Genomic DNA, 246,458 nt, shown 5'->3' on the forward strand with positions numbered 1-246,458 from the left:
GTGCAGAAAGACTTTCTCTCTGTTCTCCCTCCCACCCTTCCCTATCCCCATCGCCCTCTCTGAAACTTAAAACAGACTTGTTTTCTCACTTTTCAGTTCGGCTCAAGGATCATCAACTTAAAACGTTATCCATCTCTCTTTCCACAAATGCTGCCTGATCTGCTGAGCATTTCTGGCACTTTACATATTTGTTTAGAATATGCATTTCCGTTCCTCAAGAACATTAGACTGGTTAACTAACCATAAACTGTGCTCAGAATAATTGTTGCTGAAAGTCAGTCATTTGAATTCAGAAGGTGACTCATCGAAGACTTGGAGACACGAGACTGCAGATGCTGAAATCTGGAGCAAAAAACAAGATGCTGGAGGAACTCAGCAGGTCAGACAGCATCTGTGGAGGGAAATGAACAGTCGATGTTTCAGGCCAAGACCTTTCATCAGGACTGGGAAGAAAGAGGGGACAAGCCAGAATAAAAGGGCAGGGGGAGGGGGAGGAGCACGAGCTGGTAGGTGATAGGTGAATCCAGGTGAGGGAGGGGAAGGTGGGGGGGAGTGAAGACTTGATTCAGATGTTTGGACAGATTTCAACAGTCAGAATCATTTTCCTAGGGTAGAGATATCAAGTACAAGAAGACGTGCATTTAAGGTGAGGGGGGGGGGGGGAATGTTTAAAGGAGATGTGCAGGGAAGGTGTGCGGATGTACAGAGAGTGGTAGGTTTTCGTTTTCCACAGAGAGTGGTGGGTGCCTGGAATGGGCTGCCATCGGGAGTGGCGGAAGTAGATACAATGGTCGCGTTTAAGAGGCTGTTAGATAGACACATGAACACGCAGGGAATGGAAGAATATGGATCATGTACAGACAGAAAGTAATTAGTTTAATTCAGCATCATGTTCTGTGCAGACATTGTGGGCTGAAGGGCCTGTTCCTGTGCTGTATTGTTCTATACTCACAAATACTTGGCTGGGAAAGAATTAAAACACAGTACTATAGTTGTTATATTGTAAAGACTATTTTCTTATTGGCAAAACCATAATTGAAATTGTATTCTCTTCATTGTCCTTGGACACGTACACACACAAAAGGCACGCTAAGGATGATACAGTCTCATGGGCAGCTGAATCATAATTTGGAAGCTGTGTGGTATTAAGTATCTTAAGCACAACCGACCACTCAACGTGGCATCAAATTTAATGAGCAGGAATACAGTGAGAAAAAGTAGAAAAGGAGTGGTGTGGTCTTATAGATTGTGCTTACATGGAAGTAAAAGTGATTTATGCTGGGAAGGAAAGTTCACAATGAACTAATCCAGGCAGCTGTTGGTAAATTAGGAAGTTTAATGGAATGCTGATCTACAAAAGGACAAATAACACAATAACACAAGGGTCCAGAGGAGGTTCACAAGAAAGATCCCATGAATAAAAGGCTAAATGTATGAAGAGTGTTTGATGTCTCTGGGCCTGTACTCGATGGAGTTCAGAAGGATGAGGGAGGATCTCATTGAAACCTACCGGATACTGAAAGGCCTGGATAGAGTAGACGTGGAGAAGGATGTTTCCCATTACTAGAAGAGTCTAGGATCCGAGGGCATAGCCTCAGAATAAAGGGACGTCTCTTTAAAACTAAGATGAGGAGGAATTTCTTCAACCAGTGGGTGGTGAATTTGTGGAATTCGTTGCCACATACGGCTGTGGAGAGCAAGTCATTGGGTGTATTTAAGGCAGAGATTGATAGGTTCTGGCACAGAGGGTAAAGATCAATCAGAATCTCATTGAATGGCAAAGGGGCCGATTGACCTCCTGCTTCCAATATGTACACGATAAATCACTTGGAGTCACTCTGTAAATTACTTCTTCCGGATGCTTCAGGTAAGGAAAAGTCCACTGTGGAAATAAATTGGATGTGGCACTTTCAAATTTAAATATAAAAATCTACCATGAAGAAGGTGCACCAATGTCTCCTATTTTCTTAGAAGTTTAAGGAGATCCAGCATTTCAGTGAGACTCTGACAAATTTCTACAGATGTACAGTGGAAAGCATTCTGACAGGGTGCTTCATGGTCTGGTATGGAAACTGCAATGCACAGGAACACAAGAGGCTTCAGGGAGTGGTGGACTCGGCCAGTTCCATCACGGGTACAGCTCTCCCCACCACTGAGGACATCTACAAGAGGCAATGTCTCAGGAAGGCGACATTCATCATCAGGGACCCCCACCATCCGAGCCATGCCCTCTCCTCGATGCTGCCATCAGGCAGGAGGTACAGGAGCCTGAAGACCCACACCTCAAGGTTCAACAACAGCTTCTTCCCCACTGCCATCACGTTCTTGAACCGACCTGAAGAACCCTAATTCTACCACAAACTATATTTCCCTCAACTTGCACTAGTGTCATTATGTTTATTTTTGTTTATTCTGTTGTGCAAGTTATGCATAATTTATGTTAATTTAAGTTTACGTAATTTACATTTATCATGTGTGTAATGCACTGTGTTGCTGCTGCAAAAAACTAATCTTCGTGGCATTTATGCCCTGGGTATGTATGCCCATGACAATAAACTTGAAAGTTAAATTTGAACTTGATAAGAAAAATAGAAGTGTTTTCTTTCTCATTCACCAGGTTATTCCAGACTCTGCTTGGCCCTGCCTTCACCTGTCAGAGGGTGCAAGTCGTCACTCTTTGGAGGTCACATCGCTCCCAGTGTCCTGGAGGTCTTGTGGATGCAGCCGTTCCACAAGGTGGAGCAGTCCACAAGTGGTGATTCAGCCTTGGGCAGTGCCAAGACAGAAAACATTGGAAACACTCAGCAGGTCAGGCAGCAGTGGTGCAGACAGAAACAGTTAACGTTTCAGATCCAGAACCCTTCATCAGAACGGAAGAAGAAAGAAACAAGTTAGTCCAGGGAGCGGAGAAGGAGGGGGAATGTGATGGGTGGAACAGAGGGAAGTTCTCTGATAGGGTGAATTAATGGAGGAGTTGAGCTCCTTTGTCCTGTAGTGTGTGCCCTGTCTATGTAATACTGAAGATTTACCCTTGATAGCCTTCTGACAGCTTATGCTGATCAGAGATGTTTAGAAGTTGTTGAAACACATTTAAATAATAGTAAAGGATTAAATTTTAGAAAAATAATTAAAATAAAATATTTGTCAAAACACATTCAGCTTATTAATGTCCTTACTTTTTGCGCACAGCTCAAATGGGAGTGCGTTGCATGTACTGGTGTGAAGCTGATGGACCAGATATAAGGTGTCTCTAGCCCCTCAGTTCAGTACCTTACAGAAGTGCCCCAGACACAGTGTTGAGACCAAGGCTGCAGTGGAAAGTTAGCTGATACCCAGCACATTCTATACTTCTTGGCCTGCAGGGCACAGACATGTAGTTCAAGAGCGTACTGAATCATGCACTGGAGATGTACAGCAGTCCTGTGCAAAACCACTGGCCAGCCATCAGTGTGAACCAGCCTAATATCTGCTTATCACTTTCCTGTCTCTGGGAGCTTGCCGTGTACAAATTGGTTTCTGTGTTCTGCATTACACTTGAAAAGCTCTACGTTGGCTGAAGAGTTCTTCAAGACGAACTGAAAGGGATGCAAATGGTGTTACATAAATGCAGCTTTTTCTTTCAATGACTTCCTTTCAAGCAATGAGATGGAAACAAGCACAAACCACTCCCTGATCAGGAACAAACTAACCAGATTGCTTCTACCTCATTCTGATATGTCAGGGACTCAACCTCAAAGAAGCCCTTCCTATTACAAAGTAACATTGCTGCTCCCACCGCCTCCTCTGTACAACCTGGCAGAAGTTACCAAGTGAGGAGATTTTTCAGACCAAAAGCTAGCCTGAGGTAATTAAGTTCATCCAACATTCAGCTGCATTTAAAACCAGACTCCAGATCAGAAAAGAAAGTCTGCAAAAAAAACTCAGGAGCAAATCAATCCAATTTTAAAAGAGAACTCACAGCATTAGAAAATAAATAGTAATCGAATTTAGGTGGTAATGTAATCCTGGGGTTCAGATGGCAAAATACAAATTACTCCAATTTGCTTTCATAGTTCACGATGTAATTTGAACCTCTCAATTACTTGTAATTCACTTAGCCCTGCTTATTATATACTACCATCTATTAAGTGAGAGACTTAAGAGACATATAACAGAGCTGTGCATAAATTACTCAAGATTCAGAGTGCATTACGAAAATTAAAGCTTGCAAGCTAATTACTCTGCATTTGAAATATGTATTTGAAGCACTTGATTGCATCAACAGATGTCTGATTGGCTCCAATTGGGCATAATAAGTTAAAGGCTCCACGGTGTGGGATCAATGATAATTGGCTGATTAAAAATTAAACAGTTGGCTAACTGCTGATTAGGCTAGTTAGAATTCAGAGACTAAACCATAGGTGCTGTGGCCCAAAGCAATATTTCCCCCTCCCAATAAATCTAAACAAAAGCTAAAAGCAACCACATCTTTAAAATTTGAAAATGCATGCCAATGTAACAACCACAACGCTGAATATGCAGGTTGAACAAATATTTGATCCACTGAACAGCAAATCTGGACATTTCCCATAGCAGTAAAAAAAATTGCAAGCTTCAGACAATTCAAAATCTCTTTTGCATTCTAAGATGTGCTTATTCATCTCTTCCCGGACTTAGAGTCCAGCAAGTGCAACTGCTCCCAAGAGTTGAATGCTTTAAAGCTTTTCCTTTCTTACATGAGAGGAACTTCATCTAACAATCAGAAAATAATTATTACTTGTTTAAAGATGAAACATGTTATTGAATCAAGTTGAAAAAAGTAAAAGAAATTAATATAGGAAGGGAGAGAGTTTAGTTTGTTCCCCAATACTGAAATTTTAAATATTCTTTGCACCAATAGCAAACAGTGGATAATTTTCTTGTTATATCTCCTTTCTGCAAAGAGCAATCACATAAAGTTCAAATTAATTAAAGCAAATGAAGGGAGGTAAACTGAAGTCGCACACTTAATTACTGTCCTACATGTGCTTATTGTTCAATCCAGTGCTACATCCTTTATTCCAATGCTCCTCATATCTTTCTTTTCCTGAGACAACAGTGCACAGTGTTTACAAAGAGGTGTGGAGAATCTCCTCATAAAAGTACAAAGTCTTCAAATAGATTTGTAATTCAACACCCTAACCACATTAGCCATAGCAACTGCAGCAATAGTTTACAACATAATGAGCTGACCATACAACTCCTTGGGCTGCTGGAGGTCAAAACTTGGCTTTCTCTTGAAGGTTGGCCCATGACCATTTCCTAGCACATGTTGCCTCTCTGCCCAACAACCCCTCACTGTCCTTTCTACCAGCACTTGCCTCTGTTCCTACTCCAGGAGTAGCTCTATGATTCATCATGAGCAGACCATCAAACTGTCTTTATATCTGTCATGGATTGGCAACTTCTGTGTTGCTTCTCACATGAGTTGGGGTATTCCTTTACGTGGGGTTCAGTTCTATATTCTTCCTCAAGAAGACAGCATCTATCAACAAAGATCCCCACCATCCGGGCCATGCCACCTTCTCACAATTACCATCGGGCAGGAGGTACATAAGCCTGAAGTCCCACACCACCAGGCTCAAGAACAGCTACTTCCCTTCAACCATTCAGTCCTTGACCCAACCTGAACATTACCTCAATACAGTAACACCATGACCACTTTACACTACAATGGACTTTGTTATTTTTTGTACTAATTGTATTCTTTCTTGTATAATTTTGTATAATTTATGTTTTTCTTGTAATTGTTGTGTCTCTAATACTGCATCTGTGATGCTGCTAGAAGTATGTTTTTCATTACACCAGTGCATACATGTACTTGTGCTTTTGACAATAAACGTGACTTGACAATAAACTTGACTTGACAGTTCTGGTGAAAGGGCTTTGACCAAAAACATTAATTCTATTTCTCTCTCCACAGATACCATCTGACTTGTTGAAGATTTCTAGATAAGACAAGATATCTTTATTAGTCACATGTACATCGAAACACACAGTGAAATGCATCTTTTGCTTAGATTGTTCTGGGGGCAGACTGCAAGTGTCGCCATGCTTCTGGCACCAACACAGCATGTCCACAACTTCCTAACCCATACGTCTTTGGAATGTGGGAGGAAACCGGAGCACTCGGAGGAAACCCAGGGAGTCACGGGGAGAATGTACAAACTCCATAATGGAATTGAACCCAGATCACTGGCACTGTAATAGCGTTACACTAACCACTACACTACTGTGCCTGCTCCTACACTACCGTGCCTGACACCTTATTTAATATTTCCTGCATTAATAGTATGATGGCGACCAGAACAATATTGGGCAAGACATCGGATGTAACTTTTTAAAATAATTCAATCTTTTGCAGAGACCTGAAATAACAGACAGGCTCTCAGCTCAGTATCTGATCCAGGAGATGCATCTCTGGCAGTGCAGCACTCCCTCAGTACTGCTTTAAATTGTTTTGTGCTCAAGTTTGGTCGTGGAGACAAATACGATGGAGGAGACTAAGAGGCTCTTAGATAGGCACATGAATGTGCAGAGAATGGAGGGATATGGACCTTGTGTACGCAGATGGGATTAGTTTAGTTTGGTGTTTAATTACTAAGTTAATTAGTTTGGCACAACATTGTGGGCTGAAGGGCCTGTTCCTGTGCTGTACTGTTCTATGTTCTAAGTCCTAGGGTTTGATGGATCCTCACAGTGTGCAAAAGAGTTGATGAGAAAGAGAACAGAAAGGAGTATGAAGAGGTGGTCAGTATCTCCTATGTGAAATGCAAAGGCATTTTATGCAGAGAAGTGAAATGATTTAAGGTTACTACCAAGTAAAAGCAGAATTCCACCTGTGCCTTTTGTGAGGGAACCAGTGACTGAAATGAGGAGAGTGGCTTCCTCTTGTATGGAACTACATGGAGCAGAAATGAAGCCTTTCTTTCTTAGGCAGACTCATGGGGTCAAGGATGACTTGCTTCCATTCTGGTTCCAAGGTGGGTAATGAGGCTGATTTGAGGACAATAGACTTTCCTACTGGTGGGGCAGGAGTACTTGACTGGGCAGACCGCAGCTTGCTTCAAGTTTCACACTTCACATTGAGGATTAAAAATTTGCCTTACCTTGTAATGCTTTTTTTTTCAACCAAACAGATCGCGCAACACATGGCTTTGAGTTCCCTCCTGCTGACATCTTCTGTTGCTCTCAAGCAGCCAAATTGGGTAATTGAATTCTACAGGGCAAGAGGATTAAGCAATATTGCACCAATCTGGAGCTAGGATCAACACTTCATCACAAGAGCACAAAGAAAATCTGAATCTACTTCACTGTGTTTTGAATAAGCCATTCAGGTCCTCATGCCTATTTCACCATTCAGAACATACAACTGGAAGCAAAGCATGTGAGCCACAAAATCACAGGGCTAATCTGTACATCAGATCCATTAACATGCCTTTGAACCATGTCCAGTTTATAACCTTATCTCATAAAAATCTCTCCATCTCAAGTCCTGGTATCTTCGATTCAATTATGGAACAACTACTCACTAAGAAACATGGCTTTGAAATCATTAATTTTAGTTGAGGAAAGCACATCATCAAAGCAATACACTTAAGGCTCTAAAAACTGATTGGCAAGAAAAATCACTTGAGCTTGGCTTTAAGAAGAAAAAATAGCACATCTTAGATGGAGCTGTCTTTGAAGCTTAAATTCTTGAGCGTCATCAAGGTTGCAGAATGATCACAGCCCAAGGGGAGGCTCTTTGAGCTGTGCTCACTGCAGGATACAAGGTATTTGCCTAGAAATTGGATTGCACCTATTTTTTGATGTGGTTAAAATGTTGTAGTGTTCAGTGTTCATATCAATTCAGATCAATACTGCACAATTGACCAAAATCCATTGTGAGACCATGTTGGGGTAACCCGCACCCCAGAAAGTGTGGTGTGGAGGCACAGCAGTTAGTGCTGCTGCTCACAGTGCTCAGAGCCCGGGTTTCATCCTGACCTCCAGTGCTGTCTGCGTGGAGTTTACATGTTCTTCCCGTGACTGCGTGGGTTTCTCTGGGTGCTCCGGTTTCCTCCCACTCACCCAAGACTTACTGGCAGGTTAATCGGCTGCTGTGAAGTGCTGCTCAGTGTCGGTAAGCCGCACAAGAGTCAAAGGGAGTTAACGGGCATGTGAGAGAGTGTTGTAGTGGTGCAAGGAAATAAGGAGAGGGGGAATGGGACTGTTGGGTTTGCTCTGCTGGGAACCAACATGGATTCAATGGGCTGGAAGGCCTCCCTCTGTGCCATAATAAGTAAACAAGCACTAAAACAAGACTTCGGCATGGGAGCATGTTCAATAGGGCATCACTCCTGATGTTTCATTGGGGCAGTATTCAAAGAAGGGTGACACCACTTAAAGGCAGACCCCCCATGCCAACCACACTTTGGCTACTATGGAGGGGGCAGGAGATGCCGGGGAGAGAGGGAGAGAGCTCCCACATTCACTCAAGGGGACATTGAGATACATATCAGGAGAGAGGTCCTGTGTACCAGAGGGCAGGAGACGTGCTGGGGTCACAGAGAAGAGCCAGGGAGGAGTTGGTAGTCTCTTGCAGGGCCGAGATTCCCTACACTATAGGTCAAAGCTTGAAAGAAGCTTTGAGTCCTCACAAGATACGTCATGTCACCCACAGAGATCCTCAGAGAAAAAAGTACATGTTAGGCAGAGATCAGAGTTTTTTAATTGAAGTGCCAGTCTTCAGGAAATAGAGATGTTATAGCAAGTCAGTTTGGTAATTTGACCTGGGATTCATTCATCAGTGTGCTTTGATCAGTACAGGTAGGTTTGCAAAGCAGGGTATAAGGGAGTATTATGTCATCTGGATTCCCCTGACTGATTACTGGTGTTGCTAGTAACAACTGGTAATTGGAGAGGGGTTCCTTGCTTTTCACTGGGGACTAAGTACTAGCAGGCTTATTACAAAATGCTTCTCCTTTTGGAGAGCCCCTTTCGTCCCATGCTCAGCTGGCAGATGGGGCCGTGGATGTTGGCCGAGGATATACACCAGGAGCCGTCGCCTTCCTCCAGCTCCACAAGCCCTGCCTCGTTAGCCCTCATCCCCGGTCTCATGCTGATCTTCCACCAGCAAGGTTGTGAAGTGTGCAGCACACAAAAAAAGTCTCCACATCTGTAAGGTGTCTCCAGATGGATGGGCATCTTGCCCATCAATAAGTGTTTGGTCGTATCATCCTAATACTTGGGTGGCTCTTGAATCCATGCTCAGCTGCTGTAATAGGAGAGCACACTGGTGTGAGGAATCAGGGGAGTAGAGTAGTCATTGTCCCCCTTGATCCTCCCCTTCCAGAGGTTGCCAGCCACTGAAAAATGTCCACCAGTACTGACTTCCTTAGAAAAAGGAACGCACAAGTTTCTGGGAGAACTCAGCAGGTCAGGCAGCAGCTATGAAGAGAAATGGACAGTCGACGTTTTGGGTCAAGACCTTCACCTTTCACATCGCCAGGTCTAGAGGGTATGAGTTACAGGGAGAGGTTGGCCAGGCTAGGTCTTTAGTCCTTGGAACGTAGGAGAATGAGGGGTGACCTTATAGAAAAGTTTAAAATTATGAGAGGCATAGATAAGGTGGACGGTAACAGTCTTTTCCCCAGGGTAGGGGAGTCCAAGACTAGGGGAGATAGCCAGTGTAAAAAGTTGAAGGGACGGGGTGAAGTAAGAGCTGTCAGGTGATAGGTGAATGCAGGTGAGGAGGGGGTGATAGGCAGATGGAGGAGGGGAGAGTGGGAATAGCACCAGAAGCTGGGAGGTGATCGGTGGAAGTGACAAAGGGCTGAAGATAATGCAATCTGATAGGAGAGGAAGGTGGAGTATGGAATAAAGGGAGGCGGGAGGGGAGAGGGGAGTAGTAGGGGAGGGGAACCAGTGAGTGGAGTGAAAGCAACAGGATGATGGGTGTTGGAAGAAGTGGGTAGATCAGGAGGAGAGAAAAAAGGGACAGAGGGGGAGCAGTTCACCAGAAGTTGGAGAATTCACTGTTCATGCCATCGGGTTGTAGACTACTCAGGCGCTACACCCATGGTAGGACACTAGGGAGTGTAATGGAACAGAGGGACCAAGGAGTACAAGGGCATAGTTCATTGAAAGCGGCATCACAGGTAGACAGGGTGGTGAAAAAGGCGTTCAGCACACTCGCCTTCATCAGTCAGGGCATTGAGAATTGAGTTGGGACATTACGTTGCAGTTGTATAAGGCATTAGTGAGGCCACACTTGGAGTACTGTGTACAGTTTTGGTCACCCTGTTATAGGACCGATGTGGTTAAACTGGAAAGAGTGCAGAAAAGGTTTATAAGGACGTTACCAGGTCTAGAGGGCATGAGTTACAGGGAGAGGTTGGCCAGGCTAGGTCTTTAGTCCTTGGAACGTAGGAGAATGAGGGGCAACCTTATAGAAATGTTTAAAATTATGAGAGGCATAGATAAGGTGGACGGTAACAGTCTCTTCCCCAGCATAGGGGAGTCCAAAACTAGGGGGTATGAATTTAGGGTGAGAGGGAAAAGATTTAAAGGGAACCTGAGAGGCAACTTTTTCACGCAGAGGGTGGTGAGTATATGGAACGAGCTGCCAGAGGAAGTGGTTGAGGCAGGTACAATAGTATCATTTAAGAAGCACTTGGATAGGTTAGTGGAGGGGTGGGGCTTAAAGGGACATGGCCCGAACGCAGGAAATTGGGACTAGCTGGGTGGACACCACAGTCAGCATGGACTCATTGGGCCGAAAGGCCTGTATTCATGCTGTATCGCTCTGTGACTCTCTATGCTGTTCCTCTAGATTGCAGTTAGCCTCACCCTGGCAGTGGAGGAGGCTGAGGACAGACATGTCAGTGTGGGAATTGGGAAGGAGAATTAAAATGGCTGGCAACCGGGAGCTGCATTGAGGGAGTGGAAACCCTTCTTGTTCGTACATTTACAGGTCTTCAATGGGAACCCTTATGGCCCAGGGGAGCAGACAATGGGATTCTAGGAATGCTGGAAAATCCCATTCCTCACTGAAGTCCAAGTAAATGAAATCATTTCATTGTCAATGTGATACCTGGGTGACCTCTCCGATGCTGTGGTGTGCAGGAAATTATTTTGTATGGTGGAGATCAGAAGCATCCTGTGGCAAGGAAGTCATTGTAACCTTGACCTCCGCAGAGAGAGCAGTCCAGGGTCAACTGTGGCCAAAGGTCCTTCCATCTCAAACCTTAGAAAACCTGGAAATCCTTTGTCCAGAGCTCTAGGGTGCTGCGTCTCTACAGAATCTCCAGCAGCAGGTCTTTCACTGATGGACGTGCCTTTGCCTCACACCGTCACCCGATATGTGATCAACCATGCTTTAAGAATGCTTTCAGTAATGGAGTGCTGCCAGCACTGTCACCACTGAGGAACCATTGAATGAAAACCTCAGCAGCAAAAGAACTGGAGATAATCCTCCATTTAAGTACATTGTTGACATCGGACATTATGTGAACAGTCCCTTCTCTGGCTGCCCAGTCAGTTCTCCTGATGTCAGCAGAGTGTTGCTTTGAATAGCAAGAAGACTGGCAAAATGTTCTCCTAGTGAGGCTATTGCACACCATTATTATGTGCAGCTCTGTGTGTCAATTGTTGTCGGTGTGGGCAGAAGCACATATAACACAGATGTTGACGTCATTTAATGCATGCATGACCCAGGCAAAACATCAGGCACACAGATGAGAAGTGGTTAGAAATGTCCACTCCAAGTTCACAGCAGTGACAATTTTACCTGGAAATGATGGGTGGTGAGATTTGTTTTGGGTGAAATCAAAATTGGATTGCTTATCTCTGAGTAATAAAGCAACACTACATTGTCCTACCTGGAGCTCCAGACAATGTGTCTACAGGTTTCCCAGAGTAAATCTCACCACCCGTCATTTCCAGGTAAATTGTCCCAGTTGTGAAATTGGACTGGACATTTCTAACCATTTTATATATGGTGTAATACCTACTACCCAATCTACTGATGTTCTTCACAGAGATTATATTGAAAGTTGGAAAGGTACCTATGCCTTTAACTTAGTCACCTGTCGATTGTGCTAATTGCACAATTCAGTTATGACACATTGTATTCCCCTTCCAAAATTCAGTCTCACTGAACTTAAATTTCTTCCCCACATCTACTCCTCCCCCACCCACCCATCCCCCAATGGCCCAACCATTTTGTATTTCAAATGAGCTAGTCATTAAGAAAATTACAGTGTTAGCAGATACCCTTGGTTTGGCAGTTGCATCTGTAACAAAGTGCCTATATTAGGCTGAACAGATGATTATGAAACGATTTCCTTTATATGAAAAACCAAAAAAATGCTGATGTTGGAAATCTGAAATAAAAATGGAAAACGCTGGAAACAGCCAGCAGGACAGTCAGCATCTGTGGAAAGAGAAACAGAGTTAAAGAAACTTGAAGCATTTTCTGTTTTCATTTCCTTTGGGGAATTTCAGAACCTTTTAGTACCTTTCAGAATGTCCTGCAGTCAAATAAATAGTGAAGAGCAGTCACTACTGTAAAATGTTAATGAATAGGAAAAAGAATTGTCTTTTCTTTTTAAAACAATTTATTACTGATTTTTTTAAACATGTGCCCCTCTCAAAAGAACAAATCTCATTTTATGTAATGCAGATTGTAAAACGCAGTATACAACTACAACTTAAAAGGAAATACAACGTAATATCTCATTTGAGCCAAAGTAAAATGATACAGCCACTTTTGCTCAGTTGTTCAAAGTATAACCTTTGTCGCATCTTAAAAAAGTTATATACATCTTCCACTGTTATTTACATATTATTATTGCCAGTTGTTTTTGGCCAGGTATTTGCAATGGAGAATGCTATAATTTATCAGGTTTATTCAAGAACCATTTAGAAAGCCATTTTATGATTAGAAATAAATAAAACAAGTGGATAATTATCTTAAACAGATTTCTTTTGTGTTACAAAATCAGAGCCAGGTAGAGGTTATCCTTTGGTTTCAAATGCCTTCTTTAAATTAGTTAGCCCTTTATTAATAACATCCATACCTGCGAAATTCCCACTTAACTAGAAAAGCACTTTTACCACAAATTAAGAGTTACAGCATTATAATTCAACAGTTTAAAAAGCGAACTGCAGTCTTTTTCCTATTTTCTCCCAAGTTATTAAAAAGATCAGAGGTGATCGGATCGGGATCTCCACACAATAGGAACCACGATTTTCTTTGGATAGGACTGCCACCATATGCAAACAAGAGATAATGTTCCTCTGAAGCTTTCTGCACACAATACTAATCCAACATCCTGCGTCTAGCTATGATTAAACTGAATTCTCAACTGCCTGATTAGGCTTAAAACATAACAGAAGTTTATCAGGAAAAAAAAAGTCATGTCAAATTGTTCTTTATTTTAAAAAAACAATATATTTAATAAAACACAATAGAAGAATAGTTCCCCTATTTTTGAGTGCAGAATGAGACGTTCTATTCAGTGTCAGTGCCACTGTCTGTACAGTATATACACACACATATAAATACCTTTATTGCAGCAGTAGTTTTAAAGTGGAATGGAGTGCTAAAATAACTATAGAGTCAGCCTCTTGAGGATTAATCCAATTCCACAAGGCTTTGGTGATTTCCAATCCACGCAGAGGCTATTTTTGGCCATATTTATACACCACTTATCACCTCGCTGTGATGTTAAAACTGGAGAGTTAACTCCCGAGTCGGAGAAGTAAATTACAACCCTAATCGTACTTGGAACTGAAAAGTGAAACTCCTGTAATTTAGGGTTTCAAACCCAAGATGTGGTTTCCTGACTGTCAGGAACTTTGGCAAACATGACCTGAAGTCTTTCCTCCAAGTAATGCCATGTAAGACTGTCACAGGGCTCAAGAGGAGGAGGATAAGAGAACAGGGTTCGCCAGGGCCAGTCTAGATCAGCTCTCCAAAAATCTCAAAAGCAATTAATTTTCCATTCACAGAAAGCAATACAAAAGCACTCCAAAGATATGCTGGTTCTGCTTTGTTGCCTCATTAAGCTCAGGTAAGCTGACCCACCAAAGCAACCATTTGCAGTTGTACAGTTAAATTCAACACCCACATCCTGCTGATATAGACTTTCATAAAGTGATTCAAAAACCTCAAGTATTCGCTAGGCTGAATTCCCTTTCTGTATTCAGTAGATAATATTAGCTGTGTTAGTCCACATTGTGCCCTCTTTACTCAATGTCCTCAGCTACATTTACTAAACACTGCCAAGACCATACAGTGCTTTGGTCAAAACATAAGAGAAAGTTTTATCCTGTGAACTTGGCAGTTGTAAATAATATTAGCAACTACACTGTAGTGCAAGTGTGTCTATGAAATGGACGAGAGCTTAGTTTAACATACAGCAAATCTAAAATAATCAGGTAAATCAATCCCTATTATAAATTTCATAAAGTTTGCTTATTCAACACAGTTCCCAAGTCCCAGTGAGTATGTACACAATATACACAGTTCCAGTTTTCAAACCTTAAGTGAAAGTTATGCATTTCATTGAAACCTCCTTTACTCTAGACTGAAGCAAAGGAGCCCTGACAGCAAGGTTTACATAAACAGGAGCCTGGAGTGTTGTTTGAACAACAACATCTTCTTTATGTGAAGAAGAGCCGCTTCAGGGTGGATCCACGTCCTAGTTCTGGTGTCTTTTCATGTGCAGAGCTAAGTGGTCGGAGCGGGAAAAGCTGCGGCTACACACTGAGCACTGGAAGGGCTTTGCTCCGGTATGTTTCCGGAAATGGCGAGTCAGTTCATCCGAGCGCGCAAATCTCCAGTCGCAGCCTTCCCAGGTGCACTGGTAAGGTTTCTCACCTAGAATGGAAAGGACACTGGCATTAATTACTTTTCAGCAACATCACTAATATTCTGGTTGGCTGGCACAGTTATTGCATTTGATTAAAAACATGCAAGCGCCTCTGGATCACATCCATGCACAAAATCATGGAAATCTTCAGATGCAGTCAAGTTCAATCCAGAGACTACAGCTGATGCACGAGTGATGTAAAGTGTGGGCAAAGAATACTTGAATTAGACAGAGATTGTAAGATATGTTTATAAGAAATAATAGGCATCACCCTTTTTAGCATGCTCCGATATTCAATAAGGTCAAGGGTGACTGAATCTTGGCCCCAGCTCTAATTGCCTGCCCAATCCTCAACTCTGCCGGGATCCATTAAGGATAGGGTAACAGAGCAATTTAAAAATCATAATATTACTAGTCAGATTCAGTAAGGTTTTATTGAAGGGGAAAAAAAAATCACATTTGACAATTGTAATAAGTTTTTGAGTGTGGATTAGTGGAGCCAGTAGATGTAATGTACCTGGATTTTCAAAAGACTTTGGCTAAAGAAGAACTTACAGGTTTTTCACAAAAAGCAATGACCCACCGAGTTGAGGATAATATTTTGAGACAAAGAGGGGAATGGTTACAGGATACAAAACAACAGGAATAAAGGGGTCTCTTCTGGGTTACCAGACCCATTACTAATGGAATGTCACAGGTAAGTGGCCCACAGCTAAGCAGAATTTGCCTCAATGACTTAGTAAATTGGTTTATTATTGTCACATGCACTGAGGTGCAGTGAAAAACTTAGATAAAAAGAAAACATTACACAATGATAGAAAGGCAGAATGGGAAAATAAGCTGTGGGAGTCACATGTATGGATTAGGAATAGAGTACAAAATGGGAAAGTATGAGGTTCTTTTCCATTCTTCCTACCAAAGTTGACAGAATTTCCTCTTATATGAAGAGAAGCTGGTAAACGTTGGCAATGGGATGGGATCTGAGTGCAATGGTTCTGGGGAGATGTAGGAAGTAAACGTGGAGGTACATCACACAATTAGGAAGGCAACTGGTAAACTAGCCTTTAATGGAAGAGAGACCGAGACAAAATAAAGGAAGAGTCACTAAATAGGTGCAAGTTTTTGTTGAGACCAATTTGGCATACAGTGTGCATTTAGGCTCTATACGGAGGGAAAGGTCTATTGGACATGGAGGAAACCCACTGCATATCTACATGGATCTATTCCTGGAATGATTGACTGCCCTATGAAAAGCAGTTGAGAAACTCAGGCTTCTTACTGACTTGAGGTCAGAAGAATAAAAGGTGATTCCAACATACGAAACATATACCATCGAGGGACTGGCAGAGCAGCTGCCAAGAGGTTACTTATTCTCAAAGAGCAGAATCCTGGGATAAAGGGCTGGCCATTTCAGACCAAGATTAGGAGAAATTTCCTTTTGCAAATTGCAATTCTTTGAAATTCTTCAGTTCAGAGGGCTATGAATGTCCAGCTGTTGAGCATATTCAAGCCTGAGATAGATTTTGGTTATGGTGACGGGGCAGAATAGGAGGTTTGAGGCATGATCTTATTAAAAAGCACAGCAGACCCAAAGGGCCAAATGGCCCAGCCTTGTTTTTAATTTTGTATGTTCTCACTTTCTTATTTATATCTGCAGAAAGATGTAGAAACTGTCATTTTCTTGGATCTTATTCTTTAAGGAGCTTCTCTCCAAATGATTAGACTTATGCACTCCACTGACTGATTGGCTAAGAGTGAAGGAATTACCAATAAGTAACAACCCATGTTCAAGGAGATAAAAAATGTTTTAAAATCAAGTTTATGATATTTCCATCGAAGCTTATGCATTTTCACTACTTCACTGAATTTCTTTTATTAAGAATGCTGAAAGATGGTTTCTAGCCAAATTAGTGCCAGTTCCATTTTTAATAATGCTCAGTTATTTTGCTTTTTATTTTCAGGTCCCATCATGCCTCTAAGAGGGCTGGAGGCCACTGTGCCTTTACTGTTACTGTTCCATCCTCAGCTGCAGAGTTCAATTTTCCTCCTTTTAAAGCAAGACATCGTCCTGCAAGTATCACTGCAGTGATAAAATTGGACCAGAACAGCAAATTCATTTTTCCTTTAATTCTGCAACTCTAATATATAACATTCAAATATTTATAATGTTTATTATTACTTGTTTAGCTGATTTTCATTTGTCTTAGACATGCAAAATAAATTGCATACAATTTATAACAGACTATCAAAACTTCCTAGTAATATATAGGTCCATTTTAAAATATGGTTGCCTTAAAATCAAGTGCAATATTGCTAAGAGCTTGCATTTACATAGCAGCTCATTGTGTATTCAGAACATTCTGAGGCTTTGTTCAGCCAATTAATTACTTCTGAAGTCATCATTGTCGTTATGCAGATGTAGTGGTCAATGAGCATGTTGAAAGACTTCGCAAAACCAAGCAAAGTGAATACTCAGTGAAGCTATTTTGATTGTCTTGTTTGAAGTGGAAATATTGCTCTGGATACAACTCCTTGTTCTTTGGAAAGTGCTTCAAGATCCTTTCGCCCACCCAAACATGTGGGTGGAGTTTCCATTGAGCAGGAAAAGAGCAACATCTCCAACAGGATCTGGTGAAAAGACCGATTCAACCAGCTGGGCTTCAGTCACTAATGACGTCAAGCCTTCTGCAATGATATTCAAAGACTCACAACCTAACAACAAGGCTAACACACTGAAAACCAGACTGACTTTAAAGATCATATTCTTTAGACACTTTATAACCTTGTTGCCAAGTATGCTTCCGGTGCTGAAGTTTAATCCTAACCTGGAACAATGAGAGATCATTCCAAAAATGCAATGATAAATTCCTCCATTTCAAAGCTGGCAACAGATCCTCATGAAATAATTTAGGACACCTGCATCTCTGTCTAGGTTGAGTGAGCTCGGGCCTTTCTCTTTGGAGAGAAGGAGGATGAGAGGTGACTTGATAGAGGTGTACAAGATGATAAGAGGCATAGATCGAGTGGAGAGTCAGAGACTTTTTCCCAGGACGACAATGGCTAACACGAGGGGGCATAATTTTAAGGTGATTGGAGGAAGGTATAAGGGGGATGTCAGAGGTAAGTTTTTTTTTACACAGAGAGTGGTGGGTGCGTGGAACGCTCTGCTGGCAGAGGTTGTGGGGGCAGATACGTATATTAGGGACATTTAAGAAACTCTTAGACAGGCACATGAATGATAGAGAAATGGAGGGCTATGTGGGAGGGAAGGGTTAGAAAGATCTTAGAGCAGGATAAAATGTTGGCACAACATCGTGGGCCAAAGAGCCTGTACTGTGCTGTAATGTTCTATGTAACACTACAAAAAGATATTTGAATAAATATATGGATAGGAGGGGCTTTAGAGGGATATGAGCCAAAGATGGGTAAATGGAACTAGCTTGGTGGGCACCAGGGTCGGCATGGACAAGTTGGACCGAGGGGCCTGTTTACATGCTGCATTACTCTATGACAAGAAGAATATTGTGCTTTAGCTGGTAGTAAGGGTATATAAACAAGTGAAAGCGTGTCTACTGCCATTGATTCTAAAACAATGCCTCACATACTTATAAATCACAATATCAGACAATAGCTGCAGGTGAGAGAGAGACACTGTTGTTCTCATTGTACTTTAATCAGCCAGAAAGATCCTCAAATCCCCTCACTGTAGAATCCATGCATGTTATTATATATCTGGGTTTAATGCCACTAATTTTCTTGGAAGATTAATCCATTCGAATGGTTACTGTATGTTGACAGGTTTTTTTTTTAATTAAATTATTTTTTTAAATTTTAAATTTTATTTACAGCATGGTAACAGACCCTTCCGGCCCAACGAGTCCACGCCACCCATTTTTTAAACCCAAATTAACCTACCCGTACATCTTTGCAATGTGGGAGGAAACCGGAGCACCCAGAGGAAACCCACGCAGACACGGGAGAACGTACAAGCTCCTTACAGACAGCGACGGGAATCGAACCCCGATCACTGGCGCTGTAATAGCGTTGCGCTAACCGCTATGCTACCGTGCCTTTCTACATCTCCAAACTTCTACTTCAACTGAAGTTAATTATAGCCACATAACTTCCCAGAACCTGTCAACACACAGTAAAAATCCTTCCAAAGCAATTTGCAAATACTGTACAAATCCAGGTTAAGAATTGGTACTGCAGACAAACAAAACAGTCTACAAAACAGGAACAATTTCAGGCATATAATGTCTCCATCGCAGAGACACATCTGAAGGCACTTTATCAAGTTAGCAAAGTTAAATCAGTAGCAACAAAAGCCCCAAAGTTTTAAGGAACTGTAGGCTCTATTTATAAAAATGAAAATGTACATAATACATTGCATATTTTATTACAAATCACTAATATATAGCATCACTATGCTTTATTCATAATATATACACTGAATACAATTGATGCACATCCTTGCATTCATTGCACCAGAAATTCAATGCATTCTCTTACAATGTGCCAACTGGAAGCACACTGTATCTATTTTGAATAAAGTTTTGAAATATAAAAAGAAAAACTGATGTAATGCCAATATCGTGTATATCAAGTGATATGGCTTGGAATAAAACTGAGGACCTGAATGTTCTGTATTATATATAGCTTTCTATTTTTTTAAAAAACAGTTGTCCTTTTGTTTCAAAATATACTTTATTCATTTTAATATACACAGTAAGTACGATTAATACATGGTTCTTTCAGGGTAAAAGGACATTCTTTAAGTATTGATAGGGCAAAGGAGTCGGTTGCATTGTTAATTAAAAGTAGTTTTTTAATTCTATATTTCTTGTAAATACAAAATGGCTTTTATAGATCGTAACTTCTTTTGCAGACTAGTTTACGGAGAGAATTGCAAAAGTTGACTACAGTCACATGACAGACATGAGTCATATGTAAATGAGGTGGGTTGTGGAGAGGCAGGGAAAGAGTGCCTTCCCTGGAGAAAGGCCAGGAGTGAGCCAGCCAGTCAGAATTTTTCAGTCCTTCACTGACCTACACATTGACAGCCGAACAGCGTTCAACAACTTGGTGGGCTTTCATATCTCTCAGTTAATGGAAATCAAGAAAACTGCAGAGGCTGGAAATCTGAAATAAGAAAAATTGCTGGAAACTCACAGCATCTGTGGAAAGTAGGCAGAGTCAATGTTGCCAGAACGTTTGAAGTTGCTACTACTCCACCATCACTTCTAACTTAACCCTTCCAACTTGGTGAAGTACCTCCAGTTACATTCTGATGAAAGATCTCTGACCTGAAACGTGATGTTTTCTTTCCACAGATGCCATACAACCTGCTGAAAGTTTTCAGCGATTTGTTTGTTTCTTCCCTTAATACTCAATGACTTCACCTAACCTTCTCCAGCCCTTAGACCTCTCTGATATGCGTGGACCCATTTCCAGGCATGATCAGTGGCAACACCTTTATCTGGCAAGGTCCTAAGCTCTGGAATTCATAGTCTACACATCTCTACCTCTCCCTCCTCCATCCACCCCAAAGGCTTGATCTGTGGCTCATCATCAATTCTAGTTTGATAATACTCCTGTGAAGCACCTTGCGATATTTTGTTCATGATGCTATGTCAGTTGTTGTTACGGCAATTAACTTCATAACCCCAAGATGGTTATATTCACACACCATCATGAACTCCACCCCTATCTCCTGACAGGAAGCCTGAAACTGGCTTCTCTGATAATTTGATGAAGTGCCACCTTCTGCTGTAACTAAATGCCACCAATCCCAAGATGACAGTACCACACCAGGTTTGTGCTGATAAAAATGAATGGGATAATTTGGGTGCTGGGAGAAAGGTGCGTCTTCTACTTTATTCAAGAGGGGAAGAGAAAGAGGGCGAGGGGGGGGAAGAGAGAGAGAGGGGGAGAGGGAGAGTGGAGAGAGAAAGGGGGAAGAGGGGGAAGAGAGAAAGAGGCTGAGAGAGAAAGGAGGGGAGAGGGGAAATGGGGGAAGAGAGAAAAAGAGGCAGAGACAGAGACAGAGGGAGACAGAGACAGAGGGAGACAGAGACAGAGGGAGACAGAGAGAGAATGAAGACAATACCCTCTAATTTGAATGTTTAACATTTTCTTTTCAACAGATCCTGAGTAATTTGGAACAATTGTGTCAAACACAGTCACAAACATTCAATAACAGTGAAAGGGTTGACAGCTGCTGAGACAAGGGTCAAGACTTCACTGGCCAGCACCAAACGTGCGTGCATAGGGTCTTTATGACACAGAGTCCTTGCACTACTGAGCATTACCACGAACTCTGATGTGCTGGAACCTGTCCCTGTGGAATCCTGCACCCGGAATCACAGTGAAAGCAACAACATAGACCAGGGAAAGAAGTCCAGCAACTTCAGGATCCGTGGAAGATGGGCCTTAAGAAGTTGAGACACCAAAAACAGTGGAGCAAAATGTAAGTGAGCAGAGAAAGTATGACCACATCAGTGGTTAAGACTGGATGAGATTATAAATTCATCAGTTGGAAACACCAGCTGTGACATTCTAATTACAAAATTCATGAACCAATGTGCACAGAAGGCTATATCACATGGTCCTGGCTCAATCCAACTGCAGGAGACTCTGGTACAGGCAGCCAATCCACCATGGGTGGCTATGGTTCAGCAAATAGTCATTTAAGCAAATTCTTCAACAACAAGAAAATATTATTGCCCATTCTCATCAATCCCTTTGTGGAAAGAGAAAAGCAAGAATGTAACGCTATAAATGCTTTGATTGAGCAGATGATTTGCAACTCCAAAACACTAACAAAAGTTTCTCCAACAAAATAAGCAACTGCACTTTTATTCCTGGTCTTGTTGCAAAATAGTTTTAAATATCCAATTAGGTTGACGTACATGCACAAATGAAGACAGTTTGTGATATTCCGTAAAATTCTAATCAGCAGTTCTTTCAGAGTTCAGCATTCCTGTGAATACCAATGGACTGAATGCCAAGGATCTGGATTTTTTTAAAAACACACGAATAGTGGTCGTGTCCAATGCTCTCCCAGTGTTTCCTGTTTCTGTTGTGACGTTGGGCAGTGCCAGGCTAGCTCTTCAGTGGAAACTCGAAACTGTCATTAACCCACACAAAATGAGTCATACGTCCATAGTGATTAGGACAGTGCACAGCCATACAAAACTGCAGTAAATGAAAATGAAATAAAACCTCCAGATGCTGGAAGTCTGAAATAGAAACAGAAAATGCTGGAAACACTCAACAGGAATTTTAAGCATGAAGTATCTCAGTTGTCAGAGATTCTTTCTTAAATGTTCTTTTTAACAGAAGTGTTTTGCTCATTCTGGTTCATCTGGTGCTACCCATAGTGGATACACCAGCAGACAGAAATAGAGCTGAAAAGTTAATATCCTCAAATTGAATTGCTTTTACTCATGTCCTACCACATAGCAGACGACTGGGTTGGAGATGCTTAAAAATGATAGATGCAGTCTTATATGAAATAAAAACAGAGTACGCTGGAAATACTTACAGATTCCAGCATCTGCAGAATCTCTTGTGTCTCTGGAAATACTTAGCAGGTCAGGCAGCATCAGTGGAAAAAAGAGCAGAGGTAATGTTTCAAGTTGAAGACCTGTTGTCTCAGATGCAACCTTTGAGAAGATATGTCAACTCTATTTCTCTCTCCACATGTGCTGACTGACCTGCTGAGTATTTCCAGCATTTACTGTTTCTATTTCAGATTTCCAGCATCCACAGACTTCTTTTGATTTTCATTTACTGTAGTGCTACATGCTGCCAGCAATGAGGGGATGCCTGAGAAACTAGAATGAGCAAAACACTTCTATTCTGTTAAAAAAAATGCTTAAAAGGGAATCTCTAACAACAGAGACACTTCGTGGTGTGCCCTCCAGCCTCAATACAACCTCCCCAACCCAAGTGCCAACTGCACAAACAGTTCAAGTCGTTGGGTCCCTGCAGTGAAAGTTAGCCAAAAATATTGCAATTCATTATTACCAGATCCTTAAAGCAAAGCAGCAGAGAGTTACATAACAAGGAGAATGCAAATGTGAAGTGAAACTTGTACATAGCATCAACCTTGGGATGGAATGGCTACAGTATAACTAAAATAGGACCTTTATCATCAAAAGTGACCAGGAAAGTGTCTGCCCCGTATAAAATTTTGATACATGCACACTTGAATAATACCATCCATATTATGTAATATCATTTCAAGTATCACATTTAGCGTTGCATTGTCTGCATTTTTCTCTTTCTTCCAAAGGATTTAAAATTGCACAGAATTTACAGTTTATTGGCTCAACAGGGTTTGTGTTGGTATTTATATGAATGGCAGGAGTAGGCCACTCATCTCCTCAAGTCTCTACCGACGTTTAATAAGATCAGGATCTGATTGTAACCTCAACTCTGCATACTCATCTACCTATGGTAATCCTTAGCCTCCTAACCTACCGCGGCCTTAAGTATATTCAAGCACACTGCTTTCAGCACCCTTTGAAGAAAAGATTGCCCCATGAGTTTCCAGCCACCTTGTTCTCAATTTACTGTGCAAAAATATTTCAAAGTTCAGTTTTGGAAATGTTTTGCCAATTTTATCAAGGGTCAAAATGCCATTAGTGGTATAACTGCAGTAACAGAGGATGTTGGGAGTCTGAGTTTCAAAACTACGGCAACCAGAATGTCAGCAGTGTGACTACACTTCAAAAGTAATTCATTGGCTTTAGAGCATGTCGATGTACCCCGAGAGGTATGTGAAAGATGCTATAAAAATGCAAATGTTTATTTTGTCCTACATTATACCATCCAGCTATATTTAGCTTGTTTTATAGACCATATAAAATGGATTTACATTTTGAATGAAAACACTTCAGGCTGAATCCATGCCAATCCCATTTTGAATATTCCTTTAAAGTTTTCTTTTTAATTAAATTCAGTTTAACTCTGAAGGGACATTGTATTTCTCCATCCACAGTTGCTGCCTGACCCATTGAATATCTCCTGCACTTTGTTCTTTCTTTATTTCAGATTTGCAACATCTGCAGTTTTTAGCTTTTCAGTTCAACACTTGCATCGCACTTTTGGCAATGCTCCATATCACATTGCTTGAACTTGTTCTTTTTTGTTAAAACACGAATCATGTTTTACCATTGTACCCAAGCATTCCCAGACAAAGAAATATTAAATTTGAGGGCTCTCCAGTTCAAATTACACAGAAGCAGTGCAGCAAATTTGGATTCAACTAAGGCATGTAATCACAGTTCACTTCAACGCCTATGTATATTTTACACTGAGAACACAATACCCTGAGACACAGGGTTGACACGTCAGCATTTAATGTATCCACTCCATCATGCTTGAATCCAATATATTAATGACAATCCAATCAGATTTACTCCAATTAAGTTTAAAGTTTAGCATTAGAGGATGATGCAATTTGGAGCAAAACGCCCTCATTGTGAGATGTTAGCAGCTGAAGCCTCATTATAGATGGCTAATCACCAGCTTGAATTGGTTGCTTAAATTGCAGTAACTTGATCCTAATGTGCAGCATATTTTGTTCGACTAGTATCATTGGGGAGATGGAGAATTTCTTTAGCTGTTGTTCTCACAAGCCGATCAAGGTCCACCAACTCATTTTGAGAGGCCTCCGTTAAGATTAGTTGGTAATAGACCCTCGGTATAATATAGGTCTTTAGCAGTTCGATTTTCTGGATTGGTTTCAATTTCGCCCTCCGCAGGGCGTCGAACCAGTGCTTCAACTTGGATTTAACATCCTCGATGGAAATGCCACACCATGGATCGATCCTTGCTCCTAGATATTTTTCGATCTCTCCAGGTGGGATATAAGCGATCTTATCATTACCGAACTGCCACGGCTCTTTCAGATTATACACGTGGGTTTTACGCCCACTCAGGAAGTGAAAACCTTTCGTCTTCCTCACGTTGACCTCTAAACCGGTCGCATCACAGAATGTGCTCAATATACTGATGTTACTGAGCATGCCATTATATGACTCGCTCAGTATGGCAATATCATCGGCAAAGGCTAATGCCGTACATCTCGATCTGCCCCCGTGTGTAACCATCTCGACTCCTCTACCCCGCTGTTCAAGGGTACTAATTAGAGGGTCCATGGCAATATTAAAAAGGATAGGTGAAAGGGGGTCACCCTGCTTCACTCCTCTTTTTATCTGGATCTTACTGGTCTTTTTCGCACCGATCTCCACCACTGTTGTTGTGTTAGAGTACAGATCTAAAACCAAGTCAATAAAGACTTTCGGTGCTCCCACACGTTGTAGGGCTTTCATAATCAATTTATGTCCGACCGAGTCGAAGGCTTTAGCCAGATCTACGAACAGCACAGCCAAATTATGGCAATTTAGCCTAAGTTTCAAAATACCACATCAATTTGTTTAAAGAATGGTCTCAAGTAATGTCTGAACCTGCTTAAAGGTGATTTCTTTCCCCCAGAAGAAAAGCTCCCTCTAATTATTCTCCCAATCACAGCTGGAGTAAAAAAATACGACAGCGTGCTGAGTGAAGCATGTTTTCAGAGTGGTGAGCAGAGTAATCAGTGGGACATACTTTCCACTGACCATGTTGCAATAGTGATTCTTGTTGATAACCAGAAATTCTATCTCTTAGAAAACTATTAGCTGTTTACTGTTTCCCAGGAGTGCAGAATTACCCATATTATTCTGCAAGTAATGGTAAAAATTGAATCAACATTTGACAGACTTTGGTGCCTAGAATTTTGTTACCAAGCATGAAAAACAATGTCGAACTCAGCACCAATTACTCCATGTAATTCCGAACAGACAACAGTCTCTAATTGTTATAACTACATGACATGGGCGTAAACTGGCAAATTATTGGAAGTGGAATTAAGAGTAATTCTATACTTAGTATGTGCATACCACAACAAAATCTTCCTAAAGTGATGCAAATTACTACAAAAACAATCTGTTGAATATAAAAGAAAAATTAGTGAGCAGATACAAAATCCATTTTCTTTTCAAACACACAATTTAATTAGTGTGATCACAGATTAAAAACTAGTTGTTTTCCCAGCACCAACTAATGTAGTAAACTCCAAACCCTCCCAAAAGCAACGTGTAACAATAGATCAAAGAGTGTAAACATACTAATTCAGGCTGAAGTCAGTGTAATTATAATTGTTGTAACAACATGTTGATCTAGACCTTTACATAAACAGGAGTTGGCCATTCAACTAGATCTTCTACCTCAATGCCATTTTCTGGCCTATTCCCATGTTGCTTGGTTTCTCTAGTAACCAGAGATCCGACAATGACTAAGCTTTCACAGCCCACCAACTGAAGAAAATCCTCCTCATTTCAATCGCAAATGGCCTTCCCTTTATTTTGAGTGTGTGGACCCTAATTTCAGAATCAATACCAACCTCCCCCCCCACCCCCCCCCCCCCCCGTATCTACCCTGTTTAGCCCTTTAAGAGGTTTGAAGGCTACAATGAGGTCACCTCTTATTTTCCTGAACTTTAAAGGATAGGGGACTAATTGTTCAATATTTCCTCATGTGACAGACCTGCCAATCTGGGATATAAAAGAATGCTTTTAATTCCGCCCCAGCTTCCTTCAGATACAAGGACCAACTGATCAGATGGAGCTCCATGTTGCTGGTAGCCTCTAGTGGTTCACTAATAGGCCCTGACTCCAAATATACAGATGTCCTTCATCATCACAATGGTTGCCAAAGGCTATGGAAGGCTTTTAAATAGTTTTCAAAATTTTAAAACTAAAACAAAGTCTATTATTTAAAAGCTGTTCCAACAGATTGAAATACTTTTTTAAATGGAAAATACAACTGGAAATGATGGAAAGTAATGAAATGCACTGTATAACCTCCACTTAACCCTCCTTCCCCACCCACATAATCCATGACCCTATTCAGCAGTTCTTAAAGTAGCCAATCAGCCTTGGTGTAAAGATAAAGGAGCAGATGCACCACTGGTCACAGCTCTAGGGTCTAGTGGTGTGTCAACATGTAGAATGGGATGTCAAATCACTCCCACTTGGCTTAGACTTCTTCATTTGATGGAACTACTGGCTTTGGGCGTGTCCCATTGTCCCACTTGCCTCAAACTGCAAGGCAGCATCCATGAACGAGATGCAACCATTTGTGTGACCAAACACTCTGGTTTGTTCCACGAGGAGATCTTCTCCAAGCTTCATGCATTTTGTTTCACACAGGTCTCAATTTAAACTGTGGGTCAGTCTTTAAATCAGGAGAACCAGCACAAAAACTCTGAAGCTCCACAGCCTCTCCTTCCAGGTGGGAGGCTCTGGCAATTTGTGATGTCTATTAAGAGTCAAGATTGAGAGGCAAATGAAAATCCAAAAAATCTGCAGATGCTGGAAATCTGCAATAAAAACAAGTATCATTAGAAATGCTCAGCAGGTCAGGCCGCATCTGTGGCAAGAGAAACAGAGCTAACATCTCTGGCTGACCTGGTTTGCATATTCAAAGAGTAAAGAAGCAGATAGTGGTGGTAATTCAGGAGGGCTTTAGTGTTTCCTAGTGGGTCCTGAAGGTTTTCTATTATCCTGGTTCCACAACAAAAGTGAACTAGATTTTATTAGCCTATCATTTGGAACCTTGTGCATTAAAAACATTACAAAATTGGAGCAGATCAGCTACTAGTGGCTTGCAGGGAGATAGATTTTCTGCTTGCCCAATTTCCGCTGGGTTTATATCCTTAATGGAATAGCCTCACCATATATCCAGAGAGCTGTGGGCAGCCAAGGGGAAAGATAACTAACATTCTCAATGTGATCACACCACCTTAGAAAAGTTACACAGGAGCTACCTCGCAGCACACTTCTGATAAAAAATCATCAGTCCGAAATGTCAACTCTTGTTTTTATCTCCAGAGACTCTGCCTGACCAGCTGAGTATCTCCAGCACTCACTGTTTTTACTTCGGTAAGAGATTCGCCCTCTTGCTCTTCAAGGGAAAAGCATATATAACCTTAGAAAGACATGGATGCAATAGAAAGGACACTGGTGTTGTAGTCATTAATTGCAAAGAAAAGTCGCTTATGACTTGACATCATTCTACACCAAATACTGATGGTTTTGTTGAAAGTTAAATGCACTATTCCGTTTTTGCTAACAGGCAAGTTATTTTTAAAATACGATATGAGACAACCCCTTTTCTGTAGAAGTAGAAGATGGAACTTACAACTCATCACAAGGACTGCTGACCTAACATAACTGCATGCAACTATCATGAGCTCCTGTTGTCATGAGCCTCGGTTTTCAAGATTTTTCTAAGAGGTTTTGATGTTCATAAAGAGCCACTAAGTCAAATGCTTACAATACACTCTATTGTGTCTTCAGTTAAGAGTTAAAACTGATGCTCCTGGGCAACTTCAATGTCAGCGTCAGAAAAGAAGCAATTCTTTGGCAAGATCAAGTCACTAGGAAGGACTAGGGAAAGCTAACTCCAACAGAATTGTCCTCCTGCTGGAAAAAGTATCATCTCATCATAAGCCACACTGCCAGAAAGACAAACACAAGATGTTGTGGCAACACCCCTGACCCTGTCAGCTTATATCACCATCTGTTTGAAAGACTGCAAGGATATCCCCATTACCTGCACCATGACTACAAGGACCTAGAAAGATGGCTCCTCACCAACAAGCAACAGGAGCCATGAGTATCCAGTAACTGAACTGCTCCAAAGCACCGGTGAAGAGGGTCCTGGCTTCTCCACCAGAAAACATCCAAGTGTCTGGCAAGGAATATCAGGAGATCCAGAAGGTAATTAACCACAAATCCAAGGCATTCTTGAATTTTAAATTCCACCGTACCTCAGTGGAATAGAACCAGCTCTGCAAGACCGTGATGGCCAAGGTCCAATAGAACACCAGTAATTCAAAGAATGGATGGTGGGTCAAAAGAGCTCAGGAGATCCAGAAACTTAATGACATCCATAACATGCAAGAATTCTTCACTGCCATAAAGGCTGTTTGGGGCTTAAACACCCATGGCTCTGAAACACAAACAGCCAAGAATGGAAGAGCCAAAAGGATGGTGAATCTGTGGAATTCGTTGCCACAGAGGGCTGTGGAGGCCAAGTTATTGGCTGGTTTTAAGGCAGAGATTGATAGATTCTTGACAGGTATTGTTCTATATTCACAAATACTTGGCTGGGAAGGAATTAAAATATAGCACTGCAGTTGTTATATTGTAAAGTCTATTTCCTTATTGGTAAAACCATACTTGAAATGGTATTCTCTCCATTGTTCTTGGTGCATTAGAGAACATGTACATACACAAAAGGCACGTCAAGGATGATATAGTCTCACAGGCAGCTGGATCATAATTTGGAAGCAGTGTGGTTTTAAATATCTTAAGCACAACCGACCACTCAACATGGCATCAAATTTAATGAGCAAGAATATAGAGAGAAAAAGTGGAAAAGAAGTGGTGTGGCCTTATAGAACCATAGAACAATACAGCACAATACAGGCCCTTCGGCCCACCATGTTGTGCCGACCTTCAAACCACTCCTAAAACTATCTAACCCCTTCCTCCCACATATCCCTCTATCTTAAGTTCCTCCATATGCTTATCTAACAATCTCTTGAACTTGACCAATGTATCAGCCTCCACCACCACCCCAGACAGCGCATTCCATGCACCAACCACTCTCTGGGTGAAAAATCTCCCTCTGACATCTCCCTTGAACTTCCCACCCATTACTTAAAAGCCATGTCCTCTTGTATTGAGCATTGGTGCCCTGGGAAAGAGGCGCTTGCTGTCCACTCTATCTATTCCTCTTAATATCTTGTATACCTCTATCATGTCTCCCCTCATCCTTCTTCTCTCCAATGAGTAAAGCCCTAGCTCCTTTAGTCTCTCCTCATAATCCATACTCTCTAATCCAGGCAGCATCCCGGTAAATCTCCCCTGCACCCTTTTCAACGCCTCCACATTCTTCCTATAATGAGGCGACCAGAACTGGACACAGTACACTAAATGTGGTCTAACCAGAGTTTTGTAAAGCTGCATCATTACTTCGCGGCTCTTAAGCTTGATCCCACAATTTATGAAAGCTAACATCCTATAAGCTTTCTTAACTACCCTATCCACCTGTGTGGCAACTTTCAGTGATCTGTGGATATGAACCCCCAGCTGCCTCTGCTCCTTTACACTGCCTAGAATCCTGCCATTTACCTTGTATTCCACCTTGGAGTTTGTCCTTCCAAAGTGTACCACCTCACACTTCTCCAGATTGAACTCCATCTGCCACTTTTCAGCCCAGCTCTGCATCCTATCAATACCCCTCTGTAAGCTTCAACAACACACTATCCACAACACCACCGATCTTTGTGTCATCTGTAAACTTGCTAACCCACCCTTCCACCCCCTCATCTAAGTCATTAATAAATATCACAAAAAGTAGAGGTCCCAGAACCCATCCCTGCAGGACACCACTAGTCACAGCCCTCCAATCCGAATACACTCCCTCCACCACAACCCTCTGCTTCCTATAGGCAAGCCAATTCTGAATCCACACGGCCAAGCCTCCCTGGATCCTTTGGCCTCTGACCTTCTGAAGAAGCCTAACATGCGGAACCTTGTCAAACACCTTACTAAAATCCATGTAGACCACATCTACTGCACTACCCTCATCAATCTTCCTGGTCACCACCTCAAAGAACCCTATCAGGCTAGTGAGGCAAGATCTTCCCTTCACAAATCCATGCTGGCTCTTCCTAATCAGTCCATGATTCTCTAAATGATCATAGATCCTATCTCTTAGAATCCTTTCCAACAGCTTGCCCATAGGTTGTTCTTACATGGAAGTAAAAGAGATTTATGCTGGGGGACGAAAGTTCACAATGAACTAATCCAGGTAGCTGTCAGTAAATTAGGAAGTTTAATGGAATGCTCATCTATGAAAGGAGAAATAACGCAATAACACAAGCGTCCAGAGGAGGTTCACAAGAAAGATCCCATGAATAAAAGGCTTAACGTATGAGGAGCATTTGATGGCTCTGGGCCTGTACTTAATGAAGTTCAGAAGGATGAGGGGAGATCTCAATGAAACCTATCAGATACTGAAAGAAAGGCTAAGATAGAGTGGATGGTGAGAGGATATTTCCATTAGTGGGGGTGTCTAGGATCAGAGGGCACAGCCTCAGAATAAAGGGGCGTCACTTTAAAATTGGGATGAGAAGAAATTTCTTCAGCCAGAGGGTGGTGAATCTGTGGAATTCATTGCCACAGAGTGCTGTGGAGGCCAAGTCATTGGGTGTATTTAAGGCAGAGATTTATAGGTTCTTGATAGGTAAGTGGGTTAAGTGTTATGGTTGTTGTGACCTTGCACCTTATTGTCTACCTGCACTGCACTTTCTCTGTAGCTGTGACACTTTACTCTGTACTGTTATTGTTTTTACCTGTACTACCTCAATGCAGTCCGTATTACCTCAATGTAACTGCACTGTGTAATGAATTGATCTGTACGAACGGTATGCAAGACAAGTTTTTCACTGTACCTCGGTACAAGTGACAATAATAAACCAATACCAATACCAAGAAGGCAGGAGAATGGGGTTGAAAAAATCAGCCATGATTGAATGATGGAGCAGACTCAATGGGCCAAATGGCCTAATTCTGCTCCTATATCTTATGGTCTTATAGAAGTAAACCTGAAGACAGAGGAGCAGTGAGCAATATATTGGCAAGATAAACTGCCAAGCCCTCCTACACCACCTGCGTCTGCATTTTCTATGTCCAGAGGTGGCTAAAAGGGAAGCAAATCATTCTCATCCCCAAGGGACTGCCTGAATTGAAGAAGAAAAGTTCCACCTACACCCTGCAAACAGCTACAAATGGTTTCCCATGAAATTAAGCTGGCTTTGTTCCCTAAAGTTCAAACCCTACCCCCAAGTTTGTGTGCCAGGTCTATTATTCAGACTGCATGAACATCTGCCAATGAAGACCATAATAATTTTATGATTTTTACATAACGATTCCTGTCCGAGTCAACCTGATAGTTGCACAGATGAGGCCAGACACTCCTTAATAATGGTTACCTTAGCAATCCCAGCATTAAGAACATGTCTAAAGACTTTCAGAGACAAAAGCAGTGGTATGCATTGTCTAGACTGCCAGCAACTGTGTTCACACAACAATGAAAAACCTGGATCACAGAAGAATAAAAAATGCCGCACATTTCCGGTGATATCAAGCCTCACCCAAGTGTAGAATGGAGTGCTAATCAGACACACATAACATTTTGCAATACCTGCCTTAATTATACTAAGACTGCTTATACCTGGAAACAATTCAGAAATAAGTCTTTGTTCCCCCAAATCCTCATGTGCACACTCTTAACTTTGGTTTTTTGCAATTTTAAATGTTTTACTGAGAGTAATACATTACTTGAATTCTAAAGATATGGGTGCTACAATTGATCTGCATAACTGTTCATCCAGGGTACAGAGAGTGGTGGACTCAGCCAGTGCCATCATGGGTACAACTCTCCCCACCATCGAGTACATCTACAAGAAGTGATGTCTCAGGAAGGTGACATCCATCATTAAGGACTCCCACCATCTGGGCCATGCCCTCTTCTCGATGCCACCATCAGGCAGGAGGTACAGGAGCCTGAAGACCCACACCTCAAGGTTCAACAACAGCCTCTTCCCCACTACCATCAGGTTCTTAAACTGACCTGAAAAACCTTAACACTACCTCCGACTACTTAGGATAAGGTATCTTTATTGGTCACATGTACATCGAAACACACAGTGTAATGCATCTTTTGCGTGAAGTGTTCTGGGGGCACGCTTCTGGCACCAACATAGCATGCCCGCAACTTCCTAACCCATACATCTTTGGATCTCTCTCTCAATCTTGCACTAGTGACATTATGTTTATTTTGTTATTTTGCACACGTGTAAGTAACATATAATTTATATTAATCTAAGTTTATGTTAACTTATGTTTGTCCTTGTCTTGTAATGTACTGTGCTGCAAAAAGGTAAGTTTCATGGCATTTCTATTGAAATTGGTTTATTATTGTCACATGTACAGAGGTACTGTTAAAAACCTGTCTAGCATACCGTTCATACAGATCAATTCATTACACAGTGCATTGAGGTAGTACAAGGTAAAAGGTGAAACAAGGTAAAACTCCTATACCATGTATATGTATGCCCATGACAACAATAAATTTGAACTGGAAACCTTAGTTGGCAGCCCTTTCACTACTGAGCTTGACTGTGGGATCATGTCCCACTTGAGCACAGAAGATATCGGTGGATATTTCTGTGTCCTGTGAAGGATGCTGGACTGACAGATGCTGCCTTCAGGAAGGGATGCTTAACCCTGTCTACTGTCTCAGATGCATCCTGAAAGCAACAGGGGAGTTAAACAATCTCCCGAGTAATCATTTACCCCTCCATCAACATTATCATAGATGGATCAACAGCCCAATGTCACATTGCTGTGGTAAATTGTTCTTTTTTTTGTAATCTTGCCTGCATTGCAACAGTGGCAATTAAAGGATTGTCAGATGTAAAGAGCTTTGGAAGTTCCTGAAAGGGCTTGTAAGGTGCCATATCAATACAATTCTTTTGTACGTTCAGGTAGTTACTGACCATCTCTATAACTACTAGAGGATGTGCATTTAAGGTGAGGGGGGTAAGTTTAAAGGAGATGTGCAGGGCAAGTTTTATCTTTTTTTTACACAGAGAGTAGTGGGTGTCTGGAACAGGCTGCCAGGGGTGGTGGTGGAAGCAGATATGATAGTGGTGTTTAAGAGGCTTTTAGACAGACACATGAATATGCAGGGGATGGAGGGATATGGATCATGTGCAGGCAGAAGAGATTTAGTTTAATTTGGCACCATGTTCAGCACAGACATCGTGGGCCAAAGGGCTTGTTCCTGTGCTGTACTATGTTCTATTTTCTATGTTCTATCTCAAGTTAGTGAATATCTTCATGATGAATGTCCAAACTTCCATGAGTGACTCCTGCTACCAGTTCTCCTTATCCCTTCAAGCCTGCCTTCTCTGAGATCAGAAGGCTGACCTCATTGGCCCTGGAGGAAGGAGTGAGGGTGCGAATGGCAGCAGGACCTTGAACAACGTAACTGAGTTATGTGGGTGAGGCAGCAGGCAAGCCACCCATTCTCCTCTGGAAGCCTCTGAGCTGTCAGTGCCTTCCCCACTACTTTATCATCCATCACACCTGTTGAGGTTTCCCCAACAATTCTGAGGGTATCCGACATTTTTAGTAATCTTTACAGATTCAAAGTGAAATAAACAATAAAAAAATCCAATGCTTAAAAACTTTTAGATAAATAAATGCAGTAAACCAACCAAAAATCCCTCTACTACACAGCCCCTGAAATCCCAATTCAAATTGATGAGCTTGGCGTGTGATCCAACAACAAATTCCAGTGTGAGCGCAGGGGAATCTCACAAGCTTCGATTACACCATTGGACAATACGGAGACCGGTGGGAGAACACAATTGGGAATGGACAGTTGCACTCTGTCAATAAATTCAGGCCTTGAGTTTGCACGTCCCAACATTTGCCAGCACATCTTGTTGAGAGCTCCCATGGTTCTGTTCGAAACTGCCGACAAAAGCCAATCAAAATCTGAACCCCTGTTTTGCAAGGTTCAGAGCAGAGTCACTTCTAGATGAAGAGTAAATCCTCCACCTCATTTTTCTGATTGCCATAGATCAAATGAATGCCTTTAAGATTCCAACAGGACCATGCAACTCTCTTAAACTTGCACAACAGCAACTTTCTTATTCAGGTTAAAAAGGAAAAGCAAAATAAAACGTAATGGAAAGCAGAGGGGCTGGGGGTAGGGAAAGCCTACCTGTTGCAACAGTGAAGTATGATAGTAAAAAAGATGCATGGCATAACATGTGCCTCCATTTTGCTGCTCCACTGTGAAGTATCTTCAAGGTATGCTTATCCTGAAGAAGTTTTCCTCCTCTCTTCGAAAGGAGTTTGGTGAGGCCCTCTCTCACTGCTCCCCCTATGCGCACATCTCAGCTTGTTACTTCTCCCCCCTCCCCCACCCTCCTACCTTCCCCCCCCCCTCACCTGGATCACCTGAACTCACCTGCATGTACTCCTCCCTCCCTGACTTATTCTGGCTTCTGCCCTCTCCCTTTCCAGTCCTGATGAAGGGTCTCGATCGGAAACATCGACTCTTTATTTCCCTCCGTAGATGCTGCCTGACCTGCTGAGTTCCTCCAGCATTCTGTGTGCGTTGCTCCAGATTTCCAGCATTTGCAGAATCTCTTGTGTCTTTGTATAACATCTTTCTTTATGCCCAACATTATACTGAAATCTGAACCACAACAATGACGGTATTCCCTTCACACCAATCCAAAAATTCAACGGGACACTTACTGGTTTCAGTCATCTTGCTACCCTGCTGTAATTTCCACATTAGTGTTATACAGGGGAAGTTCTAGAGATGCCCAACATTGGACACACCAAGGCAGCATAGCAATGGGGAGGGGACTTACACCATCACATTGAACCAAATGCCCCAACACTTCCAATCTCTGGTCTATTTTGGGACCTGTGTTGCACTCCCAACCTGTCATTTGCTCTCCCAATCACCACCATCCCAGATAGGATGCCAGTGCCAACTACCTCCAACACCTCAAACCTACCACCAGGGGCCAGTCTTCCAACCCTATGCACCCCCCCACCCCCCCAAGTGCCAAATGCTGGGGTACAAGGCCCCTGCACCCAAAACACCGCACTCCAAACACCTTGAGCCTCAGGTATAACAGAAGAATTCATTAGCCACAAGGGTCATTGCAACCTTGTGGGAGTCATTCTCGTGCACCCTACTGAGGCTGCAGTTTTTCTTCTCATGATGTCGAAGAAGCACAGGCTACTTTCAGTATTTCAGTGAAAATATCAAACATAGTCCTGGCAACTTTGCAGAGCTGGTGCTGAGCTTTCTACTAAAGAGGAATCAGGCTGAACAGACAAGTTCGAAGACAAGCACAACAGGTCCATATCCATTCTTGTCCTGGACCTTGACAACAGTTCACAAAAATAGCGAATAAAAACAAAATCCAAGCCCATTCTGTGCCAGTATGTGCATTTGTACCAGTGTTAAAAGTTAAAACAGTTGCACAAGAATCAAATTCTTCTGAGATTTGCTCACATTTCAAATGATCTCATCGATTGTCTATATACGCATGTACAGGTTAATAATTAAATCCTCAGGCAACCTATCACTCTTTGCTCCAACAGACAGTAACTGGCTTTGTACAAACTCTAAGTGTATGAGTTTAGGACTGCACCAAAATCCTGGGCTACAGAACTGATAAATATCCAATTTACCTGAAATTACATGTCCATCTGCCCCGAAGTAAATGAGTTTACCATATATAACTCAACACTTCAAAGCAACATTATAGGTTTTAAAATATACAGACAGCTGGCTATGCTTCCCAGTTGCTTATTCAACATACCACATTGATCCATTCACTTAAAATCACCAAGTTTATATTTGAATCTTTACTTTCCAATATGGGGTGAGCATCTTCAATAAAATAAACTACCAATAAAATTAAATAAATTACCGAATTCCACTTTTAAAATTCGTGCTTCGAAAGAAGCTTGAAACTATATAGAAACAGAAGAAATGAAACTTAACATTTAAATTCCAGGTTTAAGGGTTCCACTTTTTCACGAATAATGATAACATTTACAAACTGAGTTTTATTTGGAGTTGAGCAGCTGTGCAGTGCTATAAACCAAAGCTACCAATTTCATTGGTTTTCTGTTCTGACCTGAGTCAATTCCAAAAGCACATAAGAAAATCGGGGAAGGAGTGGACAACTTGGGTCCTCAAGCCTGGCCTTCTGTTCACAGCTGATCTGCCCCTGGACTCACCTCCTCTTCTATGCCAATGCCCCACAGCTCTCCAGTCCCCAATCTTTCAAAATCTTTGAGGTGCTGAAGAGCTCTTGAGTTGGCACGATCCAGTTTTTACAAGAACAAATTCTCAACATCTGCTTTCAGAAGAATTTTTATTCTGTATATCTTCTTTATTTGTTTCACGTTTGTTCTACTTTATATTGTTCCTTACTTCTTTCCTTGGAACATGCACAAGGCAAACTTCCCAAATGTACAGATTGATCATTAAATCATGTGTTTGAGCCCCATGTCAGCTGCACACAAGGCAGGGAAATTTGTCAACAGCAGCAGTATGTAAGATCACCATTAAAGTATTTCATTAAGTAAAAAATATCTAATCTATAGTTCACAAATCAATTTAAAAGTCATTTGTACCCATTAGTCTGCACATTATCTTTTAACGTCAGACTTTGCATCAGTAAGCCAATGTAAACTCAAGGGTAAAATGTATTGAACATTGTTGGTGGCACTGTTGTACAGCTGGTAGAGCTGCTGCCTCACCGCTCCAGTGGCCCAGGTTTGATCCTGAAATTGGGTGCTGTCTGTGCGGTGTTCGCACGTTTTCCCCATGAACGTATGGGCTTCCTTGGGTGCTCCGGTTTCTTCCCAGATCCCAAAGACATGGGAGTCGGTAGGTTAATTGGCCGCTGTAAGTTCCGCCTGGTGTGTAGTTGAGTGGTAGTACGTAGGGGGGAGCGCATGGAAATGTGGGGAGAATAAAATGGGATCAGTGCAGCTGGTTGCTTGATGGTCGTCATGGACTCAGTGGATCAACGAGCCTGTTTCCATGCAATATGACTCTATTAAAAAGGTTCACAGAAGAACATGACTCATGACAAACAAACTGGTGGTTATTTGAAGTTGTGTCACTCACTCTCTCCTGCTCTCTACCCTATCACAGACTTCTCCTTTGGCCCACCTCGTTTGTTGTAGCTTTAAACTTCTTTCTAACTTTTCCCAGTTTTCATGAATATTCATTGACCCAACGTTAACAACGTTCATTGTTAATTCTGTGTGCGCGTCCGTCTTTCCCTGTCTCTCTCCTCTCTCACTCCAGATGCTGTTATTTCTGACATTTTCTGTTTTGGTTTCAAATTTTCAGGCATCTCCAGTTTTTTGATTTTGGTTTCAAATCCTTCATTGTGAGTACAAAAAATGACTTTCACCAGTCATTCACTCTGTTGAGATTGCTGCTCCTTAATGACATAGCCATTTATTCCAGTTATATATTTGTACCCCTATGTCTTTTGGTATATTGACTCCTAAAACTGTATGTAAATAGTCGTGGGTACAGGGGCAACTAGAGGCAGGTCATCTTAGCCAATCTGATTTGCACCAAAGGTTAAGATGGAGTGGTAAAATTTGAATTTGCAAACAGAGTTCAGGTTTAGCTTCAATAGACTGGGACGGTCACATTCTGCTTGAGCTGAAATAATTGACCAGAAGCAAGTAGACCAATCTCTATCTGCAGATGAGCATGTGACAAATACTGTGTACTGCAGCAAACTGCCTCAAAATGGTTGAGATAATGAAATTTTTGCCAGTTTGGGCTATTGCAGTCAATGGGAGAGGGGACTCTTGCAGATTGTAAAACTCTCTGCCCAACACAGCATCAATACCCTTCAATCTGTTATCGAACAAGTGAACAGTGAGCTCAATGTTCACTCTCCTTTTGGTAACCAAGTCCTTTCCTGCTCCAGTCCGGGTCATAGAATCATATAGCACAGACTCTTTGACTCACTTAGTCCATGCCAACCTTAGAACACCCATTCACACATATCCTATTCTTTTTATTTACCTCCATGTTCCCATTAACTCCACCTCCCCTAGATTTTACCACTCACCTACACACAAGGAGCAATTCACAGTTGCCAATTAACCAACCAACCCACGCGTCTTTTGGACGTGGGAGGAAACTGGAACACCCAGAGGAAACCCATGCAATCACAGGGAGAAAGTGCAAACTCCACACAAGCAGTGCCGGAGGTTGGGTTTGAACTGGGTCGCTGGTGCTGAGAGGCAGCAGTTCTACTAACTGCACCGGTGTCAATCAAAATCCACCTCTGCCTATGACGCCCAGGTGAAGATTGGTTTTCAGTGACCATGCAGGCATTTTAACTCAAGGAATGATTTGTAATGGGGAGGTTGGGGGGGAGGGGAACGCGGCAGTTGTAGTCAATGATGATAGCTTTCCACTCAGGCAAAATCTTGACTCTGTTACTGACAGGTTATCACGCAACTTGCCCAGATGTGTGTGGATCAGAATAAGTTCCTCCCTCTGCTGTGATTTAGCTCTGGCTGGCAATTGGCACGACTTGGGGGAAATCTCCAACAGTGGCCTCCTACTTAGCGATTTTAACAGTTGGAACTATCCCAAGGCATTGAGAAGGATTGAATACATTGCGACTCTTTTCTGTTGGAAGGATAAGATTGACAGGTGACCTGATAGAGGTCTCCAATATTATGAAGGGGTTTGATAAAGTCATTGACAATACGGTTACAATTTTAGAAAGAACACAACTGACATCATGAATACAAGATAGGTAGTAAGATTGGAATGCAGGAGAAATCTCTGTGTTCAGAAACTGATGGGAATTAGAAACAAAAGACTTTCATTAACATAATGCCCTACACACCCATTTCAGAAAAGTCCAAAGCCTTATAATCGCCAGTCAAGCACTTTGTCACTGCTGAAATGTGGCCACAAACAGCTGAGATAATTATCAGATGGTCCCTTTCAGTAACGTTGATTGAAGGATAAATATTGGCCAAGTCACAAGAGACAGGTCCATTGCTCTTCCGCAAAGTAGTGACATGGAAGCTTTCACATCCATCTGAGGGCAGACCTTGGCTTAATGTTTTCTCTGGAAGATGGCACCTCGAGTTTGAAACAGTGCAGGCATACCGCAATGGTGTGCCAGCTGAGATTTTTCCACTCAGGTTTCTGGGATGGACCTCAAACCTAAAACCCTCAGTGCTTCAAGTGAGCCCCAGATGACAACAAATGCAAAATTCATTACCATGCAGCAGGTGAGATAATAGTAGAGAATCTTATTTTCTTAGAACATAGGAGGCCATTTGGCCTATCAAATCTATGCTAGCTCTCCCCTCTAGCCTATTCTCTCTCACCTGCCCTTTTACACCCTCCAAATCCTTCCAGTAGTCACCCACACTGGAGGCAATTTACAGTGGCCAATTTACCTAATAGCCCACACATCTTTGGGACCAGGGAGAAAACCGGAGTGAAGAGGCAAACACTTTGGGTCACAGGGAGAATGTGCAAAGTCTCCACCGACAGCACCAGAGGTCAGGATTGAACCGGTGTCACAAGAGCTGTGAGGCAGCAGCTCTACTTGCTGTGCCGTATGATCATGGAGAAACAAGGTATGAACGTAAGGGAGAAAGGATAATGTTGATGGAATAAGACGCAGCAAATAGAATGGGTAGAGGTCCACTACCAACATGAAGACAACCCTGGTGGCATAGTTGTAGTGCTGCTGCCTCACAGCACCAGTGACCCTGGTCCTGTCCTCTGGATCCACCAGTGTGGAGTTTGAATGCTCTGAAAATAGGTTTGCCCCAGGTGCTCCCAAACATCTGCTGATTGGTAGGTTAATTGTAAACTGCCCCTAGCGGAGACTCATGGAGAACTTAATGAGCACGTGAGAGAGAATAAGTCACAGGAAAAGCAAGTGGGGAATGTGATTGTTCTGACAGCTGGCATAGACCTGATGGGCCAGATGGCCTCCTATGTTGTAAGGAAACTTGAACCGATTTAGCCAAATGGCGTTCTTGTGTACTAAACATACAAAAGCAACTATTCCTGGTTAGGAAGTTCACAAGTGGCAGTTTTACAGGCCCCAGCAGTTAAAACCTGCCAAGCTTCCCTACAACTCATTTTGCCACATCCCTGCTGGATCAGAGAAATGGAGAAATCGAGCCATTCTGATCAGCAATGATGAGAACATCTCAAACTCCTCGACCACCCGTACTAAAACTTTCATGGGGACGTGAGAATTGTATAAACTTTTCTTTTGGTTAAAATTGAATCTGTCAGCAAGTCCCTCATCTTTAATAGTTTCCAAGCACCACCTGTACTTGCGAAAAAAAAGTACTAACAGTTCAAACACATTTCTCATGAATCATGTAGACACCCCCTAGTGCTATTTTCAGTGCTTCCACTCCTTCCTCAGTATTAATATTCCAGCATTGCTAGATATTAAATCCTGTTTAAGTAATACATGAAGACACAGTAAAAAAAAAGCTGCTTTCTACTGCAAGTTGAACCAGGGTTTCTCATTTGTTCTTAATACAGTTTCTTCACTTCTTCTACCAGCACTCTATAGCTCCCAAACTCAACACAATAAAATTATTAGAAACATAAATATGATGGGCTCACACAACCACAACTTTAAAGATTTCTTCTTATTGTAATTATATTGGATTTCACTAGCAAGTGACATGGTTCATATGAAAACAAAGTGAAATGCTGCCTCAACAATTATAAACCAGTTTAACTGGACCATAGCAAAACATTTCCACTACTATTTTTGAATTTCCTACGTTGCAATTGTATGTATTAGTTCTACACTTGCACATCATGGCAAACAAATCAAAATAGTATGCTTAGACTTGTCAATCTTCTCTACTTTAAACACAAATAACAATTCTTTTAAAAATAGTTCTTACCAGTGTGAGTTCTCAGGTGTGCTTTTAAGTGTGAACTTTTGGTGTACACTTTAGAGCAACCTTAAAACAAAACAGAGTCAGATGGTTAAATGCATGTTTGATCTAAAAACAGGATAGCACATTTTAAAATGCTAGTGGATCATAATTTTATAAACAACATGTCATCTTTTAACATGTAGTATTAAGTGTTCATCAACAGTGTTACACAAACACCTTAATTCAATACAGTTTAAATACCTGCACAGATTCAGGTGTTGCACTTTATTCTTTAACAGGCTAAATATCACACCAGGGCCAGCTACAGAGTAAGACATTGCAGAGTATTATGACAAACTCTAACACATAACCAAGTGGGAGAGGAAGAAGTTACTTATGCATTTATTTTCCAAGGCAGAGTGCAAAGGACAAAAGAACCGACTTTCTTTTAAATAGAAATCCAAAAAGAACAGCAGATCTGGTTTTGACAAAAGGTCTCTGATCTGAAACCTTCACTCCGATTTTTCTTTCCACAGATAGTGCCTGACCCATTTCCAGCATTTTCTTTATTTAATTCTGCACTTAAATAGCCCATTCTAGACTTCCAGTACTGATTACAGTGGGGAAATCCAGCCCCCATTTATATAGGAAATCCCAAAGCTCTTTAGAGCTAGTAAAAATACGTTTCAAGTGTAGTCACTCTCATCAGGTACAATGTCCCTAACACCACTGGAATAATGGTCATATGACCTAGATTAACCGCATTGGTTGAGGGATACATGTTGATATCCTATGTTCTTCTTCATAGATTTCCATTGGGCAGTTGGCTCTGAGGGGGTAGTTTTGGGGTGTTGTCCACCATTTAATGAGAACTGAAAGATGCCAGCTCCACCAGTGTGGTCCCCTTTCAGTACGATAATTACATTCACAACCCTCATTATCAGGAGGCAAGTATGTGACCACTGAGCTGACAGCTAAAACCATGGGTAGGCTAAATTAAATTTTGTTTCTCCAGGTGAACTGTAGGCTAAGAAGTGCTTCAATGAGACCCAAGGACCTGCAGACGTAACATACCATTGTGCATGAGGTTGAGTGCCATAGAGCAGGATTGATGCATAAAACTGCAAACAGAGGCCTTTACTCAGCAATGAAGAGCAAGCAGAGGAAAAGAGAAAGTACAGGTGCGCAGTGGAAAGCCTGGAAAGTGTGGGGAAGAGGGAAGGTCATGGGGCTGAGCTACGGGCAGTACGGAAGGAAGCAAGGCAGCAGAAAGTTGGGTGCTAACAAGAAGCAAAATCCTTAGAGGAGCTTTCAGCAAGAAAGTTGATGCCTCAAACTCCCAGTCACAAACCAGGCTCAATCTGGTCCCCATTAACTCACGGTAAAGCTGGCCTCAACTCTGGTTTTGCCGTGCTTTGGTGCAATTCATCCATGCATCCACTCATCTTGATGAACAAGTGAACTTTGCGTGACTCATGTCAGAACAGGACTCACAGTGGTTGATATCAGGAGCCTCATTTGCTAGGTCTCTCACACACACACACACACACACACACACACACACACACACACACACACACACACACACAATTGTGCAACACCTCCCATAGCATTTTGTATCAAGTTCCTTCAGGTAGTGCATAAAATTGCTGCACTGCACAACGTGATGCCTTGCCCACAACCTGCAAAGGTTTTCAATCCAGAAAAGGTTTCCATTCCACATAAGTTAAAAAATATGGTATTCAAATATTTTCAAATATGGTAATTTTGACACAAATAGCTTTGGTTAATAGTTATGAGGAAATTCATTTATAATCAACATAGGTAGGTCCACTTTTGATTATTATAACTGAACAGTAATTTTACTCAAGATGCAAACAGACTACCTTAGATTTCACTAACAAGCCTTTCAATAATGACATCCATCTTGCTGGTGGTATCCAATATTTGTACCTAATTTTGTTTTACCTGCTTCAACTGCAGACAAATGGGGAACAGGATAAGAATTACTGAAAGTGGATCTTAGAGCTCTTACTGCATTTGGTTCAGGGGGTTTTAGGTCTGATAAAGAAGCAATTCTGAACTTCAATCCAACAATACTCATCCTCAATTTGTAAACTCAACATTCAAAATGACGTTGGTGGGCTTGTGCCACAAATTGAACACCAACACTGCATCTCAGATTATAACCTACCAGTGAGGGAACAAATTTCCTGGTTAAAAGAACCAGATTGCTATATTGCTAAGTATAACTAAACTGATTATAATGAAACATTCACAAAAATACGTGCAAGTTACTAGTAATCCAGAGACCTGGACCAGCAATGCAGAGATCAGAGATCAAATTCCACTATGACTGCTGTGGAATTTAAACTTAATGATCTGGAATTTTAAAAAAATAGTTGTTGATGATACAAAACTATGGGACTGTCAGAACAAGCTATCTGGTTCACTAATCTCCTTCAGAGATCCATTCTAAACCCACCAATAAAAATCTTTGTGCCCTCTGAAATGGTCAAGCAAACCATAATTAAATGCTGGCCTTGTCAGCAGATCATGAAAAATGAATACGTAAATGTAAAGTGGTGCATGTAGTTGGAATCCAGTGACTAAAAGTAAGTTGTCATTTCACTGCAGTACTGCGGGAAGGCAACACTTGTTGAAGGTGCATCTTTCAGATGAGATACTTTCCCAGGGTTTAGCTTTTGCAATATATCTTATCGCACTATCTCAAAACAGAACAGTAAACTTATTCCAATACTCATCTTTCAATCAACATGACCAAAACTGATCATCTGATGATAAGAACTGTTATATGCAAGCTCCCACAATTTCTACATCGCAACAGTAATTATACTTCACTACCTTGGGATGGTCTGAATCATACATTCTTTAAATAATCACCAAAATTGATGTCCTTAAACTGGTATTTATGGGTCTGCTTGTTTGGACGAGTAAGGAAAATGGGCCAAAGCCATTATTTTCTTCAAGCTGCCAGAGAATTAATAGAGTCGATTGCTGCAGGTGGAAATTTCATTACGTAAATTGGCTGCAGTTTCAAAAACTGGTGAAGTTAAACATGATTTATTGTAATCATGATAATTGCTTGACATGTGCATTGTGATAAGATTCAACATCGAACGGTACAGTACAGGCCCTTCGGCCTGCAATGTTGTGCCGATCTATAAAAACACCTACTCCTTGATCAATCTAACCCCTCCCTCCTACACAGCCCACAACCCTCCATTTTTCTTATATCCATGTGCCTATCTAAGAGTCTTTTAAATGTACCTGCTGTATCAGCCTCCAGCACCACCCCCGGCAGTGCGTTCCAGGCATCCACCACTCTGTGTGTAAAAAAGCCTACCTCTTACATCTCCCCTAAACTTTCCTCCTCTGACCTTAAACAGATATCCTCCGGTATTGGCCATTGCCGCCCTGGGAAAAAGGTGCTGGCTGTCCACTCTTTCTCTGCCCCTCATAATCTTACACACCTCTACCAAGTCGCCTCTCATCCTGTGTCACTCCAAAGAGAAAAGCCCTAGCTCGCTCAACCTTTCCTCGTAAGAAAAAACTTCAACATTCTTCTAACCATCCTGACTTGGAACTGCATTACTGTTCTTTATTTTTATGTCTATGTCTTGCATTATACTGCTGCTAAAAATTTCATGATATGTCAGTGATAATAAACCTGATGCTGATTCTTAAATATAGTCAGTCAGTGTGCAAAACAACATAAGTGTACATCAGAAGGGGTGCAGTGGCTCAATAGGTGTAAAGCACAACACCAGTTTCAGTCTTGTATTGAGCTGCTGATTGCAGACAGGGAGACAATGAGTACCTATCTATCCTCAGCACTGCTAGGTTAACGGGAGAAAAGGAGATCATAATATTAGCTGCATGAAGCTTTTAAAACTGCCATAAAGACTCGCCCATGTTCTTCAGATTTATTTGATCTGTGATCTTGATCATCTCTCACGTCAAATATTAAATAAAAACCATTTGCCTGAAGAATCAGATTTCGATCTCAAGTGGCAGCAATCTGCTGAAACTTACCACAATGCATGGTCAAGTCATTGTTTGGATTACAATCAAATCACTAAATTAACTCGTTTTTGAAGCTACAATCAAATGTAATAAAACCTCCACCTGAAGGAATCAAGTGGTGTGGCTATTGGAGCTGATTGCTCACAGCTCCGGAGACCCAGGTTTAAGGTTGATTTCTGCTGCTGCTGAGTTGGTAGATTCTCCCCCCCTTGGTTTCCTTTGTGTGCTCACTATTTCCTCCCACATCCCGACCACCTGCATGATGGTACGTTAATTGGCTGCTGTAAATCGCCTCCAGTATGTAACTGAGTGGTAGAATCTGGAGGGATTTGATGGGAATGTGGGGAGAATGAAACGGGATTAGTGTAAATGGGTGCTTGATAGTCAGTGAAGAGGGCGAAAAGGCCTGTTCCTGTGCTGTATGACTTTGACTGCAAAGGTTCTACTACACCGAGCTTGAGAGGAAAATAGATTTAGTCTGCTTTACTTGAATAGCCAGACAAGCCAGCCACACAAGTGAAATAAACTATAACGGACTGTAATCCTGAGGGGACTTATTATTACAAAATAATCAGGCTAAGTACCATCTACGGAGGTTCGCTACTAGTTCCTATATTAATGAAGAGGACATTGTCCCTTGCCACCATCCCTCTTCTGTGAAGAACCACCAAAACTAACTTGAGGCTTTGCCATCTAAAATGAAGTCCAAGCTACTTATATCCAGTTTTCCACAACAACTCTCTCACATTCATCACCAAGGACCTTCCACTTACTTTCTAAGTGATGCCTCAACAACTCTCAAGAAGCTGATGATTGGCACACCATCACTCTAAATGTTCATTCGCTCCACAGCAGGTGCTAAGTGGATGCAGTGTCTACCACCTTCAAAAATGCACCCAGGTGCTCATCTGGACTACTCCAACAGCACCTACCAAAACTTCTACCACCAAGATGGGCAAGGGGTAGCAGGCACTCAGGAACACCACCTGCTGGCTTCCCTCCAAGTCACATAGCATCCTGACTTGGAAATGCAAACTGTTCTGAAATGCTGGAACTCTTTACGCAACAACACTGTGGGAGAACCTTCACAACAAGGAAGGTAGGGCTTCAAGGTGGTGACTATCTATAATTTTAAGGGTAATTATTGATGAGCAATACATGCTGGCCTTGACAGCCAAGTTAATATCCTGCAAAAACATATGAAGGTAAAAAAATTCCTGAATATTTCAATCGATTTAAATCAGATAAATTCTGGAGGAATCTTACCAAAGGAAGTGTTTGCTTTAAGACAGAGAGGTGACCCAATAGGAGTCTTCATCAATGAGTCCGAGACAGAGTGGATGACTCCGCTGGGATGGTGGGTGAAGGAATCAGAAGGTTGTAAATATAATCATGCTGGGGTTTCCAGGAGAGGGCAGATCCTTCACCCCAACAGTAATAGGAATTAAAGTACAGGCACTGTTCAAGGCAGAGACAAACACAAATTGATGTCTTGCTTCTTCCTTCATCCTCTCTGGATAGAAATCTTGAAAGATTCCAAGAGGAAAACCGGCTTTAACAACTCTGGGCTGTTTGTCTCTGCCTTCTTAGCTTACCTGACAGCAGAACATTTACTCATTCACTTTCTATCTCCTGCCACCAAGGTGACACCTCCAAGCACTAAGAAAATCAAATATCTCTTTACCAGATATTTATTTATTTATTAGTCACATATACATCGAAACACAGAGTGAAATGCATCTTTTTGCGTTACTGAGAATGTGCAGGGGGCAGCCCGTAAGTGTCACCACTCTTCCGCACCAACATAGTGTGCCCACAGCTCCTAACCCGTAAGTCTTTTGGAATGTGGGAGGAAACCAGAGCACCCGGAGGAAATCCACACAGACACGGGGAGAACGTACAAACTCCTTACAGACAGCGGGGGGAATTGAACCCGGGTCGCTGGCACTGTAAAGCGTTACACTAACCACTACACTACCTACCAGAAACACATCATCAAAACATTTGTGACAACATTGCCAATTGGAAAAAGTAATGCAGGCTGTACCAACAACCACAGCAAATTCCATCAAATCCCACCCAATGTAGAGTCAAAGACATAGAGCCACCAAGTTCACACGGACCTTAAACATCCCGTCACACTACAGGCAGTTCCCAGGGAACAACAGGGTTCTGTTCCTGAGAATGGTTCAGAACCTGAACTGTTTGTAAGTCGGAAATGAACAGAAACAGTGTGTGGGAGAGGGTCACAGAACCATGACGGGAGAGTGAGCAGGCACGGGAACAGCGGCCGCCAGCCGGCCTCACTGACTCGGTGAGTGAGTCTGCTTGGTGCTCCCGGCTCTGCTCAGCTCGACTCAGCCCCCAGTTGTTGCACCTTGGGATGGGGAGAGAAGGCACGTGGAACTGCCCTGTTCCGTTCCCACACGGCAGAAGATGTCTGCAGCCCCATAGTTGCCAGCAAATCTGTCCTGCCAGTCTCCCAAACGCACTTTCATATACACGGGGTGTCCGTAAATGCTGCGCTGGTAACCTGGGGAGGACCTGTAATCCTACATTAATCCTGTTTTGTTCTTTCCCACCCAACCCTCCCAGTTCCCATCAACTTCCCCCGGATTCCACCACTCAGCTCCACAGCAGGGTCAATCTAGAGTGGCTAAATAGAACATATAACAGTACAGCGCAGAACAGGCCCTTCGGCCCACAATGAAGTGCTGACATAGCTAATCCCTCCTCCCTACAGGATGCCCATACTCCTCTCATTCATGTGCTTATCCAAGCCCCTCTTAAATGCCCCCAATGAATATGCCTCCACCACCTTATCAGGCAATGCACTCCAGGCATCCACCACTCTCTCAGTAAAAAACGTACCCCTCACGTCTGTTCTGAACCTACCCCCTCTCACCTTAAATGCATGCCCTCTGGTATTGGATCGCTCAATAATGGGAAAAAGATAACCTACCAACCTGCATGGCTTCGGGACTGGGAGGAATACAGAGCAGCCAGAGGAAACCCAAGTGATCTCAGGAAGAATGGGTAAACTATACACAGGAGGGCCAGATTGAACCTGGGATGCTCGTACAGTGAGGCAGCATCTCTACAAGCTACACTACTGTGCTGTCCCTAAAGTCAGAAACTGGGAAGATAGATAAGCAATTAAAAATCGTGAGGACTGGGTAATGCCCTCATTTACGTATCAGCATGAATTGTACAGCGTGCAAAGTACCTAACTTTGGAAATAAGCTGGGCTGGTGCATGGACTGCTGTTTGAAGTTTCTAAATAGCACCATTTTCATCAGTAATGTAGACCCAAGGGACTCTTCAGTATGATAAAATGGCTGCATTTTTTTTTAACAAGGCCAGTCCCAGGAAGTTTTGAAACCAGGCAACTGAAGGACACACAGACCAGGCTTGAAGAGAAAGATTTTCTCAATGGTAGTGAAAGACGTCGAGTTTAAATAGTTTTTGAAGGAAATGAAGAGACTAATGCATTATGGCTGGAAAAAAGCAAATCAGTGTCTGATGTTAGGTTGGTATACTGCTAAGCTGCTGTATTGAGTTTATTAATGCAAATTCATGCAAACTGCAGTTAAGTCAATACGTACATATACTGTACATCTCACCAACGTGCAACACATAAACTGTTTAGAAAAGGATTCTAATGTTCTGACACCATCCTAGATCCCAAGGGTTCCAATTCACTCATATTACCCTTACTTTCAAATTATTTTAATGACCAAGTAGACCTTTGAGGAAAATTCATTAGTCCGACTTATTAAAATACTGCTTTTTTAGAAGCTGATATTATTTAGTAAAGCATCAAACAGATTGCAATAATTTCTTCTGTTCTGGTTATTAAATTTTAACTTAAAATTACTTTCGTAAATAAAAGGCCAATATTATTGGCCAGGTTCCCAGAGAAGCAGGTACATAGAACGGAGCAGAATTATGGATTAATTAAGATTGTCAATAACAAATCCAAAAGGGAATTCAGAAGAAGCTTCTTCACAAAGAGAGTAAATAGAATTTGGCTCTTGGCACCATAAGGAATAGAGTCATAGAGTAATACGGCATGGAAACAGGCCCTTCGGCCCAAATCGTCCATATTGACCATGGTGCCCACCAAGCTGGTCCCATTTGCCCGTGTTTGGCCCATATTCTTCTAAACCCCTCCTATCCATGTACCTGTCCAAATGTCTTTTAAGTGTTGTTATTGTACCTGCCTCAACCACTTTCTCTGGCAGCTCATTACATATACGCACTATCCTCTGCATGAAGAAGTTGCCCCTTAGGTTCCTCTCACCTTAAAACTATGCCCTCTAGTTCTCCTTCCCTGGAAAAAGACTAGTTGAAATTAATAGTACATTTTTGTTTAATAATAACTTACTCGTTCTCAGGATGTAGACACAGTTAGAAAGGGTTGTTGTAGGTTCCTATTTGCCCACCAAACTGTGCTTTGTTCAATCATTTCAGAAGATGGTTGGGGGTCAACCACAGTGCTAGATCAGGAGTCACAAAGAGGCTAAAGTGACTCAGGTGGCAGATTTTCTCTCCCACAGGATATCCGTGAATGGGGTGGGTTTTTAAATGACAAACCAACAGTTTCATGGTTACCACAACTAGCTTTTTAATCCAGATTTATTTAATAACACAAATTGAAACACCTCACAGTGGTGAGACTCAAAGGAAATATACATTTGAGGCAAATTCAGACAAATAAAGGAGGGGGTAGAACTGGCATGCCGATAGAGTGCAATGAAGTTGAATAGAAGGAAATAAAGACAGAAAAATGTAATTCTCATAATTATGTCTCACAAGTCATCCGTTTTTGACACAGTGAACATACCTGGAAAGTCACAGTGATGAATCCTTCTCTTCTCGAGCTCCGGATTATTTCTCCGGTTGAATTTAACTGGCGAGACGTTCTGTTGCGTGACTTGCAAGTTGGCTGGGAGGCCGTGGGTTGGAGTGGATGACCCCAACTTGCAGGCAATGGAAGCGGCGTACGACGGAGGTGGCGTCATGGTTTGCAACAGTTCTGGTTGCCTGTCGGGGCTCCCGGGCTCGGAATTTGGAGGTGATGGGGGCAGGTACGTGGGCTGCTGTTGGAAGAACTGAGTTGCCATGGCAAAGCTACCGGCCGAGATAGAATGGAAGTGTTTCACTACCGTCTGAGGATGCCCAGTGGCAAGGGTGTTCATGCCAGTCATGCCGGATGCTACTGAAGCATTGGTAAGGTTGCCCATACATGGTGCGTTACTTTGTGTATGAGGAGCATTGCCTGGGATGCTCACCAAGTCTGGGGAACTCAGTAGCTGATACAGCTGACCTTGTTGAGGGGACGCAGGCAACTGCATTTCAGGAGTGGGCAGTTCCTGCTTAATGAACGCAGCGTTGACATCTGTAGGCTGTGTGGTGTTAAACACGCTGGTGAACTCGGGCAGGGACTGGGTCGTAAGTGTCCTGCCTGCTTGGGTAAAAGCATTAACATCTTCCGAATGGGACTGTGCCATGGATGGCCTTTGTGGTTTATAAAGACCAGTGCGCAGGTAAGTGACGTCGGGCAGGATCACGTTGATATTGACACTGTACGGCGACGGCTTTTCGTCCTGGAAGAACTCATCCACCACTGAGGCACTGTCCCGTCTGTACTTCTTCAACTCGGGCACAGGCAGCGGCTGGGGTGACAGATACTTCTCCATCTCACACCGTGTCTGTACGAAAAAGTAAACGGCACGAATTAATACATGGAAAAAGTAGAAGAGAGGAGATAAAAAAAAACATTTACAAGAACGACATGGCCTTACTGAAGAATTGTCAATGTCACTTCCTGTCAGCCATGGCATGGGCAGGCCAACACTTGATGGTTCTTTCTAAAAAGGTCAAAATAGTGGTGTTTGAACTGTTGCAATCTTGATGAAGATACTCCAACAATGCCGCTACATAGGACAACTGATAATGAAGGAACGGCAATATATTTCCCCAATCAGGATGCCATGAGAATTGAGAAAAAGTCTGCTGCCCTTAACCTTCTGGGTTAGCTGCTGCTGGAGTGTGATGTGCATTTATAATGGATGATTTTGGATCTGGAAACACCCATCAATGAAATAACCCGTGATATTCCCAAATGCAAATCCCTTCAAACTAAAAGGAAACAATTCCTGCAAAGCAGGTGTAGTTTGATATAATCAAATGTGCTCTGTATATGTTGACAGGATGCGTCCCTTAAACTTCAACTCCCATCAACATTTCAACCCATTAAGACCTCAAGTGAATGACTTCAAGTACGTTTGATCCTGTTTGCAAAATAAAAGCAGACTTTAAGGAAAACACCCTACCCTATACAAACACTATTTTCAATAACAAGTAACAAAATTTTGTACGTTAGGATCTGAAGAATGACAATTGATGCTTTAATATTGATTCTTAAATGTGGAATTGGTGAAAATGATATTATTCTCCAAAAACAAGGCACAATGCAAATTTACAAAGGCATCACGTCACCATTTACAAATAACATTTGTTTGAAATTGCAGCATCATTAGAAATCTGAAGGCTGCACTGTAGATCTCTGATACACCTGAACGTGAATACACCTGAATTTTCAAAACAGTTCTTGGAATTTCTTGGTGAAACTTAAAAATAGCTTTTATATGATAAGGACTTACTGAGACACAATGGGAGAGGAATTATTCTTTGGTCGTTCAAGCTGAATTACCATCGCTATTCTATTGGAGAAGTGGTTACAACCTGTGGCCAACACTCTAGTGCACATTTAGCATTAATAACCCCAGATAATTTCCTCTCCTGATCAATTTATGAAATACATAGTTCACCTTTTTTCAACTATGTTGAAATGTTATATAAAAAGTAACAGGAAATTCTGTGTGGAAAAAGTTTAAACTTGATCTATCTGTTCATCTTAATTTACACATACAATTTCTCAAAGACTAATTAACAGAAAAGAAAATTTAAAAACATAGTGTGTTTAGATTACTCACCTCCCTAACCTTTTCCTGTAAAGTACAGCTGAGATAAAGTGGGTCTAATGTCAACTTCAGCAAACAATTCTGATTGGAGAATAAAGTTTATCTCTCCAGGTGCAGATATTTAAGTATGCAATGAACTGAATTTTAAATGTTACTGCATATAAAAGTTAATATTTAATGAAGCTGATACAGTTGCAGGAACAAAAACAATGAAAGAATAACTTAAAAAGATGAATGTGCTAATGGTTTGGAAACCTATGGGTCACAAGGGAACATTTGGCTGAACTTCACGACAAGCTTCAGAAGTATATTTTAGATCTTAGAATCAGAGTCACTTGCACTCTTATTGTCCATGCTTCTTTCTTCTTATTGTTTAAATAACTGAAAATTTGAACAAAATTATGGCTTCCTCGATGTTTGCTCTCTTGTTTTAAAAACCTATAATGTCTGGAATGAGACCAAGAGAGCAAAGTTAAAAATGTCAGAGAGAATGTGTATAAAGTGAGTTTGACAAAGGAAGATACAGACATATACATTTTGAATTTAGTCAAAATTGAAGAAATTGGTTTAATTTTAAAAATTAAACCAATTTCTCCAATTTTGACAAAATTCAAAATCAAATAGTGCAGACAAAGGAAATCGGAAATAAAAGTACAAAATTCTAGAAATACTCAACAGGTCAGGCAGCATCTGAGTAGAGAGAAACAAAGTTAATGTTTCAGGTCAATGACCCTTCATCGGAACTTGACTAAATTCAAAATTGTTAAATTATCTTACAGATGATATTAGGAAATCAAAACCACAATTATGCCATGTTTAAATTAAATCATCAACCACTCCTACACTCACAAGATTTTCTGCAGGCTTTGTTACTGTCCTTTTGCAAGATTAATGGACAACTTATTAGATTGCAAGGTAAGCAAATGTACGATAGCATGATCATTTTTCTTAACTCAATACACTAAAAAAAATTGAAAACAGTTTGTAACTTCAGGGTTTCATTATGTTCAGCAACTACAGAGAGTTCAGGTTTACCCACATCTTTCATCCAAGAATAACTAGCACAAAAAAACATAAAATGCATGCATAACAGCAGGAGAATCTAATATTTAGACTATGGTTAACCTCATACAGAACTTTATTATGCAAATCACATAGGTTTAACTACAGAGGTTTTAGTAATGCAGAATTCTGTGTCATATGCTGGAAAAATTTCTCATTAATGCAAACAAAAATTGCTGCAGTGTATTTGTGAAACACTGTCTGTAAAAGGCAAGGCAAGTCAAGCTGTTCATGAGGCATCAGCTCATTGCACACCAGGGAGTGGGGCTAATTGAAAGTTGGGTAGCAGATCTCTGGCCCTGGAAATGAGGCTAATAGCTTAAAGAACCACATTATAATCATTTGGATAAACTCATATCCATTTTAATCTGCTATAATGTCACAATCATTAATCATCTGTAATATTACCAGTTCAGTATTATGCAGATATTTCATTGCAAATTGAGATTTCTAGACAATTTGGTTTTTAAATTAGTTCTGTGTGGATGTGTTAACTTGTGGGACAACCCCTATTCACTGTTTAATTATTAATAGCACATATGTAACAGGTGTGATCAACATACTGATGCAACTGGAGCTCCTGCATAACACTGCATGCACACCGTTAATTACTAACACTGCATAAACACAAGTTGTGTACTTAACAGGCACATTTTCCCTAATGAACGTTTCTCCCATTCAACAACTGTTGCATTTGTGAAAAAGAATGAGATGTAATGGTGAAAATCATTCAGTGTATGCTCATCCTCAGAAAATATCTGAGGATCAGTAAACTTGCTTGTTTAAGCTTGAATGGAGTGCAACACTAGTCAGAGAAGGCAGCTAGAAGAGCAAAGTGGGCAAACAGACGGGTGCCATTTATAAACCCATTGCTTCAGTACACTCCATTATCACTGAGCCACTCTGATTAGTTTCTCCCCTTTGCCTTTGCTAAGTCATTGGCCAATCATTTTTTCACGCAATTGTGTGAACGACCTTTAACAAAACCTGTTAGTCACAGAAGAATCAATCAGCAGCAGTGTTTATTCCTGACATATCGCATATGGAATTCCAACAGTAATTGAGGCAGGTGAAAGATATTCCACTTAATTCACAGCAAACAAAATTAATTTTATCCCTGATAATCTATTTTGGGGCATAGTGACATCATGATGTACAAAGTCTAACCAACAGCCATCATCTCAGTGTTTCATTGGTCAACAGTCTTAATCACTCATTCCATCTCTCATCTCAACTGAAATCTCACATCTATTATGGTTAAACTTCAGTTTCATTCTTCCCCTCAGCTTGTATCACTTTCCTACAAGGATGTTCTTAAATGCCAAACAGGCTCGAGGATCTGAGCAGTCTGGTCCTCATCCTAATCCCTATGTGTGCATCTTTATTCAGATTCAAAAGCCAGCTGCTGGCGTTTATAAATCAGTTCTCCACCATGCAGTGAGACATACACTTTAACTGGGTCTCCGAGTCTGCTGTTAAACCAGTTTGACCCATCAATGCCAGAAATTAGGTCCCAGAAGCAGATTTAAGTCAATAGCATAAAAGTAGCTCAAGACTTTGAAAACGTTGTTGTCTGGAAATGCTCTTACGCACTCCTGCATAAGAAAAGGTTAATTTCTTGATGGCAATCCTGTCACACCAAGCCTCTAATTCGCTTCTTGATCATAATCTTTCTTGACTACCATCATTTGTCAAACCTGCTGGAACCAGCTCTCATACTGTGGTTCATTCTTCCTGTTCTCTTCATCTTAGGCTATAGAGATTATGACTCAATAAACAGCCTCTTCAACTAATCATTCTAGGAAACTCAAAACCTGAGTTTACCTGCCCTAATCCTTCCTCCCACACAGTTTTAAAGCATTGGTATATAATCTATACTTTGTTTTTTTCATATTTCTTGTTCCAAAGACAAACCAATTGCTGAAACTTAGACTTCCATCCGATCATTTACTTGGCCAGCATTTGTTTATGTCGACAGAGCTTCAAGTTGGATCCAAGGCTTGGTCCCAGGAACCATGGTATTGTTGAGAGTAGTAATGAGTTAGTGGCATGAGAATTTAAAACATGCTTCAATCACTCAAATCCTTCCATTGTCCACCTCTTCCAACCTTATGGACTTCCAAAATCTCTAAGTATAGCCTCTTGCACATTATTGTTAGCGCTAAGTTCTAGCACTGCTCCTGACCCTCTGCTTCACCATTTGGATCCTCTGAAAGGTACCAACCAAGCTTTTGGATCCCTGTCCTACTGATACGTGTGGATTGCGGGCAAATTTTATTTGTTTAAGCTGCTGTGAAGTGCTTGAGAAACTGTAGAGGTGCCATAAAAATTCAATTCCGGATTTTTTTCTCCAAATTCCTTGATTTTTTTTTCCCAGGATGCACTTAAATATTCTTAGAAAAGCTGGAAGTGAAAGTGCCAGTGCAGGTTATGCACAAAGAACACAAGATAAATTGAGAGTATTCTGGCCTGTTAATTAACTTTGTAATGTTCCCTTCGGGGACCGTGGAATGAGGACATATGAATGCCAAGACTGGCTGGTTTCCCTCTGCAATTACATGTAAGATATCAAATGTTAGGAAAACCTTTAAATGTATTGCGCTTTTAAACTCCTTTCCTCTTCTTTCCTAACACATCTCTGTCCCAAACACACACACACACACACACACACACACACATCACACCACACACACATGCACATGTGCACGCACGCGCGCGCACACACACACACACACACACACACACACACTTCCACTATCATAGGTCATTCCAATTCACAATCTGAGCATTTATGACCCTTTCACTACCGATTTTTCAATTTTTCATTCCAGAGTTTGAGGAACTGACAAAAATTATGTAAACTGGAAGAACTGCTGCACAAGTTTGTAATGGAGAACTGATGCCTATTCCGTAACTCTGCCTCTTTTCAGGCATTATGCATTTGAAAGTTGCTTTTCCTGGAATACAGTGCAATTGCAAGATTATCTAGGTCAAACCACACCACAGATTTAATGCTCAATGCGGGGCCTGATACTGGGGAAAGTGAAAACTAAGATAGAGCAATAATTCCTTGGCATTAACATATCAGATGACCTGTCCTGGGCCCTACACATAGATGCAATCACAAGGAAGGCACGCCAGCATCTTTACTTTCCTAGGAGGTCAAGGAAGTTCGGCTAGTCACCGAACACTCTAACGAAGTTCCAGAGATGTACTGTTGAAAGTATCCTGACTGGTTGCACCATGGTCTGGGACGGCAATTTGAATGTGCAGGAACGTAAGAAGCCGCAGAGGGTCGTGGACTCTGCCCAATACACCAAGGGCACATCCCTCCCCACCATTGGTAGTATCTACAGGAGGTGCTGCCTCAAGAAGGAATCATTCATCATCAAAGATCCCCACCATCTGGGCCATGCCATCTTCTTGAAGTTACTATCAGGCAGGTGGTACAGAGCCTGAAATCTTACACCACTAGGTTCAAGAAGTTACTTCCCTTCAACCATATGGTTCTTGAACCAACTGAGAAAACCTTAATCACTACAGTTTAGCAACATTATGACCATGATCACTTTGCACTAAAATAGACTTAGTGTTTTTCTTAGTTCTGATTGTGTCCTTTCTTGTAAAAATTGTGTACAATTTATGTTTAATTTGTGTTTTTCTTGTGAATGCTGCTTATATGATGCTACGTGCCTGTGATGCTGCTGCAAGCAAGCTCTTCATTGCACCTGTGCACACATGTACTTGTGCATATGGTGATAAACTCAACTTTGGCTTTGGGAAGAAATTACCATTGAAAGGAGGATGGGACGCATCACTGCAACTGCGTCCAGTCATGTTGAAAAGGTTGAGGAACAAAAAGAAAACAAGGCGTTAGCATGGGAAGTGCAGGAGATGGACAAAATGGCCACAAGATGGATGAACGAGTTATCAGAGATTGGACAGTAGGGATAAGAACAGAAGTAAAAAAATTGGGGATATGGTGCAGCTAATTAGAAGCACAAACAGTTGATTTACACCAGCTATGCGGCAAGTTGTAGTAAGAAGTGGATACAGAATTGAACCATACAATCATGGATCTTTTATAGCACAGGAGGCAGCATTTGGTCCATCATGACTGTATAAGATCATGAGGGCTATAGCTAGGGTGAGTGCACACATTCTTTTTCCCAGAGAAAGGGTATCAGAAACTAGAGGGCACGGGTTTACAGTGAGAAGGGAAAGATTTAAAAGCAGCCCAAAGAGCAACTTCTTCACTCAGAGAGTGGTGCGTATATGGAAAGAGCTGTCAGAGGAAGTGTACAATAACAAGATTTAAAAGGCATTTGGACAGGTACATAAATAGGAAATGTTTAGAGGGATATGGGTCAAATGCAGGCAAATGGGGCTAGCTTAGATGGACAGCTTGGTCGGCATGGATGAGTTGGGCTCAAGGGCTGTTTCTGTGCTGTATTGTTCTATGACTATAATTTAAAGCACTGCCTCTCTACAAGAGCAACTCACTAGCTTCATCCATAGTCCCTTCTCCATAACCTTGCAAATTTTCCCCCACCGTATATTTATCCAATTCCCTTCTGAAGGCCACATGAAACCTGCCTCCAGCACATCTTCAGGCAGTGCATTCTAGATTTCAACAATGCTGTGCATAAAGGTTTCCCCTCATGTCACTCTTAGTTCCCTTCCCCTTTATTTTGTACCTGTGATCTCTAGTCCTTGATCCCTCCATAAAACAGAGCAGCCTCCTACTGCCCAGTGTGCCCAGCCCTGTTACTTCATGGACTTGTAGCAAATCTTCCCTCAACCTTGTCTCCTCCATAGAAAACAGTCCCAATCTCTCTAAGCCTATCCTCGTAATCTCTCATCCCAGGAAAGTCCCATAAGTTATTTCTGGACCCTCTTGAATGTCTTCATATCTTTTGCATAATCTGGAGACCAAGACCAATACAATATTCATTGGAGCCCAGACCAATGTTTCATAAAGGTTCAGCTCAACTCCCATTAGTTGAGCTGAACCTTTTTCCTCTATGCCTCTGTTAATGAAGCTCAGCACTGTGAATGCCTTATTACTCGAGTATCTCAACCTGCTGATCAATGAAAGCAATGCCTCCTACACCAATCCCTAGACAATGCCATGATTCACCTTCTTCCTGTCCAAGAAACAACTATTCACCACATTCATCTATTGACTAAGCCAACTTTGCACTCATGCTGTCAATGTTCCTGTTATGACACGTGCTTCAATTTCGCTGATAATTCAGTTATGTGGCATCCTATCAAAACCTTTCTGGAAGTTCATGTAGGAGACTTCAGCTACATTAGCCTCATCAACTCTCTCCGTATCTCCACAAAGGTTTCCATCAAATCAGTTAAACACAACATGCCCTCAATAATTCTATGCTCATTTGCCTTAATTAATCCATTTCCCTCAAGTGACTATTAATCATATCCTGGATAAGTGCTTCTAAAAGCTGTCCCACCACAGGAGTTAAATTTACTGCCCTGTAGTTAGTGGACTTATCCATACACCATTTTTTGAACAATAACGTTTTCTACTCTCCAGTGCTCTGCCAGCACCCTTGTAACCCCAGAGCACTGGAAGATTATGGTCAACACCCTCACGATTTCCTGCCATACTACCATCAAAATCCTTGGATGTATCCCATCTGGTTCTGGTCACTTATCTAATTCTTCTAATGACTCCATGCTATCAATTTATGCAGTGCTCCCACTAATTCCTCCTTTACCATTGCATTGGAAATATGAGGATACATGCAAAGCACTCAAAGGCCTCAGTTTCCAGGTGCAAGCACCCATTTCTGTCCTTAATGGGTCCCACTCCTCCGTATGCATTTAAGGTGAGAGGGGTATATTTTTTACTGAGAGAGTGGTGGATGCCTGGAATGCGTTGCCTGATAGGGTGGTGGAGGCAAATTCATTGGGGGCTTTTAAGAGGGGCTTGGATGGGCACATGAATGAGAGGAAAATGGAGGGATATGAGCATTCTGTAGGTAGGAGGGAATAGCTATGTTGGTACAACATTGTGGGCCGAAGGGCCTGTTCTGTGCTGTACTGTTCTATGTTCTATATACAAACCCTTTTATTATTTACAAGTCTTTAGAACATTTTTGGATTCCCATATAAATTGGTAGTTTATCTTTGCTCACACATTCTCTTTGGTCCTTCTAGTCTTCTGTATTCAGCCCGGCTCTCACAGCCTTCTTTACAACTTAACACTTGTCGTATAGAATAAAATAATCAAATGTTTCAGGAGTGCAGTGATTTACATACAGCCTGCAAGGCAACGTGAGAACAACTGACAAAGAACCTGCAGACGAGATTGATCACCTGTCCAGAGAGAAAGGAGCTCCTTCAAGTGACTGGGAGGGCAAGTTGCTTTCAGAATCAGCATTATAGAGAAATATGTACAGGTTTAAATTACAGTTAATTATAGTCATGTAACAGTATTAGAGTACAGAGGGGCAGTGTCCATGCGGAGTATGTGTTAGTAATTTATATGATGTAATTTGTAATTTCTTGCAATATTTTAACGCCCTTTTCTTTATTTATCTTGATTGTACAGTTGGCTTAGTTTTAATAAACTGTTAAGTAGTTCTGTATTTTGATGCTCTGTCTTGACTAGTTTTCCTTATCCAGATGTTCCTTCTTGGCCTTGTAACTTCCAGCTGTACATTAGCTATAAGATAAGTGCCTAGAAGTTCCCCTTTGCCCACAAAGGATAGGTGAGAGAGCCAGCAACCACAGTACTTTTCATTAGTCTCCGAAATCACCAATACCTCACTCTCTCTATTTGCAGCCCCAGACTCACCAGCCAATTAAAATGCCTTTGTGCACTATGAGGAAGTTCCAGACATGTACCTTGCAACTAACCTACAACTTGAAAGTAAGAGCCAAAGATGAACATGCAGCTGAACAATAAAAAGCTAAATCAAAAGCAGAATATGAAGAGTTTTGCACTACACCTGATGTAATTAGATTGCACAAACCAACAGAAAATTGATGCCTTCTTCCAACCCAGGAATGTTTCATTAGTGTAAGGGTTAAAATAAATTTGATGGAGTCCAATACCATTGCTAGGATTTCAGTTAACTAACAACCATCCTATAAAATTTTCACACTACATGCAACTGGAGTGTAAAAAGTCCTCAGCAGAACAATTATCGATTGTGTTAATGCTGAATTATACAACTTGATTTGAGGCAGTGAATTTACAGTAACACACAATCCACACAGCACTTTTTCTTAAAACATCTGATGTACCAGTGGTAATACTGAGCATGCTTAACACAGGTAAACATCTTTCATAAGGATCTGCCATGCACATGAACACTTGGCAGCTTGCAAATCTAGCTCCACCATTTGCTTGGGTGCAACGAGTCATCTGAAACTGGTACCAGGAATTAGCAGCCACCTCCAGCATACCAGAAACATTTAATGGCATACTCACAACAGTAATCCAATCCAGCTGCTTCTCTTCTATGCACTTTTTAAAAAAATGTTGACACCTTTTGAACTACTTTAATATATAAACTTTACAATAAGAGACTTAATTTTAAAATCTTACCAACAACACATATTTTTTTAAACATCTTAATACCGGAAATATTATAAGCATTATGATATTCAGGCTCCTATTTGATTTGTAATAAATGCACTTAATCCCTGAGAGACCACTATATTGAGCTTGTAAATTAAAGAAAAAATATTCCATTATGATGTTTAAAATAACACATAAAAGCAGGCATTTACACAAAAGGTTTTGAATAACCTAAAGTATTTTATAGTTACTACTTTGCAGACACTTTAAATCGGAAATGTGGCAAGCAATTTGCGTACAGCGAGTTTCAGAAAGAGCAAAGTCCGAAAGGCTAGATTATCTGCTTTTTATTTTTATTTAATTGCTGAGAATTTACCACACCTTTTACCCTACGCAGAGGAAATAAGTATACATATTCCTAGCGAGGTCAAATAAAGTTGAGTAAATTCTAAGCAGCCAGACAGTTGTTCGAATATTTTCCAAAACAGATTAAATATCTGAAATAGAAAGCACCATTGGGTAGTGGCCTGACACAGAGATAGGATTGGGGGGGGGGGGGGGGGGGGGGGGGGGGGAAGGGTAGGCGGGGAATTGGATGCTTATGCAGTCACCAGGAAAACATTCAACTAGCACATTGCCATTGAAGAAACCAGTGCAGTTCCACATATCTTAGCAATATTTGTTGCCACCCACCAGTGAAAATCAACTGACTAATGGAAAATCTGATCAATGATTGGATACCAGTGGACACGCAATGAATTTTGACTCCATCAACCCTTGATACAAAAAGACGTTACAAAGTTTGGTATTGGCCACACGTTTAAGTTTTCTGATTATAGATCTTCCAGCTGTCGTTGGCATATTTTCGGTACAGTAGCTCAGGGAGAATTTCAAAGTGCTGGGAAGTTTTTTCTGGTCTCAATGACTCGCTGTGTGGGCGAGGAGGGAGTCAAATGCTTAATGCTGCACAGCAAGTGCAAAACCAGCTGGAGTGCTCAACACCCTCAGCCAACAACCAAAAAAGATCAGAAATAAAAATCCCTCGCCCTTGTCTGGTACATACTCCACATTGTATAGTCTGAGGGAAGAGTCAGAGAATGTGTTATTCTTCACACCCCAAAGCACTTGTACACACACTCGCACTCCTGGGCTGAGACTCATTTTGCAGCACGTCTCAAGAGAAAGTTGCATGTTCAACATTCACTCCAGAGACTTCTTGTGTGAAAATTTAGGCTGGACACCTAGTGCAACACTGAGGGAGTTCCCCACTGCAAGACGGGCTACCCTTCCATCAGACATCAAACCCGAGGTCCTTGCTACGCTCTCTCTCTCTCTCTCTCTCTCTCTCTCTCTCTCTGTTGAATGGCAGCTCCTGTGGCACTACTTTAGGTACAACTCCCCTGGATGTCCTCAATGTCCTGGCCAATATCTGTCCCTCAATCAACATCTCTACAAAAACCGAACATCTAGTTATTATCATACTGCCATTTGCCTCGAGATTGCTGTGTGAAAACTCGCTGCAATGTTTTAAAGTCATGGAGCAATACAGCATGGATACAGGCCCTTCGGCCCAACGAGTCCATGCCGACCACGGTGCCCACCCAGCTAGTCCCAATGTGCTGCGTCCGGCCCATATCCCTCCAAGCCGCACCCTTGCATGTACCTCTCCAAGTGTAGGGGTGGCAGCACTTTCGATGCAAAAATAGCTTTGCTTCAGAAGTTCATCGCGGGCCGTATAAAGGACTTTGGACATTCTGAAAGGGCCACTAAAAGCAGTGTGAAAATACACGTCCCCTACTTTCCCCGCAACAACTTAACCTACTCCAACACTGCCAGTCTCCTGCCCGGGACCTGTACCCGTACCAACTGTGGAATTCCCCAGAAGTTCGTATTTATATCCCACAAAACAATTATGACAAAATACTAAATTGCATCGACTCTTACCCAATGACCCAAAAGTTTCCAGACAGTGCAGCAAGCTTTTTGAAACTCAGAACACGCTGGCAGTCAGCACCGCGACACTGCGAGCATGCTATAATCTCACAACCCTGCTCGAAGTGGTCGAACCTGGCGCTACACCTCTGACTACCAGGCGGGTGATCCCAGCAGATACACAGCGACTGGTCATTCCGAATCACTGCGTGCTGATACGCCGCCTTATCTCTGCATTCGTTCACCGCTGTCAGCGCCGGTACCCTTCACATTCCAACAACATCACCGGGAGATGAAGGAAAGGGACTTCTCCACCCACCTCCCCAGGGAAGGTCGGAACCAAGCGACACTTCAAACTTTTGCAAACCCGAACAGATTTGTATTCTCGAGCGAGGAGACGGAAAAGAAAACACGGAAAGGAAACCTCCTTCGATGTCACATATGAAAAAGCAACAGTTACAACACGACTCACTGCAAAGTTAAATAAATAACTGCAAACTATTAAAAGACTGTAGCTGGTCATTTGTTGCAGCCAAAGTATTTTTTAAAAAGTTGGCTACAAGGTACTTATAAAGGCTGGTTACAGAGTATCCATAAAGGCTGGCTACAAAATATCTATTAAGGCTGACCACAAAGTATCCATAAAGGCTGGCTACAAGGTGTCTATGAAGGCTGGCTACAAGGTATAAAGGCTGGCTACAAAGTGTCTATGAAGGCTGCAAAGTATAAAGGCTGGCTACAAAGTGTCTATTAAGGCTGGCTACAAAGTATAAAGCCTGGCTACAAAGTGTCTATGAAGGCTGTCTGCAAAGTATAAAGGCTGGCTACAAAGTGTCTATTAAGGCTGGCTACAAAGTATAAAGCCTGGCTACAAAGTGTCTATGAAGGCTGTCTGCAAAGTATAAAGGCTGGCTACAAAGTGTCTATTAAGGCTGGCTACAAAGTATAAAGCCTGGCTACAAAGTGTCTATAAAGGCTGCAAAGTATAAAGGCTGGCTACAAAGTGTCTATTAAGGCTGGCTACAAAGTATAAAGGCTGGCTACAAAGTGTCTATGAAGGCTGTCTGCACAGTATAAAGGCTGGCCACAAGGTACTTACAACGACTGGCTACAAAGTTACGTGATTGCAAATAAGTTTGGGGGGTATTTAAAAAAAAGCCCCGGGAAGTCTGCCCTGCCCCGTGGAGCCGTACCTGGGCCAGTTCATCGGCCGCCAGCATCCCCGCCGCAGGACTCTTCATGCCCCCGAACATCGCCGTCTGCTCCTCCGAGTTCAGGCTCACCGGTTTGAGCTGCGTGAAGACGAGCTCGTCGGCGCCGCGACTGCCGCCGCCCAGGCTGCCCGTCAGCACGCCGCTGGTCATCAGGCTCCGCACAGCGGAGGAGGCTTTCATTGAGCAACTGGACACCTCTGTCTGTGCGACGGATCAGCATCTGCCGCAGCCGCACTCTCAGTGGTCCTGGCGAAAGCCGAGCGTCCAAAACATTCCCGCACTCCCTCTCAGTTTGCTGCCCGTCCTCCCTCCGCTGGGTGCCAGGCTGGTGTGACTGGCAGCTGGCCTCTCCAATCGGGGACATCCTCTTTCCGACTGATGGGCCAACTGACCAATCAACGGCGGACGGGGGAAGACTGAGGGGTGGGTTCTGATAATCCACTGGGCATCAAGTTTCATTATTGACAAGATGACACCAGATTGCATTCAACCTGAGTACTTGTGTACCTGTTGCAGAAATTGCCCGCCTCCGCAGCGCTTAGAAAAGTTCTTGTGATAAGATAAGATATCTTTATTAGTCACACGTACATCGAAACACACAGTGAAATGCATCCTTTTTGTGTAGAGTGTTCTGGGGGCAGCCCGCAAGTGTCACCATGCTTCCGGTGCCAACATAGCATGCCCACAACTTCCTAACCCGTACGTCTTTGGAATGTGGGAGGAAACCAGAGCACCCGGAGGAAACCCACGCAGACACGGGGAGAACGTACAAACTCCTTACAGACAGTGGCCGGAATTGAGTCTGGTGCTGTAATAGAGCTTTGCTAACCGCTACACTACTGTGCCTGCCCTACATTACCATGATAGAATTGTCATTTTGCATTGCAAAAGACTTGTATTTCCTTAGAACCTTTCTCTTCCCTCAATGAAGTAAAACAAAACACAAACTACTGGAGGAACTCAGCCAGTTAGGCAGCATACCTGGAGGGAAATGGAAAGTCGACTGTCCATCTCCATCCACAAATGCTGCCCAACTTGCTGAGTTCCTCCAGCGGTTTTTTTTTGGCTCCAGATTCCAGCATCTGTAGTCTCTTGTGTCTCCATCTCAATGAAGTGTATTTTTCCATGTACATAGTACATAGTACATAGAACAGTACAGCACAGGAACAGGCTCTTTAGCCCGCCATATCTGTGCTGATCATGATGCCATAATCCTATCAAAGACTCCACTAACACCGGACATTCTATCTTCTCCCTTCTCCAGTTGGGCAGAAGATACAAAGGCCTGAAAGCATGTACCACCAGGCTCAAGGACAGCTTCTATCCCACTGTTATAAGGCTATTGAATGGTTCCCCAGTACGATAAGATGGACGTCACAATCTACCTCATTATGACCTTGCACCTTATTGTCTACCTGCACTGCATTTTCTCTGTAACTGTAACACTTTATTCTGCATTGTTATTGTTTTATATTGTACTACCTCAATGCACTGTGTAATGAATTGATCTGTACGAATGGTACACAAGGCAAGTTTTTCACTGTACCTCTGGACATGTGACAATAATAAAGCAATTCCAATCCTTGTACCACCTTGTGCCCACCCCACCTCCCCTCTTTTGTCCACCTATCACTGCTCTGCTTTTCCCTCCTATATATCGGGCTTCCCCTTTTCCTATCTTCAGTCCTGAAGAAGGGTCCTGACCCAAAACGTTGACTGCCAGCTTTTCTCCACGGATGCTGCCCGGCCTGCTGAGTTCCTCCAGCATCTTAGTGTTTCTCATCTAGATTCCAGCATCTGCAGTCCTTTGTTTCTCCAATTCTAATTCCATCTGCCTGCACACAGTCTGTATCCCTCCATCCCCTGCCTGTCCATGTGTCTGTCTAAATGCCTCTTAAATATTGCCATGGTTTTTGTTTCCACCACCTCCCCTGGCAGCACGTTCTACCACTCACGGTGTAAAAATATAAACTTGCCTCTCAACTCTCCTTTAAACACTTCCCTTCTCACCTTAAAGCTATGCCCTCAAGTATTTAACATTGCCGCTCAGGGAAAAAATATTGTTAGATATGAAACATCATGTCTGTTGCACTTTCACCTCTCCCCTTTCACTGAAAGACCGTTAATATGAAACATTAACTTTCTGTTCCTTTCCACAGATGCTGCCAAACTTGCTGAGTATTTCTAGAATTGCAATCTTTTGCCTCAGCACATCGCTAGTAATTTTATACAAATTTGGAGATTTTTTTGTTAGGAAAACAACTCAGAGTTAGATGAGTTATGATTCTGTGTAGAAAGACAAGCAGCTCACCTTACAGAACATAGATATGAGAGATATCGTACATTATTTACGTTGAAGTATTGCACTGAGTTGATCATGCTATTTACTAATAACATCTTACTTCTTAGATCATTAAAGAGCATAGTACATCTTGCAAAGATAACTGTGCTTTTTTTTCAAATTGGAAAAGATACACAATGTTATAATATTTATTGTGATATAGAAAGCCATCACAAAGTCCAACAACAATTAGCAGGGAATAATCAACTGGGATGATTCTTAGTTGGTATTATTATCAGTCACTTGCCTACTGGGCTGGTGAATGCAATGACAATCCACAGAAACAACTGTTAGGAGATAGAAGAGGAATAGAAGAGATAGAACTATGGAACCTACATGTTTGACAACTGATTTTTTTAATCCATAAAAATCAATGGAATTGCTTCAAAATAAAACAGATTTATATTTATAATCTAATTATATTTAGATCTTTTTAAAAATAAATTATTTCACAAGCATTGAATTACTTTGAATTTCAGTGATTCATGAGAACAAATGCAGCAGTTATTTGAGAATCACAAGATCCCCCCCAAAAAAATTAAATTATCAGCTAGGTTGCTTTTGATGCAATCATTAACATTCCCGTAAATTGTCAGAACAAAAGTTTTCATTTAACTTTCCATCTGAAGAGTGGTTCAACTTCTCGGGCAAAACAGAGTAATCCCAACGTGATGTTGGACTGCATCATCCAATGATACTGTACAACATCACATGCCATTGCTTTGAAAAAAGCAGTGCAGTCATCTGGTGAAATACACAACTTTTTTTAGCTCAGGGATGTGTATGCTGACAATTCCTAATATAAAAGAAGAATATTACACCTACAAAAAAAGTAGAATTATCACAAACCTACAGGGAGGAAAGGATCCAAATATGGAACATTAAATTTCCCCTCAAAGCTTCAATAGTTATTTTCCCCTTATTTTGCACAAAATTTAATATGTTTTATTCTCAGTCATTGTTTAAATACAGAACATTTCAAAATTATCTTTCCTGTAAATGCAGAAGGAGAAGTAAGAATAGGAAAATGTTTCTAAACTAGTTTCCGCACTTGTATAGATATCAGATGTAAACATGATACAAAAAATTCTGTACTTGAGTATTTATCCTCAGTGAAATCTGAATGCCGTAGAGTTACAGTAAGCTTTTTAGAAGTGTGCCACATTAGGACTACAGAGCAGTAAGCATTTGAGATAATGGGTCATTTTGTGTATTTGTCCTTTAGTACAACAGATCCATTATAACACATTGCAGCTCTTTCATACAGATAACAGCAATTATTACACTGTAGGTAATTCATGGATTAATTGTGCTAAGATAAAATGCATAGTTCTAATGGCTTCTAATGTCTCAACCTTTTAACTGGTTTCTCTATATTAAATTATATAGGTAAAAATCGATTGAGGAGAATTAACTTCATACTTGTTACAGGCATTCAAGATTATATCTACAGACATGTGCCTGCCATAACCCAAGGGCATGTATGCAATAGGTGACGCAAGCATACCAATTTGAGGATAAGCAGAATGCAACTCTAAGTATTCATGACCAAACTAAACTAACATGTTGTAAAGTGCAGTAAGTAATTTCTTTTAAGAAAATTGGATTTGTAACTCTTGACTCATAAGCGATCAAAACTATACTCCAAAAGTGCAAACAAGTCGCTTATATTTAAGATTTGCTATAACTTTGTCTCTGCATTTGCATAATGATGCATTCACAAAGTAAATATTATTCTTCCAGTGCGAAGCAGAATACGCACTAGCTAATTTACTGGAATAATAATTAGGCAAATAATCCAGAAACAGGAGTTCAAATCCCAACATGGCATTTGGGGAATTTAAATTCAGATGATTAAAAAAAACTGGAATAGAAGTTGATATTGATTTTGGTGGTTACGAAACTATTGGATTAATGCAAAACCAATCTGGTTCACTACAGTCCTTTATGGAAGGAGGTCTCTTGCCGGACTGCACGCCATCCCAGTGGTTCTAACTGCCCTTGAAGTCATAAAGGAGCCATTAAAATCAATTAAGTTAGATAGTAAATGGTGGCTTCACCACCAACAACCATATCCTGCAGAAGTATCAAAAGAAATGACAACTGAAGGCAAAGGGCTATTTCTCTAAACCCTGCAGAAGTATCAAAAGAAATGACAACTGAAGGCAAAGGGCTATTTCTCTAAACCCAGTCTTTATTTCATCTATGCCAGGGAGGTAAAGTCTGGATGGAGGAGTTCTGCTTACAGAAGTTATATGCAGTGGATAAATCACCTAAAAATATTTTTCCTACATGGTGAACGTCATTTAGGGTCAGGAGTTTGTCATAAACATTTTCGTATCTGGTACCAACATCAGAGTGTTCTTAATTTCAGTTTTCCATGCTTTATAATATTAACTTATAAATGATTAACCAAACAAGCCTGCAGAATTCTGGTCATGTGCTTAAACTGCAGGATAATTCTAAATCATAAATTGTGCAGTAAAGTAGTTTATAGATCAGTTGTTTAAGTCACTAGGCACCATAAGCTATTAAAAACACATTTTTCACTAGGAAAAAAACTGTTGAAAAAAAATGGAACACCACTTATATTGTGCCTTTCATGAACAAAATTCATGAAGTACTTTATAGCCAATGATGTTCTTTGGAGGTGTGATGATTGCAGTAATGTGGAAAGTATTGGAGTGAATCTTACACAGCAAGTTCCCACCAAAAGCAGTGTGATATTTAATCAGACCATTTGTTTTTTGAGGAAATACGGGGTTTAGGACAGTTGGTTTAAGGTTAAATATCAACAGTGTTCAGGGAGATAAAAATGTATCAGGGCATGTGCCAGAGTGCAGAATGGCCTGTTGAACATTTCAACTACAAGGTGACATTTCCCAGTGAAAATAAACACCAAAATTTTGTGATTAACTGTGCAGAGTGGGTTTGGAAGTCACAACCATCAGAAGCAAAGGCCATTGAGCCACAGTCAAAACAATAAGACAGCCCTGAGTTAAGAATTCTAGTCTGGGACCAAATTGAGGAAAGACAGATCTGATTTTGACTCATCTTTTTCATCACAGAAGTATCAAATGTCATTATTGGTCACCTGATTATTGACACCTCCCATTTTAATTGTCCCTTATGCATGAAAAAAATAACACTGAAAATTAAGCTTATTCCACAGTTGCGTATAGTTCTGCACAAAACCTCTACATGTTCAATGATTTCACTTAGTTTTTAAACTCTGGGAATATTCACCAGCTATTTTCTTGTCTAATTTCACTTTTCACATTCTCAGAATTAGACAGGTTCCATTCCATTATGTCTGATTTCCTGTAGGCTACTTATGATCTTTGCAAGAATTGCCACACATTATTTTCAGTGAACAAACAGTTCCATCTCTTGCACTCGAGATTAGAATATTGTGACGCAAGCTAAGCAACGCAGATCAAGTGAACAAATTGCTTGTACAAAAATTGACTCAGCACAGAGACTTCCTGATGACAGCCCCAACAACAGTCATTTTGTGAGTGGAAGATACAAGGGGAAACCCATTAGCTTCTCTTAGAAACTTAGAGAAATATATCAACCTATTCTACTCTTCCACAATCATAGACGGCAGTGTAAGACTACAGTAGGTGAATGGAACCAGCTAACAACCTGGAAATAGTGCATTAAATGAAAGAGTCTTAACAACAAAGGAGAGAAGGTACAAAGCACATATAACTACTTCGTAGTGAGATCAAGTGGAGCATCATTCATAGGGCTTCCACCTTTTGCCAAAGCACAAAAGAAAGGAAAGCTTGCATTTAGACAACATCTCTGAAAGTCCTTTCAGATTTTCACTGAGCATGTTACAACCAACAAAATATTTGGATGCAGTTGTAATGTAGGAAGTGTGGCAGCTAATTTGTATGCAGCAAGCTCCCACTCTGGGACAAGATAGTCATCTAGAAAATCATGCCCATTCAGTAACACTAAATGTGCAACATAATAGTAGTTATTCTGAGCTCAGTGGAACTAAACATTGGTAGCAGAGTAGAACATGCAGCTTCAACTGAAGAGTTTGTTCAGTCCTGTCATCTGGGTATAACTGTCTAGGCAAATCTATTTTAGTGATGTTGGCTGAGAGCTAGATGTTGGTCAGGGAGAATTATAGCATCGTGGGTGAGTTAATGAGCTAGCAGTAAAAGATCTGGACCATTGATCCAGTGATACAAGTTCAAATACTACCACAGCAACTGGGGGATTTAAATCAAGCAATGAAATAATTTTGTATATTTTTGAAAACAGAAGCTAGTATCATTAACAGTGACCAAAATGTTATTAGAATTTTGTAAAATACCCATCTGGTTCACTAACATGTTTCACTGTGCACTTGATCTGGCCCATAAGTGACTCCAGTCCCAATAACATGCGTCATCAGTTCAGGGGCAATGATGGATAAGCAATGAATATCAGTATTGCCGATAACATCCACATCTTATAAATAAATAGGACAAGGACACCAGGAACTGTTCACTCACCATCTTCAAAGTAATGCCATGGATTCTTTATGATCTGCTAACACAGTAGATTCTATCTAATCAATCCACACTTGTCAAAGGGCCTCCTAATTCTTACCCTGAGTATTATCTCCTGAACTCTTTCACCACCACCGAGGTTAAGTTGACTGGTCTATGGTTACTGAATTTATCTCATCTCCCTTTTTACAGCAATGGTGTGAAATTTTCAATTTTCTAGTCCTCAGGCACCATCCTTGAATCTGCAGGTGTCCCCTCAGTCAGCTCAGATGCACTCTATCTGGACCAGGTGTTTTATCCACTTTAAGACCAGCTAGCCTTTCCAATACAACCTCTTTATCAATATTGAAATCATCCAAAATCTCAGTGACATCTTCCATTGTTGAAACTCCAGCAGTATTTCCTTTAGTACCTCAGCTATGACCTCTGTATCTGTGATTAAGTTTGCTTTTAATTCTCTAATCAGCTCTACCTAGACAATATATTTGGATTCGTTTTATGGTTGCTGCCAGCCTTCTCCCATCCTCTCTCATTGCCTCTCTAGTTTCCTTTTTAACTTCCCCTGTGTGCTTTCCATAAATAGCTCTCACTCAAGTTAGCAGCTTGAATCTGCTTTCTTTTCTGCTTTGTTCCACCCTCGTTTTTTTTTTGTCATCCAGGGACCTCTGTTTTAATTTCCCTCTCTTCATGGAAGTATACTTAGACTTCTGATGAAATACTTCTACCTTAAAGGACTCCCATTGTCCGATTATGGTTGTGCTGCCAAGTATTGATTTCAAGTCTGTTGCCAAGCCATCAAAATTGGCCCTTCTCCAATTGACCAAATTTACCTCTGGAGTGGTCCATATCCTTTTCTGTGGCTGCCTTGTGATATAATGGCCACTTTTCCAAGTTGTTTCCTTACTGATGTTTGTTTGACCTGGCTAGGTTAATTTCACTTGGACCAGCACATATTAATGGAGGAAGACTAGCCCAAGGCAAATCATAAAACACTGGAGGAACTTAGCAGGGCACGCAGCATCTATGGAGGGAAATGGAGAGTCGACGTTTCAGGTCTTCAGTCTCTGTCCAGATGAAGGGTCTTGACCCAAAAGCTCGACTGTCCATTTCCCTCCATAGATGCTGCCTGACCCACTGAGTTCCTCCAGATTCCAGCATCTACAGTCTCTCGTGTCTCCAAGGCAAATCATGTCTAATTAACCATTGAGTGTTCTAACAAGATAAGAGAGGATAGATGAGGACATCCATTGATGTGCATAGGGAAAAATATTTAATTTTTTTGGAAAAATTGAAATATACAGGATTAAAGGGCTTGTAGCAGTGCGGATACAGAATTGGTTAATGGATCATGAAGAGAGTAATAGAACCGTACCATAGAACTATAGACTATCTAACCTATCTAACTGTAATAATGAATGTTTTTTTCTTGGTAGGAGCAAGGTATACAATAGTGTTCCTCAGGGTTCAGGACCTCAAGCACCAATACTTTGGATCTATGTTTAATGAAGAACAGGGTTTGGATGCAATTTCAAACTTTGCAGATTACACTGAACTTGGAAGTGTAGTAACCAGTGAGGAAAACTGTAATAAACTGCAAGAAGACATAGACAGGCTGTCTGAATGAGTGGACACAAGGCAGATGAAATTTAATACTGAAGACTTTGAAGTGAGATTGTTTGTTAGGAAGAATGACAGAGACACTCCGGGCTAAAGGCTACAAAAGCAAAATATTCCAGAGGGAAATTTGAGATAAAAACAGTTAATACATAGAACAATCAGCGACATCCATGGAGAGCGCGGGATGGAGATAAAGTTTCAGGTCAATGCCCTTTTATCAGAACACAGCTCCCAGCGGAGTGAAAGCCAGTATCTTGGCCAATCTGTATCGTTTTCAAAATGAAAACAGATTATCTGATCATTATAACAATAGCATTTGTGTGAGCTTGCTGTGTAGAAATCAGCTACCGGATTTCCTACATTACAGTACTGACTACACTTCTGAAGTGGCTGTATAATATTTTTGGATGTTGTGCGGCCATAGAAGGTTTAGAGATATTATATGAACAAAAATTGTTTACAAGCTATCAAACGTTTGTGAAGTGCCTTTGGAACACATAGTCCTTTCCACTGCCTCCTGGAACATTTCTTCTGAACAACTGTCAACTCTCAAAATAACAAACACAACAACAGAGAGGTGGAATAATTCAGAAAATGCACTGGTCACACTTGAATGAGGGGTATGTTACACTGATGTAAATACTGTGCATGTTCTGTACACAAAAACACAATGAATGCACATGTTTGATTTAGCTCCAATTTTATTTAAGCTACTATTCCCTATTTGGGTCAGTACTCACCTAAGAAGACCAACCATTGACATACCACACACTCTAATGCATTGACGTGATATATTCATCCGGGAACCCCTCTGTGATGCAATGCCGATCTGTAATCTGCTAAAACAACTGTGAATATCACAATGGTAGCTCTGTTGAGTGTTGAACAATATCAATGTTAGTCTGTCACCAAATAATTAGAAAAATTTAGATTATTTTTTTAAAAATAAAGAAATAAAGTTAAACAGTAACCGCCATAAGTAATTCAAAACTAAACAAAATCATAAGAACATAAGAAATAGGAGTAGGAGGAGGCCATCTGGCTCATTGAACCTGCTCCGCCATTCAATAAGATCATGGCTGATCTGGTCGTGGACTCAGCTCCACCTACCTGCCTTTCCCACATAACCCTTAATTCCCCTACTATGCAAAAATCTAACTGTGTCTTAAATATATTTAATGAGAGAGCCTTTACTGCTTCCCTGGGCAGAGAATTCCACAGATTCACTACTCTTTGGGAAAAGCAGTTCCTCCTCATCTCCATCCTAAATTTATTTCCCCAAATCTTGAGGCTATGTCCCCTATTTATAGTTCACCCACCAGTGGAAACAACTTTCCTGCCTCTATCTTATCTATCCCTCTCATAATTTTATATGTTTCAATAAGATCCCCTCTCATTCTTCTGAATTCCAGCGAGTATAGTCCCAGGCGAGTCGATCTCTTCTCACAGGCTAACCCCCTCATCTCCAGAATCAACCTGGTGAACCTCCTCTGCACTACCTCCGAAGCCAGTATATCTTTCCTCAAGTAAGGAGACCAGAACTGCACGCAGTACTCCAGTAAATCGCAGTACTCGCAGTAAATCACCTTGTCTGCCTCATTTCCACAGCCTTACAAGCATCACTAAAATCAACAGGGTCATAGATCCATGTCTAACTTAAAACAATTTCCCAGTGATAATGCTGGATAATCCTGGGAAGACTGGTCTCCATGTAAACAGCAACACCAAGCTGACCTATTAGGTTTGGTGTTCTGAATCACTAAATCAAGGAATTCTGCTCAAGTGCTGTGTTTGCTGTTATTTAAATGACTGAACACTGGCAGTTCTGTTCAGAACTGTTGAAATGAGCCAATGTGATCTGGCCCAGTCTGTCAGTGGTTTGAGGGTTCTTCTATCCATTTCCCATTTCTCTGCATCTCCAACACTCTTCATTTCTGTTAATTCTATGGCTCATATCTAAAATCCAGGCTCAGGATTCTGATCTGCCCAATCTGTTCTGGTATTTATCAACATCACTCTTAATTCACTCACTTTTGTCCATATAATGATGCGTATTTTCACCACACCCACACTCAAATCTTTTTGTTGCTCCATATACAGAAAGCAAAGCCTAAAATTACTCCAAAATTACCCTTGAAGTAATGCCAGGACCATCTCAAGACACAATCTGGTGATCATATACTTGGACTGGAAGCTCACATTCATTCATCTGATTGAAAGTTCCACACTATATTCATTGGCACTCATGTGACATCTTAATCTAGTTTCTGTCATGAGACCATTTAACTTTTTATTAATGGAATATTTTGTAACTCACTTCCTGCTTGCCTCAAGCTCTTATCTTGCCCCCTGGTGATTTTTACCAGTCCCGGTTCCAAAGATGTACCTGCACAAATCTTCACTAAAAGCCTGTCATCCAGCTCCCTTCCTGTTCTTGTCACTTAGACACATGATGCAGCTTAACTCAGAGAAACAAATACATGAATAATATTCACTGAACATTCACTCAAACTTCTTGGCCAACATTACATGACATCTGTTGAATTTGAAAGATGCAGTCTTAGATTAAGAAGATTTGAATCTGTATGACCCAAAGAGATTTGATTGGAAAACAGAATCAAGCTTATTTTAGATTTTGAAAAGATAAATCACAATCTCATTTTATTTATGGACTAACTTGTTCTGCCAGGCCTGGATGAATGCACAAAAGCACTATTTTAGTTTTGGTATGGAAGTTTTCACATTAAAATAGGCAACCTTTTTTGTCTATTTCTTTTCTGAGACTTTAAGTGAAGTGTCAGGTTGCTTTGGCAGATGGGTACAATCAATAGAAGCATCATAAAAAGGCAGCTTTCAAAAAGAAATTTTGCCACGATAAATGAAACTCCAAAAATGTGCAGATGATGCAAATCTGAAATAAAATCAGACAATGCTGGAAACAAGAGTTGTCAATTCAGGTCAAAGACTCTTTATCAGTTCTGTTGAAGGTCTCAAACTTGAAACATTAACTCTGATTCTCTTTCCACAGATGCCGCCTGACCTGCTGACTGTTTCCAGTATTTTCTGTTTTTATAATGATTTTAATAAATCATTTAAACTCCTAACACTCAACCTAATGAGAAAACTGGACGAGCAGAGGACAGGCAATTGTAAACGTTTCTGTTCTTCATCTTGTGTGCCTTCTGAGAAGATGTTGTATTTGATGCTATAATATTCAAATTCTGGTCTATTCTTTCTAGGTTCTGAGCTTATCAGAAAGAAAACTGAAGCTATCATTTGCAACGATATTATTAGTTCAGTTTTAAAAGGTACTGTGCTACTAAACTGAGCTGGTGTTCCAACACATGCTGTGGAATAATAATGGGTGCTCGATTCAGCATGGATTCAGTGGGCCGAAGTGCCTGTTTCTATCTTGTACAACTCTAATAGATCACAGGTTTAAAATGGACGGTTCAACACATTGAGCTTTCAGTCTCAGCCATAATACTGCAGGGAGGCATTGACTGGTAGTGAAGAAATTTCCCTGCAGCAAGGGGTAAAATAACTACTGCTTGTTTACATCCTGCTGAAAGTTCAAGTTTCACCGTGGCAAGTTCTAAACATCAATCCAGTAACTCATAGATTTTTTAGTACTAGGATAAAAGATGATAAAACTGCTGGTTTGTTTGTAAAACTTTAATTAATTGGCTAATGCCACCCTGAGGAGGAAAACTTACTGTGTTTGGCCTACAGGGACTATAGCATTGTTAAAGTATTAAGAACTGGAAGCTTAATTGACCTCTCAGTTTTGCAATATATTTTATTTCCCCTTTGTGCCTATTTATAAAAAAAAGAGTTTGACTTTGGATTTTTGCTAACTAATAATACTTTTTTTTAAACTGTAGAAGTACACTCATTCAAATGCTTTTAGATAGGGAGCTTTGAACCCAATGTTAAAACAGGGATGGTGATAAAATTCCTGTTGCTTTGGTAAGGCAATTTACCTCAATACAAAGAATCAAATTTGGGACATTACCGGCCTGTTTAGCTAGAGAACTGGTGCAGTTACGCACTGGGCTGTTAGGATGCTGTTAGTATTCATTTTAAAATCTTCTGCTTTGAAAGAAACAAGAGAAGGTTTTGTTGAAGGAAAAATGAAGTCTAGCAATATTTTAAAAAAATATTGAAGTTTAATGCTGGAAGTAACCACATCATTGGAAAGAAATCCTCCAAGGGGAGTACACTAGCAGAGCTGGGAAGACTGGAACCATATGCAACAGATAAATTAAGCAGTGCCACATTGTCTGGGCTTCTGCAGACAGAGGACAGGGTGGTTTGTATGGGGAAAAAGACACCAAAGGAGAGCATCACTTTCCTGATCTGTTCCTCCTCCTTCTCTCGAGCAGATTTCACTACATCTTGACGTCATGTGTTTTGAATTACTTTAGATAAATTGTAATAGTAAACAGTAGTCTTTTGAAAATGCAGAAATAATTTCCAGATGGGATAGTGATCCACAAAGACATCCATGGCAACTGAATCATCAGAAGTAGTTCAACATCAAAACAATCATATTCTTTAATCATACTTGCAAATCTTGGAAGGGGAAATACCCCAGGTCCCAAGGATTGTGACAGGTCAACAAACAGATAACCTTCCTGCATTCCAGCTCCTTCTGTTTTGATTTCATTGAAAGAATTCATCCTTGGAAGAATCTGTACAATTATAAACTAAGTTGAAAGTAAAACCATGTCACTAGTGTTTCACTTTCCAGCACAAACTTGCTGCCCAGTTTCTACAGTGAGTGAGATAATTATCAGGAAACTAACACTTCAAGGAAGGAATGCAAGTGCACTGAGGCAGCTGCAGGAACACAGAGGAGATTAAGGACATGGTTTTACAATTCTAGTTAGAGAAAGCCACGTGCAGACTCAGAGAATTCTTTGATTTCTGACAGTGGTGTCCATTCAAACTCCATCATGCACATAAGGAGCATATTGCTGTTGATTTAACTCTGAGTTAAAATACTCCTGCATCAAATTTCCTCAGTGCCACAATGAACCATAGAAAATTTATAATACAGACTGAAGCTATTGCTAACCAGTCCAATCCCACCTTCCAGTAGCGGGTCCATAGCCCCGCAGGTAATGGTTCCTCAAGTACACACCCAGGTACTGTTTAAATATGAAGGGGGCATCTGCCTCTAAAACTGTTTCAGGTAATAAGTTCCAGACCACTACCCCCTGTGGGCGAAGCCCTTTCCCCTCATCTCCCTTCTAAGCCTCTAAATCTGTAACCTGTGGAAATTGTCCTTCTATCTGGACGCCTTCAAACTATTACGCATTTCAATTAAATCCTCCCAAATTCAGCCCAACCGACATTTCCTAAGAGCTGCAATAATCCAGTCCTGACAACACTCTTGCTAGGCAACGAATGATCTGCTGGAGGAACTCAGCGGGTCGAGCAGCATCTGTGGGAGGAAAGGCATCGTCGACGTTTTGGGTCGAAACCCTGCCTCAGAAAGAAGTAATGAGCGTTGTGGTCTGTATCTGCTATTGATAGCCAAGACACAAATGGTGGAGCTATGGGTCAGGAAATGTGCTGAAAACCTGGGATTGATGTGATTGACCAGTGCTTTGGATGAACGTGAAATAATTACTTCCAGCACTGGTTGAACCCAATGCTGCCTAGGGAATGGTGCCATTATGTGTACATCCATTGTGTGCAGTTCTGGTCACCTCGCAATAGGAAGGATGATCTTCAGCTGGAAAGGGTTGCGAAAAGATTCATAAGGATGTTACCGGGATTGGAAGGCTTGAGAGGCTCGATAAGCTGTGACTTTTCTTTATGGGGCATAGATAAGGTGAATGCACACAGTCTTTTTCTCAGGGTGAAGGAGTCTAAAACTGGACGGCATAGATTTAAAGTGAGAGGGGAAAGATTTAGAGTTATAGAGTGCTACACAGCATGGAGACAGGCCCTTTAGCCCAACTCATCCATACTGACCAAGGTGCCCATCTAAACTAGTCCCATTTGCCCATATCCCTCTAAGCGTTCCCTATGTATCTGTCCAAGTGTTAGTTAAATGTTGTTCTTGTACCTCCCTCAACCACTTTCTCTGGCAGCTCATTCCATGTACGCACCACCCTCTGTGTGAAGAAGTTGCCCCTCAGGTCCCTTTTAAATCTTTCTCCTCACCTTAAACCCATGTCCTTTGGCTTTGATTCCCTTTCCCTGGGGAAAGACTGTGTGGACTCACTTAATCTCTGCCCCTCATGATCTTATACACCTCTATAAGGTCACCCTCAGTCTCCTACACTCCAATAAAGTCACAGCCTGCCCATCCTCTCCCTATAACTCAGGCCCTCAAGACCTGGCAACATTCTCGTAAACCTTCTTTGCACTCTTTCCAGCTTAATGACGTCTTTCCTATAACAGGGTGACAAAACTGTACACAATACTCCAGGTGCAGCCTCATCAACATCTCGTACAACTGCAACATGATGTCCTAACTCCTACACTCAATGGCCTGACTGATGAAGGCCAGTGTCCCAAAAATGCCTTTTTCACCACCCTATCTATCCATGATGCTACTTTCAGGGAACTATGTACTTGTACTCCTAGGTCCTTTTGTTTCAAGAGAATCTGAGGGTCAACTTTTTCACACAGAAGGTGGAACGAGTTGCCAGAAAAAGTGGTAGAGGTGGGTACAGTTTCAATGTTGAAAAGACATTTGGACAGGTACATGGATTGGAAAGGTTGAGAGGGATAATGGGCCAGACACTGCAAATGGCACGAGGTTAGGTAGACAACATGGTCAGCATGGACAAGCTGGGCTAAAGGTCCTCTCTCTGTGCTGTATAATATGACTCCAATACAGAATGTGCTGCATTTTCCAAACTGGTATTGGTATTGGTTTATTATTGTCACTTGTACTGAGGTACAGTGAAAAACTTGTCTTACAAACCGATCGTACAGGTCAATTCATTGCACAGTGCAGTTACATTGAGTTAGTACAGAGTGCATTGATGTAGCACAGGTAAAAACAATAGTAGAGTACAGAGTAAAGTGTCACAGCTACAGAGAAAGTGCAGTGCAATAAGGTGCAAGGTCACAACAATATATTTGCATCATGAACTCTGAGTGGGACTTTAATGTTGAACTAGGGTGCTGGGATTAAGCTGTCAGTTCTGGATATTCATTTGATCTGCAAATGATTTTTTTCTTCACAAGGAAATTTCCTTCAGAGATATTGCTCATAATCCAGTTCTAACTCGATCAGAGTTTTGCAAAGGCATTGCCACATGGTGTACAGATGGGTAGGGAGCGGCTTGTCAAGAGGCTGGGAGCAGGCACTTCAAAGCTTTGGCTGATTTCATTGGATCTTGGACCAGAGCCATTGGCATTTTCCAGGTACACACCCCAAGTTGTTGCTGATCAAAATATTCCTGGTTAGGGATCAAAGGCTATAGGACCAGTGTTATCACAAAACACCTCCTGGGGCAGGTGGTTTCAGGGAGCAAATGTAGATTTCTATAAAGTTACTACTGAAATTTTGCATAAGATTTCAGAGCAAATAAGATAAGAGATAAGATATCTTTATTAGTCACATGTACATCGAAACACACAGTGAAATACACCTTTTGCGTAGAGTGTTCTGGGGGCAGCCCGCAAGTGTCGCCATGCTTCCAGCACCAACATAGCATGCCCACAACTTCCTAACCCCTACGTCTTTGGAATGCAGGAGGGAACCGGAGCACCCGGAGGAAACCCACGCAGACACGGGGAGAACGTACAAACTCCTTACAGACAGCAGCCGGAATTGAACCCAGGTCGCTGGTGCTGTGATAGCATTATGCTAACTGCTACACTGCCGTGCCTGGAATAGTTTTATTCCTGCAAATATCACTGACAGTGTATATTATTTTAGTTAGATTTTTAAATGTAATATTTCTTCAAAGCATTTATTTCCAGGCATAACTTTTATGATTCAGCTCACAAAGAATCTTACTTCCCTCTTCGACATTCATTCCATGGCTGGTTTCAGGTTTAAACACGCATCATTGTTATCCGTCATCCTTCAGACACTGCGGGGGCATCACTAATGTGTAAAGAAGCCAGGAAGGTTTACTAATAGTACCTGCAAATGGTGGATTCCTGGAACAGGACTGGGTTTAAACGTAACTGCGGGATTCAATCCCGAATTCTCCAGCTTTAGATCTTGCTCTTTCTTTCTGTTGTATCAGTACAGGCTGTTCTTATCTCCCATCCACCTTACCAGTCTCAACTCGAAATGTCAACTGCCCATTTCCCTCTACAGATGCTGCCTGACCCCGCTGAGTTCCTCCAGTAGTTTGGCTTTACCTGCCATCTTTTTTTACTTTCATTTGTCTAGTCTAACCTGCTGGGTTTACAGTTAATAATACCAACAACACATTACACAGACAAAGGGGCTTAAGTAGCACATTATTTCACCCTACCAGAGAAATTCCCCCCAGTTCACCCATCAACCTCCCCCACCTTCTCTGCTGCCTGGACTTGTTTCTCTCTTTCCCAGTTCTGATGAAGGTTCCTGGTCCTGGAACATGAACTGTTTCCGTCTCCACAGATGCTGCCCGATTTGCTGACTGTTACCAGCATTTTCTGTTTTTATGTTATATGACAATTTCAATAGCTTGAAGCTTAACCATGAAGAACAATCTCAGTGTTAATCAAGAAAAATGATCACTTGGAGGTGAAGTGGTCGATGAGTTCAAGATGATTGAAAAATTAAAAGGTGAAGAGTGAGAAGAACAGTTCTGAGATTTATTCTTGTGTATAAATTTCTTTAACAATTGGAATAGGATGAATGTGTTTCGAGATGCAAGAGGTTGCAGATGCTACAGTAAAAAAACAAACTACTGGAGGAACTCAGTGTGTCAGGCAGCATCTGTGGGACGCAAAGGGATTGAGGACATTTCGGGTCAAGACCCTGTATCTGGACTGAGAGGGTAGAGGGGAAATATCCAGTATAAAGAGGTGAAGGGGAGGGGTGAGGCCGGGGCTGGGAGGTGATAGGTGGAACCAGGTGAGGTGGGACATGATGAGCAGATGGAGCCAGGTGGTGGTGGGGGGGGGGGGGGGACTGGAGTAGGGAGAAAGTGGCTGGTTGGTGAAAGGTAGAGATGTGAGGAGAAAGAAAAAACAAAATAAGAGGCAGATGGAGCTGGGGGTGGGGAGAGGGGAGGGTGGAGGTAGAGACAGAGGCTGGGAAGTGATGTGGAAACACAAGTGGCTGCAGATACTGGAATCGGTTAAAGGAAGCTTATAAGTGGAATCAGCTAAGAGGGGGATGATGGCCAAATGGAACCAGGTAAGGGAGGGGAATGAAATTGAGTGAAAGGAGGAGGAGCACAGCGAGTGTGGGCCACCTGAAGTTGGAAAATTCAGTGAATGAATTTATGCTGCTAACTCCATTTGTTAAAACTTCAAACCGACCAGCGGATGCAATTTTACAAGTTGAAGATAAGATGGCGTAGAAAGGCATCATGGTCAGCAAGGATGAGGAGGGCCTGTTTCTGTGCTGTACATTTCTATGATTCATTACTTTATAACATAGTTCTCATAATTGTGGTTACAGGAAATGCAGGACCATGTCAGCGATAATGGGAAAATGATAAATATTTTATCTTGTTACACAAAGGTGCAATGAAGCCAGAACAACGTTCAATTTAGAAAGCAAATTTGTCTTTTTGTTTGGACTCTTACAGGAGTTCTACTGTTCTTTTGCCTTCTAAGAAGCAGATAAACACACTCAGTTAACGTGTGAAGCTCCACAATAATTCACAGTCTGCTGAGGGCTAGATCCGTGGCGTTCAAGACCGGCGATCCAGAACCCTACAAGAAGTCCAGGTACGGCCTACGGAAGGCCATGGCGAGAGCAAAAAGGCAATTCCGTGTGAAGTTAGAGACGCAATTGGACACACGACAGCTGTGGCAGGGTTTGCTTGCCATTACTTCCTATAAGGAAAACCTAACAGCATAAATGGCAGTGATGCTTCACTCCCTGATGACCTCAACGCCTTTTATGCACACTTTGAAAGGGAGAATAACACTGCACCTGTGTGAATCCCCACAGCATCTCGCGACCCTATGATCTCTGTCTCAAAGGCCGACGTCAGAACATCCTTCAAGAGAGTGAACCCTTGCAAGGTGTCAGGCCCCAACGGTGTACCTGGAAGGGTACTGAAAATCTGTGCTGACCAACTAGCTGGAGTGTTCAAGGACATCTTCAACTTCTCACTGCTGCATTTGGAGGTTCCCACCGGCTTCAAAAGGGCATCAATCACACCGGTGCTGAAGAAGAGCAGGGTGAGCTGCCTCAACTGGAAAGGGTGCAGAGGAGATTTACCAGGATGCTGCCTGGTTTGGAGAGTATAGGTTATGAGGAGAGACTAAGGGAGCTAGGGCTTTACTCTTTGGAGAGAAGGAGGATGAGAGGAGACATGACGGAGGAGTACAAAATATTAAGAGGAATAGATAGAGTGGACAGCCAGCGCCTCTTTCCCAGGGCACCAATGCTCAATACAAGAGGGCATGGCTTTAAAGTAATGGGTGGGAAGTTCAAGGGAGATATCAGAGGGAGGTTTTTCACCCAGAGAGTGGTTGGTGCATGGAATGCGCTGCCTGGGGTGGTGGTGGAGGCAGATACGTTAGTCAAGTTCAAGAGATTGTTAGATAAGCATATGGAGGAATTTGAAATAGGGGGATATGTGGAAGGAAGAGGTTAGATAGTCTTAGGCATGGTTTAAAGGTCGGCACAACATGGTGGGCCGAAGGGCTTGTATTGTGCTGTATTGTTCTATGGTTCAATGACTATCACCCAGTAGCACTCATATCTACTGTGATGAAGTGCTTTGAGAAGTTGGTCATGGCTAGAATTAATTCCTGCCTGAGCAATGACCTGGACCCGCTGGAACTTGCCTCCTGCCACAACAGGTCTACGAAGACGCAATCTCACTGGCTCTCCACTCAGCTTTGGAGAACCTGGACAACAGCAAAACATACATCAGGCTGCTGGTTATCGATTATAGCTCAGTGTTCAACACCATCATCCCCTCAGTACTAATTAACAAGCTTCAAAACCTTGGCCTCTGTACCTTTCTCTGCAACTGGATTCTTGACTTCCTTATCGGGAGACCACAGTCAGTGCGTATTGGTAGTAACGTCTCCTCCTCGCTGACCATCAACACAGGCGCACCTCAAGGATGCATGCTTAGCCCACTGATCTGCTCTCTCTACGCTCATGACTGTGTGGCTAGGCACAGCTCAAATGTCATATATAGATTCGCTGATGACACCACTGTTGTTGGCAGAATCTCAGATGGCAATGAGGAGGCGTACAGGAGTGAGGTAGATTGGCTGGTTGAGTGGTGAGGCAACAACAACCTTGCACTCAATGTCAGCAAGACCAAGGAAGAGACTTCAGGGAGGAGAAGTACACCAGTCTCATTGAGGGGTCAGCGGTGGAAAGGGTGAGCAGCTTCAAGTTCCTGGGCGTCAATATCTCAGAGGATCTGTCCTGGGCACAACATATTGACGCAATCACAAAGAAGGCACACCAGCGGCTTCATTAGGAGTTTGAGAAGACTTGGTATGTCACCAAATACTCTTGCAAATGTCTATAGATGTACAGTGGAGAGCATCCTGATTGGATGCAGCACCACCTGGTATGGAGGCTCTAATGCACAGGATTGAAAGAAGCTGAAGAGGGTTGGAGGCTCAGCCAGCTCCATCATGGGCACAATCCTTCCCACCATTGCGGTGCCTCCAGAAGGTGGCATCCATCATTAAGGACCCTCACCATCCAGGACATGCCCTCTTCATAGTACTACCATTGGGGAGGAGGTACAGGAGCCTGAAGACCCATACTCAACAGTTCAGGAACAGCTTCTTCCCCTCCGTCATCAGATTTCTGAACGATCCATGAACCCATGAACACTACCTCATTATTTCTCTTTTGCACTATTTATTTATTTTTGTAACTTATGGTAATTTTTATGCCTTGCACTGTACTGCTGCTGCAAAACAACAAATTTCATGACATATGTTAATGATAATAAACCTAATTCTGATTCTAAAAGTAGTATCATTTTAACCCTTTCAGCTTTAAATAGGAATTGTATTCATCTGAATTTAAGCAGGATTGAAATTATAGGTTTCAATGAATTAAAGTACATTAATAATATAGTGTTTGTAAACCTTAACAGCATGCAGCAAAGCACATTAGCTATGTAACACAGATTGCCAGAACTGCCATCATTTTAATGGGATGAACAATCTAATTATATAGAACATTAAGAGTCCAGAATACTTCTTTTACTTTGAGGTCCACATTTCAAATAGACAAAACATAAGAAAATGGTCGTATTTTCTTGCACCTTCCTAGCACTAAGATAAAAGAATGTACACTCAGTTATCAATCTACAGAAACTTGTCTAGCCAAGTAACATCAATGGGTTTGAAAACTTTAGGTCACTTCTGACAAACTAAATCCCTCCAGAAAGAACAATTTAAATGTTTTGTGAATGGAGGTGGATATTACTCTAATAAAAATAGAAATGCTGCATGTACTTAATAGATCAGACACCATCTATGGGGAGAGAAACAGAGGTAATGTTTCAGGTCAATGATTTTCCAACTGAAGTAAATGTGTGAAGCTCCACAATAAAACTTGTATCATTTTACCCCTGCCAGCCCTAGAAGAGGAAGGCGTTCATCTCAATTTAAACAGTGCTCAAATTATATGATAGGCCACACAAGACAATGATCCTTGGACATAGCTTTGATGCTTTAAGTTGCTCTTCACAGCAGCTCATGAAGAATTGTTTGTTATAGTCATGACACCAGGATGTTTTAGCATGGGGGAGAAAGACATCATACGGTTATTTTGCTTTTGGATATCACTGTATGTTGCAGTAAGCTTCTCATGTCAAATTGGTCAAAGGGTTTTGGTGAATCTTTATTTGAAAGTTCTTTGTTGAATCATCAGAGTACTGTGCCTTCCAACTCTTCTTTTCCTTTTGCTCCAGAGATCACTTCCAGTTCCCCTCCGCTGCATGTATATCATCATCTTCACAAACCTTGAGCACCAAAATGCTTAAAAGCCAATGAAAAGTTTTGCTACAATAGCCACTGTAGTGGGAAATGCATCAGTCACCTCCAAACCCATGGGACTGGAAGCAAGTCATCCTCAAACCTGAATGACCATCTGGGAAGAAGGGCTCATATTGGCGCTGCAGTAGTACTGCTCTCCTCCAGCTCCAGTGACTATGTTTGACCCTGACCTTGGTTGTTGCGGAGTATGTACAGTCCCCCTGTGACTCCCACATTCCAAGGGTGTGCTGGTTGTAGACTAATCAGCTACTGTCAATTACCCCTTAGTGTAGGGAAATGACAGATAGAGTCAAAGGGGAGTTGATGGGCATGTGAGAGAATAAGTAACGTGGAAATAATTAGGGGAATGGGATTTGATGGCATTGCTCAGCATAGACTCGATGGGCCAAATGGTTTCTTTCAGAAGAGGGAAAGCCATTGACAGAACACTGAAAGCCCTCGAAGTAGTTGTTCAGCTGATAGTATTAGTTTTATATACAGTATTCTGAACACTGCATTTCCCTATGTTTTGGCTTGGAATCAGATTGAGAATGTGCATTATTTAATATTCAGTCTATGTTTCTTATGCACACCCTCTGAGTTTGGTCTGAACCTGTCTGGGTGAAGTAAAACCAATTATGCTTACAGAGCAGAACAACCCTTTAAAAGAAACTACCAAGGATTATATGATACACTACAAATACTATGCACTTACAAGATCCTGTAATCTAACAATCTGACACAGCTTTAATGCTTAAGTGTAACTTTGAATCGCATATGCTTCTCTCTAATTATTAACATTTCTCACTGCGATGATCACTCGAAGGAGGTCCTTTCCATCTGTACAGGTAATCACCCCTGTCCTCATATTCCTTGTAAGTTGCCTTTTCTGTATTACTTATATGTATAATTCTCTTTAACTTATTGATTTTTTTGAACATAATGCATCTAAAGCAAGCACTTGGAGGGATCCGTTCCTGCAAGTATGGTGGATCAATCTTATCTGCAGATTTCTGAGCAAGATGGTAATGTTTTGCCCTAAACCCTCCTTATTTTATAATAAAGATCTCACAACTGTGATGATCTGAATGAAGCAAAACATTAAAGAATATTAATCTTACTTGTTTGCTGTAAGTCTATGAAAGTGGTTCTTTCTAACTCCTGTGTCAGTGAATTGGCCCATCGTCTTCACAAGGGAAGATCATCTTGTTTGGCATTTTTGCTGAATATCACACACAAACATTATGATGGAAAAAGTTTATTGCATTTTGGAAGGATATTTAATTGGTTTCACTCAGGCAACAATTTGAGTATTAACAGATCTAATGGCTTTGAAGGTGAATCCAATTTTGGTGGAACCACAATTATTACCTCTCTGTGGATCTGTAAGACTGGCAGACAGCCAGACTACAGGTGTGGAGAGACACACACAGGCAGCTCATTTCCTTTAGCTCACACTCTGTTTTAAAAGTTCATCTAAAACACCTCTCGGTTCCGCACTGTAGGCTGAGATACATTCAATCTTTATGTATGAAAACCAGAACTGTCTTTACACCCATCTGACCCCTTTAATGTTGGTTAATTTTTAGTTAAATGTGTTTTTGCTGCAGGTTTGGTGCCAGTGTTTTTATCAATTCCTTTGATTGTTACCATTAATTTCTAGAGACCAGGTTCCTCGCCTCTTCTCTTATTTTAGTAACAAGGTAGGACAAGTAAATATGATTTTGTTTTTTTTCTCTGCCAGAGTTAAGGAGCTAAATCTATCATATTCAATATGGGAAAACTCACTAATGTCAAGTCTTCCAAAACCTGAATGAGATATCCAACAAACACTTTACCCTGTTTCACCGAATGGTATTCACCGAGTTTTTATCCTTACAACATGTCCAGGAGATCCTTCACCAGGTCATCCAGCCTACGGGATTAATGAGTGGTTTGGTATTTTTGAGACCATACCTGTTTAAACTTCTATCATTGCACTCACCATGACAAATCAGGCTTCTTCAGATACCGCTTGGGTCTACTCCTCCGTCATAGCATATGAAAGGGGTATAAATTTGGTTCCAAGATTTGGTTTTGTTGACTTCCGTTGACAGGTTTGGCACCAAACCTGCAGCAAAAACACATTTAAACTAAAAATTAAAGGTAAATGAGGACAGAGTTTTAGAGGACAGAATTGTTCCTTCTATTTGGGAGCATAAATAAATGACAGGCATGTTCTCCTATAGTTCCATCTGCCACTTGTGGAATGTGGAGAATGTAAGCTGGTATGCAACATCTGTGAACTTTGCTGGCTTGCCAAGGTCCCAACACGTTGGATATGGAATTGAATAGTGCTTTAACATTTCCTGTGCATCTTCTTTGTTTATTACTTCATTTTTATTCATTCAAATCTTCTGTTTACTGGATCTTCATAAAAAAATGCCATTGATGAGGAACTGAGTTATAGGGAGAGGTTGGACGGGCTAGGACTTTTTCCTTGGAGCATAGGGTCTGAGGGGTGATCTTATAGAGATGTATTAAATCATGGAGGGCATAGATAGGGTGAATGCACACAGTCTTTTCCCCAAGGTTGGGGAATCAAGGGTATGGGTTTAAGGTGAGAGGGGAAAGGTTTAATAGGAACTTGAGGAGCAACTTTTTTACACATAGGGTGGTGGGTATGTGGAATGAGCTGTCAGAGGAAGTGGTTGAGGCAGGTACAATAACAACTTTTAGAAGATAGTTGGACAGGTACATGGATGGGAAAGGTTTAGAAGGTTATGGGCCAAACATGGGCAAATGGGACTAGCTTGGATGTGCATTCTATCCACATACCTGTCCAACTATCTTCTAAAAGCTGTTATTGTACCTGCCTCAACCACTTCCTCTGGCAGCTCGTTCCACGTACACACCACCCTCTGTGTAAAAAAAAGTTGCCCCTCAAGTTCCTATTAAATCTTTCCCCTCTCACCTTAAACCCATGCCCTTGAGTTCTTCAGCATGGACCAGTTGGGCCGAAGGGCCTGTTTCTGTGCTATATGATGTTCCTATTCTATTGGTATTAATAGTTGCATATTTAAACTAAATATTTATTTGATACATTAAACCATGAACTGCAAGTAATAGACCACTGAATTAATTTCTTCTGATGCTAATAACTCTACATCGCCTGACCTTCAGCATTTTATATTCCTTGCATTCCTGTAAAACTATGCAGTAGATAATAAAAATTAAAATAATTCTGGAATTATTTTGTAATAACTTAGATAAAGTTCATCTATCAATGGATGATAAAAGCATGGGTGCTGCAAGATTAAAAGAGGCTTTCCAGTTTGCCATCTACAAACCCATGTATATTCAAATGCAACTCTAGCCTATCCTGGTGGTAATTAATAAAAATTCTGCTTTACATTCGATGGCTGGGCAGCACCAGGCAAACTTCATTGGGTCACATGCCACAGGATAGCCAAGCCCTGAAAAGTATTCTGGTCAGCAGTGAATCCTTGCCTTCACCCACTTTTCCCCCGGGATGTTGACAGTGGAGGACCAAGTAGTGGTAACGTCTTTGCTTTATCCTTGTAATGATCTTATAAGTAAAAATTATCATGTGTTTGCTTACATCACAGGATTCAGGGCAATTTGCTCTCTCCTTGCTATCACCTGGGTCTTGTTCCTCTCTTGGAAGTTTCAGAGACCTGGCTTCAATCCTGACCTCCTGTGCTCTCTATGTGGAGTTTGCAAGTTATCCCTGTGACAGTGTGGGTTTCCTCTGGTTTCCTTTCACCAGCCAAAGACATGCAGGCTGTAGGCTAATTGGCCCTAGTGTGTATGTGAGTGGTAGAATCTGGGAGCAGTTGCTGGGAATAGGGGGAGAATAGAAAATGGAATTAATGTAGGATTAGTGCGAATGGGTGGTTGAAGGATAGGTAGAACTTGGTGGGCCGAAAGGCCTCTTTCTGCGCTGCAATTCCTGACGACTCCATCAACAATATCACAATCTTTATTTGAGGCTTGTAAACTCTGTTAAATTTCTCCTGGATCCCCTGCACTGAGGTAGGTAGGATGTGGATCGGGGGAGGGAGAGAATGGTGGTGTGGGTTATGGGAGTGCTGAGGATGATGACATATTTTGAATCTAATGCACAAAAATTCCCCAAGTTCAGGCTCTCAGTAACTTGGTATATGTTAGGCCTACATGCAAATTTAACAACAAGAAACTTGCCAATATACATTTCTGTGGTCCTTGCCAGATAGTAACTTAAACAAAATTGACCATCAGTGGACTAATGGATCCCAGGAGCCATCAAAGGCAAAGATAATCTTCTTCATATCCAACCCTTCTCAGCAGAAAGCCCTGGAATACAGGAATCTATGTTTTAAAACAATCTCTCTCAAGCATATTGATCCTCAGGCCAATTTTCCAACCATGGTTGTCATTCTCATTGAGATCAAACAATTCAGCATGGACAAGGGATTTAACTTGAGGCCCCAAACTGTTTCCTTATTATTCCTTTTAACCATTTATGTCCTTTCTTTCTCCAGGTCCATGCTATAACTCTTGATCTGTGACTCTCCTTAGTTCCGCTCCATTCTTATAACGACCCACCTTCGTTTCAATATTTCACTCTATTTATCAGCCTCTTTGAATTGAGTGAGCAAGCAAGCTATGCTGCCAAAACTGGAAGCAAACTTACTCCCTTTTACAATAGTTAATAATTTCACTGCCTGTGTTCTCAAATTCTCTGAAAACAGCCATTTGGAGGGAACAGAAATGAACCTTTTTTTTAAGCACAGGGGTTCATCAGACTGGAGTTTCTGACCCACATTGTTCCCAACCTTAAGGCTTGATGTAAACAACTTTAAATTCCAAACATATCTTTCAGCTGTAAATTAAATGATCTTTATGATACTCAGTACTTCCACTTTATTATTAGTTACACAGTAACTTACCAAATATAATAACATGACTCAAATTATACACCATTTACCCTAAAACCTCTTTGGTTTTCAGAGGTAACATTGTAATAATATGACAACAAACATTGGGAGAGAGAAATTACACGGTACCAATACATAATATTACGTACTGGTGTATGGGGCGAGGGAGGTGGTTTTGAGTTTGCTTTGGGCTTTTGGTGCTTTAAAACAACATCTTCTATTTACTGGACATACGCATGTACATTGTGGTTCCACTGAAGATTCAGAGATGGAATGGGAGATGACTCAAGTAAGTAAAACTGTTTGTGTATTTTCTTCCATGTAATGAACAGAGGAGTTATTGTGTAGGCATTTTGCAGTAGAAGACCTGCAGTAAATAATGAATGGGTGACTGGATGATTATGGCATCTTATGCTTTCCCAATATTCCTTCCTTGATAGGAACAGTGATTCACATCCAATGTTGCAACGAACAAACTGCTGGAGGAACTCAGCAGGATGAGCAGCATCTGTGGGGGAGGAAGGAATTATCAAAGTTTCAGGTCAAGACCCTGCATCAGGGACTCCTTCCCCCCACAGATTCTACTCAACCTGCTGAGTTCCTCCAGCAGATGGTTTTTTTGCTTAAGATTCCAGCATTTGCCATCTCTTGTGTCTCCACGTCCAATGCTAAATGTGCATCATCTGTAAACAAATTACAACATGACTTCAGATCAGGAGAATGCTTTACAAACATTAACTTGACATATTTTTCCTCAGCATTAACTCAAGGCATTTCACTCCTCTCTCTAGTTCTACCCAATGATCATCATCTCAGTATTACAATTGCTCATATTTAGCATATTAGGTAACTTTAATGCCCCAGATATTTCTGCTACAAGTAAAACTGACACTATTGTTTAACACATTCTATCATTCTGATCACTAACCTGACATCTATGATTAAAATATTTCCACAGCATTGGTGAGTTCTTGGCCATTCATTATTTTCTTCATCGGTGCAATTGCGTTCTTGATAAGACAACAAAGTTACAAGTGACACTGAAAGTTGTAGAAAGTCTTGAGCTATTTTGAACTCAACGTATCCATTCCTTACATGATTTAGAACATTTAGCTGAGTTACCAAAAGCATTATCCTGGATGTACTAGCTTTGGCTTGGCCAACTGCCTTATGATCAACTGAACCTTGTCTTACAGGTCAAAATGTTCTCACCTTTCGCCAGTGGTTCAGAGGAGCACTGCCAACAATGGGATCTTTGCAGGAAAGCCTGTTCCTGACTACTGTCTCTGTGCCTGAGTCAGCACTGTATTTGCTAGATGCACCACATCTCACCCCTGAACTGGCATAGGCAGCACCCTCTCACTCCTTTGAATGGAGTCACATATCTGCAACAAAAAAAAATTACGTGAATATTTTTTTCATTCATTTTATGTAATTTTAACATTGCCAATTAATTTAAATGTGCATTTAAGTACATTCATTATTTTAATTTATACAAAAATAATTTTCAATTTTAAAAATAATTTAAATCATTTTGAGTTGTTCTCCAATATCTCTAATTATCAGAGAGATTTAGAACTGATTCAGAGGCCTTTGAGAGCAGCAAGCTTTCCAAAGGCCATCAGGGTAGATCAGGGGCAGGGCATCAGGATCCACCACTGAGACCTTGTTCCAACTCACGGATGACCCTACTCTGCGGGACAGCAGGAAGGTCCGTATTCAGTTGGAGCTGCAGAGTTGTGAAGGTTAGTGCAGGAGCTGGGGAGCCAGTGCAATACAGACAGGATGGAGAACAATCTGGCCCCACAATTTTGGTAGAAGACAGAATAGCACAGCACAGAAATAGGCCCTTCGGCCCACCATGTCTGTGCCGAATATGATGCCGAATTAAACGAATTCTCTTCTGCCTGCACATGATCCATATCCCTCGATTCCCTGCATACTCATGTGTCTATCTAACAGCCTCTTAAACACCACTATCATATCTGCTTCCGCCACTCCCCTGGCACCTACCACTCTCTGTGTAAAGAACTTGCACCATACAACTCCTTTAAACATTCCCCCTTAAATGCACATCTTCTAGTACTTGATGTTTTTACCCTGGGAAAAAGATACCGACCGTTTACCCTAACTATGCCTCTCATAATTTTATAAACCTATCAGGTCTCCCCTCAGCCTCCAGTGCTCCAGAGAAAGCAACCCAAGTGTGTCCAACCTCTCCTTGTAGCACATACCCTCTAATCCAGGCAGCATCCTGGTGAACCTTTTCTGCACTCTCTCCAAAGCCTCCACATCCTTCCTGTAATGGGGTGACCAGAATTGCAAACAATATTCGAATTATTATGCCAGAAGTTAAGCCAAACCAGTTTAGGTCCTGGCCATTGGGGTTACTTCTGTCTTATGGTTGGTACAGCAAAATCCAACCAATTTCATTTGAGTGAACAGTCAGTCTCTCTCTGATGCTAATAAATGATGGAGATATGATGACTAAGCCACTGGGACAACTCCCTGCTTTTACTCAAATTGTACTATTCAACCTCCAACATGCATCAGGACCACAGGAGCAGATAAAAAGGACTCCTGGTTTAACATCTCACCTGAAGATGACAGCTAGGACAATGCAACAATTGTTGCAGTTACTCTAGATTATGTGCCCAAGCTCCTTAACTGGGATTTGAACTCATAACTTCCATGTGGGAGGCAATGTAATCGACTATGGCTCAGCTGGTAGTGCATTAGTAAGTTAAATTGTAAATTGGTTTATTACTGTTACATGTATTAAGATACAGTGAAAGACTTTGTTTTGCATGCCATCCATACAGATCATTTCATCACATCAGTACATTGAGGTTGTACAAGGGAAAACAATAACAGAATGCAGAATAAAGTGTTACAGTTACAGAGAAAGTACAGGTAGACAATAAGGTGCAAGGCCATAATGAGGTAGATTGTGAGGTCAAGAGTCCATCTTATCGTACTAGGGAACAGCTCAATAGTCTTATAACAGGGAGCAGAATGTTCTTCAAAACTTGATGTGAGGCACAAAAACCAAGGCTGAAGCGCCTCTCGAAGGTCTCAGGTACTGCTGAACTTCCAATTGACAGGTCCAAGTCCAAAGTGCTCCTGAATTTAATGTAGTAGCTGTGAAATCCTCCTGAATTTACATCCAATGAGAAACTGCTACCAGAGCTTTGACGTTTCATTGTTAAAGCAGTCTGCAAATAATAAGTTGTACTCTGCAATTTATTTATGACTTGCTAAATCAGCTATTGTTTGTATTCTGCCCTCGTAAGTTGCTGGAACACTGTTCAAGTTTCTCGGTATTTTTGTGATCTGACTATATTGTTGAAATTGAAATGGCGAGTATTCTGGTAATTCCATGCCAAGATGAATCAGTCAATGCTCTAACTCTGCAATTCTGGTTTTTGCGTTATCTCAGTTATACATGGAGAGTGCTGGAAGTAAACACTTTGCAGGGAGATTCGCAGATCATCCCAGCAAGTCCCACTATCGTTTTTGCTGGTACAATTGAGGTAATACAAAATATATTGCCTGCACAAATTTAATTTGCAAGTCTTAAATTACTGTCATTGTTTGCACAGAACTGCTGCTCATTCCAGCTCTCAGAGCACAGCTGAGTTTCTTTTTCAAGTGAACTAGTTAGTTGTGGCGTTTACCATGCTGTAGGTTGGTTGGTTAGTGAGCATGTGTCTGGTGAGCCATATTCCTGCAGCCCAGTGGACAGTGAACAACAGTCTCCAAAATGGTTTGCGTTTTGCCATTGTCACAATCTGGGTTATCGCAGCAGAAGCGGGCAGTGCACTTGTCTCGGCCTGTCCATAACCTGTTCACTGATGGTTCATTTGCAACATGAACTTGTTCAGTGGTGATATCGACCTCTGTTCCTGATGCCGGAGGGCCTCCACCATCCAGTCGTGGTGTGATTAGATTAGACAGATTAGTTTACTGTTGTATACAGGACTGCAGATGCTGGAATCTAGATGAAAAACATTATGATGCTGGAGGAACTCAGCAGGCCAGGCAGCATCCATGGAGAAATGCATGGGGACTGTCGTAGACACCAGAGTGCAATGAAATTCCTTGCTCGCATGAAGCTCACAGAGTAAACAGTGTACATGACAATAGTAAATACAACAACAAGCACAAAACAGCAGAACAGTGCAAAGATTGTAGTGCAATCTGAAGTAGGTCAAAAGGAAATGCTAAAATGACAATAACAGAATAACCAAAGAGAGGTAGAATTAAGAGTTCGAGAATGTGACAGCACCGCTGGGAAGGGGATGTGGAAGAGGTAATTGGTTCAGAAGTCTGATAGCAGTGGATCACATTAGGTAGAAGTGCAGCCAAAGAACACAAGCTCTATGGGTGGACAATACCAGCATTAACTAAGCACAGTGTTGAAGCACAGACATAGTATACGGGATTAATAATGGCTTCGGCTGAAAATATGAACAGATCAAATTAATTTTGTGAATTGTTTGTGGCTCACTCCTGTGGCTGTACCCATTTTGTCGTCCTCCTTCTTCTGTAAGGTTAGAACGTAAAGAAAAATCTGCAAGGAATATCCAGAAGAAAGAGGAGGCACTGGGTGAGGGGACTTTTTGTCAATCACGTGAAATGATGGAGCATTGATTTGTGAGACCCTTTGGGAAGCCAAAATAGTTGAAATCTGTGTTGCTCTGCCTGCCTTGGTAGAACTTTTAAATTATCATCTATGAGATGAGTGCTCTGAATATGTGATGACTTACCGAGGGAGCAGCAGGTTGAAGCTTGGTGAAGGATTTGTGACAAGGAACTTGCTTCCTCAGTGTACACATCCAACATAATTTATTTCCTTAAGAGAAACTTACGGAAGTGGCACAACAGTTTAAAAAAAGATTTTTCAAAGACTAATTAGATCAAAAAGCAATCAAATCTTCAACATGGCAATGCATAAAAATTAAGAATTGACTGGTAATTGTTGTAACTTAAACTGTGGCTGGCATGGACATGTGGGCCAAAGGATCGGTCTCCATGTCACATGACTCTATGACTAATATTCAGTTTGATTAATTCCTTAAATTGAGGGTTGTCACCTAAGGGGAGATTGAGTAAGACTGACCTATATTCACTGAAGTTTAAAATAAAGCATTTGAATTCTTAAGGGTTTCCTCGAAAGGAAAGAGCTGGGCAATGTTTCAACATCTGTTTATAATTAAGAAATAATAGAGGTTCATTTATAATACTGAGACTATTCTACAGGTCGCCAACTAGTGGGAAGGATGTTGAAAAGCAAACTTGCAGGGAAATTGCAGAGATGTGCAAAAGCCATAGAATAATGATAATGGGGGACTTCAAACATGCAGATACAAACTGGGATTAACAAAAGGGGCAAAGGTGGAGAGGAGTTTCCGAAGTAGGTACAGGAAAACTTCCTTGATCGGTATTTTCACTGGCCCAGGGAGGAAGGTGACATTGCTGGATCTGGTTCTGGGAAATGAGCCAAGCCCAGTGTGAGCAAATATCGGTGGTGGAATATCTGGGGATCAACCGACATAATAAGCTACAAGTATGGTGTGATTCTATCATTACAACATATTCCATCTCTTTACCAACACCCACTCCTCTTCTTATGGCACCTTCACATGCAACTACAGGAGACGTAATACCTGCACGATCAACTCTTCACTTTCTACCGTCCAACAGTACTCCCAGGTGAAGCTGCCATTCATTTCCTACTTAATGCACTGCATTCTGTGCTCACAATGCTGTCTCCTCCACATTGGAGGAACCCAACCCCGATTGGGCGATCACCTTGCAGAACACCATTAAGACCGTGAGCTTCCAGTTGTCCATCATGTTTATTCTCTATTCTACTCCCACTCTTTGTCTTTTGTCTCTTACGTTGATTCAATAAATTCCAATGTAAGCTCAAGAAAGAGTATCTCATAGTTTGACCAGGCATGTTGCAGCTCTTTGGACTCAATATTGAATTTAATGGTTTCAGATGACCAGCATTTCCAGTTTGCATCTCCCCCTCTGCTTTTATTCATCTCCTTATCTTTACAACTTGTCCAGACAGATCCAAGCCTTCATTACCTTCTCTCACACGGACACCAGGTCTTGTGTCATTTATTTTCTCCTGGTCTCCACCCTATCACAAACATTGCTTGTCATCTCTCCTCCACAGTATAAAATATGTTTGATGACTGGCTTTGCTTAGTCCTGAAGGTCATCGATCTAAATCCTTAACTCCACTTCTGTCTCCACAGATGTGGCCTGACCTGCTGATTATTTCCAGCGTTTTCTGTTTTTATTTCAGATTTCCAGCGGTTGCAGTTTTCTCATTTCAACCTAGTGAACCTTCTCTGCACTGCCTCCAATGCAAGTATGTCACAGGATGAGGAAAACAGTATGAAGTACTTCAGGTGTATCTCACCAAAGCCCTACACAACAGAAGCAATTCCTAATTTTGTGCTCCATCTCCTTTGCAATAAAGACCAATACCCCAACTGTCTTCCTAGCAGCTTGCCGTATCTGCATGCTAACTCTGTCTGCCATTCAGGACAACCCAGTCCCTGTGAGAATCAGCATTCATTGTTCTCACGAACCTTAAGTAATATTTCACTTTACTCCCCTTCCTGCTAAAGCAGATTATCTTAAATTTGCTGACATTATACGCCATCTCTCATCTTTTTGCCCACTCACTTAACCTTTGCAGTTGTTTTGGATCCTCTGCACAAATTACTTTTCCAACTATCTTTGTATCTTCAGAAATTGGGATGGGATACACTCAGCCTCTTCACCTACACCACTGATTCTAAACATGTTGAGCTGGCAGCTATACTCTCCCTGATACATTAACAACTGAAATACCAGAGTCCTTTCCTTTTTTTTGTTGGCACTAGATTTCTTTTTGGCACTGAGAGGTAATTGAACAGAAATCCCAAAAACCAGTGATGGCTCTTCAGAACTGACAAGAGTCATTTTTTGTTCTCAGAATGACAGAATCACAGAATTGGTGCAACACAGGAGATCACTCAGTCCATTAAATTTGTATTGGCTCTATGTAAGATCAATACGGCCAGTTCCAATCCCTCATTACACCACACAGTGCTGCCAAATTATTTCTTTTCAGATAATTATGCAGCTCCTCTTTGCAATACAGTTCCATCTCAGTCCATTACCACTCTTAACAATGCATTCCAGACTTCCACAAACTGTCATGCAGATTTGCTCCTTTTGTCACTTTGGGTTCTTTTGCCAATTACTTTCATTCTATGACCCCAGTTCCTGACGCCTCCACTAATCAGAACAATTTCTTTCCATCTCCTCTGCCGACACCCTTCATGATTTTAAAGATCACGGTCAGATGTCCTCACAACCTTCTCTATTGCAAGGAGAAAAACCCCAATCTCTTGAGGCTATCCATGTAACTAGAGTTTCTCATCCCCAGAAACATATTGGCAACACTCTTCTGCACCCTCTGCAAAATCATTACATCTTTCCTAAAGTGTGGTGTCCTGAACTGGTCAAAATAGTCCACTTGCGGCCAAACCAGTATTTCATAAAGGTTCATTATGACTTCTTTGCTCTTATACTCTATGCCTTTCTTTATAAAGCCTAGGGTTTAACCACTTTGTCAATCTGCCCTGCCACTTCCAGTGAACAATACACATGTCCCCTAGATCTCTCTGCTGTACTACTTTAAGAATTCTGCCTTCTAGTTTTAATTGCATCTTCTCATTCTTCCTACCAAAGTAGAACACTTCACATTTTTCAGCATTAAGGTTTGTTTTCCATCTTCCTGCCCATTTCACCCACATCTCCATCACAGTTCATTTTGTCTCCCAAGTTTTGTTTCATCTGCAAGCTTGAAAAATGTGTGCTGAACAAGTCAATAATATGCATTAGGAAAATCAGTGGTGCTGGCACAACCCAGGGAATCTACTGTGCACTTCCCTCCAGTCTAAGAAACAATCTTTCATCATTACTGTCTTATTTTGTGTTAATTAATTTTCTGTTCATGCTGCTACAGCCCCTTTTATTCCATAGCCCTCAATCTTAATGACAACTCTATTATGTAGCACCTTATCAAACACCTTTTGGAAGTCCATGCACATCATATTAATTGCATTTCACTCATCAATCCTCTTTATTCCTTCATCAAAAAATAACTTAAGCAAATTAGCTGGACATGGTTTGCTTTTTTACAAATTGATGCAGGTTTTCTCTAATCAATCCAAATTTGTCTAAGTGACTACTTATTCCACCCCTGATTATTATTGTAGAACTTTCTCCACTACCAAGGTTAAACTAACCGAGGATTTATACCAACATCCTTTTTTGAATAAGGGTGTGGACACCCCTGAATCTATAGATGGTTGAAAGGGCCTCCACGTTTCCAATCTTACAAGTAACCTTTTCTGCGTCCCATTTATCCACTCAAAATGCAGTTATCCCTTTCCAATACCTCCTCTTTATCAATTTTTAGCTCACTCAAAATCTCTTTTCTGAGACTCTAATATTATCTTTCCCTACGTAGAGACTGATATAAAGTACTTACTTAAAGCCAGAGTATTGCCATTTGCTTCCACGAATAGTTCTCCATTTCAGTTTCTCATTGATCCTACCTCAGCTCTTACCATTATTCAAAAGTTTTCAAAAAAAATTCAGACTGCCTTTTATATTTACTGACTGTCACTCCTCACATTGTTTCTTGGTACTTTGGTGTCAATTTTGTTTTCTTTATTACTTCCCCAGTGAACTTTCTGTGATAGCTTGGTCCTCAGATGTGTAATCTGTCATATTCAAATTTCTGCTGCTCTGTCTTTTTGACCATCCAGGGAAGTCTGGCTTTCAGTCTACATTGGTGTGGAGAGCCAAGGTCCCACGTTGTCACCGCTCTGCTGCTTTTGTGTATGCCTGCAATTTCCCTGAAAATTTTCTCCTCACAATTTGGCAGCCGATAGAATAGCACCAGAAATGTAATCATACCTCTGTTGTTTCTTAAGTCAAAGCAGATGGATTTTGTCCTTGTTTGTTCCAGGATATCTTCTCATTCCAGGAATGCAAAACTTTCCTTCATCAGTACTGCCTATGGTCTTAGTCGCTTCCCACCTTTCCTGAACACATTGTGTCTTGGGACAATTAGAACCCATTTCACCCCACTTTTGATTCAGGTCTCTGTTACTGCCACAACAATATAATCCCACTTGGTTGAGTGAACATGCAACTCACCAATCTTGTTTAGAGTCCTGATACAGGGTTTCAACCTGAAATGTCAACAATTCCTTACTTCCCATAGATGCTGCTCAACCCGCTGAGTTCCTCCAGTAGATTGTCTGTTGCACCAGTCTTGTTTAACCTACCATACACCTCCTCGTACTCCCTCTTACTGTGATCCTGTCTAAACATTTTCTATTTCTTGTTCTGTTTCTATTTATTTGTTTCTCTCTTTTTCATTGTGATCTGTGTACCACCTTCTTGCCATATTAGTTTAACCTTCCTTCCACAGCACCAAAGAACTTTCTCAGGAGAACCTTGATTCCAGCTCTGTTGAGCTGCAATCCATCTGGCTTGTACAGGTCCTTCCTTGCCTCGATCTGGTCCCAATGCCCCAGGAATCTAAAGCCTTTCCTTCCTGCACCATCTCTCCAGACAGACATTTATCTGTGCTATCCTCCTATTTTTATATATAAATTATCTACAGAGCAAATTTAACTTCATTACACTACTTTTAACTTGGTATGGAAAAATATACTAAGAAATTTGAATTTAATTCTTCTGGTAATTCTGAAACTACACCAATACTTATAATTAGGTTAAGTTTCAGTTCGTCACCAGTCTTTTATCCCATGACCCTACACTTGGAAATTAGCCAGATCTATTTCCCTGTTTGGTGAAGTATTGTGAGTAGTGTCCCTCGCACCAGACTTTGTGGATCCTCCACGTGAATACTATTTGAGTCCAGAGATTAAGAAGCTTTTATCAGACAAAAGGTGCAACATGCCAGCATTTATCCTGACAACCTAATAACAGGTGCTAGATGCAAATGCGTCAAAGTACCTTGTCTCCAACTGAAGAAACTTAGAACAAAGAAATTACCCTGGCTCCATAGACTCTACAGAAGGGCTTGCTTCCAAGTCACAGGCTTGATTCTTCCAATAGTTAGCAGGGATACATTCCAGACAAGTCTAATTATGGCTCCTGTTTGCAGTAAATATATTCAGGCAACCAAAGCATGTATATTTTGTCTATGCCCGAATATAAAGTACTATAATAATGAATAGGACCTATCTCTAATTTGCTACGTACATAAGCTGATCAAGTTGTACATTATCAATGAAAGTAAAAAATAAGCAGGTGCTGAAAATTTGAAATAAAAACTGAAATTGCTGGAAACACTCAGTGTCAGGCAGTAAGTATGGAAAGTGAAACATTTCAGCTTGAGGACAAGAAATTGAAAACTTGAGCAAGTACAGGCACCAGTGGCACAGTAGTAGAACTGCTGCTTCAACAGCTCCAGTGACCTGAGTTCAATCCTGACCTCCGTGTGGAGATTGCACGCTGTCCACATGACCTCATGGGTTTCCTCTCAGTGCTCCAATTTCCTCCTACACCCCAAAGACATTCAGATTGATAGACTAATTGGCTGCTGCAAATTACCCCTAGGTAAATGGTAGAATCTGGAGGTGGGACAGTGTGTTGATGAGAAGGTGAGGAGAATAGGTTATGGGGAAAGATCATGGGTGAATGGGATTGTTCTGTGCATCAGCATCATCTGGATGGGCTGAAATGTTCTCCTTCTATGCTGTGCGGAAATCGGGAATCATGGTTCTGATCAGCCATTGAAACCTCACTAAGTCATGGAGACAGACTACACAGAAACAGGCCCTTCAGCCCAACTGGTCCATGCTGACCAAAATGCCCATCCAAGCGAGTCCCTTTTGCCTGCATTTGGCCCATAACCTTCTAACCCTTTCCTATCCATGTACCTGTCCAACTTCCTTTTAGACGTTGTCGTTGTACCTGCCTCAACCACTTCCTTTGGCAGCTCATTCCATATACGCACCACCCTCTGTGTAAAAAGTTGCCACTCAAGTTCCTATTAAATCTCTCCCCTCTCACCTTAAACCTGTGCCCTCTAGTTCTTGATTCCCCAACCCTGGGAAAAAGACTGAGTGCATTCACCCTCCCTATGCCCCTCATGATTTTGTACACCTCTATAACATCACCTCTCATTCACCTACTCCAAGGAAATTCATGCTCCAAGGAAAAAGGTTCTCAGCCTGTCCAACCTCTCCCTATAACTCAGTCCCTCGAGTCCTGGCAACATCCTTGTAAATCTTTTCTGCACTTGGACTCCAGGACACGTGCGATTGAATACAGAAGTCCAAGGCACACCAAGTGCCAGGTGACAGTACTTCGTCACAATCTACTTCATTATGGCCTTGCATCTTATTGTCTGCATGCACAACACTTTCACTGTAACTGCAACACTATATTCTGCATTCTGTTATTGCTTTTCCCTTGTACTACCTCAATGTACTGATGTGATGAAATGATCTGTATGGACAGCATGCAAAACAAAATTTTTCACTGTACCTTGGTACATGTGACAATAATAAACCAACTTTTCAGTCTCTACTCTCCATCACTGGATGTGGAGTCCAACAGCAGTGACTCAGTCAAGCTGGGAAGGGAAATTGTCCCTCTGAATTTGAATGGAACGGGGATTTCAGACCATCTGATTAGGAGCAAAAGGGAGAGACCTAGGTCTTTATTTGAATTAAACCATTTCATCTCAATCTTTTAATTATTTCTACATGTTTTAAAATGATCTTTTAGTTTTGTAATGTTGTCAATAATTTTTATTTTATTTAATCTACATGAATTTTAATAGCTTTTAAATCTATTTAAAAGTCAGACACACTTAAACCGTGTTTAAACTATTTAAACAATGTTGTTTCAATGCTTAATAGCTTGAGATTGGCAAATCTCTGCCCCCAGCTTTGCCAGGCAATAAGCTGTTCAAGGTCCTGTTGACACTGAGACTCATTGCCAAACTCCAGGTTCCTGAGGGCAAGCAAGATCGTACACTGCACATTTGGACCAGGGGAGTGTAAATAGGTAGGAACTATGAGTCAGCCCAGCAAGATCTGGTCCATAATGCTCATTACAATCATTACACAAAACTAACGTTGGTGCAGCACTACCAAGCGACATGTTCTTATCCCATTTCTCTTCCTCACAGGTATCACAGTTGGAATTTCCAGCATCAACTCCCATAGGTCAGTTCTGAATGGTCCCAGATAAAAGGGCAAGATATCCTGGGAAACTTCTTGCAAGTATTATTTAACTAATCTATGGGCTATATTGACCTAGTCCAGCCTGCTGTCCAGACTCATTACTTGTGGTGTTCCCTGTTTGTATTTATCTTCCCCAGATGTGGAGGGATAAAGGGGAAGACCCTCAGTAATTGAGGTGGAGAGGAGCTCGCCAGCTGTAAAAGCCGCTTTAACGAATTCAATGATTCTGACACACATTAAAGACTATTCAAAGATAATTATTTTGGAGAAAAGACACTCAAATGATTGGGATCCGCTTTGTACACCAGTCCTTCCTGGAGTAAAGAAGACAAGAAAAGCTGTGCTGACAGGCAGATGTGTGGGATCTCTTCCGCAGCTCATCGTGACCTTGATTGCACAATTCTGACTAAAATTGTCACCAGTCGGGTCAGGTCTACTTTGGGGCTGTTGATTCACCCAGATCAGACCTGCGTCATACGTATCAGGAAGATCGCTGATAGCCTTTCACTTACTGAGACACTCTATACAATTGTTTACTTACAAGAAAAGGCATTGGACATTTCCTTCGTCACCTGGACCAGGAGAAGGCCTTTGACATAACACTGCATATGCACATACTCTCCAAAATGGGTGTTGGGGAGAGAATCCAAAATTGACCTTATGTACTCTACAGGGACATCAGCAGTGCATTTCTAATTGGGGGTGGGAAAGGGAAGGCTTCTTGATCAAGTCTGAACTCTCTCACCTCTGTGTTGTATTGAATTCTTTAGGAAGGATGGGGATATAAGAGGGATGACAACCCCAGAAGCTCAAATCAAAGCCTCCTTGTACTTGAACAACATTGTTGTCTTCTGTCAAATCCACTGATGCTTTACAGATCAATGACCATCTGTGAGTAATTCAAACTGGCCATAGTTCAGAGTCAATGGAAACAAAAGAGTGGCCATGTTCTTTGGTAATTGGACCATCTTCCCCTTTATCCCCTTCACCGTCATCTCCAAGGCAGTAGGAACACGGTTCAGAGGAGCTGGAGGCATGCACAAAAACTGTGTGGAGCACATAGTCCAGGTGAAGCAGAAGCTCAGATTGCAGGACCCTCACTGTCTTTCAGTCGTAGAAAATAATCTATTCATCAGGTGTGAGGTGCTCTTGGTTTTGCCTTCAACTGTGGCTCCTACACCATGCCTGTGTTGTAGCAGGTACCTGAGCCGTTGTCAAGTTTATCCAGAGATCAACAATAGACGTCCACAGAAACAGGAAGTAGGATATGGGGGAATACATCCAACATGTCCCTCATCCTGATGGTTACCTTTGTACGAGGCTGCATCAAGCAGTGCATCAACCCTGAGTATGCAAACATCAAGTGTCAGTATGTGTGGAGAGTCCACTCGTCCCTGGATGTGGCCACATAACTGTGGAAAGTTCCTTCCAGCTGGACCATGGTGGACCACCTGTACCTCATTGAGAAGTTTCTATGGGACACCTTTGACTCCGAACCAATATGGCTAGAGTCTGAAAGCTCTTTGAGTCTCTGGGAGAAAAGATGGTGGACTCTGTCACATAGATCACCAAGCAGATTACCATAAGTCATTGAGCAGAATGATTGTCAAGATCTTGGCCAATGGTGAGAAGGGCCCATTTGGTCAGATTCTTCTTGCACAGAGCCTCAGCATCACTGCACACTGCTCTGAAAGTGGTTGCTTTGGACTGGCATCCAACTATTTCAAGAATGTGTATTTCCAATAACATCTGGACAGAAATACAGTGGTCTATGTCGAGGTTCATCCCAAATAGCAGGGTAGCTCAGGAATGCTATGCTCTTTTCCCAGGAACACACACTGAGACTAAAAACAACTGTTACTGGAAAATGATCATCAGTGAAAGGTGGCTTCTGGTCTGCCCGAAACTTGATTTTCCAGTGCAAGGACTGAGTGGTAGGAAAATTGCACATTCCAAGGTTCAGGACCTTGTGCCGAGGCCCGGTGTAGTTGCTGCAAAGTTCTATGGGGAAAAGCCAGTTTAAGTCTTTCCCATCATTGCACGCTGAAGGACTGAGACCTGTGTAAAAAGCAATGATATGACTTTTACTCAGAATGATGACATACTAATGCAGTTTTACATATTTGTAACTTTTATGAATCATGTAAAATCTTTGAAATTCAACATACCTACCCTTCACTGGGCCAAGACAAAATGCAGCCGATGGTTACTGATGAACAGCATGATTCAGCTCAATAAATTTTATGTGCACAGGCCATCCCTGGGTTATGAACACCGGACTCATGGGCACCCCTACATGTGAAGGAGCTCGCATATGAAATTCAAAAGTCAGACGTCCATCCAAACACATGTTCCTACAAACGGCAGGATTTGTTTCCTCCCTCTCCATTTTTAGTCATAGTTCTTTCTCATCAGTCTTAAGTGCTTTTGAAGCCAATCATTACAATACTCTGGAGGGAGGGTTACTACATTAAATCATTTTTGTGTACTTTCTGACTTATGGACATCTGTAAATACAGAACCCGTTTGTTACCTGGGGCTGGCCTGTATATTAAGAATTTATTCCAACTAGTCACCAAAGTAAAATTACTTACTTAACAGATGTAAACTGAAATCCACTGAAAATTGACCAAAATCATTGACCCTCTCTCTTCAGAAGTGCTGCCTAACCTTAGTGTTCCCAGTATTTTGTTTTTTTTTCAAATTTCCAGTATCTACAGTATTTTCTTGCTGTATTTCATAGCTGCATTCCTCATTGCCAGCTTTAATCAATCCCATCTTTGGTAAATGCATCTAACTGATGATAGCTCTTCCTCTTAATTTCAATGAACTAAGGGGCCATTAAAAAACTTGGCCAGAGACCTTTGTTGCAACATCTTTGAACAGTGGAAAATTCACTTGGTTATGAGCTCTGAAAGGGCTGAAGCAGAAAGGTTAAAGTGCTGGTGGTAACAAAGTTGACCACTTTTATTGATAATCCAGCTGCCGGCAGCTGTTCAAAGGAGAGGGCCTCTATCTGGGGTGTAATTCTACCTTGCAGTTAAAAAAAAGAGGTAAAGGGAATAGGTCACAGAGAGTCAATGTCATCATCTGGTTACAAATGACAAAGAAATTTGACGGTATGAAGAAATAAGTGTGCAATAGTGCTTACAAACATCATGGTAAAGAGCCCACTAACTGACTGAAATAACTGTGACTCAATGTATATGAATGAAGTCACTAACCAAGTGAAGAAAGAGAAATGTTTACTTATTTTGTTTATCATTTTTAGATGCTTTGTATTTTTACCTTTGTTTTCTATATTTTTTACATCTACTTGAACAGTTTTGAAATTTCTTTAACAATAACAACCATTCCAAAAATCTTTGGAGGTGCGAGTTGACAAAGGCAGGTGGCGTTCTGGGGCAGCGTCTGAGACCTGTTCAAAGTACAGAGTCTGCTCCACCTTGCCAGGTACCTCTCAGGTAGAGGTGGTCAACTCCATACCTGGGACAAGTAGGAGTGCCCCATGGTCAGTGGGTTCTGGCAGTAAGCCACATTGAAAACATTCTGGTCCATTCTCTCTGTCTGCCACATTGTCACTGATGGGTGCATCATCTTTTTTCCCTGGCATCAAGCTCACTTAAAATTAAACTAACAATGTTCAGTCTCTTTCTCTTTAATGCTACTTGACTATTTCCAGTAACTTCTGTTTTTATTCCAAAACTCCTTGCGTCATTCTACATCAAACATGCAGAAGTTTATCAAACTGATTCTTGAATTCAAGGGTTAAATTATGAATGATTACACATACTTAGAAGATTAAGGGGTGAATTGACAGAATTGTGAAAAGGTACTGAGATTAACTGACAGGAAAGAGAGAAACTATTTGCAATGGAAGGGCAAACAGGCAGATAGCTTGTATATAAAACATGACACATTTTAATAATGAAATGTCTAATAGTTTAAACAATACCATATAAAAAAAAACACCTGAAATACATTTCACATACATAGTATACAATTTCAAACACCTAGTAAAACACTGAGTGGAATATAGCAGTTCAGAATATTATTCTTATTTTGCAGACGAGAAAACAGTTACATCATAATAAAAAAGGATTAGTACAATACTAATTTATCAATTGAACTTATTACAGATAAGTTAGTTGTCAAAGCACTGCACACATGTAAAATAGTAACTAGTTATAAATTACAAAAATGTTATCATTTTCTTCACAAAAAAAGTGCAAGATCGCAACGATAACTTGGTTACCCATTACAGTAATAAAATTTCTGCACATTAACATCATTGACAATTTATCTTTCCTTTAGTTGTACAGAGGTGTCAACTTATGCTGTAAATTTAGTGTTTGTACAAAGTGGCTTAGACACTTCCTTGGTGCTAACCTTGCACAGTGTAATTTGGGTTTTAAGGCTTGAACTAGCTATGAAGCAAAAGTGAAATCATAGCCAACGTTCAACATAGTTCCCTCTGGTGCCAAGCAGGCCTTGACGCCAGATTCGGAATATTTTACACCACAAAAGCAGATTAATGTGGACATTTTCTGTGAATGTGCTTTTAGTGATTCAAAAACAACATATAATTAGATTCACAGTACTCAAATCGGAAAAATCGCATCCTTGATTTTGAGGTTGTGCCACCGAAAATCCGTAGGATAATGAAATGCCCAATCTTTAATTGGTTAAACATTACTTCAAGATCAGGTACTTTTCTGCTTCAGCTTGGTGTACCAGGCTGGGCATTCTCTGTTTGTCTGCAAAGTAAAAAAAAAGAAAAGATAAGCAACAGTAGAGAAAGTCATTTTCTATAAATTGATCCCCAAGAATAAAATTTAAGGAATTGTTGAGATCAAGAGGACTCCTTGCAAATTATTTTATTTTTTGACCCAAAGTCTCAGTTATTAAGGAGTCCCCGGATTCATCTTCAAGGACCACATAGCTTTATATCATGTTAAAATTACTTATGTAGCGACTCACCGTCCGGGCAAGCAAACTGGCTCGGCAGTCGGGTTGCACGGCGTCTGAGCGGCGAGGCCCAAGATGGCGGCAGGCCTTCGTCTTCCCCGAGCGACGGGGAGAACCCACGCGCGGGAAAGACTTGACGACGTAGCATATACGTCATTGCCGGTTGCATTGGGCGGGAACAGTCTCCCTTAAAAGGCCCGCGCAAGGCGGGAAAAAAAACCAGTTCTGTTCTGAAACTCTACGACTCGTGTCGTGTTCATTCCGCGGTAGCAACCGCTATACTTACTTGAACGTTAGCATTAACTTGCATATCTTAACTACAGCCAGGAAATACTTATTCTGACTGATGCAAGAGCTAATAACAATCAAAGCTATTTCAAATCCACCACCCATAAATCAGACAGGTACATATTGGACAAAGTTGCTCTGTTATCTTTGTGATCTTGCACTTTTTTTGTTTCAAAAGAAAATGATAATGTTTTCCTTGTAATTTATAACTAGTTACTATTTTACATGTGTGCAGTGGTTTAACAACTAATTTATCTGTAATAAATACAGTCAATAAGGCCAGGGTTTGAAGACCACAAAGATTAGTTGTAGCTTAAGTGTCAGGAAATTGGTTATTTCTTCCTTTAATGAAATCTTATCAATTTGCCATAAATTTGACTTGCAAACTGAAACATAACTGTTCATTTTTGTAAATTATAACAATATAATTCCCTTCTTTACAAGTTCTCCTTCACTCCCTACCACAACACACGCTACTTAGAACATAAGAAACAGGAGCAGGAGTAGACCATCTGACCCGTCGAACTTGCTCCGCCATTCAATAAACCATGGCTGATCTGGCCGTGAACTCAGATCCACCTACCTTCCTTTTCCCCATAACCCTTAATTCCCCTACTATGCAAAAATCTAACTGTGTCTTGAATATATTTAATGAGGTAGCCTCGACTGCTTCCCTGGGAAGAGAAGTCCACAGATTCACTCCTCTTTGGGAAAAGCAGTTTCTCCTCATCTCCATCCTAAATCTATTCACCCGAATCTTGAGGCTATGTCCCCTAGTTCTAGTCTCGCCTACCAGTGGAAACAACCTTCCTGCTTCTATCTTATCCCTTTCATAATTTTATATGTTTCAATAAGATCCCCTCTCATTCTTCCAAATTCCAGTGAGTATAGTTCTAGGCAACTCAATTTCTCCTCATTGGCTAACTCCCTCATCTCTGGAATTAACCTGGTAAACGTCCTCTGCACTGCCTCCAAAGCCAGTATATCCTTCTTCAAATACTGAGACCAGAACTGCAGACAGTATTCCAGGTGCAGCCTCACCAGTACCCTGTACAGTTGCACCATAACTTCCCTGCTCTTAAATTCAATCCCTCTCGCAACGAAGGCCAACATCCTATTTGCCTTCTTGATAACCTGTCGCACCTGCAAACCAACCTTTTGTGATTCATGCACCAGCACTCCCAAGTCCCTCTGCACAATAGCATGCTGCAATCTTTCACTATTTAAATAATAATCTGATCTTCTATTTTCCCTTCCAAAGTGGATGACCTCGCATTTACCGGCATTGTACTCCATCTGCCAGACCCTTGCCCACTCACTTAACCTATCAAAATCTCTCTGCAGACCCTCCGCATCCTCTGCGCAATTTGCTTTTCCACTCAATTTAGTGTCATCAGCAAACTTAGATATGCTACACTCGGTCCCTTCTTCCAAATCATTAATGCATATCGTGAACAGTTGCGGGCCTAGCACTGACCCCTGCGGCACCCTGCTCACCACTGATTGCCATTTATCCCAACTCTCTGCCTTCTATTGGTTAACTAATCCTCTATCCATTCTGATACATTACCCCCAAGTCCATGCATCCTTATCTTATGGATAAGTCTTTTATGTGGCACCTTATCAACCACCTTCTGGAAATCCAAGTATGCAACATCCACCTGTTCCCCTTTATCCACTGCACTCATTATATCCTCAAAGAACTCCAATAAGTTTATCAAACAGGACCTGCCCTTCCTGAATCCATGCTGTGTCTGCCTGATGGAACCACTTCTATCCAGATGTCTTGCTATTTCTTCCTTAATGATAACTTCAAGCATTTTCCTGACTACAGATGTTAAGCTAACTAGCTACTTCTCAGGCAACAAGGTGTAATGCAACTAATGGCCAAGACTCTAACAGTAATCCTGAGTTCGATAGTGGACATATAACTAAATCTTTGAGTGAGTTGCATATTAACTTACACTTTCTCTGTTTACAATTACCTTTACTCAGCACTATGAACAAGATCAAGAACAAGCACATAGCCCTGATACAATGGCTAAAAACCTTGGCAATTTTAAGTAGCATAGCAGCTATCTCCAATGTCAATATTGCAATTTCATTTATGTTTTAGTGGTCAAAAATACTGCTGATTGTGTTTCAGAATATTCTGATTGACTTAAAATGGCATTCAATGAGGAATGGTGTCTTACAAAGTAATACTGACCTCAGTACAAGTCAGGTAAATGCAAGTGGTCTGCTATTCAACTCCGGGTATTAAGTAAGGCTCTGAAATAAAATCCTCCAAGCTCAAGAACATTATTAAATTTTTAAAATGTGCTCCTTCTCTGCACACTTTGAACATTTAATAATGTTCTTGAGCCTGGAGAGGCACCTGAAATTGGGCACCACCAGCCTGGACCACAAAACTATGGAAGCAGTCATTTCCACAAAATTCAGGCAGGGCCTTAGAGATGGACAATAAATGGTGGTCTTGCCAACTAAGCTCATATCCTTTGACTGAAATGTGGAGTAAGGCTAGACATGCAGATTTGAGGTTGAACATTACGTGCATTTGAATTCTAAGAAGCAAAACAGTTCCAATAAGTCACAAGTGTGCCATTTATTCCATGCCTCCATTAATATTTTGAAAAGATAAAGGTCAGCATGGGTAAAAAAAAAATCTTTTTTCCTAATGAGAAGTCTTTTGGCCTGAATTGTTAACTCTATTTCTGTTTTTGCTGTTGAGTATTTCTAGCATTTTCTGTTTTAATTTTAGATTGCCACTGTTCACGGTACTTTGCTTTATCTTTGGTCCTCAGATTAATACATTGAATAGGTCTACCTTGATACTGCTAGTATGCTATTTAGGAGCCAAGGTCACACTTCTGTTTTCCATCAGATTTCTCTTCCTTCAATTGAGTCTATTTAACTCTGAGATTCTGTGCAGTATTTTGGGATTCCTATAACATATATATGCCGACTGCTCTGCTAGTTAGAACACTTTCTCTCGTCAGATCCTTCAACTCGATGACTTAAGTAAATCTATGCTTATTCTTCATTGTGCAGCATTTCTACCCTTCAGAAAATTGCTTGTGAAGCAGAATGTTAGATCCTGACACCCCTAAAGTGTACAACTGAAGTTTAAAGGATTATACATATAGACGGATGTCAAAATCACATTCACATATACTTTGTTTTTGGCTGAAAATGTGTTTTTTTTCAGAAAATATCCAATTACGTGAAATTGTACCACAGTTTGGTGGGTCAATTATCACAGCATGAAATTTTAAAGTTTTATAAAACTAAATCCTTTGTGGCATGTGATTCATTTCACATGCTCTAATTGTGGGTCCAGTGACATCCTATTAGCCTTTTCGAGTGACTATGTAATGTCTGAAGCAGCACAATCATTTCTTATAGAGATGGTGCCTGAATTACATCACACGTAACTTAAGTGCTTGGCAAGGTTGGAAGCTGATTCCACAATGATGACACTCAGTGATAATAGCTTCTTGTAAGCACTAATTTTTCCTTAATCAAGGAGCAAAAATTCACTGCACCATTAGGATATTTTCATTTCTCCTTGCATATCTGTATTTTTCCTTTATGAAAAGTACATAGCACGATTGAAAAGCTGTATGAAATAGAAATCTCTGTAAGAAAAATATAACATTTTATTGAGAATTATGCAATCTGTCACTAAAAATAGCCAAGATAAATGATATTTCAGAATGTGAGTAAAGGTTGATCATTGGGGCTGTTGAAAAGTTGGAACTCTAAAGATTGTTATTAAAATTTTCAAGATTGAGATGAGTAGATTTTTGTTCGATAAGGGCATGGCTTGAGGAATGTGATTTGCTGGGAAATATGAGCACGATGACTTAGTGTGAGCAGTTGCCTGCTGCTGTTCCTATATTTCATATTTCTCTAGCATATCTAAGTACTTAGGCAAGTCTTAATCTTAAGTATTTGCTTCTGGCAAGATAACTTACAAATAGTGTTGGTTTTGGTTTGTAGATGTTTTCATCCTCATCTGGGGGAACGCTGAGGGACAATTTTGATGTGTACGCAACAGGACTGATTTTGTCTTCATGCTGGGTACCTGGCAAACCACCGTCATTCTGTTTGTTACGCAAATTTATCACAACCTGCTTCATTACCGCCAATTCCTGCAAGACAATTGGAATTGGTTTATTATTGTGGACTGAGGTACAGTGAAAAGCACGTCCTGCATACCATTCATACAGATCAATTCATTACACAGTGCATTGAGGTAGTACAAGGTCAAACAATAACAGAATGCAGAATAAAGTGTAACAGCTACAGAGAAAGTGCAGTGCAGGTAGATAATAAGGTGCAAGGTCATAACAAGGTAGATTGTGAGGTCTAGAGACTATCTTATCATACTAAGGAACCATTCAATCGTCTTATAACAGCAGGATAGAAGCTGACCTCGAGCCTGGTGGTACGTGCCTTCAGGTTTTTTTTTATCTTCTGCCTGATGAGAGAGGGGAGAAGAGAGGATGTCCTGGGGGTGGGGGGGGGGGGGGGGGGGGTTGGTGGTGGTGGTCTTTGAAAATAAAACAGGACTGACAGTGAAATGAGTTGTAAATAGGTAAGGTCACAAAATGTTCTGCTGTCTGTGAAGTTTTATTGCCAGTTACAGCTAATTTATTTCTGCACTTTTGCCTCAGCAATTAAATGAACTAATACACTTAGGTTTTTTTATTAACTGACTTTAGATGGAAAGACTTACTGTTTGGGGGGCTTTTATCAACAAGTGACCAAAATGAAGTTACCAATTTTTAAAAATTAACTGAGAAATAGACATCTGCCCAATCTCCAAGCAATTTCTGCAGCCACGTCCTAGAGCTCGGATGACTGTGTTACAACCACCTCAATTTAATGCATGGACAGATTTACTCAATTCTGGTGACATCCAACAACAACTCCTACTTATATAACCACTTTAATGTAAAAACACCTAAAGAACTTTGCAGGAGTGTTACTAAAAAAAAACACTATACCAAATCATAATGAGAGATATTAGCACAGAAAATAAAAATCTTAAAGAAGGAAGAGGTAGATTAGAAGTGGAGAAGTTGAAGGAGGGAATTCCATAGTTTAAGAACTTGGCAGCTGACGGCACGGCTGCCAGTGGTGGATCAATTAAATCTGAGGATAATCAGAAGCCAGAATTAGAAGAGGACAATTTCTTGGAGTACTATAGAGGTGAATGAGATTAGAGTTAGGGCAGGATGAGACCAAGATGGGTTGTGAAAATAAGGATTATGAATGTTAAAAAAAAAAGAGGCATTGATGAACCAGAAGCCAATGTAGGTCAGCAGGCAGTGGAGTGATGAGTGAATGGGACATGTTATATGTTAGGACACCGGGAACAGAGTTTTTAATAACCTCAAGCTCATAGTACAGGAAAAGGGTATCCAGCCAGGAATTTATTGGAATAGTTAATTCTAAAGGCAACAAAGACATTGATGAGTGTTTCAGCAGCAGACTGAGTGAGGGTGGATTTGAGTGTTGCAATGGAGGCACAAGACGACCTTGCCACTGATGGCGGCATAAACATATGGTTTGAAGCTCACCTTGGGGTCACAAATAACACCCAAAATTAGGAACAGTCTAGTTCTCTCAATTTCCATTCATATTTGCAAAATGTACAGGCAGCTGACAAAATAGGCTACCTTGCCATTTCCCTCCTGAGAATTGGGTAACCTCGAGGAGGAAATTAAACATGTAAAACCATTTAAAAAAAGATAACTTTATTTTGAAGATAATGTACAGTTTTCTTTTCAATGAAGCATATGGAGTCTGATTTTTTTCTTGTATTGGTTACACCTTTGACTGTGGGGCATTATTTTTTATGTAGTAAGAAAGAAATAATAGTAAAATAGGTCTTCTTAAAATTATTAAAAATGAAGTAACTTCTGCATAAAAAAACACCTAACATAAAAATTACTCAAGATTTAAGATAAAACTTAATAACAGCAAAGTAGGAATTGGTCAATCAGTGCCTTGGTCCGTGTAAGTGACCAGGCATTTAGTGATTGGTATATAAAAAGCTGTCAGTACAGTGCAGCTGTTCTGGAAGGCAACATAGTAGATCTCGTTGAAGATCAGACCATCATACAAAAGTACTGCAAGGAAATTCATAGGGGAAGCTTTAAGTGTAAAAATATTCAAGTTGTGATTTAAATCATACACCTTCACACACCAGATAAATGAATGATCAAAGTAACATAATTTAAACTGGCTCAAATATAGTACCCAAGATTTATGCTCCAAGAACAGAGAAGTTTACAAAGCCCTATACAATTTAAAGATTTGGTGGGTTGTAAGGTAAAAATAGCAAGAAAGATCAAGTTGCCAAACACTCCTGTTATGCTCTGTGGGCCCTCTGCCAAGTTTCATGCCAGCTGAATCTTATTAACCAGACATCTGGAGATACTGTGGGCCAAAATTTCTGCAAACATCTTTAAATGACACAAGCAGGTTGTCCCCTTCAACTTCCTACAACTGATTTCATTCGTCCATTTAGTTCTGAAGTATTTCAGTTGAACATATTGCTGTGTCAATATGCTGAATGGTATCTCCTATCCCCCTTCAAAAAAGTAGTAAGAATGTCCATTTCGGATAACCAGTTTAGTCCTGACCCTTGGCTGGATTTTAATCTGACAGTAATGACTGTACGGTGATTTAGAGATTTAATGAGTCTTATGATGGCTCTCAAGTTATCACGATGAAGTGATCGAACGCACCACATGACAGCAGATCCAACTCTATTATGCATATTAATAAAAAATGCATTTTTTTTAATTTTCATCTGATAGGTTGATTTCTTTGCATCATATCAGTCAGTTGTGGCTTGGTTGGTGGCACTCTCATCTCTGAGTCACGAGGCTGTGGTTTCAATCCCAATCCAGTGATTTGAGCATAAAAATCTAGACTGACATTCCAACATAGTTCCTAATATAAACCCTGCTAGGTTTATTTTCTCTTCAAGAGGTGATATTTCTGTGATTCTAACAGTTGCAAACCATTGTACTTCACTGAGCATTTGACATAACTGTCACTAAGCTTTTAACCTTTTATTTTCCTGGAATTGCAGCATTGTTTTTACAGAAACGTGTTAGTAATGTAATAACAAGATCCTTAAGACTGTTCCACTGTTCTACACTGTCACGAAAAGTGAATCCAGTTGCTCCTACATCTTTAAATTAAATGCATATTGTGATTAAGTATTTGGATTTCAAAAGTCCATGGAAACTCTGGTGACTAGGCCAAGTTACAATACTTTTTAAATGCAGGAAGCCTAAACCTTTCAGTGCCTTGGTAGCATTTGTCTCTGACCCAACTATTATGGTATGAAGCATATATTTAAAGAAAAAGGGATGATAATTATTTTTTAAAATATTTTCTACAATATAACTGTGCACAACCAATATTTTAAAGCAGCAATCACAAAAAAAACCTTTAACTGTAGGCATCAGAATCAGATTATCCCTGACTTAGATGACGTGAAATTTGTTCTTTTGCGGCAGCAGTACAGAGCAAGGACATACAATTACTATAAATTACAAAGATAAATAAATAGTGCAAAAAGAAAAGGAATGAGATAGTGTTCATAGTGTCCTGGACCATTCAGAAATGTGATGGCGGAGGGGAAGAAGCAGTTTCCCCAATCGGCAAGATAACATAAAAAAAATTACCTCTCTCTGATTCAAGAGTCTCTCCAGATCTGCTGCCATTTGGTCCTTCAGACGAAGTAAAGCTGCTTTTTCTTTTTTTAACTGACTGAAAGGGAAACAAGCCCTCTTAAGCATTAGAAGGTTACCATGACTTATTAAACAAAGGTTATTTTTCCAACTAATGTGGTTACTTGACCATATTCCAGGAATTCCACGTAGTAATCGCAAAATTGCTGTAAGGATTAATATAGGAACACTAACTTTACAAGCATTTTTATAGTAAAAGCTTATCTTTAGGCAAGGACAAAAGCATTTGAAGAATGATAATTTCTTAATACCAACTGCTCCAAGTCAGTGCTGGAGCTGAGGTTTGAGAAAACTCACTGAAGCAGAGTTTGAAAGTCTTCATAATTAGGTAAAAGGAACAAGTAACTACTGCTGAACCACAATGGTTTTGACAATGTTGACATCAGAATGACGGAAACACATTCAAAAATGTTCTGTTGCTCGCCTTGCTATTTTTCAGCACTTTCTAGCATCTGCATTTCCCCAGCATTTGAAAGCACATGAGTATAATCAAATTTGGTAAGGACCGACGGACCTGCAGAAGCAGCAAAGGTCACTGGGTTTAGAGCCCACAGGTCTCCAGCTTCACGATTTAGAAACTAACCTGGTTGGTGACAGAAGTTTGCACATCAGGCTGAGCAGAAGTACAGCCCATTAGTGTTTGAAAATCAAAAAAACTGCAGATGCTGGAAATCTGTAACAAAAACAGACAATGCCAGAAACCCTCAGCAGATCAGATAGCACCTGTAGAAGGAGAAACAGAATTGACGTTTCAGGTCGAAAAGCCTTAGTCAGAACTATTCTAAGGGTCTTCAACCTGAAATGTAAACTCTTGTTTTTTTCTCCACAGATGCTGCCCGGCTTACTGAGTGTTTCTGTCATTAGACTTTAATCCTGCCAAGCAAAAACTCAAATGAAAGAGGCAAAAGGTGTCAGTTCTTCTTTACGTCTGTGTTATTACCACCTTTGCTCCAAGTGCAGGTGTTCTGTGGCTGCTAGCAATACCTCCAAAGCAGGTAAAGCAGCTATTTTGTATATGCTGTTGTGGGCTTAATAACAGAAAAGGCAATGACATTTTTTTTGGATGGGGAATGTTATTACCAAGTTAATGCCTTGCTCCTGACTATGTACTTTTGAGAGCCATCAACCATTTGTAATTCTGTGCTGTTCTGTGTTGGCATTGTATGCTTAGCAGGTGAATTGGTGCTCATATGATTCTACATTAGTTCTAACTATGTATCACAGCTGTTTTACTAGAGGTTGAATTGTTTATATTCAAGAGTATTAACATCTAAATTCACAATTCATCTGGGGAAGAATTCAAGACATCGTTCAAGACACTAATTTTTTCTGTTCAATTTGCCATGATTTCCACTTTCCAAATACCAGTCTGGGGAATCAAATTCAAATATAAAAAAAGCCAAATGATGTTAAATTCAACAGCCATTAGTTTTAGAGTGTAGCATTTGTATAAGACTAAAACAACTTCCACCATCCACAACCCCCCCCCCCCCCCCCCACCTGACCAGTTTTCGTGGTAACAATGAAAGTCTCTGATCAGTAAAAATAAAACTCCAGTTAACTGGATCGACTGATGGCAGTTAAAAATAGAATCAGCAGCAAGTGAATCATTATGAACTTTTGCCAAAATCATCTTCTCTGTGAACTACTTTAGTCAACAGGGTTTCAAATGCATTTGATTTCATTTCTTGTTTATGAAAATTTGGCAAATCATATGCCAAAACAGAAAATAATTCTCAAACTAACTCTGACTTGGTCCTGTGCAAAACGATTGGTGCTGTAGACAATTACTCCTTCTTTCGTGTCAGGTTCTTTAAGAATGGTTCACAAGTATCTAATATGTCAGGAATGCCACAGGAAAGGAAGTAGCCAATTTAGCCCTGTGAGCTTGCATTAACATTCAGTGAATCAGGATTGATCTGTAAGCCAACATTGCCTTTTTCCTCATAATCCTTAACATCTTTGGTTAACAAAAGTCTATCAACTGCATACTTAAAATTAACCTGGACATAATATCAACTGGCATCTGTGGGAGAAAATTCCAATTTTCAACCACCTTTTATTCCAAAAGAAAGTTTCATAACTTAGTTTCTGAAGGGCCCACCATTAGAAATAATTGAGTTCTGGATGATCACCAAATTTTACTCTTATTATAGCTTATGCATTCACATATGTCCAGACAACTAAGTTCCTGCTGAAGTTCAAGTTCAGCTAAGTACAGACTTTGTAAAACTGTTTCAAGACTGAAACAAAAACAACATCCACTTATAGACACTATTTAAAGATGTGAGTGACAGTCAAAGGTTTACTATTGCATCCAACCTAAATGTCAGTTTCTTTTTTAAGTGGATTGACAGTGGGCAAACACAGAATGAGGTATAGGTGTCAATAGAGCAAACTAGGTTCTATTAGAAGCATGACTTAAGTGGAAGTCAGTGTGAAGCCATTTGTGGCACATTGTTGTGTATTATAAACTGATGAGGCCTAAAAAGATGGGCCACCAGTGTGAAACACTCACAGCTGGCATATGTGTAAGCAGAACCTAAATTTGAAATCTGGTTATGTGCACGTAAATAGATATCGCTTATGGTCATGCATAGTTTGCTCCTTGCCTGGCAGGTACTTTGAAACCATGGCAGCAGAATGAATGTTTTGATCAACACAGATATAATGTTTGTGAGAAACAATCTGATTCTCATATTCCATGTAAAAGTGAAACAGGTTTTAAAGGTATGCCATTATTTGAACAGATACTATGAGCTTTAGCAAGGTTGCCTCAATAAACAAAGTGCGTATAGCTTGACCATTTCTTTGACCAAGTAATATATTGTATAATCGAAGATTTGAAACAAGGTTGGCTGTAGGGCAATTAGTAGTCTCATCTGTGTAAGAAGGTTTGGGTTCAAGCTCCACCTCAGAGTTGGGCAGATAAATCCAAGTTGATACTCCCATTGCAGTACTGAGGAAGCCTTGCAAAGTCAGAGATGCTACTCAGAGAGAGCAGAGAGGGGTCTGCTTTCCCAGAAAAGAAACCACAGCCCTGTCTGCTCTGAGTGGACATAAAAGTCCCCAGTGTACAATTTTTGAAGAGTGGAAACGTTATCTCCTGTGGCCTAACCAATATAGCTTTCTCAATTAACAACACTTAAAAAAAATCTTGTCATTTTTGCATACAATTATTAATTGCTCTGTATATCTTGGTTGAAGACTAACAGTACTTGAAAATGCACTACATCGGCTGTAAAGTATTTTGATGTTCCCTGAATGAGACAGGAAAGACATTATAAATAGATGGGGATCACATTCTTCCTTATACATTCCCTACATACAGGTAAAGGCTAATTCCAGGATGGAATCTCTGAAACAATTGCAGCCCATTCACCACCTTGAACTTTCTGAAGAATTGCACATGTATTAAACAGGCTGGAATACACCCTGGTTCTAATATGAGTAGCAGAGCATAGATATAAAAACCTCTACTTTAAACTTACTTTGACAGAAATATTAATCCATTAATTTTAAACACTGCAATGAATAATGAGTAATAGGAAAACCTACTGAAAGTCTCTTAACAGCTGTTGGGCTCATATCTACCATAAATGAAGGGCAGACCCGCATGAAACGCACACCAATACCCATTTCAAACAAAATACATCATCTTTTAGCATCAATAAGATTTCAGAAGATTCCAAGTGGACTTTTCTCTTTGGGATATTGGTTTAAGTATAGACTGATGGACTGAAAAGCGCCACTGCAAACAGGTGCTCTAGGTGAACTGATTTCAGATTATTTTCAACTTGTTCCTAGTGATTGTGATCTGAGGCACAATATAATGTAAAATTTGGGATTTATGTTGATTAATGTAAAATGTGCAGCAAGTGTCATTCTTTTGCAGTGATTGCTAAAATACTTTTGTGTGGCAAAAGGATACTTGGATCCTTCAGTCTGTACTTAAGCTGATTACAGAATGGTGAATTTGAATGCTGAATGCCAAGAGTGCAAAGTATTCAGTTTCTTAGCACTTGCAGTTCTCCTCGATAAATACAATAAAAAATATGTACCATACCATGAACTTAGAATCACCTGGCAGAATACCTCCACCACTTGCACTATTGCTAAATTTTACCCACAGTCTGGACTGCCATTAACTGATGTCCGCAACTGTCAAACTTTGCCCAACTCAACACAAACCCCTGTGGAACCCAATAAAAAAACTAATAATATGTAGATTAGTTGGATTTGTGATAAAATGTTTGATAACTTAATAGGCCATCTCAAATAGCAAAGTGGAAAATAATCTTATGTGATTTATTGCTCCGACTTCGTGTTACGTTACTTCTGAGTATAAATCACTTGCTGTACAGTACATGCCTTCTACAAAGATTTGGCAATATTTTCACATCTGTCACGATGCACACCTTTCTTTTCCAAGACACCACCATTGTTGTGGAGAGGAAGATCATCTTCCACTCCTCTCATCTCAGTCCAATGTCTCTTTCATTATCTTCCCCAAAAGTGCCAAAGTTTTATATATCACAATGCTATTTAGCAATCAGCAATCTACAATGCTGCTTTCTAGGAGTAGTTAATAGCGCCAGGAGATTTATCCAGGCACCTAACATACAACTTAACTATTTATTCACATGTAGGGCAAGATGGCCAAAACTGCACAGTGGAAATAGATGTTTTAAGTAGGTGATGCTTCAAAAAACAATATACTGTAATATATAAACAAACATGCATGTGTCCTTAACATGCCTAATGATCATTGGGAAAAGGAAGTTGGTCGCATGCCTTGGGCCATAGTTCTTTTCCTACATCTTCTTCATGTCTATCCTATCAAAACCTTTCATAATCAGAGAATCCCATCGTCTCACTACCAGCCTGCTGAATACCTCTTAGTTCTGGTTATGCTAATAATTCTTGATATTTACCAGACTTCATTCTCTAGTTGTGAAAGCTGTTGTTTGTATGTCTGGATCTGAGTCTCTCTCTGGTGAACAGTCTCAATAAGATAACTGTAAGGCTGTTGAGCTTGACCAAGTAAAGATTTTGCATTTGTAAGCTGGGGAAAGAAAAAGAAGAGAAAAAACATGTTGATAATTTCCTTTGCTAAAACATTCACTGCATCAATCACCTCAAATTCAACAGCTTGATAAGTGAAACAATTACTAATTTCAGATTGGTAGATTGATGAAGAACCACTGATAGTATTTACAAAACATCCTTTTAAATTAATCTTCCAAGGAAATGGCAAGTTCTATTTTAAAGATGCAACTTGCATGCATTGCTAATACAATATCAATTTCTTGCGCCAGCATCAAAAATCATGCCGTCAAACTATCCTAATTAGCATCCCATTCTTTCTCAGTTGGCACCTCATAAGCAGGCTTAGCCTCTGTCAGGGTGATTAATCACTGACTACATGATCAGACATTAATGGCTTGTAATTCAAAACTGTTCAAGATTTTCAAACAACAAGTGATTTCAAACACTGGATTAATTGAAATACTGAAATGTTTCTCTTTGTAACTTGGCTCATAAAATCTCACTCCCAGCCCAACTGTCCCTCATGATCACCCCTTCCTCCTCCTGCTTTATTTATTTTAATTATTCATTTATGGGATGCAGGTGTTGCTGGCAAGGCTGCCATTTGGTACCCATCTCTAATTACACTTGAACTAGTGATCTCACTAACCCAATTCAGAGGGCTGTTTAGATTTTAACCATGTTGCTGTGAATCCGGTGTCACATGGTTAAAGACAGCGGACTCCCTTCCTTAAAGGACATTAGTGGTTTCTCATTTGTTTTTAATTAACTGAATGTGAATTGTCTGCCTGTAATGGTGGGATGTCTCCTGGCCTCTGGACTATGAAAGCAATCACTGTTCCACTGAATCCTGAACTTGACATACTTCTGCACCGCCTGGCTAGTGAAAAATGCAAAATGGGAAGCTTGTTCTTGCAAGGATGCCATTCTATGATATACAGTTGTAGTATCCCTCAATATAGTGAAGATCAAAACAAAACCATAGACGATGGAAATCTGAAATAAAAACAGAAGATGCTGGAAAGACCTGACAGGTCAGGCAGCATCTGTGGAAAGCAAAACAGTTAACATTTCCCTTGATACAGTGTCATGATTGAGGAAGATACTGAGCCAAGAGATCAGTCCGTACTGACTTTTAGTGACGTTGACCAGTCCACGAAAAATGCTAATGTTGATAGTTTGCAATGTACATCTGGTTATTTATTTTTAATGACATTTGTTGGGCTCAAATATAAGAAAAAGTTGGAAAAAAAGTAACTTTCAGTTGCTGTGCAATTTTTGGGGGTAGTTATTTTCTATAAATTAAGATTTATAAACAGATAAGTTGCAATTTCTAGATAATGATTAGTTTCCTATGGGGAATTATGAGAGTGAAATATTATCTGTGATTCTGGAAACACATCATATCATTGCATTAATCATATTACAAAGTTTTGCTCTATTTGAAAAGGGTTCAATGGATTTACGTAATATTCCTTCCAGTATATGCTATTAATTAAAATATTCCAGAGTTCAGCTTTGATATTTAAGTTAATGGTATAGATATATAGTTACGCCCAGGTGCACACATAATTTTGTGTTCCAGAACCAATTGGTCCTAAAGATTACAAATTTCCAGTATTTTAGTTTTATAGTGTTTCTGCTGTGGATAGTTCCACTCCCTGTGGTACAATATTGCTGATGACAACAGTTTTTCTGCATACCTTTCTGGAGTACACATACTCCTTCCAAATCATCTTGGATTATGATCAAATAAGACTTTTGTTATTCATGTTCTATTAGTTTAGTGTGCTTTTGGCTGGTACAGAATGGCTGAGATCATTTGAAAGGAAAGGCAAGTTTAAAACTGTTAGTGAAACAAAGGACTGTTAGTGTTAGCTTAAATATATATGAATTCATTTACTTATGTTCTGCGTTAAATAGTGTGACATGGTTTGGATATGTATCGGGACATCAATACCTCACTTGAAAACAAAGTGAAGAGTTAGATTTTTTAGATTTTTAGAATTATGCAACACTGTTGATTCTTCTCAGGTGTTTTAGTGCAAGAACAATCAGTTTTACATAAGGGCTTAAACAATGAAACAAAACTCAAAAATATAACACCTTCCTACCCTTGGATCACCAATCTCTGCCAACCCCTTGGTACACTTAGTCATATAGCACAGAAACGGAGCCTTCGGCCCAACTGGTCCTTGCCGACCAAGATGCCCTCATGCTCGTCCCATCTACCAGTGTTTGGCCCATAACCTTCTAAACCTTTTCAATTCATGTACCTCTCCAAATGTCTTTTAAAAGTTGTTATTGTACCTGCCTCAACCACTTCCTCTGGCAGCTCATTTCACATACATACCACCCTTTGTGTAAAAAAGTTGCCCCTCATGTTCCTCTTAAATCTTTCCCCTCTTACCTTAAACCTGTGCCCTCTAGTTCTTGATACCCTAACTCTGGGAAAAAGACTGAGTGCATTCACCCTATCTATGCCCCTCATGATTTTATACACCTCTATAAGATCACCTCTCAGTCTCCTACGGTCTAAGGAATAAAGTCCTAGCCTGTCCAACTTCTCCCTATAACTTAGTTCCTCAAGTCCTGCAGCATCATTGTAAATCTTTTCTGCGCATCTTTCCTATAGCAGGGTGACCAAAACTGGACACAATACTTCAAGTGTGGCCTCACCAGCGTCCTGTATAATTGCACCATGACCTCCTAACTTTTATATTCAATGCCCTGACTTATGAAGGCCAGTGCGCCAAAAGCCATCTTCACCACCTTGTCTACCTGTGACTTCACTTTCAGTGAACCATGTACTTGTACTCCAAGGTTCCTCTGTTCTACAACACTACCCAGGGCCCTGCCATTCACTGTGAAAGTCCTTCCTGGATTTGACTTTCCAAAGTGCAACACCTCGCACTTATCCGAATTAAACTCCATTTGCCATTCCTGGAACTTAGTGTTACCACTAGGTCAGTAAGTTAACCTCTGGATTTACATCAATTCCCTATGTCCTTGAATAACTTTTAAGTCCTTAGATTGTTTTTTCTAGAACTTAAAATTCAATCAGGTAAGGATTCTTGACATTTAGCCACTTTAAAAAAAACAAGTGTTGAAGCCAAGGATGTTGAAAGAAATAGGTGATACATAAGAACTGCCCATGGCCAGACATTTAAGGAGAAATGCCAAGAAATAATAACATAGATTTAAATTACAGCAGAGAAAGATAGCATGGGTGCCATATGTAAATGACAAATTTGAAAAAATTACCAGTCTATAACAAAAACAAATTGAGGAATTTAGCGATTGCTCTAAAGAAAATGTCTCAACATATAACTTTGCAAATGCCTTTCTAGCAGACCAGTATAAAGGAACCTATTTAAATGCTCCCTGACTAAATTCAGTTATCTCACCTTCTTCACTGAAATATATCTGGCCAAACATGCAGATACAAGCCAACAATACCACTTCACGCCAAGACTTCAAAATGGAGTGGCATCTTACTGTGAGTATTGGGTTAGAGAAATGTTTACTAATTTTATAATTTTTGAAACTAACAGTATAATAAATAGTACTGTCAGAAACTTTTCTAAAAAAAGAGTAATTTCTGCTCTATTTATATTTTGAAATGACAACCTGCCCTGCTACTTTTATGATCACTGATTGGAAACCTTCAGTAATATACAAAAGAGCAAAATTAGATTTTGAAAGTTATTCAAAACTGGCTATAAAAGGCATATTTGTTTAAATGCGTTTTTATAAAGTGCTGGCTGACATTTCAGTGACATGATACTGACAGAACCAGTTTTTCTTTATGTGGGTAACAAGAGATCATTCAGCTGACAATCTGTCCAGAGTTTGGCTTTCTAAACACAAAGATAAATCCTCACAAGAATAAAAAAAGCCTGACAGGATAAATATATCAGGTGATATAGGAATTCAGATTAATCACCAGCATGATCTTGTTAGAATAACATTACAAGTGGCCAAAACAATAAAAGGTGAAATAGTGATATACATTTCTACACTGGATAGAACATGCAATTAAAAATCTTATGTATTGCTATATCTAAGAAAGAAACATTGTTGAGTATGTTTTGCTTGGCAGCTGTTGCATTACAGTCTGTGCTTGTTCCTGTATCTTTTGCTGCCAGTTTGTTTTTACCAAAAATCAGGACACTTCACATTCCTTGGAGCGTATTTCTCCTTAACTTTTAGCTCGTTTTTCAGTTTCATTTCAAAAAGTCAAACACTAAAACTTTCTCAAAGAAGAAATTAGCTTTAACCCATCAAAAGCGCAATATTACATTCAGAAGGATTTTCTTAACCTGATTATTCAGATCATTGTATACCAACACTATTACAATAAACTGTCACAGGACTTCCAGGACATCATACCAGTCCTGATGCTAATAAAAAAGAAATGCCAACTTCAGTCGCACTGCAAACTGAAAAATTTAAAAAATCATAGAAACAAACAGTGCAGAAGGAAACTATTTGGCCCTTCAAACATGTGCTGTCTCTTTGAAAGAGCTATTCTGTTTGTTCCACTTTCTGGCTCCTTCCTTGTAGATTTACAATGTTTTCTTCTGAATACATGTCATGTTACTTTTTCAAAGTTAATTACTGAATTGGTTCCCACCAGGCAATGCATTCCAGATAACAATTTCTCCTTAGTAAATTATCTTCTCCCTGCTCAGGTTCTTCTACCAATGATCCAAAAGCATCATATTCAGCTACCTTTGCCAAAAAGGGGTGCTCTGTTTAAAATTATACATTTTGTTCTATTAGGCTTTGTTGAGAAATATTAAGAAAAATACAACAGTCTACTTCAACTTATTTCATTCTAATTTCTTTACTTGCTAACACATCCGCTGGCAATAAATATTTATGAATAAGTATTTAAGAATCAGTCAGGTGTCTTGGTCTATGACTTCCCATTGCAGCGGTCACTATCTCTGTAACTGAAAGTTCCTAAGTACTGATAGGAATAGGATACGGAATCCTCAGATTAATCAATTAGTTAATGAGGTAATTATCCAGATCGACCTCTTTATTTTTGCTATTGTTGCTTGTTTGTTTGTAGCATTATAAAGATTCAAAAGCAATGTGCTGATACAAGAGACTGCAGATGCTGGAAAGCTGGAGTAAAACAAAATGTTGGACGAACTCAGCGTGTGAGGCAGCATCTATTGAGGGAAATGGACAGCTGATGTTTCGGGTTGAGACCCTTCATCTGGACTGGAAAGAAAGAGGGAAGACAGCCAGTATAAAAAGATGGAGCCAGAAGAGCTGGCGGGTGATAGGTTGATCCAGGTGAGGGGGTGATGGGCAGGTGAGGTGGTGGGGAGGGGGGGAGTGGGAATGGTGCAAGAAGCTTGGGGGGGGGGGAATAGGTGGAAGTGACAAAAGGCTGAAAAAGATGGAATCTATAGGAGAGGACAGTGGACTATGGAATAAAGGGAAGAAGGTGGGGAGGGGAACCAGTGCAAGGAATGTATGGGTGATGGGCAGATGGTGAAGGCAGGGGAGGAGAATGAGAGTGATGGGGGCCAGTGGATCAGGGAAAAAAAAAGAGGTAAGGGACAGAGGGGAGTGGTTACCGGAAGTTAGAGAAATCAATGTTCATGCCATCAGGTTGGAGACTACCACGGCAGAATATGAGGTGCTGTTCCTCTAATCTGCGTCTAGCCTCGACTCAGCAGTGGAGGAGACTGTGGACAGATATGTCAGCGTGGGAATGGGAAGTGGAATTTGATTGGCTGGCCACCGGCTGGTGCAGCGGACGGAGCGAAGGTGCTCGACGAAGCGGTCCCCCAATCTGTGTCGGGTATCAACAATGTAGAGGGGGCCGCACTAGAAAGCAATGCGTTTATGAGTTTGGTTTAAAAAGGATCACTTGTTTCACGTTGCTTTTTTTTGCCCCTAATGCACCTTATGGCATCATATTTTCCAAATCTATGCATAAATAGCTTCCTGGAAACCATGTTTGGAGTAACAAGGAACATGGAGCAGCACCAACCACAAATTCAGACAACAGCACTTAGTTAAATTGCTCTTTGTGGAATCCTGATTGGGAAATCAGCCTTTAATTTCTTCAACAGGCAATCTTGAACCTGCAAACTCCAAGAATTCACTTTGTTTCTCATGTGAGATAATGATGGATGATGAGGGTACATGCTGGGATGGCATTTCTCTTGGCTGGAGTCTCTAGAACCAGCAGTCACAGCCTCAGAAGAAGGGGTTGATCATTCTAGATAGAGATGAGAAGGAATCTCTTATATAAAGAATTCCAGAATCTCTGGAATACTTTATATAAGAGGGCTGTGGAGTTTCAGTCTCTGAGTATATTCAAAACAGAGATAGATAGGCTTTTCTTTATTAAAGGACTCAAGGGATAAAGGGTTAGTACAGAAAAGTAGTACTGAGGTAAAATTCTGGTATGATCTTAGCAACAGGCCAGAGTTGAATGGCCTACTCCTGGTTCTATTATGTTCTTATGGAGCACGGTGGGAGGGGGCTAGGAAGGGTGAGTGTGATGATGGATTCGGTACAGTGTGTGGGTGTGTGCGCCTGTATTTGGGGTGGGGTGCAAATACATTAAAGACAAGTAAGCACATGAGTCAAAAGGGGTCCTTGTCCGATGTTGAGCTGGAAACCTGAAATAAAATCAGAAAACGCTGGAAGCACTCAGCAGGCCAGACAGCATCTGCAGAGAGTTGAGCAGAGAAGGATCTTCCACTGAAGATACTACCCATTTTAAACGATGAAAAATTATTATGTGCTTGAATTTCCAGGCTGTAGTGAGGCTTAGGATTCAAATAGATAATCTGTTCACTGGTTTACCGGAAGATGTATATTACTTAAGTGGCCTCTTTGGTTTTGAATGAATATGCTTTCTAGCTTTTGAAGTTTTCTTTAACATTAACTTGATAAATGAACAGTATCTCATGGGAAAGTTATATTTAAAATATATATTTTCCTGTTCTTCTTTAATTGTTAAAAAGATGCTCTTGTAAGCCTCTGGATCATAGTCACTAGCTCCTCATGTAGCAAAATTGTAACACAAAGCCACTAATTTAGCCCCATCTAGTGAATGGCTTCAGACAAATTATTGAGGTTAGCACAAACAGATAACAGCCTAGAACTGGAAACACCCAACAGCAGTGTTTTCTGGTTAAAGAATCAGTAGCCCTATCCCTGAAAGGGCTGACGATTATTAACCCACTGTTAATTACAACCATGTATCCAAAACATCAATTGTATAGTATGCCAACAGTTGAATGGCATGTTTATGCCAAATAACATGCTAGACAGGTTCCAAAACAGGTATAAAATCATTCACCAAACTAGGCAGACCAAGGACTTCCTGAACTAGGTCTGGCTCAACCCTTTCAATGCATTTACCTTGAAAACTGTAGAAGTAGTGAACAGCAACTCACCACCAATCAGTGTACAGTGTAACCAGTAACAGAGAATCAAATAAAAAAATGATTTACCTCTTGACTTAATTCGTCAGCACGGAGCTTGTGACATTCAAGATCTTTTCGGAGTAGTGAATTTTGCTTTTCCATCTGTAACAATCTTCTCGCAAGATGAACACTGAAAAGGAAGGAAAGAAATTGGCAATTACTGGTTTGAAAGTACTTCTGTCCATATAAATTTGTAAAATCCCACAAGGGTTCCACACCGGCCTATATATCCATAAAGGTAGGTGGAGGAAAGCTTACCTTTTATAATACAAAGATCCGGGAATGTACATGGCTACACCCAAGACAAATAATAGATTAAATGTACATAATTAAATTGTTTGGAAAGTCACATTTCCCCAGAAGCAGCTTCAGCATACTAAAAAGCTTGTACCTGTAAATGATAGAACATTTCAATCAAGTTTTCCCATTGTCCTTGGAGAAGTGGTTTGTTATTAAGTTTTTCAGGATCTGGGTGTCGCTGGCCACCACTAAATGAGAAGATGCGGGTAAGCCACCTTCTGGGACTGCTGCTATCCTGCTGGTGAAGCTACTCTCAAAGTGCTGTTGAGTAGAGACTTCTAGGATTCAGAACCAGTGACAAAGGACAGGCAATATATTTCCAAGTCAGTCTGGTATGCAAAATGGGGGGAACCTACAGGTGGCGGTGGTCCAAATCAATGTCATCCTTGCCCTCTAAGGGAGAGATTGTGGGTTTGGGAAGAGCCATCAGAGTAGGCTAGGCAAGTAATGTCGGTGCATTTTATAGATGGTACAGACAGCTTCTGGAATGCTGGGAGGGGTACCAATCAAATCATCTGCTTTGTCTTAGATTGTGTTGAGATTCTTGAGATTTGTTGATAAATCCAAGCAAGTGGAGAGTCTTCTACCATGAGGCATTCTTGACTTTTATCATCACACAAGATAAACTGTAAGATCTGAACTAAGTGTAGCTGATCATAATTGTTGCTTGGTAGGTTTAGCTTACGTTATGTTAAAGCAGGTTAATGATTTATTTCAAGCATCTCTGCAGAACACTCTCTTTTAATCCCCAATTTTCTACAGCTTCCAACTCTGTTCCAACCAAGCTCATAACCAGCTTTAAGCATAGTTTTCAATTGCAGCTACCTGAACATGTAGCTTTCATTAAAAAAATCCAAGATACTCATTTGTCTTTTCTCTTTACAGAATAAATCCATACACTCATTTTTAGAAAAAAAGTTAATTCGATTGTATGCTGCAGCCAACTGCATGCAGTGCTAAATTCTATGCTCACAAAGCTATATTAAACCTCAAAGATTATTGTGTAAATATATCAATTTCTTCTTCTAACAGTCTTTGTATGTGCTTAGAGAGGCATTCCTTTTTAAATGGAAGTATGGTCCCAGGGATTAAAAATAACTAACTTTGTGATTGAGATCAAGTCTCATATCAAATTCAGTAGTGCCAATCTAGGTTTAGTGAACAAAATCTAAACAAATCACACTGGCTCTTGTCATATTTTGGGAGATCTGCCATCAAATAAAGCATGCAGGGGCAACAACTTGATTGGCATGTCATTGATAATACTGAAATCATGTTTAATTTACTAAGTTGCTTTGCACATGGTTAATTTATCAAAACATTTGGCTTTAGAGACAGGAAAAGACCTGCAAAAGACAAAATTATATTTTGATAAACTGACATGCTTCATTGACTATCATCATTTATTTCACTTTTGTTAGTCAGTATTCACAGAAATGGAATGATTGCTGAAAAACACATAATCTAAAAGAAAACTTTCTTATGAGGACTAAGAACTTGCAAAAAAAAAAGCACTATACGTTTTAGTGGATATAACCACAAAATTAAGGGCAGATCTATTACTCAATGCAAAAGTTAAATTCCTTTCCTTTAATGCAGGTGTCACTCTCTGAAGCAATAATCTGCTGGAAGAACTCAATGGGTCGAGCAGCATCTGGTGTTGCAAGGTTTTGACCCGAAACATCAACATTTCCTTTCCTCCCACAGATGCTGCTCAACCTGCTGAGTTCTTCCAGTCTCTTCTGTCTCTTTGTTACACTGTGAAGCAAGTTGTATTCCATTAAATGTGATTATAACAGACATCACAAATCAAGACAAAGATCAGAGGTGTAGCAGTGTGGAGGAACCAGAAGTATCTTGGGGTCATGTCTTATGAGGATAGGTTGAGCAAGCTAGGGCTTTTCTCTTTGGAGTGAAGGAGGATGAGAGGTGACTTGATAGAGGTGTACAAGATGATGAGAGGCATAGATCAAGTGGACAGTCAGAGACTTTTTTCCCAGGGCAAAAATGGCTCACATGAGGGGGCAATAATTTTAAGATGATTGGAGGAAGGCATGGAGGGATGCAAGAGGCAATTTTTTTTTTACACAGAGAGTGGTGGGTGCATCATGGAACACACTAACAGCAGTGGTGGTGGAGGCAGATACATTAGGGATATTTAAGAGACTCTTAGATAGCCACACGAATGATAGAAAAATGGAGGGCTATGTGGGAGGGAAGGGTTAGATAGATCTTAGAGCAGGATAAGATGTTGGCACAACATCGTGGGCCAAAGGGCCTGTACTGTGCTGTAATGTTCTATGTTCTATGTAATTGTCTGGTCTATCTTTTTCCCCTGACATCCAATAAGTTTGGTTTTTAGAAGTACTATATTGAACTACTTTGAACGTTAAAGATGCTAATTCCACAAAATATATTTAGTAAACCTTCCTTTGGATAGGAAAGGCTGAAGAACCAGATTTCACAAATCAGATCAGAAGTTAGGAAGTTGTGTGGCAAGTGATTCACCACAGGAAGCCTAACTTTTCTACAATGCTCCAAAGCCTTTCTCTCTTCTACAAGGCACAAGTCAGGAGTGTGATGAAATCCTTTTCACTGGCTTGAATGAACATCAACAGGAGGTTTGACATCATCTAGGAAAATGCAAAAGGTAGCCTATTCTCAGCGTAAAACCATGGCTTGATTAGCACCAGGAACATTCACTTTCCCCATCACCGATGCAGCATAGCAACAGTGTGCCTGCACTTCATTGTATGAACTTCCCAAATCTTCAACTTCATCAGTGATGACAAGGGCAACAAAAACACCACCAAATGCAAGTTTCATTCCAAGTTGCACACCATCCTGACATAGAAATATATTTCCATTCCTTCATTGCTGCTGGGTCAAATCCAATGGAAGTTAGTTTGACTAGAAAGACTGCAGCAGTTCAAAATGGTGGGTCACTTACACAGCTTGGGCAATGAACTTTGGCCAAGCCATCAATGCCCAAATTCAATGCATGAATTTAAAATAACCATTGGTTTCTTTCAGTCATACAGTTGCACTGTGGCTCAAATATATGCAAAAATTATGTTTGTTGAACTCTTTTTCATGTTGATCATGCCTTTATACTGAAATACATTTAAAAGATAATTTTCAATGAAACATTTGTTATCTTTCTGCAAAATTTGTGCTTAGGATAAAATGCCTAAAATCATTTAAACTAGGACAAGAAATGCTTATATTTGTGAAATAACTTCTCAGGACACATGTAAATACCTAAAAATCAGGAAAGAAACAGATTCCTCAGATTTGTTCACAGTGTATCTGAAGAAAATCAAACAACATCAACAGTCACATCTTTTCATCTACTGCAGTTTGCCACCAATGTATCCCAAATACAATTGTGTAAAAATTAGTCATTGTTCTGGAAAGCCCTGTGCGGATCCCAAGGTACCACTTAACTCAGATGAGGCTAGCTGGCAGACTCTGCTTAAACAGAATGCCACTTAATTCAATCATGAAGTTCCTGGCCTGCAAGTTGATACAGAATCCAGTTAAGCAAAACATAATTCTGGGAAAAGAGAAAGAGAGCCTTTTTACCCCCCCAATCTACAAATGGATTAAAATGAATTAATTGCTGAAAATGGTAGAAGTTACTTCTTCATGCTGATAATGTTTGCATCTTCTATTTCTCTAGATTTATAGCATTTGGTCTTGGGGTTGTTCATTATAAGGGTACTCCAGAAGTAAGGAAATAAATGCAAGTATTAGAAAAACAAATACATGTGCATTTCCAGCATTTTATGCTGCAATTTGTTTCAAATATGAAGGGTCAGAGCGCATGAAAAACAATATCTAACAGAAAACAGAAGGAGTACTAAACTTGAAAGGAGCAGGGAGATACCATGGACGGGGGGGGGGGGGGGGGGGGGGGGGGGGGGGGGGGGTGGGGGGGGGGGGGGAGAATGCAATTGACTGGCAAAAGGAGTTAAATAAGTGGTTGAGTTGCATTTTTCTTGCAACTCACATCCTCAATATTACAAAAGTGTGTAAAGTGGTAAGGAACAGTGAAGGTAAAAATGGAGATCAAATATAAAAGATGAGGTAGAATCAACCAACAGACTGATTTAACCTTCCACTTTCCATAACTAATGATTAGTTCTTTAGGTTTATAACCAGGATATCAGATAGGCAAGACAATGTTGATATTCTGGAACTTAGTACACAACCAAAGATGTCTACATTATTTATAGAAAGATGCTTGGAGAGCTGAGTCACCCTGAGAGTTGGTTAGGGCAATTATTTCATAGTTGAAAAGTCTGGGGATTTTCCTGACAACTTCTAGCATTAGTAGGGTTATGATCTCATCTACAGCAATACAAAAATGAGTCAGTGGCTCAGAGCTGGGAGAATCAGAGATGACCATTGTGATATGACTGTATTATCCAGTACATCAAGATTTTCAAATAAACCATAGTTATTGTCCCGTTACAGCTCTTCCTACATAATGAAGCTTCATTTCTGTAAAACTGTGACTGTTAAGAGCAGTTTTCTATGTACTTTATCAAACATGCCATTGTAGGTGCTGCTGAAGCCTGTATATACTCTTCTTAACAGTGATTTTCAACCACATTCCAAGACTACATGTCAAGTCAGCAATCATACTCAAATATTCCTTGCATCAAGCAGGAATAGCAATGCAATGCAATCCAACTTAAAATATAAGTTTAACAAACTTTTTGGCATTAAACATCCAGCCCACAGAAATATTATTTGAGGATTGTTTCCGTGATCAATATAACTTATGTAATTTGATTGACATAAAATTAATATAATTTTAACAAAAGAATTAATGTTTTCTTTTTCAAAGAATCTTTCTTTTAAACAATAAATATTATAAGCATAAAAAATACTTAGAAATTTACAGATGGTGCAAAAGCACCCAGCTGCATATTCTTGGCACATATTTACCCTCAAAGATTAGAAATACAGCAATAAATTGCGATCAAAATTAAAACAGAAACAAAATCACTGTAAAAGTAGTGAAGTCTATTGCAGACTAATTTTTAGATTTATCAACTCAACAGCTTTTCAATTTCTAGATTCACTAAGAAGACCTTCTAATCGTGTTTTTACTGTCTGCATTTCTCAAAAGATTTTTTTCAACACTTGTGCCCTAGGGTAGAACTGAAGGATAAGAATGGAATCTCAGAAATGCTTGAAAAAAGACTGATGAGAATGAAGACCTGATTTTGGATAAATATCTAGTGTGTCTGCCTACTGAGATGTTAAGTAATCTTGCTGAAAGCAGCTTTATAAAAACAAGGGAAATGGTCAGAAAACAATTGTCAGAAATCTAAGATTGATGGATATGCATTTTTCTAATACCAGACATGTGTATTAAATTTAAATGGATGATCATTACTGGATAGAAGAACATTTTTCACCAGTGCATTTGTGACCAAATGTTTGATGAATTGTTGAATAGTCTTAAAGATTCTGTCCTGGCAGAGTTAAAATAAGGGAGGATTCATGAAAAGGGAAGATGGCCAGGATACTTGAGGAATTAGTAGAGGCAGGGATAAGGACATGTTCCTTTGCATCCCAACCCAGTTTAATATCACCAATTCACCATCGAAAGTGTCTGGTAAAATGTCATGTATCTGATCATGTGCAACTGTGTCCATTGCAATCAATTTCAGTGAAGGAATGTAATCAAATATTTTTCCACAATGCTGGATGAACATTTGACCCCATCATTTTGTGCCACTACTGGTAGCAGTAAGGGCACTTTAGCAGCAGAGAGGCCACTGGCAATGAATTTCTGAGTCATGACAGGTGTTATACAAATTGGTTTTGTTTTTACTCTAAGGTGGAAAAACACACTAAACTTTTCTCAGCCGCAATTGATAGCCATCTACCATAGGTGAAAGAGAAAAAGTTCTTTTGGTTTTGCTCCTATCTATATTTGGTTGTCATTATTAATTAAATTGGTTTACTATGTCGCAGAGGTACAGTAAAATACTTTCTTTTGCATGCCATCCATACAGATCATTTCATCACATCAGTATATTGAGGGAGTACAAGGGAAAAGCAATAACAGAATGCAGAAGATAGTGTTATAGAGAAAGTGCCGTGCAGGCAGATAATATGATGCAATGCCATTCCGAGGTAGATTGAGGTCAAGAGTCCATTTTATTGTACTAGAGGACTGTTCAATAGTCTTATAACTGGAGGATAGAAGCTGTCCTTGAGCCTGGCGGTACATACTTCCAGGTTTTTGTATCTCCTGCCCGATGGAAGGGGGGTGAAGAAGAGAGAATATCCAGGATAAGTGGGATCTTTGATTATGTTGGCTGCTTTACCGAGGCAGCAAGAAGTGCAGACAGAGTCTATGGAGGGGAGGCTGGTTTTTGTGATGCGCTGAGCATAACTCGTCGTAAAAGGAAATGCAAATGACAGGAATATGATATGATAGAATTTCCATCATTTGTGCCATATCAATACTTGGCAGAGGAATATTCCATGACTACAGGCTGGTTATATTGGGAAGGGACTGAGAATTCAAACTGACTGGAGTGGATATCCTTTAACCTAATATTCCTTTCACACTTAAGAAATTAATCATTTATATGTTCATTATAAATCAGAAGAAGAATCCTTTCCACCCTGATTAACGCTCACTGATAATCTCATTGCTCACAGGCTTGGTCTTATTCAGGGTTAATTTCCTGAACTTTTGTTTTTCTGTATTGATGTTCCATCTTTAACAACAGTAGATTCCATGGTTGCAAGTTTAAGGTTTACTAATCGGAGCTCATTGCACCTGGTGGATTGTGACTTTCCCATGATTTTTCAGAGGCAAAGATAATCTCTTTCATGCCATTGTCACGCATCAAAGGTAACTATTGCTTTGTGCCAGCTTCCTCATCGAGGCTATCTTGCTGTGTTTATGTGCTGGGGGTACGTCATCCGATCAGGCAACGAATGTCATCAAGGATTTGCCCTACAGGATGTTATCTTTAACTGGTGTCTCAGCTTAAATTCCATTATTGATTCTGCTCGTGTTGCTTATAGTACTGCTGATTTACATTGGGGGGAAAAAAAAATCAGTCTTTTAATATGGGTCCTTGGAACCGAATGCTTGTTATAAGAATAGAAACATAGAAGCATAGAAAACCTACAGCACAATTCAGGCCCTTTGGCCCACAAAGCTGTGCCGAACATGTCCCTACCTTAGAAATTACCCATAGCCCTCTATTTTACTCAGCTCCATGTACCTATCCTAAAGTCTCTTAAAAGACCCTATCATATCCGCCTCCACCACCGTTGCCGGCAGCGCATTCCACGCACTCACCACTCTCTGAGTAAAAAAACTTACCCCTGACATCTCCTCTATACCTACTCCCCAGCACCTTAAACCTACGTCCTCTTGTGGCAACCATTTCAGCGCTGGGAAAAAGCCTCTGACTATCTACACGATCAATGCCTCTCATCATCTTATACACCTCTATCAGGTCCCCCCTCATCCTCTGTTGCTCCAAGGAGAAAAGGCTGAGTTCCCTCAACCTGCTTTCATAAGGCATGCTCCCCAATCCAGGCAGCATCCTTGTAAATCTCCTCTGCACCCTTTCTATGGCTTCCATATCCTTCCTGTAGTGAGGCGACCAGAACTGTGCACAGTACTCCAAGTGGAGTCTGACCAGGGTCCTATATAGCTGCAACATTACCTCTCGGCTCCTAAATTCAATTCCGCGTTCATTAATAGTTCATTATAATGATGTTATAATAATAGTTCATTATAATGATGGCAAGACAAACCACATTATCCCCAAGATTTCAATTTTAGCTCCAGCTAACTGTACAACTTCAGCAGCTGGGACTTGCACAAAGCTACAATGATTTAGAAGGTATGTATTCAAGATTTTAATCTTTCTTTGTCGTTTGAAATTTTCAATATTTCAGCTTTTGTGACAAGAAATGTCATCTTGAATTTGTTTTCACTCAAAGAAGTGCAGAGGACACTGGATAAATATTGTACAATAGGTTTTTGTGCTCTGAAACAATGGGCTAGATGATGCTCGCTTGCACATTGCCAGGAATCCTTATCTGTGCTCCACCGATGCTCACACTTATCTGGGCTGGATATCTCAACAGTTCTTTGTGCCCTGAATCTAATAGTATGGTCTGAACAAGAACAGCATGCATGAGGTGACACAGTGAGGGGTTCTGATCTGACAGCTGGCAAAGCTGGGGGGTGGGACTTTGTCAGGTGTCAAAACCTGTAATTGATCTTTAGTTTTTAAAAGTTGCAAACATTGAATAAAACATACAAAAACTATTTAAATTGAAGTAAATAATATGAATCGTTTGATACTAAAATAAAGAAAAAACATAACTAAACATTAAAAGTAAAGCAAAATAACACAATAAAAGTAACTTACTTTCCCCTTGGTATTCTAAATCTTATTCCACAATCACTACTGAAATCAATGAGGATTTGGATCCTGTGCCTGGTCTGACCCAAGACAAGGTCCAAAGAAAGATTACCACTGAGGAATCCCTCAAAACTGGGACCCACTGCTGAACTCAGTGGCAGAGCAAACTGACAGACTCAGGCTTCCGAATCCATTAGCAAATTCTGCTCACAGAGCATATATGCTGTGGAAATCTAAGACGTGCTGCCATTTAATTAGTTGGATGCAGACAGCTTCAATCAGAACTGTTGACAATAGTCAACAGCAAAAGGTCCATTAACTTTGTTCATCTTGCTCAAGGTGTTGACTGACCTGCTGAATATTTCCATCAGTTTTTAAATTATAATCCTTCCCCACAGGTGCCCAATAAGGCACTGAAATTTGGACCACCAGTAAAAGCATTATTCTCAGTTTCAAATGGGTGATAAGAAGCTGGTTTTATACCTTGTTTCCCTGACTCCCTTCATTTTTGATTTAATAAATGTGCATTATTGTTGGTATTATTTGCATTCTATTCTCCTCCACAAATACATGCTACTTTCACACGAAGGTGAAATCATGATCAACAGGATGAGAGATAATCCACAGAATATCCACAGAACTGTACACTGCCTACGATCACTTATTTGTTAAATCCAACTTCACCTGGAATGGGCCTCCCAGCAAAAACTTCCACAAAGGAGCCAGCTCCAACTTGATCAGTAAGGCCTTCATAGAAATGTTTTGGCAGCTGGTTATGCCAAGCTCAAGATGAACAAATTGTCAAAGAGCTTGAATGTTTATGAATGCCTTTAACATTCACAAGTATTTAAAAACATTCAAGAACTACTAACAAAAAAAAACCAATCATACCATAAACATTTTTCAAAATGTCAATAAATTTAGAAAGATAGGTTTAATACAAGTTAACTACCTCACAGACACTATCTTACATTAAAATGAATGGAGTCGCCTGATCAGCAGCAAACTTGGAAAAGGTTCAGTGGTGGATTTCTAGTGTAAATGCTAGGAGAATGCAGAAGTTGGCACTTCAGCAGTGGACTCTGTAATATTTCTAGCATCGGAGCACAGTCAGTTCTGCGGATTCCCACATTTGCGCAGGAATCCTAAACTTCCACACGGTTTTGTAAGCTGACATTGCCCCATCAGACTCAAAACTGGCTCATTCACTATTTCAAAGTCGATGTGGATTGCCAACTTTCCAAAAGACTAATACACATAACTGGTACTGCCAAAGTAATCTTGCATAAAAGAAACAATCTTTGAAACACGGGTGTATAAGGGCAGATGCTTCATCGATATATTTGATCATCTTTGATGGGAAGTGAAGGGGAGCTGAAACGGGCTGTGTGGGAATTCTTATTTAGTTCAGAATGGGAAAAATTGCAACACCTGCTTCAAAAATCTCTTCAAATAATGTTAATCCCAGTGATACTTCTTACTTCACCTGGTGGCACTCGACAGTTAGGAAAGGAATACAGAAAAATACATCCCATTTCTTACCTTTGTTTAAGGCGGCGTTTTGCTGTTGTGGGAACATTAGCACCGTAACCATAAGAGAAAAGAACACGTTCAGCATCGTCCTCATTTTCCACTGCAGGAAGCAAGTAAAATATTATAACTATATGCCAGTAAAATTTGAAAAATCAGAATATACCTAATTAACCAGTTGGCAGCCTGTAAAATTAGTAATGAATGATCCATAAAATTACTTCAGCAAGCATTTGATGTATTAATGCTCAATACGCAAAAAAAACAACCAAAAACACCATTGTAGGATCGTAATGTGTGGAAAGCAGAAACACCATTCATTTTTAAGAAATCTTGCCCATCGTCACTTTTTATGTGAAACATACGGGACTAGTGGATATTAAAATATTTAAGAATAACGGTCTCCAATGGTTCATGGATAAATGTAAAATATTGTGACCCACAGAAATAAGACCCCAGATTAGCCACCCACATGCCACATCAATAAGTAATAAAACAGGTTATTACTGCAGTCTAAAATCTGGGCAATATCCAACTTGTGGCATAAGTGGCAAATAACATACCATGCAATTGCTTGGGAATGACTACATTCTGTCAAAGAGTCTAACCAGCTCTGACATTCAATGGCATTATCATGATCACATTCCTGACAATCAACATCTTAGCCGGAAACTCAACGGGACATGCTATATAAATCCAGGTCAGTGGTATTCCATACTGAGAGGTCCATCTCCTGATTCTCCAAGCCTTACCAACACCTATACAGCACCAGTATGGTGCAGTATCTTCCATTTGAGTGGACACAGCTACAACACACAAGATGCAAACTAGCCAGGACAAAGCAGTCCACTTGATTGGTACAAGTCAACTCAAACATCACGTCTTTGACACATCGAGACTGTAGAGCATTTGATCTACAAGGCACACAGAAGCAAGCTGCAAAGTCTTCTTTGGTAATATCTCCAAAATTTGCGACCACCACAACCTGGGACGAACTCAGCAGGTGTATGGCAGCAATACCATCTCCAAGTCACATGCCTTCTTAACTGGATATATAACTGCCACTTCTGCATTGTCACTGGGGCAAAATTCTGCAAACCCAACAGAATTATGGGAGTATCTTTATTCATCATGGAGACTGCAGCAGTGCAAGGTGGCTCAACACCTCTCCCTCATGAGGAGCTATGGAAATGTTATTACAATGCATCAGGTCCACATCAGCTCCCAGCAGAGCAACCCCCTCAATTCCATTTCCCTGTAATCTTGCAACCAACAATCTCTCACATGCCCATAAAAATCCCCCCCCCCCCCTTTAATTCTTTTGCACTTGCCTGCACAGTAGTGGCTAATTGACCTACCAGCATGCCTTTGGCATGTGGGAGAAAACTGAAGCACTGGCTATCATGAGAGAATGTGCAAACCCCACCTGGGTTCCTGGAGCTGTGAGAGTAAAACACTTAACTGCTTTGCAAAGATGCCTCAGGTAGTAACATGCCAGTGTTGCGAGCACCAGCCAATAAAACAAATTTACAGGACATTCTAACGATTAATCTTCAAAAAGATTAATGCTGCGAATAAAGTGAAAAGCAGTGAGTGTTGGTTTAAGTGCAGGTGCACAGCTCTTTGATCAGTGAGTACCATACTCTGGTCTCTTCACTTAACTCTACTGGATTCTGTCTGGACTAATGAGTGCATTAACACTCTATCCTTAATGATAAAAATAATTAGAAGAACATAGGTTCTGTGTGGTTGGTGCAGCTAAACACTAAGGATGTTTGTTCATACCATGTTTGTAGGCTAAATCTTAAATGTGACTTACTTTCAGCTGATTGCATTATAACACCATCCAGCTCCTGCTCTAGTTTCTCATAAGTCACCAGTCGTGCTTGAAGCTCGGAGTTTTGAGTCTGAAGCTCAGTAGTATGCTTGTCTGCTGATGCCTGCAGTCTGTAAAATTCTTTTGTTAAAACCTGTTGAGGCAATAACACAAGAAATGACCATTAACTGTAAACCTGTTTTTACATACTAACCTTAACAAGTAAAATACATATTGTTGCATGTAGCTTTCAATTAAGCTTCTACGTAACATGCTCACATATTATCTCTATGCATTATTTAACACAGGTACTCACTAGAGTTAACTATGCTGATAAATTAACAGTGAAATGAACTTTGCACACACCTGCAGTTGTACATGAAGAATCATGAACAATTGCAGAAAACCGGCCATTGTGCTGGAAGACAGATGAGTAGTTAGATATTGGATAGAAAAGGAGGGAAAGAGAAAGGGTGAGGAGGTGGATGAAATGGTGGGGATCCTGATGGAATAAAGAGAAATATGAAGTAGAGAAAATGAGGAATAGAAGTGCATGGGATGAAAGGAGCAAAGTGATAGGATGGCATGGGATAGAACATAGAACATTACAGCACAGTAGAGGCCCTTCGGCCCACAATGTTGTGCCCATCTTATCCTGCTCTAAGATCTATCTAACCCTTCCCTCCCACATAGCCCCCTATTTTTCTATCATTCATGTGCCTATCTAAGAGTCTCTGTCCCTACAACCTCTTCAGGCAGTGTGTTCCACGCACCCACCACTCTCTGTGTAAAAAAACTTACCCTTGACATCTCCCTTGTACTTTTCCTCTAATCACCTTAAAATTATGTCCCCTCATGTTAGCCATTGTCACCCTGGGAAAAAATCTCTGACTGTCCACTCAATCTATGCCTCTTATCATCTTGTACACCTCTATCAGGTCACCTCTCATCCTCCTTCTCTCCAAAGAGATAAGCCCTAGCTCGCTCAACCTATCCTCATAAGACATGCTCTCCAATCCAGGCAACATCCTGGTAAATCTCCTCTGCACCCTCTCTAAAGCTTCCACATCCTTCCTATAATGAGGTGACCAGAACTGAACACAATACTCCAAGTGTGGTCTGACCAGAGTTCTTTCGAGCTGCAACATCACCTCACGGCTCTTGAACTCAATACCCTGACTAATAAAGGCCAACACTCCATACGCCTTCTTAACAACCCTATCGACCTGCGTGGCAGCCTTGAGGGATCTATGGACGTGGACCCCAAGATCCCTTTGTTCCTCCACACTGCTAAGAGTCCTGCCATTAACCTTGTTTTCTGCCTTCAGATTCGATCTCCCGAAGTGTATCACTTAGCACACTGCACAGAAAGCTGTGGGCACAGGGCTAGTGATGGAAAGAAGATTTGGTGAACGAGAGGCAGAGGAAGTGATGGGGGAGAAGTTAGAGGAGATGGAGGGGAGAAAAGCCCTAGGAGTATACTTCATAAGTTGCTGGACGATTGCCCATACACCTGGACTACTGCTCAAGATATAAGAGTAATTAAAGAACAGTAACCATGAAAGTGAGGAATTGTGATGAACACCCATCTCTTCAACAGCATACTTCAGGAGGGAACTTTTAGTTTTTAACTAATTTGACCTATATTTGACTTTTAATTGCTTTGTGAAATGACTCAGCAAGCCATTCAACTTAAACAGTAATTGAGAATAGGCTATAAATGCTAGTCTTGACAGCAATGTCATGTGAATGAATGATAATAAAAAAGATGTGGAGACAGGAGATTGGGGCAGGCTAGGACAACAAACCTAGTTCAGTGTGGAGCAGCAAGCCAAGTCTTTACTTCTGCCTGAGGCAACGGATGCCTGCAGCATCCCCTTGCCTAAGGAGTGATAAATTCTCAGCTACTCTTTGGGGGTGTGGGTGTGTTCAGAAAATGTGCATCTTCTCTATGACTTCTTAAATTTGAGGAATTTCCCCTCTGTTGAAAATAGAAAATTTTCATTCAGAACAGTCATGACATGCAGAGGGACTGCTATAATCTGATCAGGGGTATTGCAAATGGGATACTAAAACATCCTGCTTGAACGTAAAGAGGGAAGATGCAGAATGTGCAGAGGGGGAAAGATGGTGTTGGGGTGGGGGTGTGAGTGGTTGAGAGAACAACAGAATGAGCAGCACAGTAAAAAAAAAAAATCAGTGGTCATCAGTTTTTTCGATCTTCCTCATTGGCTACACAGGTTAGATGAACCTATACCTTTCCTGTATGTCTGGGTTTGTCATCATTCCTGCTAATAACAAAATGAAGAGTACTTAAGAACAGGCATTATTGCCAAAAGGCAAGTTCCAGAAACACTTCTACGATTGAAATGGCAAAGATTAAATTATGCATGGAGACTGAATAGATGAAGAATTTTCTCATTGCATTTACTTGGTCCATTTTGCATTGAGAAAGGGAAGCTATGGGCAAGAGAATCAATCTGCTTTTTCATTTTGATCAATGCCTAGCAGGAGACATATTTAGATAATCTTTGAAAATAATTTGGCAATAATTATGTTCATTAAGCAATCTATTTCAAACCATGAACTCTGGCTAAATTTAGGGATGAAATTCAAAGTCACAAAATAATAAGATGAAGTAAAATGCCTGCCTTCATAAAAAGGCCACTCATTGATTGTCATGGGATTCCAAGCAGACTCAACGTCTTACAGTAAGTAAACCGTAAGTTTTTAATAATTGTTTTGGCCTTCATTATTAAGGTTAATGCTTTCCAAAAAAATTGTAACTCCCACAGGAATCTGTTATTTTTACTTTAGCGCAAGTTTTATTTGTTATTTTTATAAATAAAGTAGCAATTTTAGAGCATGTGTAACCCAGAAAAAAAGACTTTTTAATTATTTCTGGAAAGCACTGTTTGTACTCATTAGATCAACCTCAAAAGCTTATTTAAAGTATATTCATTTAAAAAAAAATTAGTAGTCAAGGTAGCAGTCTATAATCCCCAGAATCAGGCTTCTGATGTTTTGAAACATGGAATAACATTTGTTCCTTTCCAGACTTCTGGTGCCACAGTTTTGTCTAATGAGCTGAAACAACTTTCAGAACTATCAGATTTATTCAATCTGATCAAGGTGCTTTATAAATATTCAAGCACTCATATTTTTAATGGCCATTGCTGACTAATATTTTATCCGCAAATACAAGTTATTCTAAATTCTCTCTAAGGTTCTGGATTTTCTCTTAAGATTCACTCACAACTGAAACTTGAAACTCTCTGCTGCTTGTCCTATTGCCGTGTATTTGATCTGCTCAATCGTAGCCTCATCTCTGCTTTGTCTCCAGTCAAATTTTTGGTCTCCTGTATCATGGTTGTTCCTTCAAAAGAAGCTTAACCACCCACCCTGCTCCCCGGCTAGTCAAATCATTTATCACCAAATCTTGTTAACCAAATTAATTGTCTTCAGGGCCCATTCTCCTTCACCAACACCACTCAATACTCCACAAACATCCTGGAGAGTAAAGATCTCCACTGCCTCCTTATACCTCATCTCTTCTTCCTTCCAGTCCCACCTCCAGCATTAAGTATTAAAGCACATTGGGTTCATGGATCAGTTTAAAAGGAATGGGAAAAGACATCTTCCAAAAGATATAAACTCCAAATATAATGGGTCAAGTTAAACAACCAGACTCACAATGAAGGTATCCCCTTATTGCTTCAGCAGACATTATTTCATGCTGGGCTCATGTTCTGAGACTGTGGAAAGGTACTATGATGCAACCTATACAGCTAACATTTTTGGCTTCATAAAATTTGGTCCCAATAGTTTTGAAATTAGTTACACTACATTAAATAAATGCCATGAGATGTATATTGTGTTTGAATACAAAATGAATAGCAAAATTAAATAAAGACTGGTGAATCATTTGTGACATTGTAGGCAAGCTCCCAGTTAAAGAAATTCCTCAAACTTCAAGACACCACAAGAATAGGGTGCTGCAGGGGAACGTGCAGAGATGGAGGGCATTAAGGGCAGGGGTCCTACCCACTTTCCCTTAAAATCATTAATCCACATGAGGCACATTGTCTGTGCATCCAATACGCCTCTCTAAAAGTAGAAGAATTTAAATTTCTGCATGTATCCCTGGCAGGCTGGAACTTCATACCGCTAGTCTCACTGGACCTTACTGCTATCAAATCTCTGTTGTGCTTTTATTTATAAGAAGGGATAGGTACCCTCTCTAATTTGGGCAGGGACTTCCAAATGTTTAAAAATTCCTTAGAATGCTGGAAATGCTCAGCAGCCCCACAGCTATTTGCAGAGCGTGAAAAAGATTTAATGTTTCAGGTGGATGACCTTTCATGAGAACTGATTTTATTACATTCTGTTTGTTTTTATTTAAAAAAAAGCTTGAATACGAAATAACTACCAGAATTACATAAAGATGTCAAGCATTATCTCTGTTTCTCTCCATACAGAATTTGCCTGACTGCTGAGTATTTCTAGCATTTTCTATTTTATTTTCCTTTCCAGAAGTAAATATTAACTTTTGCAATAGCAACATTAACACTGGGAAGAAGACGCTTGGCTCCTGATGCCATCGTGATGCAGTAAGTCAGACATATGTGAATCTGGCCATAAGTCTACCACTTGCAATGATTTTAGGATTGGAAAATCATGGGTATTAGGGGGCATCTGCTTCCTCCAGAATTCTGGGATACAGGCAAGTAAACAGACAGCCAGAAATGGTTCCAATACATATTCCAGCCTTCATCCTTGCTTGAGTTCAATTAAGCTTAAGTATTGCAGTACCATTTTGCAAGGCAGTTGTTACACAGTGAAATGTGCAACTCAAAAAACAGGTCAAATTAGTGTGGTGTTAATAACATATAGTGTGTGTAATATAGTTTATTCATTCATCTTGAAATTATTTGAGTACATCTACCACTTAGTTGCTCCGAAATAAAATCAATTATTTTACCTCAAGTTTCTTCTGGTATTTATCACATTCCACCTGGCACTGCTTGAAATTCTTGGCTGTTTCCTCTTGTACCAATTGAGCTCGCTCTGCCTCAAACATTTTTACTTTTGTCTGATTCATGAGTTCAGATATGCGGCTATCTGTGTTGACCTGCAGCTGCCTAAACCTAGAAAGTAAAAGAGGTAGGAAAAATGTGTCATCTATCCTTTAGCCAATTTATATGAACCTACATAATGCTCACATTCTTATAGGAATATCTAATGAATACATTATTCAACAAGCCTTGTCCACTACTGGGTTAGCTGTTAAAGTGTACATGCCTTGACAGTACATCACATCGACCAGACTTTTCCTGGATCAATATGTGTTTTTCTTCCCAAGGCTTGTAAGTTGATCCGGTAACATTGGTACTTATTGTCCAGGGTTCAGGGTCAATAAATCTTTGTTGGCTCTGCATCCACATCTCAATGATCATTAACCAGAAAGGTTTGGGTACTCATGTTAAACGTGAACAACATCAGACTGGACTGAATTTGCAACAGATCATCGTTTCTTAATAATCATGATTTGGGCTTGGTACGTGAAGAGTGCATGCTTATTTGAGGTATTCCCTTTTAGGATATAAGAATACACACAATTGCAGAAGGCCATAGTTTGTGCAGACACAGCCATTTATAACAGTTTTAGTGGAGAGAAAAATTTAAAAAAAAAGAATTGAATAAAAACACCAATTGTGAATTCATAAAGCTAATAAATGTGAAAGTTTCATCATGTTCCTTCACCATCACTGGATCAAAATCCTAGAACTCCCTCCCTAATAGCATTGTGGGTATACCCACACCTTGTAAAAATTGTGTATAATTTATGTTTTTCTTGTGAATGGTGCTTAAATGATGCTATGTGCCTGTGATACTGCTGCAATTAAGTTTTTTATTACACCTGTGCATACGACAATACACTTGACTTTGACCTCAAGGACTGCAGTAGTTCAAGAAGGCAAGTCACCATCGCCTTCTCAAGGACAATTCGGGATGGGCAATTAAATGTTGGCTCAGCCTGTGAAGCCCACATGCCTTGAATGGATATATTTAAAACAAAATAAGCTAATTCACAATCAGAATATTCTATTGCAACAGTCCAATTATAAAGCAAAACGCTATAGTGAATAAGACTTTACGGGATTATCAAAATCTGAAAAGTGATTATTTGTGTTAAATGATCAACTTCCTTCATCACTCGTCAATGCTCTTCACACCTGTTAACTACATGGAACTACCTTTGAAAAGAATGATAACACATGAACAATAACATTTAACTATGGTAAATTATTCATGACTTCAAAGATTTTACAGTTTCATCCTGAAGATATCATTAACAATCCAATAATACATTACATTGAATACACAGATTCACCTCTTCAACCATCACTCATTCAATATATTGTGCCAAATAGCAAATAATTCATATGCCAATCAGTAGTTGGAAAATGTCTACAAAAATCATTTATAGTCGTTAGAGTTGATACAGCACAGAAACGGCCCTTTGGCCCATAAGTCTGTGCCGACCATTTATTTTTAGAGTACAAACTAAAATTCTATTTAATGGATCTTTCAATTTGTTTTTTTTCCCCAGTGAAATGCATACTACTCAATGAGTATGCTTTATTTTACACACACTAATCAATTCTGCTACAAGATAACCCTTCCTGCATTTACAGCACAACACAGAAAGAGGCAAGATTCATGGTATGTTCCAGTGTGTCCTAGCCTCATTCTCCCACCCCTTTCTTTTTCCCCCTTCCCTCACCTCACTCCTTAAATCTGAAAAGATTTCATGGCAGCCATCACAAATAGCGAGCGATGGCTGTGCACTCATCACCATAGTAAAGGAATCTCAAAAACGTTGTTCCTTTTTTCGTCTTGACCTGAACAAAATGCAGCTTGAGTAATTTCCTAAATCATTTTGCATCTCAGCTGTATCACAGCATCTGTCGTTGTTGGCTCAGAAACCTTACATTGCATGAATGCAAGCAATCTTTTTTTTGCTTGCTCGAAAACTCTGGGTATGCTCAACAACTGTAGCAAGGATTTACAGGCATTCAAAGCATGTATTTACTGCACTACAGTACATCTCTACTTCCAAGAGCGAATGGGGCAAGTACTGTACCATTTAATTTATATAATTAATCTAAAGTAGTAAACCTCAAAGAGAATTAAGCTCGTGAGCTGTTGCAAGAAAAATTGCAATTGTTAATAAATACCATACAAATATCTCTCTCTGTCTCATATATACACACACACATATATATATATATATATATATATATACACACACACACACACATATATATATATATATATATATATATATCTCTCTTAAAAAAAACCACACACACACATGTAAAATCTCCTTTAAGCTGTTGACTGCATAAAATGCAGATTGGGCATGCCCAAGTATGTCATAGCAAATTACTCGAGTCATTAACATTGCTAACATAGATCAACTTCTTTTATTAAAGCTCTTCTGCATTAAGCAAGCCCTTACAGAATTTCAGTTTGATCAAAAACACGATGACCCAATAGAGTGTTTATAAAACCTGATTTTTTTCTGCCTACTCCAGTAACTTAAAGCAAATTAACTTTTAAAAATAATGGAATCTGTTGTTTTATATGGTGCCAAACTTCAAGTAAACTTAACACTGATTTATCAAACTTTTTATTTTGCAAGATTGCTACTTACCAAGAACTTACATTTTAAACAGTTGGTGATTTCATGGTTTAAATCTTTATCCATTTAAACAATTTTAAGCAAAAGTCTTAACTTTGAAATTTCACACACCATTTAATAATTCTCACTTGGTAAAATGCATCAAATTGAAAAAAAAACTAGAGTTAGAAAAATTTTTAAAAAATAAAACACCAAGTTTTCCCACAGCAATTTACTTCAACAAAGGATCTTCAAGTATTGTTTATAGGAAGTGAGCCTAGGCTGGAAGAGGGTGAGAGAGAAAGAGGTAGGGATAGGCATGATGGTCCTAGGAAGCAAGGGAGAGCTTAGAAGAAAAAGGGAAAAGAATGCAGAAGGGAAAGGAGGGAGAGTGACAGCAGGAGAGTTAGTGCTGTTCAGCAGAGAGAAAAGTTATTGAGGGACTTTGGCCACATTTTTCAGCTTTGGTTTGGATCCTTGATAGTTCACTTCCTTATGCCTCCCTTTGAAGTTGTCTTGTTGCTTATCCCTAATCATTTCTCACTTACTGACCATTGCAAGTGTTTCCTGTCTCAGTGTAAAACATATACTAATCTACTGCCATCTTTCCCCCCTCCTAGACTCATATCTTCTCATTCACTTGATTCTTGAAGTCAGATAGCCACCCCAGTAATGGAAAACAAATAAGACTGCAGATGCCGGAATCCAAAACAAAAACAAATGCTGGAAGAACTCAGCCAGTCAAGCAGTGTCTCTGGAAAGAGAACCAGTTAACCTTTTGGGTCAGAGACCCCTCAGAACTGTTGGAGAGGGGAGGGTCTCAGACAAAAATTTATATGGATATAGGTTAGGACAAATCAGGGTACGAGTGCCATCAGCAAGACATCTTCAGAATCAGAATCAGGTTTATTATCACTGACATATGTTGTGAAATTTGTTGTTTTGCAGCAGCAGTACAGTGAAAGACATAAAGACATAAAAATTACTATAAGTTACAAAAATAAATAACTAGTGCAAAAGGGGAATAATGAGGTAGTGTTCATGGGTTCATGGACTGTTCAGAAATCGATGATGGAGGGGAAGAAGCTGTTCCTGAAACATTGAGTGTGGGTCTTCAGGCTCCTGTACTTCCTCCCTGATGGTAGTAATGTGAAGAGGGCATGTGGTGAGGGTCCTTAATGATGGATACTGCTTTCAAGGCACCACGTCTTGAAGATGTCCTCGATGGCAGGGAGGGTTGTGCCAGTGATGGAGCTGGCTGAGTCTACAGCCCTCTGCAGCCTCTTTCGATCCTGCACATTGGAGCCTCCATTCCAGGCAGTGATGCAACCAGTCAGAATGAAAGAAAGGGGTGAGAAAGTGGCATGAGCATGATGATGGGAAACAATGAGAGAGTAGTCCACCTGAAGCTGGAGGGTTTGATGTTCATTCCAGACGGTTTCAAAGTGCCTACATAGAAGATGCTGTTCCTCTAGTTTAGGTTGGGCCTCACTACAGCAGTGCAGGCCAAAGACAGACAAGTCAGAATGGGAATGGGATTGAGAATTAAAGTGGCATGCACCAGGAAGCTCAGGATCACCACTGTTGTCTGAAAGCAGCTGCTCCACCAAGCGATCACCTAATCAGCATTTGGTTGCTCCAATGGGATAGGGTAAGATGTGACTGGTGGTGGGATCATGTTGGAACTGGTGGAAATGGTGATGAATAATGTGTTGAATGTGAAGACCAGTGGAATGGAAGGTGATTATCAGAAGAACTCTCTCTGTCCTGTCCTGGCAGAGAGGGGGTGAGAGCAGACGTGTGGGAAATAAAGTAAATGCGGTTGACTGATCCATCCACTATGGTAGAGGGGAAGCTACATTTCAGGAGGAAGGAGGATGTTTGAGAAGTGCCAGAGTGAAAGGGCTCATTGACTTCAATACGACCAAATTTCAGAAGCAGAGTTTACCACACATGATTATCACATACAACAGAACAGATTTTTTTTGTAAAACTTGCAAGACCAATAGAGAAATACCATTTTTTTGGTTGAAATGTTCAAATTGAGTGACAGCAGCAGAATAATCTATATAAATGTCAGTCTTAGATTACCTATAATGAAAAATATCTCAGTGCACATTCTTACAAACTCATGTATTGCCTTGCAGCACAAATATATCTGCAGAAAAGGTTAAGGAACTACCAGTTTGGATGTCTTCCAAATACCAGATTGAAAATACTCTGACAGCATCTGTTGTTGAAGGGCATGAATGTCTGCAGATGTAATGGAATGGTTTTAATAGAGGGATCAGTGAATCAGGATCTAAAATGCACGAGGTAGTGTCAACCTCATCTTCTAGTGATGATATTTCATTAACACATGCATAGAGCTTAATGCACACAGCAAATTATATTTCAACTGTATGGATAAAATTTGCTTACACTTCTTAATGGGAACCAAAAGAACAAAATGTTGTTCAGAACCCAGGGTTTAATCATTTTTCATCACAACTTCTAAGTGAAGGAACAGAGGAGTAATTCACATCAGAGGGTCACAAAGAGGAATTCACCTATCTAACAATGAGCACTCGGAATATAGTGCTCACATTAATCTCTTCAGGAGTTGCTTTTAAATATTTTCTTTGACTGAATGAAAGTGCATCACAACTGCTCCTCTATGATTGCTGGGTTCCCCAATGTTATGAAGGCTCACAGAATGGTGAGGATTACATTGAGGAATAGCAATGTCGATATATCAGTCCATTTCCTATAAGTCTACACAGTATTTACATTGAGAACTTCTGCAAGGTTTACAGCACTTAAATGTTTGAACAAGTGCACATACAGATGTAACCTGTTCCAATGATGACAAAGAAACCGCAATATATTTACCAATCAGGATGGTGTGTTATTTGGAGGTGTTTCCATGTACCTGCTGGCTTTACCCTGTTTCATAATAAAGGTCCCATGTTTGAGAGGTACTGTTGGATTATCCTAGCTGAGTAACTACAGTCCATTTTGTAAATTTTACACACCATTGTCACTATGCACTGGCAGTGGAGGGAATGAATGCTTAGGGTGGTGGATGGATTGTTAATCAAGCAGGTTGCTTTGTCCTTGATTATGTCCAACACCTGAAAAGTTGTTCAGGCTGCATTCATCCAAATGTGAAGAGTACTTTATCATGTTCCTTACTTGTGTCTTATAGATGGAGGAGAGATTTTGGTGGAGTCAGGCATGAGTTACTCACCACAGGATACTCAGCTTCCAATTTGCTCTTGTAGCCACTGAATATTTGTAGCTGTCTCATTTTGGTTTCTGATCAATGGCAAACCCAAGATGTCAATGATGAGGCACTTAGGTAAGGTAATGGTATTGAACAGCAAGAATTGTTGGTTAGAATTGTTCTTGATGGAGACAGAAACTGCTTGGCATATTTGCAACACGAATATTACTTGCCACTCATCAGATCATGCCTGAAAGTTGCCAATCTTACTGCATGCTTTGTTTGCCGATGAACTGTAAATAGATTTAAACATTGTGGAATCATTAGCAAATTTCCAACATTCAGCTAGATGGAAGGTCTTTGAAAAAGTAGCTGAAAATGGTTGGGCACCATCCAGAGGAATGCTTCCAGTGCTCTGACTGACCTCCCACAAGTACAACCACCTTCCTTTGTGTATAGTTGAACTTCAATCACTCGTGTGGTTTCCCTTTGATGCTCATTGATGTTAGTTATTCCAGGGTTTTTTGATGACACATTCCCATCAAATACTGCCTTGGTGTCAAGGGCAGTTGGTGTTACCTCGCCTTTGGAATTCAACTCTTTAGTCTATGTTTGGATCAAGACCGTGATCAAGTCTGGAGCACAGTGACCACATCAAAACGCAAACTAGGCATCAGTGAGCAGATTACTTCATAGTAAATGCCACTTGATGGCATCATCAATTTCATCACTTTCTGATGATTAAGAGTAAATTTATTGGGCGATAATTAGCCATATTGGACTTTCCTACTTTTTGTGACCAGTTATCTGTACCCTGAAGGCTGTACTATTCCATCAGGAGTCATCTTTTTGGTTGTGATGAATAGCAATCTGCTCCTGGGAATATTTCACTGTTCTTCTGTGACAGCTATGTGCTTCAGGGCTGCTATCAGTAGAACTTTGATAGGATTAGCTCAAGTCTTCGAACAGATGTGACAACTTTGAATGCATCTTCATGGATGTTGAAATAATATAAGAATGATAAAGAAATTGTTGGCTCAACTGAGCAATGTATTAGTGCATGGCTGAATGTCTGCTTGTGCTCGTTTGCATCTGTGCACTCACACGGCTATGCGAACTGTCTGTGATTTTGGGGATGAGTGGGTATACGCCTGCCTTTGAATGATGGAACATCTGAGGGTCCAAGCTGTTAGTTGACAGGACAATTGAAGAGCAAGTTACATATCTTGTTAGGTCACAATATTTCTTACAGCATAGTCTAGTGTTTTGCATTGCATTCAGCGCTCACTATGATGTTTCCTCTGCATTGGAGAAACCAAATATAGATGGGTGACCACTTTGCAGAACACCACCTTTCCGCCCACAAGTGATGTAAGTTCGAAAAACAGCATGTCATCTTCTATCTGGGTGCCTAGCAATATTCAGGACTTAATGCTGAATCGAACAATTTCAGGTAACCACCCATTCTTTTCCTCTCTCTCCACAGATGTGTCTGTACCTTTCTGTTTCAATTTGTTTTGCTTTTCTTTTCTCTTATCAACTGCCAGTTTTTAAAGATAGTTCTTATCTTGATAACCATGATCTGTGCTCCATCACAGAAAGCCCCACTGTTTCTCCACTGTTCCCCTCTTTGCAACATAATAGAAACTTGTTCTCTCATTTTCCTGTTACGATCAAGGATTTATAACCTCTAAAGTGATTGTTTCTCCTCCCACTGACGCTGCCTGACCTGAGTGCTTTCAGTGTTTTGTTTCTGGTTTGGATTTCCAGCAACTTCAGATTTTTGATCGAAATACTTCTTTAAGCCTTGGTCTAACATTCTTCATGGTGTCTACCCTGCCTGCCACTTCCAGCTCCATTTGTATATTACCCATGAAAGCCTCCTGGCACATAGGATTTCCCTGCAGGAGTGAACGTCATCTAACGGGATCGCAGGATCTCAGTCCATGAATCTGGATTAACACTTCCAGGTCTCCCAGGCTCCCTCTCCTCAATCCCCTCAGCCAAATCCCATGCAGCACCGTGATGTGGTTTACCACAGAGACTGAAATCTTACATGTTCATTGTACAGCTAAGTTCTAACAGCTGTGCAAAATTGATGTGGTCACACGTGTAACTTCCCTTATCAGAAACTTTTGTGTTATTACATTAGGATCATAATTAAAAGCAGCAATTCTAATGCTGCAGCCTAAAACAGTGCAAGTGAAGTATGTTAGGATATTTTAAAGCTTCTATTATGGAGCTATGGAAGGTCTGGCCTTGATTTTTCATTTTGTCTGGACCCCAGACCAAGCATAAATGTTATCAATAATCATTATAGAGTGGCAGCACTGCTGTCTGGCTGAACTATACAATACTTCATTTCCTCAAAACACAACTAATATAATAAATCAATGTAGGAATATACACAGGGATTTTCTTTCCAAAACCCTGAGTGGATGTTACTCCAAAAGACATTGAGCTCTACTCTTCTTTGCCAAACCAATCCAAATTTGCAACAAACATGTTCAACCATGTCTGACATTGATGCCAAGTTGATTACTATCCTTTCTAAAATGCATTGAACATTATGTTTTGTCATGCCAAGGTTCAGATCAATTTTATAAAGGTCCACATCAAAGGAAAAGCTGTCAATCTGTAGAAAAGAACTTAATAACACCTGAAAATTCACACTTGCATGTCAGGTGATGGCATGATTAAGATCAGCTATGACACATTACTTTAAAAGATTGCAGAAATTTAGCTTTGAAAATAGAAGGTTGAGAAATAATGTTATAAAGATGTTTAAATAGAAATGCAATCTAAAGCTTTTAAATATTGAGGGATTCAATGGGGGTAAACATAGAAACTACTTAATCTGCACTAATGATTTAGAAAAAGGTGGCAAAATCTTAAAATCTGAGCTGGGCCATTTTGGAGTGAAGTTAACGACATCTATAACATAAAAAGGGTAGTAGAATTCTGACAATATTTCCTGCAAAAGACCAGGAATACCAAGTTAATTGGATGGAATGTGGAGAGAATAAATGAGATTACTGAAGGATTAGTGTAAATGGGTGCATGATGGTCAGTATGGATTTGGTAGGTTGAAGAGCTTGACCCATGCTTTTTGAATCTTTGACTCACTTTTAGAATTCTGTTGATTTTTTTTAAACTTCTATACCTCTCAGCACATTGACAGAAAAAATATTCTAATCTATCTTTCTTGTTCTAAAAGGGATGACTTCAATCATTCTTATTTTTTTATTTGTTGGCTAAATTAATCAATGTTGGTTCCATCTACATAAAACTGTGGCATGAAACTTTAGATAACTGGCTCCCTTACCCTACAGTTAAAAGCTGCAGCCACAGTACAGATCTGTGGACAGGCACCAGTAAAACAGTGCCAATTTGAGTGCATACTCCAATTGGTAATTCCAGACTAATTTCCTTCTAAGCCAATAGGTTGCTCCAGTTCCAGATTCTCTCATTTTTGCTTGGCCTCTTATGTGGAAGGCTGCTGAATGCTTTCTGAAGGTTCACATCAAATTTATCTACCACATTAGTTACCTCCTCAAAAATTTAACTAAGTTTATTGAACTTGCTCTATCTACCCGCAATAAATCCATGTTGTTTATTTCCGATAAACTTCAATTGCTCCATCCTTAATAAGTGAAAATAGTAAATTCCCCTCAACTGACACTTGACAAATAATACAACTATAAAGTTAATCTCTCTACCTTCTCTAAAATAATGCTCTGACACTGGCAGTTTTTCCAATCTGGGGCACAATTCCAGAATCACAAGTGGTCAGGAATATTACAATTTTCTCAAGCACTTATTTTAATAACCCAGGACGTGGAAATCACCAGGACTTGGTATTTAACTCTTATTAATAGCTTGTGCATTATTATGTATTTGCTTCTACAGCATGTACTTAGTTCCCTTCTTTTTGATTTATTTTTAGTTTTTCTGGTACCTTTGGCAAATAATCCACCTCCACTATTGAGAAGACCAATGTAAAGTAGATAATCATAAGCCTGTCATTTCCTGATTCTAGTTAAACTATCACTTGCATGTCATTAGGATTCACATGTTATATGAAGCTAATATTCTTCTCTTTCTATATCTGGAAGAAACCGAACTGGGTTTGAATCATTCTAGTACTGGGTTTGAATCATTCATAAGCAGGACAAAAGGAATGCAGAAGCAAGGTTTAAACACGAGAAGCAATGAGTTAATTCACATATATGCATCACTCCAAATTTAAAGCCCTTCATCGACTTTCAGACCACATCTCTTAATTAAGCTGTTCTTCTGATGTAAAAATGGCCTTTGCTCAAATTAATACCGTAGCAGATAAGAATACCAAAGGCTTCAACCGAGGGATTCCCATGTGCATAATATGAATGGCTTAGAAGCAATGGTGCCTGGCTGAATGATCTTAAAGAAAGATATACACTTAAGTAATCTGCTGACTTATTATCCATGGATCTGTATGCTTGTGAGGTCAGCTGTGCATTACCGAGACTGTTGGAAAGCATCCTGCCTTCCTCCAGAGCCCACCCTGGTGGTGTCCAGTGGATCCTGCTCACCATCCGGATTGCATTTAATGTCTCGTGCTGGCAAGTTGGAACCTGGGTTGGGAACACTGGGGATGAGATGGCTAGAACGCGGGTAGTTTACATACAAGCTGAGACTCACACACTGAAACTTGCATAGAAGTTGTTAAATCCCAGGAAGGGTTGACCATTGTATAAAATTGCAGCCTCTGTGTCAATGCCAGCAGCCTTAGAGCATCTGTTTTTTTGTTATTTGCAGGAACTGCTTGCTCCTATCCCTCATGAATAATGAGGACGCAGTGTAGATGAAAAAGATAACTATATTAAAGAAACTCCTTGAAAATGGAAACAATTATTCACAAATGCCTTAATTAATGATTAATGCAATGATAGGATCAGGCAGCTGGGAATACAACTTTCTCATATTGCTGGTGACTGAGCTGAAGAAAGGGTTCCATACATATTCAAAGCATGTACACTGTGTGCTTCTCTTCTTAATACTGAGATTTCTAATGATAGATAAAAGCCAACAGAATATTGGAGTATTTGTTTTTCTCCCCCAGATTGAACATTCAAAGTTTAAACTCTGTGCTGCCATGTTAATGGTGTAGAATTACTTTTAATATGCAATTGTCCTTCCAATGCCAGACTACACAATGATGTCATAATAACAACCCAAGACTAACTATCAGCATTGTCAACAGATATGAAGCCTAACTGCAATGTAAAATCCCGGAATTTAAAACAGACCACTTTACAATATCAAGACACATCAAAGAATGAATTGAACATCAAAGACTATTTCAGCAACAAATGGTGGAATTCAAGGAAAGGACTTCAACAATGGAAAATCAATGAAGCTTCTGTCATTTATATTCCCACCATTCATTTGGGCAGCTATGGTTTTCTTTATAAGTAGTTTGCCAATATCTTTATCACCATTTAGACCTACAATTTTTTTCAAAAAGAAAGGTTTAGATTAAGAAACAAGGCCAAATGGCTTAGCACATGTTTAAAAAAAACTTTTTTCTGTACTCCTTTTCCAAATGATCTCCCACAGAGCCAGGGTAAGAGCAGGCTGTCACCAATTGATGCATGGAGCTTTACAATTGGAATCAGCTTTCTTCCTGACAGCAGAATGCATCAGTTAAGACAGTTGTCCAAGCTGGTACACTTCCTCGTGCACTGAAGAACAACGATATGGTGAATCTTGGCAAATTTTATATTACTGACTGTGTGATGATCCTCCTGATCCTAATGAAGAAGGCTCTCAAGGTAAAGAGTATAGCTGTGCGAAACTACTAGACAGGGATCTTGGATTGAACATTGTACATCGTATGAAGGAGACTGCAGAATCTGTTGAAGTGGAAATTTCTGGCAGATAGTTTGCAATTTAAAAGGTGGCTGTGGAATGATAAACCTTTCCATGGCCTACATATCCAAAGACCAAATAGTTTACATATAGTTTGGTAATTTTGGCCTATGTGACAAGATAACAACAAAGAAACATGATGCCAATGGCCAATCAGCAAGGAGAGCCAATCAGGAACTGTGTGATCAGTTGCATGGTGTTCAATGGGGATGAAGAGAAGGAGGCATGAATATCAATGATGGAAGAGGAGCTGTCTTGGTCAGTCAGACTCAAGGAGGTACTTTTGGCTCAGGCAGACTACCTGTGGAATGACTGCACTAGGTAACTATAGGCTACATTGGGGATCTGGGAGTAGAACAAAGTGACTTTTAATAGTGACAGATTTTGTAGGTGTAACTCACAAAAGAATACAGTTATCTGTCTTATTGTAAATCATGAAGTCAAACTCTTGTAAGGGTCAAAAACGGTGGAACGACTCTAAACCAACACCATGCCAGGAATACATTGAGCATTTTTAACATCTAGCTACATGAGGATGTTTAGCAAACAAGTCTCCTGATTATATTCTTCCATTCAGTCTGCAAAGATAACCCTGAGTTTCCTGCTGCTTGTCACTTTAATACTTCATTCCACTCTGATATCTGTCAGTGATCTCCTAAACTGTTCCAATCAACCCAATGTTAGCTAGATGAGCAAGTACCTGTCCTGGCACATTGCAACTCTAGGAACACAATATCTACTGCAAGGTTATCTATCTGTAATATTTATAACTTTAACTGAGGTTTTCTCTCCCCACAGATACTGCTTGTTCTGCTGGGCATTTCTAACATTTTCCTTTCTAGTTTCAGGTTTCAGCAACATCTCTGAGTTGCATTTTAGTTTAAACATGTTCCTTTGTTGTTTTCTTTCTCTCTACCTCCCCCATTAATCTCGGGCTTTGTAAACACTGGAATCACCTGGAGAACCCCGGCCTTGTCTGTCAGAAGTATACCCATTGTCATTTCCCTTCTTAACCCCCCTACCCACAACTCCCTCTCTCTAACAATTTGTTTTCTCACTTTTAGAGTTCTGACAAAGGCCTTCAACCCAAAATGTTAGTTCTGTTTTCTATTTTCACAGATGCCACCTGACCTACTGAGTGTGAGAGCATTTTCCATTTTTACTCTTGATCTATACAGGTCATCATCACAACTCATTATAGCATCTGAACAGCACGATAGTTTCTCAGATTTTCCCTGCTATCCAGGCTTTAATGTGGTGTTGGTATAGTTATGGGTTCCATGGTTATCATACAAGTGCATTATTCTCCAGCTTGAATATTTTTGCCTTCCAGGAAGTATCTAATTTCTGCGAGATGTTCAAGTAGGCATTGTTTCAGGATAACAAGTTTATTTAACATGTGCAACAAAATTAGAAATTACGTCATGGTGTTTTGAATACCCTGGCCCCAAACAATGATCATTATCTCAACAACAGCTAAGGGCAGGCACGGTAGTGTAGCGGTTAGCGTAATGCTTTGCAGCGCCAATGACCCAGGTTCAATTCCGGCCACTGTCTATAAGGAGTTTGTACGTTCTCCCCATGTCTGTGTGGGTTTCCTCCTACATTCCAAAGACGTAAGGGTTAGGAAGTTGTGGGCATGCTATGTTGGCGGCGGAAGCGTGATGACACTTGAAGGCTGCCCCCGCCACACTCTACGCAAAAGATGCATTTCACTGTGTGTTTCGATGTACATGTGACTGATAAAGAAATCTTATCTTACTGTGATAATAGCAAGATGCTAATTGTCAGTAAAGTTACACCTGGTACACAATAAAAAAAAATGCCTGCAGTATTACATTCCCAAAGTCACTGGGATTGGATTTACTGCAGTAGTGGAAACCATGAAATTCAATACTTATTATCTAAATATTTTTCAATTTTTTACTAACAGGGAACACAGGAATTCTACATTTTCTGGACACTCAATTTGCCACATATAAAACTTACTGTTCCAGAAGCTGGTCATATTTTGCCTGGGCATCCTTTTCTGCTTCATTTGCCCGGTCCTTTTCTGCAATTGCATTGTCCCTTGCTTCTCTCAAATTTCTGAATTAGAAGAAATCAAAACAGTCAGAACAAAACTCCACATGGAAATATATTTTCATGTGCGCTTATTTATATCCTTTAACTGCCTTACCTTAGGAAATTCAAACATATGTAACCTTTGTCCATATAAAACTTTGGCAGAGGTGCAGACTAGAATAAGCTGTAAAATGTATATACCCATGTACAAGAACTAGCAACTTGTTTGAAAGTATTCACCTAACACCACAAATGTTAATCTCCTGATGGATAAGAAATTATGAGATTCTAAGTTGTGAAGTGATATGATATTAATTTAAAAACATTAAGATAAAATAAAATTTAAAAAATTAAACCACTTACCTGTTCAATCCAGGTCAGCTTAATTAGCTGAGTTCTGCACCTACTCTCAATGCAACATACAGGTGCAGCAGTCAACAATGAGCTGATCCACAAAGAATAAGCCCGTCACTTACTCTTTGTGGATCAGCTAATGAACTGCCAACAAAAGGCAAGTAAGAGTGAGGGGCCACCAGCAGAATGGATAGCCACTTGGTCTCAAGAGAGAAAGTAGAAAACTGGACAAAAACACCCATTCACATTAACAGAAAGTAGAAAGTGGAATCCCACAGGGATCAGTGCTGATTGTTGTCATTAACAATTTAAATAAAAGGTCTTGGCTTTGTAGTCAAAAAACAATTTCTAAATTTGCTGATTACAAAATTGGAAGGGACAATCATTACTGAGTCAGAATGCACAAATCATGTGGAAACATTAATTCTGCAGCCTGGGAATAAAATTGACAAATGAATTACATTTAAGTTACATTTTAGTAGGTAGTAATACGGTCGTATTTATTTGGAAAATGAGCTTCAAACGAGCAGAAGAACAAATGGATTATGGTACAGAGATGCATACTGAAAATACAGAGATATATTAATGAGACCATTAAAAGAGTCAGAGGTTTCTGATAAAGATGAGAAACTGAACTCTACTAGGCCTGTATTCTCTAGCATTTAGAAGAATGAAAGAAGATCATTACAACATTCTTACAAGGCTTGACAGGCTGGATGCAGGCAGATGTTTCCTCTGGCTCAGGAGACTAGAACCAAGGTTTAAATAAGGGGCAGATCATTTAGGACTGAAGTACAGAGAAACTTCTTCAAACAATGGATGGTGAATCTTTGGAATTCTCTATCCTAGAGGGATGTAGAAACCCAGTCACTGAGTTCAATCAAAAAAGAGATCAATTGGACTTCTGGAAGTTAAGAGAATTATGGGATATAGGACAGTACTAGAAAATGGCTTGGATGTAAGAGATCAGCCATGATCTTGATGGATGGTGGAACAGGCTTAAATGGCCTTCTCCGGCTCTTAATTCTGAAAATTCTTCACACAATTTGATTTAAACCTTAGACCAAAAATGAGAACACCAACTATGCAAGAATAAACAGGATGTATCTCTTTTCTCTTGACAACAGAAAGGCAAAGAATGACTTTAAAATTATGAAAAGTTTTGATGGAGTAGAGTCAGAAAAGTATTTCCACAAGTACGCAGAGTAGAGGAAATTTTTACAAAATAATATCGAGGAAACTGTATAGAGAATTCAGAACAAATTTACTTACCCAGAGAATCTTGAGATTGTACACTCTCTACCGCAAGGAATGGCTGAGGCAAATAATATACACGCATTCAAGGGGGTGGTTAAACAAACATACAAGGGATCAGGGACATGAGGGCCATGTTGAGCAAGTCTTTTGAGGAAAGACAAATACTGGCAAGAACTGGTTGAATTAAATGGTTTGCTATTGTGCTGCATATTCTGTGTAATTCCATGCAAGAAATGATGCAGTGATTTGGAAAAAGAAAATCCATTCAATTTATTCTTAAAAAGGGAAGCAATGTTATTGTTATTCATCTCTTTGTGCTTGACTGCAAGCAGCAGAATAACAAATTTAAAGTAATGTTCTGCCACAACAAATCAGATAAAACACTGAGATTGTTATCATCACTGCTTGGAACTTATGATATTTACATGGGAGCAGGGCATTTACATAAAAGTTAAAACCCAGCACCTAAGCAAAAAGAATTCTAAATTGCGTTCATCAAGAATTGTATGGTAACATATTGGCAATGAAGCAGCAATAAGAAAAATCCACAATATGAAAGGTACATCCATACATGATGTGCATCAGAGAAAAGTATCCATGTGTGATGAATGATTGAATGATCACTGTGCAGAGCAGAAGTTGCAAAAACAAACAAACTGCTATAGTATGTAAATATATTTTATAGAATTTTAATCTAAGGAGTGATACCTTTACAGAAATATATATCCAACCTAAAAATTAGATATTATGTGATTGCCATAAATGAGATTTAGAGACAGTTAATAGGATTCAGAATAAAGGAGTTTTATATCTTTAAATCTGAAGCAATTCCAAGGAAACAAATAGATTGCTTTAGAAGAGAATATAAAAGTGTATGAAAAAAAATCAACGTAAACATTGCTATATAGAAACCAAATTGAAACAAGAAAAGAAAGATGAGATGGAACATGTTAAAAGAGACAGAAAGAAAAAAAATAAAGGAAATGGTTTTAATTTGTATAAAGTCTCCAACAATAACTTAAATTTGATTGAAATAGAATTAAGTGCATATTGTCAGAGAGGTTTGATAGTTAAATCATCACAAGTATTCAGTTAAACCTGAATGGTGTTGACCTAACTTCTGCTGGTATGTTAAGATAGCATCTGGTGGGCAATTACTGAAACATTCTGCCCTCCAAACTGTCAAATCTCTTGCCAAGATCCTGGTAAAATGCAGCCTATGAAAGTGCACAACAAATCAACAGCAACATATTTAACTCTACACACAAGGAAATTGGAAGTTAATTTCTAGTTTACTCCTTAATAAATCCTTAATAACAGTGAGCACTGTTAGCCTCAATATCCAGGACAACTATTGTCTGATTCAAAAGAAAAACAGATACTTTATTTTAGAAATTAGATCAAAGTTTAGAAAATAGAAAGTACGAGGCATATGGTGTAAGAATATTTGGTCATAAGGTTGTTTTTGCTCATACCCTTCTCAGCCACTAACAAAATGGATTACTGCATTAATTTTCTGCTGGATGTCCAGAAATCAATCAACATACTAGCCGTAAGATTAACTGCTGCAACTAAAGTGGACATCAGGCTGAAGTACAACTTTGCTGCATATGGCAGCATCCTCCTGCAATTCAGAAGGACATGGTTTGAAGCTTAGCTCTGAAGATGAGCACACAGTCTAGGTATACGCATCAGTTTTACATTCTGAAAGATGCTATTTTTTGCGTGAGATGTTAAAGTAAGGTGTTGTCTGTCCAATCAGTAGCCATAAAAGCACCCATAGTAATATTCTAAGGGGAAGAAGAAAAAAGTGATCTTTGCTGGTCAAACAGAGGTTTATTCTCAACCATTTATACCAGACCTTTAATATGGGAAAAACATCAAGATTCTTTATAGAGGTATTACCAGACAAAACTAGACTTGTGGGAAAAGGAGAAAAGTTACTTAGAGGGAGGATGAAGAAGTTGACCTGGCACCCATTTTAAGGAAAATCTTTAAGTATTCGAGGTAGCTGGAAATGTGAAAGTGCTTTGCATGTTTGCTGGGAAATGAGAGCTGGATGCATGGGTGCTAAAAACAGAGGAGAAAATTTGCAAGCAACTAGACTCACAGTAACAGATACTCAAGAGATTCTGCAGATGCTGGAATCTGGAGCAACACACAGAAAATGCTGGAGGAACTCAGCAGGTCAGGCAGCATCTATGGAGAGAAATAAACAGTCGACGTTTTGGGTCAAGACCCTTCATCAGGACTGGAAGTAATAGATACTTCCAGATAGACGGAGATGAAAGAGTTTAAAGATGAGCTAAGTAACAAGGCCATTAACAAATTTAAATCCAAGGATGAGAACTTTAAGTTACAAGCACGGGAAGATTAGAAGCTGATTCATGACAATAAGAACGAGATGGCAGGTGGAAAGACAAAGAACCATTTGCATTTATGCTATGCCTTATGGATACCCCTAATCACTTTACAAACAGTGAAATGCTTTTGCAAACATAGACATGCTGTAATGCATGACATGCAGCAACCAACTTGCATGCAACAAGGTTACAGAGTCACACAGCACACAAACAGGCCCATCGCTCCACCATGTTCATACCAACTTGTTTGCCCATCAACATGAACCCCATTTGCTTGCATTAGGACTGCATCTTTCTATGCCCTGTCTGTTTAAGTGTTTGAGGTATTTAGACAAGTGTTTATATGTTAATATATCTGATTCCACCAACTCCTCTGGCAGCATGCTTCAGATATCAACCACTCTCAGTGTAAAACAAAACATACCCCTCAGATCCCCTTTAAAACTCCTTTCTCTCACCTTAAACCTATGCCCTCTTAGTTTTAATACCCCTACCATGGGTAAAGGATCTACTTTATCTATGCCTCTCATAATCATATATACTTCTATCAGTACATCCCTCAATCTCATAAAGGGCAAAAACATGACAACCTGTTTTTTCTAATAATGTTTGTTCAGGGATAAATGATGGCTAGGATAGTAAGACCTCTCCTGAGAAGGTCTACACCTGGATATTGCACAGGTAGCATGAATGAGCTGAAATCTAGAGCAGAGGATGATACTAGCCAGTAAAACATTCAGACAATTGAGTCTGGAAGTGAAAAAAATGCTTGGACGGGGGTTTTTTGAGGCCACGTTCAAGTTTCTTGTGCCTGTTTTAATTTTATGCATTCACCTACAAGTATTATGCAAATGACTTTCCATAGTACATTGAGGCCTGATGCAAATGCTCAGCGATTACTGGTATTTTAAAAAGTCATTGATCTGAAATTTTATCTGTTTTTTCTTTCTCCACACATCCTGGCTGATCTGTCGGGTGTGTAAACATTTTTCCCCCTGACTTTCTTGCCTTTAATTTATTTATAAATGTGTCACAGTTTTCCAAATTAAAAATATAATGCAGCACTGTGAATGATATATCTGTGCATTTCACCATAAATACTTGAGGAAAAGATTTCACCTCCATACCTTAATTTAGAGTATATTTCAGCCTCATCCTTTTATCTTTAAATCATTACTAACATGAACATTTTTAAAGTTCTTGAAATGGTAACCTTCATGGTCCTATACACAAAATCAAAACTAAATGGTTAACTAAGTAATGTAACAACAAATGTGCTTAGGTGGAGACACAAGACTATAAATGCTGGAATCTGGAGCAAAAAAACAAACTGGTGGAGGAACTCAGTAGGTCGAGTAGCATCTATGGGGGGGAAGGAATTGTCAACGCTTCGGGTCAAGTCCCTGCATTAGGACAATGTGTTTAGGTTATTACAAATAAAATAATAAATTAATTCACGTGTTTTCATAGTAAAATGATGAATTACAAAATTCTTTACCCATTTAGGGTGCAAGGCTGATCTTGGTCAATGTAAATTTGAATACTATTTTGTGCAATTCATGCTTTAGGAAGATCGATAGGTGTTGAAGAGGATATAGAAGACCTAAATGGTCTCAGGGATGTGACCTTATACTATATCTACATGATTAGATTGGAGAAGTTGTTTTCCTTCGAGCAGAGAAGTCCCAGAAGAAATTTGACAGAGATGCTTAATAGCATGAATAGTTTAGATCAGTGGTGGCAATTTTTGTGCTTGGAGGTTAGAGCAGAAGACAATTGTTGCTGTCACTTCCTACACACGTCAAGCAAGTCCATGGAGGCTACTGAGCATACAAAGTGACATCAATCAGCAAACTACGTCACTTTTCTATCTGTCAAATGCTTCCAGACAGGTCACGGGGGTTTGTATTCTATACCACCCACATGACTTGGTGTTAGTGAAATTGGTCTTTTGCATCCAGAGAAGGCAAGTTCAAGGGAATGGGGGCGGCTGACCTCATTTGGAAAGGGTTAGGATGAGGAGTTGACTCAATTCCTCCTTTCACAGACTGTGGATAAAACCTTACCTGTTTTCCCTCTCATACATTTCTTTGGAGCCACTTCGAAGATGCTCAATTTCCTGGTCTGTTTTTATTCGAATCTGTTCCAATTCATGTCGAAGTTTGTCCTCGTATTCATTTTTGTAATGGTCCCTTTAAAAGGAATTTTAAACATTTTTTATAAATAATCACATCAAAAGAAAGATTAAATATCTTACAGATTTATGACACGATCAATTAAGATACTTAAAACAATTTGTATCTCACTTGTGTGAAATCCATTTCAAAGTTGAATGTGAAGATGTGTGCAAATTTAAACGACTGCTTCAATTAATTTATCAAATGAAATTTTAGCTGTTAAAATACCGTTTAGATTCATTAGCATCGATTTTAGAACTCCCAATCCACTGTGACTCCTTCTTGATCTATTATCTCTAATTGCTGATGTGACAACAACTTCTCAATTTTTCTACTGCTTTCGCTCTGTGACCTATCTCCTAAACTTGCGGCAGCTCCTTCCACCTCCTATCCAAGATCAACAAGCAGGGCTGTCCTGGTAGACCCATTATTTCAGCTTATTCTTATCTCATTGAAGATATTCCTTTAAACCTGGAATCTTTTCTTTTCTCCTTTTGTCCGATCTCATCTCACTTCCATCCATGACATCTTTGATGCCTCCACACTTTGATAATTTCCTGGGCCCAACAAGCTTATCTTCACCATAGATGTTCAATCCCTCTATGCCTCCATCCTGCATCAGGATAGCCTGACGGCTTTTCAACCCTTCTACGAAAAGAAGCCCAAACAGTCCCCTCCATCCCCACCCTACATTGCCAGACTGAATTAGCTCCAACATCAAAGAACTTCTCCTTTAATTCTACTCAATTCTTTCAAATCAAAGGTACAGCTTTCTTTGTGGGATAAGTGGAATACTCCTTACTTCAGTTCCTGCTCAGGGCCTTTCCCTCACCTCTTTTTCTGGTACATCAATGACTGCATTGATGTTGCTTCCTGCTCTCAAGTAGAACTCAAATATTCCATTTCTTTTGTGCCAATTTCCACCCTGCACTCACTTTCAACTCTCACTCTCCCCTTCCCTTTATTGACTTCTCTACCTCCATTTCAAGCATAAGTTAGCAGACAATATTCATTGCAAGCCTAGAGAATCCCATATCCTAGCTTGACTACATCTCCTTCCACCTGACTCCCTGAAAGAACTCCATTCCATTCTCCCAGTTCCTCCAGCTGCAGTGTTTTTCCTTAGCCCTGGATTCTCCTTTACCATAGTAAACAGGTACCTCAACCACGTCTGTTTTATTTCCCTACTCCGATCCCACTATCTCCTCCCATTCAGAGAAAGGATAGTGTTCCCCTTGTCATTATCTTCCACCACATCTTCCTCCACATTCAATTTTTGGCACATTTAATAAGATGCTACCACCAAAGTCTTTTCTTTGCTACTCTGCCTCTTTCAGCATTCTGAAAGGACCATTTGATCTACAACTCTCTGGTTCACAATTTCATCACTGTCAACACTCACCTCACTTCTCATGGCACCTTTCTGTGCAACCACAGAAGACGCAACACCTTTTACCTCTTCCTTTCCCATTAACAAAAAGACAAACAAATCCAATCCAGCTAATTATTGCTCAATCAGTCGACACGCATTCATCAGCAAAGTGACAGAACCTGTCTATCAAGCAGCATTTACTCACAATGCCCAGTTTGGGTTTCACCAGTATCTCTCTGTTCCAGACCTCATCACAGCACTTGTCCAAACATGGACCAAAGAGCAGAATTCAAAGGTGAGATTGTTTGCCCTTGACATCAGGGCAGCAATTGAGCAAGTGTTGCCCTGGTAAAACCAAAGTCACTATGCGAGGTATTTAGTTGCGAGAATATTAAATAAGCTATAAGCTTACATTACCTTTTTATTGGAAAAACAGGCTAAAAGATGTGCCGGTAGCCAAACAATGGCAGGTATTTAAAGAAGCATTTCAGAATTATCAAGGAATATACATCACTTGGGAAATAAAATTTCCTTAAGGAAAGTGATCCATTGGTGGCTGACAAAGAAGGTCAAGAATAAAATTAAAATTATGTTGCTAAAAAAAGTAGTAAACTAGAGACTTGGGGATCTAGTGGTGAGGAGTGAAAGCAAACAGGAATAATTAACCAAAGCATCGACTGAAGTGTAAATTATGAGATTAGATTAGCAAGAAATATAAATAAAGAATGCAATAATTGTGCAATCAAGAAATAAGGAAGGGAGTAGAAAAACTATTCTGAAGGCAGTGAAATTATTATGGGGAATGAGGAAACAGTGGAGGGATTAAATTAATACTTTGCATCTGTCTTTTCTGTGAGGGACATAATTAATGGTATCCCTTTATTTGGGCCACTAACAAGATTGAGGAATTTAAGGTAATTAAATCCTAAAGAGAAAGCACAGTAAAAGGGGATAAATCCACGGGACCCGAGAGCCCGCACCCCAGGGTTCGAAAATAGGTAGGTGCAGAGATGATGGTTGCATCAGTAATGATTTTCCAAAATTCCCCAGGTTTAGGGACAAATATAGCAGACTGAAGGGTGGCAAGTAGAAGACCACTAATTAGGAGATCGGTTCTCAAAAAAAAAATGCTGTAATCAATCACTAAGGACAGTGGTAACAGGTCACTGAGAAAGAGTCAGCAGAGTTTAATGAAATAATTTTTTTATGAGAATGTATCAAGCAAGGGCGGTTAGGGAGAACCAGTGCATGTCGTATATCTGGATTGTCAAATGACAATTAGATACCACAGAGAAGTTTGTTGCATGAAATAAGTACCCATGGAATTAAGGATAACATATGGGCAAGGGTAGAAAATTGGTTACAGGACAGTAAACAGAGAACAGGAATTAACTGGTCTTTTTTAAGTTGACAGATTCTTGCTATTGGTGCTCCTCAGGGATCAGTGTTGGGCCCTCAAGCTATTCACAATACTCATTAATAATTTGGATGAAGAGAGAGAATACAATATATCCAGGGTTGCAAATAATAGGGAAATGTAAGGAGACAAAAAAAAATCTGGAGAGCAAAGACAGCATAACCAAGTGGGCAAAAAGATGGCAAATGAAGTGTAATGTGGGAAAATTAGTTTGCGAACTTGGGTTGGAAAAATAGAAAAATCAGTACATTTTTAAATAGCGTGAAAATAGTAAATGTTTGTGCATGAGGAGATCTGTCTGTGCTGGTTCAGGACATGCTGAAAGTAAATATTTAGATGTAGCATAGCCATCAATTAGAAAAGCAAACACTATATTGGCCTTCATTGCAATTGGATAGAGCACAAAATAAAGAAGCCTTGTTAAGATTGCCCAAGGCTTTGGAATATGGTCTGCAGTTTTGGCTTTGTCATTGGGAAAGGACGCACTGGCCTTGTCGGCAGTGCAACGAAGACTTAAAAGATTGGTTCCCAGAATGATGATTCCCTGTTCTACAAAGTGTGCTTGAGGATATGCCATATTCCATTACAACACACTAAGCCCACTGATTCTGTGCAGGCTCACAGAGCAATCACATCCCCTCACTAATTTTCCCTGCAACCTATTTCCCCGCATTCTCATCAACTTCTCCCCTCCTCCAACCCAGATTCTACCATCCACTTGCACACTAGGGGCAATTTACAGGGACTAATCTGCACGTCTTTGGGATGTGGGAAGATACCAGAGCATCTAGAGGAAACACACATGGCCATGGGGAGAACATGCAAACTCCATATTGACAGTACAAGAGGTCAGGATTGCTGGTGCTGTGAGGCTGCAGCATTATTGCCTGTTCCACTGTACCTATTCTCCATGTAACACAGAAGAATAAGAGATGATCCTAATGAGATATATATAAGATTTTAAGAGCAAATATCAGGGTTGACGCTGAATGATGTTTCCTCAGGGTAAAGTGTTTAACACAAAGGCGGATAGTCTCAGAAAATGGGGCCAACTGTTTAGAGATGAGGGGAGTAAGTTTTTTTTTGTGTATATAAGATTTGTTGTTAACCTTTAGAATTCAGTGCTTCAGACGATTGTGGATGCTCAGTCATAGAGTAGAGATGATGTAACGTTTCAATGCACAGATTTGGAAACAAGTGACAGAACATTTATAGCAACCTCGCTTGTGTTTCATCAGATCATCAGTGCTGGAGTGCACAAGACAAGGCAAGGAGATGCTGAGCATCTGTGGTGTCTTGTATAAGTAAAGTTAAGACAAAACCACATACCTTGAAATCACATATTTTTCATACATTTCTTCTCTAGCTCGCTTTGCCTCCTCAAGGTGAGTTTGGAGGCGTTCTATACGGTCTTCTTCATGTGCACATCGAACATTCAGTTCCATATTTTGGCGATTCAAGTATTCTTTATCTTTTTGCAGCAAGCTAATAGACTGTTGCATTGCTGCTGCCTGAATGGAACACAAAAAATTATCTTTTATTCAAGATCTCTGAATTTTAAGATTATTTGATTTGAACAGTTACCACAGGACCAATAAGTTCTAAGATATAATACTTTTTTCAAGCAAGTCTATCACTAACCAAGTTTAAGTTACAAGTTCCATAAATATTTCAAATTCTACAACAAATATTTAGTCATTAACATTTAACATTCAAATTTGCACTTAAGGTATTCCGTTCTTGATCATATCAGTGTTGTGCCACTTTGGTAATACCAGAGGCAATCAGGTTTTGGTTTACAATCATCATTTAAGTTAGTGCTGTGGTTCTATCAGTGCCATAGTCTAGCACCATTTTCACATTACCATTTCCCCTGATATTTCAACGTAAACCATTAATTTAACTTTTGAATTACATCACATGCTACTTACTCGTTCCTAGATATCTTGAGTGTTTCATTGACATAGTGGTTACATTTGATTGTAACCCAGAATGCTTGAAATTTGCAAAACCCATTTAACAACATATTAACTTGTTCTTTCCTAAAACCTCTCAATCCCTGATACTCAGCAAATCTTTTTGCTCAACCTCCAACGTTTACAAATTTGAGGTTGAGCAAAATTTTTAATCTTAAAAATTTGTGATTTTTAATCATTATTCATTACTTTTAAACCCTTCCTCATTTTCTCCTTGGATATCTAATCTAAGAGCTATCATCTCTCTCCAGCTCTGATGATGAATCTGCAGCTTTGGTGAAGCTAGAAAAATGCTCCATTGCTTGATTATTTTCCACCTCAACATTATCTGAGGTAGGAAAAATTTACCCCCAAATTCACATTTAGTCAACTGGTTAGTTAAGTAATAACTATTAATTATCTAGTGTTAAATTCCAGATACACTATTTTGTTCATGCTAACTGAGTGGTGTGTGTTATCCAGGACACCAATACCTGTACTTTTTTTGCACAATGCTATGTGATCTCTCACATCAATGTTGCACCAAAATATTGATCTAGATTATGGTTCAAGACTTAAAACAAATCTGACAACATAGCGATTGTTAGCAGACTAACATCCAGAGGCTAAAATTATTGATAAAGGGACACATACAAGTCTTAGGAGACTGGGTCATTTATATAAAAAAAAATGAAATAAACTTGAAATTAAAAGTAACCTTCAGTAACATGACTATAAAATTCTATCAGATTCACAGTCTTCAGGGAAGGAAATCTGCCATTCTTACCTTGCCTGCCCTATTTGTGACTCTAGACCACCAATGTGATTGACTCTTAACCAACCCCTGAAATGGACAAGCAAGCTTCTCAGTTCAAGGGCAATCAGAGATGGACAATAGATATTGGCCTAGCCAGTAGCATAAGAATCCTGGGAATAGGATAGGATTTGAACACTACATTATAACCCCTATCTTAATAAGATCAGCACCTCTTTGGATAAATCATTTTTCTCCTTAGTTTGTGCTTTGTGTGTGATTTCAAGTAACTCCAGTCTTTTCCTGAGTTCTGAAGCTTCTTTGTCAAGTGCATCTCTCTCTCTGAAACAAAGCACATGAAATGTGACAGGCAAATTATAGCTATACCTTGCTGAGTTAAAAGCAACACAAATATAAAACTAAAATTTTGAAGATAAAAAAATAAAACAGCATTTTAAAATTTTAATCTTAAGATTTATCACAATCTTTGTTTGTGTAGTTCTCAGTACAGTTGTGTATTGTTATTGTTGCCAATGTAACTCTAACTAGCTAACCTGTTAAAGTTTACTACAGGGTGTTCTTTATGACAAGATTTATAACAGTGAATACAATGTCAACATACTGTGATTTCAAAAGTTCGTGTCATATTGTTATCATTCCCTTTGAATAATCAACTTGCCATCTGTTTCTGAAAACACTGACAGCCATCAGAAACATTGATTTTTCACTCTTGACATATTTAAGACAGCCAAAACAATTGCTTAAGCTATTTAGCAGCCAATTACCTGCTATACATATGCACAGATAGGTGTGGGACAGTTCACAAAGAACTATTTGTCTAGTTCTCAGAGTTTTGTATATTCTATAAGTCTTCTGTACAGCACACACTTTATTTAAACGTTATAATTTAGACATCACAATGAGCAAATCCATCAAGTCACCATGTGCAATGCTACAAGGGAATTGCTCACACACGTCTTCCTTCAAACTTGCACCTGTTATTTGGAACATTTTGTTTGTCCGTGTATTTTTAATCAGGCCAGGATATTAGTTTTAAATTGTACAAAGTGTCAGGTATGCATTTTGAACATTACATTTACTGTAAATTTCTATTCTCATAAGCCATTGTAACAGTGTGGGATTATGCTCCACAGTACCGCTGGCTTTACTTATCAGTTTCAAGGTGGGATCTATTCTTAATTATTTTCATATTTTGAGTCAATATTTGAAATTGTGCGTGTAAGTGATGCAAAAATCATGGATAAAGCTACCAGAAAATATGAAATATGGGCATACTTACTGCTTTACTCGATCATAATGCTCCCTCTTATAGTCTGACTGCTGAATAAGTTGCCTGGTGTCTGCCAGTTCCAGTACAAGGCGTTGACAACGGACTTCCAGATCAGAGCGAGTTTTCCTTTCAGATTCATAGCTCTAAAAATTTTAAGCATGGAAAAGATGAGCATTAAATAATTAGCTTTTCAACACCTCAGCAAATGAGGCAGTCCCTGCCTGAACAAAGCAAGACCTAAACAACATGTATGCTTTGGGTTGATAAATGGCAAGTAACGAGTGAACCAGGCAATGGTCATCTCCAATAAGACAAAGCTTAACCATTTACCCCTGATTTTCGAAAGCATTACTATTGCTAAGTGCCCCACCATCAATATCCTGAGATCACCATTGACTACAAACACTTAGTGGACCAGCCATTTAAGTGCTTTGGCTAGAGAAGATCGAAGTCTGGGTTTCCTGCTGCAAGTGATTTACCGCCTGATACCCCAGATTCTTTCTGCCATCTACAAAGCAAAAGTTAAGGGCATGATAGAATACTCTCTACTTTCATGGACACCAGCCAAGAAAAAGTAGCCTGCTATACTGGCACTCCATCCACCATCCTAAACGTTAATTCCCTCCAGCAGTGCACTGACCCTATGGTGTGTGCCATCTACAAAGTGTATTACTCACTTATGATTCTCTGACAGCAGCTCCCAAACCTATCCCTCTACCCCGAAGACAAGAGCAGCAGGGTGCAAGGAAACGTCATTACTTTCAGTTTTCCTTTCAAATTGCACAGCCTCTTTGGTGGAAATATACATTGTCCCTTCATTGTTGTTGGTTTAAAACCATGAACTGCCTACCCAACAGCATCATGGGAGTGCCTGCACCAGAAACATAGCAACAGCTCGAGAAGGCCAGCTAGGAATGGGAAGTAATTCTGGCTTTCTCAGTGATACTGTTGAACCAAAAAAATGAATAAAAAGTTAAAATGCAAATTATCTTCAAATTTGTTGTTTTAGACCGTCTCAGTAATTGCATTCGCGAAAATAAAACAAGAGGACTACAAAAAATAAAAATGTTTTTACCATTTATTTTTATTAAAATAAAGTTTAATGCAAATGAGTTGTATTTTGTACGAGTCTAATAAGCATCGAACAAAAACTATTGACATTCTGCAATATTACCGCAATTGTTCTTTGATAAACAATCTACGTCAACCATCAGCTAGAACTCCTTTGGTCATTCAAAAAAGGTTAACAAAAAGAAGATTCTGCACAACCTTTTACTTCCTACATACTTAAAATTCTATACACTGGCATAGGTTAACCAGCAATTTGCTCCTACATATGCTTGCAAAATTATCAGGATAGAAGTGATTCTCAATTTGCAGGAAACATCTGAATTGACAGGTAAATATTAAACCAAGATTTTCATGGTCTTTAGTTATTAAAATTAACAATTTTGCCTGAAAACATTTGGCTCCATTATGATTTTAAATGTCAAATGGTGAAAAAACACAGTAACAATGATTAACTTTATTGAATATAAATAACCTCAGTATACAACCCAGCATTCTATTAATATTTCATTCAAAATATTTTAAAAATTAACAGCAGTCCTACAACTGCATTCTGAACACCGTCAATGTCATTGTAAAAATAATATTGATCGAGAGACCAACTACTGTTGGTGGATCTAATTTAGGATGGTTAAAGTATTTGGAAGAAGAGGATATGCAGCAGAACAAAATGTGCCCTGAAAAGAAATGCACATTAAAATGTGAGAAATTAGATTTAAAGAAGTAAATTTGTGACATTAGAAAAGCAATACTGAACAACTTTTAAAAAAAAAGCTGTGATAGGTGCAAAAGATTACTTAAAAAGTAGTGAGTCATAAATAGGGTAAAGTCATACAATTAAAAAAAACTTGCACTTTGTTTTGAATATAGTGTCATACTTTGTTATTCTTGAATAAATCCACGGCATGACAGAAAGCTAATTAGTAGCTGGGAACACAAGGACATGAATAATGTTAATCCATCCTAAAAACTTGTAATTTTATTTTAAAAATAGCAAGAATTACCAACCTCTATCAAGCTATTCAGCTGATTTTTCTGACAGTTGCTCTCTTCCCAAAGGCTAGTTTTCTTCTGTCGAAGCTCTTCAATCTCTTCTCTCAAAGGTCGGACCACTTCATAAAATCTTATCTATTAACAAAAAGAAGCCATGATAAAGGACTATAGACAAACCTCTGATTATATATTTAGCTTAAATGCTACTTTACAAAATGTAGACACAAGAGCTTGCAGATGCTGTAATCTGGAACAAAAACAAACTACTGGAGGAATTCAGTTAGTCAGGCAACATCTATGGAGGCACAGGAATGGTTGATGTTTGAGGTTTGGGTCCCACTTCAGGACTTGACCTGAAATGCGGACTATTCCCTCAGCCTCCACAGATGCTGGCTGATCCGCAGTTTGTTTTTTTTTACCACAATTTACAAAATTAGGAAAAGGAAACTACAGGGTAGAAACTAGTCTTGTTGTATATGTTAAACATGGGATGTAGTAGCTTGTGGATTGAACTCATCTTCTGACAATGCAACTGAATTTCAGAAGCAAAGTTCAGTGCACAAGTGTCATGCATCACACAATTAGCACATACAATGATGGATGAATTTCTACTCCAATTTCTTTTTCCAATGCATCAGTAACACTACAAGTATACATATCTGGCCTCTGAAGAAACAAAACCCTCAAACTCACTCACTTAAGGGGTATGGCAAGCAAAGTGTGGTGCTGAGGCATACAAGGAGACATTAGCGCAGATGAACAAATGGTCATAAGTTTAAAGAATGTCTTAAAGGAGGAAAGGGAAATTAGAGACAGGGATTGAGGGAGGGAATTCCAGAGTTGTTAGCCTCAATGGCCAAGGGGTCCTCTCCAAGGTTCTTGATAGGGGTTGATTTAGAGCCCAGTAATTGTAGGAGTATTGATAACTTAGAGGGTTGGTGGAGATCACAAACATACAAAGGAGGCAACAGCACTGAGGTTTTGCAGGAGCCTTTACGGGTCAGCAAACACTAAGGAGCAGGTTGAATGCAACTTGTTGTAAATTAGAGCAGCAAACAACCTACTGGAGGAACTCAGCTGGCTGAGCAGCATCTGTAGGAGGAAAGGAATTGTCAACGTTTCAGGTTGAAACCCCGTATCAGGACAGTTTCCCTTGGTGTAAATTAGGATACAGACAACAGAGTTTCGGATGGCCTCAGTTTGCAGAGGGAGGCCTTCCCGGAGTACATCGAAACAGTCAAATATAAAAGCAACAAAGGACTGTTGAAAGCTTTCATCAGCATGAGCTGGGTTGGGAATGGTATTGGGCAATGTTATGGAGGTAAAAATAGCGATGATCCAGATATGTAGTTATGAAAAATCTGGTTCAGTTTCAGAAAGTTGCTAGCGAGAGAAATGAAACAGGTGGCTAGGGAAGGAATTTATGGAATTTACCCAATTTACCCATTCCAAAAAATCCAGGAAATTTCTGCTCTTCCATTACTGGATACAAGAAAAGCAACATTGCAAAGAGGGTTCTCAGTGTACATGGAAACTGTTGTTGTGTTTTCAGATCATATCACTGCTAAGCAGAATGTGGATGAGTGGTCAAGGACGGATCCTTCGAGGTGTTGATGAGTAGGAAGAGAAGTAGCTGCAGGTGATTTGCTGGCTATTACTGAACCTAAGGTCATCAACAGTAACATGAGAGCAGGGGCTGATAGAGCAGTGGCGATGGCATTGGGCAGGAATGATCACATATAGGAACCTATTTAAGCATTCATATAAAATATGAATTCTTTGGACTTTCTGGGGATAGCCCACACCAAGCTTCTTAAAATAGCACCAAAGCAACTTCAACTAGACTCTAGCTACCCAACCTGAGTCCAATGGGGCAGGTGCCTGGTATGAGTCAGACACATACTGTGTTAAAACAATAGGCATTAGGCAGATCGGGCTGCACTGTGCCAGCTTCATACTTTATCAAGGCCAATATCGCATACGAGCTCTGTTCTTGATCAATAGCAATATGTGCGCAAAATGGCAAGTCTTTAACCATTTTTCTGCAAAAAGCCTCTTGGTGGGGTTGGATGAGGCACTTATGAAGAAAGTAGTTAAATCTATAATGAAAGCCTGCTTTAGTGCGCAAGGCATAGTCCATGAAGTAGAGAACTATACCGCGCATTTGATAGCAATTAAAATCACTTCCTTTGCCTGGCAGCTTCCTGGCTTATGTGTATTGCACACACAGAGGAAACCCATTTACTTTGGGAATGTGCACATTAGAGCACAAATCAATTGCAATCAAGCTTTTATTTAAAAAATTCTATCACGTAACACGAAGCAATGGACCACGTTATAAAATTTCTAGGCCTCTTTCTTTTAAAGAAAGCACAATGGCACCATCTGGTGAGGAAAATATATCATAACAGATCCAGAGGTGCAAACAATGGAAAGTAAACAGGACTTAATGAATATCAAAGTCTACATATTATTGGAAATAATCAAAGCATCATTAAAATTATTTACTATTGATAGGCCTACTGTACCTTTGTGTGCTTATTGTAATTTTACAAACTACAAATGTCCTTTAAATGGCCAACATTTTATTGAATTGCAAAATATAAAGCAGCCATTCACTTCAGGTCTTACTATTTAGTCGATTATTCTGTGCCTTCTATTGGTAACACCTTTGCAACAATTTTTATATTTTTGTACACAAGATACTTAACTGCAGCAACAATTTCCATTAAAATAGTGCCTAGAATGTAGAAAAAGTAGCTCAAGTCACTTCACGAGTGCTATGAAACAAAGATTGACACTGAGCTATTGGCAGAGATGGTCAAAACCTTGGTTTACAAGTGAGTTTTAAAGACAGTTTGAAAGGAGAAAAGAAAGGTGCAGAGATTTAAGAAGGGATTTCCTGTATTTAGGGATTTAACAGCTGAAGATTTGACGCAATGATGGAACAATTAAATTCAGGGATATGCAAAATAACAAAATTACAGCAGCACAGATATGTTGAGCAGTTGCAAGGCTGAAGGAGATTAGAGATAGGGAAGTGCAAAATCACAGACAGATTTGCGAACAAGGCTGATAGTTTTAAAATCAAGGCTCTGCTTAACTGCGACCCGGCATATATGTCAGCAAACCCAAGGGTCGGGAGTTAATAGGACTTGGAATGTAGGTAGCAGAGTTTGGATGACCTCAAGCTTACACAGAGCACCAAGAGCCCAGTGTTAGAGGCAAGGTACTAGCATGGATCAAAGATTGGCTGACTGGCAGAAGTCAGAGAATAGGGATAAAGGGGTCCTTTTCAGGGTGGCTGCCAGTGATTAGGGGAGTTCCACAGGGGTCAGTGTTGGGATCACAACTTTTCACTTGACACAATAATAATCTGGATGAAGGAACTGATGGTGTTGTGGCCAAGTTTGCAGACAATACCAAGATAGGGGAGAGACAGGTAGCGTTGCAGAGGTAGGGAGTCTGCAGAAGGACTTGGACAGGTTGGGAGTGGGCAAAGAAGTGGCAGATGGAATACAGCATAGGGAAGTGTGGGGTTATGCACTTTGGTAGGAAGAATAGAGGTGTAGACTATTTTCTAAATGGGGAGAGAATTCAGAAACAGTCCCAGTTCAGGATTCCCTTAAGGTTAACTTGCAGCTTGAGTCAGTAGTGAAGGTGGCAAATGCAATGTTAGCATCCTTTTCAAGAAGACTAGAACATAAAAGTAAGGATGTAACACTGAGGCTTTATAAGGTGTTGGTCAGACTGCATTTTAAATATTGAGAACAATTTTGGGCCCTGTATCTAAGGGAAGATTTGTTGGCCCTGGAGAGGGTTCAGAGGCGTTTCACAAGAATGATCCCTGGAATGAAAGGCTTAATGTACGAAGAACATTTGACGTCTCTGGGCCTGTACTCGACAGAATTCAGAAGGATGAGGGGTGATCTCATTTAAATCTATTGGATACTGAAAGGCCTGGATAGAGTGGACGTGGAGAGGATGTTTCCGTCGGTAGGAGAGTCGAGGATCCGAGAGCACAACCTCAGAATAAAGGGACGTCCCTTTAAAACTGAGATGAGGAGGAATTTCTTCAGCCATAGGGTGGTGAATCTGTGAAATTCGTTGCCACAGAGGGCTGTGGAGGCCAAATCATTGGGTGTACTTAAGGCAGAGATTGATAGGTTCTTGATTGATAAAGGAGTTTAGGGTTATGGCTAAGAGGAGGGAGAATGGGGTTGAAAAAAAATCAGCCATGATTGAATAGCAGAGCAGACTTGATGGGCCTAATGTTCTAATTCTATTCCTATACCTTATGAAGACCAGTCAGCGAGGGATGAATCACAGATATTTACAACACTGGAGGCCACTTCAACAATCATGTCCAAGACAACCAAAAATAAATTATGTCGGCTAATCCCACTACTCATGTGCCCAAACCAAGGCACTTCAACAGCACATCTGGATATTTATAAACGGGATGAGATTTTATCTCTACCATAGTTGGAATAGTCATGTAGTTCTTTCTCAGTGCTTCATTTATCATGATATTTATTTGTTCCTCAATCTTGCCCTATTTCACACTCTCAATTTTCAATATGATCAGTACAAAATTCAATTCTAACCAATCAAATTTGAATCTTTAGATTTTTCCCACCACATTAATTTAAATCCATTTGCACAGTTGCATTGCTAGAAATTATACGGGACTGCAGTTTAAGGCAATTAAATATTTTCTGCAACAGCTCTGTGGTTAAATAAGGGCATTACAGTGAAATACATTTTGCTTGTACTTACAGATACATATTCTGGGATGGAAAGCTGGTCTTCAGGTCTAGCCTTTAATTCCACGTACTGATCTTCAGTCAGATCCAGATCTCGTAAACTACGGCGAATGTCCCCTGCTCGTTCCTGCAGCTGCAGATTTGTCTGTTCAAGATGTTTCTGCCTTTCTAAGATAGCCTCCATTTCTTGCTTTCTTAGATCTTGGCGTCTTCTGCTCCATAAATCAAAATCATTTGTTAGCACAGATTTTGCTTATTATTTTAAAAAAGCATACATTTTGGTTCTGTAATTAAGTACCTATCATTGACAGTAATGGAATAAAATTGATTTAATTACCAAAAGGAGATACCCAAAATTGCACATCTCTTGCAAATATAGTTCTGATTTATGTCCTTCCAGTTCAGATGATATTAGAATGAAATGTTCTATATGTGTCCTCATTCAAATTAATTCACAAGAACAAAGTGATTTTCAACATTTCATGATATATTGGAAATGTTATTTCATTATCCCACAGATATCTTGTTAGAATAACTGCAATTTTAAAATTTAGACAACTGGTTATAAGGACAGCAACTTTTGAAACACATCATCTCTTGTGTACTGCAAACTCACCTGGCATCATCCTGCTGAACTTTCAGTTGGTTTTCCAAACGGACCTGTAGCAATTGCTTCTGGTGAAGAGAATCGTTCAGTCTTTCCTCCAAATCTTCTATCTACGTCGCAAAGAAACAGTGAAAGAAGTGTGTTTGTGGATGGGGAGGTAGGGGGTGGGCAGGGGGGACTGAACTTGGATGGTTCAAAACAATGTTTCTCCGTAAAATTTTAAAAGGGCCAATCTGCCTAGAATAAGGTATCTAACTGTAAAATGTATCCCTGGTCAAAGGGGCCAAGTCACGCCAGCAGATTCAAAGGGACTGCTCACATTCAGCTGCTCCCAAGTAAGAAAGAAAGATTTGAACATAGTCATATTATAGTATTACAGTATTATAGAGTCATATAGTTGTACAGTATGGAAGGCGCCCATGCCGAACAAGTTGCCCAACTGCCCAAGTCTGACTTGCCTGCTCTTAGCCCCATCCCTCTAAACCTTTCTTATCATTGTATCTGTCCAAATGTCTTTTAAACATCGTATCTTTCCCCTCTCACTTTAAACCTGTGCCCTCTAGTTTTGAACTCGCCTACCCTGGGATAAAGACCGTGGATATTCACCTCATCTATGCCTCTGTCCATCTGCTCTGTTGCTGGGATTCATTCCTTGCATCATGCTGGGGATTTAGTCATTCCATTCAATTCACAAAATAAAACTGATTTTCAACATTTTAACTACATATTGGGAATGTTTCTCTCTATCCCACAGATGTTATAAGAATGGACTGTCTGAGCCAGCCTAGTTTAGGAAGAAAGCATAAACATATCTCATTTTTATTGGATGTTTTTAATAATTTCTTAATAATTTCATGCATTTTTTCTCTTAGGATTTTTATAATTAAAAGAAAATATTTACGACAACGTTAATAGTGTTAAGAAGTCTCCGGCTTTGGCAGAAGACTTTTCTGGGGGCAGAACTTCACTGTATTCCAACTGAGACCCACTTGCTGTTGAAGCCTCACTGTCCTTCCCCAGTGCAGGAGGGAAGCAGGTTTAGCCACTTACATTCAGGGCAGCTAAGTCCTAGCAGGCATTGGCTGGGAGCTGAATCCAGTTTAATTCGGCCCAAGAAGTGCACTTAAAACAAAAAAGCCATCCTATAAGATTGTTTCAATACTTAACAATATTTGCAAATTTATCAAGACCAACTATGTTCTATATTTAATAAACAGACCATATATACTAGCCACATTTACTCAGCTCGAAACAACTTCTAGGTCCATTACTTGTTCCCACAATAATACTCTGAAAATCTTGCAAACTCTTGAAGATCTGTAGTACAGTTATATACTGTTGTATAATAATAGAACCCAGCAAGGGTTATGATGATCTAATAGCTTTGAGGGAAATAACAATTGGTTCTGCAATATTAACAACCTAACAGAGAGCATGTTGTAATTTTTGTATTGTGCAGTTAGTAGAAAATATACTGCCAGTAATAACCTCTGAACTTCATCATACTATTTCTATTCTGCAGGACATCCATGGACATAGAAAATAGCAATGTGTAGCGACTCACCATCCGAGCAAGCGAACCGGCTCGGCGGTCGGGTCGCGCATCGTCAGAGCAGCGAGGCCCAAGATGGCGTTGGGCCTTTGTCTTCCCCAAGCGACAGGGAGAACCCGCACGCGGGAAAGGTTTGATGACGTAGCGTATACGTCATTTCCGTTTTCGGTGGGCGGGAACGGTCTCTCTTAAAAGGCCTGTGCAAGGCGGGAAAATAAACCAGTTCTTGTTCTGCAACCCATTGACTAGTGTCTTGTTTTCACATCGCGGTAGCAGCCACTACATTGGTGACCCCGACGGTCCAAACGGATTTTGGACCCGCACAATGGACGACAACGCAGCAGCCAACACAGTGGCACTCAAGCTGCCCACCTTTTGGACGCTTCATCCCAGCATCTGGTTCAACCAGGCCAAAGCACAATTCCACCTTCGGCAGATCACCTCCGACTCCACAAAGTACTACCATGTGGTCAGCTCTCTGGACCAGGAGACAGCCGCCCAGGTTGGAGACTTCATCCAGTCTCCTCCGGAGGAGATAAGTACCCAGCTTTCAAAGACCTTCTGATTCAGACCTTCGGCCTCTCCTGTCGCCCGCCTGCTTCATCTCGACGGCCCGGGGGACAGATCCCCATCCACACTAATGAATGAGATGCTGGCATTGGCTGAGGGACACAAGCCCTGCCTGATGTTCGAACAGGCCTTCCTCGAACAACTACCCGATGACATTCACCTGCTGTTGGCTGACGCCAATTTCAGCAACCCACGTGAGGTAGCTGCCCGGGCAGATGACCTGTGGAAGGCCAAATGCGAGAGCAGGTAGTCTGTCGGCCAAATCGCCAGGCCGCGAGCCCAACGCCTGCCTAAACCAGTCCCAGCAACCGAGTGACCATACCCCAGAAACACAGACGACGACACTGGCGACCAGCTGTGTTTCTACCATCAGAGGTGGGGCGCGGAGGCCCGTCGATGCCACCCACCCTGCAAGTTTCAGGGAAATGCCAGGGCCAGCTGCCGTTGATGGCTACGATGGCTGGCTACCAACACAGCCTCCTATTCCTTTGGGACAAGCAGTCCGGGCGGCGTTTCCTCGTCGATACTGGAGCAGAGGTCAGTATTTTGCCCCGACCAGCCGCGACACTCGTAACAGGCGACAAGGTCCTGTACTCAATGCCGCAAACGGCACAACAATACGGACTTACGGTGGCCGTACACTTCAATTACAATTCGGCGGCAGCCTTTTTACCTGACCTTTACCCTTGCCGCCGTCGCCCGACCACTCCTAGGAGTCGATTTCCTTCGGGCCCACAGCCTGCTAGTCAACCTGCGAGGGAAGCGGCTAGTGCACTCCAGAACTTTCCAAACCTACCCCCTGGGAGAAGCCAGCCTACCAGCCCCGCGCCTGGCCTCCATTTCCCCGTCTGGTGACGAGTTCACCAAGCTCCTAGCTGAGTTCCCATCAGGTTTGGCACCTCAGTTTACAAATTCTATGCCCAAACACGGGGTGTGGCACCACATCATTATCACAGGGCCACCCTTTCATGCCCGAGCATGACGACTACCTCCAGACAAGCTCCGCCTGGCAAAGGAAGAGTTCCGTCGCATGGAGGAGCTGGGGATCGCTCGCAGGTCAGACAGCCCCTGGGCCTCCCCCCTGCACATGGTCCCCAAAGCCGCCGGTGGGTGGAGGCCCTGCGGCGACTACCGCAGGCTGAATGATGCCACCACCCTGGACCGCTACCCCATCCCTCACTTCCAGGACTTCGCGGTGAACGTACATGGGGCCCGCATCTTCTCCAAGGCGGACCTCGTTTGGGGATACCACCAAATCCCGGTCCACCCGGATGACGTCCCCAAAAGTGCGATTATCACCCCATTCGGCCTCGTTGAGTTCCTTCCAATGCCGTTCGGCCCTAAGAACACCGCGCAGACTTTCCAGTGGCTGATGGACACGGTAGGCCGAGACTTGGACTTCGTGTTCATTTACTTAGATGACGTACTAATCGCCAGCCATGACCGCCAAGAACACCTTTCCCACCTCCGCCAACTGTATTCCCGTCTCCGTGATTTCGGCCTCACGATCAACCCGGCCAAGTGCCAATTCAGATTTGACTCTAATGATTTCCTCGGCCACAGAATCACCAGCGGAGCAACACCCCTACCCGCCAAGGTAGACGCTATCCACCATTTTGCCCCTCCCAACACGGTCAAAGGCCTGCAGGAATTCCTGGGGATGGTCAACTTTTACCATCGGTTCATCCCTGCAGCAGCCCGTATCATGTGCCCTTTGTTCTCGCTGATGGCTGGTAAGGGCAAGGACATTGCCTGGAACGACGAGGCTGCGGCTGCCTTCATTAAGGCCAACGATGCCCTGGCAGACGCCACGATGTTTCTACACCCTAGGACAGACATCCCAACCACCCTCACGGTGGACGCATCCAACACCGCGGTTGGTGGGGTACTGGAACAACTAATAAAAGGCCATTGGCAACCCTTGGCACTTTTCAGCAGGCACCTTAGACCACCTGAACTGAAATACAGCGCTTTTGATCGGGAACTTCTAGCACTGTACCTGGCAGTCCGGCATTCCCGGTACTTTTTAGGAGGCAGGCCTTTCACCGCTTTCACTGACCATAAGCCTTTGTCCTTCGCCTTCTCCAAAGTCTCCGGTCCCTGGTCAGCTCATCAGCAGAGACATTTGTCCTACATTTCTGAATTCACAACGGATATCCAACATGTCTCCGGAAAGGACAATGTCGTTGCTGACGCACTTTCCAGACTGACCATCCACAGCCTGTCCCTGGGTGTCGACTATACAGCCCTGGCTGACTCACAGCAAGCTGACGACGAGCTGCCCAGCTACAGAACCGCAGTCTCGGGCCTGCAGCTCCAAGATTTCTTAGTCGGTCCAGGTCAGCAGACCCTCCTTTGCGACATCGCAACAGGTCAACCCCGCCCTATAGTTTCTGCAGCCTGGCGGAAACGCGTTTTCGATTCGATACATGGGTTGGCGCACCCGTCCATCAGATCAACTGTCCGACTGGTCACCAGCAAGTTCGTCTGGCATGGCCTGCACAAACAGGTCAGTGAGTGGGCCAGGACTTGTCCGCACTGCCAGACATCAAAAATCCAACGACATACCAAGGTCCCGCCACAGCAGTTCGACCACATCCACGTCGACCTCGTTGGTCCTCTGCCAGTTTCAAGAGGAGCCCGGTACCTCCTTACCATCGTGGACCGGTTCACAAGGTGGCCAGAGGCAACCCCTCTATCTGACATCACGACTGATTCCTGCGCCCGGGCACTGCTCACAACTTGGATCTCACGTTTTGGTGTTCCGGCCCACATCACTTCAGACAGGGGAACCCAGTTTACCTCCAGCCTCTGGTCTGCATTAGCCAACATGCTGGGGACACAGCTGCACACCACCACGGCCTATCACCCTCAAACGGGTTAGTGGGAAGTTTCCACTGCCATCTAAAATCAGCCTTAATGGCCCACCTGAAGGGTCCTACCTGGGTCGATGAACTGCCTTGGGTCCTGCTCGGCATACGCACTGCCCCCAAGGAAGATCTCCACGTTTCATCAGCTGAACTCGTGTACGGGGCACCCCTGGTCGTCCCAGGGGATTTCATACCCGCCCTTCGGGGCCAAGAGGAACAACCCACGGCAGTCCTGGAAAGACTGCGTGAGAGGCTCAGCAACTTGACACCGATTCCCACTTCGCTGAATGGTCAAGCCCCATCTTTTGAGCCCAAGGAACTACGAGACTGTAAGTTTGTTTTCATTCGCAGGGGCACACCTTGGGCATCGTTGCAACGACCATACGAGGGGCCGTTCCAGATCATCAGGAATAATGGGTCCACCTTTGTTTTGGACATTGGGGGCAAGGAAGAAGTCTTCATGATGGATCGCCTCAAACCGGCCCATTTAGATCTACAACAACTGGTCAAGGTTCCAGCACTGCGATGCAGAGGCCAACCTCCTAAGCAACGGCTAACACAGCCTGCGAACATTGGGGACCGTATCGCCAGTTCTTGGGGGGTGGGGGGGGGGGGTTGTGTAGCGACTCACCGTCTGAGCAAGTGAAACGGCTCGGCGGTCGGGTCGCACGTCATCGGAGCGGCGAGGCCCAAGATGGCGTTGGCCTTCATCTTCCCTGAGGAACAGGGAGAACCCGCGCACGGGAAAGGTTTGATGACGTAGCGTATACGTCATTTCCGTTTTCGGTGGGCGGGAACAGTCTCTCTTAAAAGGCCCGCACAAGGCGGGAAAATAAACCAGTTCTTGTTCTGCAACCCATCGACTAGTGTCTTGTTTTCACATCGTGGTAGCAGCCGCTACAAATATGACTAAATTTCTTTTCTATTTAAGAAAGATAAATCAAGTGCTTTTGTTACTATTTGTGAATTCTTTTCAAAAAGGCATATCAGTATTATTCAATACAGAAACACATATGGCAATTGCTTTATGGATTCAAAACCTGATAAATTAGGCTTAAACAGTTATATAGAATGTATACACTAGAAAATGAAACTTGGCCTGAGTAGTCAATGTCAGTGTTTAGACTCCATCTAAGGGACCACCCTATGTCATCTCACCCTTTTCAATATACCCTTCTATTCTTTATCGTACTTTTTATGCTTCCCTGCAAATATAACCACCATCTGTCTCGATTACTCCATAAGGTAGGTTACACATTCTATTCCCTTTGTCTTTTTTCCATCCCACTCCCAGCCTACCTGCAACCTGAAACCACTATTCTAGTTCTGATGAAGGGTTTTTGACCTGAAATATTAAGTCTGCTTGACCTGCTGAGTGTTTCTAGCTTTATTTCAGATTACCAGCATCTGCAGTTTTCTGATTTTTATTCACATTCCAAACACTTCACAATCCAAAGCCATGACATTGTCCTGAAGGTGGAACTTAAAAACTTACTTTTGTGAGGTATTCTACTTTCAGGTTGTCAATAATCAGATTTTTTTGTGATAACTCAATCTTCAGCAGCTGCAAGTTGTGAAGAAGCTCCTTCCTCTCAATGAGCTGCTTGGTGACTTTGGCAGAAGCTTCCCTCTCTTCCGATGAAGATACATCATCTGTTGGCACAGTTGTTTCTAAACTGATATCCTCAGACTCAAAGGAGCTGGAAACATGGGCCTTGTTCTCATCTTTACCCTTCTTCCGAGACATGGTTTTCCTTTGGATGAAGCTTCTGGATTCTAAATATGAAAGAAATAATTTTGAACCCTCTCTTCCTCAAAACTTAGATACAGTCAAACTAATCACCTCTTTATTACCCAGAAAATGAATTCCATACAAGAATCAGAGGTTTAAAGAAAGCAGCATTTTATCAAGAAAAATACAAAAATCAAAAATAATAAACTCACTTCAGTTATTATTAAGCTTTCTAGAGTTCAGATCAGGGGAGTATCCATCTTTTATATGTTCATTCATTAACTCACAAGATGTGGCCATAAAGACCAACACTTTTGCCCATTCTAAGTTGTCCTGGAGCAAGTCTCTTAGAGTCATAGAGCAATACAGCACAGATACAGTCCCTTTGGCCCAACCAGTCCATGATGACCATGTTGTCCACCCCGCTGGTCCCAGTTTCCTACGTTCGGCCCCTATCCCTCCAAGCCCCAACCATCCATGTACATATCCAAGTGCTTCTTAAATGATTCTAATGTACCTGCCTCAACCACTTCCTCTGGCAGCTCATTCCATATACTCACCACCCTCTGTGTGAAAAAGTTGCCCCTCAGGTCCCTTTTAAATCTTTCCCCTCTCAGCCTAAACCTATGCCCCTAGTTTTGGACTCCCCTACCCTGGGGAAAAGACATCATCCACCATATCTATATCTCTCATAATTTTAAACATTCCTGTAATATCGCCCCTCATTCTCCCACGTTCCAAGGAATAAAGACCTAGCCTGTCCAACCTCTCCCTGTAACTCAGGCCCTCAAGTCCTGGCAACATCCTCGTAAATCTTTTCTGCACTCTTTCCAATTTAACCACGTCTTTCCTCTCTTCTTGAACAGCTGCTGGATGTGAAGTGAAAGAAATAACATTGCGCTAGAAACAACAAAATTTTAAACTCAGTGGGATTGCAGGATCAGTGATATTGTTCCAAGTCAGGATTGTGTGCGACTTGGAAGGGAATATGCAGATATCAACTCTCACATGCACCCTATGTCCTTACCCTTCCATGTTGTGTACGCCATAAAATCTGGGGTATTTTTGAAGAAGGCTTGATGTGATGCTGCAGTGTATCAGTGATAGAGGGAATGAGTGTTTCATATGATCTGTGGATTGTCAATCACATATGTTGCTTACTCCTGGATAGTGTCAAATCTCTTCACCGCTATTGGTGGCACATCCTCAGACAAGTGATCAGTATTCCAACACACTCCCAATGACCCATGAGGTTGGTGGAGGGCCATTGTGGAGTCAGGAGATGAAAAATTTGCAACAAGTTCACAGCTTGCCTGCTCTTGTGGCACTAGCATTTACGTGGCTGGTCCATGTAAGCTTCTGCTCTTTGGTTACACACAAGATGCTTATAATTAGGGATCTGATGATGGTTATGTGAATGAATACCAAAGGAAGCCTGACAAATTCTCCACTGTGGGAGAGGTTCATTGCTTGACACCTGTGTGACAGTCATATCATCACAAGCCAATACTTTGATGCTGGATGAAGAAGTACAAATATTCTTACAGGAGTCAATTTCAAATAAAACATTGGATCACAGTGGAGGAGCTAACAGAGCTACTGCAGAACTCCAGCAACCCACGTTCAATCATGACCTCCAGTTCTGAGTTTGTATGTTCTCCCTGTGACTGTGTGGGTTTCCCCAAGTGCTCTGGCTTCCTCACACATCCCAAAATGTTCCCTAACGTGTAGGTGAGTGGCCACAGAGGTCACGTGGACCAGTGCAGCTCTGAAGGAGGGCAATCAACCTACCAATTCTACACCAGCACTTCTGAAAATCAGTCCAGTTCCCCCAACCAAATTCTGGGTCAAAAAAACATTAACAAGTATGTTACATAGAGGAAAGAAAGGCATAAAGGTTTCTGGCAAAATGAATATAATATAGCAAAATGTTACATTATCCACTTTGGCAACACAGAAAGTAGATCAGCCATGATCCTTTTGAATCGTGATGCAGACTTGAAGGACCTACTCCTACCACTTATTGATATTGGTTTATTATTGTCACTTGTACCGAGATACAGTGAAAAACTTGTCTTGTGTACCAATCGTACAGGTCAATTCATTACACAGTGCAGTTACATTGAGTTAGTACAGAGTGCATTGAAGTAGTACAGGTAAAAACAATAACAGTACAGAGTAAAGTATCACAGCTACAAAGAAAGTGCAGTGCAATAAGGTGCAAGGTTACAATGTAGATTGTGAGGTCATAGTCCATCTCATCGTATGTTCTCATTTCTTTTCCCTTCAACACTGGCAGCTTTAACTTCAACTGTCTATAGAACTAAGCAAATAGAGGAGTACGTGCCTGCTTCACCATTCAATAAGACTGTGTCTGATCTGTTACCTGAAAGGCACTATCTTGCACTAACCCATATCACTTGATCCCTTTAATTTTCAAAAATCTAAAATCATCCTTCTTACTGTTTCTGCTTCTCTCCATTTTAAAAATCCTCTTAAAGCCTACTTTATTGTCCAGGACTTAGGCCATCTATCATGATATTTGACTCACATTCAAAACCGCTGAAGCAGATCAAGATGTCTCATGTTACCCTGAAGATACAACTTGTTGTCATTGCTCTTCCTTTTCTGACATATGCTGTTTTTGTTGGAGACTTCTTGGATTTATGTTTTTTAAAAAGACTTTTTATTTATGCATTTTCTTGTTTTTTCATATGCAGACTTTCCCTGTGTTTTGCCATGCTTTACGCACTGATGTGTCCATTTTTCACTGCAACTTGTATTTCTAGACCACATTTAATGCAAAATACTGAAATACACCAAACCAATTTTGACATCAGGCCACACATTAGGGCACATCATCAAAAGGCAGTCACAGACCTTAAGGAGTATCCATTCCCATAAGCCCTTCACCTCAGGGAAAAAGCACAGTGTTCTGTCTGAGCTGCCCTCACTTAGAGTTGCATGTGACAATGCAGAACTTTGATGTAGGTCAGAAGAAATGATCGAAATCTACCAGATGCACTGCAAAGACGTACACGTGTTGGTTAAAGCTAAATGCTTTGGAGAGGGTGCAGAAGAGGTTCACCAGGATGCTGCCTGCATTAGAGGGCATGTGCTACGAGGAGAGGTTGGACAAACTTGGGTTGTTTTCTCTGGAGCAGTGGAGGCTGAGGGGAGACCTGATAGAAGTTTTTAAAATTATGAGAGGCGTAGATAGAGTAGACAGCTAGTATCATTTTCCCAGGGTCGAAATGTCTAATACCAGAGGGCACGCATTTAAGGTGAGAGGGAGAAAGTTCAAAGGAGATGTATGGGACAAGTTTTTTTTTACACAGAGAGTGGTGGGTGCCTAGAATGCCCTGCCGGGGCAGTGATGGAGGCAGGTATGATAGAAGTGTTCAAGAGGCTTTAGTTGGGCATTTGATTACTAATTTAACTAGCTTGGCACAACATCGTGGGCTGAAGGGCCCGTTCCTGTGCTGTACTGTTCTGTGTGTTCTATGTTCCAGGAAGCAGAGGGATGGTGAAGTTGACATGAGGAATTCCAAACCTCACTGATACCTTCCATATTATCCAACCATTTCCCACTCTTATGCTCATTTAACTGAGGATTTTTTAAGCAGAAATTGTATTGATTTATCGTCACATGTACCGAGAAAGAGTGACTTTATTTCTGTGCCATCCAGACAGATCATGCTAATACATTACGGGAGCAAAAAGAAAACTGAATGCAGAATATACTGCTGCAGTTATAGAGGAAATGCAGTGCAGGTAAACAACTAAATTGCAATTGTTTGTTGATTTATTACCCCTCTCCTTCCAAACTCAGATATCTCCCCCAGATGTAAATTCTTCACCTTTATTGACTTACAAGCTGTTATTGACATGGGAAAGGGTTGAGAACCTCAAGTTCCTGGGAGTGAACATCACCAACAGCCTGTCCTGGTCAAATCACGTAGATGCCACGGCCAAGAAAGCTCACCAACGCTTCTACTTCCTCAGGAGGCTAAAGAAATTTGGTATGCTCCCTTTGCCACTCACCAACTTTTACCAATGCACCATAGAAAGCATCCTATCTGGATGTATCATGGCTTGGTACGGCAACTGCTCTGCCCAGGACCGCAAGAAACTGCAGAGAGTTGTGGACACAACCCAGTGCATCACGGACACCAGTCTCCCCTCCTTGGACTCTGCCTTTACCTCTCGCTGCCTTGGTGAAGCAGCCAGCATAATCAAAGATCCCACCCACCCGGGACATTCTCTCTTCTCTCCTCTTCCATCGGGTAGAATATACAGGAGTCTGAGGGCACGTCCCACCAGACTTAAGGACAGGTTCTACCCCACTGTGATAAGACTATTGAACGGTTCCCTTATATGATGAGATGGACTCTGACCTCACGATCTACCTTGTTGTGACCTTGCACCTTATTGCACTGCACTTTCTCTGCAGCTGTGACACTTTACTCCGTACTGTTATTGTTTTTACCTGTACAACCTCAATGCACTCTGTACTGACTCAATGTAACTGCACTGTGTAATGAATTGACCTGTATGATCGGTACGCAAGACAAGTTTTTCACTGTACCTCGGTACAAGTGACAATAATAAACCAGTACCAATATTTCCAGCTTCCCCCATTGTTTCTGTCTCGGTTTGCATGTCAGCTGGGGCCAGGACAACTGCAGACACCGTTGGAACTGCTGACGCCCGGCCTCCGGCTGTCAGCAGCAACAGGCCCCCAGCAACGTCAGCCTTCCCGGTGACCGACTGCCTCCCCCAGGGACCCGCAGCATCCGCTCCCGAAGCCTCAACACCGACTTACCGAGCGCCACGTCCGAAACTCGGTCCTCGCCGGCGGCCGCAACTTGAAAATGCCGCCGGACACCAGCACTCGCCCGCCACCGACAGGACCCTGGCGACCGCCACCGGACGGGGAGCGACAGCACCCCTCCTGGCCTGGAGGACCGCGTCCCGCAGCCTCCCGCCCCCCCCTCACCTGTGTGGGAGGACCGCGAACCACAGCGCCCCCTGAGCTGGAGGACCGCGTCCCGCAGCCTCCCGCCCCCCTCACCTGTGTTGGGAGGACCGCGAACCACAGCGCCCCCTGAGCTGGAGGACCGCGTCCCGCAGCCTCCCGCCCCCCCTCACCTGTGTGGGAGGACCGCGAACCACAGCGCCCCCTGAGCTGGAGGACCGCGTCCCGCAGCCTCCCGCCCCCCCTCACCTGTGTGGGAGGACCGCGAACCACAGCGCCCCCTGAGTGGGAGGACCGCGAACCACAGCGCCGCCTGCGCGGGAGGACCGCGAACCACAGCGCCGCCTACACTGGAGGTCCAGACCAGGCGAGCGAAACGCCGAGTTTCTTTCCTCCCATTGGCCGCAGGGTCGGTGCAGGCAGGCGCTGGATTTTTAATTCGTTTATTTTTGTTTTAAGTATTTAATTCTCGGTGTGAGGGCTGGAACAGAGGAGTCGATGTTGAAATCCAAAACCTTCGTCAAGAAGACGCGGTCAGGGGGAGTGCTGAAGATCGTCCGCGAGCATTACCTGCGCGACGACATCGTGTGCGGCTGGCGGCCGTGTGAGGAGTGCGAGGCCCCGGCCCCGGCTCCGGCCTCCCTCAGCGACCTGCCCTGCACCAGCAGCCAGCTCTGCCCGCAGCCCCACTTCGTCCTGCCCGACACCAACGTGGTGCTGCACCAGGTAGCGGCGGCGCTGCTGGGCTGCGAGCGGGGGGTAGGGCTGGGGTGGTAGGTGGTGAGGGGTGAGGTTTGGGGTGGTTGGTGGGGGGTGGTGGTGGTTGGTGGGGGGTGGTGGTGGTTGGTGGGGGGTGGTGCTGGTGAGGGTGTGAGGGTGGGAAGGGGGGTTGGGGGTGGTTGGTGGGGGTGGTGCTGGTGAGGGTGTGGTGGTGGGGGTGGGAAGGGGTGGTGGGGGGTGGGGGTGGGTGGTGGGGGGTGGTGCTTGGGATGGTGTAGTTTGGGGGGTGGGAAGGGGTGGTGGGGGGGTGGGGGTGGTTGGTGGGGGGTGGTGCTGGTGAGGGTGTGGTGGTGGGGGTGGGAAGGGGTGGTGGGGGGTGGGGGTGGTTGGTGGGGGGTGGTGCTGGTGAGGGTGTAGTGGTGGGGGTGGGAAGGGGTGGTGGGGGGGTGGGGGTGGTTGGTGGGGGGTGGTGCTGGTGAGGGTGTGGTGGTGGGGGTGGGAAGGGGTGGTGTGGGGGTGGTGCTGGTAAGGGTGTAGTGGTGGGGGTGGGAAGGGGTGGTGGGGGGGTTGGGGGTGGTTGGTGGGGGGTGGTGCTGGTGAGGGTGTGGTGGTGGGGGTGGGAAGGGGTGGTGGGGGGGTGGGGGTGGTTGGTGGGGGGTGGTGCTGGTGAGGGTGTGAGGGTGGGAAGGGGGGTTGGGGGTGGTTGGTGGGGGTGGTGCTGGTGAGGGTGTGGTGGTGGGGGTGGGAAGGGGTGGTGGGGGGTGGGGGTGGTTGGTGGGGGGTGGTGCTGGTGAGGGTGTGGTGGTGGGGGTGGGAAGGGGTGGTGGGGGTGGTTGGTGGGGGTGGTGCTGGTGAGGGTGTGGTGGTGGGGGTGGGAAGGGGTGGTGGGGGGTGGGGGTGGTTGGTGGGGGGTGGTGCTGGTGAGGGTGTAGTGGTGGGGGTGGGAAGGGGGGGTGGGGGTGGTTGGTGGGGGGTGGTGCTGGTGAGGGTGTAGTGGTGGGGGTGGGAAGGGGTGGTGGGGGGGTGGGGGTGGTTGGTGGGGGGTGGTGCTGGTGAGGGTGTGGTGGTGGGGGTGGGAAGGGGTGGTGGGGGTGGTTGGTGGGGGGTGGTGCTGGTGAGGGTGTGGTGGTGGGGGTGGGAAGGGGTGGTGGGGGTGGTTGGTGGGGGTGGTGCTGGTGAGGGTGTGGTGGTGGGGGTGGGAAGGGGTGGTGGGGGTGGTTGGTGGGGGTGGTGCTGGTGAGGGTGGGAAGGGGTGGTGGGGGGTGGGGGTGGTTGGTGGGGGGTGGTGCTGGTGAGGGTGTAGTGGGGGGGGTGGGAAGGGGGGGTGGGGGTGGTTGGTGGGGGGTGGTGCTGGTGAGGGTGTAGTGGTGGGGGTGGGAAGGGGTGGTGGGGGGGTGGGGGTGGTTGGTGGGGGGTGGTGCTGGTGAGGGTGTGGTGGTGGGGGTGGGAAGGGTGGGGGTGGTTGGTGGGGGGTGGTGCTGGTGAGGGTGTAGTGGTGGGGGTGGGAAGGGGTGGTGGGGGGGTGGGGGTGGTTGGTGGGGGGTGGTGCTGGTGAGGGTGTGGTGGTGGGGGTGGGAAGGGGTGGTGTGGGGGTGGTGCTGGTAAGGGTGTAGTGGTGGGGGTGGGAAGGGGTGGTGGGGGGGTTGGGGGGGGTTGGTGGGGGGTGGTGCTGGTGAGGGTGTGGGGGTGGGGGTGGGAAGGGGTGGTGGGGGGGTGGGGGTGGTTGGTGGGGGGTGGTGCTGGTGAGGGTGTGAGGGTGGGAAGGGGGGTTGGGGGTGGTTGGTGGGGGGTGGTGCTGGTGAGGGTGTGGTGGTGGGGGTGGGGGGGTTGGGGGTGGTTGGTGGGGGGTGGTGCTGGTGAGGGTGTGGGGGTGGGAAGGGGGGGTTGGGGGTGGTTGGTGGGGGGTGGTGCTGGTGAGGGTGTGGTGGTGGGGGTGGGAAGGGGTGGTGGGGGGGTTGGGGGTGGTTGGTGGGGGGTGGTGCTGGTGAGGGTGTGGTGGTGGGGTTTGGGTGGGGTGTGGGGTGGTGCTGGTGGGGGTTGGGGGTGGGGTGGGGGTGAGGAGGCTGACACAGAGTCCCACAGCACAGAAACAGGGCCATGCCATCCAAGATACCCATCTAAGCCAGACCCATCTGGCCCATTAAACCTTTCCTATCCACGTACCTGAGTCCTGATGAAGGGTCTCAGCCCGAAACGTCGACTGTTTATTTCCCTCCTGACCTGCCGAGTTCCTCCAGCATTTTGTGTGTGTTGCTCCAGCTATTCCAGCACCTACAGAATCTCTTGTGTCTCCATGTGCCTGTCCAAATGTCATAATTGAAGTTGCCTCTATCACTTCCTTTGGCAGCTCGTTCCATATACTCACCACCCTCTGTGTGGAAAAAGTTGTCCCTCAATTCCCTTTTAAATCTTTCCCCTCTCACTTTAAACCTATGCCTTCTAAGACAAAATATTTTTATTAGTCACACGTACATCGAAACACACAGTGAAATGCATCTTTTGCATAGAGTGTTCTGGGGGCAGCCCGCAAGTGTTGCCATGCTTCTGGCGCCAACATAGCATGCCCACATCTCCTAACCTGTATGCTGTCATGGGGAGAACGTACAAACTCCTTACAGACAGTGGCCGGAATTGAACCTGGGTTGCTAGCGCTGTAATAGCGTTACACGAACTGCTACACTACCGTGCCTGCCCCCACAGTACCCACATGTACAAGACGTTGGTGAGACCACACTTGGAGTATTGTGTACGGTTTTAGTCGCCCCCATCATAGGAGAGACATCATTAAACTGGAAAGAGTGCAGAGAAGATTTACGAGGATGTTACCAGGTCTGAGTTATAGGGAGAGGTTAGGAAGGCTGGGATTTTATTCCTTTGAACATGGGAGATTGAGGGGTGACCTTGTAGAGGTGTATAAAATTGAGGGGCATAGATAGGGTGAATGCACACAGTCTTCTCCCCAGAGAAGGGGAGCTAAAACTAGAGGGCATAGGTGTAAGCTGAGAGGGGAAAGATTTAAAAGGGACCTGAGGGCCAACTTCTTTACACGGAGGGTGGTGCATATATGGAATGAGCTGCCAGAGGTAGTGGCTGAGGCAGGTACAATAACAACATTTAAAAGAGATTTGGCTAAGTACAGGGGTAGGAGGGATTTAGAGGGATATGGGCCAAATGTGAGCAAATGGGACTAGCTTGGTGGGCACCATGGTTGGTATGGATGAGTTGGGCTGAAGGGCCTGTTTCCGTGCTGCATTACTCTATGACTCCATGTGCTGAGATGCAGTGAAAAACTTTTGTTTGCGTGCTATCCAGTCAGATCATGCCATGTGTAAGTACATTGAGGTAGTAAAATGGAAAACACAATGCAGAATATAGTGAATATAGGGTTGCAGCTACAGAGAAAGCACAGTGCAGGTGGACAAATAAACAGAGAGCGCAGTGCAGGTAGACAAATAAAGTGCAAGGGCTATGACAAGGTAGATTGGGTGATCAAGAACGTCTTTTAAAATGTTGTAATTGTACCTGCCTCTACCCACTTTCTCTATCAGCTCGTTCCATGTACCCACCACCCTCTGTGTGGAAAAAGGTTGCCCCTCAGATCCCCTTTAAATCTTTCCCCTCTACGCTTTAACCTATAGTCTCTAGTTGTAGACTCCCCTACCCTGGCAGAATTGGAATTTCAAAGAGCTGTGGAGGCTGTGTCATTGAAAATATAAACAGGGGAATCGAGCTACAGGGATCAGGGGGAAAGTGACATTGAGGCCAACAATTGGATTAACCAGGATTCTGCAGAATGGCAGAGCAGGCTTAGGGGACTGAATGGCCAACTCTTGCTCTTATTTCTTATGGTGTTATGTTCTGCACCCTAAAGTTCTCAAAAGGTTCCTGAAACATTCATAAGGTCCATCAGCTCTCTTGCTTTGTATAGAGTCATGCAGCATGGAAACAGGCCCTTTGACCCAACTTGTCCATGCCAATCAAGATGCCTAACTAAGCATCTCATTTGCCTGCTTTTGGTCTATATCACAAGATCACAAGACAAAGGAGCAGAAGTAGGCCATTCAGCCCATCGAGTCTGCTCTGCTACCTCACCATGAGCTAAAATATTCTCCCATCTAGCCCCAATTCCCGACCTTTCCCCCATATCCCTTGATACCTTGACTAATTAGATACCTATCAATCTGCTTCTTAAACACCCCCAATGATCGGACCACCGCAGCTGCAGGTGGCAACGAAGTCCATAAATCCACGACCCTCTGGCTAAAGAAATTTCTCCTTATTTCTGTTCTAAATGGGTACCCTCTAATTCTAAGACTGTGCCCTCTAGTCCTGGACTCGCCCACCAAGGGAAACAACTTAGCCACATCTACTTTGTCCAGTCCTTTCAACATTCAAAATGTTTCTGTGAGGTTCCCTCTCATTCTACTGTACTCCAGTGAGTACAGCCCAAGAGCTGATTATCCCTCGAAACCTTGGAGACACATAAGACTGCAGATGCTGGGATCTGGAAAAAACATCCCAGATCCCGGTACCTTCAGTCTCTTATTTCCCAGTTCTGATGCTGGGGCTTAACCTGAAACATCGACTATCTCTTTGCTTCCACAAATGCAGCCTGACCCATTGAGTTCCTTCAGCAGCTTGTTTTTTTTGCTCCCCCTACACCTTTGCTATTGATCTACCTGTCCAAATGTTTTTTTTAATATCTGGAAGGGTAGGGGACCGGGTGGGAAGGGGATGGATGCTGCTGCTTGTGGAGTAGGAACTGGGTGAGGGGGTGAAGTATTAAACTCTCAGATGTTAATAGCACAAAGGCAATCAGTTGTACTTCTGTCACAAACTAAAAATTCTGGGGATGTTCAACAGGTCCTTCAGCATCAGTGTAGAGAGGTAAAGAGTTGTCTGGCAATGAATTGTACGGTAATAAAAAAGCAAAACAAAATTTCAGATGCTGGAAATCTGAAATCAAAATTGAAAATGCTAGTAGATTAAGCGATCAGATACTGGAATGAAAACAAAATGCTGGAAACGCGGTAGGTCAGGCAGCATCTGTAGAAAATGAAAGAATTCTGAGACCTGAGCACTTGGCTGGATTCAAGGCTGGGTGTTGGACTCTTTTTCCGCAGATGCTGCCAACCTGCTGAGTACCTCTAGCATTTTCTGTTTTGATTTCAGATTTGCAGCATTTCTGAGCTCCTGGTTCCTTAATTTGAAATGGAATGCTTGCCGCAGTGATCTCCCAGAAGTGTGTAGGAAGTGCTTAATGATATAATTTGAGTCCCTGTCAAAATTATGAGCTCTATGGTCAGTAATGCATGGTCTGTTCGTTGCCATTAACTACTCCTGATGAATGTTCATTTGAAATTCTGGGTATGTGTAGAAAAAGTGTTGAAACAAAAACAAGGAATTACAGTAATCATATCCAAATTATTCTTGGTTCCCGGTACGTACCTTTGTAAATTATGGCACTTCAAATGTTCATCCATGTACTTTTTAACCTTAATGTTTATGCTTCCTTCCCCACCCTAATGAGGTGTTGTTTTCTAGACACCTACCATGCTTTAAGTGAAAAAGGTTATCCTCAACTTCACTCAAACCTTTCTACCCAAACTCTGCTGTGGAAAATAAGTCATTTTTGTTCACATTGTCTGGACTTCTCATGATTTTGTTGGCCTTGATGAATTCACCTCTGTTCCAATGGAAGCAGCATAACTCTGGCCAATCTCTTCTCATTACTGACATTCTCTAGCTCTGGCAACGTCCTCATCAAGCTCCCCGGCAGTCGTTACGTTAATTCCCATGTTACAAGTGGAGATGCGTTCCTATGGGAAGTTTTTCTCTCAACAGTAAGGCCCCCGCAGGTGTGCAGTCTGTAAGCAAGGCAATTCTGATTGTAATGTAGGCAGAAGAGAAAGTGTTGTTGTTTTAATTAACTAGAAATGGATGTTACATTGTTTGATAAAGTATTGTTGTACAAGTACCAAGAGAAGGGATTGCCTTGTCACTTTACAAAGCAAATCTTGTAAGTGGCCTCCCGCTGTGAACCGGTAGGCTGCACTCATTGTACAAGTATCAATAGAAGAGATTGCCTCATCAATTTCCAAAGCAAATCCCTTAAGTGGTCTCCCAATGTGAACTAGCAGCCTGAGATCATTGTTCTTGGTGAACTCGTTCAGTTTTCTGTATACATTTTGTGTTTGTTTATTTTTTTCACATACATTTGGTAAGACTGAATTTTTATTCTGTATTTCAACTTTTTTGGTAGTGCTTTGTGAATTCCATAGAGGCAAATTTCTGTTACCCAAACTGCATTAATGCAGGGGGTACAATGTATTTGTCTGTTCATTTGGTTCATATGAACATGCATGATTTCTGTATGAACCTGTTGGTGTATAAAACAAAATACCTTTTCAGTGACTCCAAAGCTGTTCTTTATGTGTTTGGAATGGTTATGGCTACATTTGATGCAGAGCTATTTTTATATTCATTTACTTTTAGATTGATATCCTTGAAGATCCTGCAATCCAGAATGTGATAATCCTGCAGACCGTGTTACAAGAAGTCAGACATCGAAGTGCTCCAGTATACAAAAGAATTAAGGATGTGATTAACAACCCTGAAAAACATTTTTACACTTTCACAAATGAACATCACAAGTAAGAAATATAAAATATGAATGCTTTGAGGATTTAGATACAAATAACCGACTGTATTGCAAGTAAGGCATGTCTTTTGTCTGCAATGAATAAAATAGCATAAAGCAATATTAAAAGCAACCACCTCATTCCCTGTACTATGAGACAATATGCTGAGTTTATTCCCATTTGGTCCTAATTTAATTCTCAAAAGGATGACAATCCAACTGTTTTTAGATGTGGACAGATCATATTGTATCATATTTTTATTGCATAGAAGGAGGCCACTCAGTCTATTAAATCTATGCCAGCTCTCGGAGCAATCTCTTTCTCCCACTTGTTTTCCCTGTAACTTGACTCTTCTACCATCCACCTACACTGAGGACAATTTACAGTAGTCAATTAACCTACCGGTCAGCACATCTTTTGGATGTTGGAGGAAGTTCGAGCACCCGGATGAAACCCATGCAGACACAGGGAAAACACACAAACTCCACACAGACAGCACGGGAGGTCAGGATCAAATCCCGGCTGCTGGATCTGTGAGCAGCAACACTATCTGTGACACTAATATGCTGTACTGCCTGTGGAAGTCTCTTTGTGGATTTCTGCTGATGGCACATGTTAGAATTAATGAACAGTGTATAGTTATGTAGAAATATGACAGAACTTCATCTGCAGTAAACTGCTTGATCCTGTCCTCCCTCTTTCCTTCTCTCATCCTTCTCTTCACCTTCCTTTCCCTCTTCCTCCATCTATAATACATTGAAACAATATTTTTGCAGATATGTTTATTAATTGTGCCAAGCATTCATGCCTGCAACATATTTCCAGAAAAGAGATTCTCAAATAATACTTAACTGTAGTAGACTCTCTTAATCAAATCTGACTATTGTTTCATAATAATTACTTCAGACTAACATTTGGTTTTACATTATTTTGGGTATCAATGTGTATCAATAAGATCAGAGTTGCAGACTGAATAAAATGGCTCCACTAAACCGTAAGCTCTGTTGAATTATAATGTTAAATTTTGAGGGAAAAAAAGCATCCTGGAGTGATAATATCATGACATTCCACAGTACATATTGTATTTATATACAATTTGATGATCTGAGTTAAAACACAATTGGCTCATATTGATGATACTCCTTTGTAAATTCGAGGTACATGGTTTTGTACTGCAGTCAATGAAAAATTCCCACTGCTATTTCTGATAAACATGCTGCTCCGACAAGAGCGGATCGTGAGCTGATAGGGATTTAATGGAAATTCAATATGAATCTGTTCTAAAATCTCTCAACATGTCCTGTGTTACCTTCATAGAGATACCTACATAGAACAAGAACAAGGTGAAGGTGCAAACGACAGAAATGATCGAGCGATACGGGTAGCGGTGAAGTGGTATAATGAGCATCTAAAAAAATCACAAAATAGCAATGTGCACGTTCAAGTTATCTTAATGACAAATGACAGAAAGAACAAAGAACGTGCTGTTGAAGATGGCCTGATTGCATTTACTTGTAAGTATGGACTTTATAGAATTAGAGGCAATATGTCTGAGGAAAAGTTGTAGGCAAACCCCACTGAAATACGGATAGAAATTCATACAAGTACTGCTTGTAAAATGTGATGTATACTTGCAGAAAGGGCAGCAACAGTGAGCAGTTTTCCCATTTACATTAAATAGACCAGTACCAAATACTTAGACACAGTCCACACATCAAAATTGACAAACACATTACTTTTGAGAGAGATTAACTTAACGGTTGTCTTTTAGTTCCCTGTGTTGGTTCAATAAGTAAATTACCATTAAGTGTATTACCATGTCCTGTAGAACTGAATCATTTATTCCTACCTAGGACATCTGTGCATCAATCTCTCATAATCCATAGTACATTGGCATGTGGTATATCATCCTGTGTGTGAACAATGGTCCTTGGGACACTTGCTACACTTGGAACTTTGTTATCATTATCGGGCAAGAGGGTTACAGTTAGTAATTACTTATAGACAGTATTCATGATTTTCATTCAAATATATTGTTAACTTGCGAAATAAGCAACAAATAAAGTCGGGTTTTCGAGAATGCAGAGTGAAACCTAACAGTTAAAATGCTTGTGTTGATCATGTTGAAAACCATCAATACTGTAGAGTATCCTTAAGTCAGTAGTGGAAAATGTATTGCAATATTTCACTTGCACACAAAAAAATGATTGAAATGAGATCTCTATCATTATATTCATTTACGATGTATATGGAACAGGTGTTTGAATAGTGAATGTTTTTATCATAATGTAATATTACAATACAGTTCTTATCGAATTATTTTCAACACTTAAGATTTTAGGGTATTAAGGGAATCAAGACATATGGGGTAAATGTGCGAAAATTGTATTGCGGTAAAAGATCAGCTATAACCTTATTGATCAGTGGAGCAGACTCGAGGTTCTAAATGGCCTGCTCCTGCTTCTGATATCCTTATAGATGCTATTCTTTTGTGGGATTGGATTATGATTCTGCAGCATTGAATAATGAACAATTTTTCCCATCATGTCTTGATTTTAGGTGATGAATATATCAAGAGTTTGGCTGGAAATCCTGAACTAATTGATAGGCTAGCGAGTATTTCTGATAATACTGTAAGTACTTTCTAAAGAATTTGCATTATGAAGTAACAGGAAATGGTTAATATTTTATACTGTCCTGAGGAATCTTATTTGGCTATTCAAGAAGATGAGAATCTTCATAACAATTTTACAAGCAGGGTAAATAACTGTGATCAGATTGCATATTTGGCCATACTATATCCTTAATTTGCATTGATGCACTATTGGCTGACAGAAATGGAGAAATAGAATTTATAATCAGCATAGTAGTTGTACAGAAAGTACAAATAATAGAAAAGAATAACAAAGTTAAAACTACACAGAAGTTTTAGTGGCTGACAGATATGGAGGAATAGAAGTTATAATCAGCACAGTAGATGTCACTTTGTACATAAAATCCCAATAATGGAAAAGAATAAATGACAATTAAAACAGAGGTTTTGGTGCTTACAGGGCCCTCTAAAGTATAGAGTTGTACAGCACAGAAACGGGCTCTTGCCCCCAATTCGTCCATGCAGACCATGATGTCTATATACACTAATCCCATTTGTCCGCATTAGGCCTGTATCTCTCTACTCCTTACCTATACAAGTGCATCCAAATGCCTTTTAAATACCATAGTTGTATCTTCCTCTACTACTTCCTCTGGCAGCTCTTTCCATATAACCATATACCCCTCTGTGTGGAAAAACTTGCCCCTCAGATCCCTTTAAATTTCTCATCTCTCACCTTAACCCTGTACCCTCTAGTTTTAGACTCCCCAACTCTAAGAAAAAGACATTGCATACCATATCAATGCCCCTTATAATTTTATAAACTTAAGTAAGGTTGCTTCTCAGCCTCCTACATTCTGGTGAGAATAATCCCAACCTATCCAATCTCTCTTTATAAGTAAAGCCCTCCATTCTAGGAAAAATCTTGGTGAATCTCTGTTGCACTCTTTCTAATACTTCCACATCCTTCCTGTAGTTTGGAGACCAGAACCGTACACAATTCTCCCCAAGTGCAGCCTGACCCGTGTTTTGTACAGCTGCAACATGACATCCCAATGGTAAAGTAAGAACATTATAATATTTGGTTGGTGTTAGCCATTTTAATAAGCTGCTGCCTTTTGATCTGCAGTGAAAGACAAACCAACCACTTTGTACAGCTTAGGAAGATGTTGCTGGGGCTTTTGTTTTGAACTACTGAAGTTCCTCTTACATTGCTCCACAGTCCTGTCAAGATGGACAATTTTAAGATGTTGATCTAATGGCGACGGGTGCCTCGTCAGTACACAGAGGGTGTGCACCAAATAGGAAAGTTTCTTTAAATTTATCATTGTAGCTTTCCATTCTTCTTTTTAATGTGGCACAGAATAAAAGGATGTGAACTCAAGTTCAATCAAATGCAGTGGGAAATTAGTGAAAATGTCATTTAATATGAAGCACAGTATTAAGAACTCAAAGTGATTTGCTCATTTATAGTTAATTAGTATGTGTAACATAATCAAAACCAAACTTTTGTTTCATTATAGAAAGAAATAGAGAGTGGTAAGCTGCTTTTTGCAGAACATTTGCCTCTGTCCAAAATACAACAAGGTCTGAAGTCTAATTCTTACCTTCAAGGGACCTTTCGAGCCAACAGAGACAATTATCTGGAAGCCACAGTCTGGGTCCATGGTGAAGAAGGAAAAAGCAAAGAGGTGAACCTGTTTCTTTCTTTGGATCCTTTCATCCAATTGTTAAGATTTTAGGGAAATGGATTGGAACTTTTAGTTTCTGAGGGACTTGGGTGGAATTCTGTGTTTTAAACTTATATCACTTTGACTTCGGTTCAGTGGAAATATATTGCCTTTGGCTACAAGGGTCAGTGAGTTTTGACAATGTTCGTCCACTTCTAAACTATCAACCTCATAAAACAAATTATCTTTCGTTTTTTGTACGTTACTGAAGAAATTCAGATTGTGGCAGTGAAGATGCTGCATGAAGATGAGTGACTTTATGGGAAAACATATGAAGCCTTTCCCATTGGATGTTCTGGGAATTAGGATCTGATTCTTACCTTTGCCTATTGCAGAAGTTCCTATCCGGGTGTCATATTAATCCTTTTAACCAAATATCTCGTTGTAGGAAATCAAAGTATCTCTCTTCATCTGTTATTCACTGATATATTCCATGAGTTATCTCAGGAGACTTTCTACTGTCACCATATCCCATTGGTTTGTGCCCATTTTATTTAGTTGATTTGAAGTGTTGGATATTTTTTGTACTGGGAGATTCCTTTTCCTTGGCTTAAAATTTGTTCCCTTACTGAGATGTGACCTCTTCAAAAGGCTCGGGTGCAATTGGAATCAGATGTTGATTTTGAACTTGCAAACATTTTTGGCTTTTGTTACATTTTTGTACAGATTGTATGCCAACTTGCATCAGTTCTTCCTGGTGTGTGCAAGATAAAATACATGGTTCTATAATGAAGGATATTTTTTTTTTCAGATTCCTAAGAATATTCTAGCAGCATGTGACATTCCTTCCTTTCCTTACAATATCATTTGTATTTTGCCAAATATTTGTGATACATGGTCACAAAATACATGGTCAAGCAAAAATATCCTGACCTGGTAATCAAGTTGACTGTTCAGAATTCTTATAATATTTGTTGTCATCCATTGATTACTGATGGTTGCGTCTGGATGGCGCATGTATGTACCCAGATTAGTGTTTTGGCCTCTGTAGTTATCCAAGCAATCATTTGCAAAAAAATAACCACTTGTAGTGCAGTTGTTCCAGTATTTGTTGCTGTCTTCAGGGGAAAACTGTTGAGAAAATCAAAAGTTACTGCATAGAAGTTATTACTTTAGAATTTAATGATAATCATTCACCACTTCATACTCAGCCAATAGTAATTTTAGCAGCTTTAGTCACTTGAAATGTCTTCCAATTTATCACCTCATGCCATCAGTACTTAATGGAAACAAAAACTTGAAATGGTAATGAACAGAACTTCTGCAAGGCAGGACAAAGTTTCCTTAGTGTGGTTTATCTACATACTTTGTCTTAAGTTTATCATTTTTATTTTCTTTGGTAAAGTACCTGTTTTATTCCTTTCTGATGATCTGCTTTTACTCATGCATGCTTGGCATTGATTTAAGCAAGATCTTTCTTCCTGACTTCTTGTACTCCCCTTTCTTTTAAGTGAGAAGTTCTTGGATAGAACTACCATAATGGTTCCTTACCAATTGAAAAGTTAACCTGTGTCACATAAATAGATTTTAAAAATGAGATCAAGACTTAATCATGAACTTCATTTGCCACTTCACCACTCTGCAAACATCACAGTATTCTGTCAGGATGTAAGTTTATCAGAATCGGAGTTATCAGAATCTCATCAACTTGTTTGATGTGAAAGTTCTTGTTTTGTGGCAGCAGTAGAGTACAAAGTCATACAACTACTATAAATTACAAGAATAAATAAATAGTGCAAAAATAAAGGGATAACGAGGTAGGGTTCATGGACCGTTCAGAAATCTGATGGCGGAGGGGAAGAAGGTGTTCCTGAATCATTGAGTGTGGGTCTTCAGGCTCCTGTACCTCATCCCCGATGGTAGTAACGAGAAGAGAGCATGTCCTGGATGGTGAGGATAATTTGTTAGCAATTCTGAGAGCCAGCTTTCTTTAGCAGTCTCAGAAGGCATTTCAGGGCCATTGTTTCACCTCCACTTCCACCCACAGCAAACACAAGTTCGTCTGATGGAATTTGCTTACTAACTAACAGTGATGTCCAGCATTATAGTGCTGAAATGCATCATTAACTGTGCATCGTGGCCTCTTATCATGATGGTTTCTTTTATTCTATGCTTTCTTTCCTCTACAGTCTCCACATACGAGTCTAATTATTTCAACAAGTTGAGGAAAAGTGTGTCACAAAAACAAATAGTGAACAGCTGTAAAGGAAACAATTTGCAGTAATGGAGAAACCAATATTAACGAGGCTCGGTTGACAGAAATAAGTAAGGAAGACAGTGTGAATGAGAGTGCCTAACCTCATTTCCACTAAGTTTCAATGTGTAAAACACACATTGTTGAAAGGCAAGTGGGAAAAGTTGTGAGCAGGTCAGAGGGATGGAAACTGATTGGAGATGGCGACCTGCTCTTTCTCGGTGTCCCATCAAGCTCAGGCAGCCTGACTCTAACTCAAGTCCTGGGTCTTAGTGCTGTCATTTATAAAGAGCTGGTCTGACCCAAGCCTGAAAATGCCTATTTTATTTTAAGCCAAGCTCTAATTGGAGGTGGTGGTGTGGCTGACTGATGGGATGATGCAATTGGTTCTTTCAGAAATGAAAGAGAGCAGCGTTTGGAAGCAATGGAGAATGGTACATTTGAACAGAAACATTGTTTAAAGCAATAGTGGGAAGTGGAAGCTGGGCATCAGATACTCTGTTTAGATTTTTTTTTAATCCATGTGAAATGTAGGTGTTGCTGACAAGGTCAGCATTTAATACCCAGGCCTGATTGGTGAGAAAATAAAAGTCTGATGGGATGAAGGGCAGACCTGAAGAAAGGTCCTGACCCAAAACGTTGACTGTTTTTCTTCACGGATGCTGCCTGACCTGCTGAGTTCCTCCAGCATCTTGTTTTTTTCATCTAGATTCCAGCACCTGCAGTCCTTTGTTTCTTTCGGGCAGACCTGTTGTTTGATTTAAAAAAAACAAATGCCCTGTTAAGTGACGTTGAAAGAATCCCTCTTGCAGAGACAGTATATGAGCTCTGCTGGGAGCAGACAAAGTAGTTGATATCAGTTCCTTGTGGGCTCAAAGTATAAAATTTTATCGAATGTCAATGATTATTTTTTTCTAGTTCAGCAAATAATGTAAGCAGCTTCTGTAGGCAGTGTTTATCAAATATCAACAATGCAATAAAATTAAATAGATGTATAATGCATTGCATACAATACTAATTAATTGGACATCAATAAGTAACTTTGAGAAACATGGTGAAGACAAATTAATATTGGATTTGTGTTATTTCAGATCTTTATTCAGGGGCTGAAGAATCTTAATCGTGCTATCCATGAGGATGTAGTAGCTGTAGAATTGCTGCCCAAAGAGATGTGGATTGCACCATCAGCAGTTGTACTTCAGGATGAAGGACAAGTTGAAGAAGATGGAGAAGATGATCAAGAACACCTTGTAAGGTCTAATGCTGTGCCCATTCACTGCATTGCTTCTATAGCTTAGAAAGTAGACATCACAATAATAAGAATTTAATTCAGCCAAATTTTCCTATATCTGGAAGTAAAAGAAACAAATAATGATGATTTTCAAGTTAACTTTAGTAATCCTCTTGGTGTAACTACTTTGGGGGTGGGGGGAGGTGAAATTGAAACCTTGCATTTTAAAATGTCAGAAGATTGATTTTTGTTTTGAATGGAAGTAAACCTATTGATCCCATAGATTTTCCAATCAGCAGCAAACAATTTGGCACTCACCATTGATCAATATACTAAACATTCTCTCACCAAATTCTCATTTGGCGGTTTGATCCATACCATAGAAGCCCTTGGTGACAAAGGCTTCACACAGGATGTGTTAAATCAAGTAGTTGGAAAGAAACACTTGGATTAGTAGACTGCCAAAAGTATATAATATTTCTGAATATCTCTGAATTCAGAAACATCCAAAAATACTTGAGAGTTGATCACTTTATTAAATTTGTAAAAACAATAAAATGGAAACTGAAAGACCTAAACTCATTTTATAGCATTTAAATTCAGTTAAGAACATGTAAAAACAATTGAAATGTTTAAGAAAATCCAATTAATTCAGGGTTGCAGGGTGGATTGGGGGCTGTTGCTATTAACTGCAAACTAATTACCATTTGATTTGTGCAATTAATAAGTTTCTAATTGGCACATCAGAATAAAACACTTGGCAATCTGTAGCATTATATTATTTTATCTTTTGACTTATTACCCATAAGGTAGAAATGGCATGCTTTTGTACACTGAAATTCAAAAAGTTCATTTGCTTATAAAAATTTTTTGCATGAAAATTATTTAAATTGGAGAATTTAATTCACCTGTTAGCAAATTGTTCTGATCAGGAACACAGTTATAAAAGCTGATAATGTACCATTTTAAAATTTCTGTTCTCTCTTTAAGCTGAAGAATGTTGCAACTAAGAATGTTTCAAAACCAACGGGTAAAGTAGTTGGGATAATTAAAAGGAACTGGAGACCGTTCTGTGGCATGATTTCAAAGTCAGAAATTAAAGAGGTGAGCTTATAGTTGTATGGTTAATATTATTACGTGTTAATCATAAATAGAAGTATGCATGTCTACTACCTGTATTTTTATCTGTATTTCAAGTCAACAAGGCATTTGTTCACACCGGCAGACCGCAGGATTCCTAGGATTCGAATAGAAACACGACAGGCTGCTACACTTGAGAAGCAGAGAATAGTTGTTGTAATTGATGGTTGGCCAAGAAATTCTCGCTATCCCAATGTAAGTTTATCAGTTAAGCCCTCTTGTTTAATTTACCTAAGGAAAGATTATAGGCAATAGGCAAAATAATAGATTAAGGATCAAACTCGAGCAGTGTGCCATCTTTAATATTTTAAGAAATTATAATGGTTCAGTGTGTCCATAATTTTAATTAAATATAGCTGCTAGTATTTTTGTTTAACGTTCATAATAGCCATATCAGACAACCAACAGCTGTTGTGAGTATGAAACAAAATGTTAAAATTCTTGATAATTTAAGGATCAACAGTCATAGTATAATTGGTTCCATAGTGTAACTTCTCCGCCTTACCGGTTATTCTATCAAAATGGATGACCTCATATTCTTTCACGTTGTATATTTTCACATTTTTGTATGGTCATCTGCCATGTCCTTGTACGTTCACTTCTTCAGTCTATCCCCAAAGGCTCCCTGCATCTTCCTCACAGCTTAATTTGCCACCTGGCTTTGTATCACCAGCAAACTTGGATGTATTGCACTTAATCCCCTCAACTACTGACTTTGAACAGCTTGGACCCAGCACCAATCCCTACATGACTCCACTGGTCACAGCCTCTAACCTGAACTCGACTCCTTTATTCTTCCGCTGTGTTTTCTGTTTGTTAACAAATACTAAGTGTATACTAACATGTCACCCTCTCTCCGTCCTACCCCCATACTCCGTGCTCTAATTTTGTTTCAAATTCCCTCTGTGGTATCTCATTAAAGTCCAAATACACTACAACAGCTAGTTTGCCCATATCAATTTTGCAAGTTGCAAGCTCAAGAAGTTCCAATGGCTTCGTCAAGCATAATTTCCCTTTTCAGTTATCCATGTTGACTCAGCCCAGTCCTTCAATCTTTTCCAAGTGCTGTAATCACTTCATAATAAATTCCAGCATGTTCTGTTTCTAATGTCAGGCTAACTGGTGTATAATTAGATATTAGGTATATATTTATTAGTCACATGTACATCAAAACACACAGTGAAATGCATCTTTTTGCGTAACTGAGAATGTGCTGGGGGCAGCCCGCAAGTGTCACCACGCTTCTGGCGCCAACGTAGCATGCCCACAACTTCCAAACCCGTACGTCTTTGGAATGTGGAGGAAACTGGAGCACCCGGAGGAAACCCACGCAGACACACCAGGAGAACGTACAAACTCCTTAGAGACAGCGGCGGGAATTGAACCCGGGTCGCTGGCGCTGTAATAGCATTATGCTAACCACTACACTACAGTGCTGCCTTGTTCCTTGTTTTCTTTCTCCTGACTTAAGTAGTGAAGTTACCTTCCAGTCTATGGGAAACATTCTAGAATCTGTGGAATTTTAGAATTAAATTTCAGAAGTTTAAGTTCAAACGTCTTTCACCACATCCCAGATTTAGTGCCTATAGCATGGGTTGAATTCCTTCTTCTTTTGAATCATATTCATCCATAGTCTTCACTGGGACTTTGGTATATTACAGAATGTTAAAGTTTTACATCTGATTTAAATACTAATTGTTTGTAAGTTTGTAAATATTTCTTCATTGTGGGTTTCCTCCAACTGTTCCAGTTTCCTCCCACATCTCAAAGCCAGACTGGTTGGTAGGTTAATTGACCATTGCAATTTGTCCCTAATTTATAACTGAGTGGTAGAATCTTTGTGTGGAGGGGTGGTGGGTGGAGTGGAGTGGAGGGTTGATGAAGATGTGAGGAGAAAAGGTTTTGGTGAAAATTAGTGGGGGAATTGGATTGTTCTGTGTGCCAGCAATAGACTCGATGGGCCAAAATGGCCTCTTCCTATTTCATAAGGAAATATGGTGCTATGGTAAAAGCAGATGTTCAGAAATTGTAATTTGAAATGGACTTTTGATGTTTATATGAATTTCTCATCTGCACAGTTGTTCAGTTAACTGACAGCAATACCTAATGTAACCATGCCGACCTGCATGATCTTAAATTTGGTTCCTGTCCATATTGTTCTTGGGTCTAATTTTCTATCTAAAATTGAAAGTTCAATCAGAGTGTCTATCTGTACTTGGTCAATAACTCTCAACATTAAGAATATCTGGTTAGCTTACTAGGAAGGAAGTATAATGCTTGTCAGTTCTCATTGCTGAATAGGATTCTGACACTTGCTGTCCAGGTGCACGCTTGCACCATAGCTGCCTTTGGCAGGTACTAGAACGTGCTAGGTCCCACCAGAATCACTATCGTCCTGGAAGCTGAGGTCAAGAGAGAAAAGAGAATGGACAATGCAGTATCATCTGAACAGTATGCTTTGTGATGGATTTTTACAGGGCCACTTTGTTAGAAGTCTAGGAAATGCTGGTGATAAAGAAACGGAAACTGAAGTTCTTCTATTGGAGCACGATGTCCCTCATCAACCTTTCTCACAGGCTGTTCTTAGCTTTCTACCTAAGATGCCTTGGGGTATCACAGAACAGGTATGGTATCATACATCATATCTGATTTACTAATTCTAAAGACATTGTTGCAGAATAATTTTCATGATTTTGAAAGCAAAGAACAAAAATTCAGAAGTTATTTTGCCACTTTGATGCAAGTTTAGATGGAGGCATGTCATTTTTACATTCAGTTGAGTTTAAAAAGCTCTTGTAACTGTTGTGGATGTTGGGCTAAAATGGGCCAAGGTCATTGCAACCAGGAATAAAGGAAACTATCAATATGTTTTTAAAAATGTTGAATTTTAATGAATGCATTTGCAGTCAAATGTCGTAAATTCAACAGAATAGATTAAAAACGTTTACAATAGAAAATGTAAAAAAAATCTTTTTGTGTAGTTCTGTGTCATGCATAAATGTTAACTTGGTGTGTGTGTGTGTGTTCATAGTTGAAGTAGGTTTTCAAAAGCAAAGTGAAAAGTATATTATCCAAAATTAAAATTTTTTTGCTTCTTACAATAGTTAACAGAATCTATCCACTAATCTGCAGTTATAAATTACAGGACTTGAAAGAGCGAATGGACCTCAGGCATCTCCATATCTGCAGTGTGGATCCTCCTGGATGTACAGATATTGATGATGCTCTGCATTGTAGAGAATTGGAGAATGGAAATTTGGAGGTAAATTCTGCTTGGCGATGGATATTTGCATCTGGTTACATGTTTGACTGGGGATGTCTTACTTTGATGATAGAGTGGGAGAGGGTGGTTGTGTAACAATTTTCTTTCAGTCATTGGAGACACTTTCTATTCTTTCAGTTATTGCCTTGTTTGCTTCCAAACTGGGAAACAAAACTGGTAATAGATTTCCTAACTTATCTACTTGCCAACCATTCTATTAAAAATGTGCATACTTCCTGTTATAAGAACATTAGTTGGTTGTTGACCTAAGGAAGTAGGGTGAACACAACCCTGTCCTCATCAGCAGAGCTGCTGTAGAGATGGTTGACAGATTCAAGTTCCTTGGCATCCATATCACCAACAACCTCACCTGGTCCCTCCACACTGATGCAATGATCGAGAAAGAGCATCAGCATATTCACTTTCTTGGGTATCTGAGAAGATTTGGCCTGTCCACGAGGATTCTCGGGAACTTTACAGATGTGCTATAGAAAGTATCTGATGGGTTGCATCTCAACCTGATAACGCAACTGCTCTGCTCTTAACCAACTGAACCTGCAGGGAGTGGTAAACACAGCCCAGACCATCACAGGCTTGTCACTTCCTTCCATCCAGTCTATCTTCACAGTGCGTTGCCTCAGGAGGGCCAATAGTAATGTCAAGAATGCCCGTCACCCTGGCCATTCTCATTTCTGTCTTCTACCTTCTGGGAGGGGATACAGGAACTTAAAAGCCCAGATATCCAGACTTGAGAACAGCTTCTTCCCCACTGCCATCAGATTCCTGAACCAATGACTTCTTTCACACCCCCTTCTGGGTGGTGCTGGCACATTCTCAGGCGCTTAACTCTACCTCTCTCGATTATTCCGCTATTGTCACTTCAGTACTTTTCTGCTGTTCTGTGCTTGCTGTATTTATTATTACCATGTATACCATTTACTCAGTGAGCTCCATGCAGACAAGTATTTTCATTGCTCCTTGGTGCAAATGACAATAAACTAATTAATCATATTTAACAATGATTAATATTACCTCAATTTCTGTAATTTACAAAGTGTATCAATTAAGTAGTTGTCATTATTAAACTGCTGAAAACATGGTAGCATTTTTAATCTCTATGCTGGCACCCAACTGTGTCTCAGCCTCACTTCTCTTGACCACTCTCCCACTCTCCCACTCTCCCACTCTCCCACTCTCCCACTCTCCCACTCTCCCACTCTCCCACTCTCCCACTCTCCCACTCTCCCACTCTCCCACTCTCCCACTCTCCCACTCTCCCACTCTCCCACTCTCCCACTCTCCCACTCTCCCACTCTCCCACTCTCCCACTCTCCCACTCTCCACCATGTCTCCACCATGTCTCCACAGTTCCACATCTGACATCCAGTATTGGATGAGCAGAAATTTCCTTCAACTAAATATTGGAAAGCCAAACTCCTTAGCTCTTGCCGCAAACTCCATTTCCTAGCCACCAGTCCCATTCATCTCTCAGGCAATTGTCTAAAACAGAACAAGACTGTTTTACCCTGAGATGAGCTTCGGAACTCACAGCTATGCTATTGCCAAGACCAAGTATTTCCACTTCTGTAACATTGCCCAACTCTGCCCCTGCTTATCTGATGCTGAAGCCCTCATCCATGTATTCATTCTTTCTAGAGGTGGCAATTCCAGTGTGTTCCTAGCTGTCTGCCCTTTCTCTATGTCAAAATCATTTCAAAACTCTGCTGTCTGTGTCTGAAATTGCACCACTATCCTTAATGCCTCTGTTATAAAATACCTTTTTTGTTGATCTTGTCTGAATTTTAATCAGTTGTACTTAGTGGCCTTTATGATGTACCCTCAGATTTTAGTAGTTAAACCTTTCTTGAATTAATATTTTATTTCATTGTCACCTTGAAAAATAGTATGTTTTAAGAGGAAGTAATAAAGGGGCATTAGAAGCAGCAGAAGGGTATATAAATACGTAGCCAAATGAAAATTTAGTTCAGTAATGAAAGAGGCTATAAAAAGATATCTTGATGTGCTGAGTCCATTTAGTTTGCTGTCACATAAAGAAGTGTGTAGAACTTGAAGTGATGATAAGTATACATTTTAAGTATTAACAAGTTTTGCTCCGTACTGTCTTTTGAATTAAGCAGAGTGTAGTGGGTTGATGGTAGCACAGAGTGTGAATAGCTGGTTATCTTCAGTTCCAGGGTAGTAGAAGTAAAGTCCCAGTATTGAAATAAGACGTATTTTCTTAATTATTAAAGCAGGAACCTGTTTCATTTAAAATATTATACTCACCAAGTCTTCAGAATAGGAGGTTAATGTTTCAGGTGTCATCTTTATCACAACTGAACATTGCAGTGGCATGTTAGTGTATGCTGCTTACATTGACTTATTGCGAACTCAACTAGAAAGGTAAATATTGAAGAAATTAGAACTCTTGGGGGCAATTGAATTTAATGTGTTTCTACTGCTGAGCATAGTGTGGCTTTGGAATGGAACAAAATCATTCACTGAATAGTAATAGGAAAATAATGAGATTCCTGTAGAGGAATAGATTTCTTAAAGCTTCAGATAGGATGACTGATCATTCTTTCATTTCTAATTAATTTTTTGATGTTTTTGTAATGTGTACATGTGGCTAGTTGTAAAGCATAAAATGATTTCATGTTAGTTATATTCTGAAGTTGTGGGTTTCTAGCTCTACGACAGATGTGTGATCTATATAATGGTGTTATTGTTTTGTTGTCTAATTTGAATCTGATGTGAAATCTTGCCTATGTACATTAGGAATAATGCTGTTCATGAACATTGAAACACAGGTTGGAGTACATATAGCAGATGTGAGCCACTTCATTCGCCCAGGAAATGCACTGGACCAAGAATCAGCAAATCGTGGAACTACGGTTTACCTTTGCGAGAAGGTATGGATGTCACAGTTCTGATTCTAATTTTAACCAAAATAGTTTTGACATGCACTGCTTTTAATTGGACTTGGTTTGTGCATAGTCTTAACTATTATAATAACATCAGGTACAACACTGCAGGTGTGATTGAACCAGTTACGCAGGTAGAAAAGATATTCATGCTGCTCCATTGATTAAACTAAAAGTCCAATGGATTTCTATGATTTCAGTGGATGCTTAATACAGAATGGCACTTATTATTAATACAGATATTTCTGTTTTGTAATAGAGAATTGACATGGTTCCAGAACTGCTCAGCTCGAACCTTTGCTCTTTAAGATCCAATGTGGAGAGGTAACGCAATTTTTCTACACGCATCCTAAAATCATATTTACTTGTTTTCTAATCTTAAAACTAGACCATTGGGAAGCACTAGTTGAAAGACAAGTACACCTTGTTCCTTCATACACCACCGTCCAATTATTTAGAGTGAGGAAGTTAGATGAGATCTAACCTTCACTGCTTTTGCCAAAATGTAAAACGTTTGCCAGGTATATAAAATGCTTCCATTTTGCATAACTCTGTGACTCTAAGCAAACAGTAAAATTGTGACATGCCTGTGAATAAATGCTTCACATCCTCAGCTTTAAAATAAAGACATTGACAGATCAAATCTGTAGTAAGTTGATAAATCTATTCAGTTTTTGAAAGTTGTGACAATTTAACATGCTTTCAATTTTTTTTCCTTTTCCAGGTTTGCATTTTCTTGTATTTGGGAAATGACACACAGTGCTGAAATCCTACATACCACGTTTAGAAAAAGTGTTATTAATTCTAAGGTAAAATAACTTCTATGAACAGTATATTTGGCAATGCCTTTCAGTCAGTTGCATGTTTTGTTGGTTAAGTGGTTGGGGAGAGAAAATTAACAAGAGGTGAAAAGTAAAAGAACAAGGAGAAGGACCAGAAAGCTTCACCTTCTATAATGCCTCAAGCTACCATCTCGTCCCTTCCCTTGTCAGCTCTCTCCCTCTCAGAACCTCTCCCCTCCTTGCCATCTCTTACCCAACATCCTTCCATGGACCATGTTGCGATCTCCATTTCATCACACCTTTGGGGTTCGTTCTCACAATCCAGCAGACGCCCTGCCTGCTTGAGTCGGTGCCAAGTCTCGGTCACCAGGAGTCCTGTTTATCAGTACTTGCGGGCAGCAGACACAGCTTGTTGACTTCATTCCGGCACCTCAATAAGAACATGGGCTCTGCGGACAGCGGGGAGTGAGGAGAATTTATCCAAGTCAACAGTAGTGGGATTGAAAAAATTGTGAGGCACCTTTCAGATATGGGATGGAAAGATTCCAAGACAACATCTGTGGGCAGGGGAGAGGAAAGGGTCCAGTGCATCAATGTGGTTGGCCAGCAGTCTGTTGCAATGTGGTGACCGGCATGTGGACCTCTTTATCTGAAAATGATTATAATTTATTGCCAACAGTACACAGGACTAAAGCATTGCCAGCACTAGTGCATTAATTTCTCTTTATAGATAATCACACATTTTAAGAACAATTAATTAACCCTTAAGAGTTATATTGGAGTTTCATTTTGGATCCTAAGAACACATTCTAGAAGCCTTGGGAGTCAACTGCGTGCACATTTGGTATTTGAATTTGTTTAATATTGGATGTAACTTCTATGTTACAGGCATCTCTTACGTATGCTGAAGCACAGATGAGAATTGATGATGAAAACATGAGTGATGAGGTCACAAAAGGACTTCGCCGCTTAAATAAACTGGCAAAGATTCTCAAAAAGAAGAGGATTGACAATGGGTGAGACTTAAAGTTATTTGTGAAATGGTATCTGTAACTCAGGGTTATTTCCACCAAAAGTTCATCACAGACTATGTGTTCAAGTTCCATTCCAGCATAAAACCAAGGAGTTACTTCAATGTTATACTGAGAGAGCGCATTTCTTACAGAAATGCTGTCTGTGGATGAGATATCAAATCAGAACTATGTCTTGTGCTTTAAAAGTTTGCAACACACAGTTTGCAGAAAAGCAGCAAAGATCTTCCAATATTTAGTCAAAATTTATACTGCAACTAGCAGATGATTTAATCTCTTTTTAATGAAAAAAAAGTATGCACAATTTCTGATTATAGCAAAATCAATTTAATTTCAATATTATTCTAGAACCAGGGCATAGAATTAAATCAATGTGGAATCTGCAAATTCTATTTGGCTTGTAATGAGTTCTTGAATAAACAATCAGTCCTTATGTCTTGTATGCACACACACACAGGCAAGCTTTCTTCCTAAGTAGGCCCGTACTTGCCTGGTGAGCCTTCTTAGAGTGAAGGCAAATGAGTGCAATTCCTTTCCTTTTGTCGAGCAGAGTATCCAAATTTGGCTCCTAACTTATAACTATAAAACTATATGGCTATTTGAGATGTAATAATTTAGGTAGTAATTAGGATGGTGAATTCATTCATTACTTATTACTGTATTTTGTCATTCAGTTTGAGTTCTAAGAATCTGAATGCCCTTTAGATAAAATCTGCTTTTTGTTTTCAGTGCTCTCACGTTATCTTCTCCAGAAGTTCGATTTCACATTGACAGCGAAACCCATGATCCTATTGATCTGCAAACCAAAGAATTAAAGTATGTACATCAGAATTTGAATTTAGGATGGCTTAGAATCAGTGGCTGCCATCTTGCAGAATTCTTTGCTCTGCTATTGTTAAGGTCAATGCTAACCAACTTTATGCTAGATTTACGCTAGATTTAATTTTTAAGCAAATGATGTTGTGAAATGGCACAATTTATTTTTTTAATGAATACAGCACCTGAATATTGATACTGTAAATTTAAGTTGTATCAATAGATTGTTTTCAAACTATATTGTGAAGTCATTCTTGTTTTTTGTGCTTCTGTGTAGAAGGCAACAAAACTTCCTTTATAGCATTTTTATAAGTTGCAAAGAACATTCGTTACCCCGTCGCTCTATTTTCTGATTCAAAGTGTGCTCAGTTATTGTAGATGTTCGTGGCTAAGTTCAACACATTCTTCAACTTTTAGGGTACTTGAGCTACATTTGGGAATTGGATAGAAGAATAGAGATAAGGTCAAGGAACAGCCATGGTTGCTTAGAATGTTAATATAGCTCGGTACCAGATGGCCTACTTGAAGTGAAAGTGTGGTCAGTCCTTCAGCAACATCATTGGAAACAAAAACATGCCATCTTTTTTGTGAAGGACTAAGGTTGTTAAAGATTCAATATGATAAGTTCTAGAATCTAAAATAACATATTGTTTGCTTCAAAAACAGAGAAACCAATTCAATGGTAGAGGAGTTCATGTTGCTGGCCAATATCTCAGTCGCACAGAAAATTTATAAAGAATTCTCAGAATGTGCGCTCCTCAGAAAGCATCCAGCACCACCTCCATCTAATTTTGACATCCTTGTTAAAGCAGCAAATTCCAAAGTGAGTCAAGGACACTGTAATCTATTATTTTAAATGTTTCTTAATTGCATGAGACTCAAATAGGTGTAATTTTGAGATGTTGCCTGATTGGAGTAAATTTGACCAAGTGCATAGAGCAATCCCAAACTAGAATGGAGAGGAGAAATGGACAGTCAAAGCCTCTTCTCACCTCTCGTTTTCTGCCCCTTACAAATAATCTTCTCATCCCCGTTTCCCTCAAATCCCTTTTCCCTCCCTTAGCTAGCCTTGCTAAATGCATCTACAATATCCCCTCAATGACTCCAATAGTGGCATTGACGTTCTCATCCAATAAGTTTATTCCAAATTCTCCATTTGATTTCATGGTGACTCCCCTGCATTGATGCTCTCCGGCTTACCTCCGGCCCACAAAAGGAAACATTTTCCCTGTGCCAACTGTGTCAAAACCTGTCATAAAATTCTTTATTAAATAATCAGCCCTTGCCCTATCTCACTTTCTCTTTTGAAGAGAAAATGACTCCAGCCTGTTCATCCTTACAGGTAAAACTGCACATTTTGATATTCTATAAGAATTTTGTTCCTTTTCCTTTCTATAATAATGTGGCCAGAATTGTGCGTGGTGCTCCATGTTGGCTTATCGGCTCTCGTCCCTTTCTCTTAAAGCCAGTCAGCCATCCATTTTATTATTTGTTCTTTACTCAGCATCCTCTCACTTCAGTTACTTATTATGGAGTACCATATCCAAGGCCTCCTGAAAAATCTAGATAAGTTGTATCGACAGTACTATCCCCGTCACCTCTTCAAAGATTTCATTGTTAGCAAAGCGAGGCCTTTCCTTTTGAAATCCATTCCACTCATCAAATTCCTCTCACTTTGTTTTCGACCATATTTTGTTCACTTCTACTCTGGACATTTATTTATTCCTGGTCATCCATTGGTTAGTTTAAATTGTGGTCACCTTTCTTGTTTTACATGTAGAATTCCTTGATTTCCTGTAGCTCCTTCCTAGGTCATCTTATTACCTGGTATGTCATCTAAAATTGTTACTTGTGCAATATTTTGTTTGCCTTTTGGCTGTTTGAAGATGGTATTGTGAGGGTTTGGGAGGGGGAAAAGTACATTCTTATAAGTTTGTTTTGTTTAAGGTGGAGAAACATTGCCTTATATTCCGAAAGCATTAAACGTACCTGTGTACCACTTCATAAAATTCGTCCATTTGTTGTAGTCAGCAGAATAGGGTTTATGGTTAGCAAGCCATTTTTTAAAAAATATTTCCGTAGAATAGTTAGAAATAAATAGGCGAAGTTAAATTCAACAAAATGGACGGTGAAATGTCAATGTTCATATTTAGTTAAATGTTGATATTTGTACAGTGATTCAGCTATTAGAGCTCAATCTTGACTTCCAGTGCTCTCCTTGTGGAGTTTGCACGCTCTCCCTATGTCCACATGGGTTTCCTCCAGGTGCTGTGGTTTTCTCCCACATCCCAAAAATGTGCGGGTTGGTAGGTTAATTGATTATGTAGATGAGTGGTAGAACCTGTGTGGGGGGGGGGGGGGGGGTGGGAGGGGGAATTGATGGGATCATGGGGATAAAATGAGATTGGGTAGGATTTGTGTAAAAATGAGTGATTGATGATTGCTGCACATTCAGTGGGTGGACTGAAGGACTTGTTTTTGTGCTCTGTCTTATCATGTGTACCTTGTACTAAATGGTATAAAGCTTTTTTTATGCATAAAATGATCTTGATCTGTTTCCTGTTTATCTCAGAATTTAGTGATCCAGACTGATTCAGCAAAAGCCCTGGCGGATTCTTTGGATAAAGCAGAGGTTCCTGGATCCCCATATCTGAACACACTCCTGCGAATCTTGACCACACGTTGTATGATGCAAGCTGTCTACTTTTGTTCAGGAATGGATACTGACTTTCACCATTTTGGTCTGGCTTCACCTATCTATACTCACTTCACATCACCTATCAGAAGGTATAGACTTTGTATTAAGCATTTTTTAATATTCAGAATAGCAGCAAAATAAATGTCCATGCACCCATTTGTCTGCCTCATCAAGAAATTGTTTTAATGAAGATGGCCTCATTGTGATAAGAATGCTTGGATGTTTGATGTAGATGACGGTAGTTGGGTGGGAGAAATGATTGTCCTGTTCTGTTGCAATGGATTCTCAAGGACAAATTATATTTTCTCCAAATTGTTTAGTGTGAAGCATTTTGAAGTATAATTCCTGTTCTTAAAACTGCAAGGTTTGTCTAGTTGGATGTACTTAATTTTCTTCTCAGTTAAGAAGTTCAGTCCTGTTAGACCGTAAAGTAAATGCCATGTATTTCTTGTTATTTTAAGGTATTAAGTGTAAATATAGTTGGTTCATGGAGAAAGCAACAATGCTTTCTGCTGACTTCTCAAAATGCTCCCCATAAAGATCCAGCAATCCCAGTGGAAGAAACTTCCCCTTTATCAGATACTTGCTGCTTTTGAATGTCAATTCAAAAGGACTCCTGACACCCTAGAGCTGTGATGTCACTCAGCTGACTGTGTAGCCAAATGTTAAGGAATTCTTGCAGACAGGAAACCAGGAAGCAATTTTTAATTAACCTCTTAAACATTACATCAATTGTTGCGTAAAAAGTAGAATACACATAGCTGCTTAATAGAAGCTGAAGCAGCATAAATATGAAATAAAAAGCTGTTAAAATTCCTTATTTTATATAATTCCCATGAGGAACACAAACAAAATTATGTTTTTAGAGTCAGGTAGTCTGTTAAGCAGTAATTATGACTTCATGCATCATTATAGTTCACTTAGACCTAATATAACTAAGAGTAAGACTTTCAGAATATTTTGTTATGAAACTACTTTGTAAACATTTGAAAAGTGCATTAACTCAAGTGATTTCTGCCCATTCCATTAGAGCAGCATGCAAACATCACAGCCCCTGAAGGTGTGTTAGATGAATGATTGTAGCTTCAGTGTTTCAGAGGTAAACAATACCCTCAAGGCTTCTGTCATTTTCATGAAGAGGAGCATTTGGGATGGCACTGAAAATCTTGAGTCGCTTCACAAGGAGCACAGACAGCCCAGTGAAAATGAAAGGAGTACACCTTCTCTCATAACAATTGCCCACCCACTCATCTGTTGCAGATGTGTGGGTCCTGCATTCATCTCACAATCATCCCCTCCCAATCTACAGAACTGGGGTGGAAGCCAATTATCCCTGACCCTGAGTAAAAGAGTATTGTAAAATCTGGGTCATTATATTTTACACCTGTAATACAATATTGTTTGGATCTTCACTGACGCTTCTGGGGTTTTTGGCCAATGTTATGGTGGATATTGCTTGATCATTGAGCCACTTGTCTGTGTTTTGCCCCACTGCAGATATTCTGATATAATAGTACATCGTCTCTTAGCTGTGGCCATCAGTGCTGACTCCACCTACCCAGATATCATGGATAAACACAAACAGCAAGCTTTATGTAACAACCTTAATTATCGTCACAAAATGGCACAATATTCCCAGCGAGCTTCTGTGGCATTCCATACGCAGGTAAAAACAAACTAATGGAAAAATATTTATTCCTCGTAAATAAATAATATTTCACTTATTTCTTCATTCCTCCGAACACCTTCACATAGTAGAAAGACTCGTTTCCACTAGTTTCATTAAAGAATCAGTTTTGCATGTGTTTATTGGATTGGAAGTTCTTAATTGCTGGAGTAAATGGAGGGATATAGGTATCCATTGCCTTTTCATTGCATTTTTCTTTTCTACCTTCTACTTTTTCCGGTTTCTCTCAGAAATGTAACTACAAAGCTGAGTGACTTCTGATTGTTGTAGTTTAGAAACTATAGAACTTGTCCGTTACTGTTTTCTAATGTAAAGTTCAGGATCTTTTTTAAACCCAGACTTGTATTAATGAATCACAGTAGGTAGGCATAATCTACTTTCCTCAGATGCTTATCTTCAATGCATCACTAAGTTCACTTTCATCACTCCAAGCTCGAGTTCTACATTCTCACCAATCTTATTAGTGAAGTTTCTTCTGAATTCAGTGCTTGGTTTCTTGGTAATTTTCTTGGACTGATGTCCTTCAGTTTTGCTTTTCCATTCAACTGGGAATGTTCTCTACGTCCACTCTACTGAAACCTTCAATAATTTTGTATATCTCCATTTGATCAACCCTCAGGCTACTTCGCCAGGCAAGAGCCCCAACCTGTTCATCTTTCCCTTATAGACATAGCCTCACACTTCTGATACCAACCATCCTTGTCAATATTTTGTATGTTCTCTTCAGTGTCTGTATAATATGGCAGTAAAAATAGGATATAGCATCCCAAAATGTGGTCTAGCCAAAACTTAGCAGCTTTCAACTTTTCAACAACCCATCACTCTCTCGCGCTCTCTCAATAACTCTGTGCTTGTTTAATGACCTTTGTTACATTTAGTTAAACTTGTCATGATGTGTGTTCATAATTCCAGACCTGATATATACCCTCTGCCATTTAGATTCTTATTTTCCAAGTTATATTGGCAGTATATTTGAGATCTTTTTTTATTCTTGACCCACAGATTGTTTCATATGGCTCCTTTTAAAACAGCTTGTGTGTGTTAATGAAGCTGTTTCATTTCTGTGATTAAAATGGTCAGAAGTTCTATTGTGACAATATTCTAGTTTCCAAGGAATTTATGTTCAATATTTAATCAATGTGCTAAGTGATCTTTAAGCCTTACTTTGCCTTCACCCTGCATTACTAAATGCTTTCTATCCAATGTTATTTCAGTTATTTTTTAAAAACAAAGGAATTGTTGATGAAGTCGGTTATATTCTGTTTGTGAAAAAGAATGCCATTGTGGTGCTAATTCCAAAGTTTGGATTGGAGGGTACAGTTTTTTTTGAAGAGAAAGGCAAACAATCCCCAAAGATGCACTACAATGAAGAGGTACAGAACTTCTTTCCAGTCTTTATATAATTAACCACAGAGCAATATTTCAAGTCCTATTTTATTCTTGATCTTCATGTAACTTTATACCAACCTTTCTCTCTCTCTAAGATTTGCAATGACTTGTTTTGTTAAGTAGATTCGGGGAATAAAGCGCTTGTCTGTCTTATGATAAATTTGGTAGAATGAACCTATATTTCCTTCATCTTCTGAAAGATTGAGAGTTGATCTCTGAAAAATATAAAGTGCTCAGAAGGCATGACAGGATAGATGCTGAGAATCCATTTCCCATGGCTCGAGAGCCTAGAAATAGGAGGCACAATGTCAGGGCAGGAAATCAGCATATTGACCTGGAGGGAGTGGGGAGTGGTGGTGGGGGGAAATATCCTTAATTCTCATGCTGTGGTGAGTCTTTGGAATTCTCTGTCTTGTGGATGCTCAGTTGATGAGAATGTTCAAGAATGAGACTGAAGTTGCCCAAAAACTGGAAAGGGATTTTAAGGATCTAGTAGTAGTGCAAGGATGCAGCAGAAGTGGAAGATTAACTGCTATTTTATTGTATAGACGAGCAGGCTCTAAAGTCCACATGGCTTATTCCTCTTATTTCATACATCCTTAAGTAATCAGTAAGGATCTCACAAACTTTGGAGATTTGACACACAGGGCAAATTTGGTTCTTATTTGGGAATGAATAGATACTCTTTCTATTCCCAAACTCTTACCTAATGTTGGTCAGTGGGCAGTTTCTTTGTGCAGTTGCTTCTCTTGGTTTCAATCATCTAAAGTATGTTAGGATATTGAAGGATATCTGGAAAGTTGATACGGAAGTTCAACCTCAGTTTTATTGTATGTAAATGCAAATTTGCAAAGATGCTATCAGATTAGAGGTGGGAACTAGCACAGAGATAAGCAAACCTAAAAGTTAAAATTGCTTTATAAAGTGAAAACACATTGTTTTTTTAAAAAAATTCTAGAAATGTTATTCAATTGTATGAACTATAGTTGGGGTACATACCAACTGAATTGTATAATGCATATGAATTTTTAAAATTGTGAACAATCTTTTCATGATCTTACAGATCCCATCTTTAACAGTAGAAGGGACATTATTTAAAATGTTTGACAAGGTAACTGTGACAATCACAGTGGATGCATCAAATATACAGCACCAGAAGATCAGAATGGGTCTGGTTGATCCAGTGGTAAGAATTCAGATTTGTTCAAATTAAGTGTGGCATCCTTTTGTTCACTTAGATAATGTAGTATTTATTCCAAATAATCCAGTTTGTTTGATATTCCTGGAGCCACGGCTGTAATTAAGAGAGTAAATTCTAAAATTGCATCATTTCTAGGCTGAAATTTCCTAAGAGAGACTTCTCTCCAACATGCTTTCACACTATTCCTTTCAGTCCCGGTTTCCATTGTGCTCTGTGCTGTGTAAAGCCTTTTGAAGCATTTCCATTATGTTCTTATAAAAGGCTCTTCATTTAGTTCAGCTCAGTTCATTTTAATTATGTCCTGTGCTTAAACAGGACAAGACAGGTTTTGTTCTATTCACTCCTTCTGCAAACACTTCATGATCCAATACCTAAAATGGTCACCAAACATTCACATTAAATGCTTTTATTCAAAGAGTTAGTCTGTGGTGGGTGAAAATCTTAAAGGCAAATAAGCTGGTAAGATGAAAAGAACCTCAAAGAGATTTCTATTGTGCCTTACCTGATTGGTCAGGTAGCATTCTGACAAATTGGATTTTTTGTATGTTTTCAATGTAATCATTTTTGCTCCAATTAGTATAGTTGCTATTCAGTAATATCCAATTAATTTCATTATTGTACAAACTAAATTTGTATTCGTCATGATAGTTTGATCTTGTTTGAACAGTTTAATACTTCCTCCTTGCTATTTTAAATTGCTCCCATGTTTTCAACTGAATCTTTATAGAAATGGTTGTTAATCAGTTGAAAATCAAAAATCAATTAGCAGCTTTACTTAGAGGCAAACTAGCTTAACTCAATTTTCTTTCCTTCAGTCAAATTTTCTGTTCTCTTCACTTGTTTTTTCAACTGAAAGACTTGTGTACAAGCTTTGAAAATTCATTTCTTGTGACAGATACCTGGAGTCAGTGTTCCAAGAACTACTTCACAGCAAAATACTGCTGGCGAAGAACCTGAAGTGAAGAAAGCCAGGCGAAGCTAGGAAGGTTTTAAATCTGAATGGTTATTGTTCTGTGCCTACTTATAGGCAATTTGACTGTACATGTAGGAGGGAAGTCATTTGTAATAACATACATGTTTTTCTAATAGAAAACGTCCATTCTTTTGAATAAACTAAGTTTTTTATACATCACCTTTTGTTTTAAAGAAGTTTTAATTTGTTTTATTGGTGTGATCAAAGTTAAGTCAGAACACCAAAGGTTGATCTGAATACGGAAAGTGGATCTTCAGGCAAGTAAACAAATCACAACTAACCTGTTCAATCCCATGAATATTCCAAAGAAGAATTGCCTTCAGAAATCATGCACCTACACATGATTCAGTCTCTAAGGAAAGAAGATGGAGGTTTGGTGGAATTGATAAACAATATTTAATGCAGGCCCAACTGTCTGACTGCAGGATCAGCAACAAACTGATGTTGACTTGGAAGTGAAGCAGAGCCTCAGCTCAGTCAATACAATGCCAAATTTTCTGCATCACTATGCTCACCCTAGTTTAGTCGAAAAAATTTAAGCCATCATTTAAGAAAACAATGTCAGTTTTAATGGTTTTGATCTTGCTAATTTTAGAGCTCATTCATGAAAATGTCAAATAAATAAGCCGTCTCCCAGTAATTGAAAGTAGTGTAAATGAAGAATCAGCAGCAACAAACAATCTGCTGGAGGAACTCAGCGGGTTGAGCAGCACCTGTCAGAGGAAAAGAAAACCAAGGATGATGTACTAGGGATCTTTCAAATTGTGAAGGGTTCTGATAAGAACCCTTCTTGGATCAAGAAATCCAAAAAGGAATTTAAAAGAATCTTTTAAATCTAAGTAGTGAGAATGTGGAACTTGCTAATGCAGGGAGTGGTTGATGCAGTTTGTATAATTACAATTTAGGGGAAGCTAGACAAACGAGAGAAGGTCGATTTGATAGATAAAGAAATATGGGAGGAAGCTCAAATGGAGCATCAACACCAGAAAAGTTGACAGACACAGGAGCCTGCAGATGCTGGAATCTGAAGCAACAAACAATCTGCTGAGCAACCATCAGGGGAAAGGAACTGTCGATGCTTCGGGCCAAAACCCTGCATGCCACTTGCCTGTTGTCTTTCAACCAATCACCTTGGGCTCCTGTTCCACCACTCCCCCTCTCCCCTTTGTACTGGCCACCTCCCCTCTCAGTTCTGATGCAGGGTTTCGACCCAAAATGTCGACAACACCAGAATGACTTGCTGAATAGCCTGTTTCTGTGCCTTATGTAACCTGATGTTGAAAGTTGGAATTCTGATCAACAGTCCAGACTTTGAAGTTTAAATCCTTCATTTTAGAACAGAGCCATAATATTGTGCATGAAACAAAATGATATCCCTGTTCTTAAAGTAGTATCAGGTCAGCTGCTAATACAAAAATGGCAGGTAGATAACATGAAGCAACTCAGCTTTAGCACATACTTGAATTCCTCTAAAAATTGGAAAATTTTAATTTGAGGTTTGTCTTAGTGTTGTTTCTATCAGTAAAGCACAATTTTTAACAGTGAGGAATAGCAGGAAACAAGCTACTGCTACCACCCTGAAATCTGCAGAATTTACATTCTCCATGTAAATATAATGAGAAGTACATAAATCCAGAAAGTTTAAAAATAAAAGATTCAGAACTTTTTATTAAATATTGAGATTTTAAAAAGCACATGTGGTTATTTTTCAGTATCAAATATTGCAAGTAGACCATCATAAGTAGACCGGTGGGTCTAAAATGTAAACATTGGATTTTTTTTTGCTATTTTAAAATATTCACTGAAATCAGAAGCAAAATTCAAACCAGAATCTTTTAAAAGCCATTTTTTTTCATATTCATACATGATTGTACCAGTTTTTCTGTGCATTGAAGAACTTGCTTCTCTGTGTGAAGATCGTGATTTAGATGTAATGGTAGGTGTTTGAAAAGATGGTAAGTTGCCATTGATCTTACATCATATAAAAAAATATTCTTAATTCCTTCTGTATATACAGTACATAAGATGATTTAGGTTAAAGTACAATACATGCCAGGCTATAAGAACATAGTTGACAAGCTGGACAATGGGGGTATTTGCTGATGTATCAGATTGTATGAAAAATACAAGATTGCAATTGCTTTGTGCATGATTTATGGATGATAGAGCAACTGATCAGTAAATTCAGGTACTTTATAAATAGCTTTTCTTTTAACTACATGCAATTAACATTTTTAGAAGTGCTGATTAGAATTTTTTTTGCCACTTATTCTTTATAGTTTCAGATTACTGGTGAACCAAACAGACCTTTACTGTGGATTTTACATTCATAGTCAAAAGACAAACTCTAGCTTCAAAAGGGCCACTTGGACTTATTTAAAATAAGGACATAGAGCTATCACCGATGGGTTCAGGTTCCTCCACTGTCATTTCAAGGGGTTGTCTTATAAAACAAGATGACTTCTCATGTCGTTGAGGTGGAGAAAATCTTGCTGCAAAAAAAAAAACAAGATATTAAAAGGAAATTCATTTGCACTTCCCCACTTTACCAATTTCAAAACATGCAAATCTGTTCTACTTCCAACTTTTCCTTTATACAAGGGATTTAGCTAACTTTCACCGAACAATATTTAATCAAGGGATTTTGCGTGACCCAGTTCAAACTGGCTGACATTAACAACCTAGAAGTAAATCTGCAATTAGAGCCACCCTCTTGTCACAAGAGTCCAAACTCTGTTCTTCATCTTATTGCTTTTACCTACCTGACCAATAAGCCAAACCTCTTCCCTCAGGCTTCACATGCCATTACCACAAACCTGTCCCTCCTTCTCGTTTCCCATCTCAATTCTCTCTTGTACACAAAACCCACTTTCTATTAAACTACTGACAGCACAACATGTTCCTGGCTACTTTATGTCATTGATAATGATTCCCACTATATAGACATTTCCTCATCCCTTTCATAACAACCCAACTTCATCTTCTTCCTACTTGTAAGCCATTGCCATCTCCAGGTTTCCTTTCTCCTCCAAAGTGATCCAACCTGTGGGCCGGCTCCATGCTTGAACTTCTGCCACTCAGGTTTGTACCCCTGCCACAACTGTAAGATGGCTCAAATCAATTCATCCGTGACATCCTTTGGAACTGCAATGTATTCTTTCTTATTGTACTAATTTTTTTCTTCAACCCAGTAGGTTTGCTAGGTTCCATTCTTAGCTATAATTGTAGGCAGAACATCTCCACCAATACTTCCTCTTCCAGTTCTTGGCACCATTACTTTTGGAATCCACCATGGAGCTACCTTTGGGTATCCCCATTAACAAAAAATCTATGGCCAACAATCCCAGCATCAGGACTCGGATTATACTCAAGCACCTTCAATGGACTGCCCACTCCAGAAGCAAGCAATCTACACTAAACTCTGTCATAGCAAATGATTTCACTGGACTCCCAAAAAGTGCTTCAAGGATATACTAAAAACCTCCTTACCAACTAATGGGAGTTCTTGGGCAAAGTAACAGAATCACCAAGGACTTTTAAGTTCCTGCACATAACTGAAGGAGTGTACAAAAACCCAATCAAACTATCCACCAGACCACTCCAACTCCAGCTGCCCCTCCTATGACAGGGAGTGTGAATCCCTCATGGGACTCATCAAGCATCTCAAAACCCACAAAACTGTAGTGGAAACAAGTCATTCGTGATCCTGAAGAAATGCTCAAGGAGGAAGTAACACCTTACTCCTTGATTCACTTTGGCTTGATTAGTTTTTGCATGATTGCAGCACTGTGACTATTTTTGCATATTAAATCCATGACAGTAGTTTTAAGAAAAACTGACTTAAGTGATTTAATAGTCACAAATAACTATGATTAAAAATAAAGCAAATTAATTTTAATTGCACTATATAACAATGTTAATAATTTACATTTTATTTTAACCAAATTGAAATTTATTTTCTTTCACATTTTTGTTCCATTAACGTTTAATAGCTTGACAACCAATGGATGTCAGAGACAGCTAGCTAATCCTGGGGTGTAGCTTAGCTGGCCGTCAAATTAGGTTCATCTTGTGCTGCTCCCCACTCGACCAGAATGTATAGGCAGCAACATCAGCAAGTCCTTGCTGAAGGTTCTTCAGGAACTTCTCACCTGAAGACACACATGTGCAGATGGCGTTTGGGATGGTGGACAGAAAATTTGAGCCATTTTTTGTTAGCATATTAAAGCATTTAAAAAGAATGAATATACTAATCTACCTTCACATTGTTTATATGCATAAACTGTGATTAAATGACAACTTTAGAAGGAAAAAAAAAGCACTTTTCAAGATATACAAGGCAGGATTGTTGAAAAACATTATTTTTATTGCATATTAAGAATTATTCCTGTCCAGTTAGTTTCATCAGTCTGGGTCTCGACCTGAAACGTCGACTGTTCATTTCTCTCCATAGATGCTGCCTGACCTGCTGGGTTTCTCCAGCATTTTGTGTGTGTTGCTCCAGATTCCAGCATCTGCAGAATCTGTGTGTGTGGAGAGTTTTCTCTTGTTGGAACTTACTGTTTCTCTTTCCACAGATTCAAATATACACACATTCCCTGTCTGCATCAACAGCTACAACATCACTATCTATAATTTCACTTTTTTTTAATATCGGGTATCCATACCATTCTTTTTCAGTATTCTACTTAATGTTTGTTCACAGGGATTCTTCCAGGTATTCAAGTAGCAAATGTTCTGGCTTAACACCATATCATGAGTTACACGCAGCCTATGGATGGGAAAAGGCTTATTTAAATTAACAGATGAGTTTATTCCTAATACGTCTTTGTTCTCCTTACACTCCGAAGCAGGGAAATCCTGGAATGAGAAAAATGCACATTATTTCTTTAACCAAAACAAGTAATTCTTTTGATAACAAGCCAGGCAAGTTGATTCAGAAATAAAACACAGATCTCCATGTGAGCATTTATGCAATAGGCTCTTGCAGCTGTAATATACTAAGTAAACTATCCTGGGAGGGAGAACTTCATTCTTCAAACATTTGAGTTTGGCTTCCCTTTATGTATTCCTCAGAAACCATTAATAATTTACAAAGTAAATGACTTCTGGATTCACTTTTACTGTTTGTTATCAAAATCACATATTACCTACATTTAGACACAAGCTTAAGCAACCATTTTCCTCAGGTTTGTCAAATACAAGTCAACTAACATTCATTAAGTACCATGAGATGAATAATTTAAGAACAACCTCTCTGCAAGTAGGTAATATAACTTTTTCCATATGACACAAAGTTATACAATTTAGGACACCCCAAGAAAAAAGGAAATTTCTTCATCCAGAAGGTAGTGTATTTTTGGAATTCTGTACTCAAGAGAGCCAGTCACTGAGTGCTCAATAGAGATCAATAGGATCTTTGAGTGAAATCAAGGGATATGGATTTAGCACAGAAAAATGGCACTAAGGTAAAAGATCAGCCATATCTTAATGAAAGGCAGAGCAAGCAGGAAGGGCCGGATTCTATTTCTTAAGTCCTTGTAAAGTGTGAATCCTGGAATATAGTTTGGCACACATAATCTTTGCATCACTATGGCTACATATCAAATTTATTTCAATCTTCAAACACAATGGGAGCTTCTGTTTGATCGTGTGCATTGGTTATATAAAAATAAACAAAGCAATATTACCTTAAGAGGTTTTGGATCAAGCTTATTTAGAGGTAGAGTTCCAACTAGTGTCTGTGGTTCTAAATGCTCTTTATCAAGCTGGCTATCTGTTCCAATAGCATCTCCTATGCTACTCACACACGTGGTTTGTGTATTATATCCACTATCAGCCTATTGAATTTAAAAAACAAAATTAATACAAGTAAAACAGTCATGTCACGTACACTAATTAACTGGAAAAAATGAGTAACTGGGTATTATAATTATGCACATCATATGTAAATTCAGTCAAAATAAATCAAAACTAAACTAAAACGATTTTGGACCATTCTTCTGGACCACTGAGCAACAGTTTATCATTTAACTGCTCAAAACATCATCATTACCTGGATACTAATGCTCTCAAGAGGAATAGCACTGCTTTCTGCTAGCGGTGACAAATACAGACGAGGGCTATCCACATTAAATGCAATTCCAGTCACTGAACTAATATTTGTAACATTTTCCTTCATCCAAATGCTATCACACCCTTCATTTGTTCCTAGATCTGCCATATCAACAGTATGATCCTCGTTCCCATCTTCAAGGGCCATTATGTTTTCATTGACCAAGAGATTGTGAGATATAATACAATTTGCTTTATTGTCCGCTTCAAGAACCAACTTTGCATCCATCTCAGGCTCATTGTTAGCTTCTGCTGTAGACCGAGTTCTCTGTTCATCTTTGCATTCATGTGGAAAAGTTATCTTATCAGGAGGGGTGTGACAAAGAATGTTGTGAAGCCGGGGATTCACAGGAGGGCATATTTTAATGGGTGAACATCCTTCTATGAAAGGAGATTCTGTACAGTGGTCGAAGTTCCCACCCAAGATCACCGCAGAAGGAGCGACAGGAGACATGAAAGCGAGGTCCTCTCCTTCTGCATAAGAGAAAAGTGGAGGAGGAAAAAAGAATTAACAAAGAAACAGAATTGTCAATGAATATTAGAAGTTTTAGAAAACTGATCATACCACACAGAGAATAATTTAAAGATAGGCATCTGTCAAAGCACAACATAGCCTTACAAAGCTATAGCAAATTTAAACGATTAGAGTTTAAAAAAATAGTTAAGTTTAATACTGTAGTCAAACACCTTGCCATATTTTTAAGTTTAAGCTCCCAGTGTGTGAAGTTTACGCTAATAGTGGACGTCTATGAATTACCCCATTGTCCTTCCAAATGAGCAAGAAAATGAATGTGACAATGTTATCATTAAATAGTAACAGCAAAGATTCGAATTGACTAACATCTTAAATGATAAACATGAGCATGAGCCTTTCATGGGTTTCTCCAATCTGTTTCGGCAATCTGGATTACTTCATGATAAATTAGGATCAAGTACTACTGTATGAAAAGAAAACACCAATCCACAAGAATGATTTTGTAACCACATAATACAAGAAAGTCTTCATGATTATCTTTATACAGATGGTAAGGGGAAAGAGTATGAAAGAACAAATTTCAAATTGCTCCACTTAGAATGCTTGCTCGTATTAAAAAAATGAATTGTCTATCACTTTTAAATTCTAAATAACGTTAAGTTCAAACCTGAAACTGGAATTTTGTCAAACTGAAGTCCAATCGGAGACAAAGGTGGTGATGCAAGATTAGGAGAAGACTTCTCTGGAAACATGGGGCTTGTAATGCTCCCTAAACTGCATGCCCTTCCTGCACCTTGGATGGGACTTGATGAAAATTGCCCCTAAAATTAACAAGGGTGGATTTATATTACTGTATTGTATTATGTGGCATTTAAATAAATTTTTGGCTATAGTCTGCTTTTGTTAGGTGATACTAGAGCAGTGAGCCATATAAAATCATTTGCTGTGCCTCCTGCTGATGGTGGCCACTGTTCCAAATGGACCAAGCTGCAGAGATGCAATCAAATATAAAAAATGTTAAGTATTTGATTATCAGTTGCTTTTATTATAAAAATTTCTTACAAGCACATAGCTAAATTATTAAACTACAGAAACAAACAATGCTCCTCAACTTCCCTGGGGGAGAAAGCTTACTTCATATAAAATCTATCATTTCCAAAAACCTGACGTCCCCAAACCCTACCCTGTAAACAATTACAAAATTGAGCAAAGAAAACTTTTTCCAGCTTCAGGCAGTTTTTCCTGAGGCACTTCCCATTAATTTCAAATTCAATCATACATTTTAGGATAGTAATATGGAGAAGCCAAGATTTGTTTTAAACCAAACATCTTACAACACAAAAATACATGAACAGCTAACTTTTCAATATATATCTATAAAAAACACCTTTTGCCAGCATTCGAAGTCCTTTCTTCTACCCCCTTCACTGAAAGAAAAGATACAACTGGCATATGTTGAGAGAACTAAAGAAAAGTTCAGTGTGTAATATTTCATCGATCAGTTTATAATAAGTGAAGCTCAGTTTGTCTCCAAAATCATGAAAATGGATTTAGCAGTTAGTCATAACCTTCCCCCATATATCCAGCAATGCGTCTGATTGAGATCGGCAATATGTGACCAAGGTATTGCTAATGCTGCTCTGTAAGTGGCTGGTTAGAGGAAATTTTGTAACTAGCCCATGTTTACCAGACAACTTCTTCCTTGCGAAGAAGCATTTAGATTATCTGTATCACTGGATGCTAAGAGTCAGAAGCCAGGTCAAAACCAATATGGTTTTGAGTTCTGGATTCAGAGAGCCACATCTTACCAACCTGCTGTGTGGCATATTAGAATTATTATCTTGCCCTTATAATCTGCAGTCTGGGCCCCGAAAATAATGCTACAAGCTAAATAGAGTACTTACAGAACTAGGAGTTTTTATGGTGCTCTTACACAGAACTGGAGAAGACTCCAGTGAACACACATGTCCATGGGATTGGATAGGGTCAGCACAAGGACTTTGCTCTGGAGATGGGAGGGAAGAACTATCAGAGTAACTTCTTTCACCATCTATAAATAGCTTCCTCCGAAGCGAAGAGGCACTCAAACTCTCATGTGACTGGTCTGCAGACTCTTCTGATTTATAGTATTCACCTGCACACAGAGAAAGTTTGTGTATGGTACAGTTAAAGTGCAAGTATGTGATTGTGATCAATCATTCTTTTCACTATCACGTAGACTCTCAATTAGGACTTTCCACACTTCCCAACTGTTTCACTGACATCAATTACAGGAAGCATATTTGTGTGCTCTGTGGATTTTCCATTACAAACACCATGGTGATGATTTCAGAATGGACTGGACCAGAGCTGCTCAATTCTGGAAAACATTTCAAGTAATCTGCATCTAACCTTGTTTTCCGGTAGGCAGTTTCAGAAACCAGCTTCTTTTTGAAATGGAGTAATATATAAATACACCAAAATTCTATTACTGATTAAACAAAATCCAAGTTGGTCGGTAAATGAAGCACTTTCCCTGATGTTCTTCTTTTCACTTCAACGATCGGAATTAAATTGTCTGATTTCTCATCATCGAGTAAGGTCACATACTTGCAATACTGACTTAAAAAATTCATCCCTATAATCACTATTCACAAGATGTTTTAGCCTCAGTCACGGAGTCTGGACCGTGAATATTGTTTGCAAGCTGTTCCAATACAGTTACAACAGTGGCATCCATCTGACAATGTGGAAAATTGCCCAGGTATGCATTGTTGATAAAAAGCAAAACAAATCCAATTATTGCCCTATCAGTCCACTCTCAATCATCAATAAAGCAAAGGAAACTGCTGTCAAAAGTGCGTTCAAGCGGCATTTATCAATAACTTGCACAGTTCTATTCAGTTTTGGAGTTCCAGCAAAACGTACTCATCGCCGGACTTCATTACAACCTCGGTCCAAATGTGTCAAAAGGCAAACTCTGGAGATGAGAGTGACTGACCTTGACATCAAGGCAGTATTTGACTGATTGTGCCATTAAAGTACCCTGGTAAAACTCCAAGTCAAGGGGCATCCCTCTGTAACTGGATCCTTGACTTTCTAACAAACAGACCGCAATCTGTGAGGATAGGCAGCAATACTTCCGGCACAATTATTCTCAACACTGGTGCCCCACAAGGCTGCGTCCTCAGCCCTCTACTCTACTCCCTATACACTCACAACTGTGTGGCCAGATTCTGCTCTAACTCCATCTATAAGTTTGCAGATGATACCACCGTCGTAGGTCGTATCTCAAACAGCGATGAGTCGGAGTACAGGAAGGAGATAGAGAGCTTAGTGGAATAGTGTCATGACAACAACCTTTCCCTCAATGTCAACAAAACAAAAGAGCTGGTCGTTGACTTCAGGAAAGGGGGTTGTGTACATGCACCCATCTACATCAATGGTGCTGAGGTCGAGAGGGTTGAGAGGTTCAAGTTCCTGGGAGTGAACATCACCAACAGCCTGTCCTGGTCAAATCACGTAGATGCCACAACCAAGAACATTCACCAGCACCTCTACTTCCTCAGGAGGCTAAAGAGATTCGGTTTGTCCCCTTTGACTCTCACCAACTTTTACCGATGCACCATAGAAAGCATCCTATCTGGATGTATCACAGTTTGGTACGGCAACTGCTCTGCCCAGGATCGCAAGAAGTTGCAGAGAGCTGTGGACACAGCCCAGCGCATCACAGACACCAGCCTCCCCTCCTTCGACTCTGTCTTTACCTCTCATTGTCTTGGTGTAGCAGCCAGCATAATCAAAGACCCCACCCACCCAGGGCATTCTCTCTTCTCTCCTCTTCCATCGGGTAGAAGATACAGGTGCCTAAGGGCAAGTACCACCAGGCTTAAGGACAGCTTCTACCCCACTGTGATAAGACTTTTGAATGGTTCCCTTATACAATGAGACGGACTATGACCTCACGTCACTTGTTGTGACCTTGCACCTTATTGCACTGCACTTTCTCTGTAGCTGTGACACTTTACTTTGTACTGTTTTTACCGGTACTACATCAACGCACTTTGTACTAACTCAATGTAACTGCACTGTGTAATGAATTGACCTGTATGATTGGTTTGTAAGACAGGCTTTTCACTGTACCTCAGTACAAGTGACAATAGTAAACCAGTACCAATCAAGTAGAAAATGATCCAATGGTTATATCTCCTCCAAAATACACTGCATTTAATTACTTGAACTACTCCAACAACATCTCAGAAGCTCACAACCTTAACCATTAAAAAAGGACATGGGCAGCAGGCAAGTAGTTCCCCTGCAATTCACCTAACATCTTGGCTTGGAAATTGATCACTGTTTATACTTTGTTACTGGGCTGGGTATAAATCCAGACATCACTACCATACCAAACAGTGGGAATACCTAGCATCTCCAGTACTAGATGACAAAACTATTATGAATTCTACTAAAGATACCACTGACAAACTAAATGGAAAAATCAGAAATAACTGCCATTGCTGAAAATCTGAAATAATAAAAACCAGAAGATGCTGGAATCACTCAGCACCGCAAGGTAGTGATACAGCTCTACAAAACTCTGGTTAGACCACACTTAAGATTACTGTGTTCAGTTCTGGTCGCCTCATTAAAGGAAGGATGTGGAAGCATTGGAAAAGATGCAGAGGAGATTTACCAGGATTCTGCCTGGTTTAGAGAGTATGCATTATGAGGAGAGACTAAGGGAGCTAGGGCTTTACTCTTTGGAGAGGAGGAGGATGAGAGGAGACATGATAGAGGAGTACAAAATATTAAGAGGAGTACATATAGTGGACAACCAGCGCCTCTTTCCCAGGTCACCAATGCTCAATACAAGAGGGCATGGCTTTTAAGTAATGGGTGGGAAGTTCAAGGGAGATATCAGAAGGTGGTTTTTTACCCAGAGAGTGGTTGGGGCATGGAGTGTGCTGCCTGGGGTGGTGGTGGTGGAGGCAGGTACATTGGTCAAATTCAAGAGATTGTTAGATAAGCATATGGAGGAATTTAAAATAGAGGGATTGTGGGAGGGTTTAGATAGCCTTAGGCGAGGTTTAAAGGTCGGCACAACATTGTGGGCCGAAGGGCCTGTATTGTGCTGTACTGTTCTATGTCAGGCAGCACCTGTGGAGAGAGAAACAGTTAACGTTTCTTTCCCCCCCCCCCCCCCCCAAAGATGCTGCCTGACCTGCTGAGTGTTTCTAGCACTGTTTGTTAATGTAAACAGAAAAAAGTTCTACTTCAAATATCATTAAGTGTATTGGTAACAATAGGTTATTTAGTACAAGTGTATTCACTTTATTGGAATCTGGACATCAATGGCAAGGCCAGCATTTAACCACCAGTTCCCTAACTGTCCATGGGGAGGTGGTAGTGAGACACTTGCTTGAACTGCTGCAGTCCTTCTAGTGAAGGATTAATAACAAACATAATAACATTAACAGACTAGCAGCAAATGTCTGATATTTACTCAATTTTGTATAAATGCTATAAAAGCATTTGGATATACCAATTTGTTTTACATTATATTCAGCAATGTTATATGACAGCAGCTGTCTGAACAAGGTGGAAGAAACAATTAGGTTGTGCAAGCAGCTCAACTAAAAATACTATTACAAGAATATAATAAGGAACATGGAACAGTACAGCAGAATACAGGCCCTTCGGCCCACAATGTTGTGCCGACCTTTAAACCTCTCCTGAGACTATCTAACCCCTTCCTCCCACATACCCCCCTATTTAAAATTCCTCCATATGCTTATCTAGTAATCTCTTGAATTTGACCAATGTACCTGCCTCCACCACCGCCCCAGGCAGCGCATTCCATGCCCCAACCACCCTCTGGGTAAAAAACCTTCCTCTGATATCTCCCTTGCGCTGGCTGTCCACTCTATCTATTCCTCTTAATATTTTGTACACCTCTATCATGTCTCCTCTCATCCGCCTTTTCTCCAAAGAGTAAATGAGCAAGAAGAGACAAATTTTTGTTATTCTGTTTACAATGAGCCATAACCACCGTTAGTATCTTAAAACAGTACAAGATGCTATTCATTCCTTCACAAAGGAATTAACACAGTAGGATACATGTTCTTAATAGTTGTAAACTCAATAGCATTATCCCACCCTTATGAATTGTCTCAATTAAGGTACAAGATTCAGAAATAAGTATGACTTTCTAACAATTAGCAATTACGTTATTTGTAAATAAAACAGACCAATTACAAAATTTGCTTCTAAATCCAGAATGCATTTTTTTGAAAGTAGAATTAACATCCAGATGAAGATGGTTTCAAAAAAGTGAGATTTGTCATTTTAGAAAATGCACATTTTTGGGGAGCTCTGTTTCAGTTACAACCATTTAATGCTTTTTTTTTAATATTACCTATTATTTTTTCTAGATCAAAGTCCACAGGTAACGATAACAAGGTCTGACAAGCTGCTGCAAAGGAAAAAAAAATCTATTTATTAAACAAATTGTGTTTAAGTGCTTATATTTACAGTAAATGCTCATTTGTATTTGCAGTAACAAGATCATTCATTCTATGTTTCATGCTCATTACATCCATGTTTAACAGATAGCAGAAGTACACAATTTTCCAGACTTTTTCCTCATTTATCCGTTATTTATGGATTCAGAATTCTCATCCAACCAGCAGAAATTTCTAAGAATATTAAGCACTTTCATGAAATGCTCAACAAGGAATTTTATTTCAAGTGTTCTGCAAAATAAGTGTGAAAGGACATTTTTAGTTCATTTACATTTATCTACAAGGGCAGTGCAATTGTAGGCTGATTAGCAGCAACATCCTCTTTGAAGAACTGCCACTTCATGTGGCGGTGCATTTTTTTGCTGCATTTTACACTGATACTGTTTCGCTTTAATATGTAGACTTGCAGTGTAAAGCATTGTTATTTAAAAGGGCAAGGAGATGATATATTGTTTGGCAATTGACTTAAAGATTTATACACAGAATACTAGTGTGTGATGCACAGTGATTTTTTTTAAGCAACTCTCATACAACCTGCACATTCACATTAGTGGTACCCCCACATTCCCCATGGATGCTGGATGGCTGAGAGTTCACCATAAGCGTATTTACACCTTTTTCAAGAACTCAAGAACTACAAACTTGATAACCAAAAACCATATTACGTGGGTAAATTAGTAGGAGCCATTACAAATTAATTCAAATATAACAAAGATTTTTGAAAAAGTGAATGAATGCAAAAGGGAATATAGTAAAAACTATGTATATAGATTTTCAAAAATAAAAAAGTAGCATAGAAAATTAGGTTAATGGAAACAAAAAAAAACATCCATGATAGTAAGTATAGAAAGCAGTTGGAAGTGGTCTATTTTAGAGTAAGAAACAGGCACTCTTTTCTTCCCAATCTACTGTGCAAATACATAATTTAGACGAGAGTATGCAGCATGTTCTAACAAAAAAATGGAGACACACAAAGCAAGGAGAGGTACAAAGCTGATTAGCCAAATTAATGACAAATGCCATTTAGTGCAGTTTAGGTTATGCAGTTAAGGAAGTAAAATTAAGAGTGGAGTATACACTCGTGTAAAGGCATTAAAGGATGTGGATTAACAGAGAACTGGGGGTGCAAACTGCTCACTGCAAGTGAAGGAAGATAAAGTCATTGAAATGGCTTAAAAAGGAAAAACTCGATAAAACCAAGGAAAAATTCCTTTAAAGAGGATACCAGATAGTTGCCTGAAAAAAAATTTGACCTTGTAGCTTTTCAGAATAATGCTAATTCTGTGCTATACATTCTAAGGAAAACATGTGATTTCAATTTGTATTTTAGTTCAGTTATATAATATCTAAAACATATCCTTTTATATTTTTGATAATTCGGTTCCACTTGCATTATGTTTACTATTTTACCCAAGCATTAAAACCACCAGCTGTGTACAAGTATTTACGACATTCATCACAGGGAAATTTATGATTAGTCAGACTTCAAATAATATCTTCAATTTAAGATTAAGGGAATGCATACAGTATTCTATCTAAATGGTCTTTTTTTTTGCATAGTATCAGTAAGGACACAATAAAGCCACACGTGGGCCAAAGAACAGGCAGTTTTGTTTTTCAAAAATAAAAACAATTTTCCTTCATAATATGATTTAGCAATTTATTATGGAAACAAAATTTATGCCAACATGAAGCAACTGTTTAGTTCTTTACTGTCTATTACACCTAAATGTGTCAAAGCTACAAGAACAAGAAGCAATGTGTATTTTATTGTTGAATGATATTTAAGGTTAAATTGCTCCTTACTGTCTGTTCAATTTAAAATGATTTTCTGGATGCAAATAGTACAAATTTACTACATTTCAATCAAAAGAATGATCAAAATGTATGCAACTATTACATGGTAACTACTGACCATTATGCTTCCCAGGCAACACATCAGATTTTTTAGAGTTACGTGAAGAATCCCTATTCCAAGATGAACCTGAAAGGAAACACAAAGAAAGAACTTTAATTTCTGCAGATACACTATACATCTCGTTAGATTCTGTGAAGATTCCTGACATAATCTCACAACTCCTATCACAAAAACTTTTCTTTTGCATTTAGTTATGTTGCACATTGAACATATTATTAGCATCTTACATAATTACGGATTTTGGAAAAATTTCAGGCCAAGGATAAATGACATCCAAAGTAACTGGCTGGATAGTGCAAGCAGTGCTCTTTAGTGTGTACAATACTCTATTCACATGGAGACACAAGAGACTGCAGATGCCAGAATCTGGAACAAAGAACAAACTGCTAGAGGAACTCAGCGAGTCGAGCAGCATCTGTGGGGGCAAAGGTTGATGATTCAGGTCGAGACCCAGCATCAGTGGTTGTGTGTACAGCTACTCAATTCACATCTCTGATCCCCAACCAACATACACTGATATCCACTCAGCACTGCCCTGCAGAACACCGATTCTTTATAGAGCTCTTGGTATTTGAATCTGCTGTGCTGGGAACCTGGCACGAGCCCCTGTCAACCCCTCATTGGTATTCCTGCAGCAATGGTTTCTTATCACCTTCTGTTGGATGTGATAGGAGATGCTGTCTGGTGATTTCTCCATTGTAACAAACTCAGCCAGCTTGTGACTATAGAGAAATCGCCTGGCTGGGGAGAGCTGAGCAGTCAATGAGAGGGGAGGAAACAGATTCCATCACATCCAACAAAAGGTGATGAGAGAGAAAAGAAGGTTCAGGTGCAACACACAAAATGATGGAGGAACTCAGCAGGTCAGGCAGCGTCTATGGTTTCCATAGATGCTGCCTGACCCGCTGAGTTCCTCCAGCATTTTGTGTGTTGCTCCAGATTTGGAGTCTCTCACGCCTCCAAGAAGATTCAGGTGATCAGATACTGCCAGTCCGTGGTAATGAACTGCCCATCACCAGCCACCAGAGGCTGCCCCTCTACCCTGAGCAAATCATTGCTGTGGGGGCACCAGCAGAGGGCAGGAGTTCACAACATGTTTCCAGCACAGCAGTGGGTAGGATAGGGCTCCATGCCAGGTTTTGGGACCCAAATTTTGAGTACAGCATCTGGAAGGGTAAGGGTTTATGGCTGGCCTATGATACAGCAGCACTCTCTGTAACACTTTTAGTGTAGATTCCATTAGTGCTCTGGTCCTAAGAACATGTCATGAGCATTAAGCAAAGTACCAATGATCTCTGGTTTTGTAGAAACTAAATCTTTAAGAATCATTTTGATTTTATACCAAGGATGCAATCAGAAAAACTTAGCTACTTTCAAAGAACTCACACTTGGTTCGATGAGACTGTGTAATTGGTTTCCCCTCAGTTTGAGTCCAAGGAGAAGGTACAATGACACTATTCAAAAAAAACTAGAAAGACAAAAGGTCAGATAAACAGAATTTTATTATGCAGTCAGAATTAAATTTTAAGTAGATATGGTATAATAATGTACACCGATCAAATTAATTCACGGCTATAATTTTAAGATTTCAGCAGATATTCTTCCCATTTGAGTGTGCTAAAGGCCTTGGATAGTTAAATCAGCCAAAATGAATTATCAGATATCCACATTGTGAGGGATTACTGAACTTAGAAAAGATTCAACTACATTCACGATTGAGTCCACATGGATGAATGATCTGTGAAGTATTTTGAAACAATTGTTACGATTTACAAAATAGCTGCATATGTGCACAGAAATACATGCATTATCTGTTAGCAGTGATAGAACCAGCCACTACATTTTACTTTAAACTATTTGTTAGTGACAGGGTTGTACACTAGTATCTGTGAATATCATATTTTCTTTCCATTTGACCCAAGTACTCACCTCTTCAATGGCTTTTTGGTTTCTTGCCTCAATCTCATTATCTAATCTAAATATATAAATAAAAGAGACTTTAAGAAAATTTACAGTTGCAACATCTGCTAATTTCTAAGCTAATTCCTACCACAAACTAAAGAAAATAACTCTACCTCAGTGATAAATCAATAATTCTAAGCATTACTTTAAACCTTTTAACCCTACTTTTGAAATGCAATTGATTTTTTTTGCCTGATACTGTACATTATTACACAAGCATAATTAGCAAAATGCAAATAGAAGCTTTAACTTTCTTGCAATGCAAATAACAATTGAGACAGAAAGGTTTCTGCACATGTAATACACAAGTGAAAATATCTGAACTTCGTATATTCTATTAGCTAAAAAGATTTGGAAATAATCATCAGCAGAAAAGTACAAGAAATACAATTAAAACTTTAAGCTTAATATGGGAATTAACCAATCCATTACAAAATCCCGCAGAACAAACAAGTACAATGGAGAAACTTCCATGAGTGACTTACTGAACATCTACTAATTTGAAAGAAAGAACTAGAAGGCTCTAATAAATCATCGCATTTTAAATTAAGCAAGAAAATATCTCTGAAGTGCACAAACTAAAAGTAAACAAACTCTACCGTACTGTAGTGAATGAAGACCAAATCTCACACACCCTTTGATCAAATGAATAGACCTAGTGCAAATCTTTGCAGGATAAAACTGCTAACCTGGTGCAGCTCATATATGCCGATTGCTGATGAACATCTTCTGGATCAATATCAATTGGATGTAAAATGGCAAGCTCCCCGATGGACCATCTAAATTTTCCAGGAGTCTAAGTGAGGAAAGCAGAATATTTTCAACTAGACTGCAGAAGTAATTAATAAGTTGGTTTCAGGACCATTTGTAGCCATATGTTCGAGGATCTACATTGAGCTGGAGTAAAATTCTTTCTAACATTCAAATGGAGAACATTTTAAATTTGAACTGGATCAAAATGCTTTAAAGAAAATTTACGAGGTCTTCCTCCAGCTTGTTTCCTCTCCCTCCTAACTAACTACTAAAAACAACTTTAATTTGTTCATGACTAATCCTTTTAAGGATGGCTCTTTTTTTTAAAATGGCAGAAACCCCTTCTCTCAAATAAAAACAACAAAACAAAATAACTAAAAGCAAAAAAAAACTGCAGATGCAGGAAATCTGAAATAATAACAAAAAATGCCAAAAACTCTTAGGAGGTCAGGAATTATTTGTAGAGAGAAAAATGTAATTTAGTTTCCATTTCAATGACTTTTGGTTCTGAGGAGAGGTCATTGAGCTAAAGGTATTAATTCTGTTTCTCTCTCCAACTGCCAAGTACTTTCAGCATTTTCTGATTTAATTATACAGAAAATACAATATTGCCGAGTTGTGTTTTGCACATGGATGTCACTAACTTCAGAATCAGGGGTTTTCACCAATCTGAAGACGGAGGGGCTGGGAACCACCGGCTTGTGTAATCTTGCATAATCGCTGGGACTCTCAAAAGGATTTGAGACAGGAGGCCGCCCAGGCGTGTCCGGTGTGAGATGCAACCTTGTCTCATTCTTCACATCTCCCATTCTTTAATGGTATATAGCAGCTTTCCACTTTCAGTTGTTTAGCTTTAGGGGAAGCAAGAACACATACAAGAAGTAAACAATCTGGTTATAAAGCTTGAAATAAGATTTTTTGTTAAACTTTGCCTCCTTGATGCACTCAGGGATATTCTACTTGAAAAGTTAAGAGAAAGCATTCAAGTTCTTAGCACTGTATCTTTTCCAATAATCTATACCCATGTCAACAACACTGAATTAACTTACGAATCGAGAATATATAACTGTTTGTGAACATACAAGGTAACAGCAGATGTAGGCAATATAAAATCTTCATCAGAAGGTAATGATAAAGTGCTGATGTTTAAAGTATTTTATCAAACACATCCACATCCCCTCTCACACCCAGAATTTTATCCTCCTTTTGACACGTCCCACTCTATTTCCCACATCTTCTTCTAACATTCACACCCTCCCTCTTTCAATACACACCATACACCCCGTCCCCTCCAACCTCCTCCCATCACTCCATCTGCTTTTGCACTTGCCTCCTACCTTGCCCCTCCCCAACACATCCTCCAAAGCAATCGACCCCTCCCGCCACTAACCTCCGTCACCCTGAAGTCCCCAACACCATTCCCTCCCCATTCTTCATCCTCTCCTCCATCTCTCTCACCTCTTTACTCCCTCACCTGCTCACCTCTTTAACCTCCATCAACCACTCTCACCTCACCCCTTTATCCCCTTCACCTTCTCTCACCTGCTGAACCCACCTCACCCTCTCATTCCTTCAACTCTCTCAACTTAAACATTTTATTCCTGTTCTCTTACCCCTTTACCCCCTCACTCTCTCTAGCTATCCACTCTTGCCTCTATCTTTCACTTATATCTCTAACTCTTGCTGATTTTTCTGTCTCAATCAATTCCTCGCTCTCTTATCTCTCACCACTTTACTTCTCACTCCTGCAGCCTCTGCTCTACCTTACCTTCTTTGCCTGTCTCATGCACTCCTTTTCTCTCGTGCACTCCTCTCTCTATCCTTTCCTCCTTTACTTCTTTTGCTCCCTCTCAGAATCCTCTATCCTCTATCATTCTCTCTCCTTTAATTCTCTCTCCATTCTCTCTGCTTTTCCTCCATCCTTCCTTCACCTCCCACTCTCACCATCCCTCCCTTACCTCTCAGTCTCCTTTACCCCCCTTTCACCCTCCCTCACCTCCACCTCCCTCCCACACTCCATCAATCAAACCCCCCTCCCTCCTCTACCTCCCTCCCACCCTTCTTTTCCTCTACTTTTTCCTCACCCTCCCTCTCACCTCCCTCCACCATTCCTCCCCCACCCCTCACTTGGCTCCCTCCCTCGCCTCCCTCCCCACCTCTCTCTCAGCCACCTTCCCCATCCCCCTCACCTCCCTCCCTGATCCCCCCTCTCCTTTACCCCCCTCCCTGACCTCACTCCTTTGTTCCTTACCTCCTCACCCTCCCTCCCCGACTTTACCTCCCTCCCTCACACCCCTCCCTGCTTCCTTTACCTCCCACTCCCCTCACCTCCCTCTACCTTTACACCCTCATCCTCTTTACCACCTTCCACCTCTTCCCCCTTTACCCCCTCCACCTCTCCACCCCTCCCCATTACACCCTCCCACTTTACCCCCTTTACCAACCTCCCCTCCCTCACCCCTCTTCCTTCATCACCCATCTATTTCCCCCTCCCTCCTCTAACTATCCCCTCCTTTGCCCCGTTACCTCCCTCAGCCTCCTTTACGTCCCTCACCCTCCCTTACCACCCTCCCCCTCCTATACCAACCTCCCCCCACCGTCCCTTACCAAACCCCCTCCACCACCATCATCACCCTCCTTTACCTCCCTCACCCGCATTTACCTGCCTCACCCCACCCTCCCCCTCCTTTACCCCCTCTGCCCCCACCTCCCTCTACCCTCCTTTACCCCCTCTGCCCCCCACCTTCCCTACCTCCCTCACCCTCCTTTACCCCCTCTGCCCCCCACCTCCCTCTACCCTCCCTCCCCTCACCCCCCTCCCTCCCCCCCTCCCTACCTCCCTCACCCTCCTTTACCCCCTCTGCCCCCCACCTCCCTCTACCCTCCCTCACCCCCCCTCCCTCCCCTCACCCCCCACCTCCCTCTACCCTCCCTCACCCCCCCTCCCTCCCCTCACCCCCCACCCTCCCTCCCCTCCCCCACCCCCCTCCCTCCCTCCCTCCCCTCCCTCCCCTCACCCCCTCCCTCCCCTCACCCCCCCTCCCTCCCTCCCCTCCCCCACCCCCCTCCCTCCCTCCCTCCCCTCCCTCCCCTCACCCCCTCCCTCCCCTCACCTCCCTCCCCCCCTCCCTCCCCTCCCTCACCTCCTCCCTCCCCTCACCTCCCTCACCCCCTCCCTCCCCTCACCCCCCCTCCCTCCCCTCACCTCCCTCACCCCCTCCCTCCCCTCAACCCCCTCCCTCCCTCCTTCCCTCACCCCCCCCTCCCTCCCCTCACCCCCCCTCTCTCCCCTCACCCCCCTCCCTCCCTCCTTCCCTTCCCTCACCCCCCCTCCCTCCCTTCACCCCCCCTCCCTCCCTCCTTCCCTTCCCTCACCCCCCTCCCTCCCCTCACCCCCCCTCCCTCCTTCCCTCCCTTCCCTCACCCCCCTCCCTCCCCTCACCCCCCCTCCCTCCTTCCCCTCCCTCACCCCCCTCCCTCCCCTCACCCCCCCTCCCTCCCCTCACCCCCCCTCCCTCCCTCCCCTCACCCCCCTCCCTGAGGGACCCCTCCCCTCACCCCCCTCCCCCCCCACCCCCTCCCTCCCTCCCCTCACCCCCCTCACCCCCTCCCCTCCCCTCACCCCCCTCCCTCCCTCCCTCCCCTCACCCCCCCTCCCTCCCTCCCCTCCCCCCCTCCCCTCACCCCCCCTCCCCTCACCCCCCTCCCTCCCTCCCCTCACCCCCCCCACCCTCCCTCCCCTCACCCCCCCACCCTCCCTCCCCTCCCCCCTCCCCTCCCCCCCTCCCTCCCTCCCCTCACCCCCCCTCCCTCCCCTCACCCCCCTCCCTCCCTCCTTCCCTTCCCTCACCCCCCCTCCCTCCCCTCACCCCCCCTCTCTCCCTGCCCTCACCCCCCCCTCCCTCCCCCCCTCCTTCCCTTCCCTCACCCCCCTCCCTCCCTTCACCCCCCCCTCCCTCCCCTCCCCTCCCCCCCCTCCCTCCCCTCCCCTCCCTCCCTCCCTCACCC

The 246,458-nt window shown here is 40.7% G+C and overlaps 4 protein-coding genes across 7 annotated transcripts; 1 reads left to right on the forward strand and 3 right to left on the reverse strand.

The window, feature by feature from the left end:
* Nucleotides 1-12,612: 12,612 nt before the first annotated feature.
* LOC127576251 (Krueppel-like factor 5) lies at nucleotides 12,613-64,658 on the reverse strand. 2 transcript variants are annotated; one of them, XM_052026715.1, is made up of 4 exons: nucleotides 64,321-64,658; nucleotides 50,436-51,303; nucleotides 41,567-41,626; nucleotides 12,613-14,887 (listed from the first exon to the last, which is right to left on the reverse strand). In XM_052026715.1, exons 1-4 carry the CDS (start codon nucleotides 64,519-64,521, stop codon nucleotides 14,709-14,711), a joined length of 1,308 nt encoding a protein of 435 aa, XP_051882675.1. In that variant the 5' UTR covers nucleotides 64,522-64,658; the 3' UTR covers nucleotides 12,613-14,708. The 2 variants fall into 2 exon arrangements, with proteins under 2 accessions (XP_051882675.1, XP_051882676.1); XM_052026716.1 differs by lacking the exon at nucleotides 64,321-64,658 and adding an exon at nucleotides 63,140-63,309 and having other exon boundaries at nucleotides 12,651-14,887.
* A 42,391-nt stretch (nucleotides 64,659-107,049) lies between these two features.
* On the reverse strand, nucleotides 107,050-191,703 carry pibf1 (progesterone immunomodulatory binding factor 1). 2 transcript variants are annotated; one of them, XM_052026711.1, is made up of 18 exons: nucleotides 191,564-191,703; nucleotides 186,502-186,782; nucleotides 180,024-180,124; nucleotides 179,421-179,619; nucleotides 174,657-174,776; nucleotides 172,590-172,723; nucleotides 171,523-171,631; nucleotides 169,910-170,091; nucleotides 165,681-165,806; nucleotides 159,566-159,664; nucleotides 145,753-145,918; nucleotides 140,775-140,925; nucleotides 138,968-139,058; nucleotides 128,730-128,832; nucleotides 121,122-121,252; nucleotides 116,122-116,206; nucleotides 112,387-112,563; nucleotides 107,050-107,910 (listed from the first exon to the last, which is right to left on the reverse strand). In XM_052026711.1, exons 2-18 carry the CDS (start codon nucleotides 186,751-186,753, stop codon nucleotides 107,857-107,859), a joined length of 2,280 nt encoding a protein of 759 aa, XP_051882671.1. In that variant the 5' UTR covers nucleotides 186,754-186,782; nucleotides 191,564-191,703; the 3' UTR covers nucleotides 107,050-107,856. The 2 variants fall into 2 exon arrangements, with proteins under 2 accessions (XP_051882671.1, XP_051882672.1); XM_052026712.1 differs by lacking the exon at nucleotides 112,387-112,563 and having other exon boundaries at nucleotides 107,087-107,910; nucleotides 191,564-191,677.
* A 392-nt stretch (nucleotides 191,704-192,095) lies between these two features.
* dis3 (DIS3 exosome endoribonuclease and 3'-5' exoribonuclease) lies at nucleotides 192,096-224,887 on the forward strand. Its single transcript, XM_052026710.1, has 21 exons — nucleotides 192,096-192,442; nucleotides 198,932-199,089; nucleotides 200,395-200,591; nucleotides 201,637-201,710; nucleotides 203,194-203,361; nucleotides 206,686-206,844; nucleotides 207,816-207,929; nucleotides 208,023-208,160; nucleotides 210,443-210,589; nucleotides 211,111-211,227; nucleotides 214,038-214,139; nucleotides 214,411-214,475; nucleotides 214,876-214,960; nucleotides 215,822-215,949; nucleotides 216,694-216,780; nucleotides 217,447-217,603; nucleotides 219,353-219,567; nucleotides 220,976-221,144; nucleotides 222,380-222,538; nucleotides 223,618-223,740; nucleotides 224,651-224,887. The coding sequence occupies exons 1-21, from the start codon at nucleotides 192,215-192,217 to the stop codon at nucleotides 224,735-224,737; spliced, it is 2,877 nt and encodes a 958-aa protein (XP_051882670.1). The 5' UTR covers nucleotides 192,096-192,214; the 3' UTR covers nucleotides 224,738-224,887.
* A 1,476-nt stretch (nucleotides 224,888-226,363) lies between these two features.
* On the reverse strand, nucleotides 226,364-243,303 carry bora (bora aurora kinase A activator). 2 transcript variants are annotated; one of them, XM_052026713.1, is made up of 12 exons: nucleotides 243,095-243,303; nucleotides 242,387-242,493; nucleotides 241,665-241,710; nucleotides 241,122-241,203; nucleotides 239,733-239,801; nucleotides 237,712-237,768; nucleotides 233,222-233,451; nucleotides 231,985-232,138; nucleotides 230,784-231,316; nucleotides 230,419-230,568; nucleotides 229,396-229,588; nucleotides 226,364-227,220 (listed from the first exon to the last, which is right to left on the reverse strand). In XM_052026713.1, exons 1-12 carry the CDS (start codon nucleotides 243,257-243,259, stop codon nucleotides 227,105-227,107), a joined length of 1,902 nt encoding a protein of 633 aa, XP_051882673.1. In that variant the 5' UTR covers nucleotides 243,260-243,303; the 3' UTR covers nucleotides 226,364-227,104. The 2 variants fall into 2 exon arrangements, with proteins under 2 accessions (XP_051882673.1, XP_051882674.1); XM_052026714.1 differs by lacking the exons at nucleotides 231,985-232,138; nucleotides 233,222-233,451 and having other exon boundaries at nucleotides 226,438-227,220; nucleotides 243,095-243,297.
* Between the last annotated feature and the right edge of the window lie 3,155 nt (nucleotides 243,304-246,458).

Source organism: Pristis pectinata, chromosome 11 (assembly GCF_009764475.1).
Source record: "Pristis pectinata isolate sPriPec2 chromosome 11, sPriPec2.1.pri, whole genome shotgun sequence".
Taxonomy (NCBI): domain Eukaryota; kingdom Metazoa; phylum Chordata; class Chondrichthyes; order Rhinopristiformes; family Pristidae; genus Pristis; species Pristis pectinata.

Coding starts and splice junctions, on each gene's coding strand:
- LOC127576251 (XM_052026715.1), bottom strand. CDS start 64,521: ATGAAAGCCTCCTCCGCTGTGCGGAGCCTGATGACCAGCGGCGTGCTG. Junction 51,304..64,320: donor CGGCCGATGAACTGGCCCAG/GTACGGCTCCAC, acceptor TTTTTCGTACAG/ACACGGTGTGAGATGGAGAA. Junction 14,888..41,566: donor ACACCTGAGAACTCACACTG/GTAAGAACTATT, acceptor TTTCCATTCTAG/GTGAGAAACCTTACCAGTGC.
- pibf1 (XM_052026711.1), bottom strand. CDS start 186,753: ATGTCTCGGAAGAAGGGTAAAGATGAGAACAAGGCCCATGTTTCCAGC. Junction 170,092..171,522: donor AAAATGATTTATCCAAAGAG/GTGCTGATCTTA, acceptor TGTTCCATTCAG/GCAGCAGCAATGCAACAGTC. Junction 165,807..169,909: donor GAAAAATATGTGATTTCAAG/GTATGTGGTTTT, acceptor TTCCTTTTAAAG/GGACCATTACAAAAATGAAT.
- dis3 (XM_052026710.1), top strand. CDS start 192,215: ATGTTGAAATCCAAAACCTTCGTCAAGAAGACGCGGTCAGGGGGAGTG. Junction 206,845..207,815: donor AAGATGATCAAGAACACCTT/GTAAGGTCTAAT, acceptor TCTCTCTTTAAG/CTGAAGAATGTTGCAACTAA. Junction 208,161..210,442: donor GAAATTCTCGCTATCCCAAT/GTAAGTTTATCA, acceptor GGATTTTTACAG/GGCCACTTTGTTAGAAGTCT.
- bora (XM_052026713.1), bottom strand. CDS start 243,259: ATGGGAGATGTGAAGAATGAGACAAGGTTGCATCTCACACCGGACACG. Junction 230,569..230,783: donor TTGAGAGCATTAGTATCCAG/GTAATGATGATG, acceptor TAAATTCAATAG/GCTGATAGTGGATATAATAC. Junction 227,221..229,395: donor TAGAATACTGAAAAAGAATG/GTATGGATACCC, acceptor TTTTTTTTGCAG/CAAGATTTTCTCCACCTCAA.